Consider the following 288,358-nt stretch of genomic DNA (forward strand, 5'->3'; position numbering starts at 1 on the left):
ACACAACCAAGAGAGATTCACATCATAAGAGTTTATTATCAATGTGCTTGCGAATGTAGCAATGATTTCCATCTACATATTTCTACATATACAGACAGGTTAGAGAACAAAATGTTATCAGAAGCAGACAGATGGAGAAGATTAAGGTGTTTTTGTATGGTTGGACAGTGTGGCCAACACATGCATGCTTGTATGCAACAATGAACCTTTGAAACGTTCAACCAGCGACGATAAAAACAAAATGTCAAATTTTATGTCAAGGGAGAACACCCACACTGACCAGTGACCGCACATTGGCCCACAGGAAGCATGCTTTACGGTTGGAATATAACACGTCCACATTCAAATATATATTTAAATCAAATGAAAGAATGAAATAAAACAGAAGATAAAATGTCGAAAAAATGATGTACAAAAATGATTTATGGGTTTTTGGAATCTCAAGGAAGTCATTATTAAGGGTGGTTGGGGTTGAGGTCATGCAAACATCTCCTACATTCACTCCTCCCCTTTACAAAGGTCAAGATTTGTAACATTTCTTTTCTTTTTTACAGAAATTATGCCTTTAAGGGGATTTTCTCAGCCTTATCTGCTTCTTTGACTCGATCAGGCAAAAGGGGTAATGCGGCTGACTGTAGAAATAATGGAATAAACTTCAAGCCTCAAAGCGTACAGAATGTATCAGACGCAAGAGCAGTGATTCCCAACTGAAAGATTGTTTGCTGTGGGAAATGATCCAATTTCATTTAACTGGTGGAAAAAAAATGAGGTTTCTCCAATAACGCACTGCAATGGTCCTCCCCTCTACAGCTGAAGATCAATTTAACCAATGTATCCACCTCCTGCCGTTCACAAAACAGAATAAATTAAACAGGCCCACATTTCAAACCAAGTAAATTGTAATGATCCTATCATTACTTTAGTAAATATACAGTAATACCCCCCCCCCCCCCCCCCCCCATCATGGGGGTTACATCCAAGACCACCCCCACAATAAGTTAAATACACAATATACGTAGATAAACCCTATTTAAACACTCTTGAGGCATATTTTCTATTGCATTTATGGCACTTACAGTCATTTTAAGGTCTTTAAATACACGTTTAAAATAATATACTTAAACTGTGTTGAGAGCGACGGGCAATGGATAAAACAAAATATTATGCCAGCACTGTGAAGTGTACTGATCCCTCAGTGTTCATAGCAAGCAAATGTTGTTTTTACAAACCAACAAACTTTTCATGTCCGATATACATCGATAATCATGCCCAAAGATGTACATTATAAAATGAACCTGGAACTGTCAGTTTCTTTAAGCGTAAAAAGCAAGATTACAACAAATGACATTCAATAATTTTCAACAAAAACTACGTTGTGGTGAAATACCGCAATAATCCACATTCTCAAACTAAATAAATGTACAGCTATCTAGTGTTTGACTAATAAGAATTATACCAAAAGAATGATTGACTGTACAGAAACATCCGTGAAATAGTAGGACTGCTCAACCTGGATCCCGCAATGGAGGGGGAATTACTGTACAGTACTTTCGGTGGTGTGCTGTGAGATATTTCTAGTGGTGGTTCGAGAAAGGTTGGGAAACACTGAGCTAGAGCACGCTGGAGGGCAAAATGATCTTTGGGGTTCTGATGGAATTGTGATAGTGTGGCACTGAACGCGAGCCAAAATGAAACCTTCAAAGCTTCCAGCATACAGTACGTTGGGATCGACGTGGCCCGGTGCCACTATCCGTATGGCTTTCTAGTACTGTCATCGGCCGAACGTGCAGGCTCGTCACAGGTCCAGGCATGGTGAAGACAACGAGCCAAGCCCTGAATTAATTGCGACCCTGTGTGAGCACCCCAAAACCGGCAAAATAACCCCTCCAGTTACAGGAGGAGCAAGGCACCCGTAAAAAGCAAAATCCACTTGAGGACAAAATGGTCCAGCACCAAAGGGGGACAAGATCCAATTTGAAAGGGGACGAACGGAATTCAGATGGCACAAGGGACCTGCAGACGAAGATCACCTGTTGTCTGTTGAGAGGATACCTGTGCCTGAGGTGGGTCTGCGTTCTAATCCCTGAATTGATCTGAGGTGCTGAAACAGGTGGCGACCCATCACTTAGTATGTGTGCATGTGTGAGAGAGCGAATTCATGCAGTTTGAGAAGGTCAGGAGTAAATGTGTTTCCCCATCCGCTCTGGCTGGATACAACAAACACAGGTCTGCACACATAGCACACACAGGGGCTTGTAAAATAAGTGCGTGTCCTGACTGATGCGCATTAGGCTCGTAGCAGAGGTCCCGTTGCCCCAGCGAGAGGCGCAGTCGAGCCAGAGTTGAAGCCCAGATCTACTGCGGCGTGCGGCCCACCAAGCAGCTGTCCCGGGAAAGGCTGGGCCTGCACCTGTCGATCCCGAAAATTCTGGATGTAGCTCTGCATCACAAGACCGTGACAAGGGAATTAAAGCTCCGGTACGAAATGGAAAACAAGCTTTGGTTCTATCCAGTCTTTCATTTCAGGGGTGTACAAAGTGCATCTTCTGTGCCCTTTGTGGCTCACTAACCATTTGGTTTAGCGGTAAATGCCCTAGATACGGGTAACCTGCCTTTTGGCTCTTTGAAAGATGCTTCATGCTGTTTGATTCTACTCCAAGTTGCAGTTCGTTGCAAAATAATTACTGATAACCCTACAGCAAAAGCAAAACACACAACGTAGCTTAGCTTTTCACCTGACAAGCTTAACTATTAACTAACGCTAATAGCATATATGATACAGTGCTTTCAAGCCTTTAATCGATAACTTGAATAAAAACCGCAGCAACACATCTAGACAGAAAATGTAATAGTAGTCACAGTCACAGATTTGTTATCCTCTGCTTAGAATAACTATCATTCATGTTGTACTTGTACTGATAAGCGGACAGAGGTTCAGACATCTAAAAGAAGCCTTGTTATAAATGTATTGTTTTGCCTTTCTTCATCATATACAATATAAAGGTGTGTTATTTCAAATACACGTGACAAACCTGTTTGTTTTGTTCGTTCGAGGGGGAATCTAGAATAAGTTGTTGACATTTTCAGTCCACTATGAACAACGGACCTGTTTTTTTACTGCTCACGTTATTTCCTTCGATGCTAAAGCAGAAGAGATGAGATTTGTACTTAACTCTCACTTGTCACCTTATCTGTCACCTTGTTTTCCACTCATCACACATTAGCAAAAAATGACATTTTTTTTTATTATTGATAACGATACTTCAGTTGTCAGCTTCTGTGTCAAAGTCAGTTTAATAACTTTTGTTGACCTCAGTCACGTACTGTTCATCAGAATTCAACTTTCATTCTAGAAAAACTACCATAATTCCCAAAATATAAGGTGATTGTTTTTCTCAATAAATGAAGGCCAATAGAATGGGTGCGTCCTACAAACGAAAACTTAAATGTTTTTTGTTTTTTTAATTTGACACCATTGGAGGAAAATTGATCCGTCACCCACATAAGCCGGGTTTTGACGCACATCATCAGTCGTATTCTCACTTACAGTAATTACCGTAACAAGACGAGCTAGAGGGGGACGTCAGTTGGCGATTAGCATCAGGTGCCTGTTGCAGCTAACAGCAGCTCGTGTTAGCTGAGGTTGTTAAGGCATTACTTGCAATTAAAGAAGCGAGCAAAGTGAACCGGCGTCCAAGTCCGTCCTTGTTCACGCACGGGAATATTACTAAAACCGAGAGCATCACGTAAAGGTAGCAATGCCTCAATCCGATACAACGAAGACTGGCACGGTATGCAGCCGAGTGCTAGAGTTTTAGAGTGTTAGAGATTAAGGGTGCATTTTATACACAGGCGTGTCTTATAGTTGGGGAATTGTGGTACTTGCTTTAATTCCCAAAATCCTATCTATTCCAGTGGGAAAGAGGACCACTGACCGCCCCAAAATTTCACAAAGAAATCATTGACTTCTGATCCTAAGGACAATTGAGGACGATTAAAGCCCGCATCGGATGAGAGAGTTTTCATTCCACTTTCTGGCTTTTGTTTCTACTCACGGGTGAGAGAACATCTGTGTCATAGCGGCGAATTGGATTGGGCTTGCGGCGATAGGCGGGTTCCTGGTGGAGCTGCTTGGCTTGGTTTTGGTTGGAGGAGGACCCAAGATGCTTCTTCTTCTTCTTCTTGTGGCGGTAGCGGTCATCCCGTTGACGAATACGCATGACCTGCATCCTCCTCTGCTGACGACTGATGATGACTAGAGAAGAGGAGCGGGACTCAGTTAGGCAGTTGAAATGAAAAAGAAGCTAACATTGTAGCTGTGACCCAATTCAGGGAATGTCCACTTTGAAGGATTTTTGGTGCGCCTTAAAGTCTGTAGAGCTCTTCCTACAGAGGTATTTTGTTGTTACCTCTGAAATGAGCAACCTCTGAATTAGGGCACAGCTAATGCCATGTCTCCTCACCCTTGGTATGCGAGTAGCCTTCTGCGGTCACCTTCCACTGGACCACGACGCCCAACAGGGTGAGTGCAGGCCACACCCCCAGCACCACCCACGTAAGCCAGCAAACGGGCTTCCCGGGCACGGCTTTCATCCGCTCGTACATGTAGAGAACAAGCGCAAAGAGCTCCACAAAGTAGTCCAGCGCTACGGTGATGACGGCCGCGCCGAAAACGGCGGTGGACAGCGTAGTGAAGATGCGCTGCCATTGGAGGGTGAGCACGGCAAAGAGCATGCCCAGGCCAAGCAGCACGCCCAGAGGCACCCAGACAGAGCGTGGCGGGCTGTGGGAAAGCTCCTCCATTCCCACTAAGGTGGCAACAGCCACCAGCAGGCCGAGCAGCAGACCGACCATGAAGAGGCCCACGCTGCGGACCAACATGGTGACGAGGCCGCACAGCGTGCCGATGCCCAGGCCGATGCCCACAGAGGCTTCCACGCTCAGCTGGGTGTCCAGCACGCGCTCCTTGTAGCAGAGCATGAAGATGACGACGGAGCCGAACATCAGGCCTGTCAGGAACATCACCGCCTTGAAGCAGCGGTAGCCTGCAGTAGGGATCAACCATAAAAGGCTTACGCTACAGAAATACTTCCAGACTGTTCATTAATGATTATGTGTTCAAGTGCCACAAGAAAGCGCATGATTTCAATAGGCTTGGAAATAAAGAAATAAATAATCATATCTTCGGGTCGTAAACAAGCTTCTTCCAAAAGTTTAACTCACCAAAGAAGCAGTAAATGACACCAAAGAGGCAGCACATGGAGCAGACTACGGAGGGAACCACCTTGTAGCGGCCAGCAGAATCTTCGCATCCGTTCAGTTGTCGGGGGCTCAGCTCCAGTTGGGGGCGAGCCGGCAGGGTTTCCAGGGTAGTCGTCATAATGAACAAATAAGAATGGAGAACCCAGGAAATGGAGGAGGAAATGCGATCAGGTGAGAGGCCAGGTTAGGGGTAGATTATGGAGCATCGGCCGGCCGCTTGCCTTCACCTGTGGATGAAACACTCTGTGAGTTAAGTCAAACTTGAAGCTTTCCACCGGACTAATAGAAAGAAACAAGAAGAAATCAGGAATCGGGCAGTCTCCAAGTGCCCACGGGCTATATTATGACACAGATGTTTTGCACGCCCACGCTTTGCCTATGTGCCAATATCAGAAATATTTTGCTGCTTTTAAAGGGAATGAGTGTAGCAGACCTCAATCTCTTCAGAATACAACCGTTAACTGTTGGATTTACAGGCAAAACAACCAAACAGATGAAAGGTACAGGTTTTTGATTCACTATAATATCAATGTCCTCATGCTTCTGAGACAAGACATTTCAAAATGTTCCTCATCTTGTGAGTCATTACAATTTTAGCAAAAATAAGACTTTAACTCAATCTTGGCCAGATATGAGAGAATTTTTACATTTTCAAGAGCCACACAATATTTTGTTCAAAATTATACATACATACATTAAATCTACCAAATGAAAGCAAAGACTCTCTCCTTTCTGCTTATTCTTCCCATTATTTCATAATCAGCAGGAGAAAAATGGATAGGTTTACTAAATTCAGCCATTTGTCCCAGTGGATTCACAACTTGTGTTGATCTCATATCTAAAATGGGGCATTGTTGTCCTCCACTGATGGTTGTGCAACAGCAACATTGTTTTCACATTAGACATTTACGGTGGAGCAGAATCAAATACTCCCTCATCCATCCATGTTTAAAAAACTAATTGACAAGTACAGTATATGCACTTGTCAATGGTGACTGTGTAAATAAATATATATACTGTATATGATAAACCATTATCAGGCCACTGCTAAGCATTGCACCACAATTTCTGTCTGTCTGTCCAATGTGTGTGTGTGTGTGTGTGTGTGTGTGTGTGTGTGTGTGTGTGTGTGTGTGTGTGTGTGTGGGAGCATTAAGCCGTTTCATATGGCAGATGTCAATGTGCATCATCCTCTTACATACAGAAAAAAAATAAAACAAAATCTCAGACGAGTTTTGATCCCCGCCTACAACACAAACACTGCCCCCCACCGACCCCTTCCCGTCTGTCGCTAGGGCAACGGCAGAACGCTGACAGACAGTTGTGAGCCTTGATCTGTCGCCTCAAAATGAAAGACCACCGAGTGCCATAGCAACAACATGGGAACCAATCAGAGGCTTGGCTCGTGGTCACGCGCAGACATTATCTGTGCGCGCAAGTGTGCAAGCGAGTAATTTGGATTCGTTCGGACTCTATTGTGAATATGCTGATCAATAAACGAATTTCCAAAAATCTCTGCCTGTGTTCTGATCAATGACTACTCCCCACACATACACGAATGCACCCACATGCACAGACACACACACCTACCACTGTCAAGTGAGTGGCTCAGACTCAGGAAGAACAGAATAATAATCTAGCGGAGAAAAAATGTAGTGTTAAAGACGCTTAAGAAGGAGCCATATGAATTGGCTATTAAATCCCAGACGGCCCTTGAATCTACTCATAGATTCAACAGTTGTCGTCACTTCACGTGACCCTGAAGTGCAAATCACAAACAAAAAATTAAGCAAAGAAAAAACAGTATTCAAAAACAAAAGAACAAAAGCACCTTACAAAAAGAAGCACACAAGAAAAAAGACGCAAACAAGATAAGGACGCAACAAGAACAAGGACACGCGCACTATACTGAGTATGTAAGTATTGCTGCTGCCACAGTAGAATGTCAAGTGGATCACTAGGGGTTAAATGTTGATAGGACACAGTGTCCCTGGTTTGAGTCCTGCTGACGGCTATTTTTTTTCCTCTGATTTTTTTTTCCCTTCATTAACAATTTCTTGCAGACAAACAGTACTTAAGAGGCGGCCACTTGATTTCACGTATTTATTGATGACCTGAACAGTTGTTAGAGCTAGATTTGAGATGAGTGCGCTAAATGAGTGCTGCCTGTGATTTATTGCTGTAATCAAAATGGCAGCCCAGGCAGACTGTTTCTCAGAAAACAGTCAAAATGGCAAAAATAGCTATGTACTATGGTATGTAAGTATTGTTGATGGGGCATATCAGCATCCTCAGCTGGCTCACTTGGTTTGTTTGCCTGTTTGCATCTTATTTCTTGTTTGCATCCTTTTTTTTGTTTGCTTCTTTTTTCTTGTTTGCATCATTTTTCTTGTTTGTGTTTTCTTTCATGTTTGGACGATTCTTGTTTGATTCTTTTTTTCTTGTGCGCTTCTCTCTTGTAAAGTGTTTTAGTTTTTTGTTTGCAATTACCCTTTTTTGTTTGCTTGATTTTTCGTTTGCGTGATTTCAACTTCAGGGCCACCGTACACACTGACTTGACAATATCTCTTTCCCAGAGCTATCTTTAAATGACTTGACGCACACAGCGACCACTCTTTGTGCTGCTGAGTCGCTATCTGATGTCACGTGCGAACAAATGGTGAGTGGATCTTTGATTCCCGTTGCTCGCTGTTGCTGTCCAGAGACCAGCTGATGAGGATCGATGTGAGGCCGTTGTGGAATGTCTGACAGTGTGCTATCACGTGTTTGACAAGCGTGACACAGAGGACATGGTGGTCCAACTAGGGGGGTAAATTTAATGGTGGGAAATTTCAATGGGAATTAGTAGGGGGGAAACACGAATTTACCAACGTTGAGGGTCAGAGGAAACTGAAATACAGTACTGTGAACACCAGCCGATCCCAGATCCGCAGTCCCACTATTTTGCAGACTTGTTTTGTTTTAATACACATAGCTATTTAGTTCTGTCCCCCCTCATTCATTTTGTGTCTAATTGCACTGTCGACCACAAGTAGCAACCCTGCTGGTCAACAAGAGGCCTGAAGTAGAGGCTCCTAAATGGTAATTTTGTCCCACAGTCCTATTTGCCTCCCAGCAAAAGCCAGAGTGCCTTGAAACTCTCTAAACACTTGGCACATGTAGCAGAGTAGTCAAATTAGTTTAAATCCCACTTGAAAGTTGTCTTGAACTTTTAAAACTCATGCAGGGAAAAAAAGACAACTATTTTTTTGTTCCCAATCTCTCTTTTGAACACTTTTTACTGTCCTCTGATTTCAAAACTAGCTTAGCTCGAATTTTTTTTTTACTTTAGAGTTATTTCGGCCATCTGACAGGAACTATACCTCCTATGTGGCCCATGATAAAAAAGAGTTTCACACCCCTGCTTTAGATTCTACAACACAGGCGTCAAACATAAGGCCCAGGGGCCAGATCCATCCTAAACCATCAAATTATGAGGAGCGTGAAATGCTGATTTGACTTCAAGTTTCTGGCTAGAATACCAAACTTGCATGTTGCCTTCAACTTTCAAAAGTTATGTGTAGAAAGAAAAAAAAAGAGAGAAAAAATATTGTTTTGTTCCTATTCTCTCTTTTGAAGTTTTTACTGACCTCTTCAAAACTAGATTAGTGTGCAACAAACTCGAAAATTAATTTTGACTACAGTAATTTCGGCCATCCGACAGAAACCATAACTACAAGTACAACGTGCCCCACGATAAAATTGAGTTTGACACTCCTGTGGTATAGAAATGGTAGCAATGAGATGAAATAACTTGCTAGCAGTTCATTACACACCTATCTACAGATTTTAGTGGTTTTAGCAACTTTTCCATACACAACAGTGCCAACTGTCAACAAGGTAGCTTGCCTTGTCAATTGCGTTGTCAACCTTCTAGTACTACACACACAGACAGACATATATATATATATATATATATATATATATATATATATATATATATATATATATATATATATATATATATATATATATATATATATATATATATATATATATATATATATATATATATATATATTTTTTTTTTTTTTTTAAACATATGTAAAGGTTTTGCATTGATAATCATAATTGCATCAGTTTTACAATTTCAATGACCGAGAACTGCTAAGTCACAAATATATTTGTTTTCAAAAATGAATATTTTGCTGAATAAAAAAGGCACTTATGTTTGGCTTAAATTATTATGTTTATATTTTTTTGTTTCTGTAAAGAATTGCAATGGGGCTCCTTGGAAAATTTGTTAAATTGGGTTTCTGACTCCAAAAAAGCTTGAGAAACCCAGGTCTCCATGAGCTCCGCCTCCAGTCTGTGCACTCTATTTGGATTTTCACACTGTTGCAGGTGGTTCTCAGGCCACCCACCTTCGTACGCAGCCACTCATCACACGAGCGTCAACCTCCTCCAACAAAGCCTCCTCTTTTTCTGTCGCCTCTCAACCAAAGCAAAAAAAAAAAAAAAAAAAAAACAAGATGCCTGCGCACAGCATGAGTCGGGGAATATCAATGATGCCTGTTGCCACGGACAACGGCTACCGTTCATCAGAGGATCTAAACAACCAAACAAACGCTCCATGGAGGTGTTGCAAGGAAGGGGGTGATGATGACACATAACCGGAGCAAAACTGACATCTTATGTATTTCTCGGGGGGAAAACTTTTTGCCATGTGAAGTGTGATTGTGATAAAATAATGATTGACAACTTTTTTTCCCCAGGCATTTTGATTGCACTTGGTAATTTTTTTTCAGTTTTAGAATAAGGTGTAACCTGTATAAATATTGTAAAAAAAAAAAACAATTAACAGTTGTTGAAAATTGATTTTGAGTTATTTTCTCTTTTGCTAATGTTAACAAAAATACAGGCTTAGGTTATGCAATTTTTTGTAGATAATAATCTTATTTATAGCCAGCAAGTCGAGTGGGCCAGAACCGGCCCGCGTGCTGTGTGAGACACCACACGCCTTAGACAATCCCTTAACCTGAATAAATGCAGTCATAAAAGTAGTTAACATTTGTTGACATTTTTTATATTGCTTTTTCCTTTTGTCAATGTTAAAGAGGATACAATTTTAGGTAAACTTATACTTTTTTTAGCGATAATCTTATTTATGGTGGGAGGGAGGTGGTGGTGGTGGTGATGATGGTGGGGGGTGGGGGGGTTACAAAATATAATGAGAAGCACTGCTTTAGATATTGTCTGGCGACATACGGTCCGGCTGCATGGAACTCTTATGTTGCATTTTAGAAAATATTGAAATATTCACGCATAAAAAAAAATGCTGTACCTGAGCATTATGTCCATGCTTGGACCTCGAGGTTGACGCGAAGCTGATGGAAATACGCAATAAATGCTCCCACAGATTTCGGTACATGCGAAATGATTCGCGCTGCTTTCACGGACCGCTGGGAGACTTCCGCGCTTCAAAAGCCCCCACATATTCGTGCCTGACGTTGTAACGCCAACCAAACGTTGATCTAAGCGCCTTGTCTCGACGAACTCATCGACCGCGATGCGGCCATCCGGGTAACCCGAATCGACCCGCGTCCGAGACTGACCTCAATACAATTCCGGACATTCCGAGTCTTTCTCCCGAATTTCCTCGGAGCATCCTGTTGTTTGACAGCAGGTGGTGCGAAGGACGGACGGGACTCACCATCATCAGCTCCGACAGGGCGAGGCGCCACCTCCGCGGCATCCCCGTGACTGCAGAGGGGACCGCCGCAGCCCCAATCCCCGACCATGCCATGAACACCGAGCCAAGTGAAGGGTGTGTTCCGTTCGTCGGCGTGGGGCGCGTCGACACTCCTCTCCTCTCCGGTGGATCCGGATGGGACTAGTCCACCATGAAGGGAGCTCTTCGAACAGAACGTCGGAGAGGAACGCCGTAAGGAGGTTGGCGGCCGAATGTGGAGCTGGGCCCCAGCCTGGACGGGCGGCCGCAAAACGCCGTGCTTCCCATCAAGGTGGCTGGCGGCCGCTCGTGCCCGCGCGTCGCCTGTTACACTGCGCCGTGTGAAGGTCATAAGCGCCACCCTCAGGCTGAGAGTCGAAAAACATTCCTAGGACGCACGAAAACAACCCCTAAAACAGGACCTACAAAAAAAGTAAAAGACTCAAAGGCACAAAAAGAAAAACATCTCTCAAAAATAATTCACAAAAAAACCCCACTTCTACTCCACCAAAAAAACGCGTCACAAAACTGGCATTAAAAAAATTGCCTATCCTAACAAAAAAGAAAAAAAAAGCATGAAAAAAATGATCTACAATAACAGCCATCTGCCAAAAGCGATGCAGAGAAACACCTTCTCATGCAAAAAGGACATCCTTCTCCGCAAAAAGCATTCATAAAAACTAAGACCCCCAAACACCAGCAAAATACCCTTCTCCGAAGTCGAAAAATGCAGAGTTAACACTTTTTCTGATAAAGGGCCAAAGCAAAATACTCAGTTACCAAAACCCCAAATCCACAAACCTAAAATTCCACAAAAAACTCCAGCTACACCAGCAAGTCATATTATACTGTATATTGTTTTAAAAACGGAATAGTCAAACATAAAACATTGGAAGTGCATTCGTCAGTGAATTTTAAAGTGACCACCAAGATGTGTAAAATATCAGTCAGAACAAACAATAAGATAATCATTATCAACAAAGTGTATAGAACGACATATCATACATTAATCCCGTGTAAAATTGTTGATTTGCGAATTAGTTACCTGTGGCTTGGTTATTGCAGAGTAGTAAAACCCATTCAATTTTTTTTCATGTAACATTCTCAGTCACATTTCAGTACTTATTCATGTTGCACATCTATCGTATTTCTTTTTTTTTTTTTTGGCAAGCACTTTTTTGACCTTATATAACCTCATGCATACGAACATCACGCCAATCTCTTATCGACTGCCAGTTAGGAACAAATTGTTCGCTACAATACCTGAGGCGTCCAGAGGAGGGCGACCGACACGACTCATTTTGCATAATCCACTTCATCCATTTCCAGCAAATGAGCGGTTAAGTAAAAATACCTGGTGAGTGGTTACTGTATTTAATTAGATATTTATTATGTGGTTTTATTCCTGCTCGGTCCAAATTAAATCCTATTCAAACAATTAGATTTTAAGTGTCATAGTATATTATATATTTTACACAGAATAAAGCAGAGTACATATTTTCTACTGTAATACCTGTAAAATGACAATAAGTATGCGGCAGTTGAATTGCGCAATATTAATGAGAAAAACTACTTGAATCAAACAATTTTATCTTTGAAGTGCCATCGTATCCTTTTTGTAGATTGCTTGTGTTTCGTGGCCTCATGATCTGTGCAGGAAACGAAGGTCGATGGGCTTAGCAGGAATGAGCAGCGTTCGCGTTTTGGCCTGGACGGGGGCGCTGTCGTCTCTGCCCGGCCGAACCTCGTAGTGCTGCATCAGCTGCCAGCCACAAGTCAACATTCCTTACCAAGTTCTAGGCAGTTGAGATTATGCTCACATTATTTGAGGCAAACACGGCACCACTTACCCTGCACAGTGCAAAGTACATCTCCATCTCGGCCACTCTCTTCCCCACGCAGCCTCGCACACCCACGCCGAAGGGGATGAAGCTGTATGGGTGGTGCCGGAAGAAGCCTGGCGTCACCCTGCCGTCGCGAAGCCAGCGCTCTGGCATAAATGCATCAGGGTAGGCAAACTGCGTCTGGTCGTGGCTGACGACGTAGTGGCACAGGTGGAACTGAGTCTTGAAGAACATGACACCGTTGTTTCTTTCAATTCTCGCAGCAGCAAGCCTAAGCAATCCCGACTGTAATTTCGATTCATTCGTCCAAACATTTTCTATAGTACTTTAGCTCACTTTGGTCATGGGTAAACTGGAGATAAATGGACATGTGAATCTATTCAACTCACCAAACAGCATAGAAAAAGAGCACTCTATATTACATGTTGTAAAAACATGTAATAGTAATAATTATTATTATAATTACAGTGATCCCTCACTATTTCGTGCCTTCCCAGTGCTCCTTTTTTTTTTAAATCTCAAAGGACCCTCACCTCACAGCAGCACATAATGCACTGCAGCAATCCCACGCTCAATTCTAATGTGGCATCCGAACAATTTAACAGCCCTAATGCACAATCTTATTTGAATGAAAGCACTTTTGCTTAAAACTAAACCTCTGCTTTTTTACACCTGGCAATATATAAGGACGTTAGGCAAAAACCAGACTAGCACGGCTGCACCGATGCTTATGTCTGAAAAACGTGGAATTTACTGTACATGTGGGGAGGGGCTGGGGTGTGGCCAGAGAGATGACCTTTCATGCAAATATGGGCAAGGAGAGGGGTGTTGTCAGAAGGCAGAGGGACCTGGCATGCAGAAATGGGTGGGGGGAGGGGGTAACGCTGCGTGAGTTGGCCGTTAGGAGCCTCACTCAAAGTACTCTGCTTCTTGGTGGAGCACATCCGTTTCACAGTGAAAGGACCTGAGTTCAAATCCAGCTGACTCCTGCCTTCCTGTGTGGAGTTTGCTTTTTCTCTCTGAGCCCGCGTGGGTTCTCGCTCGCTTCTTCCCACACTCCAAAAACATGCATGGCAGGTGTATTGGACACACTAAATTTGTCCTTAGGTGTGATTGGGCGGGGTGGGGGTGGGGGGTGACTGTACTCCGCGGTTCATTTCATTTTTGATAGGAGGTTTCGGCCGCCTTTGACCACAAAAAATGAGGGATTACTGTATTATGAAATACTGTTGTGCATACATGGAACATTTTATGCGCCTTGACCATCTGGTGACAGTATAATATAGATGGGGGAAATGCAAAGAAAAACTTCACAACTCCTACACTTAGCTGCAGTAAAAATAATCATTCTTTTCGAAGGTGAGAAAATATATTGATGTATTTATTGTTATCAGGTTTGTGTAAGTGTGGGAGGATCCCCAGGTGTTCCCAGGCCAGTCGAGAGATATAGTCGCTCCAACGTGCCCTGGGTCTTCCCCCGGGTCTCCTCCCAGTGGCACATACCCGGACCACCTCACCAGGGAGGTGTCCGGGAAGCTTTCCAACAAGATGCCCTAACGACCTCAACTGGCTTCCCTCAATGTGGAGGAGCAGCGGCTTGACACTGAGCCCCTCGCGGTTAACCGAGTTCCTCACCCTATCTCTAAGGGAAAGCCCGGACACCCAGCGGAGAAAACTCATTTCGGCTGCTTGTATCCGGTACCTCACTCTTTCAGTCAGATACACCGCTAAATCGAGAGCTTCGCCTTTGGGGTCAGTTCCTTCTTTACCACAAAAGTCCGCATCACAGCAGACGCCGCGCCAGTCCGCCCATCGATCTTTTGTTCCATCCTACCCTCACTCGTGAACAAGACCACAAGATACTTGTACTCCTCCCTTGGTCTCAGATTTGGAGGTGCTGAGCTTCATCCCAGCCGCTTCACACTCTGCTGCAAACCGCTCCAAAAAGTTTGAGATCACGGCCTGAAGAAGCCAACAGCGCCACATAGCAGAGTTTTGTCATCAGGCTTTTGTCTATGGTCAAGTGATTTGGTTTGTGCTCCGCCACAGAGACGCAGACTCTTTTTGGTTTGTTTGTTTGAACAAAGCATTTACTGTATGTCAGGTGACCCCTCCACAACACACACACACACACACACTTCATAGTTACCTATTTAATGTAATTACCTATAAGTGGAAAATAAGTCTGTCTCCTGCTCCCGCAACAGTACGGCGTTCCACATCGCAACACAAGTTCTCTCAATGCACCTTAAAATTTAGAGCAGGTCTGGACGTGCACAACTCACACACTCTGTGAAACCTACTTAACTCTGCATGACTGAGCACTGGGCAGCAGTGGCAGTGAATCCCTCCTTCTAAGGAAGAATCCTTGAGCAGTCCTGGCTCTGTGTTTCTGTACCTTCTTTGGGAACCAGTAGTTGTCCACCATCACCTCATTTTCTGTCACAAATCGTCCATTGCCAGGAACAACAGGATACAAGCTGGAGGGAGGGCAAAAACAGACAAGAGATTCATCTAACACGAGACCAGGAAAATAAACCTTTGGTGTACACTAGAACCCAACCCTAATCCAAATATTTGAGCAAGTGGTGCTCACCGTAACGTCTCTTTGATGACAGCCTTCAAGTAGGGCATCCCCTGAAGGTCATCCATGCCGGGCTTGCGTCTGTCGGCGCACACGGCATTCACCTCGCGATACAGACGATCCTGAACACGCGGGTCCCTCGCCAAGTGGTACAGAGCCCACGACAGTGTGTTGGAGGTCTGACGTTATCACACCACAGCAACAGGTTCATTTTAGTTCACAGGAGGAGACAGTTCTGATACTGGACAGGGTCCGAGTTATGTTAGCTGTGAGAGCGGGTGTTCCAGAAAGACAAACAAGTCCAAGCCTGACGTGCTAATTCCTCAAGAGTCATGTAGCTGCTTGCGGGCGCAGCAAGTTTGAGTTGGCAGCAAATTGATTCTCTCGCCAGAAAAATATCCGTTTCCTTCAGCAAAACTGCTCACTATCGCTGAAAATGTGTCAATGAACAAATTAAATGTTGAATCAAATGTTACAGTTCCTAAAGGTTTATTTTGATTCCAAGGAGCCCAAGATGAAGATTAAAAAAAATGTTATAATCTGGACATAAAAAAAAAAGTGCATGACCAAGTTGAATCTGGCGGGATCAGATTCAGATTCCACAAGCGAAAACAACATTGTGTCCACATTCCACAAGCTAAGTCAACCATTCCAAGGAGGCCACTTTATGGTGGCCAACAAGTATAAACCATGTGGATAAAAACAAATTCCCCAAATTTTAAATATGTTTACAAATCCTTAACACATTTATAAGGTGCAAGGCGAACTACTCATACATGTTTATGCCATGCCCGTAATGAGTAGCTCTTCTTCTAACACAAGCGGCCTTTAAATCTGGCACTTTTACAATACCACACCTCCCAAATCCATTACTGGAGATGTGCGATACATGCCGCAATAAGAAAAACATTGAATGCCGTGCTAAAGTGCAGACAATTTAGGATTAGAAATCAAAATACTTGAATTTGATGGCATTGCAGCTTGGAGAAAGTATAGTGATTTGTTCCTGTCTTGATATGAACCATGTCCAAGCTTGTAAATAAACTTTCACATCCACAAATGAGTTTTCCCTGTTGAAAAAAACAGTTTGCATAAAACCAATAGTAAAGCAAAAGAAAAAGAAAGTGTAAGCTCTCCCACCAATAGTATAATCAACTGATGACTGAAAGAAGTTTGATTGCCGAAAGATGTTACCAGATGGGGGCAAAGCATTCATTTTGTCTAAAATAAACACATTAAGTTCTGCTAATATACAGGAGCTTCTTGGCTCCAAGAGGCCATAGGATGGCGATAAAGCACAAACTTCATCCAAATGAAGATCCTACATTTATGTCAAAATACATTACAGTGGTACCTCTACTTGCAAACGCCTCATTACAAATAATGCAGCTTACAAAATGCCTCGGCGGAAAAATATTGTCTCTTGTAATGAGAGAAAATCCAAGCTACGACAGGCACTGTTGGCATATGATACACGAGGCATCAGCGCTCGCGCCAGCATGACAGTAATGAAGTGGCGGGCCGTGACTTTCACACGTACGCCTTCTATGATGTCAGACTCTCCAATACAGTAAATAGCCCCATGCGCACACGTACGCGTTACTAGGCTACACAGGCTATTTTCCGGAGCTTCTGAACGTCAATAAACCCGCATCAGTCATTAAAACTGTCAAAAATTTAAATATCTAATAATAATTTAAAATAAATATCCACAAAATGTTATGAAGTACAAATGACAAATCGCAGTTTAATATAAGAACAACATCATTTTATTTCTTTACTATTATTTAAATATGAACGAAATAAGAAACATATTAAAAATCAAACAATAAATTTATGAAAGGCTAGCAGTCACCAAAACAAATGGCAGTCGCAATCGATCCGTCTTTTCAATATCTTCCAAATTTTTTTCACCTCTTCACGCTTAAGCTTTCTCTTGGCACTGACATGTACAGTGTATCCACTTAGGTGTTCCCAAAAGTGTTTTAAATGCACCGAAGAGCATTGACGAGTTCTCTTTACCTTTGAACTGAGAAGTATAACACTGTATATCCACTCGGGTGCCCCAAGAAGTTTTTAAAAGCACCTTAGTGCGTGCGTCCAGCCATGCTTTGGTGTCTCGTTGCTGCCTTGGTTAAACAATCGAAGTTTGCAAATCCGGTGTAGCTCAGAACACCAAATCGATCCTTTGCCAACAAAAGGCATTCCCAGCAGAACTATTTGCCAGGGTTAGCTCATGCCCCTTGGCCAAGTCGGGAGAGTTTAGCTAATAGCTACGCTATGCCTCTCAAGCAATCGGGCAAAGCCAACACCGCGTAGCTTGCTTGTTGAGCATCGCAACGTCTTCGTGAAGTGAGCATCCACTCACGACATGTTCAGAAGCCCGCACCGTGTTGATGTGAATGCCCTGGCTTTTATATATATATATATATATTTATATATATATATATATATATATATATATATATATATATATATATATATATATATATTTAGTAAAAATGAATTCAAAATGAAATTGACTTTCATTATAGTTATTATAATTACAGTCGGCCCCCGGTTTACGAACTCCCTCTTTTACGAACAATTCGACTTACGAGCGTGGACCGTGGAGTTTTTTTATCCCCCACTTACGCACAAACCTTTCGTCTTACGAACAATCCAACATGTCGGTCAATGTGTTCGTACATTTATTTTCACTTTGATGCATCAATAAAATCTAATGTTCACGCTTGTCACGGTATCGATGAACGCTATTGCTCTTACAACGTCACAGTCACTGTCTCAGTCACGGTGTCAGTCACGGAGTCATGGAGATGCCGATATGCTATTGGTCGATTAAGGTCACAGTCCCGGTCTCACTCACGGAGATGCTATTGGCCGGCGTCACGTCAATCATAGAACTGCCGATATGCTATTGGCCAAACACCTTTATCTAGCTTGATGGCATAGCTGGTCAGGATGGAAGGAAGGAGAGAAAATGAGTGAAAAACGGAAGGAAGGAATGTTGTGAAGACTTTGGAAACTTTATCTGTTAGACATGGCTTCTAAAAATGCAAGTGGCGGTAAAGGAAGAAGTAAGAGGATGATGACAATAGAAACCAGCAGAACTATTTGCCAGGGTTAGCTCATGCCCCTTGGCCAAGTCGGGAGAGTTTAGCTAATAGCTACGCTATGCCTCTCAAGCAATCGGGCAAAGCCAACACCGCGTAGCTTGCTTGTTGAGCATCGCAACGTCTTCGTGAAGTGAGCATCCACTCACGACATGTTCAGAAGCCCGCACCGTGTTGATGTGAATGCCCTGGCTTTTATATATATATATATATATTTATATATATATATATATATATATATATATATATATATATATATATATATATATATATTTAGTAAAAATGAATTCAAAATGAAATTGACTTTCATTATAGTTATTATAATTACAGTCGGCCCCCGGTTTACGAACTCCCTCTTTTACGAACAATTCGACTTACGAGCGTGGACCGTGGAGTTTTTTTATCCCCCACTTACGCACAAACCTTTCGTCTTACGAACAATCCAACATGTCGGTCAATGTGTTCGTACATTTATTTTCACTTTGATGCATCAATAAAATCTAATGTTCACGCTTGTCACGGTATCGATGAACGCTATTGCTCTTACAACGTCACAGTCACTGTCTCAGTCACGGTGTCAGTCACGGAGTCATGGAGATGCCGATATGCTATTGGTCGATTAAGGTCACAGTCCCGGTCTCACTCACGGAGATGCTATTGGCCGGCGTCACGTCAATCATAGAACTGCCGATATGCTATTGGCCAAACACCTTTATCTAGCTTGATGGCATAGCTGGTCAGGATGGAAGGAAGGAGAGAAAATGAGTGAAAAACGGAAGGAAGGAATGTTGTGAAGACTTTGGAAACTTTATCTGTTAGACATGGCTTCTAAAAATGCAAGTGGCGGTAAAGGAAGAAGTAAGAGGATGATGACAATAGAAACCAAGCAGGAGATAATAAAAAAATACGAAGGAGGCGCACGCATAGTTAACCTTGCTCGTGAGGATGGCCGTAACCACTCAGCAATCTTCTAAGGGCAAGAATTTCCTTGCCGGGGGACGGACCTCGGTGGACAACAAAATGGAGAGGCTTCTTCTATGATGGATTAAAGAGAAGGAAATCGCCGGTGATATGTTCTCGTTTGAGAAAAGTTCTGTTTAAGAAAATAAATCAATAAATTCTGCGGGTTGGTCTCTGCTCTCCTCCGCCTCCAACCAGCTCAAGTCACGTCGCCCCAAAGGTAAATGTCATTTTTCCTTTGTATATGTTATTTAATTTAACTGTACAGTAGATTATGTTACTCATTTTTAATATGTGTATAAAGTCGTGATGTTTTTACCTAAGGTTTTTGCACGCGTTGCACGCAATCACAAATTAACATAGGTTTGGATTGCCCATCATACGAGCAGTTCAAGTTACGAGCGTAGCCGCTGAACGGATTAAGTTCGTAACACGGGGGCCCACTGTATTATCATTTATTATAGTTATAATAATGATGTCAAATTATGGCAGGCCAGCAGAGAAGGTCTTGCTGGCCCTGACGGCTCACCACTGCTGTATGTAATACCCAAGATGTTTACCGTATTTGTTACAGTTTGTGATGCATTTTTATAATTTATAAATATGCTGATTTGCCCACAAACGAGACTATAGTTTTTTGCATTGATGTTTGTGGTCTTCCACTTTTTATCTTTACTCATCCGCACTTCCCACACCATAGAACTAACTATATCTGTTTGAGATCCATTTTGAATTTTAATTTAATAATATTAATTTAAAGGGTTTAGGAGCATTTTGTGGGGCTTGACATGGATTAGGCTATTTACATGTAAAAAGCGGCTCCATGTATGAAAGATTCACATTACTTCTGGAATTAATTTCGGAAGTAGAAGTACCACTGTAGTTCCTTGGCACCAGATACCAGGAAAATACTATATTTTGCCGAAAAGAAACGCCTCAAAACATAGTTTCTCTCACCAAGATTGCCTTGTAAAAATGAATGAAATGCTGTTCTTACCGTGTCGACTCCGCCCAGCAGCAGCTCGGTTACACTGATGTAGATCTCAGATCGAGTGATCTTGTTGCAGGACAGGAGGTGCGTCAGGTATAAGCCTTCCGTCACCTCACCTCGCTCTGTCTGGTTTTGAATATCAGCCAGTCTTCTGTCGATGAGCTTCTGCGCTGCAACGTAAAAAATGAGCTACCGTATTTTCTGCACTGTAAGGCGCACCTAAAAGCCTTATTTTTTTTTAAAAGCTTATGGTGCGCCTTATAATCAAGTGCGCCTTATATATGGATCAATATTGAGATTGGGATTCGTAGATAGGGAATGAACTGATAAAGTAAGCCTTACCTGTTTCTTTTGTGTGTTTACAGTTGAACAAGGTTGCTCATATTGACATTGAGTTATTATGCTATTGAGAGTTTAGAGTTATTATTGTTATTACTTTGAGTATTACTATATTGTGATTGAAAATTTTTTAAAATACGTCATTAATTGAGGGTGCGCCTTATAGTCAGGTGCGCCTTATATATGGAAAAAGTTTTAAAATGTCATTAATTGAGGGTGTGCCTTATAGTGCAGAAAATACGGTACTTAGCAAAAAAAAAAAGGAAAAGAATCTTTGAGCCTTGCAATTCGAAAAGGTGTGGTTTGCATAATTTTGCAAAATGTGAGTGGCTTTCGAAATATTTTTTTCTTATCCAGAGCAGTATATTTGTAAAGTTCAACATGGTGTTTAACTTGAAAACAACAAACTATAAAACAATAAAAACATTACCAATGTAATAATATAGCATTATAATTTTTTTAACTTTATAAAAACATTGAGTCATAAAAGTATGTAAAGAACTAAACTGTGTAGCCTGATTTAATGCTACAATTCTATTGATTGCCCTGCTCCTAGCCATCAGGGTCAGTATAAACTTGTCATGTATACCTGAATATTACAGTACATAATGTAGTTGTTAGTGTTTTCAGAGGACAGATAATATATCCATTTTCTAGAGCCGCTTCTTCTCACAAGGATCACAAGCTTGTTGGTGCCTATCCCAGCTGACTTCAGGCAGTAGGTGGGGAACACCCTGAACTGGTTGTCAGCCAATCGTATGGCAAACAGAGATGAACAACCATTCATGCGCCCAATCACACCAAAGACCCAAGGACAATTTAGTATGTCCAATACATCTACCATGCATGTTTTCGGAGTGTGGGAGGAAGCCGGAGTGCCCAGAGGGAACCCACGCAGGCTTAGGGAGAACATGCAAACTGTACACAGTAAGGCCGGAGCCAGGTAAATTTGAACTCAGGTTCCTGGACTGTGAGATGGACACTCACAAATAATAGAGAGTAATGTGATTTTGACTGGCAATATGTGTTGCTGTATTCGGTGTTATGTCACAAATGTTGCCTGTCAGCCTCTGTCTTAATCCGTCATGGGCAAAGTTATTTGGTTGTTTCAAATACACAACATGTCTTTAATGTTTAGCGGCACTAAACATCAACAGGGAGTGACTAAAAAACTATTTTTTGAAGAATCATTCTCTATCTTCCAAATTGCAGTTTATTGTGAAATGCATTTTAACGTTGATCATTATGGTGGGACTTTTCTTAGATGGTTCTTGATGTTTACATTTGAGCATCACTCTTCCAGCCTACCAGTGTCATAAAGGTCATCCCAGGCCTGAACAAAGCGTTTCCAGAAAGGCAGAATTCGGCGCGTCCAGCGTGGTAAGATGAGAACAATCTCAGACAGCGTCAGCATGTCATTCACGGCAGCAATGAAGCCCTCCGTGTCTTTAGGAATGCCCTCCTGGAGGCAGCCCAGCCTGGTCTCAAACAAAATGGACGAGATACCTACATAATGACGTTCAGGAGAACTTCAACAGCAACTCACAGATGCTGACGTCTCCAGCGTCGCCATCGGCATCTCACCTTCAAAGCCAAACTTGTAGAGCTCAGCGGTCATATCGGGAACAGACACTTGGTCTGGGCTGTTTGCCCGCAGGAACTCGATGCGTTGCAGGAGGTCTTCAACCACCTGGTGGATGACTGGAGCATAGGCAGACACTTCCTGAAGTTTCAGCATCTTTGGGTTTAGAGCACTGCGGATTCTGTACCACTCTTCCCCTTTGCTAGAAGGCAAAAGCCATCACAGACCAATTAACTAAAAGCACAACTTGAGTTTAAGTCTACTCTGACTGGTGGTTACACATGTTTTGGCTGTCCAATCAAAACACATTGTGTGTAACATGACGAAATTAAGGTACTGACCCATTTCTTCATTGTGTATCCAATAGCATCCTGTTGCGGTTATGGGGGGAGTGGGTGGGGCAGACACGACACAAGAGCGAGGCAATACACGCGCACAAATGCTGACTCTAATATTGCAACAATAAAACGATTTGAAGTTTCAATGCCTTATGAAGCCGTCTTTTCCTTTTCATAATTGGTCAAAGTTCACTGGAGATATGATTCACGCAGCCTCGTTGTTGACATAAAAGAAATAAGGCGGCGCTTGACGAAAGGGCATCTCAAATTGGAAACGTGCTAAAATGGATGCATACTATATTGAATTAGAGGTACTATTATCTTTTTAAGCCTTGTAAATGACATCTTACTTATTTCGCATTGAAATTAATGTTATCCCACCAAAGATATGAGGAGAAAACTGGTCTGGTTTTGAGTTATGTGTATAACAGTCAACCCCCCCAATATGAGAGTTGAAAATAAGGGGAAAGTAAAAAACTCAACTTCTCAACTCAAAACTCCTCAATCCCAGTAGTCTTCATGGAGACAAAATCTGTTCAGATTCAAGGAAATGACAGACCTAATCATGGACGAGCTCCACCATCACATTCAGCATTTCATGCATGGCACAGGAAATGTAATGTGTCTGTGTAATTTCACTGAAACATGAAAAGATGCTTCATCACTACAATTTTGCTTGGGGAATGCATCACCCTTAGAAACGTGTTCTGTATAACACACTCCTTCAGGTTGACTTGTCATTTGGCTAAAAGGCCTATTGTAGTTGCATTTCATAAGCATACAATCAAACACTCTTGGGGAGGATCGGTTGAACATGAGTTGCAACTGTCTGGCAGCAGTGCAGATGGACTTATGAAGAACGAATGAAGGCTTGTGAAAGAAACATGATCAATGTTGATCTCAGATATTTTTGGTTGCCCACTCCTCTCTTTATCCACACGCACGCACGCGTGCATTTTGATCAACCCATAAGGCTTGGTTGCTATTATCTATAAAAAATGTGCTTGTCAGGAGATGTTTGTTGCCTGGGGTTGCATGCACTCACTCACTCTACATGCATGCCATAGGCTTGTCCCCTCAGGTCCCTGTATTCCTTCCAGTGGGGCAGCTCCGCTCGCACCGGGTAGCGCCCTTCTTGATGGATCACTTGAGCAATGAGCTCGGGACTGGCGACATTGACAATGTCAAACGGGCCAAACTTGGAGCGCCAGATGGGTCCGTACACATTCCTCTGTATACCCTGGAGAAAGACGTCAGGTGAAGCACAAATACAGAGGGTCCAACATATGACACTTACAGATTGCAGAATATGCTACAGTATCATGCAGTACAAAGAAAGCACATTCAGTTAGATTTCCCTTGGACTGTTTTATGCCAGTGGCCGAGAAGTGGATTTCATACTTACAAATAACTATTAACTAAGTAGGGTTTTCACTGTTAACGTCATATAACAAATATTTACTGTAAGTATGTCTTTACGACTGCACACAAATATAAAAATCTTCATACTGCAAACATACAGGAGTTTGCAGATTTTAAACAACCAAATAAAATCTGTTAGCATGTCGATTGACTTATTTACAATGGAGCTTTACAATACCACTACATTTAGTTTAAAGTTTTGCTCTTTAGAATTTACAGTCGATTCAAAATCAAAAGAGGCAGGTAAACAGAAATGCTAAATATCGCTTCGAAATTCTCTCAGATGACATACTTCTGTTTGCTAGACACCGCCCCCCCCCCACACACACACACGCACACACACACACACACGCACACACGCACACACACAATCTGTGCATGCAGTATTGCTTAAGAGCTTGGCTTGACAAAACGTCTTCCAGGCTGTTCCCACTTTTGAGCTAAATTAGAAAAACAATTAAGGTTAGCTAATGCTTACAACTTGAAAATGGACTGTAGCTGTTTGTACTTTTCCAGATTATAAAACTTTCTGAAAACCAGAAAATTTAGATTTTTGTTTTAGGCTGCAACAAACACATACGTCACAAAATAGCGCCAGGGGCAAGATCCAACATTTCACGATGTCCATGAATAGGGAATATGAGGTTTGTTTGTTTGTTTGTTTGTTTGTTTGTTTTAATAGAGTTCAATCAATCAATCAAAACCTCAACAACAGTTTGCTCATTCGATTCACTTCATCATCAGTCTTTGGGTTGTTTTTTTTATTTACATTGTAATGCAACAAGCCAGAAAAACGTAATCCTATCTGTATTTTTTATGTGGGGAGTAACCATAAAAAGTTATCTGGAAAAAAATGCTGTGTTTATAAGCACACAATACAAATACTTCACGACAGCGCGGTACACTGACGAAATATGGTAGCCTGTCCTAAAACGTTGCCAGTAATAACTGGATAATAATGCATCACTTTTACATAGCGCTTTCAGGAGACTTCACAAAGGATACATGTATCCCATGGAGCGGTTCTACGCATGGATTGTTTCCAATCTGAGCAGTTGCTCATCCGTTTCGTGTACAGTACACAGATTACACGAAGCGTGAGCAACGACCTTCAATTATAATTTCCAGACAGAAAGCAAATGAGTCCGTCGAATCACATTTCCTCGAACAGAGGCCGATTTAAGGTTCGGGCGGTGGTTCTGGTTACCTGCAGCAAGTGGCTCTTGTCCGCATAGCCCTTGACAAACAACCAATTAAGTGTTTGGAGCAAAGAGGGTCCGGGCAAGTCATCGATGGTCTTCAGTTTGGCCGCTTCAGCCCTCGCTTGGACAAGTGTTCTGGCCCAGGGGCCGACCGAACCTCCGCGTCGCCAAAGTGCAAAGAGGCGAGGTGAAGACAAGGGCATTTCTTTGTCGAGTGGCGTGCTTCTAACTTCTTAATTCAGCACAGAGAACCGCCGCTGCGCTGTTTGTTAATTTGGGTTTGGGCGTCAATCTATCAAACTGTTGCGTTTTAATGTCACCCAGTGGACACTATGCACAACTGCACCTCGGGAACTACAACGATTTTCAATTTGAAATGTTATAAGGAAGGAGAGAGAAGACCCATGCATGATGGGCCGTCAGACGCGATGCTGTTCATCTCATTCGCCCGGTAACAGGTGCATTCGAAAACCGTATGACGCGCACATGATGAGCCAGTTCTTTTTGGGTCATACGTACCAGAAACCGTCACTGCTCCGAGTTGTCCAACGAGACGGAAAATTTTCTGAACCTGCCCCCCCCCCACCCTAATTTAAAACGACGAGGTCATTTGTGATCACGAAACAAGCAGATTGGTGTTTAATACTGTTCTGGTGAAAAATTAAGGGTGTCATCATCGGACATGCTGGCTGACGCAGAGCAGGGTAGTGGACCCAATAATAAGCATGGAAATCAGATTTTTATGAATGTAGTCCAACCTTGGTGTAAAAATATGTGCACTAACCACATTGGATGAACAACAGTTTATTTATGTCGTGTGGCTTTGACAAAGCCAGTCTCAGAGACTGGAATGTTGATACAGGAGTCCAATAATTCATTGGGTTACATCTTCATCCGTGAGGTAGAAAAAAGGTTGCAATCACTTTGGGTAAAACAATGACATACTGCTAAAAACATAAAAACTAAAATTGAGATGCTGCATGTCGTACAAAATGTCGAGAATATACACAAACCACAAAATGGAAAATACATTTCTTCCCAAGTGGAGATCATAGTACGTAATATGTTAAAGCCACAACATTTAAATAAACTTTCTTTTTCTTCAGACAGCATTTAATAAAATGCAATGAGCCACTTCTTCATGCACAACGATGCACTGTAAAATGACGGTTAATAGGACAGACGGCATAAACATTATAAAATTGCTTAAAAACAACATGCACTCATTTTAATGAAATTACATGTACAAAGGTCATTTTCCACAAACACCGTTACAAACAGTCTCCATGAGTTTTGAACCCAAATATTACCATTCATGACCATCCTATTTTTTTTTTTTTTAATTTCCCATTTTCATTCATGGGTACATTTTCTGACCCGTTATACAAGCAGGAAGTAGCTGCATAAAGTCCTCAAAGCAATGCCCTTGAGACTGGCTTCCAACGATATCTTTTGTCTTTTACCCCCCTAAAATTAGGGAATACCGCCCAAAAGTACTTAAGTACACTTAGTATGCAACAAGCAAAATTGTTTTCAGAAAGCCTACAAAACGCAACGGGTTTAGTCAGGACAGATGTGGACGAAGGCCACAAAAGCTAACTGGCGTGCACTGAGCAAACTTAAGCGCAGAAACAGTAGCATCGCTACTCATTAGCAACACAGTATGCAAAAATAAATGTTTTTGATAAATAAACATACAAAAATGGATACAAACCACCCAGCGACAACGACGGGCCAGGAAATAAACAAATACCGATTGTCATAAAGGGAAAAGTGATGAGGTGATTGCACAGGATACATTAGCCGTGAATTCGAGGCCAAGAAATAAGTGTGCGTGCAAACAGCACATGTCATTTAGAAATGTAAATATAAAAATAAATCAATCGTACAAGCTGATGGTTTGGACAGCTGTGTGAACGAAGGCGCTAAAACAAAAAAACAAAAATGGAATAAATATAAAAAGCATAATACCGGTGAACTGTGAAAGCATTTTTGCTTACAGATTGACGATTGAGGTCTGTTGTGCTGTTGTTACATGAGTACGCCTGTGCACCTGATGTTCTCCTTCCAGTTGTTGTTTATACGTATTTATAGTAAATATCAAAATAAAATGAGAAAGATTACAAAAGCCATTGCAATGCATATTGAACTCCTTCAGTGCCATTGAATTTGAGCATTTTGATTCATCTTTCAAAGTGGAGAAAATATTGTCTACTATGTCTATATACACATAAGTGGTACCATATGAGGGATTGGATTCCATTCTTTACCTAGAAAAAAGAAACTAAGATTCTTCTGTTCTTTAGTAATTACTTTTTGACTATTTTGGACTAAAGGAGAAAATGAGCTTTTTGTGACTTTGACACCAAGATGTTTTGGTTTAGTGGCATCTGAAGCATCTCAATAGTCCTTCCCTTCATTCATTCAAAACTCGAACAAAAGCAATGAAAATGTGTTTTTGATGGCAAAATAACAGTTATATTACTAGACCACTACAGTGCTTGAGTTGCTTAACATGAGGATGGCTGACCACAAGTGTCATCCATCCATTCATTCATTCATTCAAAAAAACAACAACAACATGTACAGTAGATGTAGTCTTATTACTGGCACACAATCTAAGTATTTGACATGAAGGAAATTCTCATCCATGGCACTGAAAGAGTTCAAGTCCGTTACATTTGGAATTGCTTCCAGTTACGCTAAAAGCACATGACCAGGTATTATATACCCATTTGTACCGCAAGCAACTCATATTAAAACTTTAAAAGTGTGGGCAAAGGGGATATTTCAACATCATATGTTCATTCATATATTAAGTTCAATTCTTTTAATTATTCTTGACGCCAAAGGGAATTTTGAATGTCATTTGTGTGAGGGCACACAAAGCCTTTGTAATTTTGTACACATTGAACGCAGAGAACGAGAGGCCACTGCAGGATGTTTCAACAAGAAACATTGAACAAACCTCACCGGCACAAAAAGTACCTGAAGTGGAGATTGGGATGCATTTTGATTTTTTTTTTTTAATCCCCGAGTGAAGAGGCGTCACTCGACGGGGTCCACGTCCTGGCTGTTATACTCAGCCGTCTCCATCTTAAGGATGTAGGGAATGATGCTGTCGATCGAGACGTTGCCGATCAAGCCGGTGAAGAAGAGCTCCTCTGTGATGCTGGAGTTCATGAGGCGTAGCGCCGGCAGACGAGTCAGGATGCGGGTCAGCCTGGAAACGCGCGCAGAAAAAAATAAACGTGGCGACTTTTCAATCCATTTAAACCTTCATTCCATCAAAAGTGAAACGTTTCAAGGGATAGTATCAATATACAGTAGACAAAGTGAATCACAAAGAGCAGTTTCTCAGCTCCTTGGTCAACCTTATTAGGGTAATTGAAGGGAAGACTGTAAAGTTTAGCTTTGACTTTAACTCTTTCAGTGCCATTAACGAGAATTTTCGCCATATTCCAATAACAACGGACAGAGGGTGATGGAAGGGGGTCTATTTATCTACAATGACCATTTCTGCTTATTATATAATGTAACACGAGGCTACGATTTTACGCACTGATCTTCCTGCTAGAGCAGGGCTGTCAAACACATTTTAATCGTGGGCCAAATTGAACTTCTAGTTTTGTCGGAGGGCTGTTATGGCTGTGAAGTCAAATGAATTTTTAGTGTGATCGTCACATATTCACCTAATTTTGAAATCGAAAAACTGTTCAAAAGGGGGATTGGTAATTAAAAATGCTTGTTGTTTCCTAAAAAAAAAAAAAGGCAACCCTCAAAGTTGATATTTTAGTCAAAAACTTGGATGTCAAAATTACCACTTCCCGGGCCACACGAAATGATGTGGCGGGCCGGATTTGGCCCCCGGGCCTTGTTTGACGTATGTGTGCTAGAGCTACCCAAATGAGAATTTCAATGTAGTGAGGTCGTAGTTAGCGTGCAAAAAATGGTCTCGAAACACGGGTCTGTACGTGCTTCAAAATCTGCACTGAACATTGCAAAAATGTGCTTTCATCAAGCGCCGCCCAATTGCCTCTTTGTTTTCAACGACGAGGCTGTGTGGCTGATTTTTTGACGGACTTTGACGCATTATGAAAAGGAAAAGACGGCTTGACTTGTGTTCTTCAGCTTTTCGACAAATTAATATTGAGCTGTGTTGAAAAAAAAATAAAGCATTGAAACTTCAAATCATTTCGCTGTTTCGACATTAGTTTTAGCATTTGTGTCCATACGCATTATTGCACATGTGTACATTGCCTCGCAGTCTTGTCTCGTTTCCGCCCAACCGCCTTCACTCCATAACCGCAACTGTATGTTACTCAACATACAATGTAGAAATGCTTCTAAAAGTAGTGTAATTTCATCATTTTATTAACAGACACTATGTGTTTTAATTGGACAGCCATGATCTTTGTAACCACTAAAGTCAACGGTGGAATTATCCTCGGAAGACGGAATTAACCCTTAAATGACTCTAAATACCCTCTAAATGTCTAAATAGTTATCCAAACACACGCCAGCTTTCTCCGGACATCTGAGCATATTGGGCTTCGTTTCCATCCTAATGACTTTCCTTTTGGCGGCATCACTACAAGATTCTGCTTTCTTTTTTGGGTCCATGATGTGAAAAAGGAAGGTAAAAATGGCAAGGAAACCGAGAAAATTAGGGAGCACAGACAGACACTCCACACCGATGGTGGGGTAATGGAGAGAAAATGCATGGTAGCGTTAAATACCGCGTAACCCGAGGACTGCCTATAAAATGTCGTGAATGTCATTTACTGTGTTGCTTTCACAACTAAGTATTTTGGGAGTTGTTACTACTGTTATACTACGTAAGGCAGAACTGATAGAAAGACGGTTTTGACCAGCCACACTTGTAATGCTGCAAGAAGGACAACAGTGCCTTTTCTACCTGTAGGTGTCATCTGGGTATGTTTTCTGCACATAGTCCTGCAGCTCCATCAAGGCTTTCTCTTGAAACCTCTCCACCTGTCTGCTGCAGTCCACACCAGGGTGATCTGATGACATGATACGGTGTGAAGGCAGTTGTTTTCCCTGCTTTTATATTTTTCTCATTAATCACATTTGAGGGTTCATTTCAGGGCTGGGATATTAGGTCTCACCGGGACTGAACAGAACAATGGCTTTCAGGTAGGCATACTCGTAGTTGTCTGTCTCCAACCTCGTCATGCTGTTGCAAAACTCCTGGAACTTCCAGATGTGCTCCATCACCTGCTTCACCCTCTCGCCTGACTGCTTGTCTACGGGACAACAAGGTCCGTCAATCACGCTGCGTCATCAAATGTCTGCAATCTCAAACTTCTGGGTTATGCGTGGTGCCTCGACACACAAATGATGTGTTACTAGACTTTTTAGGGATTGAAGCATTTCATTTTTTGTTTGTTTCGACATGGAAGCAAATATTTGAGGTATCATCGCCGTATGTTGGTGAACAATTCTTTAAAGAAAGAGGCCTCAAAGCTGTTTATTGCCATTTCCAGTTCAAGTTTACTTTAGAACTAAACAAAAAAAGATGATAAAGTGTATGCAAAATAATGCCATTGTTTTGTCGGAGTCTCCGAGCTAACTGCTAATATGACGGAAAATGCAATAAACTGGCTCACTATCAGTAGCAACTTGACCAGATTGCCGAGTCTGGTTGGAATGGCCTCTTCAACCTGAGTACTATGCAGCAAAACCTTTCAAAATCGGATGATGGCTTAGCCATGAATGTTTTGATGTGATAGAAAAGATAGAATATCTGGCCAAATAGGTCAAATACTTACTGTTTATCCAGAATTTCTATGTTCTGGGGAATTTTAAAAATCTTTGAAGCGCTCACTGAGTTTTTTTCTTTTTTGTTCATTTCACAAAGATTTGTCACGTTGCTACCAACATTGCACGGTTACGACATTTTATCAACTGACATTTGAGCATAAATGTTGAAGTAGCTGGTAAACTGAAATTTTTACAATACTCACGTTTATTATTTATCCTCTGCCAAGTGCATTCATTTCAATGCGCAAAGATGATTTGAGAAAAGAGTGTTTTGAGTTACACACGTGGACATGTAATGGATTACCCTCTCATCCCTCAAGGCACCATTATCAACCCATTCTGAACCGACAAGGAAATGAGGAACCTCAGCAATCAATGCCTGCAAGCAAGTAATGAGTTTTTTTTTTTTTTAATTAAACCTGTGTATGAGATTAACAAATCAGGTCCAACAAGAATCTCTGTGCACTTCGTTCGCTCCGTCGGAGACAGAGGAAAAGAAGAAGGTTCATGGAAGTGGTGTGGGAAAGATTGCAGGTAGCTGGAGTTACAGGACACCACAAAAGGAATAGAGAGAGATGGAAAAACAGACATCAATCTGTCAAATGATGTCTTGTACAATATTTGCTGAGGCGAGTCATCAATAAGGCCAAAGCAAAAGAAGACAAAAAAATTAGACTGCATCACCAGAACATTCTGCTATCCTTGCATGTGAGTTAGGCATATTTTAGTACCACAAATGTGGTGTTTGTCCTACTGTGCAATAAGGTCGGTGGTCCGTACCATCTTGGATGCTGCTCTGAAGGTGGTTGACTATAGCAGTCAGGATGGTGGAGAGGTTCATCACATGAGCACATTGAGCGAGACCCAGCGTGAACAGCTCATTCCAGCAGGCTCGCACCAAACCAGTGTTTTCGTCGTGCCTGAAAAAGAAACATGACAATGGAATTCTTGCTTCACGTCGATATGCAACCTTTTTTTTTCCCCAATCGCTATGAACAGGAGCACGATTGCCATTGAGAGCCAATTGCGATTGACCGATGGATGACCCGATTCCTTGACTGGACTCAGTATTTTGGCAACAGAGGCTCTTCCGGACATATTTGATTAGGATAAGTCAATTACTCCATTACTTTTTCCCAACTTCAAAAGCATATCATGAATTTATTTTGAACTAGAGATGATCGTTCATGGTAACTGCTTACAATAGCGATTGCATGCATACTTTGTGCGTCCTTACCCAAGGGCTAAGAAGGCAGGGATGGAACGTGCCCAGTGCATTGAGAGAAATAAAAGACGGGAGGCCGATTCACAGATGTAATGTACATTCAGATATTCAGGTATGGGGCTGGGCATGGTCAGCTAGAAAGATAATGTGAAAAAAGCAGTTGTCCAGATTATTTCAAGGAGGCATATTTATATCATTCACACAAGAGGCCAGCCTCCCTGCTCCTCTTTTCATGGCCTGATGTCACCCACCTTAAAGTTAACATGGCTGTCTGTGAGCAGCGGGCCTTCCACTTCAATGATTGGGGTCTCCTGGTCTTGGCCGATTAGCTGGAAGGACGTTTCATTAAGACACTTGTCAGCTACTACGCCCGCTTCCGCTGGATTAAGTACTTTGGCCAGGGTGTCAAAGGCACTGTGAGCAACACACAAGCATGTACATTACCTGTGGTTTATTCACAGGAAAAAAAAAATCAGAACAGCAATAATGTTTATTAGATAACATCAAAGAAGGCAAAGCGCATTGTTTAGCGCTTCTGTCTTTGTATAGCAAAATGCCAAGAGGAAACACATTTGTATCCTCCTAAATATGAAAATGAATACAAAATTAACATTTTTTGTTGATATTTTTCTTGTTGTGCCAAGTAAATCACACAACTGTCTATGTCAAAAAAATCTTCGGTTTGAATTTTCTTCAAAACATTTCACAGTCTGTGCTTTTTTTTTTCTTTTACCTCAAAGAAGGAGTTGAATAAGTAGTTTTACTTCCACCACACTTTTGTTTTTTGACACACTTAAGTTGGAAGAATACTCAAGTCAGTGGTACTTAACCTGGGTTCGAACGAACCCTAGGGGTTCGGTGAGTCGTCTCAGGAGTTCGGTGGAGCCTCCTCCGCGGCAGAGGTCCACCCCTCAGTCTAGTCTGCAGTTAGTGAGCACAGTCATTGAAAGCGTCCTGCCGGTCCACTTTGAGATCGCTGAATTAAGCAGCAGAGTGAGACCTCCTTCTCAGTCGGGACCACACACCGCGATCTAAAGGCTCGATCGGAGTCACGACGTGGCGGCGGGGAACTGGTACTTTTACCCACTGTGTTGATTTTGTTATTTGAACGAGGTGATATTAATGCACAATTCATTTCGTGCACCAGTAAAAAAAATCATATTTTATTTTTTTACTAAAGAAGGATTCGGTGAATGAGCATATGAAACTGGTGGGGTTCGGTGCCTCCAACGAGGTTAAGAACCACTGACTTAAGTCCAAGGAGCAGGCACTTTCGCCTGCTTGTGGGATCAAGTTATGTGAAAAATTATAACATGAATAACATGACATTTTTAGAGCTTTACTAACTGACCGTGTTATCTCTGTAGTGTTTTTTTCCACAAATTGGCAGACTGATGAATCTCCATTTTTTAAATTCTGTTTTAATGAGTCACTTAGACTGGCTATTGACGTCACCACATTTGCCAACGTCCCAAGGTCACCATGGCCAGACTCCACCTAAAGACAAATATGACAGGAAATGCTTCAAATTTCGTCAGTGTCATGGTGCATGCTTGTATGAAGCCCATGGAAATATTTATGTCCTTTTTTTTTTTTCTTTTTTTTGCAGCACACTGGCAAATAAAAAAGACTTGACCAAAACATTATACATTGAGGTATATTAATAGAAAATTGCTAATTGAAATAAATGTGCACTACTCTCAATAACAACGTCTTGGAAGGACAAATCATTACAAGTGACCAAAAAAAAAAAAACAAGCTCTACCTTTGAGTCAGTTGTCAGCACCAGCGTTCCATCACTCTGCATGACAGGCTGCTGGATGTTAACCAGCATTCCCTTGTCCAGCAAACTTGACCTGCACATGACATGCAGCATCCATAGAACCCGCGTTGCACATGATGCACATCAACATGCAAAGTTCGGCTATATTGCCACTAACCTGGAGCCATCGGTCTCTGTGTCTGAGATAAATGTTGGTGTGGCGATGAGCGGACTGTTAATGTCCTTGCGGATGTAGATTTTTTGGGTGGACGGTGCGCAGTTGACATGTTTCTCTCTGGGCACAACATCAGCAGGCTTCCTCTCGCTTTGAACGGCTGAGGACAACAAGCAAAATATGTTCTGCAACCTGCTCATAGTTTAATTGTCCATTCTCCGAATGACTTAATCATGGGTGAGAGTCCAAAAGATGACTTTTGGGTGCATGGCAGATGCCTTAGATTGGCTGCAAGTCAATCATGATTTAATGCTACTTAAAACACAGTGCTGCACTGAGGGATGACTCACATCTCAAATTAACTTTTTCCATAGAAGTGAATGGAAATGCAATTAATCTGGAACAGCCCCATCCAGGTTTGCATTTTTGATGAGCCAGAACAGCACTCTGTCATGCTGTACTTTATACAACATAAAGAAATACCACAATTAAATAGATGACAAAAAAAAAAAAATGAAACCGTTTTTCATGCTGCAGTCCAATTCATAGTGCTACTCCTGTTGTGCCTGTCTTGGCCACCCGAGCCATATAGTGCAGTCACACAAATACAAAAAACAGGGCTTCTTCTTCTACTACTATAAGTGAATCAGTCAAATGACTAAATATTCACTGGATTTTCATAGGGGACAAAGTATATAAATTTGGGATTATAGTTAGTATATAATCAGTCTATGAGTTGATATCCTTCTATCCATCCATTTTCGAGAGCAGCTTATTATTATAGGTGTCGCAGGCTTGCTGGTGCCTACCCCAGCTGACTTCAGGCAGTAGGTGGGGGACACCCTGAACTGGTGGTCAGCCAATTGCAGGGCACACAGAGATGAACAACCATTCATGCATCCAATCACGCCAAAGGCCGAAGGACAATTTAGTCTGTCCAATACACCTGTCATGCATGTTTTTGGAATGTGGGAAGAAGCCGGAGTGCCCGTAGAGAACATGCAAACTTCAGATAGGAAGGCCGGAGCCAGGTGGATTTGAACACGAGTCCCTGAACTGCGAGGCAGACGTTCTAACCACTGCGGCATCGAGCCGCAATGTGTTGATCTGTTTGCGTTCAAATATATACTTAAAGCAGGCATGTCCAAACCCGGTCCTGGAGGGCCACCTATCCTGCATGGTTTTGATGTTTCCGTCATCCAATGCAGCTGATTCAAATGATCGGGTTTGTTGTCAGGCTTCCGCCGAGCTTGCTGATGAGCTGATCATTTGAGTCAGGTGCGGTAGGAAGACAGAAACCTCCAAAACATGCCGGATAGGCGACCCTCGAGGACTGGGTTTGGCATTCCTGACTTACAGGGTTCTAATGCTGCACCTATCAATGCTAATCATCAAAATTTCAATGCTGTTTTACATCATATGTTACCATTAAGCAAGTGGGCCATCCTTATGAAGAAACCGACTTGTATTAAGAACAGTGTTTTGAGTGCTATATTATTGGACTGAGTAGTTGACTCACAGTCAGTCTTCATCCCCATGTTAAGGCATTTCTTCAACCGACAGAACTGGCAGCGATTGCGGTGGTGTTTGTTAATGACGCAGTCCTGTTTACTGCGACAGCTGTACGTCAGGTTTTTCCTCACACTGCGCTTGAAGAAGCCTTTACATCCCTCACAACTCATCGCTCCGTAGTGACGGCCTGAACAGACGAAATGACAGTGACACTCACTTTGTGTGCGTGTGTGTGTGCGCGAGCAGATAAGCGTGATCTTGGACTGGGGAATTGAAAGACAGGCAAAAACAATCCATTACATTACTGTCAACTCAAGCACCTGAAGCCTTGTCCCCACACACCACACAGTACTCCACCGTCTGCGGCCGACTCAGATCACCTGATTGGCTGAGTAAATGCTCCATCGACAGCGGATCTGTGACAATCTAAGAGCAAAGTCGAATACAGTAGTCATTAAGCTCAAATCAATAATGGGACAGCCCAGGATGTGAGCAGAAACTACAGACACGCATCTGAATATGTGCTGTTTGCCTATCGTTACTCTGCCGACTGGCTATCATTAGCTAAATGCGAAACGACCAATGACCAAACACCAAAAACACGTTTGTAGGCTTCATAGATATGCAGCAATAACTAGCACGGTGAGTTGACCACATGATAACTTGAAGCTAGGACTTGTGTCTTAGAACAAAAGTTAAAAGTGTATTTAAATTATACAAATATACAGTATAGTATGGTATTATACTGTACATATAAAACATGCAAACTAAGCTTAGACATGCGACAATGCAATCTTCAGTGTCTCTTATGAAAGCTGCTTAGCAAAGTTTAACCAGTCATGTCAACAGTGAGAAGAAGAGAATGACGATTGTATGTATTGTATTGTCACCTGTATCCTTCCTGGCATCAGGCTGTCTGCAGAAGTAAAAATGAGTTGCTTTGTTTTGTGGTCGTCCGGAGAGGTCAGAATAACCTTTCCCGCCCCAGAGCTGTCTGATGTGGTCAGAATGAATTGTTGCTTGGGAGCACTAGAAGGGTTCATGGCAGTCACGATCTGAATCTTCTGAGCCCTCTGCCGGTCAGTTACAATCTGAGGATGGACAATGACATTGTGGCAGTCATACACCTGAACAAACTCATGCAAGAAAGGAATAGACCATACTGGAGATGAAAGAAACTGTACCTGCATCTGCTGCGGTGTTGCTTTAGCGTCATTCGACGCAACTCGAACGGGCTGAGGTGACTGGCTCATTGTCGAGTCTGTTGAGGATAATGATACCTACAATTTGAAAGACATTTCAACATACTGGATCTTCATCAAGAATCCAAAACAAATGCATTGCTGTGCATCTTCTTGTGAACCGAGGAGCTTCAAAACTAACCTTATACTGTACGTACACCAACAAAATTTCAAACCATAAAAAAGCCATGTAGGAAGACTGCACAAAAAGTCCCACTTACCTCTGCTTCGTACTCAAAGTCTGCTTTCTGCTGAGAGAGCAAATTCAGCTTGGCTGTCATGATGATGATCTTAGATCATTGACTGTTTGGAACAATGCAAGGTGCATGATTAATCACCCAAAAATATGCACACTAACAACAAAACGGACGCAATATTTGCGTTGATGTATCATGTGGCAGATATCACTCACACGCATCACAAACCAACCATACATGCCAGTCTATGTTTGAATCTCGACCATGCATGTGTTTGTGGGTCAACTTACCCATTGAATTATAGGTAACGGAAGGCTTTTCAACCGTATAGCTCATGTAAAATCACTCTGACTGAAAATGACCCATTACAACTAGGGGAAGAGAGGAGAGGGCTAAAATCACCACTCAAGCACTTCTACCCTGTATCCTGTGCTCTCAGTTGACATCACAAGAAGAAAAGGGCAGGCTTTTCATATCTGTTCGATTGGAGACGCCACAGGACACAAAATCTTTCTGGCTCTGTGGTATCCTGGTTTTTATTTCCAGCCTGGTAGCTCATTCCATGAAAATTTACACAAACTCCATCAACGTAGAACATTCAATAAACAACAAAACAGAAGGAAGACAACTAGCTTTTACTCATGACGAGAGCAGACAGGGACCTGCACCTTTTCAGATCTCCTTCCAGCCTAACTGCACACCTCGTCCGCACCTCATTTGTTCATTTGGTTTGACCCTATTTAGAAAGCAAAACAATCAGCTTGTGATGTTGAGTGATTTAGGTATGCGTCCATGCCACGATCTTCTTTCCCAGGAACATCTGAACCGACTCCATGCTGTGCTGCAGGAGATGTGACACCTTACACACCTCACACACAACAGAAAAAATCCACGACTAATAACCTACCAACATACTTGCAAAAAACAAATATGGAATAAGCTATGTACAATTATTTTACCAGTAATCTCAAATAAAAACAGAACACCAACAATGGTTTCGAAAGCAGATTCTAATGACCATGTCTGAATACACTGCTATAAAAATTTGCAGTTCTGTTACCTACCTAAGTTAGAAGAAAGGATGAGAGTTTCCAATTATGGTCCCAAATTTAGAGGACATTTCCTGGATCACAAAAGTAGGCATGGCACTCAAACTTTGAAGGGCCATAACCCAAAACCTATCGGAGCAAAGAGCCCCAAACTTTAAATGCTCTCATTTGATATCAAAAGGCGCTTATAAAAGCGAGTCATATTGATGAGTGTCTGTGGGGCAGGTGTGTGATTTGTCATACAACATTTGAACATACACATTTGAAATGTCAAAATTCCATATTTTTCCCATACTGTAATTTCCAGCATTTCTCAGCATTGTTTTTTTTTCCTCTCTGGAAAATATGCTACATATTGGCAATTAGCATACATATTAGCAATTATTCATGAGTGAATCATAAATAAAATCAAATCCTGAACAGCACAAAGTTTGACATTGAGTGTGAACAACTCAGTCTATGAAATACAAGAAAATGATTGGGCAATTGCATAGCTTTGATGCAGCATCTTGAAAACCAAATTCAGTGTCTAGCTGCAGAAAACAAATCATACTCTTGGACATCAATTGATCCGGACCTTGGATATAAAACTAACCCTTAAAAAGAACAAGGCGTCAAGTCACTTGTGCATGACGGCCATCGTGGAAGGCAAAATGATAAAATAAATAAATAAATACATAAATAAATACATAAAATAATAACACTTGGCCAAGGCCAAGTGTTGAACATTCCTGTGGTTTCATTTAAATGCGATAAACTGTTTTAAGTATAAATGTAAATATTTGTAAAATAATAATAATAATAATAATAATAATAATAATAATAATAATACGGCACATTAAATAAAAAATACATTAAACATGACTAAAAGGAACTGCAAAAGGCTCCCACACGAAAATAAAATAAAGGAAAAGAATACGTCATATAAATGGAGTTTGTTTTGTCAAGCATTGACACCCAGAAGCGTGACGTCATCGGAAAGGGTCTTTGAAGGGAGGGGCGTGTTGCAACACATGGCTTCAGTGATTGGTCCAGCCCGATTCAATCAAAACCTGCTTTCCCTACCACATTGCGGATCACAACACAACAAAATGGAGAATTTGGCAAGCAACCAATAATACCGGGGGCGAATCTTCATGACGATTACATGTCAGCGAATTATTTATCGTGCTAAGACATCAGTGAGAATGCGCTGGTGGGAAATTCACTTGTGGCGATTGGGCAGGGGGTGGAGGGAGATTCTCACGACATTTCCGCCACATTTGTGTAGCCGGGGAGGCAAAGGTAAAAAGGTCGAGTTGTCTACGGTTAGCTGCCCATGCTAGCATAACACGACAACAGCCGCAGTGTGTTCGTCATCCCTACTGGATGAATACGTTGCTAAATCATGTTAGTGCACTATACGTCATACATACATGTGTGTCCATCCGATTCGGAGAAGCCAGTGTGAACCACACGTCGTCCACCATGTCCCACGTCGGGTAGCAGCTAAAGCTAGTATGCCAGCCGGCTGTTTTATCATGCGCAGTGTTTCGAGGCTTTTCTGTGCTTTTCAAGCCGAGGCCGAGCCTTACCTCAAAGAGTGCACGGACGAAGGTTGCAGAGCTATAGAAAATATTACAAATGTAATTGTTTTCTTTTTCTGCTGTTAAAGGTCATAGTTCGTGACCCGCTGACGGTTGGATGTTTTTCTTTTTTTTTTTTTTTTTTCCTTCTTCCTCTGTCGCGTCGCCGCGCACCTCCTCCTCCGGGCGCGAGCGAGCCAGACGCTGGTGACGTCATCCTGTCTACGAGCGAAGAGGCACGTTTGCCTACGCGTGAATTCGATCGTCATTCTGGCATTCGCATCGATTGAAAATGAAAATTGTCATTTCAAAAACGGACCCATTATTCGCGCTGTGATCAACGCTTCCCTTAACTTTGTGTTTCTGTTGGAGGCGCCAATGTGTTTTCTTTTTCAATTCGAAACATAAATGACCGAACCATTGATCAGTCGCACTCAAAACACTGTTCAGAAAACAAAATCAACAAATAGATTCGATTGAATGTATAGTCACTGCAACTCAGTTAAACGTTTGATATTGCAGGGCTCACCGACTGGTCCTTGTGGGCATCTATCAAGTTGAGGAGGTTTCCCTCTAACACACCTGATTCATAGGATAAGCGTACTAAAGATGCTGATTATTTGAATCCGGCGCATCAGAGGAGGACTACATCCAAAACATGGTGAATTGATGCCCTCGAGGACCAGAGTTACTGACCCCTGCCTGACATTGCTTCCTTGTATTACCCTTTTTTTTTTTCATTTTTATGTCTAATATCCAAGATACATTGTAGCTAATAGTGTGACTGTGATAAGGACTCTCACAAAGATTTGGTGATGTGTGTGTGTGTGTGTGTGTGTGTGTGTATATATATATATATATATATATATATATATATATATATATATATATATATATATATATATATATATATATATATATATATATATATATATATATATATATATATATATATATATATAAATATATATATATATATATATATATATATATATATAAAAGCAGCCATTTTAAGGAGCAGTAGAATCTCATGTTGCATTTAATTCAAATGGAATCTGGAGATGTTAAGTTTTATTTTGTTTTATTTGTTTTGTTTATATGCTGAGTCATTTTTGCAACATGAAGAAAAAAAAACTACAGAAGCAACCGTATGTCGAGGTTTCACTGTATTTGATCAATTATAACAATAGATTTCTCCTTGGTTTTGTTGGAGAAAAAAAGGCAGAATATAATACGTGTGTGTGTGTGTGCATTCTCACTAAATCATCAATTTCGAGTTATTGACAAAAACATTTATTTTTCACAGAGATATCCATTTTGGGATTTCTACAAAAAACAACATCCTAAAGGTCATGACTTTCATTTTCCAGCAGCCAAAATGTTCACATCAAAAAATAAATAAATATATATATATATATATATATATATATATATATATATATATATATATAAATCTAAATTGCTGTACATATTTGACTTTTGAAAGTCAAACTCATTTACGCAGAAAAATGTACTCAAATATCCAAATTATTACGGCTATTCTCTTGTGTGTCTGACAGTTTTTGTGTAGGCCAAGCCTCATAATTTCCCAGTGATGTTGTTTTGGTTACTGAATTGTGCTGATGCCCATTTTGCAGACACCCGGCAGTCTTTGATAAGGGGAAATGACAGTTCTTGCACAGCCAGGAGACCTCCTCATCCTGTGGTCATTGTCAGCAATTGTGAGGAAAAAGTGCCAGCATGCGTTCACGTTAAAAAATAAAGCTATGTGTTAAGGAATCTCCATTGTTTGTATTTCTTCACCAGTTTTATTACGTGTTCCATTAATTGAAATGTTGTACTTGCAGGCAGGTAAGGTAAATGTCTTAAAGGTACAAATGGTGAACGACACAAACAAACGTGGGGAAGTTCCAAGATGCGCACATTGACTGGCTCTAGCACATGTATGCCTATCTCTGCCAGTCATGTTGGTTGGTTCAGTTTGTCGTGAAGATCACTTTACCCAAATCGAAACACGCTATTTAACGGAGTGGCATCTTTCAAGCCAAGGTCACAAAAGCTTCACATTAAAAACAGAGATTGATAATAGGGCAAAGAAAGGCTTCCGTTTTTGAGTTCCATGACTATGGGGGCTGACACTTTGCAGAATAGTGCACAAAACTTGCCCAAACGCAAGGCACAAATATAACGCCATACGATCGGCCCACGTTATTGATCTTCCTTGATATATTTGTCGAAGACGCACATGCAGGCATTTCATATTTCGTTATTGTTGGAGAGCAAGGGTTGATCGAAATATTAAAGTAATCTATTAATCTGTTAATATTTTGGAGCATTCTGGCCACCTTTTGAAAAATTATGATGGTCCTAAACACATGTTCATTCTCGTGTCATTATTATTATTAAATACACACACCCATACCTACACATGAATGCACAAACAATACTTGCAAGTACCTGGCCTGTATGAGTCCACTATAAAGTATGTTTGGTCGTTTTTTAATTTCATTTTCAAGCTCTCGCTCGATCGCTGCAAGTACAACCGATTCTCATTGGTTAGGAAAATGACGTCGTAACACCGGCGTTTCTGAGTGGCTTGGGTGAGTATGCCAGCAACCTAAATACGATATTAAACAATTATGTGCTTATTTCCAGCAAATAAGAAACCACAGTAGTATAGTTATGCCTTTAAAAAAATACATATGAATGTTTAATCCCGCTGCTTTACTGGGCTATCAAACAACACGACGATCGGCCACGGACTATGACGCAATTAGCCATCTGAGCAATTAAAAAGAGTAGAATGCAAAGAAAAAAATTCTGCGAAAGTATAAGTTATGATGTCCAAAAAGACGTACGTGTGATTAGTGAGTTGCATTTGTAATAATTTGAGCGTTTTAAAGGCTTCTTTGTGAGTGGCGCACCCTTGCCTGCAGTACCACCAAACGACCTCTAAGCATATCTCTGTACAGCCCGTATAAAAAGCATGCTGTGTGTAAATGGCACATACGATGGACGTGTTTACCGCGTTAGGATATCACGGAGTACGTATTCCGAGCAAAGCCCGAAGGTTAGCTTTCGTATCAATATTTGAGCGTCTAATTCAGCTTTCCCCTGAACGATCTGGGATGTTGTTCTGTGCTTCTCCGCTGCCTAACTTAGATAAGGAGCGGTCGGTGGAACGCGTACTTCGGCACATTTTCATGAAATGTGTCGCAATTGACAGTTTATTGGATCGCGCGGTGTGCGCTGCTGCTTATCCAGCCTAAGCGCTAAGCGTGGACTCCCGCAGCATCCCCAGGACCGACGCAGCGCCAAAAGAAGAACTGCCGCCGCTTAGAGCCACGATGGTCGTCCGGAGGCTGTGGATATGCATGCCCCGGGTGGGAAAGCGTTTGGGCCGTTGTTCCGGTCTCTTGTCGTGCCTCTACGCGGTAAGCGTTAGCGCTGCTGTTTTGGCATTGCTCTCTGTGGACGTCATCGAGTACTGGATCACGTCCATGAGGATGAGCAGCGCACCGGAGCCGCGCTTGGTCAACCTCCCCCCGCAGAACGTCCCTCCCACCAGACCTGAAGAGTTCCTGCTCATGCCCAGTCCGCTGGTGTGCCAGCGGGTTAAGCCATACCTCATCACCATGGTTACCTCGGCCCCTGCTCATCACAGGGCACGCCAAGCCATCAGGGACACTTGGGGCGGGGAAACCAATGTGAGGGGCCTGAGAGTCATGACCCTTTTCGTGCTGGGTGTGTCACCTGACCCCGAGCTGGCCAAGCTGCACATCGAGGAGGCGAGGGAGCACGGGGACCTGGTTCAGGGGCGTTTCTTGGACTCCTACTCCAACCTGACCCTGAAGACAATAGCCCTGCAGAGCTGGGTACGTCGCTTTTGTCCCCAGGCATACTTTGTGGCAAAGGTGGACGACGATGTCCTGTTCAACCCCAGTGTACTACTGCACCTGCTGAACAAGAGCCACAGCCCGCACGAACAAGCTGACTTGTATCTCGGCAGGGTGCATCTACACGTGGCCCCGGACCGAGACCCTGACAGCAAGCACTACCTCTCCAAGGAGGCCTACCCATCTAATGTTTTTCCAGACTATTGCAGTGGGACAGCTTATGTTCTATCCCGCTCCGCATTTCTCAAAATATCCTTGGCCGCCTCTACATCACCTCTGTCCACAGCTCATCCCCCAGAAGATGTGTTTGTGGGCGTGTGCGCCCGGGCGGCGGGCGTATTGCCTACACACTCGCCCCTTTTCTCTGGTGGACCACCTATGCCTTATGGGCGCTGCTGCTATCAAGCCATGGTGTCGGTACACCATGTCCCACCTAGGGATATGCTTCATTACTGGGCCGATATCCACTCGTCGGGCCAGTGCCTATGGTTAAGCATGCGAGTGTCGCTGTGTATGTGCAAAGTCGGGGCCATGCTGGGTTCAGCTTTCGGCCTAGGCGAGGGAACATGAGTGGGACTCAAGTCTGTACTCTGTGGGGGGGGGTTAGTCACATACAAACCATTTAGTTCAAAACCATTTGTCTTCTACTAGAATAAGGGCAAACTTGTTTTTTTCTCACGGGCCACCTTGTAGTTCTGTGAAATTATGTACATGTTTAATCAACACCGCATTTTATTACATATGCAGTGCCGTACACAGTTTGTTCGAATATGGTTCAAGTTCCTGTAAAATGGACTTTTGCTTCGTATTTTTATGGAGTTTGACACACTTGATTTGCTTTTGCGGGCCATATAAAAAGGATGTGGCAGGCCACATGACGTAAGGACCTTGAGTTTGACACCAGTGTACCCTTACACACACACACATATATATACATATTTATATACATATTTATATATATATATATATATATATATATATATATATATATATATATATATATACATATTTATATATATATATACATATTTATATATACATATACATATATATATATACATATATATATACATATACATATATATACATATATATATATATATATATACATATATATATATATATATATATATATACATATATACATATATATATATATATATACATATATATATATATATACATATATATATATATATATACATATATATACATATATATATATATATACATATATATATATATATATATATATATATATATATATATATATATATACACACACATACAAACACACGCACACGGAAAATGATCTGGGGAACTTGTACTGCTACACAAAATCGTCAGACCTATTACATAACTTTTATTGGTCTGCAGCACTGTATGAGATTAGGGGAAAAAAAACTGTGAAGTTGAATGCAATTGTTTGTATGAATGTTAACTGCATATGTAGATTGCTGGACTATGTCACTAGTATATATAGTCCTGTAAACCACAGGTGTCAAACTTAGGGGCTATATTGGCAAGTTGTCCTTTTTTATTTTATAGCTTGTACGGTTCTGAATCTCCTTCTGAATGTGCTTCTTTATTTTTTAAATAGCATTTACTGTTCTGAATCTCGCTTTTCAAGAGTTTTTACAGGCCTCTGATTTCAAAACTAGTCAGAAATGTGACTAACACACCTTAAATGTATTTCCTTTCACAGTCATACTGGCCCTCTGACAGAAACTGTAACTACAACGTGGCCCATGACAAAAATGAGCTTAACACTTCTGCTTTCAACAACTGACAGTCATGAAAAGAAATTGTAGTTAAGTACAATTGGCAAATTTTCCACAGCACACTTGATCTGTCACAGCACACTAGTGTGTTTGGGAATTACTGCTGATGTTTGAGACGTGGCATCAGACGCCTGCAATATGTAAACCACTGACACCATTTTTGCTTAAGGTTATCACACAGAAGTGTAAATGAAATAATTCCTGTTATGAACCTAAGAATGACCCAGAAGGCAATATTATATATTTGCTATTTAAAATTACTACAGTATTTACAAACCTGTAGGCATGAGCCTTGACACTTATATGGCATGCACTGAATTGATTTGACTGTAAATATTTTTTACAGCACTGCAGAATGTTTTTTTTTTTGGGAAAAATGAAACAACCTTACGAGTACAAATATGTTGTTATTTAGGGTCGATTGTGCTGTTTTTCAGATGGAATGACCTGATTTGTAACCTGAAAGCTAACATGATCTTACCATAAAACACAAGTAGAATACTACAACACATAAATGCATATACTGTAACAAGTATTATCCGATAATGAACCAAGTCCCTACTGTACAAATCGAAGCAGTATGCGTTCTATGGCGTCAGTAAACATTGACCGATGGTTGTGCTGATAAGGCAGTATTAACAACTCTACAGTTGAACCTGTTTGTTCTGCTCCACTCCTCCCTACATTCAATTACAGTGAATAGAATGTGCTCATCCAATTAAAAAAAAAAAAAGTTAGAATCTGCACAATTTGTGATTTATTAGAACTTTTCAAACGTTTCAAACCAGTTTGTCGAGTCAAAGTACACTACTTATACATGTGTCGTGTGTGTAATCTTTAACCAGCACCAGGAAATAAACATCAAAACGTTTTGGAGATAATGTTGGTTGACCTGGCTGACCTGACCTGGCTGGCTTTGAGCCATATAAATTTGTATTTTTGGGGGGGGCTTTTTTCTTTTTGCTTTTTTTTATGACTGTTGAGATTTCAACTGCAGAAAAAAAGGTCCACAGCTATAAAAAAAAAAATAAATAAATAAAAACAAATGTGATCTGCGACGAGATGTGGGTACCTTTATTTCAAATTCTAAGCAAATTTATAGCCCTTTTACATTGTATTTCTATTGAATTGGTCACACGAGTCAATCCCGGGCATCAGTTGATAATATCCAGTGCAGAGGTTGGGCCAAAAACAAGCAGCCCCGCCACGGCATGTACCACGGATTACAAAATAAACACCATTCAGGCGTACTTTCTTTCGTCCAGGATTAGGGCGTGGGGTTGTTTTGTCCATACACGCAGGGTGCTTCTCAGTGTCACAGTGGGTTAGTAGATCTTTTATTTTTGGAACCTGTCCAGAGCTGATTTTTGGCTTGTGATGGCTGCTTTCTTCTTTTCCTTTGCTGTCCTTTCCTGCTTCAGCTTCATTTTGTCTTCCATACTTTTCACTATTAGATCCTGAATGGTGAAACGATAACTTGGTGAACCCGAGTAGATGTAACGACAAAAATACAAACGTTTGACTGCAGGCAGGTTTTGACAAAATCACTTACCCTCTTGTCAATGTTGGCCACTTGTCTCTTCCGCCTTTCCACATTGCCTGCTGAGCTGCGACCTTTTTTCTTATACTTGGGGACAAACCTTTCTTTGGCAAGAGGATCAAAGCCCTAACAAGACAAAAGGTTTGCACCAATATTTAGCAGAGTATCTTGAAACGTTGAGCCTTGACGACTAGCATTTAACACTGACCAGGGCTTGCACTCTGTCTTGGTGCCTTTGCTCGAAGGTGGCAAGATCAACCTTCCCCAGCTGAGTGGGGTCCAGACTGATAAGATCTGGCTGGATCTTCTCCAGCAGGGCTTTAACCTCCCATTCTTGCCTCTGCTTGGCACTGCGGTATGGATTTGAGTCCAGGGCGTCAAAATTTGGCTCACCCGCTCCTGGGAATGAAAATTAAAGGTCAAAGCACGGACCGTGCAAAGTTTTCTTTTCACCTACCGCCTTTTGAATATGCCAGTACAAAGGTGCCTTGAGAACCTACTGCTCCGACACAAGTTTGACGAATGACCCTTCATTTGTCCTAGTTTAAATGTTTAGGATGCATGCGTCTTATGGTAGCAACTAAATGAACTCAATTCATCACCAAGAGCAGTTAGTGAATTGTATTGGGATCGATTTAAAAAAAAAAAAAAAAAACACAACAACTACATCTGCAAGCACTTTATCCTCTCCTGGTCGCAGTTTCAGTCAAACTGAACAAAAATAAAGACAACCAGAACTTTACTTGAGGCAAGCCCACTTAGCTTAATGCTAACAAGCAGCACAGACGATCATTGACACGCGTAAAAAACAAGCATCTGTGTTGCTTTGTTATAAGCCTTTAAGCAGTCAATATTTTAGAATAACAAATGTCAGAGTAACATTCCATTGTACGTAGAGTAATACAATAGACGGGAGACATTTTCGACTTTCCGACGGAGATGATTCCAGATTTCTGGGCATTTGTTTGCATGTGACCTGATCTATTTCGATTTGCCATTTACAAGCTTGTTTCGTCAATTAAATCACTGTGTGACACGTCGACATCTATCGAGTGATTTGTCAAAATGTTCAACACTTTTAATTAGCAACATTTTCATCAAATGAAGTTCTCATTGCAGAGGAGCTACGACGGCATCATTTTAATGCGCATATATGCTGATGCCACGATGCATTTGCATCGTGACGAAGCAAGCACGCACCAAGCGCAGCTAGGCTAGGCCGACCGAACCGTTCACATGATTCGCATTTGGATTGGCAAAAGGAATACATAACTCCCGCAATCCCGAATGAAATCCCATTCGGATTAGACCTTTTCGTTTCGATTCAGGTGTTTATGGCTACATTCACACTGTGTTTGGTGCACAATCACGGCACAAACACGTATCAGAAGGCACCAGTGTTATCCAGCCAAATCCGGTCAGACCTGGTACGAGCATGCTGGTGAAGCCTTGTCCATGGCCAACCCCGAGCACATCTTCGAAGGGGCAAAAGCGTAGCTCGCATGCTGCGGCCCGGGCTCTGTGGGCCATGTAGGGCTTGCTCACCGGAGAGCTCCACACATCCCTGTATACCTGCCATGAATGTTTACATTGCCGGAAAAAGACAAACAAATCACAAATATGCTTTGCAGTACAGTTTGTACAGATTTAATGCTATAAAGTCTAAAAAAAAAAAAAAAACAACAACAAAAAACACAATATTTCTCAGTGTACAAGGCGACCCCCCGCCCCCTTTTTTTTTTTTTTTTACTTAAAATTGGATGGATTTTACAAAAACGTCTAAGTCCACCCCAGTTCAAGAAACCCACTTTGATTCTTTATGGTTTTGCCTCCCTTTGGGTTGTAAATTTCTTCAACTTCAAATACCGATAAGCACGTTGAACAAAGAACTGTTTCTTTTGTGTGTTTGGTTTTCATCTTGTAGGTGTTTACTCCCAATGACTGAATAAGAATCTTCACTTTTACATGTCCCTTCACACTCTCTAACAGAACACCCGAACGTTCTCTTGAGATTCATGTCTTTGAAGCTTCAAATACAGGAACCCTTAATACAAGACATTCTGATTTCCAGATTGTTTATCTATTTCTGACTAAATTCTAAAACTTCCACAAAATAAGCATTTTGCCAACGGTTTGTTTTTTAATTTGCAGATTTTTTACTTCTACCACTACTACTACTACTACTGTAATAAAAGGGTCCAGAGTGACAGGAAGGGCTATCGAGATTCTATTTTTTTGCCATATCGCCCAGCCCTCGATGATATGTAATTGTTACAAAAGCAGAAGTTCTGCCCACCGCCTCATTTTTACTCACAATAGGCTGGCCCCAACTTCGCGCTAGTTTGATGACATGCTACGTAGCAGAGGCAACCAGCCAAGGAAATTTGTCTCAGGTTTAATACATTCCATAAAGGGTGCTAAATTAGCACTCACTCAGTTGATGAGGTTTCCCGTTTTTGCATGGGCAAAACATTAGTAAATCAGACCGTTATTGTGTTGACTCCTGCATATGACTAAATAAAATCTAGTTCACCCAAGATGAGGGGACTGACCTGGACAACGTCCCCCGTGGCTGCAGACAGCAGGCCCCGCTGGCTTAGTGACAGACAAGAAGCTCCAGCAGGGAGGAAGTAAGATTTGAGGGGCTGGAAGTTTCTGACGTCAAACACCTTTAGCTTTTTGTCCATGCCTGATGTCACCATATATCTGCCAAAACAGATCAACATGAAAATAGTGGTCTCTAGTGGTCATCGCCTACAGTACTTTTTGTGTCTGTGTGTGTCTCAGGGCCTGTAACCTAATCTAAGTGGGAATTTTTAAACAAATGTTCCGAGTATCCTAGACTTATCCACAAGTAATATATGCCTTTTTTTTTTTTTACCCCCAGAAGAAAAATCAATAGTGAAATGGGTAACGCGTGCGGCTTACAAATTAAAAGTACAATGTTTCCTCGCCACTCCACGCCTCACTATTTGTGGCTTCAGGGCTTTTTTTTTTTCAAAAATATACGTTGACAGTCCTATACAGAGTTTAGAACACGTTACTTAACTGCCTTAAAGCAGCGTGTGCCCGATGTACTGCAATTACACAGTCACACTCAGCCTAACAGTTGGTGATAGTGCTGTTCAATTGCAAATTAAAAGCGCTTTTGCTTAAAACAAAACCACTGCTCGTCATTCAACATGGACAAATTCATGGCGTTTGGAAGGGCTTTTTGGCCCGGAAGAAGCTTACAGGGGCAACAACTCGATCCTCTTCATATTTGGTACAGCCGAACTGTGTGTGTGTGGACATTCATGGGAGGGAGGGTGTGAAAGGCGTGCGTGGCGGAGTACAAGTGGCGCGTTTGTGTTTTGCAGTTGCACGAACGATTACAGGCTCCAGCTTGGTTGATAAGCGACGGCCGCACTCCCTGGCAACCTCAGCTCTGGAAAGAATCCCCTGTGTATTTAACACACTCTATTTATGTATGTACAATGTTCTTCAGGAGACAAATCCTACTTCGCCGAAATAATTCATCGCGGGGGTTTTCAGGTCCCCATTATCCATCAAAAAAAAAAAAAAAAAAAAACAGGGAACACTGTATTACACTTATTTTTCATCACTGTCAGAAGAGAGGCACTTCTAATTTCCGATCAAGATCTCTGCCATTCGTCTTGGCATTCTTGGCAATCAACTTCTGGGTCACATCTTGACTGATGGCAGCCCATTAGTGCATCATCAAGGCTTGGAGTTTGTCAGAATGTGTTGGTCTTTGTTTGTCTTCCCACCGTTTGAGGATTGAGCACAAGTTTTTATTAGGATTATAAGTCTGATGTGTCTCCTGGCCATGGCCCCAAAATGTCAATGATTTTCTCTCTCTGTAGTTATTTATCACTTTTGCCTTATGGCAAGGTCCTCCATCATGCCGGAAAAGGGAATTTTCGTCACCAAATTGTTTGTGGGGGGTTGGGAGGAGTTTCTCACATGGGGATGTTGTGGTACCATTCTTGATTCATTGTTGTGTTTTTAGGCAAACTGTGAGTGAGCCTAGTCCCTTGGCTTAGACGCAATCTCACAAATGACTAGTCTTAGAGAACTTTTACCATTGGCATGACACAAGACAGATAGTGGCCCTCACCTTTCTTTCTCTGAACAATCTTTTGCTGACATGATGTCAGCTGGTCCTTTTATGTCAGGGCTGAATTGCAACGGGAAGGTGTGTGGCAAGTCGGGACTTTGCAATAAATTTCAATTCATCCGATAACATTTCATAACATTCTGCAGTAGATCTAAAATGAGGCAGTAGGTTTGGTGAAAATGAATTTTTATGTCAAAACTCAAAACTTTTAGGCCACGACTGTACTGCACCGGCACTTTGCTTTTGGTCCACATTGAACTTTTGGATGGCAAACTTCGATCATGCTCTTGTTTTCCTAACAAGAATTTAGCGGTGCGGGCTAGGGGCATATTTTCAAACTCGCCCAAGGTTACTGCTTACGACCGATCATTTCAACACCAAAATACATTTTTCCTCTTGTATATTTACAAATGAACTTATTTGTTGATGTTTTTAACCTATCTGACATTACTTGCTGCAGAACTAACGCAATGTATTTTTTTCTTAAACATAAGTATTGATTTGTCGCTGTCTGGTTGCATCAATTGGCCCGGAAACAACATTTTGGGGTGCTGCCAATTCGTGGTGGATCCATCCTTTTTATGGTCAGGGTTGGCCTCTACACTATACTAGTATGTACAGAATCATCAACCATTTATCATCTTCAGTTTTTACTTACGTTCCTGTTTTGTCCACGGCGATAGATCGCACTCCTCCCTTGTGACAGAGCATCTTGACGAGAGGCTCTTTTTGACTGGGCGACCAGAGGGTGACTGTGCCGTTGGAGTGGCCAAGATGGATGACAGCGTTGTAGGGGTTCTGGCACATTACATCGAGGCGGCCCTTTTTGGTACAGATGGCGGTAACCTCTTTTCCCACGGATACATCAAGGTATTGGAGGAACCCCGTCATGCTCTAAAACAAGAGAAATTAAGCACACAACTCAACAGCATTTCGAACCTGCATTTCAAAATACAGTTGACCCCCTTGTTGATCGTGGGGGATATGCTTCAGACCCAGCAGCCGTCCCGTAAAGTCATGGCGAGTGACACTTAAAAAAATAAAAAAATATATATATAGTGTATATAAATACACACACACACACACACACACACACACACACACACACACACATTTTTTATAAGGTTTTTTAATTGTATACATGTATATTATATATACGTAGCACTTACTATACTATTTTGATGCCACTTTTTAAGATGTATAAACAATTTTGATGTTTTTACCTGGGGTTTTACATGCATTAGCAAAATAATATAGGTTTGGATTGCCCGTCAAATGGCAAATTCACTTTACCAGCCCCACCGCGGAATGGATGAATCTCGTAAACCGGGGGCCCAATGTATTCCACATCGTAACGTGAAAATAACATAAGCCAGCCAACAATCATTTCAATGTCTGTTTAATCTGCCATTTTATTGTTTGTTCTTGACTTGTGAGTCAAGTAAACCACACATACTAAGGTCGTGGGAGAGGGCAACTTACAGCAGTGGCCAACAAAAAGTGGTAGGGCAGAAACTGCATGCGAAGGACATCGTTGAACTTGCGGATGCAGTGCAGCTCAATTCCATTGGAGTCGTAGATGTACAGCCACTTTTTCTGAGCCACAGCAAACATGGTTTCAGTGTGAAGCCATCTGAAATTTGCACATTTATGTTTGAATGGATCACAAAATGAAAAATAACAAATGGAAAGGATGCACTGATAAGAACATCATTATTCTCGCTGGTAATGGACGTCTGTTATCAAAAACAGACGAGAAGCTAACAAATAGCATCAAAGTCGCAGTAAACAACATTCTAAACAATGCAGCAATGTACACAGAAAGATGATGTAAAACAACGACTTTGTGAAATTTACATTTTGCACCCCCCCCCAAAAAAAAAACAAAAACAAAAACAAAAAAAACGAGGGAATACACTATTGCCATTGTCAAGAATGTTTACTCTGTAGTTGTAAAACCACAAAGTTCGGGACTCGTTGAAAAAGTGGTATCAACCCATCCCCTGTTTTGCTGTGTGTGTATCTGTGGAAGGCTTACCGGACATCATTGATGGACTCCATCACATTTATCTCACACATCAGCTGTTTTGATTGCCAGTCAACACAAGCGACATGTCCTCTCCGTCCACCGAGCAGCAAGTGACTGAATCAAAACATTGACGGGAAAAATAAGCACCAGAAAAAAATATTCACATATTAGTGACGAGAAACAAAATTATTCCACTCGAGAACACGATTTTTTTAGGTCTGACAGCTTGTTTATATATTTTTTTCACCAATTAAAACAAAATCGTATCAAAAAGACACTTTTGCAGCCATAAAGGAGCAATAGAGGATGCTTCAATTACCGGTATTTTAAAATCACCTGTGCCAAAATGTTGGTAGATAAGACAAAAACGGTAAAACAAAAGTGAAACAAAAACATTTTGAGAAATGGAAACATTTTATTAGGGATTATTTTATATTATATACTCTGAAAAAAATCTCACCACATTAACGCAATCACGAGACATCTCGTTTTGTGGGATTTGTGTCTCGCCTCGTTACGAGCTTTGAAAAATGGAGGAAAAAAAAAGCATAAAACAAAAAAGAACTTATGGCATGCCCATAGTTACAAGTTTGAGAGCAAAGCCAGCACAATTCCTCTTAATTCCTACTGTGCTAGCTTTCTGATAGCAGAAATTATTAGTACTACTGACTTTGGGAGCTGCACACACCTCTCAATGCACTGTCTCAATTGTGACAGGCCAAACCACTTGCCACGTATACCATGAATGCAATTGTAATCAGTTCTTCTGAGTGTGGAATTTCAGTGGAATTTTGCTTAATTGGAGGTAAGATGTGGACCAGCAACATTTATGTAAATACAGTCATTTTGGAAACAAAATACCAATTTTAGTTTCAATCAGCACAAACATTTTTTAGTTTGTTTTCCAGTGTTCCCCAGTGTCATTGATCCCCTGTCCTGTAAATGAAATTAGCCCTGTAAATGAAATTAAACAGAATTTTCTTTACTAATTAAATGAGTAGCTTCTGACAGGAAGTGACAAAAGTGACATGGTACAGATGTTGATGATGATAATGACATTGCGCTAGCCTGAAAAGGATTTTTGATCATGAACTGAGACTGTTGCCCTATCAAAACTGAGATTAGAAAGAGGGTCACTGACCGTCCAGTCTTGCTGTAATCCAGTTGGTACGGTCCAAATTGTGACAGATTCAGGTCAAAATACTGAGGACAATGTCAAGGAAAAACATAGCATGAAACAATAAAGCCAGTTTCCATTTATTTACAACCATTTCAATGTTAACAGGGATAATTGCCATGGCAAAACAGAATGGTATTTGCAAATTACAACATGGTAAACTAAATTTCCTTTTGAGCTGCAAACAATGATTATTTTAGTGCCTCAATTATTTTGATGACTGAACAAAGAATCAGAGTTTAAATGTTTTCATTCTATCTCTTTATTAAAAAAACAGAACTTTTTATTGAAAGTGCAGAAACGTAAATCAGTAAAACTTCAGTTACTGGTTTGATCATTGGTCTCTAAAGTAAAATGTATGTAAATAATATCTGATACACAGTGTTTAACACAATGTCAATTCACGTTCATAGAATAGAAAAAAAAATGAGAATATTTAATATAACAATCCTGAAATTCTGTTGGTTTGGTTAACTTTAGGCCTGTAAATGATTGTGGTTATCAAAAATAATTTTAAATTGATCTTTAAAAAAAATAGCTCTAGATTCATTGGTGTGGCTCCATTTTCCACATTTACAATTGTTAACTACTGGCCAACACAACTACACAAGATAATACTGCTCACCTTGGTCCCAGACGTTATATCAACAGCCTCTGCAATATCCTGCTGTGAAATTGTACATGTGTCTTCATCTTCGTCTCCTTCAAGAAACCTGAAGAAGTCATCAAATGAGGTTATAGCAATGTGGCATTTTTAACCAATCTCTTTGAGCCATGAAGAATTTACCCCGCTTCCTCAGGGAGGAGAAGGTCAAACCGCGCAGCTTGTTTTCGAGCCATTTCTGAGGCTTCCTCTGAACGACAAATAGCTTCCTTCAGCTTTGGATAACTCTTGACGGCCTAAAACAAAAGTACAATACATGCTATTTCCAACCGATGAATCGATATAATGAACAGAAATCTCAAATTGCTGACCCGCTTTTCAATTTTCCCCTTCCTTGTGAACTTCTGTAGCTTGGCTTCTGGAACAGACGCAGGTCCTGGGAAAACATCCTGTTTCTATTGGGGTGCCAAAAATTGGGTCAGATAAAAGTGAAGCAGGCGTTCGGGGTAGCTGTTCAAGTGGTTGTTGTTTCTTTTTTGTTTTTGCACACCACTGCTCTAATTGTAAATGTGAAGGAAGTATTGACATTTTTATTACCCTAGATGGAAGGTACTTTTCTTCTCCATCATTGTTTTGCTTCTTCCTCTTTTTTGCAGACATTGTTCCACGCTTTTGCTGCTGTGGATCAGCAACCTGTTTTCCACCGTCTTTTTCATCCTTTTTCTCGTGCCAGTAACGAGATGAAGGCTGCCAAAGAGAAGACATAGGTACGGGTAAGTTCGGTAGCAAAGATCTTTATGCTATACTGAGAAAGACTATGTTGGCACGCGTTCATAAAGTGGTTCAATGTCACAGATGCTTTTGTCTCTTCTTCACAAATATCGTTTTTTTTCCCCCTTTTTATGCTGTCGTCCTGACAATCTATTACCTTTATCCTTTTCCCCACGTGTGAGTCTTTAGCTGGGTGCTTCACGGGCGCCGCCATCTTTGTTGTGTAGAACCCGACCCCCAACCTTTCCTTTAATGACGTCATGTCCGCCACAGAGGCAAAAAAAAAAAAAAAAAATCAGGATGCGTCTTCCCATCACAGTACAGTACTGTACTGACAAAGGTATTGTAGCGCTAACGGGAGTTGACTACTCCGGAGATACAGTATAGCAAAACATGCCAATACATGTCAAACTCTGCTTGAGTTAAAGCATGCAGTATATATAAGAAACCATGAGTAATGAAGAGCAATGCACATAAAAATGCACTCAAACATAATTCATAGTGATAGACTTACTACCCCCGCAAAGGAAAGGGAGTAAAAATTATTTGAACCTTTTTTAAATTATATTAAAAAAGAAAAAAAGTTAAAATGCTTTGATTTTACCATCTAAACGAAGAATACATGCTGATTTGTCTAACCCTAGAAAACGATTGATAGAAAGATTATGAATGAACAGTCAGATCTTGTGTAAAAAAATGTTACATGTGAAAAATATGATATATGATATGTTTGTGTTAGTATTTATGTATATATGTTTATGCATCTTCCATATATTTATACACATACAATATTAGCATTTATAGTCATATGGAAATACAATTGCATGAATGAACTACATTAACTTATTTATTTATGTGAATGTTTTTGTGAACAATATATTAATATATCGGTAAATATAATCCAAGGAGTAGGACCAGATACATTCTAAACTTCTTCCTACTTCCTTTTGAACATATACAGCAGTCAGATCTTGTGTAAAAAATTGTTACCTGTGAAAAATATGATATATGATATGTTTGTGTTAGTATTTATGTATATATGTTTGTGCATCTTCCATATATATATATATATATATATATATATATATATATATATATATATATATATATATATATATATATATATATATATATATATATATATATATATATATATATATATATATATATATATATATATATACAATATTAGCATATATAGTCATATGGAAATATAACTGCATGAATGAACTACATTAACTTATTTATGTGAATGTTTTTGTGATGTGAAACAATATATTAATATATTGGTAAATATAATCCAAGGAGTAGGACCAGATAAATTCTAAATTTCTTCTTACTTCCTTTTGAACATATACAGCAAATTTCATTGAACTGTTCATATGCTGACAATTCTCTTATTTGCTTCCTTTTGTGTTTTTGTTTGTGTTCACATTTTATTTTATTGTGTTTGTTATATATATGTTCAATTAAAAAAATCAATCATTTAATCAATCAAAAACAGCAGCAACATCTATCTATCTATCTATCTATCTATCTATCTATCTATCTATCTATCTATCTATCTATCTATCTATCTATCTATCTATCTATCTATCTATCTATCTATCTATCTATCTATCTATCTATCTATCTATCTATCCATCCATCCATCCATCCATCCATCCATCAATCCATCCGTCCGTCCGTCCGTCCGTCCGTCCATCCGTGGCTGGCTAACCGCTCCTCCACCGTGTTACCCTCATTGGTTGATGGTCACGCTGGGAGCCAATCGCGTGTCTTATAGAAGACCTTATAGTGACCTGCAAGACACTTAAAAAGTGAGTTCGCCCGACTCAACTCCCGCTTGTTATTCACAGCTGGACGTGCCAGTCGGTCGGTCTCATTCATTAAACACACAGGGTGTTCTTGATCCTCCAAGTCAGAGGAGCAAAAACCTTCACCAGATCGTTGGAAATCTCTTACCTAGATTTTTTTTTTTTTATAATAAAATGGTATTTCAAGTGTAAAATCTCATTGTTTGATCATGTACAGATTTGACTTTAACTTGATTTCAAAGGATTGAAAGGGAGTAATTGTTCACTTACTGAATAAGGTGTAAGAATTTAAGATTTAAGTAAATATGTGTACACTACTGCAGTAACACATGTCTTAAATAATATGCCCAAAATGAAGACATTTCCCATTTTAAAAAGAGTTTTTTTTTTTTTAATTAAAAAAATCTGGCCCCAATTAAGCCACAAATAAGCCACTCTTTTGAACAGTTCATTTTAGTGAACGGTGTGTGAAGGAAGGGCTCCCTTTAAAGAGCCATAAGTCCTGTTACTTGAAGGTACCAGACAATATTTGGCCATTCAAAACTATTTTACATAAATGAATAATATTGTAAAAATACAGGGATCGATTGTCCCCAAAATTCTATGTGAACAATTTTGCTGTTGCCCAGTTCAACCCAATCAGTCAAGTCAACCTCCAAAGGAATGGCCAGGAACACTTGAGAGGTGCACTGAGTCGCCATACTCCTACTCATGAGTGGGCAAGTACAAGGAATGCTGGTGGCAATTGCCCACTGTATTAGATGGTATGTGAAGGTGATAAAACAAGTCATGAAACTTTACTTTGCTTGCCTTCTGTCTTCAGTAATGTTGTCTGGATTCACATTGACTCCTCCCAATTTTGGGGTGTTGCAGAATTTATTAGAAGCCGACAAAAACCCTATCTTGAATCACTTCTGAGTTTTATTTGGGTAGAAATTTAACGTAAACTTCATTTTTACCTGCAAATCTATCACACTCACAGAAGTGGAACCAAGAGCAGGTGAGAGACAGGTAAGAGTGCTGAACAATTGGTTCATTTGATGACAGAGAAGCTCGGTCAGGGGGCAACTGTGAATGGCTTCAGCTCGGAGGCTGGAGAGGCAGATTGTCCAATTGGGGCAGGCAGAGCAGATCTTCTTACCGAGGCAGCAGGCATTTGGGTTGTCAAAGACAGGCAACGTCAGAATCCAGGCTGTCAGATCAGGACAATAGGCGTTCGGATTGTCAAAGTCAGGTATGGTCAGAACTAGTGATTGGTTAATGAAAGTGCGTCATGTGTATCGACACGTGAGGAAACTGTATTGATACTCTGTTGGCACCCATTGTGTCACCTAAATGGGACACCTGATGGATCTCACTGTACTTACATTTCACCCGACCTATAAACAATATTATTAATGCTTGTATTGTATAGTATCTTGTTTTATTTCTGTTTTAATCCAGGTTTAAAATATCTTTGAAATTTATAGTTAATAAACTATATGAACGTGTCATTGTAAAAATCTGAGCGAAAGTGTCATGATTGTGAATGGATGTCTCTTATGTAGGATACTTGTCTTTACAGCATAAATTTCTTTTAAAAAATGATTTCCTATGCACATTTTTTACACAAAAAAAAATCCAGTAATTTGACTACAGAATCATTGTTTTTTAAGCCAAAGTAAAGATACATGTATTCAGTAATAAAGTAGTTATTCTATCAACTACTTACTACTTACTATCTGAAGTCACAGCCAACCAAACTAAAGCAAAAATAAATGCCAACTCAAACATTTCATGCCAATTTACATCAGAATGGTCCCCCAAGCTGGAATCCTTTCTTTTCTTTCGAGTTCCCTAGCTACTCTCTTTCAAGTTCCCTAGCTACTAACTTAAAGAGAAGAACTGCAAAATTTGTCATTCATTAAACAAGACGTACCCGCTGACCGGTGCGCTTCCCTTTGAAGTTTGGGTCCTCAGTCACAGGTACTGATTGAGCGAGACAGTGACTGCGTCAGTTACATAAAAGCAGCTTTATCTTTATTTATTTATTTTTTTTAAGCGTTACACGCTGCAACACAGGTTTTCGCTCAATGGGCTCGACACTTGCCACTCTGCCAATGCATTGGTGTTGCCAAACCTATCACTAATCAGAAAATAGGCAGGCAGAACAGAATGGCAGATATGTGTGTAGTCAGGGGCAGGCAGGATCAGAAGGTGGACAGGCAAAAAAAGAATACATGTAAAAAGGCTTGGCATGCAAAGCAAGACGGTCTGGCTGGGACTGGCAAGAAGAGACAAACTTTTATACTGGGCCGGTAATTCGTTGCACCTGGCAATTGGACTGACAGGTTGGTGAGGAAGATGGACAGGTAGACTGTGACATATACCTATTATATAAGTGTCAATTTTCAAGCTAATCAAGTGGCGATTTAAGGGAATGTTTCAAGATTCAAGATTTAATGTCATGTGTATAGTTGTGCCATACGATGAAATTCTTATTCTGTTCCCTTCCCTGAGCAGCAGACTACATTCCATAATTGAGCAATAAATAGCAATAAACATCAAAAAGAGACAATGGTGCTAATAATGTAGTGCAGAATATCATGATTTTTTTTTAAGTGCAAGATTTTGTTTATGCGTGCAGCAGGAGGAGTTAAAGGACCTCTATCATGGTATTTTAAATATTCCAAGAAATGAGGCTTTTTGTTAGTGAGATTTGTAACAAGGAAGTGACCCAACTCATTGACTGAAACAGCGCCTTGCAATGTAAGGTTGCCATGTCCCCTTCATGACGTCATTCTAAAGCCAACCGCCACAAAACAATAACAAAGAAAATAGCAGTCTAGACGTATGCACATAACTGTAGTTTTACAAAGTCATGAAACTCAAAAGTAGATGTACACATTTAGAAACTTAAGTTAGTAGAAGAATGTAAATACCCCAACAAAGCAGCCTTTACACAGCGTGTGATATGAATTTATCCAATGTATGTGGTTCATTTCTATACAAACTAGTATGTGAAGGTGAAAGCGAAGGCCTTGCCATGAAGTAATTGTGGGTAATTTATTTGTCATGTTCACTGAAAACCTACTCTTGTATTGGCAAGTTGCCACTTTGTCATGTATACCTAAAACTGCATTAGTATGCAATAGTTAACTGCAGTCAACTATTTTTTTACAGCATTTATACAGGTTACCGGTTAGTCTAAAACTGAAAAAAATAACTAAAGCCATCAAGTGTCTGAAAGAAAAGATGGCAATCTTTATTTTATCACAATTACACTTCACATGGCAAAAACAAATGATTTTCCCTGGTAAAACCTGAAGTAAGAACAGGTACGGCTGCTCGGATAATGTGGGTGTGTTTTTATGCTGCACGGGCAGAATGGTTGCTGGAGGAAAGTGCAAGGGCCTTCCAGAACTTTCCTGGGCGTGCTCATGTCATCAAAACCGTCACAAGCCCTTTTACCTGCTCGGTAAAGTTATTAGGCGTCGTCGATATAAATCCAAATGTTAAATTGTCAGATATGTGTAAACAAAGTACAATATTACAGGGGACAAATTTCACTTAATAACTCATAAAATCCCTATCTTCTATCCTTGTGTAGTTATTGGTTTCGGACGTTTTGTCAAATGTTTGGCTAAAGTAGTACTTCTCAATCATATTTTCCAAAGCCCGCCCTAGGAAAGAGAAAACATTTTGCCCCCCCCGTCACACCTACCATAAATGCCATTATCTATAAAAGTTGTATAAGTATACCTAAAACTGCATTAGTATGCAATAGTTAACTACAGTCAACTATTTTTTTACAGCATTTATACAGGTTACCGGTTAGTCTAAAACTGAAAAAAATAACTAATGACATCAAGTGTCTGAAAAAAAAGATGGCAATCTTTATTTTATCACAATTACACTTCACATGGCAAAAACAAATGATTTTCCCTGGTAAAACCTGAAGTAAGAACAGGTACGGCTGCTCGGATAATGTGGGTGTGTTTTTACGCTGCACGGGCAGAATGTGCAAGGGCCTTCCAGGACTTTCCTGGGCGCTCTCATGTCATCAAAACCGTCACAAGCCATTTTACCTGCTCAGTAAAGTTATTGGGCTTCGTCAATATAAATCCCAATGTTAAATTGTCTTTTATGTGTAAACAAAGTACAATATTACAGGGGACAAATTTCACTTAATAACTCATAAAATCCCTATTTTCTATCCTTATGTAGTTATTTGTTTCGGATGTTTTGTCAAATGTTTGGCTAAAGTAGTGCTTCTCAATTATAGTTTCCAAAGCCTGCCCTAGGAAAAAGAAAACATTTTGCCCCCCCCACCCCCCCCACCCTAAATGCCATTATATATAAAAGTTGTATAAGTATACCTAAAACTGCATTAGTATGCAATAGTTAACTACAATCAACTATTTTTTACAGCATTTATACAGGTTACCGGTTAGTCTAAAACTGAAAAAAATAACTAAGGACATCAAAGTGTCTGAAAAAAAGAAGGCAATCTTTATTTTATCACAATTACACTTTACATGGCAAAAACAAATGATTTTCCCTGGGGTCATTTTCTCGCGCCAGCCAGGGGGGCCTGCTCCACTATTTGAGAAGGACTGGGTTAAAAGAAGGTGTAAAGATAGCAGTTACTAAATGATCTAAGCACTAAAGTTACTGATTACTTTTGTACTAAAGTAACTGAATGTTTTAGATACAAAAGTAATTACCCCCCTCCTCACCCCACACCCCGAGGCATTAATAAATACTTAAAGGTTCAGTCACTTGTTGTTGTTGACAACATTTTTTTTTGCATGAAAATTGCATACCTGTATTTATGATTGTTCTGTTTCTTTACTTTGATCAAAATTCTGCCATTAATTTATCCAAGGTAACTTTAACCATTTTGCAGCAACTAGCTTGCATGACATCCTATCATGGAAAAGCATATGACGTCACAAAACTAATGAGTACAACATGCTCTTGCTTGCTTAAGAGCACTTCTACTTTGCATGTACACCCTGGAGGATCTATAGCTCAGTAAGTCATTCCATATGCTATTCTTTACATTGGCTTTTTACATTGCTGAAAAGGAAATGTTAAATATTTTTTCGTGTTTTACCTCAATATTCCAACTCAGTTTTGCTTTTCATGACTTTAGACTATAGTATATTGGGTATGTTCCATTGAAATTCTAAACATTGCTTATCAGTATCTGGTCAGTTTGGGATATAGGTACTGTAAATATAGGTTCCAGGGAAAATCTATCTAATAAACTGTACTTGCTATACATGATAGAATGTTACAAAATCCCAGGTTTCTGTGATCATTTGAGAGCCTATGTGAACAATTACATCCAAAAACAAGAGTACCAGGGATAAACTTAACCACAAAAGTGTGATGGTATAAATCAGACTATTAGGTTTAATCCAGTTACTGTATTTGTGTATTATTTCACAAGTGTATTGTTTGATCATATAAGCGAATCTCGTAGAACTGTACCACTTGGAATTCCTCCTTTATGATCTTGCTGTAGGCATTTTGGCAGCCTTACAGACTGTCAGCCTTTACTAAGTTAAACCACACATGTTACATGTGCAACCAATTCAGGGTGTCCCCCGCCTCCTGCCCATAGTCAGCGAGGATAGGCACCAGCAAGCCTGCCATCCTTGTGAGGACAAGGGGCTATAGAAAATGGATGGATGGATGGCTGGATGGACCCCTAAACAAAAATGTCATGAAATGTATAGGTATTTATGTTTTAACACATAATCTCATTGTAATTTATTCTCAAATGTATGTGCTCATTGCAATCCGGGCCTATTTATCAGAACACAAAGCTATTATTTTGTTGGATGAATAGCAACAGAGGGTTAAATACCTCACACAATTTCACTTAGGTATGTAAACCTTCAACTTTATTAAAGCTTTCACAACAGCTGCAGCAATAACAGGAATTTACAGAATGCGAGGACATGAGAAGATGGATGGATGGGTGACAAAACAGGTTAGTTTCAAAGTCAAAGTCAAGCTTATTTTCAATTTCTTCACATGTGCTTAACATACAAAGGAATCAAGATTGCGTTTCTCACTATCCTCTGCGTTTTGCATGTACAATAACAAAGTGCAGGTGCGCAAGACGAGACAATCCTAAAAACTAGATTCTTATCCATAGTGATGTAAAGTGCAGTATGTTAGATCTACTTTGCCTAGTGTTGCTAAACTAATAACTAAACTAAAAACTAAATACGAAAAACCCGGTATGGCAAAAGTAGTTATACCTTCTTCCATTAAATAAAATGGAATTTACTTGTTCAGCATGTCATTACCTATCACTGGTAATGAGCAAAGAGGAATAATTCATCCTTAATAAAATATTCGCAGGAAAATGAAACGGGAAACACTTAAATTAAAACTGTGGTGGATGGGTTTGTGTGCCCCAGTGATGCTAGGAGCTAAATTGTCTGGGGCTTATGCCTCTGGCAGGGTCAGCTATGACAGAAAGGTCTTAGGTGAGGGACCAGACTGAGCACGGCTCATAGACCCCTTATGATGAAATTATGAATCAAATTTTGGATCCAGTTTTTCCATGCCCAAACGTGGGCCTGTACCAATGGGGCCTGGCCAGGCACAGCTCGAAGTGACGATGTGGGTCAAAGATGGTGGTGGCCAAGGGTGAGGACCTTGGCAGAACCACTCCCGGCTGCAGAAGCTCGCTCTTGGGGAATAGAATGTCACCTCTTGGCGAGGCCATCTGGTCAGGATGCCTCCTTGGAGGCCTCCCTTGTGACGGTCTCTGGGTTTGTACCCGGGAAGACCCAGGACACTTTGGGGAGAAAATGTCCCTCAGCTGGCCTGGGAAGACTTGGGGATCCTCCCAGAGGAGCCGGACAAAGTGGCTGGGGAGAGTGAAGTGTGGTCTTGTCCGCTCAAGCTGCTGTCCTCGCGACCTGACCTCGGGTGAAGCGGTAGACAGTGGATGGATGGATTGATTGATAAATTTGATGAATTCACATAATCAGATGATCTTTACAGGGGTTGGCAAATACTGTTGTAAGCTGTTCCCGCAAGAATTGAGAAGTGAAATGTATTTATTTTGCATTTAGAAGAAGAGATGGACGCACCACCTCGACCAAAACTGTTTGACTTCCATGGGGTCTCCATGACAAAATTCTTTACTGACAACTGGGAAAATGTAAACAAGTTTGAGGCAAAACCAGATGACATTGTCATAGCCACCTATCCTAAATCAGGTACCGTTCCGGATATGAATATGAACATAAAATTATCTTAAATTCATTGCTCAATAAAGCAAGTTTTCTTTCCTTGCAAAAGATCTTATTGTCTGTTTTAATGATCTTAGGAACCACATGGGTCTGCTACCTCCTGGATCGCCTGTACTTTGGAAACACGCATCCAGAGAAAGAGACGTCTCTCCCTCTGTATATCAGAGTACCATTTCTGGAGCTCTGCATCCCTGGTCATCCCAAAGGTTGAAAAAAATTTCTCAAATGTGTCATAGATAGATGACACGCTGTAATTGCTTTTCATTGTTACATCACACGAAGTTCCGGGCGCTTTAAGCTGTCACTCGTTTGCTCTCCTCTTCATTAAGGAAAAGATCTGGCTGACCAGCTCAACGTCACTCCTCGTCTAATTAAAACTCATCTGCCAGTCCAGCTTGTACCGCAGACATTTTGGAATAATAACTGTAAGGTAATAAGTGGGTCATGTCTGTTCTGTACACGACTTTGGTATGTGAAGCATTTAATGCAGAGATGCGTTGGCACAGTTGTAGCTTCGTTTTGGTGCAGGTAATCTACGTGGCTCGTAACCCTAAGGATGTGGCAGTGTCCCATTTCCACTTCAGCCACATGAACAGCATTCATCCAGCACCAGGAGACTGGAATAGCTTCCTGCAAAGATTCATGGAGGGGAAAAGTGAGATTAAAGCGTAAACAGAGTGGAATTTTTGTCAAAAAGACTTTTCCATCCTTCTCTCCACAATGAATGCGCTCTTCTGTGGCTTCAGTGGCATATGGAGCTTGGCATGAGCATGTGGTTGGCTGGTGGGAGAAGAAGCAGACGTATCCAAATCTACACTTTATTTTCTATGAGGATCTGAGTGAGGTGAATAGTTAACAAGTTGTTTCTTGCACATTGTAACAGCAGTTTTTTTCCTGGAAATTTTGAGTTCACACAACTTTTATTTTTTGTTTTTCAAAGCACTGGGTTTAATTGTACACTGAAAGTCCCTGTAAAGTGAAAATATGCCTTGTAATTTTGCCAAATATGAATGATTAAAAAAAAAAAGAAGTATATAAAATAAGGCTTTAAAATCATGAAAAAAACAACAAAATCAGGTGATACCTCAGTTTTCCGGTGCTGTGGGTGTGTCCACTGAAATAGCTGTGACCAACCAAACCCCTCTCGAGTGTCAAATACGCTTTTTATAAGTTGGGCTGGAAGAGTTGACGTTGCTTCATCCAGCATCTTTATTATGCAAACACGTAACTACATTTTGAGTCACACAATATATCCACCTGAGGTTTCTGGTCTCTGGGTCATTGTGTGGATTTAATTTCAGGGCTATGAGAAATTGATGGACTCCATGTAGTCACCATCTGTGAACGGTTTACCATGTTTTATTATTTCCCGAGTTGCAACAAAACTTGCAGCAGTAGTGGAATTTGGAGATGCAATCCACTTCTTAAATCTATTTTTGCGCTCCTTTAATTTCTTCAGAAGTAATGCAATCGCACTTTTTCTCTCATTCCCAACTGAGCACTCGGCTGCGAAAGTAGCATGCCTTTGCGGAAAATGGCGTTCCACATTGCTCTTTTTCTTATTGACAACTTCTCGCTACAGAGCAAACATTCTGGTAGTACTTCTGCATTGACAATGAATACAAATGATTCGGTCCAAGAAATGTTGAATCCTCAGTTCTTTTTCTCCTTTTCCCTCGGGGATGCATGGCCCATTGCAGACACCGGTTTGTTGACAACAGCCACTTTCCTGGCCTATGACGTAAAATTTCGTTTACAGACATGTTGATCTGTAATATTCATTCTACACATTTTTATAGCATTGGAAAACGTTACGAATGTTTCTGTCATGCTTGTACTCCTACAGAAACCCTATTAAAACAAAAAATATATTTCTCTCCCCCAACTTATTCCATTTTCAAACATTTTTGAAAAAGCTACAAGGAGCCACTAGGACGGCGCCAAAGAGCCGCATGCGGCTCGAGAGCCGCGGGTTGCCGACCTCTGTCCTAAAGCGAAAAACGAAGGCCAAGCAAGATAACTAATGTCATAAGCATATACAGTAATCCTTGATTGTTTGTGGTTAATGGGGTCCGGAACCTCCCTGAGATAAGTGAAAACCCGCAAAGTAGCATTTAATGAGAGTTTCGTGAGGGAGACGGGCACTCCTACAAGACACTGGATAGGCTCCCAGTGTGACCATCAACCAATAATCGCAGGAGTAGATACAAATCGGGGGCAGGAGTAGAATACAACTCCCACACGCTGTTAGGTAGACACAAAGGGAGAGCAGGAGATATATATATCAACGCTTGACAATTTAGTTGTCGACAGGGACCGATGGTTGCGGACCGTCACGTATTATAGGTGCGCACAGCCTTTGCCTGTAGGCTGAACAGCAGGGCAATCGGGTACGCTTTAGTTGGACGCGAGCATAGATCAAACTATTTCAGTAGTCTCTTGAATTACCGTTGGATATGCCAATCCGTTTGTTTTCATCAAGATTCATATGATCCATTTTGGTGAGCAGCACTTTTTGACATCAATATACTGAGTACTGAGAAAACATAATTCCAGGAACAAACCAAACTGAAAGTCCACCAATATGACCACGGCACGGTCGAAAACTGTTCGGCGTCTTGCCCTGACGCACCCGAGTGCAATCACCAACCGGTACCTATTAAAGCAGGCATGTCCAAACCCGGTCCTCAAGGGCCACCTATCCTGCATGTTTTTGATGTTTCCATCATCCAATGCAGCTGATTCAAATGATGAGGTTTGCTTCCGCTGAGCTGATGAGCTGATCATTTGAATCGGGTGTGGTAGGAGGACAGAAACCTCCAAAACATGCCAGATAGGCGAGGACTGGGTTTGGACAAGCCTGTATTAATGTATCCATGGCAACCATGGTACCACCTACCATTACAGATTGATTGACATGTCTTCAGACAATTTGTTCAACTCTTTTTAAATAATCAAAATAAAATAAACAAAACACTTTTTTTGGCTCCAACAAGGTGGTTTACATCATCTCTGAGTGTGTGATGCACGATATGAATTAAACAGAAAATCTTTTGATACTTGCCTGACCCAGTCTCCCACATGTGCAGAACCTGGAACGTGAGCTCGACAAGCTATGCAGCTTCCTTGGCATGTCTCCCTCGGCCAAGGAGAAAGAAAGCATCATGACTGCTGTGAAATTTGACAACATGAAAAAAAATAAACTGACCAACTTTACCAATGCCCCTTTAATGAATCTGAAGGTGTCTCCATTCATGAGAAAAGGTAGAGAACGATTATGATGGCCGTGAGTGCTTTTCCTGCTGGATCTGAATTGATCTCTCTGCCTTTTTAAAAGGGAAAGTTGGTGACTGGAAGGATCATTTCACTGTGGCCCAGAACGAACAGTGTGATGAGCACTACAAGCAGAAGCTTCAGTCCAGCGGACTGAAGTTTCGCACTGAAGTTTAAGGCTTCAATTAATAAAAGAAACCAGTTCTTTTTTCTCAGCTGATGCTAACTCGTCAAACTACATTAGCAGGCTTTTTGGGATTCCTTGTGTTGATGTCATTGTTTTCTTTTTGGCAATAATTCATTTTGATTCTGAAAATGTATTCACTGTTAAGCCAAACTAACAGTGTGATATTATGTAAGAAAACCAGGCATCATACAACACTGTAAACAAACAGTTTTCATTCTTTATTTGAATGCAGACATGAAATTCAGCAAAAATGAAGTAACACATGTTAAATCACTCAAACAAAGAGCTTTAATACTGAATATTTGCACAGTGGGGTGGACACATGGATTCAATTTCTATGGCACGTATACTTTGAAGAGGGGGCAACACCGAACATACTTGGAACTTTCACTCTGATCTGGAAGCAAAACAAGTGGGAGCAGCAAAGCAGCAAATTCTTAGAAATCCTTTGGAATGTACAGCATACAACACAAGGCCCTTTGGCAAAAACCACTAAACAATTAAATAGCATCACTTGGAAAACTCCACGTCTCTTGTCATCTTCTTATACACAAATCATGTCATTTAATATTTGAATTTCAATAAAGTTTTGTTAACTAACGTACCACTCAAGCTACTTTCTGTGCACTTTTGAGTATTTTTCATAAAAATGACTTTCAAAAGTTCTAAATATGTTTGCTATACCTGCATCAATATTTCAATCCTTAGCAGAGCCAAGAAATTTCCTATATCAAAACAAGACAGCACAGTCAGCAAAAAACACTTTCGATTGTCTTTCACAGTGACAAATATGACAATGATTCAAATATATCTTTATTTAACATAAAAATAAAAGTATTTACATTGTTGCTTCCATATAATATATTTGAAAGATTCTTTCATATTTAGTAATAAAATACTTCGGTCGAATGCTTTGATGGAAAGTGCTGCGTTTGTGAGTTCATGCCAAGCCCAGCTTTGTTTCTTGGAGCAGTCCAGGAAATTTGTTGCCAGATGAAATTTCATTTAACACCTCTAAAGCGCAATCGCTGTATTGACAACACTCTATTCTAATATTCGCCTACAACTAAGCGCTAGTAAGCACACGTTACATGTTGGAGCACATGTAGGTGTGGTCGTGATATACGACTTCAATAGGTCATCGGTTTCAACGCAGCCGGTACAAGCAGTAGCCTATGATGACCTGAGAAATACTGGTAATTGATGAGTTACCTTGTATAGGCTGCTGGCTACAGAACCATTATAAGCGCAGAACAATGCAAAAAATTGTATGACATCTTTACATGACAGAGAAATAACTGAAATGAAAATCCACTTAACCATTTGAAAAAAAAGAAATCACTATTGTTGATATGCACACAGAAACTAAAGCTGTTGGGCTCACCAAAACATAGTCTTTATTCCACTTGTTGTCATTTCATGATGTAATTATATTCTATTGGGAAGTTGAATGAGCCCACTTTACAAATCAGCCGAAATTCACCGAGAAGCCATTCTTACTTACGACTGGAATATACATATATATATATATATATATATATATATATATATATATATATATATATATATATATATATATATATATATATATATATATATATATATACACTGTATATTACAATTTCTCTTCAACAAAATAAAGTAATAATAAAGTAAAAACTAAAATAGAGACGTATAGCGTTTTGTAAAGGAGTCACTGTAAAACAATTTAGCAATAAGTGGCTTCATGTTCCAGTTGATTTGTTCCATAATCTGAAAAGAAAGATGCACTGGGGCTACACTGACAGGTCACCACGTTCGCCTCACATGAAGAGGTCATGGGTTTGCTGGCCTATCTGTGCGGAGGTTGCATTACCTGCCAATGCCCGAGCGGGTCTTTGTCTGGTACTTCGGTTTCGCCAGTATTCGAAAATGAAGCATGGTAATTATTCAAGTCACTCTAAATTGTCCTTAGGTGTGATCGTGAGTGCGAATGGTTGTCATTGTGTGCTCTGCAATTGGCTAGCAACCAGTTCAGGGTGTATAATGCCCACTGCTTTAAGACAGATACAAAACCTCGTGAAGATACAGTTAAGCGATCAAGATAATGGATGGATTAAGATGTACTGTTCTGGTCATGGCATTGAAATCACAAAACTAGATTTGCTGATACCTGCATAAACTGAGTTAAAATTTCACATACCTTTGAAAGTGCCTTCAGGTGCCACTGGGGTACACGTATCCCCCAATCGAGAACCAGTGCCCTAGGGTACACATGTCCAACTCCGGCCAGTTTCCTGCCTTCAACACACCTGACTTAGATGATCAGGTTTGCTGTTTGTCTCTAGCAAAGCTTGCTGATGAGCTAGTCATGATAAGAGAAAGATAGGGGCACTTCAAGACTGAAGTTTGACACCTGTGCCTGCGAGTACATTGGTTTGATGCTCGGTTTGATGTTTCGTGGTTTCATGGTTGAATTTAAAACGTGCTGTTGTTTTTTTTCCTCTCTTTCAATTGAATCTTCAATGGTGTATTGAATGTAAGCAGGTGCTTGGTCCTCATGTCTAAGATTCGTTTCATAAGTCAATAATTTCACTGCTCACGCTGGCAGAGTCGTTATGCCGGCTGACTTCCAGGTAACTGCGTGAACCGACGAGCCTCGAAGCCCTTTCCCGACCCTCCTCAGAGTCTGGTGTGATGAAGGGCCGTGTGTCGTCCACTCCATCTTCCCGCAGGTGTCCCATTGATGTTCTCATGGGGTGAAGTGACACAGGGCAAGACATTGACGAGGGGACGTTTCCTATTTCGTTCCCTGCCCACTTGTGACCTTGGTGGGACGGTGTGGGTGGAGCAGTCACCTGCCTACTGGGCACACTGCTGATAACGCTGCCCCCGAGAGGCATGGAGGACTCTGTCGGCGCCTCGCTGCTCTCCGAAAACTGAGGGTCACTGTTCCTACGCAGCCAGAGCCCCGGACTGATTCCAGATCCAGGGGAGGGAGATTGGGAAGTTTGGTTAAAAGGATGAAACAAGCTACCCCCTTCGAGTAGGTGTTCTCTGTGGAGAGCCTCATCAATGCTGCGGGTGAGGTTAATAGGAGATGGGGGCCGGAGATCAAATTCACATATAGAGAGAGAGGTGTCCCTGTCAGGCTCCAGACTCCCACTGACTGAACGCTGTGGTGTCGGTCCGACCGCCTGCAGTCTCATCAGGGAGCCCGCGGAGCCATCAGAAATGGCACGTTCTGCAGAATGGCCCCTGTGATTGCGTACTCGGTTGCTATCTTTGACGCACAATGGTTGGGCAGCTGTTTGATCATGACTGTGGTTCCGAATGAGACTCTTTGTGATGTCGACCCCGGAACGTTCTTGGCCAGCCCAATTGTTGGGCATCTCTGTTTGACCTGCTCCAACGCCGTTACTATCAGATTTTTTGCAAGGTTTCCCTGTAAGACTCTGCACTATCTTTGACCAGCATGTGTGTCTTTGAGATGAACCTCCAGAATCGCCGGGCGATGGCATGTCCCCTGTTGTTCTTCCATCTCCTGACCCCCTCTCGTTTCTCCTTCTGCAACACTGAGGCCTCCAGAAGACCCACGAAGCCAGGAGAAGGAGACATAATCCCCAGGTCAGTTCCAGAAGTCTGGCCCAAAAATGGACCAGCCACCAGCCCAAGTTGAAGCTCAACCAGTCCCCAAGAAGTCCATAGACCCAAAGGGTGGCATGAACATGTAGCCCACAACACAGCGCTCCAAGAATCGCACAAACTCCCAGCACTTTACCAATAATCATCACTTCTCTCCTGCTTCCTGTCCAAGCCTTTCCACTGGCCTCTTCGGCGACTCCGGGGTTTGTAATGGGTGGGCAACGTATTTGTGGAAAGACCAGGAAGAGGAATCCCAGGCAGAGACCCAGACCCCAGCACAAGGACAGAACCTGCAGGGTGACAGGCACCACAGGTGACAGGGCTGGCGAAAGCAGATCTGCTGCCAGCAGCAGAGTGCACTGAAGCACAGCCAACACAGCCACCAGGGGAGGACGCTCCAACGTTGAAGGCAAAAGTGTCACCCTGGCCATCCTCAGGGCCAGCAGGGCCAAGGCAGCCTGCGTCCACACCAGCAAGTGTAACGGCAAGTTGTAAATGGCCACAACTGCAGAACGAGGGAGGATTTTCCGTGTCCCGTAGGGATCAATCAGAAAGAGGGATGCCCTTAGTCCTCCGACCAGAAACAACAGGGCGTTGGCCAGAGCAAGAGCCCCCCGATGGGGACAGTTTGAACCCGGGGACAAAATGAGTCCGAGAGCAGACCCAGCAAACAGAAGCAAAAAAAGGCTGGCTGACCCATAGACATGCAGCTCCCATGCAAACGTCAGATTCCTGCTCATGTCACCCCAGTAGATAAGGCTTCCATTTGGAGACGGCTCAGTGCTTGCAGAGGCTGATGACTTTGAATCTTGTCTAGGATCCACTAACAAAATAGAGCCATTCTTCTTATCAGTGACACTTTTTGGGGTGTATGGTGCCACAGTGGTAGTCCGGAATGATGGACGAGCTGGAAATAATCCGAAAAGGAAAACAACTTTAAATACATATCATTTAAATGTTCTAATATACTTGTATAGACACATTTACAACACTAATACTCAGTGAGGATAAGAAAGGAGAATTTGTCAACATGATGTCAGTGGTTGAAAGGGTGCTGCCAGTTGCATGAGGTAGGTGCTATCTGCCTGTTCACGAGTCCACATATAAATATAAATTACTCCCTGTGAATTATAATTTTTCAGCCAAGGACAGTAAACATTTGAGATGTGATGCCAAAACCACTAGAGGGGTGTAGTTCCCCTCTACTGTAACAGCCATCTGGCCCAACCCAGCAGCTGATGTTCCTAACTTGTTATGCAGCTCATCACCCCAGTTCTAAATATGATTTGACAAAGGAAGATAACTAAGTAATTGAATGAAACCTTTAAACGACGACTGTAAATGTCATGATGTAACCCGCAGCGCTGTAAATACTTCCTACATGAGGGTCAATAATACAGAATCGCAGGGCAAGAGAACAAATTTGAGCAACAGCAGGAACTGCTGGGTTATTATAGTCAAGTAATTCTTTCCGTAATTTAACTAGAATGGCAAAACATCAGATTATCTCAGATATAATGATAATGTTCGTTAACACAACAGACATAATAGAGGGCAGGCCATATTTAGAAAAGTAGTAATTACATGGCTTAATTAGATTATGTAATTAATGAGGTCTACGTGTTACATAATGGCAGAGACTAGCATTTCAGTGTACCTTAGAACAGTGATTCTCAACTTTTTTTCAGTGAAGTTCCCCCTGTGAAATATGTTTTCAGCCAAGTATCCCTTAACCACTGCAAAGCATTTTTGGTTTAAAAAAAAGAAAAGATTTAAAGCATGTCATCAGAGTCTGATTTATTAAACTTTAGAACTTTTGTATTGCTCAAAAAAACAATGATCAACATAAAGTGTCCTCTTTTGGATCATAGAAGATATCTGTTGAAACAAACAAATATCTGTTAAAAAGAAATAACTTAAATATAATTAAATATTTGTCCGCCAGAAAAAAATCAACGTAAAGTTTCAAAACTGTTCTAAAAAAAAATTGTGTACTGTATATATATGTATTTATTGTATATTATACATTTGTCAATAGAAAAATATTCAACTTAATGTGTCCTCTTTTGGGATCGTAGAAGAGATCTGTTCACAAAAAATAAACAAAAAAAGGAAATCATAACTTGACAGGTAACCAGAGGTGACACAGGACAAGTTGGGTCAAACCATTCTCCTATGGGGGAGAATTTGGCTTTTTTTTTTTTTTTTTAATGAAATTGAACAACTTACTGAAAATAAAAAACATTTCATGATCTTTTATTTTTCTGAAACATTTAATTAATTCAATTATTATTTTTAAAGGATTTTCGCATGTTTGTTGGTTTTATTTTATATCTCAAGTACCCCTACTCGTACTCCCATTTGAGAACCACTGCCTTATGCCGCGTTCAGATGGAGTGCGAAGAGCGACGGTTTTGTATTGTAGTCAATGGAGTTTGCACGACGGGCGCGATGATGCGTCGAGCGACGCGATGGACGCGATGGAGCGACGCGTAATTACGCGTGACGCGAGAAGTTCAAAAAATTGAACTTTTGTCGCGTGCATCGCGTCAAGCCACTCGACTTCGGCAACGTTCAACGTCTCAAGCAGGGGGCAGGAACGAATCACGGCGGCTGCTTTGCGGTCACCGGGAGCTATCCAACACGGCCAGCTGAGCTTTCAATACAAAACGGAGCCGAGCAAGAGCACCCACCTGGCTTGTAGAGAGGCGGAAGGGAGAACTTGGGACACAATGTGTGACAAAATGTGTGACTTTGTTGAGCCAACAACTTGTGAATGTGGATAACATGCTAGCTAATGTTCTTATCTTCAGTCGTATAGTGCTGGCTCGTAAGTGATTAGCTCGTTAGCATTTTCCTTTGTGCCAGGTATTTCCATTTGGTATATGTTAGCATATGCAAAGGTTTTGTTGATAAGAACGAATTTGCATGTACTGAACATTTTGTATTCAAATGAATAGCATTTTCAATTCTGTTCTATGATTGACTTGAGTACCCCCGTTTTCATGATTTTTTTAAGATTGGCGGAAGGCAGCCCAAACTGGTTGAGGTGATTTTTTTTTTTGATTTTTTCCTATTCGGTCACGTGGACCATGTAACCACCCATCCAGTGGCACACGGATGCCTCATGATTCATTCATCGGTCATTATTCACTTCCCACCTTGTCTTCTTATCTTGTGTTCTCCTGTTACTTGAGTCACTTGACCAAGTTATTAGGCACACTTTTTGGTTTATCTCAAACTGACTTCCTTCCTTCAAACTATACCTTACAGGGGTGTGATCTGGACATTCCACAATGCACAGCTGGGTATGCTTAACGCTCCACAAGCCTGCCCCGAACCACAAGCAACCTTGCTGTGTCTTGAATGCACACATGTGGCAACTGACTAACAGAAAATGTTAAAAGATGTCTCCCCAGACTAGAGTCAATGACATTACCAGTTGTTCCCTGACAATCAGCCCGTGTGTCACACTTTCCCTTTTCATGTGATTTTCCCCAAACGCCGGCTCGGATTTCTATACATCTGCTTTTCATTACCAGCTTCATTCTTTGACTTTCTATAGCTTATCCTTTGACCGCTCATTCACCCAACCCATTACTTCTGTATTCCCAACAGTACTGTTTCCCCCAGAACACATTACTTATACGATTGTTTGCCAGGGATTCCAGTTGTTTCCCTTCCTTGCCTCCCACCCTAGCTCCCCCTGCCCTTACTTTCTCTCTGTGCCTACCTCAGCATACCCTTTCCTATCCTTGAAAGGGCATTTTTCTTCATCGTCCAAAAATGAAATAGCGTTTCGCTAAGTATGACAACGGTGAAACGAGTTGGACAAGCTGTTTTGCTTCATGTACATTCTTCAAGTACCTTTTGGTGTTGGTCGCACAGTTGTCTTTGTTGTTGGTCGCACAGTTGTCTTTGTTGTGTTCCTCTCCAAAGGTGAAGTGTTGGGTTCATTTGTTGTTTTGATTGCTGTCTGATCCAATTCAGTAGTTCTAAGCATAGTGGCTGTGGTTGTTACAGCTACTTTCTCTGTCATGATCTTTGAAATCTTGCTTTGATTGGTAACAGGCGGTCTGGGAGTCTGTGGTTGTTTTTCAGTGGAGCCAACTGTAATGTTCGTGTAGGATCTGTTTAAAGTCCCTGCAGGCACGGATTCAAGTTTTTTGTCAATGGGAGGTGTCAAATTACCTGAGAATTAGACACAAAGACACACGCGTGAAGTGCAAGGAAACATTTGAATGAAAATGGCTCAATAGAATCGGGCTCCTCACCTGTTACTACAACAGCAGGAGGCGTGGCCTGTGTTCCTACTGGAGACGGCCTGGCTCGTGGTACACTTTGTGTCGTCAGTGGCGACAAGTGACGCGCTACAGTCTGAGTTTCCACTGATGAATTGTGCACTTTAGCTTTTTTAGTCTGCGCTTGTGGTTGGTACTGTGCCAATTTTTCAAGCGTAGTTGACCCAGGAGCAAGCAATTTGTCCTTTTCAAACATTAGTGTTGTAGTACCTGATCCGAATCCCTGCAAATCACTCGTCTCTGTAGGTAAACTTGGAGGTGTCTTCGGTTTGTCACCGCTGGGTAAACTGAACACAGATCTCGTCAAGACTGTTTTCTTCTCCAACATTCCATCAAGTGGCGCGCTCAATGAGTCCATCTCGAGCGTGGTAACGTTTGGCCGAAGTGTATTTGCACCATGGCTATGTGTCTGAGAAGAAAGGGCTGGGTTAATGGAGGTAGCCGAGGGTATTCTTGGCCCTTGCTGTTCTGCATTTGTTGTTGTTGTTAGCCGATCCCCCGCTGTAACCTTAGCTGGCACAGCACTGCGCACGCTGGAAGGCAAAGAGGACCAGGATCCATCTGTCTGTTTGATGCGTTGAGAGTCTTTAGGGAGATCCAGAGGAAAGAAGGAGGGCGACGCACCGATGATGGCTTGGGCATCAGATGGACTGAGGGAGGAAATGAGGAAGCTTACTAAAAGGAGGGGCATGGAAGCCATGGCCTGAGTAGTGAGCAGTGCCTCTTGTTGTTACACCATCCTCACATTGGGCTTCTGTTGATGCAAAAAAAAAAAAAAGCAATCATTTTCTACATTTTTAGGTGCAAAGATGTCATAAACTACTAGAAACCAATTTAAAATTGCCTATTGTTATACTAGTAACGATGCTCGGCAGGACAGTACTTATCAGGTTTTGCGCAACGTCAGGTCTACCTCAAAAGAATGTCAGACAGCTGCAGATCATTGAGAACTGTGCAACTCGGGTTCTGACCACAGATAAGAGCTCAGAACATACAGTATTACTTCATTCCTAGAGGCGGTTACACTGGCTCCCAATCAGCTGCGGAGGGAAATTTGAAACTGTGCTACCGGTTTATAAATGAATGTTTGGTTTGAGTCCTAAATTCCTTAAGAAAAAAAAAAATGCATATCACAACACAGTAGGGTTCTGAGCTCTGCACTCAGGTCAATTGGGGGAACTAAGTGTTTAAAGGCGAAACAGCATTTACATGCTTCGCTGCATACAAATGGTTTAAGCTGTCAACAGAAGTCACGTCAGCCCCTGGTGTTATTGCTTTTAAATTCAGGTTACATGTGTGGCTTTTTTCACCTTACCATTGACAAAGGTCATTTAAACATTTTTCAATCCATTACACTAGATGGTTGTTTACTACAGTAGGTTTAGATGCCTATGTTTATTTCATAACTTTAATTTGAAATGTTTTAAGGCTCTTCTGCAAATGTGTTTAATTGCACAGTATATTTTTGTTGTACAGTGGATTTTGGTCATCTACTATACTTTTGTTTTCAGTGCTTTTCTTCTGCCCCCATATACTGTTAGGTTTTAATGTTTTTAGGTGTTCAGTCTTTGCTTGTGTGAATGATATTGAGTTGGCTTGAAATGACTAACAAGACTCACAGATTTCCTTATGTATGATTTTGCATCACCGTGATAACACTGTTGCCACAACGCAAACTGAATTGAATTAAAAATTGCAGAACGCATTTGAATGAAAAAAAAGCAAACTGCGTTTTCAACCCTATTGTATGTTGCAAATTTTCTCTGCTAACTCAGAGGTTATGTCATAGAGTCACGTCTGTGAAACTGCATCAGGGGGTTTGCAGTATGGCACGTCACCAGTAATACGGGGATGTGTCAAGTCGATGCTTTCACAATACAGAAACAAAAACAAAAGTTTGCAGTTGGCTTCTTGAAACTAGCCCTTCCCAACCGACAAAGCAGAATGCTGCAAAATCATTTGTCAAAAAGGTAAATATTTTCACAGCTTTTTAATTGTTTTGGTAATAATATACGCATATTGAAGCTGTTTCTTGATGTTGACAGTATGTATTGTAGTACATGACATTAGTAGTTTAAATTGTCAGTTTGCCAGATCTCATCAAGTATTTTGATTGACATTTTTTGTCAAGGCTGTGTACTGTACATTAAGAACCGAGTAACACAAAGAAAAACCTCAAGTCTGAAGGTTTACACAATTCTCAAGTACAAAAGAGCTGCCCTTTTCCCTTTCCCGCACTGATGTATTATTTTAGCATATGGCTTACCTAAACCTTCCATGTTCAAACTGGCCTCCGTGACTCACAATCGGAGAAACCCCCAAAGCGACAACGTCAAGACCATGCTGAAACTTCAGTGTGAAACTATAGAGGCAGAAATCATTTTGCATTGTGTGTGTGTGAGTGTGTGAGCGCATGTACGCGTGTGTAGGCCTGCTGGAGGATTCATTCTCAAGCCAGTGACTCACCAAGGCTTCATTTAAAGTCGCTTTGAGTCGCTTGCACATTTCACGATTGTGAGCTCATTTAAGGTGTTCTTTTTTGGTGAGTATTCTACACTTAAAAAACGACAATTCCAACAGTCACCAAGTGAGAAATCACAGAGACTAGTCCGAAAAATCTCAGATGTACAATCATCCATGCAGAGAAATACAGCATCCAAGGAAAATGACCATGAGCGCAAGAAAATAAGCAAGTGGTCCGCACATAACACTAACCTCAGTCTTTATTTTGCTTCCTGTCTCATTTACTTTTTCTACTTGTGGCTCATTGGCTGGTGGTGTCCAGTTCAACTGCCTTCCTTTCCTCTTTTCCGTTTTGCTTTCAATCAACCCAGCGATAGAGCATTTGTCTGGATCGGTGTTTTTCAAACTTTTTTGAGTCAAGGCCCACTTTTTCTTCTAGAGGCACACCACCAGCCGAAAACTGCCGGTGATTAGCGAGACTGATGTGTTTCATTCCCACTAATCACCATCACTTCTTCAGAGCTTATCTCAAAGTACTGTGCTGCCTGTCGCCTTCTGGCAAAAAGGATTTATTACATGAGTATTCTGCAACACACTGCTCTCACAGCCAACAAGGCACGGGCTGATATCAGATTCTGACGATATGACCCCCTTGAGCAAAAATATCACGGTAGCACGGAATTAAAATAACTGCTCTAAAATACATCATTTTAAAAATATTTTTGCTAAGCAGCCATATTACCATATTAAAAAATATTTTTATTTTTAAATAAAATATATAATACAGCAAGTGTAACAAGCATTTACTATGAAAAAAAAAGTATATAAAATCAAAACAAACCTTCCGTGCGCAAACCTGGTTTTGCTCAGCAAGACACATACACTGCTACGTTATTTCTTTCGGATTGAACACATCCAATTTAATCTGAAATATATACATTTTGTAAAAAATTAGGGATAAATCTACGCCACCACAACATAAAAAATGTGACTGATTTGAAATATATCAATTTATAGTACAACGTGGACTCTGTCATTTTATATTGACAATTTCTACACACATACATGAACACAAACGCAAGCTCACTCTCCCTCATACACACACGTTCAGCCAAACATTACACACAGCTGCACTTTTTCGAAAGTCGAAAACTCCCCACGGCCGACTTTGTTTGTTTGGATGGGTGCAAAAGCTCTATTGGTTCACCTTGTTGAGCTAGCGAGACTAGACTGCTCACGCCCTACCTCGAACAGTATCGCATAAAATGCTCCATAAAAGTAGCATATGATAAGATGTCAGCCACAATTGAAAACGCGAAAATGCGAATTGAAAACGTGAGTGCAAAGTATTTTGAACTTCAACTCTCGTTTAAACAACTATGGCTTGGTGAAACACGACCTCTTCACGTCTTTGCATGAAACTTTTCTTTGGATTCGTGGATCTGACCCTTTGGATTTCAGTTGAATATGCAAATTGTGATGATGTCCCACAAGGTACTAGGCAAAGTAAGTCGATATGTGAGCCATCCAACGGAGCCATTAGTCAAGCAGAGAATGGTGCTATGCAACGTCAAATATGAGTTTTCAATAGCTTATAAGGGTTCAATCTTAAGGATAATAGACATGTGTTTTTGGTGATGCTCAAATCCAGATTTTTTGGGCCGTTTGTGGAAGTTTGGGACCGATTGCTTGGAAAATGGCTTCATTTTGGGAAGCTTCTGTAACAGCTAGGGCCCTCTCCTGGCAGAAACAAACACTGCAGTTTATTTGGAAAAACACTCTTTGACTTAGTCTTGTTTAGCTTTAGCTTGCAAGCTACGGTCCTAAGCCTGTCAGTCCAATTTCATAAGATAATTCACGAATAAATTGGATATTCACAATGCAAAACATCAACTGTTGATGATGCTAAACCTGAGAGATCCCAAGTTGTTACAAAAGGTTGTAACATCATTGGATAATTCACAAGCTTATGACCTGTGATTTCAAATCCATATACAGTATTGTTTGAAAGTCGTTCATTTAAAATGAACTATAAATTGGTCAGTCACTCTGTTATCAAGAGATTAACAGACACAATGAGAGGAGGCTCACTGCACACTGCAGTTGCCCATAAAGGCAGACGACAAGGAAGGGAAAAGAATTAACCGATTTTAGCAGATTTGGATGGTTTTTAAATTGTTATGTTCTGGATGGTACTTTGTTGTGTTTTGGTAAGTGTTGGGGTTTTCTCTTCTGTCCTGTTCTGGTTTTTGTTGGGATTTTGATTTGGCTTTTCACATTCTGGGGTGTTTGGTCTTTTGTTTATGTTAGTTATTTAGATCAGTGTTAAACTAGGTCAAAGTGAAGACAGAGACAGAAAATGGTCATTTTAACAGTGAAGGTATTTTTTTTCAGGACTCCGTGGCAGGCAGTTTAATGAGCAAAGTAATAGCAAAGATGGTGGAGAAGGCAGTGTGATGAGATGTAGTTGACAACAGAGGGGACCGCAGGCGGATGTAGGGATGGAATTTTAACAGGAAGAACAAGTGAAGACCTAAATTTAGAGCGGAAAGAACAGGCTGGGTCAATTAAAATGACAACTAAAGACATCAGAATGTGCCATTAGATAATTACATTATATGAACAAAAGTACGGCTGTAGCCTGTCAAACAAATTAATAGTTATTTTACTGATTGTCTCATCAAGTAATGAGTTAAAAATTCATTTTGCACAGTTGAACAATCTAGATTTCACAATACAATATTTGCGATTTTTGTGCCTGTGTCTTTGAAGACTGGATCCTGGCTTGATGAATGAAAAAAAAAAATCCTCAAACTGGCTACAGTGTGAGCCAGTCTGCATGCTAAGCAGCTCATACTGTATATAAAGGAATGAAGAAAATTTTCTAGCAGTTTGTGGGAGTTCTTTTGCAATTCGATCTCTGTCTAAACACCCCCAAAGTGTTAATTTCCTTCATTGATGCATTTCTAAGCATTCCTTGCTTATTCTGCGCTTTCACACCGACCCTGCCCGAGCAGGTAAATGCGACTTAAGAAAAGCATATGGCATAAGAAATTCGTACCTCTCCTACACTGCCCCCATAACACTCATCAAAGAGTAAATACATGCCAACCTTATCTATGTCTTTTTGTTTCATTTTGGTTCTAGAGTTGAAGAGGGGAGATTTTGCACCGAGTCGGACAAGTAAACACTGTTTTATTGATTAATTACAATGTTTTACTGTAGAAAATTCCAAAGTGGTGAAAATATGTGTTTGTGAGCACACAGGAAATTCAATGTCAGTTATGAATACTGGGTTCCCTCTGGGACCTATTTGATAAGAGGAACGTGTGTTTTTGAGCTTTTGGCTCCTTCAATCACCTCGTGTCTCTCGTGAGGCTAAGCGGTCAAGATTATGGCTGCATAGATGTTTTGTGGCCGGCGGTATTGAACGACATCAAAAAGGTTGCGCGGCAGCCTCACGACGAGAAGCACGGCCGGCTAATGAGAGTTTTTACTTCCATCCATCCAAGCTTCTTTAGCCGCTTATCCTCCCCTGGGTCGCTGGCTTATTGGTGCCTATCCCAGCCGTCTTCGGGCAGTAGGCTGGGGACACCCTGGAATGGTTGCCAGCCAATCGCAACGCACACCGCGATGAACAACCATTTACAGTCGCACTCACACCTGAGGACCAGGGAGTGTTCAATATACCTACCACACATGTTTTTGGAATGCAAGAGGAGAACGGAGAGCCCGGAGAAGAACCACGCGAGCGCGAGGAGAACATGCCAAATCCATGCTGGAATTGAACCCCGAACGTCTGAATTGTGAGGCAGATGTTCTAACCCAGGGGTGTCATGTTCATTTTTACCGTGGGCCACATTGTAGTTATAGCTTCTGTAAGAGGGCAGTAATACATTTTAAGTATGTGTACCAAACAGAACATTTGAAACAGTGTACCAAAAAACTCCATTGCATTAGGGTGCCGTTATGCTGAAAAACAACCAATAGTGTCTACCTCCCTTCCTGATGAATTCAGGCAGATGTGTGTGCCAGAAATTCTGTCTCTACAGCGTACGTTGTAAGATGTTCCATTTCCACGTTGGTGAGCTTTTCATTCATGTGCATACGGGCTGGCGGCCAAACAAAAACAACATCACCATTGAGAAACGGCTTTTAATAAAGACTTCACTGTCTTGTTCCAAAGCACTCCAGCATGCACAAGCTTGTGCGTTATCATAAGTGAGATGAATGAATCTTGAAAAAAAAGAAGCTTCAGAGAAGGACACACTAATGGACCTGAATATTTTTATCTGGATCAGGCCAACTGTGAGTTCTGTATGTCGGAAAAGACAGCTCCAATTTGAACAAATTTAATCCCAGAAGAGAGGGAAATGTTCACATTGGCTCCGTCTGTGGCAGTCCATGGGGGAGAGGGCACACAGACATATTTTTGTCATGTTTGCCCCCTAGGGGCAAAGGACACATCATTCTGCTCATTCATTTGCAGAAGATTGTGCATGTTGGGGAGTTGTCGTCACTCGTGCACAATATGCTCTTTCTCCAGAACAGGAAATGCTTATGGACAAAATGAAATACTGTGCATCAGAGAAAGAGGGAAAAGGACATGATTGCTTACTTGATCACGTGACAAAGTACCACATCGGGTGCTGATCATCAACATAACATTCATGTCATTTCTGCATTAATAAATCAACATGAGACATCAGTGTTGATTAGTTCATATGGAACTGTGCAGACAGGGAAGTGGGGTGTGCATGGAAGATTTGGGATTTTTTTTTTCCATTCAGTGGCAGCTTCCAGACAGCCTGGCAGCAAAATGTTTTCATTGCATAGAATGTTCAGGGAAAAACATAAAAATCTCCATCATGCTATATTTTGTATGTTATTTCTATATTTACTGAAAGTAGAGCAATATACTGTAGTAGTGTCTGAACAACTACATCATAGAATGTTTGTTCTATTTGAAATATAGAAATGAATGTGATTTTGTTGAACTGAAACGATAGCTACATACAATATAATTTAGTCTTAATGAAGGAATGTCAAACAGGGTTAAAGGAAATGCTAATACATATGTTCCATGAGCCACACAGATGCAGATCATTGGAACATTTTTTCATGCACTATTGAACAAGTTTTCAAGTCAGCACCCTCCTCCACTACTGTACTTAAAAATTGAGCACTGTGATGTGCCTTTCCATATAATGTACCAGTACTAAATCAGAGCATTTTAAAAGCAGATAGAAGCCAGAGTTAAAGATCAAAGGGGAACAATTTCCCCCAAAAGAACCTAACGGGCCAGCAGGTGTTCCATCAGGTTAACTTTCACCTCTCTATGCTTTTATTTGACTTACTTGACTGTCTAAATCTGTCAAGTCTTGACGCATCTATTAGTGCATGTGCGTGCATAGTTCTTCACATTGTGCACATCACCTTAACTGACTCCATGCATTCAGTTACAAAGGTAGAAGTGGGATCAAAAGTCACTGTCAGAGAGGTCAAGCTGCTTCACGGAGGATGACGAGAGACGAGGGACTTTAAGCCCTTGGGGGAAATGTGTACCCGACTATGTTTTTGGTGTGTGGTATTAAAGGAAAAGAATAAATAAAAAAAAAAAACCATGAGGATGCTAAATTATTTTTGTCAAAACATGTGGACTTGCAATATGCCGTCCCTTCTGAATGCTTACAAATGGGAGGTCGTGAGGTACACCCTATAGGAGTCCAATTTAGCCAATGTCTGGCTCATTTCCTGCCATTAATAACTGGAAATATTATCAATTTTGGACATATCGAAAACCTGATGTTTAATAACGCATTTCCCTGATTTTTACATTAATCCTGTCAACGGCAACTGGCGAACAGGGTGCAAGAGAAATTTCTGTGTTTGGACCCCAAAACCATCGGGATTGGGGGCGCTAGCCGACAACTTATGACATCTGCAAGCCTTTCGATGACTTCGTTGAGTGGCTTATCATGAATGCAAAGTTCTTGCTATGCATTGTGGGACTTGAGGTTGACAAAAGGCTGAGATCCAAGAGCTAAATGTTACAGGAAATCTTTTATTTTGCTGCAGAATATCTGCTTATTCTCATCGGCAAAATCTGAAGTAATTAATAGCTGTTCTTTTTTTTTGTTAGTTTTTTTCCACAAAATTAAAATTCTTAACAAAACAGCTTAAGAATATACATACATAAATATACATATGTATAGATAGGGCTGATGCCACTGAACATTTTGAAAGGTTGAAAGTAAAATATATTTCTATTTTATGATGTTATGACTCTTTCAAAGTCAGCCCAAGTTGGGTGATAATAAGGCCAGGATAGAGCAAAATCCCTGGACACCCAGGGGTTTAAAACGTGTTTCAACTTTTAACAAAATATAAAGATGGATGATGCAACAAAAGAATATTAAAAAAAAAAAGAAGTTCTCTGTGTTAACTGTTTAAATGTTCCTGCTGGCCCCACACCGTATATATGTACAGTATAACTTGTTTGCACTGTCTTACGCATGCAGGTGGACACATAAGGCTGTGAAGTGGCCTATGCATAGTGAGAAGTGGGGAAATGGGAGGGAGAGTATGTGCGGTTATCTTGGTATGTAGGGTAGTAGGGGGAGGTCGCGGGTATGAAAATTCCACACCTTGGAATAACATGTAGATTGCCTCCATAATATTCTCCTTTTCCTATTTAGTTTACATTTATTTTACTATTTATATTTGATTCCTTAAACACGTGTAATAATTGAGTTTATATTACGCTGTTAAAAAAATCTAGTAAAATAAACAGAATTGATTCTCCTCCAGTGCTGATAGCCAAGCGACGCCAAAGCTGCCTGCTGAGCTTTTAAGACAGTTCAAAGCTGTTTAAAGGTGCCTCTTACCAGGCCTGGGGGAGGTGTCAGATCTGCTACCTCCTACCCGGTACATTTGCGCCGTAAATGGAGAGGCGATTCCATACAGGACCAATTGCAGTTGCTTTTGATCCCCAGCCGAAACGGATGTGCAACTTTAAAGTGCTCAGCCCTGTGACGTCTTTAACTGATGTTGCCGCTCTCAGATCAAAGGTCGAAGGTCAGCGTGAATGGTGGGGTGATTCGAGAATCCTCTACCCCCCCCTAACATACACACGCACACATACACACACACTACACGGCATGCAAACATTGACTGATGATGAAGTCCATAGAACGTTTTCCAGAAAACTTCATTGTCTAGTAGTGGTGTAGGCATTATGGGAAGGGAGGGGTAGGAGTGGGGACATAGAGTGCACAAAAAATTTCATCCACTCACATTCAACTGCTCTTCTCTTTAGCGCCCAAAGAACTAAAATAAGCAAACTCTGGTTGAGTTAATCCACAATGACATTTAAGTACAAGTAGCAATGCTAATTCAATGGTACCTTGAGACATTAGTTAACCTCATTCTGTGACCACATGTGTGCTTTAAAATTCTTGTATAGTGGGACCTCAGGTGATAAACTTATTTCATTCCGTGACCTCGTTTGTAATTCACAACATTCATAAACCAAGATGATGTTTTGTAAGAAAATAGATGGAGAGCAATTTGTTCATTTCATTTGGAGAATAACATATTGATCTTAGTCCAAACATTGCATGGTCAAAAATGACATTTTCTGCAATGTTCAAACTGGAACATTGACACCTACACCTGAAGCACAGAGCCAATGATTTTCTTTCTGCAAGAGAAGAAAAAGCCCAAAGATTTTGAGCCTTGCGTGCCCTCAGATACGAGTAACTCATCGTACGGCTGGTGTTTTGCTTTGAGAACAAAAACTTGAGATAGGAACACAAAAAGTATACAAGTCGTGAGTAGTCAATTGGTTTTCCTGTTTTCTTTGAATTTACAATTGAAAATGATTCCTAACTGTTGTCACGATCATGCTTCTGGGAAGAACTTTCAAATAAAATCATACAAAGGCTATTCGTGTCATACATTACTTGTTATGTACTTGTTATGTTATACCGTTTTTTTAAGCATTGGGTTAGCCCTAGCCGAAGTAAGCTGAGCGAGTCAGACTGTCTCTCACTGCAATTGGACAACTCTACAGACATGGGTGACACAGCCCGGATGTGCATTTTCATTTTGTTTACTAAACAATGTTTAGTGCTATCACTGCAAAAGAAGAGCTGTCAATGTGTTATATTGTAAGGATACACCGATTACTGCCCCGCCCGATAACTGATAAGGGAACCTGAGCAGCCCTGAGAATTCCCTGCTCCTCGGAGCGAAGCAGGTTTGGCTTTGGTTAGTACTTTGATAGGAGACCGCATGGAAATACCAGGTGCTGAGCAGTGCACTTCACTGATAAGGAAGCCTCGCTCCATCACTGTGCCGCCCATAGCAGCATCGGTTAACTGTGGTACAGCCAATCAGGAGTGAGACCTATATGGCAGTTCAAAAACCCATATTTATGGGTTCTGTCTGGCATTTAATGTCATACCTGCCTCTTCTATGTTGATTGAGCAATTCCAAGCAATTTTACTTCAATAAATATTCTTTGTAATGAATATCGGCTTTAAATATTTGAATATCGACTAGCAATCATCGGTATTGGATTTGAGAAAAAAGCATTAGAGGTCAATCTCTATTGTATTGGTTTTAGGTTATCGAAGGTCATTAGATCCACAGCCCCCCAACACTACCCACTCATTCACCCAACCCCGGTAGATCGCGGGAGGCGGGCTGCTGGAAAAGTCGATCTTGGGCAAAAGGTTTTGGGCACCCCTGCCCAAAGCCACACACGTTACATATGCAGTAGGAAGGTGTATGTTCAGGTGTCAAAATAATGACCCCACATTCTCAGTGATGCACCACAAGTGACGGGCGAGACAGCTGCAAAATCATATGCAACCACCAAACACCGCCGGGAAAAGACACAACCTACATCACATGAAGTCCTCAAGTGTTGGCCAGCATAGACTGAGCCCACAGTTTAACTATGTTGCAGTTGGTAAAAAAAAAAAAAAAAAATATATATATATATATATATATATATATATATATATATATATATATATATATATATATATATATATATATAAGTATTTTATTGGTACGCAGGTTGTAAATCGATTTTATCTATGATTTCTGGCAAGACAGTCTGTTGCAGTCTGCGAAAAGCTATCAAAGTAGAATGCTTGTTTAAAAGCCTCCAAGGTAAGCCATTATTGTAATAAAAGCGCATGCAACTCAATACAAAGGCATAAGTGCATGGCTTAACTTCTGTCCTCTAACAGCCTTGACGCAAAAGCCAACTTGTCCATGAGCGGGACTGTAGAAACAAATCGTAAATCTTTGTTGAGCTGCATTGGAGGAGAGATGAAGCCTTTTTCTCCTGCCAGCAGATCAGGGTGTGTTGTTTTTCTTCTCAATTGAGTTCATCTGGCAGGTTCTGCTTGCCTTCCAGTAGCACATTGGCCCAGTTTCCTCTCCCAGCGTGATGAGTGCAAATGTTCCAGACTAGAGTGCTTGTGAATCCTACGCCAGGTTGATACCAGTCAAACCTGTGTGTCTAAGTGTTGCAACTGCACACAAACTACATGCTGAGCACTTGCTTGTGTGAAACAAACATCACTCCACTTGTTGCTAGTTTTAAATGTGACAGCCATTTCCATTCTTTATTCTGTTCTGCTTATTCATTTTCCTACGCAATTATTTTGGCTAATTTGGTTCCTCGTTCAGTCTCCAAAAAGCTGATGTTCAAAACGGAGAATGGGGAGAGATCTGACAAAGGAAATAAACCCATAGTCCCCACTATAGGCTCATTGAATAAATTCTTTGTAATCCCTAACTGCTTTAACAACATTCACCCGTAGTCTACTTTCCACTTTATTGGGATCTTGGAATAAACTCGTGCAAAATCTGTTCGCTTGACGTGGGCTGTGCTACGTTTCACTTCCCGTTATTCTGGCCATTTGACCTAGGATTTGTGGCCAAGTACAGTTCGACAAGCTCCAGCATGACAAAGCTGTAAACCAACACCCTTCTCAAACAGATCCTGTATGACACAGCAGTATGAGCCAAAAACATTTTGCAGGGGTCTACTGTAATTAGGGCACAGCACAAACACAAAAATTGCAAGTACAGCAAGTCCAAATTTGGATTATTTGTCCTTTCAGAAATATTACTTCAATTTCCCAAATACAGTATAAGATGCACCAGTGTACATCCTTAAATTTGAGGTCAAATTCCTGTATTTTCTATGTTACCATGTATAAGATGCACCGACACTTTGGCAACAATGTAAAAACTAAAGAAAAACAAAATAAATCTCATCGTCCAAAATTCTTTACATTTTCTTGTGTTCAAGCTACCTGTATATATTTTTTGCGCATAAAGTTAAGTGTGCTTCAGATGTCCCACACTGTGAGCAGTCAGTGAATGCCTTGCCAGCAAGTTTATGATTGTGTGTATGTGCCAAAAGAACGCAATTAATTACTAGTCAATTCGTCAGCTCTTTATGGTATTTTCCGTGTTTGGCAACGAAAACAACTGTCATGACCCTAAGGGCTTGGCTGCATTTGTGTTGTTTCGTCTCTATCTGCAGACATTTTTAGTTAATTGCACCTTTTTTCAATGCCTCCATGCTACGTGTCACTACAATGCTGGTCTGCGATTGGTCGGCATCTCCTCACGGAGATGCTGGTCTGCTATTGGTCGGCCTCACTCGTTTCAAAATGGCGGAACGTAAAGCTTTGTTCAATCGTGAGTGGTTACAAAACCATATTTATAGCCATTTTACGGCTTTATATTCAAACTTGAATGGGTTAGCCATGGGTCCCAAGAGTGCTGGTGATGTTAAAGAGAGAAGTAAGAAGATAATTTATATGGAAATGAAGCTGAAGATAATCAAGAAATACGAAACTAGCCTAGCCTAGGCTACCCTTACTAGGGAATATGGGCATAAGCGCCACTCAAAGGTGAATAAATCCTTTCTATGTTTTTTATTTATGATAGTTTCTGGTAAATGGACTTTCACTTATATAGCGCTTTTCTACCTTGGGTACTCAAAGTGCTTTACACTAACTAGTCATTTACCTCAGTGGTGTCAAACAAATTTTTATTTGACACCGCATTATAGTGATAGTTTCTGTCAGAGGGCCGGAATGACTGTGAATTCAAATACATTTTAAGTGTGCTGATCACACATTTACCAAGATTTGATTTCAGAAGTCAGCAAAAACTGTTCAAAAGAGATTTGGAGAATAAGAAAATGTTTGTTTTTCTTCCCCCAAATTTTTACAAATTAAAGACAACTTGCAATTTTGGTATTTTAGTCAGAAACCTGAAGTCAAATCAGCATTTCAAGGGCCACAAAAAGTGAGGCGGCGGGCCGGATCTGTGATTTACCTACTGATAACGCAGCATCAGGAGCAATTAGGGGTTCAGCGTCTTGCTCAAGAACACTTCGACATGGCCATGATGGTTCTGATTGTATACATGTATATTATACATACGTAGCACTTACTATACAATTTTGGTACCAATTTTGAATATGTATGTACAATTTTGATGTTTTACCTGGGGTTCTAAACACATTAGCTATTTAACATAGGTTTGGATTGCCCACCATAAGGCGAATTCGCCTTACGAGCCTAACCGCGGAACAAATTCATCTCGTTACAAAAAAGTGTGTCTTATATTTGGGGAATTACAGTATATTATTTAGTAAAGACTAGACTTTTCCCCCCCACAAATTAAAGTTTTGATTTTTTTCCAATTTTCCTTCTTCCTATTGTTTTTTAAAATAATGAGTAAAAATAACACCGAAAGTTCAAAACAAGTTTTGCTTTTATTTTAGCTATCATTTAACATGCATAACTACTCATATAAATAAAGTGCACAATGGCTGTCTTGCATGAAATACTTCTGTAAACATAGTAGAAGATTGTATAAGATTGATCAAATGCAGTTCTCTTACAGATAAACATCCAAATAGTTTTGTTTGTATCCTAAGTGAACTCTTGTATAAGGTGCTGCCAAATTTGTTGTATACCTGCTGTTGTTACGTAGTCGATTGTGTGCCTCTGTTGTAGTTAACGAAACAAGTTCATTGTGAACAAACGTTGCAGCAGTACTTGCTCATCTTCTGAAGCCGCACATCGAAACCACTCGCAAACCACTGACAATAGAAGTCCTGTCATTCAGAAATAAACGGTTGGCTTTTAGCCGCAGCCGTGTTGCGAAGGTCTTCTGCTTGGCTTGAGTGCGAAGTAAACCAGAGGAATATGGAAGCTACGGAAGCTAATGAGGGCCAAACGCATCGCAGCAAACACAAAAGGAAAATCAATTTTATTATTTTTTCCAATCATCCATATCAAAAATTCGAATTAATCAAGAAAATCTATATCTGGGCCAGGCCTGGTAGACAATACCATGGACTGTCCACTGTGTTGAATTACCATTTTTTCTATAATTAATTTGATGAAAAAATTATTATGGACAGTTAACACCTTGAAAACAACATTTGCCACATGCTGTTGACTGAAAATGTCATCACACGTGTTCAAGAACAACAATTTAGTCATCAAAATAAACAGACAAAATAAAAATATTGGTACTGCTTACAATGGCTAGTATACTATCCCTTAAAGGGACACTGTGTAAGATTTAGACCGTTTTACATGGAAAAGGAATAAATTAAATGATTATAAAATTCAAAAAGTTGTAAGTAAATGGGTCCTTAACGACCTTAACATATGCTTTTAATATAATCGTAGGTATAGTTATCATTAAATTACATTACGTAGGGAGGGGTGGCATTCCTCCGGAGGCTGCCATGTTTGTTATAGCTACGGACAATGGTAAATGCAGTACCTCCTGCTGTCCGTAGTGAAAACGGTCAAAATCTTATACAGTGTCCCTTTAAGTTATCATTCAATATTTTGGAGAAAACAAGAACAAACACTTTTTAGCAAACACATTTGTATTTTCTTATTTGGTCTTTCCCTCTTGCTTACGAGTTCTCAAATGTTTAGGGTTTTTTTGTGTACAATATCAAAAATACCAATACATGTTATAAAATTGTGTTTTCTTGTTTTCATTTAAAACAAGTAGACTGAATATACTTTACTGTATATATGTGTATACTGTAAATGCGGCAAGTACTGTATGATATGAGGATGACAATATAATGCTCTAAAATGTTTAAATACAGATATAAATAAATCCATCCATTTATTATCTTCGTGCGGCGTGCTGGAGTCTATCCCAGCTGCCTTTGGAGAGTAAGCGAGGGACATACTGAACTGGTTGCCAGTGAATTGCATGTTATGAATATAAATATAGTTAAATTGAGTAAAGGCTTCGATTGCAGAATAAATAACGCTCGCAATTCAAGGCCGAACATTTTTATTTTTTTTTTAAATCTTGGTTAACTTGCTTGGTTAAAACTATTGCCAAGGACATGTGGTGGTCCAATGTACATCCCTAATATTAGTCTGCATTTAATCAATTCCAAAATAAATACTGTAATGACATTTCATTTGCTTCAACTAAAATTACAATTCATGGAGGCCCCGACAACTAACACCGCCACTACTTGTTAATAAACAATGATATTCATTCGCCCTGTGCGATCTCTATTTAAAATAATAAATGGCTCACAAGAGCAAGCGGTAAAATGTTAGCGTGAGTACGATGAGAAACGGACACTAAGTATTGGAGCACGACACCGTGTTGTCTCTGCGCAAACGTGACGCCACACCGCGGAGACTCTACGAAGAATCGTATTGACCTTACCTCCTGCTTGGACGGCTACTCTGCGGCACGAGGTCGGTTAGGATGTGCTCGCTGCGGTAAAAGCGTATAGTCCACGGGTGATTACTGGAGGAAGACGGAGAGGAAGGTGAACACTGACGTTCGCCTCTGCGCTGCCGCTACAAACCGGCTCGACCATGAGCTCCTGAAGACTGGAGAGGGAGACGCCCCCCGCCCCCTCCCACTGATCGACCGCTGCATAGCTCTCCATATGTCCAAACTATCCATTGTCGACCCGCGTCTTGTGGAAACACGCCCCCAATTGCTCATCGTCGAACTCGCAGCCTACACATTACGCAACCTCACTAACCACTAACGTAAACTTGTCAAGTGCATCATGACGACACACATTTCGGTTGCGTTCCTACCAAAGGAAAAAAAAAAAACGACAACAAAAAACACTTTTTTTGAGTCATAGAAAAGAATCTTGGCTTCACAAATAAGATTATAAATATCATAAAAGCAAATACATCTATAAAAATGGTCCGCTGTTATGCACAACACGATCAGAAAAATTGTAATCAAAAGTTCTTAGTTCTTCAAGAGCCTTTGCGTCAAATTACAAGTATTCATGTACATACATTATTACATACATTATTTGGTCTTGTCAGATTTATTTTGAAGTTTCTCAAAAATTGCCAGTGTGTTTTACTGTATATGTACTGGATATCCATCCATTTTCTAGGGTCTAGAGCCGTGGGCCTGCTGGTGTGTATCCCAGATGACTATGGGCAGTAGGCAGGGGGACACCCTGAATTAGTTGCCAGCCAATTGCAGGGCACACATAGACAAACAACGATTCACACACAACATCACACCTTAGGACAATTGAGTGTGTCCAATACACATGCTGTGCATGTTTTTAGAGAGTGGGAGGAAGTATGTTTTTATGTTTTTGGAGAGTGGGAGGAAACCGAAGTGCCCAGAGAGAACGGGGCTTGGGGAGAGAACATGCAAACTCTGTTATAACATAACAGTGCATGTGGCAACTATGGCAATACCCAATGACAAGCTATGACTACCACAAATAGAGCTTGATGACTTAATTCAATGGTGTACTAAACCCCGCCATCTCTCTTCTAAACATTCGTCAGGAAGTGAACTTCTGATAAAACTTCAACCATTCTTTTTTTTTTTTTGTTAATTCATTCCCACGAGCAGCAATGAATCTGAAGTTTCTATGCAACACACCCATCAGGGCAAAAAAGGTAAAGCAACAAATGACAAAATGAAACTCTCTCTTGCGGCATTCATCAGTCAAGCTATCACATTGTACTTCATCCCCCCACAGTATAAGAATTATGTATGTTAATTTTTTTGAAGGTTTTGGCTAGCAGCTGTATGTGTTTGCAGAGGTAGAGGTAGCTGATACTGTATGTGTGCATTAGCAGAACACAAGGTGGAATATGAGCTGGCCTCCATCTTACTGCATCATCATGCTGCACCTTGGCCCAGTGCCTGCTTTTCTACCCCCAACCTGCTCGGCTTCTGGGATACAATAATACTCCTGTTGGGACATGCTGCTGTCGCTGGCGAACCAATGCAAATATAAATGACAAAGATCTGTCTATTAGAGTACACTCAGGTTATAATAGGCTAACAACAGTGGAGAAAAAGTTGTAGTTTTTTTATTCTGGTGTTATTTTTGTATATCATAAAAAAACTTATCATTTGTATGTAGCATCCAACATACGATCCGTTCCTCTCCCTTGTTAATAGTGAATGTAATGTATTATTGACCATGTTGTCTGTGTTAACAGAAATAAATACATATATTGTTGATATTTTGTTACTCTATGAATAATATAGACAATGATTACCATTTTTTGGGGGTCGAGCACCTGCTTCTAAAAAGATGCATGCACATGTCTGATTCACAGTACTTAAGAGTAGACAGGTTGTGTAAACTAAGACTCCTGTCAAAGTAGAAGTAAAGATCCAACTCTATAAGTCAAAGCAAAAAATGATAGATTGAAATGTATAAAAGTGTACAAAAGTAAAAAGGCAAATGATTATTTTTTTCAATCAATCATATACTTGACAAAGTAAGTGTTTTAAATGAAAGGAGTAAACGTCGTCAGATCAATAAATAACCAAGTGCAAATGCTCTCTGTAAAATGCAGTAATAAAAGATTTGTATTTCATTATGTATTATTGTGGTTATTTGCAGTGATGTAGAAATACATTGCGTTATAATTGAAACTTATGAGGAAATCTAAATATTACAAATAATAGTCACATTTGTCTCAATTACGACATACCAAACCACTAAAATTACAACTACAACAATAACCCCATTATTAAATGGTTGTGTCTGGTGTACTAAAGTCCTATTCCTTGGTGGCACAGGCATAAAGTAGGCAGCCACTGCCGTCGTTATTAGTGACCATGCAGCATGCGGTGTAATCCTAAAATAACCTGTGCACGACACAGGATTGCCATAATGCCATTACACTGTAACTGAGCCAGCAGGAAACACCAAGCAGGGTTTTAACATGGTGACAGCTCATCTGTTCTGGATGTACCACAACAAGACAGACTTTTTGCCGTGTGTGGTGAAGGTTAACAGTGTTTTGCAGTGTCTTGTCCAAAACAGCCTCACATAGCACTTTTATTGCGACGCACGACTTGCGCTTCACTAAGGGGTGGGGTTCACTCTGGTCTGGTCAAAGGGCGCATCAAGATGAAAATCCATTCAATCTCACATGTCTGTGACACACAAGGGCAATTTAGTATTCAATTAATGTCAAAAGCAGGATTTTAGAATTTTTCAGCCTCAGGGATACCCAGAGGCACACGGAGGTCGGGGTCCCGATTCAAATTGCCGACTCGGACAGTGGCCCAGCTATGTGTATGTAGAATATGCTTGCTTGACTCTCGAAAATACTTTTGAGGCTGCCCCCTCAAAATGTATAAAAATGTACACAAATTACATTGATTAAATCAATCGCATAAATGAACTACAAATGCCATTCATTTCAGAACAAAACGTTAACTATGCTCGTTATCCACAGTCACAGGTTATTGGATCAATCAACAAACTAATTTTCGGCATAGTATCATAAATGTTAACATTCTTACGTGGAAAGTACAATTTACAGATTCTCGATTTCACAGAAACAGAACAACGTGTGTGTCATCAACAGTGACCGCTTTCAACTCAAACCACACCGTCCTTCCTTATTACGAAATGTATTATCAACAGTGGCCAGAGGCGGCACCCAAAAAAAACACAAAAAAAAATCCTAAAAAAGCACAAATGAATGGACTGTTAAAGGACAACATAAATCAGTTCCAAAACATCATTATTCACGGACTAGTACCAGGCCGCATTTGGGGACCTCGGACTTACACTTTTGGTTTTCTGCCATGGAAAATGTTAACGCCCCCTTGGTGTTGAAGTAATTCAGCACAGTAAACAAAGCAGATGAGAAGAGATGCCTCAAAGGAAGGGCAAAAACAAGCAGAGACCCACCACTTATATAACGTGTTGTGTGTTTGGTTGTAGCACGTGGCTTTCCCTTCAAATTCATGTGTCCACCCTCAGCGTACATTCGCCAAACTCTCCCTTTTTGTTTCATTTTTGCTGCTCTCTTGACTCCATTCTCACTCGGCTGTTCCACTCTAGCCTGGCTCTGCCCTAAAGCAGGGCCCCAGCCTGTGTTCAGCTTAAATGGAGTGGGCATGAACGCTGACTCACATATTCATTAATACACATGGCTGCACACTTTGACATAGAAACAGCATCCATGGTTTTAAAACACACACAAACATAACATCTGCAACTATGTTCAGGATGCATATAATTCCCTGTGTCAAGGGAAACATGAAAGCTTAACTTGTTAGCCATGAATGTGCACATACTGCATGAATTTTGTTGTGGCAGAGGCCAATATTTTTGACAAGGTGTCAGAGATACCAACAACCCCGATTGCAAAGAGGGAAGCTGAAACAGGTAAACCAATGCTGATAACCACAAAGACACGATCGCACTTTATGTTAAAAAAGACAAAAAAAAAAGTGTACATAAATGTGATGCAATGCGCCACCCGTTGACCTGCTTTTGATTTCAAAACAAAAGCTATGATGTATTCATATCAGAGATATTCATAGATGTTTTCACTCAGGGAAATCAGGCATCTTTCTCTTCATGTTTAAAATAGAACGGCACCTGACCTGTTTGTGACATTGAGTGTAAGGTAATGCATGCAGTCAACAGTGAACAAATGGGGCAAACACGCTGCAATCGTCAGAATGCAGCAAAATCAGGAATTATGCAAATATGAAAACACAGAAAACATTACTGGAAACCAAAAGACCCACACAATAAATGCAAAACAAAAATGCTGCAAGTAACAAAACTGCAACCGGCATTACACTGTGAAAAACAAATGACGATGCAAAAAAGAAAAGAGAAAACACACACATGTATTTAAAAAAAATGCAAACACATAAAAAAAAACATGCAGTACGGTACATGCTGCAGTGGACAAACAATCACAGGACAAATACACATAAAAAACCTACACTGAATATAAAACAACTACAAGAAGTATAAATGCTGTAAATTGGAACACACACAATGGAGGTTTCCCAGAACCTTAGGTAACTTCTTAGGTTAGATTCACACTGCAGGGCTTAAAAAGCTCAATTCCAATTTTTTGTGATATGTGATTTTATTGTGAGGTCTTTCACATTTTGAAATAAATGCAACCTGTGTGTGAAGGTAAAATGGCCCAAAACTGGCTTGTGTGCGCATTGAGGAAAGCATGACCTTACAGACAGCAGGCGTGCTTAACGTGTTTACGGAAGTACCTGGCGATATTGGATGTCTGTCATAGCGGAGCCAGAATATTATTAATCTGTGAAATTTAAGGAGAAAATTAAGTAAGGGAACGGTGAGGGGTTTGTGTCATGGAATTTTGTGCTGTGGCAGCAACGTCTCCCTTGCTAGCGTCCATTCGCTCTGAGCTAGCGGACGAGCGAGCAAGAGAGAGACAGAGAGACAAAATTACCCTCACTCCCTCTTTAATGAGTTTTCTTCGCCTCGTACGCCATTGATGTTTTTTCCAACTTGCCTGTGCCCTTTTGAGTGCAAAATTGTGATGCTTGTCGCTTGTTTGTTACATTCGAATCGGATGAACGCAACCTGGCTGTGTGAAGTCGCATGTCAAAGGATGGAACAGCAAGCGACAAACGTCACATTTCTGCGCTCAAAAAGACGCAAGTACACACAACAATGGCGAACAAGGCGAAGAAGTGTGGTAATATTCTGAGGGAGGGACAACAAGGTGTCTTTTCCGTGTGTGAGTATGTCTCTCTCCTCTCGCTCGCTCGTCCCAAACCTGAAAGGGAGACTCTGCTGTCATGACACAAAATTTCTTCTTTCTTTCCACCTTTAATGTAACAGATTGAAAATATTGTGCCTCCAATATGACAGCCATTCGCCCATCCACCGTGGTACTTCCAGAAACACCAACGCATCCACTGTGTGTGATGGCACTGTGTCCTCTGCACAATTTTGGGTCGTTTGGCTTTCACACACAAGTAAAATACAGGTCACATTTATTTAGAAAAAAATGGAAAGAAGCACAATTTTTTTGGACTCGGGTGACGCATGTAGGCCCGTCACCATCCGACACACTTGGTCCCAGTTACTACTTACTGCCTCTTCCCTGAGCTTTGAGTAGGGGATGAAGCGCAATTTTTGGAATCATTGAGGCGCGCAGGCCTGTCGCTTCTGGTCTCACTTAGTCCCAGTACCCCACTGTTTCCTCTCTGACCTCCGAGGAGGAACCATGATGGCCTCAGTTCATGCACACTGGCCAGCCGCCTTTATGTGCATCTCTACTGCCTCCCCCCTGAGCTCCAGTGGAAAACCCCAGATTTTTTGACTTGTTTAATCGCTTCGGCCCATCGTCTCCAGGCACATGTAGTCCCAGTTACTGTCACCTTTCTAAATAGAAAAATATTGCAACTGATAATCTTAGTCTTTGTTAAGGCAATGCAATAACTGAATATTTTTGTTCTAATCATACTTGATAATCAAGTTATTTTTCAAATTGGGCTCCAAACATTTTTCAGCTGGGTGGGAGGCAGTCATGAGGTAAGGACCACTGGAGGCTGCCGCCAAGTCAAGACCAGGTGGCGGCGGCCTGTGAAGCAAGGCCAATGAACGGAAAAGTTCCAACGCAAGACCGGGAGCTGGCCGCCGCCCAGGGATTCCGCCGGAATTTTGGACACACGTGAGAGAGTCGAGTGGTATATATTTAGTCTAAACTATGGTAAGTTCTACGGATACCCGAAAGAAGAAAACTTAAAAAGGCCTTTTGAATGTCGGATTGTGTCCTATCGCGCAGCCGAGTTGGTTTGCCAATTGCAAATGATCCAGGAAGAGGAAGAAAAAGAAGGTTTTGCACGGCAATTGTAAAGAAATGAAGAAGGAAAGTCTTGGTTATTAAATGTGGCACAACAATCGGTTTGGGAGTTTGGAGAGAGCTGAGGAAAAAAACACGGTCTGGAAAAATGCTGAATTTTTGTGTTGGAGGGGTCCATACTGTGCACTGGCTATGGCGCCCGGGGTGACCGTTTGGCTGGAGTGTCATGACTCTGCTTGTGCCGTCACTGAATCTTTCCAGCACGTCGTCGTTGTTAACAGTGTGCCTGAATTGCAATGCTGCCCTCGCCTGCTTTCTACTTGGCTGATAAGAGTGTATTTACGTTTCTACCCTCACCTATGGTCACGAGCTGTGGGTCGGGAACGAAAGAAGAACCCGGATCCGAGCGGTCAAAATGGGTTTTCTCCGTAAGGGTGTCCGGGCTCTCCCTTATAGATAGTGTGAGAAGCTTGGTCATCCAGGTGAAGCTCGCAGCAGCAGCAGCTCCTCCGCGTTAAAAGGAGCCAGTTGAGCCCGCTTGGTCATCTGATTGGGATGCCTCCCGGACGCCTCCCTCGGGAAGTGTTCCATGCATGTTCCTCCAGGAGGAGAACCCCGAGGACGACACAGGACACACTGGAGGGACTATATCTCTCGGATGACCAGGAAAAGCACGGGGATACGCCCGGGGGAACTGGATGATGTGGCTGGGGAAAGGGAGGTCTGGGCATCCCTGCTGAAGCTGCTGCCCCCATGACCCGACTCCCAATAAAGCATTGGAAAATGGATGGAGTCCATTTATGTTTGGGTTTCTGCACAACAACCGGGCATGCCCCAAATATGTGACCCCTTCCAGTATCGAGCGCTTATTGGCATACGCACAAGTTTTGTAGATTCCATGCTATTGTCCATTGAAACCAATGGTGTCATGTATCTCTCTCTCTGAGATTGGTCGTATATTGCGAATCTCCTCTCTCGAAAACACCGTTTACAAGCCTTTGTTTTTGTATTCTGTGGTTTCGATTCGATTTTGTGAATGCAGCATGCACTTCTTGGAAAGTTTCCTTTTATTTGTATTTTTCATAAATTAATGTGTTTTTTAGCGTCATCGCTTTTTTATATACTGCGTTTCGTCAGTTGTAGTTTTTTTTCTACCTGCAGCGTTTTTGTTTTGTGTATCTTGTAGTTTGCATTAATGTCTTCTCAATTTTAATTATTTGCAACTTCCCCATTTCAGCTTCGCACTGCCGATTGCAGCGCGTTTGCCTCAAGTGCATATCGCCATCTTGAGGCCACATTTGAATGTACGTAACTGGAGCTTTCTAAGCAGTAGGTCATGACGTCTTTGTGGACTGAAAATGTGATCTTGTGTAAGAAAAGAAAAAAAGTCAACATAGTGATGTATTTGTAAATTCATGGGAAAGCAGACAAAACAGATTACACGTACCATATTGTGCGAACAAACAATACACACACACAAAAATATACACACACACACACTCATATATACATACATATATACATATATATATATATATATATATATATATATATATATATATATATATATATATATATATATATATATATATATATATACATATATATATATATATACATATATATATATATATATATATATATATATATACATATATATATATATATATATATATACATATATATATATATATATATACATATATATATATATATATATATATATATATATATATATATATATATATAAATATATATTATAGTACTATAATAGCTTCTCTTCTTTAGTAGATACCTTTGCCTTCTTTTGACATACTGACTTGGGTTTCCTGTTTTTCACAGTGCCATTTTTTACAGTCGTGATACTGGGTCTCTTGCATGTTAGCGTGCTTTTACTGCCGGACTCTTCTTTTGCCCTTTTCAGGTGTGGCGTTTCTTTCATCTTTTGGAATTTCTTGAGATCGGCACAGAACAACACCTAAACAATGGAAAGTAATAATATTACAGTGGACAAAATGCATGATGTTCCTCAATAAGATGCACTTACAGACTGTGCCCATCCAGCATAAGGACCCCACAGATTCCGAAAGAAATCACCTGTGCACAAGTGTAATAAAACATTAGAAAGGTAAAGCTGTGTTTATACGTACAAAATATGATCAGCATGAAAAGAAACAAACCGATGTTTTTGTGAAGCTTCTCTGTGATGCTTTTGGATTCATTTGCAGCAGTATATTTATAGTCACGCTTGGCAATTTGCCAAACGTGTGTGTCGATTGGCACAGCATCTGCCTTATCCAGGGACATCAGACATACACAATCTGCAACCTAAAGAAGCACGAATAGGACAAGTTGCATTTTAAGAAGCTTACTAAAGACCAGCTCATCATTTCATCTGCTGTACCTTAGTGCCCACCCCGGGGAGGGTACGCAGAGCATCGCGGGCTTGTGAATATGGGACATTGCGTAGACCTTCAAGCCACTTTTGACCATGTTTGTCCAAAATCTGTTTTGCACTCTGTTGCAAGAACCGAGCTCTGTATCCAAAACCGAGCTCCCTAAGGCATGCTTCGACACTGTTGTCTACAAAGTACAAAATGCATGTTTGTTTAAATATTGAATATACAGTGCAGTACAGGCACAATGTTAGACCTGATATCATTTACAGTGGACACGGAAAGTAAGCGCACCCCATTTCAAATGCCATTTTTTCACCATTTAAAATGCAAAGACTCACATCATTTTTTTTTCAAAACCTTTTTGCCCTATCCATGTTGCCTACAACTAGTAAAACTAAACTGAAAAGAAGAATCATTTCAAAATGAAAACACAATCTTCTCAACACATGGACAGTTCTATATAGCATAGTCGCATGAGAAGAAACCCATCAGGCTATGAAAACAAAGTCAGGGAAAACTTATTTAAACATGCAAATTGGAATGAGATTAATCCAAAATATTTTAAACTGTGAGCCACATTTAACACGAGTTCGAATGTGACTGATTACGTCTGAATAATAGCTTACGCACATTTGCGTTTCATGTTCATTTTTACTTTCGCTCCTAAAAAAATTTGACTTTTTTTTTTTCCATAATTGAGTTTTAAAGGTTATGGATCACATTAACGAATGAGAAGAACATGTACACATACACAAAACCTGATATTTAAACAGGCGTGTGTAAGACTTGAGGCTTTTTACATTCAATGTATCCAGATCATGAAACTTGGATAAAAGGGGCTTACATTTCTCATCTATCTATCAACTAGTTGATTTTAGTTGATAACTTTAAAAAGCTTATCAATGTCTTATAATTATCAATTGGCCCAGCATTTTATTGCTAGGTAAGTTTTTTAACTACAAACAAATGTCGAAATAAAGTCAAACTTTGTTTCAGGTATTTATCATTTAAAAAAAAACATTTGGTGAGGACAAAGTTTTACAATATCTGCAATATATATTGCACTTTTTGCATAGATGTTTGACAAAATAAAATTTTAAAAAATCTTTAAAAAAAAACGTAAAACATTTTTCAAACTATGTGCTTCAGTAGGTCACATACACACACACACACACACACACACAAACTCAAGTCCAACAAAACAAAATATTACAACTAGGTGCACTACACCTGACATTGCGGGCAGCGAAGGAAAGTCGTAGTACGAGGTTTGATCCAGCCGGCAGAGCAGGTTACCCCGAGCCTCACACAATCTCTCCACCATGCCTTGTATACGAGAGATATGGTTGTTGGAAGTGCAAATAAAGGAAAAAAGGCATTCAATGGGGTCTTGGCGCAGAATCCGCACACCTGTGGAAAGAAAATGTAAACGTGTTTGAATGTACCATAAGGTGGCAACACTGAGGGAGACTTGCTAGCACATCCGCCCTCACAGTTCAGAGGTCGCGGGTTTGCTTTCCACTCCGGCCTCCTGTGTGGAGTTTGAATGCTCTCCCCATGCCTGCTTGGGTTTACACCATTTTCTCCTGTTTCCTCCCACATTCCATAGAAATATGCGTGAAAGTTGTATTAGGTACTCTCAATTCTCTTTAGGTGTTAGGTTTGTCTTTGTGTGCCCTGCGACCCGCTGGCAACCAGTTTCGGATGTACACCACCCAATGCCCAAAGCTGGGACAGGCTCCAGCACGCTCGCGACCCCTGTGAGGATTAGTGGTCACTATTATGGATGGATGTGCTGCAAGTCATTCATTGTTGATTAATGAAAGCAAGCACGCATACACTGACCAGTGAAGATGTCTGCAATTGTTTTAAGGTGGGGGTCCGCTGCTCCCCATTTTCTGTAGAGGTCACTCAAATTCACATTCAACTGGAAGTAATCTCTCAAGATTGCCTCTTCCTGTTTGTCATGCTCAAGTTGTGCCACCACTACTTCCTCCTCTTCCTTCTTCACATCTGTGTTACATTGAATCTGTGACTTGTTTTCCTCTTTGAGAATAACACCATCCTTTCCAGTCTTGATTCTGGTCATGTTTTTGTCACTGTGTTTGTAAACGTGGTACCACAAAGTGTCCTCTGTCTGAGTAAGAGTCCACACTCGTCCTCCCATCACACCAGTCCAGTGGCCGTCCGCTGTCTCCCTCCAGCTGTGGAAAAAATATGCGTGGTATCTTTGGTTTTAATTTGTTAAGCGATGTGTCGTGAAACTTTTCGAATGTAAAATACACAGCGTGACTCGACTCATGCTAATAGCTTACTGACGTACCGGAATGATTGCCCACAAGCAAGCGTGAGATCCAGTCGCAGCTCTGACTTTTTACAAGCTAGAGCGCTCCACGAATTTACTCCCGATGAGAGAAGTGCATGGGTCGCCATAACTTGACGCATTTACAGTGTTATAATGCGCAGATGCTTACCACTGGGAACGGAACTTCGAGTTGCATTTTTGTTTCCCTTATTTACAGCCAGTCTGCAGGTTGAACTTCGATTACGTCAGACCGGAAGTTGTCATCCGCGGTGCCAAAGTTGGAAAAATTAGAATTATTTAAAGCTATCTTGAGAATCGGCAAATACAGAGAGCGTGACCCAAAAAAAAACACACGCGCAATATACCCTTACTTTGGACACAGTGAAACAAACAGTTCGATCAGCCCCCCCCCCCAAAAAAAAAGTATATTTCATGGAGTCTTTTAGTGGACAACATTACAAAATTAGCATAAATAATATTCACCTCTCTGTTATATTACCGATAACGGTTAGAAAATGACAACAATGTCAAACACTCAGAATTTCCGTGGTCTGACTGATCGCCTACAAATGTAAATACACGTGTTTTTCTCGACATTGGGGGGGGGGCTGCTTTTAAAAAAAGAGGACGTTGTATTCCTGGATACAAGCCTAATATAAAAATGTTGTTTTACAACCGTCTTGTTCTTTGGAAACGAACACGTAACACGGAGTAATTCGTGTCTATTAGAATAAAATGTCTGGAATGACTTTCTGACGCAATGTTACTCAGCTAGTAGTCCATTACGCTTGTATGATGCAAACGTTGTGATTGGCGATATTCGTTTTCGTAGGCGGTACTTTTGTTAAACTATTTTTTGATTGGCTGAATTGTCCTAACGTGCTACTTCCAATTGGATCATATTTTAATTTTCCTCACCCCTTTGAAGCGAACAGGAAGTAGTTGCTCTCCCTCGCTCTCTTTCTCGAAGTAGCCAGCTTGAAAGGTGGTGGTGTTTCGGTGTTCGCTGAATCTCTCAGAGAAAAGCGAAAACATGGACGATGCATCAACACTTTTCATTTCTATTGGGCTTAGTGAGCAGAAAGTGAAAGAAACGTTGAAAAATACAGCGTTGAGTACCACCCTGAAGAGCGCAGTCGTTCAGGTTTGACCCCCTCAACTGTTCGTGCAACTCATAGTAGGGACAGCTGTGACGGTCGCAAACGGATTGTTGTGTAACACCAACTTTTTAAAGTAACACATGTACTCAATCGGTAGGAACATTTCTGTTGACTTGATTGTGTTGCAACATCGTTGATTGCAGGGTGTCTCATTTTCACGTCACCAAGGGTCAACATATTTGTTGTCGATCCATGTTGCTAGTCCTTATTTCTTAGTCACAACCTATTTGTTAAAGGAGGTCACACGTTTTGTTGTTCATTTTTTCTGGTTTGTTTTCATTTTAATAGGCTCGCAGTGTTGGTGGCTCAGCAGAAGTGGACAAAGCAACTGGGACATTGTTGTACAGCCTGGCCTCTCGACTCAAAGACGCAAAACGCCTGCCATTCCTGGTAGAAAACATAGCTCTACGCAAAATAACTACAGAGCAACAACTTGCTGGTAATTTGTGACATGACGCAACACCTTTCCTATAGGCTGGGACATATATAGTCATTTGCCCAAGGCAAAGCGTTCCACGCTTGCTGCACAGACACGTTTGGTCTCACTTTAAAACACAATGTTCATTGTCAAAATCTTTCTTGTGGACTGTAATACAACAACTGATTAATGTCAATGGTATTACTGTAATTGATAAGGACGTCATCTATCCATCCATTTTCTTGAGCTGCTTATCCTCATAAGGGTCACAGGCTTGCTGCTGCCTATCCTAGCTAATGAAAACCTTATTCAGTATTTAATGGTTCAGTTGACTACTAGGCTACTGAAGCATGCCATTCTCCACTTCTACCACCTGTTTAGAGTCCCGCGAAACTCTTGCCTGTGTTAGTCAAATGGCCAATCTGCGACTGCTCATAGAAACGAGTCACACGCCCCTGTAAACAATGCAGTGTTATAAAGATTAACAGCAAGCTGACAGCAGCACTGATAATTTGCTTTCAATATTAGGCCAGATTGATAGTTGACTTAAAATGCAGACCATATTACTATTTAGCAATCCTTTGTATGTGTGTGTGTGTCTGTGTATATATATATATATATATATACTACTATGAGTTATATATGTGTGTGTGTGTGTGGATTCCTCATGACCTACTTCCAAATAATGTATCAACATCTTTTAAATATAACTGAAATTACACATTTTTTTTCCCTCTCACCTTTTGTTCATGTTTGAAATTCGTTCATTTTACAGTTTATATTCTGAAACATTTCTGAATCTGCAGCTGCTTTGGAATTTGTGAAGACACATCCTCAGGACTCGCTCAACCAGAGTGAGTTTAATGAAGCCTGTGGAGTGGGTGTAGTCATAACGCCAGAGCAGATCGAAGATGCTGTAAGTACATGCTCATGTGGACAACTTTCAAGCATTAATGTGCATTGCTTATTTACGGTACATTGCTGTGCAGGTGGAGTCTGTTATCAAGAAGTATAAAGAGCAGCTTGAACAGGAGCGATACCACTTTAACATGGGCCTGTTAATGGGTAGGGTCACTCACCGAGCCGGGCATATATTTCTGAAACTAGTGACCCGGTGCAGACAGATGGCCTGAATTGTGGTTATGGTGATTGGTGCAGGAGAGGTGCGTTCTGCTCTAAAATGGGCTGATGGGAAAGTTCTCAAGAATGAGGTGGACATGCAGGTACAGTAGGCCTTAAAAAGGGTGCACTTGGAGGACAGTATGTGCCGTTTTGTCTGTCAATTTGAATATTTGAATGACATGTATTTGGCTTAATCTGACATCGCTTTTAATTCTAAAGGTCCTGCACCTCTTAGGCCCCAAGACAGAGGCTGACCTTGAGAAGAAATCAAAGGTAACCTGAAAACGTTAACTTCCTGAAAAAAAATTCCGCAAGTGAGTAAAATATGAATGTGGAACAGTCATGTCAACATGTATATCCAAAGTGAGTTGTAAACTACGGTTTTGCTACCATTTGGGCTAAGTTGTAATAAAGTTAAACAAACAACCCAAATTTTTTGATCAATCTTTAAATAGTAATACCTGATAATTGTCTTGGTTAGCTAAGCAAATATAGGCCGCTGTCTGATTTCAAAAAATCTTTTTGCCCATGCAGCCCCAGAAAAATAAAGTTGAAAATGAGGTAAAGACGAAAAAAGAGGAGGTGGCACTTAATGGTGAGGTGCTGGATTAGGCAAGAGTAATTGCAGTTAAGTTTCTTTTTTTGGTGCATCTTTTTTAAAATTGTGATTGTTGTTTAGGTAAGGTTCCAGAAGTGGAAGGAAAGTCACTGATGGAGCAGCTCAGGGGAGAAGCCCTAAAGTTCCACAAACCAGGTGAGAAATTAAACGAGGAAATCAGATACAGTGAATTTCCTCCATATTGAGCATTGATATGCTACTTTTCTTAATCAATATGCAGGCGAGAACTATACAACAGAGGGCTATGTAGTTACACCAAACACTATGAATTTGCTCAAAAAGCACATGGAGCTATTTGGTGGGCAGGTGAGATTATGTATAGGCAAGAAATAAAACAAGTATAATAACCATGTTTGACTGATGTCTTAACTGTTGTAGATACGTACCCGTTTCCCCCCTGAGCCCAATGGTATCCTTCACATTGGACATGCTAAAGCCATCAACTTTAATTTTGGCTATGCAAAGGTATGTCCTGTCTTCCATTTCACTCTCTGCTCAAGACTGCTATTAAACAATGTGGCTTTTCTTTTTACACTTGCAATCTATCCCAGGCAAACAATGGAATCTGTTTTTTGAGATATGACGACACAAATCCAGAGAAGGAAGAAGAAAAATACTTCACTGCCATCAAGGAGATGGTAGAGTGGCTAGGTGAGTCGAGATGAGTTTTCTTCACGCAAAAAAAAAAAAAAAAAGTATTTTAACAATGGTACGTTTTTCCGCAGGCTACACACCTTACGCAGTCACGCATGCATCGGACAATTTTCAAAAACTCTACGATCTTGCACTGGAGTTAATTCGCAGGTGAGCGCCAGAAGAATGTGTGTTTGCTGTACCACAATTTGACTAAGAAATGCTTAATATTTGCCATCGTCTTCTCTCAGGGGTCATGCATATGTGTGCCACCAGAAGGGCGAGGAATTGAAGGGCCACAATACTCCTCCGTCACCATGGAGAGACCGCCCCATTGAAGAATCCCTGGTTTTGTTTGAGAGGATGAAAAAGGGCATGTTTGCTGAGGGCGAGGTTACACTCAGAATGAAGACTGTCATGGAGGATGGGAAAATGGACCCCGTGGCATACCGAATCAAATACACGCCACATCATCGGACAGGAGATGAATGGTTGGCTAGTTGTCTAAATAGCTGTTGTTTTCACCATTTTTTTTCATTTGAATACGACTATATCCCATTCCTGATTTGTTTGTTTTCCAGGTGCATCTATCCCACTTATGATTACACCCACTGTTTGTGTGACTCCATTGAAAATATCACACATTCACTCTGCACCAAAGAGTTCCAGGCCAGGTAAACAAGCATTGGTCAAGCTTTTACTGTAGTTGCCGTTACTGAAGGCGCACTAAATTTATCTGGCCTGAAACCTGTTGCTTTTGCTTTTGTTGGCAGGCGGTCATCATATTACTGGTTATGTAATGCCCTGGATGTGTACTGCCCTGTTCAGTGGGAGTATGGCCGTCTGAATCTCACTTACACCGTGGTGTCCAAGAGAAAGATCATCAAATTGGTGGAGAAGGGAGTGGTCAGGTAAAATTGCGAATAAGAAAATATATTTGATTGTTTCTCTGCTATGTTTTTTTAAACACCACAAAATACATGCGTGCCCACTGATTGATGTCCGGAGTGACGCCAAATTTGTAGTGGTTGACTGAAGCTAAAAACCTACTTTGTTATCATTACTCATTTTAATTACAACAGATATTGATAAATGAGAGATTGAAATACAAAGCAAAGAGTATGTGCGTCATTGACTATTTTAAGCTTGAGTATTCAAAATAAAGTGGTGGCAAATTTTCATCGAAGAAGACTTGATTTGTTATTTTAATTACAGAGACTGGGACGACCCTCGCCTATTTACTTTAACTGCACTCAGGAGGAGGGGCTTCCCACCGGAGGCGATCAACAACTTCTGCGCTCGGGTAAGCAGCATGAATAAAGGAACGGCCAAAGAGTCACTTGTAATACGATTCTTGTTTTCCCATAGGTGGGAGTCACAGTTTCTCAAACCACAACTGAGCCGCATCTTCTGGAAGCGTGTGTCCGGGATGTGCTCAATGAGACGGCCCCACGAGCCATGGCCGTCTTGGAACCTCTCAAAGTCACCATAGTAAACCGTCCCGAAGGCTCAAAGGTTTGTTTCATATCCTTACTATGTATGGCATACTGTATATTCTCAGACTCAATCAGAACAGTGGCTAGGTTTGAGCTGCAGTATCATACTCTTACACCAAGTCAAAGAACAGTCATTGCTTTCCGATTTCCCTGGAATAGTCTCAGTAATGACCTCTCTTTCGAACTGTGATTATTATGAATTTTTTTTTTTTTTTTTTACCTTACAAATGAAATTATCTTAAATTTCATGAAACTCACACAAAAAAACAAGTTCCTTTGACTTCCTGTGGCAGATTAACTGCTAATATCCTAATTTAAAGCAAGTTGTCAGCAAAAAGATAAAGATTTTTCTGGATATTTACTTTAAAAAGTATCTTGACGGCTCTGTGAAAATTTCAACTAATCGCACACTTAGTAAAGCCAATTTCCAATACCCTTATTACAGACCCTGTCAAAAGTCAAATCCATTTTGTAGAAACCACAGCCAATAATCTAACTTTTAACTCATCTATTGTTTTTAGAAACGGCACATATGAAAGCTAAAACCCTCCGAAATAACCATTCAACATGTCATATTTTGGCGAGACAAAAATTATGCTGCCTAGAGAGAATAATATGAAAACTGAACAAATAATTTGCGAGTCATATTTAATATCTGGTACGCCTTCCACAAGTTTAGAAAACTGCTTTCCTTAGGTACTGCAATGATTCATACAATTTATTGATAAAGTCATCAGGAATTGCAAAGAAAGTAGTCCTGATTGTGCCCCATAGGCTTCATCAAGACTCTTTGGTTTCATCTTCGTTGCAGCATCTTTCATTTCGATCCCAGACACACTTAATGGTTTTCACGTCTGATGCCTGCAGCTGGCCAGTCCTGGAGCACTTTGATCTTCTTTGATATAAAAAAAACTCAAAAAACTTTGATGTAGAGATGAATGTACAGTATGTGATGAAGTCCCTGCCCGCTTCAAAATATGATCCTTTTATGGCTGATAATATAAGAGGTGGTTGATTTTATGCTACCAAAATTACATTTTCTGGGCGACTCTCTGATCAATGCAGGCACCAGTTGGTATCTCATAGCTGTGATGTAATTCAACTGCAGATTCCTGTGAGAAATCCAGTTTTTGCCATGTTTTCAGCACCCAGTGTTTGAGCAGGCTGTGGGTGGGCCTTGGCAAATTCCGCATTTTTTTTTTTTTTTTAAATTTACCTTTTTGTTTAGTGCTAGTTTCTGCACACTGACTCATTTTGAGACACAACAGTTATAGTTTAAACACAAACTTGAAGTGAAAAGGCCCGTTGGAGCTCTGCTGCGGAAAATGGAAAATGTTCCTCTCGGGGAGTAAGTAGGCTTGCAGGGCCTGCTAGATCTACTATTGTCAAAAACATAATTCTCTTTATTTCGTTTTGTTTGTGACAGGAATATTATTTCAAAGCTGTTGTGATAGATTGTAATTAGCCATGTCTAGTTTAAAAACAATGATTACATATATATTTGAAGGGTACTTAGGTACCCACGTGACAAAGCATTTGCGAGGGACTATAGTAGTAGTTGTACATTTCTGTCTCGGAGCAACACACACCCTAACCCCGCTCAAGTTCGCCCCACAGGGCCTCACAAACACTTTTGGAGTGTGTGCTGATGGGCAGAGCTAAACCTATAAGTGAGAAGTTTTGACATATGCTATATGAGACTTAAGAAAAAGAAACACCTGATGTCATATTTGAGGGTTTTATTCAACACTTGTATTTCACAAGAAATATTCTGAAAATATTCCGTTTTTTATTTGGTAAAAAAATATTGTGAAATATTGTGTCCTACTTGTTGATTGCTGGCAAAAATGAAATTTTCTATCTTCTTATTTTCTGTTGAATTTTCTATGATGCCGTTTTGAACCTCTACCTGTTTTGACGGTCTATTGTAATTTTTAGCCTCCCAAGTGTTTTTTGATGCTTTTTGTTCAATGTTTCTTGATCATTGGCCCAAATCAAGTCGAAATTGACACGGTGGAGTTAAGTTATTTCTTAATCTCATTAGCTCGAATCTTCTCCTTTCTCAGTCAGAAGTGAGAGTGCCAAACTTCCCAGCGAATGAGGCCAAGGGCAGCCACACTGTGCCTTTTACAAGCACCATCTTCATTGAACAAAGTGACTTCAGAGAGGTTTGAGACACATAAAACATCCATGGTTGAGTAATTTATACTGTAGGTAGAAGATGACCGTACTTAAAAAATATATATATATCTCCAGGTGATGGAAAAAGGCTACAAGCGTCTGACACCAGAACAGCCCGTAGGCTTAAGGCACGCCGGCCTTGTCATCTCTGTAAAGAAGGTCATCAAGGTACGACTCAGCTGGGTTGAGTTTGAGATGAGCATTTTTTGTTGTTGTTTTTTGTAGCTTATGCTCTTATCCTACATGCATGTTGCAGGACGCTCAGGGTAAAGTGGTGGAACTTGAGGTGAGCTGCTGCAGCTCTGAATCAGCAGAGAAACCAAAGGCCTTCATCCACTGGGTCAGCCAGCCACTTGTGTGTGAAGTGCGCATTTACGAAAGACTGTAAGTTGTCATTCGTAACCCCATTTAGGGTGGACATGAAAATCTTGCACACCCCTGTTGAAATACCAGATTGTTTGTTATATTCAAACAAGAAAAAAAAGTAAAACATTTCCAAACTTTTTCTGCTCTTAATTTCCTTAAGGTGGCACTGGTGGCAAGTCAAAGTGTGGATTATTACGAACAGTTCCAAATACCAGTCAATATTTGCACAAATTCTTTAAACCTCTGCTAGAAAGCTGAAAAGAAAAGTTAGGAAACCGGTACCGGAAAGTTGCTCATGAATTTTGGATTGAGAATAAAATATCATTTCTATCTTGAAAACTATCTTAGATTTGGTAAAAGTATTGTGTTCATTGTAGCAAAAACATGTCATAAACATTTCTAAACATACCCATCTATAAACACATTGAAGAGCGCATATAAATGACCAAAGATACTATACATCTTTTGTTATCATCTATACAGCGGTTTAACAACTATTGCTGTAGCAAAGCACTTGTACTGCTCATTTAACAAAACATTAATAATGATACAACTGAACACACATCTAACATAAAACATTGACAATAATACAATCATTACTCTTTTTATATACACATTGTTCTTCGAAGCTGTTCTAGATGATAGGAAAAAATTCAAGGTCGCCACTGTATCTCTGGATACTGTGTACGAGCAAGGCTCAGCGACATTTTGTTCCTCGGCAGGTTTGACAGTCTTGTAAAGCAAAAATAAACAATGGGAGCCACAAAACATTTTTTGACATCCAACGTAAGGATCATATAAATAAAAAAGAAAAATTAAAAAATGTATGTTTTTAAGTAATACTCTTTTTTTCTTTTTCTTTTTTTTTTTGGTCAAATTAAAGCCAAACTTAAACGATGAGCCTGCAGCAACCCCAAAATGCAAACTTGAAACGCCATTTGTTTTGCCATCATTTTACAGTGTGCGGACCATGCATTCATCTGTGCTATTGAATGAGGGACTATTTCACTTAATGTAAGATATAAATTAGCAAAATAGATGCCATATCAAATTTTTGCAGTACCAGTCAAAACTTAGGAAGCAACCTTTAAATTTAGAGGTCAAACATTCAGCTGTGAACTGAAAGTCATTCTACCTAAACTTCATAAAGCCAAATCCACATCATAAAGCAGACTGAGAAATTACCAACGTGTGCAAAGCTGTAATTTTATTAAAATCGTTGCTTATTGGAATAATCTAAAATTTAAAACGTTTCGGTTTGACTAACATTTTTAACTTTAGTAAATTACTACTTGTTTGCACATTCAAGATGACTTCAGTATTAATTTACAATATAGGGGGAAAAATAAAAATACTCAATTTCAAGGTGTTTTCAAACTGGTATAGACACCTTACATCTAAAAATGTTTTAAATTAATCTTACAAGAACACTATAGCCTTCATATCTTGCCAAAATCCCAAAACACGCATGGTCGTTATGTTGACACTCCAAATTGCCACTGTTTGTCTTAGTGCGTGTGAAGGTTCGTTCGTCACTGGCAATCAGGTCAGGGTTTACCCTGCCTGCTTCCTGAAGACAGCTGGGATAGGCACCTGCAAGTCCGCGACTTAGTGAGGACAAGTAGTTAAGAAAATGGGGCTGCCCAATTAATCCAATTTTAATCGCGACCACGATATTGAGGGAATTAAGCTTAACATTTAAAAAGCCGGCTACCGTATGTATGTGGAATCAAGCACTGTGTCATCCAACCACCAGGGGGAATTGTTTTGCACATTTGCACGACATAAGCCTCTGCTTTTTCACCCTAATATATTATTTACCTGTGTGAATTGGCATTGAGTTTCCCACCTGATTCCTAATGTGTACTGTGCTAGCTGTCAAATATGGCCCATTTTGAAAACATTTTGAAATGATCAAAAATGACGTTTTGACTGCTAATTGATTACAATTTTTAAAAAGTAGGCTTATTATTTTCATTGGTTTGCACTCAGCAAGTAAGTTAGCTGTGTTGCACCGTGTGCCAAGTTTTTTTGGCATGTGTTGTGAATTTATTTATTTTCGTTTATTATTATCATTGTAAGTATCAAGCCTTGAAGCCTTGTTTATATACTGCTCAATATTGACCAAAATAATCGTGATTATTATTTTGGCCATAATCGTGCAGCTCGAGGATAGAAAATATTAAATGCAGACCCCTGGCATAGATGAATAGGAAAAAGTGCATACAAATGACCAACAACTGGAAACGGCAAATCACAGAAGTAAAACGACACATTGTCATAACCGACTGTCAACAGTAAAATAAAACAGGTGATATATTTGGTCGCTGTGACAAATTTTGGATTGAGCATTCCAAAGATTGTGTATTCAGTGCTCATTTTAACTCTGGAAACGGTTGGGTCCTGGGACTCGGCAATACTGTAAGAAGCTAGGGGTCCCAAGGAGAAATGTTTGACGTCCCAAAAATTGCGCATGTAAAAGGACAAAGCAAGTCTAAGGTTCAAATTGCATTTACGAGATATGAGCAAAAACCAACAACCGATAATTAAAAAATGACACAGTAAAATTGATTAAAATAATAGAATGAACTTACAGGTAGCATCCGTCCTCGTTTTCTTCATATTGTAACCACTGGTATAATTTAGTCCATTTTGGTCGTAAAGCTGGCTTTGAGTGTTCATTTGATTAGGTTCAACATGTCTATTTTGTTCCTCTTTTTGATCTTTCAAAGCATTTTGTTTGCGCTTTTTACTTTCTGGATCTGATTGTGTAATATTTGACTTGTCACTGATACTAAAAGTATTGCTGAATTGATGTTGTTTTGGGCCTAAAAACTGCACATTATTTTTAAAGGAATTGCATTTGTGCCACTATTGGTAGATTTTGGCCGAGCAATGAAAGATTTTGAGCGCAGAAAAAGATTTTGCTCGCTCAAATTCCCTCATTGCTCGCTCACAATAGCACTCTCTTTCTCTCGCTCAACTTATCGCTCCCTGCGTGTAGGATTTGTCCCGTCTTTGCACTCATCTTGGCACACACGTTATGAATGCAATGAGAGATTTTGAGCGAGCAAAGTCTTTTTCTGTACTCACTATTATCTATCCCTCAATATGTTTTTCTGTGCTCAAAATCCATCATACTTTGATGTTAAAAAAAGCAGCGGATGCAGGTCGATTTGAATGTATGCATCCCTGTCAAAGATTATGCGTCTAGGACGCAGGCAAACGAGAGCGCTGGTTGTTAATGTTCTCCTCTTACCATGTTTCTAGATTCCTTCACAAACATCCTGAGGATCCAGCTGAGGTACCCAACGGCTTCTTGAGTGATATCAACCCAGTGAGTGGCCCTTACATGCCAACATGGTGCATTCTTGAGTTCTCATAATTGGATGGTACAACCCCAATCCCAATAAAATTGGGACATTGTGTTAAAAATAAATTAAAACAAACAAAAATGATGTGCAAAAATTGTTAAAACTATATTCAATGGGATGCGACACTAAGACTAGATAGTTAATCATTACACTGAAAAACATTGTTTTTTGCAAATTTTCACGCTTTGAATATGATTCCCGCAACCCGTTCCAATGAATGTGGGACACGGGCATGTTCACCACTGTGTTGCGTCGCTTGTCCTGACAACACTCAATAACAATAAGTGTTTGGGAACTGAGGACATCAATTGTTGGAACTATTTCGGGTAGAATTCTTTCCCGTTCGTGCTTGACGCACATTTTCGGTTTTTCAAAAGTCCGATTTTGTGCTTCAAAATGTGCCACAAGCACATTCTAAACAGGAGACGGGTCTGGACTGCGGGCAAGCCACTCTTGTACTTTTACTTACTTGTACTTTTTTACTTTGAAGCCACGCTGTTGTAACACATGCACAATGTGGCTTGCCATTATCTTACTTAAATGAATGGCAGCATGTGTTGCTCTAAAACCTCCATGTACCTTTCAGCAGTGATGGTGCTATCACAGATGTGTAAGTGTCCCATGCTGTGGGCACAAACACACAGCCATAGCTTCACAGATGCTGGCTTTTAAACTTTGTGCGGTTTACAATCTGGATTTTCCACACTTTTCCACTTTGCATCTATCCATTTCATATGAATTCGGGCCCAGAGAAGACGCCGGCGTTTCTGGATGATGTTGATGAGCTGTGTTACCGCAGTAATATCCCTTAGGTGTCGGACTCCAGCCCTCGAAGGCCGGTATCCAGCATGTTTTCAATTTTTCTCTCCGCAAGTTGGAAAACATGCAGGATAGCGGCCCTTGAGGACTGGAGTTTGTTACACAGTGATCTATTTTTTTTATATGTATTATTTTTAAAAGCAGTGCCGCCTGAAAGATTGAAGGTCATGGGCATTCAAAATTGTTTTTTGGTCATGGTCTCCACATCTAAATCTTCTGATAATATTATGGACCGCAGATGATAGAATCACTGCATTCCTCAATTAAACGTTGAGAAACATTGCTGTGTAAAACTTTTCACGGAGTTGCTCAGAAAGTGGTGATCCTCCCCCCATCTTTGCCTGTGAAAAACAAACCCTTTTGGAGAAGCTCCTTTTACACAATATCACGACATTCACGGGTTTGCCAGTGGAATGTTCCAGAGGTGTTTTTTGATAATTCATCAACTTTCCTTGTTCGTTTTAACCCCTCTCGAAGCTTTTTTGAAACATGTTGCTGGGATCTATTTTCAAATTCGCAAATATTAAAAAAAAAAAATGAATGAATGATTTTAAACATTAATTTTCCCCTTGCCTTTGGACTATTTTAGTTGAATACAGACTGAAACTAATTTGCAAATCGCTGTATTCTGTTTTTAATCACCATTACCAACAAGAAAAAAATGTTTTTAGTTGTAAAAACTACACAAGTGTTTTTAGCAATTTATGCTTTGGAAGTAGCAGTATGGTTACAAAAGAAACACTTGTTTTCCCCAAATGCAGAACTCTATGCAAGTGATCGACAGTGCCTTGGTTGATACCTCTGTCAAGGGAGCTAAAGTTCTTGACAAATTCCAGTTTGAAAGAGTTGGCTACTTCTCCGTGGACCCTGACAGCACTGCAGACAAGGTACATCGAAACAGCTGCCTTATGCTTAATAGGAAAAAATTGAATGCATTAGTAACTATAATAGCAACCATATAGTAAGGTCATTTCTTTCTTCGGTAAAGATGTATTGCTTCATTTCTGCTTTTTGTATTGGCAGCTGGTCTTCAACCGGACAGTCACTCTCAAAGAGGATCCAGGGAAGATATAAAAGTCTGATTGCGATCAAGCTACCACGTCCCAAGAGCCCACAGATACATGCCAAAATCATTTACATCATGTCATGCATAAAGCCAGCACAAGCTTTTGTTAAGCCTGAAATAAATGGGAGCTGCATTCTTCCACATACAATTTCTACAATATTCGCCATATCAATGGCGACTGGAAGTACGTCAGTATCGTTAGTATCAAACTTTGCAGTCAGTGTGAAATGAAATATTTTTAATTGCTCACTATTACCTCTCATTGATTGTGCAATGCATACCATAATACCTGAATTTCATAAGAATACTGTCTCTTGTCTTGTATGGCGCAGAGGCGATGCTGTCAAATCTGTGAGGTCACTGCAAAGCATCTATTGTTTTTCTTACAGAGGGTGCTCTTGTGTATCAGGGAACATTAAAATTTGTTACAAAAACACTTTTGGGTCTGGGTTTCAAAAAGTAACAATAATACTCGCACAACCACTGACTAAATAACCATCAAATTCTTCTACGCTCTGAGTAATTTCTTCCACAAGTTCATCACAGCCATGGAGCTCATGGCCATATTGGTTATTGCTTAAGCGATTATTTTTTTTTCTTTGAAGTTAACATTGTTTTGTAGAATTTTAGACAACAGTGGAAGAAAAGATATTGGTCACTACTTTGTAAAAAGAAAAAAAAAATCTTTCACTTTTCTAGACTGGGATGGCTTTTGCAGTTTTCATTTTCCATGGGGAAATGCCAGTGTTGAACAAGTAAAAATTATGTGGATGTTGTACGACATATTCTATAGTATCTTTTATTATCATAATATATACTATGTGATAGAACAGCCTGTGGCATTTTCATTTTTTCAATGTTTCTACAATGTTGATGTTTCTGCACCTTTTACAGCACTCGGGAACATTATAGAGGTTAATATATGTATTATTTATTCCAAATTTATTGACCGACCTGTGTCTCAGATTGGTATTTTTTTAAATCTAGATTCAAGTATGCGGGTCTGTTTTTACTGCAAGAAACACAAACAGAGAGTTACGGTAAAACATGTTGAACTACATTCTGGAATAAAGATTTTTCAGAAAAAAATAGTACCTCTTATCAAAGTGAATGAGTTGGATAATCATATTTTTGGGGGACTCAAAAACAGGACAGGTAAAAAAACTCATCCCCATCATCGTGCTCACATGGCCATTGATCGGCTTAAAGTAAGGGGTCTAAAATGGTTTGTTTTTAGAGTGATCGAAACCCCCAAAATACAATCAGTTTCTATAGTATGATAAATCAGTTGGAACCCCTCAAACAGTTTAACATTTCCAACAGGCATGAGATGATATCAGATTCTGCAATATGATAATCTTGAGCAAAGATATTACGGTATTGTGGTATCATGGTATTGAATTTACTGCTACCAAAACATGTAATTTTTACATCTTTTTTGGTAAATTGCCATTTTTCACTGTGACTAAATATCCATTTTCCTACACAATTAAAAGCTTTTATTTTTGAACAAATTATACTTTACTGCATTTGGTACAATAACATTTACCATGCTAAATTACAATGAATATGTAAAAAAAAAAAAAAAAAATCAAAACAAACCATGTTGAAAAACACCAGACGGAGTTTGTAATGGTGCATTTCACGCTTGACACTGACTGTCGTTCCTAACGCTGTTGTTCAATATTAATGTTTCAAATGCTGTCTGGAGTTTTTCAAAATAAACATTGGCATCTAGAGTGGCGTTCTCAACGCTGTCTCTGATTCCGCTAAGCGTAACAAGCAGTGTAAACAACAGTGTTCTAATTGCATACAGTGTAACTCAAAACAAGTGTGGATTAGCGTTGTATGATCTCATCCTTAGCTCACTCTCAATGTGGCTTGCTCGTTTGCTAATTGATTTAAATTTGCTCAAAAGTAAATAATGTGCTTAGTTCGAAGTAGGCTTCATTTTTTTCATTGGTTCGCACTCGTCAAGTTAGCTATGTTGCTCTCTGTGCCAAGTTTTTGCCAGGTCTCGGGTGACTTTTTATTATTATTTTCTTTATTTATTTCAGTTTATAATTATTATTATTTGTAAGTATAAAGCCTTGAAGCCGTGTTTATATACTGCTTGTTTAAAAAAAGGGCAATAAATAGACATGTTTGATCAAACATGATGAATGATCGTGATTTCAATATTGATCAAAATACAGTAATTGTGATTATTATTTTGGCCATAATCATGCAGCCCTAATACTAACCAGGGGAAATTTTAAGAGTAGTGGTTTTATGATAGGTGCCGAGGCTTCTGAGTGGGCTCTTCCATGATGTGTGTGCTGAGGCTTGATTTATTTGGGCAAGAGGCTGGAAATGATGACATCCGAAGCCTCGTTGCCTAGCTGCATCACATGACTGATTCAGGAACTGGTTCAGTGATTTGGTGTGGCGTTTGACAGCAATATAAGCCCTTCTGACGCCACATTCAAAATATTGTTTTTTGTGGAGAGTCGCCATCAAGTTTGGAAACACAATCCACAATCACTTTCACATTTTTTTTTGCCTGCAATTCTGATGTGACATCAAAACATTGTACAGCCAGACACACAGAATGGTTTGGGAAAAAAAAAATACTTTGAGGGGTGGAGGTGGTGGGGGGGTCCATTGCATCAAAAGGCCAGGGAATAGCCATTATTTGAAGAGCTAGTTCAAATAAGAACGTGAAAGTGGGAACATTTTGACAATAAGGAGATCATTTATTTTTGGACCTTTTTGTCGTGTTGGTTTTTCTCTTTATATTGGTACGACGCTGGTCATAATGTACATTTAAAAAAATTGGTGACAATAACCTTGCCTTTGCTGGCTAGTGGAATTAACCCTCCATTGCACAGAGCTTGAGATGAACCCCTCGAATTGGTTATGCATCTTAACAAAACGACCTTAAAACACTGTGATGCCAGTTAACCACTTGGAACAAGTGTCTGGAATATCACGGATTTAAGGTAGACCGCTATCTACACGCTCCTTTGGTCTGCCCAATCGGCACGTGGCGTCTTTAAAAAAACACTTGCACTGGACCAAGTCCCCGCGAGAACAAGCGTTCGCAATCCCGCGAGAGCAGGACTGGTTCACAAGTCGCGTGCCCATTGGTCTGGGGGTTCTGTTGTAAAATGGCGCCCAGCGAACTATAACTAGCCAAGAAAAAGAAAAAAAAACTGACTCTATCTTAAGAAAAAATTGTAAAAAGACGCCTAACCCCCCAAAGAGAGACAACAGAAAACATTTGCTTCCTTGACGATAAAGACGCGCCGTTTGACGGCGAGAGAAGTGGGCGGCCCGAGACTCGGCACTGTCGAGTAAGAGCGGTAGCTAATGCTATCGAGTCTGCAAACCTTCGCCTGCTAGCGGGGAAGCTAACAGAAAATACAGTAGGTGTAGCATTACCAACATAACGACATTGCGCCACTATACACACTGCTCTCGGTTCTAAGAGTCAAATGTAAACGACATGCTGCTGTTCACGACTGAGCTCACGTCGTACCTCGCCACTTACGGCCGCCCTTTAGCGAATAACATGCGGCTAGTTAGCCGTACCGATGGCTAGGCAGTCGCGTTGTGTACTCCGCTGCAAGTATATCATGCAGAGCTATACCATGTATTTATAAGCTTTGAGAAATTACTGATCGGTGAAACGATTCTATTAAACACATTTCCTATGGCTGCTGTGCCGGATTTGGAATGTGAGCGCGCTTTTGTCACCAGCTCGACTACGCGCAGTCAACATTAACCCTTTCGTATTCTCGTCCTATCTTGGTTTGAGACGCCGTACGACAGCAAGCTGCGAATTTAACTGGAATTGATGATCGCACTTTGTTGCATTTCGTTTTGCTTGAAGTTTTGGATCACAAGTTAATTCGCTTCGTCTTGATGTTTTGGACTGGAGAAATGGGCATTGCTATACCATTTAGGGCTGCCGCTATCAAACATGTTTACGAATGTGCTGTCAATCACACCATTGATTAAACTAATAATCGTATTCTTCAAATTGCAAATTATTTTCTCCCGACTACAATTTATTTGTTGATTATTGATGTTTATTTGTCTTTCGACGAAACAAAAAAGACAATTAACAAATTATTATTCGGGGATGTGACATACAAACCGACCCTTTTGAGCCTACGGAATTTTATTGTGGTTTGTGTCTGAGACTGCTTCAGTTTCAAATACATACTTGTCATCGTTCATTCATGGCACATCTGCAAATAACGATTAGAAGTGAATTGCTAATGAATTACTTTGATTAAACAGACGATAATCTGTTTTTTTTCTTGACAGATATCAGAATAATGGCAATTGGCACTGTTGACAGACTGAAGTCTGAGGATTTGGACAATTTCAAGTTAAATAAATCCTCAAAATGCTTTACGGATTATCAGACTGTCCATCCTTTGATTATCTGATTATTTGACCGATTACTTGTCGTGGAGCAGTAATTACTGCACTATTGCACACTTTATATTGCATAATGATACCACAGTGTGTACTAGGTGTGTCAGAAAATTCCAGGGCCGGTGTCACAAAAATACCTGTGAAATTCACCTTTAGGCCTTTCTTTAAAATGGGTCCCCTCTATAGTTTTTTTTTCCTTCTTTTTTTTGGGGGGGGGGGGCTTCTTCTCAGCCAGGAACTGTAGGATGCTCCGGACAAAGCAAGCTGTCCTACCACAGCTCTCGCTTCATGTATGAAGCAGGGTGAAAGTTGCAGAACTTTGTGCAGATTTGATCATATGGCTCACTTTGAAGGGAAAAAAAAGTTTAAAGGAGTAGTTTGGGTTCAAGCAATGTTTTGTGACACCTGACCTGGACCTTTCTAACATACGATGTATGTGTCCTAAGTGGTGTATTTCTTCGAAAAGTATATTTGGCTATTTTTTTTCTATTTTGCTCAGGGACGTTTCTAATATAATTTTTCCCACCGAAGATGATTCTGATTCTCATCATGAAGCCACTAATGTTGTTATCATTAAGCCGTTTCCTCTTTGGTTTGTAAGCCACCTCATCTATTGTAAGTGTGTTATTGATACTCACATCAGAGGAGGGGTTGTAATTAGTTTAGCCTCTTGTTAAGTTTTAGTGACTAATAAGGATTTAAACTCAAGCTTATTTTGTGAAAAGCATTAGATACTTGGCCAATAATAATAATTTTTTTCTTTTCCTCAGACTCTTTTATAAAAAGGCCCTGGCAACAATGAACAATTCCCTGGATGGCACAAGCTCCTATGAGGAGCTTGTGCGGCAGAAAGCCCGGAGTATCCCCCAGCATCGTATGAAGGAGTTTCTAGAGTCCTTGGCCAGCAAGGGTCCAGATGCATTGCAGGAGTTCAGCCAGCAAAGTGAAGAGGCTACAACCACGACCGCTACGATGGTGTACCAGCAGGAGGCAAATTGCATTTACACAGACAGCACTGAAGTGGCTGGGTCGCTTCTGGAACTAGCTTGTCCGGTAAAACTGATGGCTACACATTGAGTTGAACTTCATGTGGGGGTGAAAGCCATCAAAACTGAACTCTCCTGTTTGGGTGCAGGTTCAAGTGCAAGTTCAGCCGCAGCAACAGATCCAAGAGTCAACTACTCAGCAGCAAAATGTCCAGGAGAGTGATGACCAACAGATTGTCCAGGTCTGTTCAAGTTGTCATTTCGACTTTCTTTTTTGTCAAATTACCGTTGTGATTACGCTATCCTAAATCAGGTGCAGATTGGCCAGGAGTCCGATCAGATGCTGGGTCAGGTCCTCCAAGTGCCCTCTGTCTCCCATCAGCAGCTTCACGGTGTGACGACAGCGCAACTGATTCAGCCAGGAGATCTCACTGAGGAGCAGCAGCAACAAGTACTAACTATTACCGGCACACACTTTTCACGGCATTGCCAATCACTCTTTGGCCATAACAGATGGGAAAAATGTTTCTTTGTGTTAGCTCCAAGCCCAGTTGGTGGCAGCTGTTGCAGGGGGACAACAGATCCAAATTCAAACAGTGGGGGCCCTCTCCCCCACGCAGCAACAGGACAGCGTTGAGAGGAGGCTTCTGGGAAGCACATCCCAAGGCGCAGGCGTCCTTCAGCCTGCCAAGAAACGAAAGGTGGACATGCCGATCACAGTGTCTTATGCCCTACCTGGTCAGCAGGTAGCCACAGTCCTAGCCATCCCACAAGGACAAGGTCAACAGCAGAGTTACGTCTCCTTGCGGCCAGACCTCCTAACAGTGGACAGCTCCCACCTTTACAGCGCTACGGGCACTATCACCAGTCCCACAGGGGAGACCTGGACCATTCCTGTCTATTCTGCTCCTGCGGGCACCGGTGGTCGGGAACAAGTCACACATATTGCCATCCCGCAGGAAGCCTACGGAACTGTGCAGGTCGCGGGGGCCAATGCCACGACTATGACGGCAATGCCGACACAAGTCACCGTGGAAAACGACAAGTTGAAAAACTCTTCCAGTCAAAGTCAGACAGCTCAAGCGGTTTCCAGCATTACAAGCGCTGGAGGAATGGGGGGGCAAGAAGAAGTAGTGCACACTTTGGCTGCAAACACTCTCTTCCCTGCCCAGCTGATGAATGGAAATATCCACATCCCGGTTGCGGTACAGGGCTATGCCAACACCACGCAATCCCTCATCTGGGATCCACAGCAGCAAGTGCTGCACACGCAGGGATTAACAGGACAGGATGGACAGCAGCTACAGGTACATCCTCTACTTTATAAGTAATAAGTACCGTAGGTAATTGTCCCTTCAGAAGCTATGTTGAAACAAAAAAAGTAGGATCTTAGGCTTAATCGCTTCAAAACGTTTTCCACCATTTGATCTATAATGTGTACTCCTTTTTGAAACTTAAAAGGTAGGTTAGACATAATATATTTATTGGATATTTTTGAGGGATAATTACTGAAATAATACGACTGCACAAGTGCATACACCCTCATATAGGTATGGCCGTGTTGAGAATACACCAATCACATTCCAACCTGTGTTTAAATGGGAGTCACCATTTAATGTACCTCTGATTCACCTCAAATACATTTTTTTTGTTCTGCCAGGCTTTTGTTTTTGCTTTTCAGCACAAGCCTTAAGGTTTAATGGTATCACCGGCTGCTTAACCTTGCGTTGGTGGCTTCTTGGACACCCCGTTTTTACTTCAATGCTTGTAATTTCCATATTACAACTGTTATTTCTCTTTCCTGACTCATGGAACCAGTTGTATGTTCAACCCTCTTTGTGCACCCCTTATTTGTATTTGCGTGTGCAAACACCTCACCTTACCCTACTTTGCACTAGTTATGGTGTAACATTGTTTTTGCGTCAAAAACATCTGGAATCATGACCAAAAACGTTCAGATTTTGTTATCAAACCATAACAATCTTACAAACAAGGGTGTTTTAACCCTTTCACTACTGAAAAAAAATAAACTTATGGCATATATTACTTATTTATAAGTCTAGGATACTTGGAATATTAGTTAAAAAAAAATCCCACTTCCATTTCCACCAAGAAATACCACTGGGATTGTTTATCCCATAGACCACGGTAAGAGTACAAAAAACGTGCCAGAGAAGTGAAATGATCCCTAAACGTCTAAAATACATTGTAATCAGTGTAGTCTATAGTAACACACATATATAGCGCAACATTATTAATATATTTCCGTCTCACTAGTTGGTTAATTGATGAGAAATTGTACGACGCAACCTACCATGTTGACAGTAGGCCCAGCGCTGGCTTGTTGTGTATGGAAAAGTTGCTAAATGCCAACGAGAATGTGTAGATCGATGTGTAGAGAATTGCTGGGGTAACATTTCAACTTATTGCCACCATTCTTATACCCACCGCGATTTTTGTTTGTTTTTGGGGTTTTGTTTTTTTTGGAAAAGCTGTGAGATGCATTGTCCCAACGGGCGTGAATGGCTTAAAAAGTTTGAACTAGCAGTCGCCATGAAAAAAAGAATGTCAGAAAAACCTGCTGGAACATCAGGGTCTTGGGACAGATCAAAAGATCTTTAAAAGGTGGTGTGTGCGTGCTGAGGACCAGAATCATTCTTTCAGTTGTATGGTTTTACTTACCAGATTGAAAAACTGTGGCAATAGCACATGTGGCTATGGCACAGGCTGTATAGCTCACATTTGGCGGTAAAAAATATTTTAATGTGTTGATTTATTTATGTTTTTATGTGCACTCTATAAATGCAAGTAGCATTTCTTGGCATTTACTCTTCTAATATGTGTAGGCTCAGACAGTGGTGGCAGAGGTAGCTGGACAAGGCCAGCAGCAAGTGCAAGTTCAGGAGCTTCTGCTCCCCACCACTCTCAAACCGGAGGAGGGGCTGGATGTGTGGTGTGCTTGGGCCCAACGAAAAAATTCTGAACTGGACAAGTCTGATCAACAGAAACTGGCTCCGATTGGCCGTAAGTTCACATCATGAATGCTCGAATTTAAAGTGTCAGCTGTGTGAGTTGCGTGTGCCTTTTAGGACGGCAGGCGCTTCGTTTCCAGGAAGACTTGGTGTCGTGTGCTGTAGCCGAGCTCTGCATGGGCCTGTCTCTCATGACCACAGAGGCACGCACCCTGGAAGGAGAGCCCTATGAAGCCGACGTCCTCTACTATATATTTCTGTGCATACAGAAGGTAGGCTAAATTATTTGTTTATCTTTGTTTGAACAGACTGTGGTTAAATCCATTTTTTTCTTCCAGTTTCTGTTTGATAATGGTCGCGTGGATGACATCTTTTCAGACCAGTACTACACTCGCTTTGCTCAAAGTTTGCACCAGATTCTCCAACCATGGACGCCGTCTATCCATCCCCTCGGTGAGAACAAAAAGGTGGACCGCATACAGATTCGTAGTGGATCTTTCTGGTACCAACCCAAAAAAGTGACTTTAGCCTTTTCTTGTGTGTAGTCCTTCACATCGAGGAATAGATTTCCATCAATGAAAATGCAGAGAAAATGACTTAAGAAATTGCTCATATGACTCTCCCTTCAACCACATTTAGCCATTGTGCTCTTTATATTTCCATCCAGGCTATATACTCCCCAGTCATGTGACAGAGGACATGTTGTGGGAATGTAAACAGCTTGGGGCACATTCTCCATCGACGTTGCTCACAACACTGATGTTCTTCAACACAAAGTTAGTTGTCATAGACGCATTTCTTGCCATACGCACGCGCACACACACACGTTTGTGCGGCTATACTCATCAGGACATACATTGGCAGAATATTACCTAGCCCCTAACCATAACCCTCAAAAGAGTGCCTAACCCTAACCATAACACAGTGATTCTTAATTGTATTTTTCAACATTTCTTTTCAACATTAACAAAAGAAAAAAGCAATATACGTCAAGTTTCTACAACTGTAATTATTTTTTTCAGCCTTTATACAGGTTACAGCTTAGTCTAAAATTGCAAAAATTAAGTCCATCAAAGTGCCTGACACTAAAAAAAACAAAACAAAAAAGATGAAAATTCTTACTTTATTGCAATTACACTTCAGATGACAAAAACAAAGCCTTAGTGGCCCGTCCCACTATTTTAGAAGCCTTGCCATAACCTAATTCATACCTATACTCCAAATGTAAGTTTTGACCCTCAAAAAGAGGTCTGAACAATTGAGGACCCCCCCCCCAACCCCAGATGTTCTCACTTCTCCATAATGTCCTCACGAGATTGGTTGAAAGAAATTAGTTTCTCAAACGTATAGCCGTACAGCAGCACGCATACCGTCTATGTGCTACATATGTTTCTCCAGTCCGTACCAAAATTTAAACTTGTTTTTTCAAACAGGTATTTTCATTTGAAGACAATTGATCAGCATCTAAAGGTTGCCTTTTCCAAAGTGCTGAGACACACGAGGAAGAGTCCAAGTAATCCCAAAGACAAGAGCACCAGCATCCGATACCTGAAAACTACAGAAAGGTTAATTGGACAGAAAGGTAAGCTGCACAGATGAGTTCTACACACTCATCAAGTCTTGTTTGTAAAGGCTAGTAATATTGTTGCTCTTCTGCTCAGTCACGGATGACATGTACTCAGAGCAGCTCGAGGATCCCGAAAATCCCCTGCAATGCCCCATCAAGCTGTATGATTTCTACCTCTTCAAATGGTAAATAACACTTGTGTTTTTATTCTAATACGACATGCATGGTAGGTATATTGGACACTCCAAATTGCCCTTAGATGTGATTGTGAGTGTGGATGATTGTTTGTCTTGGTGTGCCCTGCAATTGGCTTTTATCAAGAAGGCTGGGTTTGGCACCAGCGAGCCAGCGACCCTAGTGAGGATAAGCGGCAATAGAAAATGGATAGAAGGATAGACATTAATACGTGTCCTGATTTTTAATTATTAACTTCACTTTGGGTATCGCCGCGAACTGTATTTTCTTGTCTCGAAGCTAAATTGTCAGATAATAAAAATAATAAAGAAGGATTTACTAGTGAGTATGCAGACATTATGCTGGCCAGAATGGCACATAACCCTTTTTTTAGGGTTGCCGGGGAGGTGGAACTTTTTATAGCTTCAAGATGAAATACAGCTCCATAAAGAAGCCTAGGGGACATGCAGATATACATGGAGATGTCCACAGCTCCTACAGTTTTATTATTGTTCTTCAAATTATGTACGATATTTACCGCATTTCTCAGAGTCCACTTCGCTTATTTGTTGAGCCCCCCTTGCCCAGTTTTAAGTGATTGTAAGTTCGTATAAGTCTACCCTGACTTTAGTGGTTACATATATCATGGCTGTCAAATTATAACACATTGTGTGTGTTATGAAAATGACAAAATTATGGTACTTTCAGACGCATTTCTTCATCGTATATCGAATAACATTTTGGGGTTCCGGGAATATGGGACGCGAGCGGGACAAGACTGCGAGGCAATGTACACCTGCGCATAGATGCAAATGCGGAAAGTAGTGTTGCAACAACATTTTATGAAACAGCTGAAATTAATTTGTCTAACAGCCTTAAAAGTCATCATTACTATCTGACACGCCAAATAGCTCCTCCCATTTAACTCCCACACGTCCTCTCCTAGTCTCCTCATCAATTGTCCAAACTAATCCTCGGTACACTTCCGCGGATCGTGATCTTCAGACCCCGTCCAATTTGTTTGATGTGGAGGTCTTCGGAGATGATTTGCTGATCATCTTACTTGGGATGTTCTTTACCTAAGTAACGACTGTTGTGAGATCACAGCGTGGAAGGTTGCCCTCCACTGCTTCTCCCCCCACCTGCCGACATCCATGCCAGGTTCAAGCAAACGTCCACGGGCTGAAGAGACAAGTCAAGCCGTCTTTTCATTTTCGTAATGCATCAAAAAACGAGCCCTAGCCTCTTTGTAGTAGGTGGCTTGACGAAAGTGCGTTTTTAGGATGTTCTATGCAAACGCTCTAAAATGGATGCATACTATATCCATTTAGAGGTATATAAAAATATTTTAAGCCTTGTAAATGACATGGTAGTACTTATTTCACATTCAAATTAATGTTATTTTTTCTTTGTCTTCTTGTGGCATAATAATGTGTTAGTCTGAATAAGCCTGTGGAAAATGGAGAGTGGGGGAGAGATGTCAAAGGAGCATTTAGCGACCTTGTTCTTACAAATAGTCATCTTTCTCAGATGTCTTGTCTTTATCTTTGCTACATGTGTCTCTCCAGTCCGCAGAGCGCCAAAGGACGTAACGACACCTTCTACCTGACTCCGGAGCCCGTTGTGGCACCAAATAGCCCCATCTGGTACTCCACTCAGCCTATTCCGAAAGAGGAGTTAGAGCAGATGCTGGCCCGCATCCTCATTGTCCGGGAAATTCAAGAAACCTTCAACATGTCGGAGAGTGTACAGTAATCGGAGCGAAGCAGGAAACCACATGAACTACGTAGACTGCTTCGTTTTCGTCACTCAGCCTTTGATTGCTCATTCAGTAGTAGTAGTTTTCTATTCCCTCACACTTACTCACGGGCATGTATATGTTCATATTACGGCTGCCTACACACTATCTTGTACATGTGAAATGTACATACAATCAATACAGGCAATTATTTGTTTAAGTCAAAGGAATTCCTTAAACTACTCTCTTTTGTTCCTTTTTTTTTTTTTTTTTTTTGCCAAAGGATTTGGACCTGATCTCCCTGCTATAATTTGTACATTATTTTAACTGTGGGTCTTTTTACCATTACGCTCTGTGATTTGTTTATAAACTTTCTTGAAACAAAACTGTAATATATTTCTCTGCCGCCTCTTTTGGACTTCTTTTGATCTAACTTTGTTATTGTGTGTCATGATGAACACCTTGGCGGGTATCAAGGCTGAGTGCGTTGCGACGTCTTTGTTTGTTTTTCCGCTTTTGTATCCGTTCACACAAAGACTTTGGAACTTTGGGGACTTCATTGACTGTTGAAGACATTTAGTTTCTCCACCATCGGAGGATGAGAATTTCTGAGCACCCGTGATACGGTGGACATGGCAGCAGAGGAGTCCCCGAACATCCGTTCTTACTTCAGTACGTTGCCAAGCTCAAAATGAATGAAGAGAAGTTTATTAACTCATTTAATGCCAGGGACGTATTTTTACGTTTTTAAGGGCATCCTTCCCATCCCAGATACTTAAGTATTGGTTTAGTATTTAAGTATCTGCAAATGTATGTCCTTAATGTACTTAAGTATGTACATAAATATGTGGGATTTAATGTCCGCATTTAAAAAAAAAAAGTAAAAATAGGTCCGTGGCATTGAATGTTTTTACTGGCTCATGATTCTTTATTTGAGTTGACACTCAAACCAGTTACATACACTTAATGTTCTACGTGTAAAATGTATAATACTCGGCTCCTGTATGTATTGAGGCTGGCTGTGCCTGAGAGTTTTCTGAAACATGACTTTTTTTTTTTTTTGTACAGCTGCTACTATATACCATATTTTTTGCCTTTCTAGTAAGTCCAGTGTGAGTTCTGCACTTGAATCCTTAAGTACTGCTAGCCTGCAAAGTGTAATAAAACACTGCTCAATGATTTTTTTTTTAAACAAAACTTTAATCGAAAAAGTCACGTTATCAAGCTGACAACATAGAAAAACAATTGTCAATTTGCACTACATTATTAGATTCGGAACCATGAGATGTTACTGTATGTGCGATTGATTGTTTAGTAACAGGTTTGACCTGCCTTGCAGGTTTGTCTGATCTCTTGCCTGGTGGCAATTTGCGCTGAGTTTCACGTGATAGTGGACCGAGCTCAGTCAACGCATTCCACTTCCCAACTACATTGGGTGTCTTTTTTTTCCCTATGATGTCACACAAAATTTAATTTTCACCCATGAGCAGGGGTACAATCAAGGATTTGGGGCCCTCAAATGTTAAATGCTGAAAATAGATGCAATTTATTTTAGCGGCCTGTCAGTCATTGGCTCCTAAACTCCTGCGAAGTCAAACGGTATGTGGCCCTGGATTTAGTTGTGATGAAGAGGGAAGCATTCTCTGCAGTAGCTTCCCGGGTTGTAAGATCTGCTGCATTATGCCCTGTTCTTGGCCCGGTGGATGTTTCCGTCTATGATGGCGATTTCTCCTCCTCGCCTCTTGGTGGGTATGCTCTAAGGGGGTGAGGCTGTTGAAAAAATAGAATATAAAACAATAGTCATCCGATGACATGATATATCCAAGGAAAAAAGATTATCAGTTTGCTACAGCGTTGGAGTAATGCATTACAAAAGTATTCAATTACTGAATTATATACGTTTTGCTGTAACGTGGGAGTGTAAGGCATTACACACAACAACTAGTAGTAGGATTTTATTCAATACGAATGACAAGAATGCCCATTACAATGCATTAAAATATATAACCCTGCTCCCAACAAAAAATGCTCCTACACCCTCTAAATTTATACCATTAATTGAAGCAGTTGATTACATGAATGCAGTTCATTTGGTTGCCTTGATATGGCGCTGGTGTATTGTTACTATGCTATCTTTCTTTAGGTCGTATTATTTGCACGTTTTTATTTCACGTTTACAGAGATCGAGGCATCAATTACAAGTGCAAGGGAGCAATAATATTCATTTTGGGATCATTTGGAGCATGTAAGTTTAGTTTAAGGTCATTCCACTGGATGTGTAATGAGCACAATGAGCTACATTTAGAATGGCGAATCCATATTTCCAGGTATGATGGTGCTAGTATTATGAAAACTAATGCAATGGTAGTGTAATGCCTTACATTTTGAATACAGTCATATTGTAATGTAACTAAGTGCTTTCAAAGAAAAGTAATTAGTAATGCATTAACAGTTTTAAAGTAACTTGCCTAACATTGGTTTGCTACTCCTGACCAAATACTGCTTCAGCTTGCTTACCAAGATGACTTGCCGCCGCTCAGCCAGTACAGCAGACATTGGTGAACGAATACGTACTGCTCCTAAGAGGTAAAGAGGCAATGTATGTTTTAACAGCTCTCAACTCATCCAACTCACAATAATTTATAGTTGGTTTTAAAAAAGTACTGCATGTAGGACTTAAGACTAGTTAATGAGGAAATGGATGCATGGATAAATGTTTTGATTTCATTTGTATGTATATTTCTTTAGAGAAAACAATGTTTTTTTGTCACATTTTGAATTGGTGACATCCATCCATCCATTTTTCTAGAGCCGCTTAGAGCAGTATGTGGGTTGCCAGCTGATTGAAGTTGCACACAGAGACAACCAACCATTCACGCACCCAATCACAGCTAAGGAAGATTTAGTATGTCCAATACTGCATGTTTTTTGGAATGTGAGAGGACGCTGGAGTGCCCGGAAAGAAAACATGCAAACTACAAACAGGAAGGCCGGAGCGAGGTGAATTCGAACTCTGGTCCCTGAACTGTGAGGCGGACGTGCTAACCACTGTTCCATCTAGCCACCTGAACTGGTGACATCTTGATTTAAAAAAAAAAAAAAAAAAAAAAAATATATATATATATATATATATATATATATATATATATATATATATATATATATATATATGTAATTCCACTGCCAGTGATGGCTATATATAGATAAGAAAAATCCATTTTAACAGGGCTGTCAGTTAATGACTTTGAAGAAATTGACTGAGTTAATTTACCAGCAACTCAGCAACTGAAACAATGTTACATTTGATTATTATAATGAATGCCACTTGAAAAAGAAGCAGTGAAAATATTTGCAGTAAATATCTACTGTAATTGTAATCTGCTTTTCATGATCCTGATAGTTTTGAGTTAATCATGGATTTGCAAATAAAAAGAAATCAAATTTCAAAACACAGCTCTTATCAGAAGATAGATCAATAGATTGATTTAAACAACTTGTCCGTTCATTGTACAATCAAGCCCTGCTATTTAAGGTGAATTGGGAACAGCTGAGCCAACAAAGGCCAGCAAATCGATGCCCATTGAATGCAAAACAATGATTTTCATTTCAGTTATTTCTCTGTCATGTAAAGATGTGTCATACATCATTTTGCTTTGTTCTGGGCTTACAATGGTTCTGTAGCCAGCAGTCTATACAAGGTAACTCATCAATGAGCAGTATTTCTCTGGCTTCTGTGTATGTCACTGTAATTCCCCAAACATAAGACACCCTTTTCTCATAAATGAAGGGCAAAAGTATGGGTGCGTCTTATAAACGGTATTTTTTTTAAACAACGGTAACATACCCCTGGAAAAGGAAAAACAACTGCTTCGAGAGCATTCAACGTTACACTGGCGAGGCGTTCGGCGACCGCTCACAATGTGGGAAATCTGATACACACTTAACGCGTAACAAATATATAAATTACAGATATGAACCCAAAGAAATCTGAAGAGTTTACAAAAGATGAGATTTATTCTGTTTTGCTATCTTTTTTTACACTGTTGCCAAAGTGTGGGAGCGTCCTATACACTACAACATAGAAAATACTATCATTTGATCCCAAGGTAAGGGTGCGTCTTATACACAGGTGCATCTTCTATTTGGGGAATTACAGTACAGTATTTCATTTTCAGATGTTTTGGTTTCGCTGTTAAATAAATGTTGTATTAGAAATGCTCCAGTTAGCTGCTGCTATTGTGCACTTATGTAGTTTAGCCTCGGTCAGTCCCTATTATAAGCAGCGATGAAATGTGTCACTACATTTCAGACAATGCCCCCCGACCTCGTGAGTTTACCGGTATCTGAACCATCCCCTTCCGATGTAGTCGTAAGTCAGCCACTGCAGCTCGTACATTGGGCCGGACGCCCCTCACGCACAGCTGCATCAGCCACAGCAACGTCACGAAGGTTCCCGATCGACCCACACCCGCACTGTTATGCACAGCACAGAGGGATTGGAAAAGTGCAACGGCGAATGAGTACGTAGACCCCTCTGGACGGCACGGCACTTCATCGCGCTGCTTGCATGACGGCATCGCTCGGGGTCAGACCTGCAGTGCACAACAGCTGGCCCCAAACGTGGAATGGCTTCCAAATGCTGCCGCACGTGATCTGTAAAGGCGCAGAGGGAGGACGGATCTTTGGGGACGCCCCTGTCCGGCCAGGATGGATACTGGTAATGTGTTATGATCCGGTCCGTTGGACAGTCTCTCTGGAACACAAAGCAGCCGCCTTTAATGATCACAAATGGGTTGAGTCATAACCTGAACGCGAATAGGGAAGACAAGATGTTTCTAACCTGTCTGAGGTTAATGGTGGACGTAAAATAATCTGGGCCTTGCTTCCGAGACATTGTTGTCACTTGGAAAGGGTCGTGATAAACTGTTCCAGGAGTCAGAGACCAGTACTCGTCACAGAGCACCTGCACCCAAAGAAACATTTGACTTGTGTTTACGATGCAGAAATTGTGGTACATGTTAATCTCGCATGACTGATGGATGATGCACAATTGGCTTCAAATAAACAATAATAAAAGGCGTTCTGTTGGATGACAAGTGCAATGTTTCAGCTGAAATTAATGAAGCCGACTGTGGTCCCTCAATGGCTCAAGCAACCACTGCGATAGAACCGGTGTTGCAATTGTGGAAAAGATGCTGGGAGAAATTGCTGTTCAGGCTAAGGAGGCCGCCCTATTTGGGGTCTTAAATCGGAGATTCCCGACCACTACAAGTGTGGTGGAAAATTTCACTTAACGGCTCTGAATAATATGATTGTATTTCCGGCCATGTCCGACAAAACATGGCCGGATTATATTCCTTTTTTTTCGTTCATGTGGGAAACACTGGCTTCAGCTACCAAAGCTAAATACAACATAATATTTAATGAAATATAACAGAGTTCCCCAACCGCCGGTCCGTGGATCAACTGGTACCCGGCTGCATGGGCCATATCTAAAATAATGACGGTTTGGAACTGATTTACTTTATTCTTGTAACAGTTCATTAATCTGTGCTCTTTGGCTTGACCTTTGTCCTTTGACGCCGCCTCTGGCTGCTGTTGATAGTACAATTTGTAGTGAGGAAGGACATTGTGGCTTCATCTGGGAGCAGTCACTGTCTTTGACACACACGTTGCTCTGTCTCTCTGTGAAATCTGTCCCAGGAGTGTCTGTAAATTCTGCTTTCTGTCTTAGAATGTTGTCATTTATCTTGCCCAAAATTAGTTTGTTGATCCAAAAACTTGTGACTGGATAACCTGCCAACTAATGTTAGTTCTTATCTTCAGCAGGTTATATAATGCTGCCTTTAATTTTTATTCAGGTACATTTTTTAAAATCTAACTTTCATATGGGATACTTTGGAATCATTTTATTTTCCCCAGGCCATGTTACAGTGGCTTATAAAAACATATTATTTATTTTTAATTTTTAAATGCCATTTGGGCTGTCTAAATGCTAAAAAGCACTTTAAATAAAAATACAAGGCATTGTCATGTGCACCCTATTAAGCTTTATCACTCTAACAATTGTCACAAATGTTTAAAGCGATTGTCATCTTTAGGAGTAAAAGAATTCTAAATTTAGAAATAACTGTAGCTTTCAAAGGAGCTCATCAAAACAAGATCTTTATCTTGCACGGAGCATAAAAATATACCCCAGAGCAATTGAATCGGATTAGATATAGTTGTTTGATTATGTTTAATCTAAATATACATAATGTATGTAACATAGAAAAAACAAGCCAACTGTTTATGAATGTAATTTGTAAACTGAGATATCGATATGCTGCACACACACACACACGCACACAAGCGCACGCGCGCACACACACACACACACACACACACCGAAGGAATGAGTCTCACCACGTCCCTGTCTCTCAGAGCTGTCACCATGACAATTATCCTGACATTTTGCTCCCACACCATCCTCCAGAAATCGCCCATGGTGTTGCGCAAGGGAGCCTGGGTGCAGATAAAGTCTCTCTCAGATCCTCCACCCTGCACACAGATGTAAAGACCCACATGTGTCGATGTAAACCACTTTGAAATCCTTTCGGATGAATTCTTACGGGTACAAAGCTGGCATTGATGTAGTCTGAGTTGGGATAATTTTGAATGGACAGCCTCACGCGGCAGTGGTCATCTGTGGACAGACGTACTTGAAGAAAAAAAAGGTCCCAAACATTGCTGAGAGTTACATCAAAAAGATATTACTTACAAGGCAAAATGTATGGGTATCGGTTCTTTTCTCTGTTAGCCTCCATGTCCGCCACCTTGGTTGGAAGATCTTTACCGACATCCTTCAGCTCCTTTACAAAGACGTTGATGAAAAGTTTGTTTGACTTTCTAGTCCAAGCAATGCATGAATATTCAGAGTTTTCCTGATTTAACTTCATTTATCAAATAATGATAATAAACAGTGTCGCGAGTAAAGCTTTACAAAAGTCAATGTCATTACTGTAATGCATTACTATTGCTGTAATGCGGTAGTGTAATGCATTACACACACAAAAAAGTAATATTTTAATCGGTAAAAATGACAGCAACGCAATGCATGACAATGTAATTTTAACCTGAAAGTGTCCCCCTCTCCAAATTAGTCAGAAACTTGACGAGATCGTAGGGGAAACATCAGAGATGAGTGCGGCAGCAGCAGACGACAAGTTGGACAATACTTCTACGAGATGGCCATATGTCCATTACTTTCAGTTCGTCCGAGGTAAAGAAAAGAAGAATATAATAGTTCGGTATGCTGCCATTTCAAAACCTTTTCAGCGAGATCCCAGTCGCAACTAGCAATAATGACAAGTCAGCCAACTCAATTTTCACTGTACAATTGCTGTCAATAATAGTCTATAAATAGTTGTGGTCGTAGCGTGTCAAGTTAAGGCGTACAAAAACCCATGTTAAACAGTCGGTTAAACACAATAACGATGATGCAGGCTATCTGCTAACGTTAGCCTCACAGAAACCATCTATTTTTGATCTGAACTTGAATTTGAATATTAACAGTGAAATTGTGGAATGCGCTGTTCCTGCCTAAAGCATAAACAATGCATCACTATGCTGTGAAGCTAAGGAATAAAGGGATTAAAAAACCAAAACATATATATTTTGTATGTTGTTTTTAAAGGTTTACAATACAATACAGATAAAATGATTTGTACTGTTTTGAGGCTCAAGCCAACATTTCACTGGATGTGTATTGAGCGTAATGAGCTACATTTACAATGGCAAATCCATATTTCTAGTAATGTCGGAGAGAGTAATGTAAAAGTAATGCAATAGTCGGGTAATGCCTTCCATTTCAAATGCAGTAATATTGTAATGTAACTAATCGCTTGGCAGTAATGGGAGTAATAAGTAATAAAGAAGGCATTACAGTTTTGAAGTAAATTTCCCAACACTGGACATGAACCACTCATAGAAGAAACAAACAGATTAACTGTGGCTGGAAAGAGCAACAATATCTTTTTCAAACCACGAGACACGAAAAGAATCTTTGGAGGTTTGAACTTGAATGCTGCTGATACTCACCTCAAATTCCTGCTTAAATCCTCTGTTGTCAGAAGCACGGAGTGCCTGGCATGTAGCCTCAAACTCGCGCAGGATCTGTGCTCTTGAGGCGGTCTGGACTCTGCAAAATAAAGCCACCTCAAACATCACTTCACAGCTGCAGTGGCTCGCAAAGGTGTACGCACCCTTGCCCAAAAAATAAGTCATTTCAAAAAAAAAAATTCCACATTGCAACCTAAAACGTGCACAACTCTGTTCTGTTTGTGCTTTTCGGAGTGAAAGTAAATTTACGGTTGCACAGGTTTGAACATCAATGAATCAATCACATCCAAACTAATGTTTGTAATAGGAGACGGCGGGCAGCACACAACAGCCACCATTATATATATATATATATATATATATATATATATATATATATATATATATATATATATTTCCCAAATTCTACTAAACCCTTTAAATTTATGATATTAATTGAAGCAGTTGATAACATTAATGCAGTTCATTTGGTTGCCTTGAGATGGCGCATGTGTATTGTTGCTGTGCAGAGAACTGTGTTAAGGTGATTTTATTTGTACATTTGATTTTATTTGTACATTTTTATTTTACATTTCCAGCATCATTTACTAGTCCACGGGGGCAATAATATTTATTTTAGGGTCATTTTGAGCATTTAAGGTTGTTTACCATTGTGATATTATGTTACAAATTATGGAAATTCCTTTGATTATTATTATCTTTTTAATGATATCATAAAAGAATCAATGGAAAAAAACACGTGCTAAGGTGAAATTTTCAAAAGATGGTTAAAACATGTAACTTTCCAAATTGCAATGATTCTGACATTTCTATTCGATTGCACCTGCACGTGCGAGATTTTGTTAACAAAAATAGTAATTGTCCAAATTTTGGACCGTATAAAATTATTATAATTACAATTTTTGAGATGCATTTTAATAGGATTTATGACATTGAATTTTCTGCGATATTTGCGATATTCCATTGAGCGGTGGTCAAACTATGTCAGCAAACAGAAAAGTCTTTGTTGATTTGTCTTTCACCTCAAGACAATAGGTGGCGGTAGAGACCACTTAATGGCTATCTCTTACAGGCTACATAGACAGACCATACATACAATTTTTCCATTTTTTGTGGGTGTTAATAAAATAACCTACATATGTATTGATAGAACTGATGCCACTGAACAATTTGAGTGGTTGGAGGAAAAAAAATCATATGTAACTTTAATTACCACGTCTTTAAAAGCATTTACAAAAAAAAAAAAAAAAAAGGAAAAAGAGGCAATGTGTATAGTTTGACGCAAGGGTTAAGGTCATTCCATTGGATGTGTAATGAGCTACATTAAGTTTGCCAAATCCATATTTCCAGGTATGTTGGTGAGAGTAATGTAAAAGTAATGCAATAGTAGTTAAATGGCTAAGATTTCAAACAAAATCATATCATAATGTAACTAATTACTTTGGAATGACAGTCATAAATAATGCATCAGTTTGGAAGTCGCTTGTCCAACACTGAATAAAGCTGCCGCACTTCCAGCCGAAGAAAAACAGCCCCAAATAAAGATATTGCTTCCATCATGCTACAGCAGTTTGTATTGTACGTATTACGTTGATGACCAGGGTTGTGTTTGTACCAAAAATACATTTTAGAATTAAGGTAAAAAAAAAGAAAAAGAGAAAAAACTTCTCCTGTGGTTAAATCCGACCATAATGTTTTTCCACGTTTCGGGAGCGTTTGAGCATACTTATGTAAACCTTATGTGTGTGTGTGTGTTTACTGTATTTTCTCTTTTTCTGATTTTGCTAACAAGAGGGATAACGAGCATATGTGACTAATACTGAAGTGGATTTTTGCAGGCTTGACCTCATGTCTCTTCAAGTGGAGCACTAACTCAAGCAGGATATTGAAGCGTGATTACTTCAAGGTTCAGTCTTGATGCTGTAAAAAAAAAAAAAAAACGCAAACACATGTCAGAAAGTACTCCAATGTGTGGTGAAGAAAGAATTGGAAACAGTTACTACACATCGGAGTCTCCTTGTTCAACAGTTTTTCTCTATTTTCTTTCACCCCAGCGTACCTCCATACATTCACTTGTTCTGATTTAAATGAGAAACTGTGAAGTTTAGCTCCATACGTCTAGCATAGCATGAAGTTCCTTCAAACGACATTCTAGCAGCATTGTCAGCTCCAACAAGAAGAAAAACCTGTTCCAACAGGTTTCTAACCCCAAACACTCCTAGTTTCATGGCGAGCAGGTTTCAAGTGAATGAATAGAATATGCTATTACCTTTGTGAACAAAGTCTTCATGAAGTTTCTAGTGTGCCACAGATTGAAGAAAAAAACATCATACTGCTTCAAGTCTTTTTTCTTTTCATAATTTTCCTACTGGCTTGGATTCCAAGGCGGGAGTAAAACTGGTGAGAAGGGTGGAGCCACATGGTGGAGGCCGGATCTGGGAGGAAATGAAGTGGCGCTTTCACTGTTTTGCATATCATCTGATCCTCATCTGTTCATCATTGTTTTTGAAAAAAAAAAGGCACCTCCTCAGGGACATTTTATTGACGTTCTCAACACGCATTTCTCAGTGGTTATGGTACTTAGGCACATTTGTTCCAGAAATAGTTGCTTATTGTACAGTATAGTCGCGTTCATCACAATCACCATCTAAGGATTAACTCTTTCGGTGCCATGGACAAGAATTTTCGTCATGTAAAATAATTCGGTTGTGTGCCAGTGATAAGTGCTCTTACCAACTACATTTAATAATATTTTTTTAATGAATGGGTAGATCACCTTCATGGTAACACGTTAACAAACGGATGTCTTTGGAAAAGGGAAAACGCCCAGTGAAAAGATGGAAGAGCCAACAACTTTGAAGAAAAACAAAGTTGTTAATAGGCAAGGAGTTCTTCTTGAAATAATGAATTATTGCAGTAAGGACTTTGAGAGCTACTTACCAGCCTGGCTGTGATGCAGCCTGGTAGGAGAGGACTTGGGGATGTGGACACAAATTGTGCTAAAAATAATAACTTGAATATGAAGATGACAAAAAAAGGTCTAAAACTGTCTACAAAGTAACAAACAAAAAACGTTGAAAAAATTCTTACTACAAAAACACTTCAATGACAGACTGAGTAAACCAGGAATCAAACTCATGAAGACTAATGCTACTGCAACATCAACAGCACAACAGAAACATCGACACCAATGACCTGAGAAGAACTGAAAGGAAACAGGTAACTAAAGACACCCTAAACTGATGAGAGTGTGCTAGGACAGGCAGATGCAATCAAACTAACAAGACAACGACACAAGAGGAACACAAAGGTGAACGTAAAAACATGAACAAAACCCCATCAATAAAGCCAGAACTCAAAAAGACACATAAAAAAAAAACGCCCAGAACAGAAAAGAACAGTAAACCGAAACAGATCAAATACCAACCAGAAAAAAACATTAAAAAAAAAAAAAGACCCACCAGCAAGGTAGATCTGTGACCTATCTGTTAACAAACCATTGAATTGTCGAGCATTTTACTGCTCCACGGTGACAAAAAAGGTTGAGACCTCTGATCTTTAGAATAGTAGTGGTAAGTCTTTTTTTAAATGATGAAGCACTGCCGAAAGACTCTTTTGGAGAAATAGGGTCTCCGAGTTGGTCATTCTCCTTGGTGACGTCATAAGAAGTGCCTACCCGTCTTTATTGCTGCTTCAGGGCCCCCCCTACAGTGTGAATCAATTATAACAACTGTGGTCCAAAACAGATCAGACAAGCTCAGGCAACTAAATCGGGATCAGACAACGAAAACAGTGATTCTGAAAGTTTCTACCCCAAGTATCACCTACTTGTTGTGGTTTCATTAGTAAAAGGTACATAAAATGATATTGTAACCCGCTGGAAAATGATGCAGGTTGAACTTCAACACAAGGAAAAGAAAATATGTAATGTGCTTAAATAATGGTTCGATTATAATCAATGTATAAAAACAAATAGTTCTTGAAATACAAATGTGTGTAGGTAGGTAGGTACTCAATGCCCTACATGGACCGCAACAGTTTTAAACAATTGACTGTGAAAACGATGCCCAGAATATAAAGGGAAAAACATGTAGCAAAACTTCTTCTGAATATGTCACCGATGAATATAATCATTAAAAAAAAAGCTACATGAGCTTTAGGCAGTCTTATCAGATGATTCATATGGTAACTTTGAGTGAACAGAACAAATTCATCTCTTTTAAAATGTACTAGTTGCTTCAATGAGAACGGAGAGAAAGGTTGAGAGTGTTGCTTGAAAAAGAAACTAATAACAGCCCCAGAAATATAGGTATGTATCATGCGTCATAACCATAATGAAGCAGCAACATATTGTAATTATCGACAAAGAGATGCTATATACAGCGCTTAGCCAATCAAGACATTTAGTGGACCAATGTGTATTTATATGTTAATGTCACCATCAGCGTCAACAGACGTGTTTCACAGTGAATTTTCAGCACCAGACACAAGTTGCACTTTATGCATGCAATTTTTAACATGCCCGTTGGATGGCAGTGAAACTTTCCCTGATTACAAGCTGTAAAAAATTGCAGGGTACCAAGCCCCTGCAGATCCAAGTGCTTGGCGGGCAGCCTCATACCAACCAATACCGTGCCACACCATACTGACCTTTTACACCGTTTTTTCCCGTCAACACTAACACCATTTTCAAGCTCTTAGTAAGATTCCAAGTCCGTGCTAGAGGTAACTTAGTAATAGATGCGTTGGGGTTTATATGTTAAATGGACAAAGAATGTACTGAACAGTATTACACGTTACAGCTTTAATATGTCGCATTAAACCAGATTGTTTTCTTCCGTCTTTTTGTGCACACTGCTGCAACTGTGGAGGTGTGTTTGTGTATGTGTGTGGAACAGGTTTTGTGTGCGTGTGTGTGTGTGTGTACGTGTGTATGTGTGCCCTAGTGATGGTGTGATGATGGTGACTCATCACTGATTTGTGTGTGCTGTTGCTGTATGTAAGAGAGAGGGTGAGAGGCTGTATATAATGCAACTATTGCCTGCACAAGAATACTGCAGTCTCATATAGCAGCAAATTCTGCTTGACTTTTCTTTGCAAAACCATACTAATTTATTTATTTTTTTAAATTAGACGGATACCTTGGAAACAAGTCGCAGACAGGCGTGACAAAGGAAGAGCCATGTAAAAAAGCACACACAAACAATACTGTCATGTAAAAGAAAAACCCCAACTCTGCATAGTATTAGTATTGACCTTGGGTTTTGTTTACTTTCCAGCTCTGATTTTTTTTTTTCAAGTCCACCTCCAGCAGAGACCAGGGCAATCAATTCAGTGAACGTTTGTAACCTTTACCATCTGCTTCACTGCCCAAAAATAAGGACATACTCTCTCTTGGATTGCTATTCTGTAAGTGGATTTAGTTCATCACATAAGACATGAGAGCTGAGACCCACTTTGCTTCAGTGTGTCACAGAGATCTAAAATTAAAGCTTTGCACACAATTCTTGGCTGACCCAAACACGATGAGGAGCAAAGCAACACATGATGGATCCTTTCGACACTGAAGTCCAAATTGAAGCGACGAGGAGGAATTTTCACTTTTTGCTTTATTGCACTCAGAATTATGTTGAAATTGACATAAAGACCCGCAGAAAAGAACATGGGCATCATATACTGTATGTTTCCTTCACTTTGTGATCCTTTCCGAGCTGACTTGGGCCAGAAGTGAGGACCAGTTGCCAATCTGTCCCAGGTGTTTTGGATTGGTCACTTGCTTTGAATGCTCGACTTAAAGAGCAAGCCATAAAATTATATATTTGTTGTGCGTTAAATGAAGTGTAATTCAGATTTTCCACATTGTGAGCGGTCAGTGAATGCAGCGCCAGTGCAACTTGCTCCAACTTCAAGCTCCAAGTTTGGACCATTTGTGCTGCATTAAGTTCATGATTGTGTGTCAATGCCAAAGACCACCATGAATCAACGAGTTGAAAGGAATACCTTTTCGTGCTCTCTAATCGGAGCACTCGTTTCCAGCTGCTTCAATTAAGAGCGGCAAGGTATGGAGCTGTCATACCCTTTAAATGATCCTCTGCGTTTTAGTGATATTCTTGTGTGTGAACAAGGATGGACTCGGACGTTGCTTCAGTCCAATCACTTCTTTGATCCAAAATAATGCCTTAACAACCTCAGCTAACAGGAGCTGCTGTCAGCTGCGAAAGGCACTGGCTGCTAACAGTCACCTGACATCCACCCTCTAGCTTGTCTCATTACGGTAATTATTCTAAGTAAGAATACGGCTGATATGAAAATGTACATCGTGGGTCAAAACACAGCTTATGTGGCTGACAGATCAATCTTCTTTGAATGGTGTCGAAATAAATACAATTTTAACTTGACGTTTGTAGGACACGCCCATACTTTGGCCTTCATGTTTGGGGAAAAAAGTCCGTCTTATATTTGGCGAATTACGGTATTACTCGTCAAGCTCATATCTTTTCATTTTAACCAAAAGAAAAGCAAGTAGCTGAAAAAGTCAGTCAAGCATGCCGACAAGAGGCTAATTGCATACAGTACCTTACAAGGCACAATGCTAAAAATCTTACATGAAACTTGACTGGTTCAAGTTGGAATCACCCCTCACTTCATTAAATAAAAACATGCTAATGTCATTATATGAACAAAATAAAGTTCATATACAATCATCCTAAGCTTGTATCACCAGTCACCATCGATCACTCTCTTTTTCTTAAAAAATGAGCACCTGATGGTTTTAAATTTCCTCTGCATGTTTATGATAAATGCATTTCCTATCATTTTCTACGACTGGCAACACCACACCCACCATCTCTTCTCACATCATTTCTAGCGGGTCCACCTCTTATACATTGACGTACAGTAATGCCAATACAAAACTGGTTCACGTTCATTAATCGCTCATTACCCAGGGCGTGACATCACGAGTTATACATTACAGTTCATTCATAATAAAGATATAACGACGGGCCAACTGCAACAAGGGCAGTCTTTCTCAAATAGTGGAGTGGGCCCCCCTGCGGATGACCCTGAGGAAAAGGATTTGTTTTTGCCGTGTGAGGTGTAATTGCAATAAAATAAGGATTGGTATTCTTTTCTTTTTGTTGTAGGCACTTTGATGCACTTGGCTATTTTTTTTCCAGTTTTAGACCAACCTGTAACCTGCAGAAACACTGTAAAAAAGTAGTTGGCTGTTGAAAGTTCATTTCTATTGCTTTTTTCTTTTGTTCATGTTAAAAAGGATGCAGTTTTACGTCTACGGTGGGCCCCCGTGTTACGACATCAATCCGTTCTGCGGTTGGGGTAGTAAGGCAAATTCGTCGAATGACGGGCAATCTAAACTTATGTTAAATAGCTAATGCGTTTAGAACCTCAGGTAAAAACATAAAAAATGTACATGCATATTAAAAACTGGTCCCAAAATAGTATAGTAAGTGCTACCCATATATAATATACATGTATACAATCAGAAAACATGATAAATAAAACATATAGAAAGGATTTATTTACCTTTGACTGCCGCTTGTTATGCCCATATTCCCTAATAAGGGTTATCTCCAGCATCGTTTCCATATAAATCATCTTCTTACTTCTCTCTTTAACATCACTAGCAATCTTGGCACCCTTGGTTAACCCTTTTAACTTTGAATTAAGCAGTAAAATGCACTGTAAATACCGTTTTGTAACCACTCACAATCGAACAAAGATTTCACCATTTTAAACAAGTGAGCCCTACCAATAACAGACCAGCATCTCCGTGAGGAAGACGCCGACCAATAGCAGACCAACATTGTAGTCACGCGTTTCAGTTTTGGTCACATAACCGGGAAAATGTCATAAAGAGGGGATGAAAAAAACTCTGCATTCCACGTCGCAACATGAAAATAACGTAAATCAGGGACGTTGTAACACAGGCGTCCACTGTACTTAATACAATACGTATACAATTTTTTATAGATAGATAATAATCTTATTTATAGTCGGCACGGGGGGGGGGGGCGCAAAATGTTTTCTCTTTCCTTGGGGAGGCTTTGCGGAATTTAATTCATCTTTTTTTGCTCGATACCGGTGTTGTGCCAATGTATAGCATTTTGTATCCCCGTGTTCTCACAGTCTAGCAAGTGCTGTGCGGTGCATTGAATGAGCATTTCTATAGATGCTTGAGATGTCTTCCTGTGTGAGTGGTCATGAAACACAGCTATTTTCAACTGCATTAATGAATACAGTACTCACTTTCTTTTGCTTCCCCACAGAGTTATTGATCGTTGAATGCCGGTAGGCCGCCTTTGGTTTTTCTGAAACCCTTTTTTTTATAAAACCAACACTCAATCGGCACAGCATGTACTTCGCCAACCCAAATTGGTAACGCGCCGTCTGAAATGTTAGCTCGCTATGGTCTGACGCTACGGTGTTAAAAGCAGGACGTCGGGACGCGACCTATGCAAAATTGGGACCAAACAATGGGGGCCGGTCAAATCCCAGGACACAGGGCTCAAAATCGGGACTCTCAAAGTGGGACATTTGGTCACCCTAACTTTAGCATTTTTCTGGCCGCTTACCACTCACACACCACTTCTTGTTGGGAAAAGAAACATTGCTTGATCTTTTTCCACAAAAAATGAACACGTCTCTGCGACATGCTGTTTGACATGACTGAGTCTAAATGTCTGCGCCTCATGGAGACACATGTCCCAATGCACTTTGATATATTGTGAGCTCAAGTCAATAGTTTCTCTTTGGACATGTTTTGATAAAATGCGCCATCAGACAAGCTCAGAATTCACTGGGGCATTGTTGCGAATCGACATGTGGTGCCTTACTTTCATCATCTTTGAGTCATTACCAGCTCATCATTATCCCTCTCTAGCCAACTGTCTCATTGAAACAGTCCAACTGTTTGGTACCGTTTTCTTTTGCAGGTTCCTCAAAGCAGCCGTAAACCAAAGCCGCAAAGGAGAGATCACAGTGAGAGCGGCAAAACAAAGGCGGCAACTACAGCAGGGGAAACCAAAGATCCCTTCAAATGAGAGAATGAAAGGCGGTGAGAGATGGATGAGGTAGTGTGTCTGGAGACACACTTTGGGAGAAGTTAGAGTTATGAACAAATTGACGCAAACAGGAAAATTGACAGGAAAGGAAAGCACTGGGTAGGAGACATGGAACGTTTGTTTTCTGTAGCCTTCATACTGATGTGGCTGTTCTTACCCTGAGGCGGTTCACTTTCATTTGGACCTGTTTCCTTTGCTTGTTTACCATACTTTGCCAGAACACACACACACACCCACGCACACACGCACCCATCCATCCATCCGTCCATCCGTCTGTCTGTCCGTCCGTCCAGGTACCTGAACCTGTTGCCAGCAGGGCAATTCACAGGGCCCGCAAAGTTCAACAAAACTTGATCCTTTATAGTTGATCACACGATAAAATCCTTTTTAATGATGACTAAAGAGAGCATTTGATGAGGGGAAAACAAAAGGAAAAACTAACAAACATAATTTAAATTCAAGCTCTGACATGATTACATATTTAGAGATTTTGCTGTTACATCACAGGGATCTGTCATCTTTTAGCAGCACACAAAAGCAGGCGGCGGGAAAGATGGTGCTATTTCCAAGGTTGGGTAATGATTGCTTAAGTTTACTTATGAATGTATAAACCAGGAATGTAATAGGTTTAATGAGTTGTCAGCAGGGATGGGACAAGATACAAATTCCAAATTGTTTCTGGAGTTAGAGTCCACAAGAAGAGCGGTCCGCGACCTTTTGATCACCACGGACCGGTCAGCGCCTTAGATTTATATTGTGGACCGGGGTGGAGGGGTTGCTGGCTGCTCTAAAAACCACATCATCCTTCTCACTATGTATGTAATATCAACAGCGGCCAGAGGCGGCGCCAAAAAAACAAAGATCAAGCACAAACGTATGAAATGGAATTATGCTACATACACACCAAACGCAAAAATTCGCATCGCTACGCTCATTGGTGAGGCTTTCTGTCGCTGTTGTACTTTTTGTCCACTTTTTTGTTGTGTGAGGAGAGGGGAGGGGAGTGGAGCGAGCTTGTGTGCACTTTACGCTAGATCCAGAAAGAAGAGCATTGCTGAGAACTTTCACTTTTCCGGGATGTGACAGAGACAATTTTCACTGACAGCATCTTTATTCTTTTTTTTTTTACATTGCGTGTCCATCGCTTTGCGGCAATACTCGCTTGCCAAAAAAAAAAAAAATCAATGTCGCAATCAACGCGAAAAAGTTAAAAAATTTTGACTTCACGCGAGAGGCGAAATTTCGCTTCTCGTGACCGCGCGCGGCCATTCGCGTCGCTCCATTCCATTGCGTCGCCCGACGTGCATTCGCACGAACTCCATTGACTACAATACAAAACTCTCCGCTTTTTCGCTTCGTTCGAGTTCGGTGTGCACGTAGCATTTAAACAAAATCATCTCCAAAACATTATTTCGGGTGCTGCCCACGCGGCCCGGTACCAGTTGATCCACGGACCGGGGGTTGGGGACCACTGCACAAGAAGACACGAGAGGAGATTTTTGCAAAATATGTAAAAAAAAAAACTCACATTTTTCCAGTTTTCAAAATGTTTTCTTTTTACTCTGCGGATTACAACAAAATGAACATGAACAATTTTCTCTTGTCCTGGTTCTGAATGTGAAGATGATGGGTGCAGGGGTGGATCTACTGTAGGTCACCCAAGCATCTTGGAAATTCTTCATTTGCCTTATTGCCTTTCACAGAAAGCTGCCCAATGGCAGTTTGTCCAATTAACACAAAAATACAATCCATTTATAATTGCTTTACTGATTGATTTTAAAGTATTTAATACATTGGTCAACTTTTTTTAAAGTGGCTTCTAAATCCTTCCATTGTTTGTGCGAGGCCCCCAAATGATTAGGTTTGGATATCCCTGCCTTAAAAAGATAATTGGATTTGCATGTCATGTTAACTAAAAGTGCAGAACCTTATCACAATAGTGCACAATAGTTTTGGTTACCTGTTGTGTATAAATATTAATGGTTTACTGTACCTCAAATTCTTTCTTCTTCTTCGATAGAGCTCAATTTTAATTGACTGTCAGGGAGGTAGTCAGAATGTTTTTTTATCGGGATCTTAATTTCCAATGGTGTGCAGATGCGGATCATCATACTGGAACTTATTTTTGTTATTTCACCCCTTTCATGTAAACGATCAAGCAAACAAACTCAGAAGAAGTAAAGATACCACTAAATTAATAAAATCAGACAATAAACTAACACATGCCTAAAACTTGCTCGTTCATGGTTCAGTGTCACATCGAGTCATACCATCGGGTAAATATTTGATATTGCGATCGTTTAACTGATGACAAGAGAAAGTTCTCAATGTTCGTTGTCTCCAAACTTTCAATCTTTCGCAGATGTTTGAGTTGGAGCTGGAGAGACACTCTTGTGAATGGGTTGGTCCGAGATGAAGCCGTTCTCCTTTTGCAGGGAAAGATTTGACTCAGATTGTGGTTTCGTCTTGAGTCTCTCTTATCGAAAATGCTGACAAATCACACGCATAAAAGAGGAATAGGGAATATGCCTTTTTGGTTGTTCATAGAAGTACACTTTATTTTAAGTACGCAACAACAACAAGATGACATGCAAATACCTCTATCTCTACATGATATACAAATAATGATTCTTTAGTTACAAAATATAGAGATATATAACACCATATATACATGACATTTACATTACTGTATTCATTGCGTTAATATGTTTATTACTATATAAGCGCTTAATAGATATTATTTTTAATTTCCATAAGATTATTATTTGCATCATTTGTTTAAATATTTAAGTTATTACTTTTTTATTGTTAGAATTATCTTTATTTGTACTCGTCTATAAATTACTCTCAAAAAAAAACAAAGCATGTTGCAGAAGAGAAAACGGGACCATACCTGACGTTACTGTGCCTGAATGGTCAAGGAGCAGAGGCCACCCAGCGCCCTGTCCTCGGTAAAGCATGTAGAGCTGGCTATGCAGAGCACAAGTTTCAACAGACTATTTGTACATGGTGCTAACAGGGCTAGCGAGCTAACACTCCATCCCAGCAGCATTTGAATTCCACTGAGGTAAAACCATGACGCAGCTTGGAACCCGACACGTCGCCTTCACTTGCCCGACACGACAGCCACATTGTCCACATTGATACATTTAACGCCAAAGGCTGAATTAAACCTCGGAATTGTGACATCAGTCCAGTTTCCTATTTACCTGGGAAGCAATTTTTCAATCTCCCTAGAACATGGACACAGGCACGGACACTCACACAAGTCTTATTTACCTTGACCACAGTCATGTTTAGTAGTCAAATTAAGCACTGGTCCTTTTTTGTGCCATTGGGAGGATGGCATCCAACAATGTAAACATACCATTTGTTTTGTGTTGTGTAAGACAACTGAGCTTCCTCTTGTAGTTAGATCATTTTGTGTAGGAGTACACAAACACTATCCGAGTTGTGTAACCTCACAGCAAGAAAAATAGGCCTAATGTCTCTTTACATCCACCCCCCCGCACACACTATTATCTGTCACTCGCTCAAACTCGGCTACCCACTCTATGTTGCTTTTATTGTCTCCTCACCTCTTTCTCATATTGTTTTCCTTCCCCTCCCTACTATTGCTCTCACCAATATTTATGTCTACATTTAGGAAATGATGCAGTTTTTGCTCTTCCTCCTCTGACGGGCATGCAGCTGGCCATGAATGGGTCCGTGCAGAGGTCCGTGGTGGCCGCTCATTCCGGAAGGGCTATAGCGATGGCGTAGCTCCTCGTTGTTAATGTAGCACAGCTGCACAGGCCGAGGGATCGGTTCGCCCATGAAATATCCTTCGTTTTCCTCCGATTCGGAGGAAGAGGAGCAGCTGGAGCACCAGGGGTCAGCGACTTCCCTGTACCCATCTCCCCAGCATGGCCCGCCCAACCCAACAGGTTGCCAGCCAGCGTTTTGCAGGGTGAGATCAGAAGTGGTGCGGGGACACGGTCGGTGGGGCTGCTTTCGGCAACCGCCTGGCTCTGGTCCGAAAAGCTCCCGAGCGGCACGACCACGATCATAATCCTCCTGGACGCGATGATACGGCAGCTCCATCATAGGAGTAGGTCTGTCAGCCACAAGGTGAAGGGCGTTGTCAGAGCGAGAACGTCGGGAGCGTTTGTGTTGGCGGGCGCTGCGGTGCTGCCCTTGATGGTGTTTGCGGCGTCTTGCTTGAGGCTGTTGATTCTGGGATACATGTTCCTGTCCATTTATAAGTCGACGAGGCATTCTGTCACTCAAAGGAGCCATTCGCAAGTTCCCACTGCTGCCCATCGCCCCGACATGACGTTTGCTATCAAAACCAGAGGGCTGTGCTCCATCCCAGTACTGAAGTGGGTAGCCCACTCTGTGTGGTGGGTAGATGCCGTTAAAGGGACGAGAGGAGGACAAAGACTCCGTGCTATGGAACTGGACCGAAGAACTCAGCGTTCCCATGTTGCTCTTTTCAGACACATTCACCCCTGAATCCTTGCTCAAGTCAGGCATGGAGAACCTGGACAAATTCTCCTGACGCTTGCTGACCCCATCCAGAGAGTTGCCTGTAAACATATAAAGGAAATTTCACATCCGTGTACCCTCCATACATATCGGGAGCTATGGATAAAGTGCATGCTGTGCACGGAAACTCTTTACCTGTAGCATTGGACACGGTGAGCGAGTCCACAGATCCACGGGGCGTCTGTTCCAGTGGCGTCAGCGGCTCATTGAAGCTCATGGCATTGATGGGGTTTCTTCTGGTTAGAGGGGGCCTCCCGTCTCTCTGGAATCCATGAAGGCTAATGCTCCTCTTGTCAGAAAATCCTTGATTCTGGTTTGACATCTCATTGAAACTCATTTGGGTGCGTAACTTCTTGGGCCTGAACTCATCCTGACTATGGTGGATCCAGTTATCATTAAAGGAGTGACCCCTTAAGGCAGCCATGGGTGTCCTCTTTGCGTTGCCTTGCTCTTTTCCCCAGGAATCAGGCCTCTTTCCCGGGTTGACTGGACTCTGGGCTGGAGGATGAATATTTGAGTTGGGGTTGTAGCTCTGCCTGGCGTTACACTGACCCAAAAGATGAACAGATGTTGGAGTGGGAGAGGATTCTCGCTGGGGACCCTCAAAGGCCGCAGGGACATAAGGGTCATCTCGACTCATCCACACCTGATTAAGGCTTGGAGCGCGACTTGGAGTGCGACTTGGAGTGCGGCTGGGAGTGCGGTTAGGTGTTCTGCTCGGGGTCTGGCCGGCTGATACGCTTAAACGATCCATCTGAACGGTCAGCGGATCAATTTCAGCGGATAGACGGTCAGGCATCGGGGGAGGAGCTGAGTGGCGGGTTTCAATGTTCCTCCGCTCCTGCTCGGCATTCCTGCGTTGCTGTTTACCAATCTTGGTACTGTGGCGAGACTCACGGGATCGGGCGCTCTGAAAAGCGGAGTCCGACGAATCTGACTCATCTGGATCCTGATTCAAACAACAAAACAATCGGCAACTGCTAATAAAACTAACCCATAAGTGCAGTGTTCCCAACATTGGTGTGCCGAGAAAGATAATCAGTTGTGCTGACAGAAATGATGAAGTTTCATTATTCATTTACCATAAACGATAGACCTTTGTTCACCGATCTATGCCTGTGACATATCATGCCTGTCAGAGCAATTAAATGCTCTTCCACTAGATAGCTGTGGGTACAATGATACTGTGTATTTCTTGTTGCTATTTCTACAACTGAATAATGATAGCAACATCCGCTGCTCTCACACTGGATGTGTAAAAGAAGAGATCATTATTTCTGTTGACCGTATATAGATTTTGTGACATTTTAGTATGGTGGTGGATACGGTAAGATTTTTCGGGACTAAAAGGTATCCATTCCTCCCTAAAGGTTGGGAAACGCTGCACTATAGTTCCACAGTAACTATTATTACAGTGTCCGTTCATTTTTTCGCAGTCAATGGGGACCAAAAGCTGCCGCAAAAAGTGAAATCCACGAAGTGGGACTTCCCTTCGCCCCCCAGGAATTTCCATGCATGTGTATACCAGAATTTTTTAAAATGTTAATATATTTATACTTTAAGACAAAGATTGCTGCTGTACACATATTTACCTATATATTTAATAATAATAATAATATAATTAAACCTTATACTGTAACTGTACTGTTATTCCTTTCCTTGGCCGGACTACTTTTTTTAAATGTTAATATATTTATACTTTAAGACAAAGATTGCTGCTGTACACATATTTACCTATATATTTAATAATAATAATAATATAATTAAACCTTATACTGTAACTGCACTGTTATTCCTTTCCTTGGCCGGACTAACGGCCTTTGGACGTTGACCTAGAGTGGAGCCCGTAGCTGACCAAACATAATAACGGGAAGCAGAGTTTACACTCGATGTTCCAATTTATTACGAAAGCACTCTAAGAAACATCTTCCCTCTGCTTTCTTTCAACCTCCTCTTCCTCTTCTTCTGTTGGCGTTTGAGCTCTCTCTCTGTGAGCTTCATGAACGAGACTGTACACGCAATCTGTCAATCAGCTCATGGGCCTCCCTACAAGACACAGGATTGGCTCCCGGGGAGACAGTGAACAAAGAGGGTAGGAGTGTAATCCACTTCTGCCCTAGTCAGCTACAGGCTCCACTCTAGGTTGACGTTGGAGAAGTGCCCACCGGACGTGTTACATTACAGTCAACTCGTCGGTTTGGCATGCAGGAAATCTCCACAGCACGTCTCTCCACAATATAAGCAAAAAAAAAAAAAAAGCAATGCACCAAAGAAGTGCGAAGTAGCGAGGGAACACTGTACTTTGTAACAGACTATTATTACCTGCCCAGCGCTGCAGGACCGTGAGCAGAAGATCTGTCCCTGCTTTGGCAGGAAGGGACGGCCAAGCAGAGAACGTTTGCAGTGAGCACAGCAAAAACATTCTTCAGTTGCGTGCCAGTGCTGTCCATCATATGTCATCTGGCCTTGGTCAATGCCTACACGTAACAACACATGTTGGATACCAATAGAAGTCTGAGTTATGTAGTCTTAATAAAATGAATGGTAATGCTGATGGCAGCTATTGATATAGATGATAGTAAAGGTCAATCAATCAGATTTTTTTCCACCCTCTGCAAGAAAAAGATTGATCTCTCAATTTATAAGAAGCAGCAAATAGATGTCTCCAACCTTGCTGCTGATTTCAAGCTACAGTAGGTCGTTTCAATCTAATGGAATCACAAATAGCTTACCTATATGTTCTCCGCACGCATCACAGTACTCTGCGTAAAGAGACTCAAAGCAGTTGCAGCAGTGCGGCCGTCCATCTTTCATAATGTAGCGCTGGCCACCGAGTGTGGTCTCACACTCATAGCAGCAGAAATGCTTCATGTGCCAGTGCCTGCCCTCTGCCTCCGTGCACTCATCAGCAAAGATGATCTGTGTGGGGAAAAAAAAAAAAAGTTAAATTCAGAGGTCATTTGGAATCCCAGGGAAACATCATTGCTGGCTCCCCATTTTCTCATTTTTTCCACTTCAGGTGAGGGGGATACTGTTTTTTCCAGCTCTGAATACTGACTGTTGAATTTCATTATAACTTGACAAAATCCATCTATGCATTTGCTGTATATCTGGAGCCTATTACAGCAGACTACGTGAATGCAGAGGTACAACTTGGCTGGTCAACAGCCAATCGTCGAGCTTATGCGACAAGCAGATTTGAAAAGTTGACAAGCACCGTTTAGGTTCAGATCTGGCCACCCCTACATTTCCCAACACTGCCAAATCAAATAAATTTGGGACAAAACCCCACTGAAAATAAGGGTTAAATTTAGTTTTTATGATTCGCCGCTGCAAGACCTTTTGTTTAAATGATCAGGTTTGTCATGTAGCCCCTACAGACCTTGCAGATTGTCTTTTCATTTGAATCAAGTGTGTTGCAGCAGGGCAACACACAGTATACAACATCCAGGACAGCAACTCTCATGGACCAGGATTGAAAATCCCTGCCTTACATGCAGCATTTATTTCTGTTTGTGCTTGAAAATGAGCATTGGTTGAGACAGTCCGAGAAATGCCATGAAACAATTCACTGACAATGGTGGATAAAAGCTAAAACCGGGATATTTGGTCACACTAATTCTAGGACATATTGCAGGCTGGTGAGGCATTCTGTAGTCACTTATATCACATACCCAAAGAATAGGTTCATTTTTAGCGTGCTGCTATGTGTGAAAAGGCCTTAAGCAATCACTTCAGCAGAACGATAGCTGCAATCAAGTCGGTCGACAGGACCTTCAGGATTGCGGTAACATGAAGAGAACTGGAGATATGCAACCAATGTGCCCAGCCAATGTGCCCAAAGGTTAATTTAAGTTAAGGAAGGCTGCTTGGTTGCTGCAAACTTTGTTTACACACCATAATATTAACAATTTCAGAGTCATTTTATGCTTGCTTGAAAATTAGGGAGTTTGTGATTAGACCAACCATGACATCCTCTGATGAAACTATTAAATTGAACCTACAGTCAGGAAAACACTAAACTAATTCGACTTAATTCCCAAAAAAAGTAGATGAAGGCATTTGAGTTTGAACTTTTCATATGAAGACATTCACACGCGTTTATATCAATGGACAGTGAAGCAGGGGTCACCAACAGCCTTTTTGAAGCTCAGTGGTACAAACTTCTAAAATGAAAAAAAATGGCGCTCATATTACCTTTAAAAATTGTATTGTTATTAATTTACGTAGACACTGATCATATTATTAGTTTTTTATATCAGTGGGAGAGTGGTCATCTCTCAAGCCGGAAGTTGTGAGTTCAGTCCCAGCCCGTGACCAAGTGGAAGCATCCGAAAGCAGTACACCAAACTCCCAATTTCGCTCGACGCTTCATCAGTAGTTGAACGTGTGATCCGACGTAAAGTGTTTTGACGGCCTTGTAGATGGAGCGGCGCTATAGAAGTGAAGTACCATTACCATATTAACATTATGCAGCACTTTATTTCTACACATCACCAAAAAAATGATCAAGACTTTCAAGTGAACAGTTGTGCATTTCGGGGAAATCAGTCATCTCCCATCACTGGCGAGCTATTATTAGAGCAGGCCTGTGGGCTACTCATTTGGTCCTTGTGGACTATTATTTCTCACAGATACCACGTTGGTGACCCATGATGTACCGTACTTCTCAATAAAGCGTCAATGCATGGTTTTGGAAAGGAAGCCAGGGCTACCCCCTGTGCCTGTTGCTTGCCCTCCAGAGAAAAAAAAACAAAACAAAAAAAAACTATTGATTGATTGTTCAGTTAATTGATTGAAAACCAACATAAGCATAGGGACGGGATGAAAGGCTGGTGCCCAGATTCACAAACTCAACTTCAGAACTGAAGGTGTCCTCTACTGGGCTGCCCTCATTATAAAAGTAGTCTTGTCATGATTACAAGACTTTAATTAGTGAAAAGTGGAACGGACAATTTGTTGTCGTGACTTGCCTTGCTCGCCTCACATGCGGTACATAAAAACATAAGCAGATTTTCGGAGACATGGCGAAAACACTGAGCCATCTTTTCACAGCAGACTAGTTCCAGCCGGTTCCAAATATCGGAGATTGTGAACATTCAGCCCTTCCCAACACTGAAGGGCAGCGGGCCCGGAAAGGCGCACCTCATCACAGGCGCAGCAGCGGGGCTTCAGTCTCTCGGCGTGGTGCCGGCCGCAGTAGAGCTTGCCATCCTGATAGAAGTAGATGAGATCCACCAACATTTCCTCGCACATGCAGCAGGCGAAGCAATTTGGGTGCCACCATTTTCCGTGACCTGCCCTGGTGGCAAACACCACGATGTCGCCTCCATGTATCTGACCTCCGCACTGTTAGAGAAGAAGGAGGGAAGCAAAGGCTTACGCAATCTCCTTCAAAGAAACTGAGGAAATAACAAATGCATGAAGACTTTAATGCTTTCATTAGGGATAGACGTATAGATATTTATACGCATACGCCACTTCTCTGCCATCCTAAACAATTGTGTGTGTATGGCTCACTTTCAATTGTTACTTCATATATTTCTGTACCTGTATAATGCGTGCTAATATAGCCCCAAATATGCTTGTGTGTTTTGCTGCTCTAGGCCACATGCTAAGAAAATTAGAGACGAGGGAGCTGGTGAGGCAATATTTCATAAAGTTGTGGAAAGGAGCCAAGCGTGTGCCAAAGGAGTTTTATACAGCAGCAACACAAGCAATTTATTCAAAAAGGCTGAAGACCGCAAATGTTGACAGAAACTGAAAAGAATTAACTCCAGAGAGAGTCCACTGTTTGCAAATATATATATATATATATATATATATATATATATATATATATATATATATATATATATATATATATATATATACACACACACACACATTTAAGATAGCCGACTGAAAGGCAAAGTTATTGGATTATATGTGGATGTTTTAAGTACACAAAGGAACATTGCCTTGTTTGACTTATGTTTATTTTGACAGTAGCATCAACTAGAAGTAACAATAAAGAGCTTGAAGCTTCTTTTTGATGATTGTTTATTATCAAGTGTGTGAAGTTGAGCTCACTGTCACCGAATTTTGAGACTTCATTAACAGGCTCGATCCAAAAATGATGTCGTTTACCCTCATTGATTTCAATAAAATAAATAATGCAATATGTTGTATATGCCTGTTCCTTTGTCCATGAAAATAGCAGATTTTGGTGAGTCTTGAGACATTGTCAGACTTAAAATCTCATAGAGAATTGCTTCAAAGGAAATCGTTTTGATGAGCTCATGCAGTGTAAAGGCTGTGTAACTACCCGAATTCATGAATTCACCCATTAATATGGGTTTATATGACATCTATAAGAAAAGAAAGGTTTGATTTTTTGAAATCTAACATCTCCTGACACATTTATTAACCGTTAGTAAGTCTGAATAGTTCATGTGTAAGTTTGTGCATACATACAGTATATTTCAAGACAATTTTAACTACGTTTGTTAATTATACATGTCAGAAACATGTTTTAGAAATGATAAATCCCGCATTTACTAAAGCTTAACCAATGTGCTCATGGATGACGAATAAACATTTTGTCACTGTTCAATAAACACCAACGATTATTTATTTATTTAGTGTCAAAGTCAAGGCCCAGGGACCAGATCCAGCCCGCCAAATGTGGCTCGCGAAATTCTGATTTGACTTCAAGTTTCTTGCTAAAATACCAAACTTACAAGTTGCCTTCAACTTCTAAAAATTTGGGGGGAAAACAAGGATTTTTTTTTTTAATTCACAATCCCTCTTTTGAACTGTTTTTCCCGGCCTCTGATTTCAACACTAGGTAGGTGTGGGACTAACACACTTAAAATTGATTTTCCTTCACAGTCATAACTGAACTGACAGAAACTAGAACTACAATGCGACCCAATATAAAAATGAATTTGAGACCCCTGCTTGATACAGTAAATGATGACATCAGCATATACTAAAGCATAATAGTGTCTACTTATTACAAAGTGTTACAAAAAGTACACGATCTCGGAGCGCTGTTGTATGTGTGTCATTAAGTCTGCTGTTTATTTTACAAAAGCTTTATTGGAATCTTTTCCACTTCTTCATACCTTATCACAGCTGGCCCCATTAATGGTAACCGGGAAAGGACGGACGTTGCCTCTGCCCAGGTTGTCCTTCTTGCGTTGGTTACTGAAGAGCTTTAGTTCTCTTTTCTCCTCCTCGTCCAAGGAGTTGCAATAATGTACCTGAACAACACAGTTCATCATCAGTCCAAAATGTATGGCTACCATCTGCGATACTAATACAGACAGACTGCAGCATTTCATATGCAACCACAATGACCACCTTGCACACAGAACAAAGGATTTAGTTGTTGTGCTCGCAAATTCTTTACCTCATTGTCATGTGGAGGCAACTGATGCAGCAGTTGTTTGATGCGATATTTCTCTCCGGGGCTGTTAATGTAAGGGACCTTCTCTTCTGGTAATGAGCTGTAATACTGATGCACCTGGAACAGATGAGATGCAGTTGTGCATTTTTCAGAGAAATCAATTTTAGTTCGAAATTACAAAATCAAGAGAAGGATGGTCGGTCGTTCATTGGGTAGGAATACACTTTTGGGATTAGCATATCATATATGACATATATTTGCTGGGATGATTGAGAAACCGAAGTCAAACGATTGAAATAAAATGACCAAATCGAAGCTGGAAAGCTTCCACGGGGATTAAAAAAAAAAATTACCAAGAGTAAATGTTTGGCTCTAAAGCATAGGTCTCAAACTCCAGTCCTCGAGGGCCGCAGTCCTACATGTATTTGATGCTTCTGTCTTAAACACACCTGATTCATATTGTTGGCTCGTCAGCAAGCGCACAGGAGCTGTGCATTATTGATTTATTTACATTTATAGATAAGTCACTGCAAGGCTTGCAAATGTCAAAAGCTTTCCGGTAGCACACCCAGCCCCAGTGGTTTTGGGGTCTCAACACAAAAACCTCTATTGCACCCTGATCGCGTGTCGCTGTTGAAAGGATGAATACAAAAATAAAGGAAATACGTGACAAAGCATCGGGTTTTTAATATGTCCAAAATTGGCAATATTTCCAATTTTAGATGGCAGTAAATGAGCCCGACATGGGCTAAATTTGACAACTTCAGGGTGTACCTTTCAACCTCCCGTTTTTAAGCATTTCGTTGGGACGGCAAATTGAAAGTTGACGTGTTTTGACAATCTATGCAACATTTTAGCCCACTTTTAGCCTGGCCTTATTATGTCATTCATCCATCCATTCTAAAATCACTAGTCACATTCAAAGTAGCACGATGCTGAAAGGGACGACTGCTCCACTGTGGGGGTCGTCACAGCTGTCTTGCACGAGTCACACACCAGAGTGCCGACGTGGCGGAAGCACATCTGTGATACGTAAAGTGCGGACATGAAGAGCGACCCTGACCACTGTCTCTGAATTGTTAATTAACATGGATGTCAGAGTGGCCGATTGTGACCCAAAGATTCACATGAAAATCCAGAAATTTCCATTCATTTCCCCCCAAAATGAACATTTCCAATCTCTTTAGGTAAATCTCCACACACACGTACCCTTTTTGCAACACAAGAACTGTACAGAATAGATTTGCTTTCGAATTGATCAATAGAATAATTAACACATTGAGGAGGCAATTCATTAGGATTTCATTGCTGCACATGTAAGGCGGCCAATTTCTCTCGCTGAATGAGAGACGCTAACGACTTTTCCCATTTAAGACGAAGATGGCAAACAGGCGAAGTGACTGCGACTGGGATGCACAGTGCGTCATCATATTTTTATTATGCCCATCACACGTTCATCAAACGCCACAGCCGATGAAACTAACACATAGTGTATCTTCGTCCTTGGCAGTCGATGAAATGAGCTTGGCCAGGCATACAATTGAAAGGAACTTAAACTGCAAATGAGCTCGTCGTGGCACCTGAGCGCATCAACTGACTAACACGCAATTTCAATTAAATGTATCCACGCACTCATCGACTCAAACGACTTTCATTCATTTGGGTTTCATTTTAATAAGGCTACTTTCAAAGAAAGGATGCCACCGAGTGTCGGAATCATCAATTCATTTCTGAAGTGATGTGTTTGTGTCAGATTCAATACAAATTTTGCAGTCGCTTCTGGGGGAAACTGCTTCTCCGGTAGAGTGACCCGCGCAACATTTGTTCACTGCATCGCAGACTCTGTTGAAACACCGTAATCAGTCAGTCAGCACGGCGTTGCTTTTTAACATTTGGCCACGCTTGTCAGCCTGCCTGAACGTGAACGTGAACTGGCTTCCTACACAACGTCAGCTTTAACGTTTATTCTGCCTGGCATCTTATAGATGCAGTGATTTACTTGACCCCGCCCAATCCCTATCAGCCACAGAGACTCTAAAAGCACCGTGAAGGGAGTCAGTCAATTAACCATCTTAGTGTTATTGGGAAAATGCCGCTGATCGCCCAAATAATTAAATTCCTCTTCCCGATTTAGTTCCAATTCGTTACAGTCTGGCTGCAGCGCAGAAACACATTAGCTAATGGAGCATGCGGGAGTGGCGGCACAGCGCTGTCAAACGTGCGCTGAAAGTCCCCTCTGAATTGAAGATGAATAAGGAGAAAATTGGGCATATACCTGCTCCGGACTGAGGCCGGGTGGAACCCAGGCGTACTCCTCCAGAGCGCATCCGGAGTCATCGTCAGAGGTTGAGTTCCTCTGGAAGTCGTACATCAGCTTGGTGATGGTCTTCTCGATCTCCAGAGACATGATTGTCACAACATGCTCTGTTACACGCGTTGCTGCAGGGGATGCTGGTACACTTGGTACTGGGGGGTAAAACGCGGCATAGGGGAGTCAAAAATAGGAAAACAAGAGTGGACATCATATGGCAATGCTTCAGTGTTTGCTTCTCCATTTACAAGGCAACATGTGGACCACACAGATTTATTGGCACCCATTAAAGGCACCAAAATGTTTGCGGAGCTGCACTGCCAATTCTACGTTGCCCACAATACAGAGGAGCCTTTTGCATTTTTATACACTGCAAAAAGTGCCAGATGAAAAACAAGAATTAAAAGTAGAAGTAAAACATTATCATATATACATATAGATATATAGTTTTACTAACTTACTAACAAAAACACAGGTAATTTTGATATTTCTCCAAAACCTCCCTCCTTTATTGTCATTTACCAGGAACCCAAAAGTTAAAATTATAGCGTAAGTTGTAAGAGCATTGGTGATTAGTAGATGACGCAATCGTTGGCCAATGTGTTTTTAGCCCTGTAGCAAGCTAATTAATGTGTTCCAGGAAAGCTGCCTCTAAGTTTGAATTGTTCACAAAGTAAAGAAAAGGAAAACAGGAAACATGTTTTGTTATAGGAAATCTGGGAATTTAGGAAGAAAAGGACCTTGGGCTACATGATTTAAAAAAAAAAAAAATCTTGCTAGTATATAAATAAGGGCTCGCATTGTAGCTTGAAAATCTCAGTTGAGTCACTCGAATCTTAATGTAACTCTGCATGTTACAGACCATGAGATATTAAATATTTTAGAAAAATATTCCCACATAAATCTTGTCCATGAATGTGACAGCAGCAGATACTTCCATGTGATGAGCTGGTCTGTGCGCGCCCGCCCATGCAGAGAAGTGAGCGCCGTGTATCGTTCCAACATGGATGCTGCTTATTTCTTTGTCAGTGAAAATTGCAGGTTTGCAACCTTGAGCCTGAGGCTGTGCTTCTTTAGTAGCACACTCAGAGCGGGCCCACTGGCAAGCAAACAGCCTGCTTGGCAGCTCAACATTATTTCAAACGTGACTTAAGGTGCCAAAAGGAAAATCAGATTGCTAAATCGGCAAAAGCAGAGAATTGAAGCGGGTAGTAGAACATTAAAAACCCCAAACGTTCAACAGCGATACAACAGGACAGGTCACATTAAACTGTGAACCACATACAGGTGGTATTAACACGTTTATATTCCACTTCTGGAAGAGACTTTTCACCTCACTTTGTCTGAGCTTGTTTCAGAAGACACAAACAAGCGTATCAGCTTTCACATACAACAGCGTCACGATTGAATTTCTCGCAGAAAGCAGATAGTGTTGGCAACAGATGACGTTAATCAAAAAGAAGCTGCACATTTCACTGCTGCCGTTGCTTAAAAACATTTGCAAGCTAAGACAGCTTGTTAGACACCAACTTCATGTTGACAAAATGGAGATATGTCTGTTGTAAAGCGACTTTTCTTGGAGAATTGCTACCTGCAGCTTTCCATATGTGTCTCGTCTAGACATAATTATTTAATTAAGCAACACATCATTTTCTGGAGGCTGCTGGATTTCATTGACTCCAGGAGAGATATGTCTTACTTTATTTATTTTTGCAACATCGCTTGACGCTCCATGCATTCCTTTTTTTTTTTTTTATATTAACGTTTAACTCTTTCAGTGCCATGGACGAGAATTCTCATCTTTAAAATTAATTCAGTTGTGTGCTAATGATGAGAATTCTCTTATTTTTTTTTTTTAATGAAAGGGAAGCTGACATCCTAGTGCTTATTTTAATCTGAAAGGGATAGTGTGTAAGCTGTAGACCACAAGCAGCAGGATGTGCTGCGGGTACGCATTTATCATTGTCCATAGCTATAACAAAGATGGCTGCCTCCGGAGGTGCCACCCCCCCATGTAATATATTTTAATGATAACCTATGATTATATTTAAAACATACTGTTGGTCGTTAAGAACACATTTAGTTGCAAGGTTTTGAAATTTACAATCATTTAATTTATTCCCTTTTGCTGAAAAACGGTCTAGATCACACACACTGTCCGTTAAGCCAGTGTTTCGCAATTATATTTTCTCAAGTCCCCCCTCAGAAAGAGCAAACTTTTCGCGCCCCCCCCACTCGACACGCCGTTAGATTATTATAAATAGAAAAAATGTTTTAGAATCCCTAAACCTGTATCATTTTTAATTAACAAAAAAAGCAATAGACATCATCTTTCAGCATCTGTAAAGTATTTTTTACAGCGTTTAAACGAGTTACAGCTTAGTCTAAAGCAGATCATTATTGCAATATTTCCCTGAGGTGATTCCCCCCCCCCCCACTATTTGAGAAGCACTGCTTTAAGCCAATAGAGCACTGTAGTGATGAATTGTGACCGTTGGGGAAGGAAGCCTTACCCACTGCACATAAATTACGCACTTGTAATTCTATGTAAGAAATGTAAATCAATCTTTCATTGGATACCACCCTTGTTTACATAGTCATAGCACGAAATATTCCATAGGCCTTGAAATATCAGTGAAAATGCTAACCATCTAGTACTTTAGTGGGTGCATTTTCCAATAACGCCGGGCACCAAAAGAATGAATGATCTTTCTTTTTGCAGCTTTTTCAGGTGTGAATGACTTGGCTACCACTTACCGATATAACACGGTCTTGAAGACACCAATGAGCAAGCCTTTCATAAATCCTGTGTGTGACCATAAGATGCTGTGATTTTGGTTGTTTTTGGATTTAGTCACTGTGAAGCCCTTTCAGCCTTTGCAGACAAAAGGCTATCAAGAACATTGAAATAAAAAAAAGGAACTCAATGAATGAACGTTTTGTCATGCTATTGATTAGTTACAATCATAACATCGTTGTCTCATGTGCCCTTTCGTGCAAAATAACTTGATTCCAATACAGAGAAGATAATAACGCGTTTGGGGAAAAGCTGAGCATTCCGTAACAAATGAAAAGGATCATTTCATTTGAAGGCTCTGCTTTGACCACTGACTAGAGATCACCGCTCATCTCAACTGGACCAGCGAGAAAGTAGGCATGGCGGATTAGTTGGGAAGAGACAGAAAAAGCTGAGTTGCCCTAGCAACCAGTTGGTGTGCATCATCTCGGTATGTGACGATATGTACGTGTTACTGATTTGACAAGAAAGTACGTGCACGGTGAGACTTCCGGGCGTCTTCTGGGTTCTTTGTCACGCCTCAGACCATATATTTATAGTATAGTACAGTATATAATAAAGGATGCGCATGCTAAAGGCATATCATGTTTTACAAATCACACATTCTCATTTAATCTTCGGATCCGTCATGATTTGCCATGGCCCACGGTAAATCCAATCAGCGCTTCCTTCTTTTACACATAAATTAACGCCGATTAATCATCATCTCCGAGCTCGGGGGGAGAAGACAGAAATTACGGCAAATCAGTTATCTGTTTGAAAAGAGCCGCGGCGAGACGCTTTGTTCGTGAAGAGCGACTATAGCCGGAATTTCTTGGAGTGAAAACTCATTATGGACGTGCGAGGAAGTGGAGGGGAGAAAAATGAAGAGAAACAATGGAGAGAGGACTGTGGATGCAAGGCTAAGAGCAATGCTTTTCCCCTTTCACGTGTCATGCTTCATCCACCTCCCTCCTTCCTCCCATCCTCATGTGCCTCTGACAGCCTCCGTGTGGGTGTGCACGAGAGAAAGAAATAGCGAGAAAAAGCTCTTATTTATGTAAAAGCTGACACTAGAGAGGAGGTGCTCCGCTCAAGCGCCCGAGCTGACCGAGGCTCTATTTAACGTTGTCATGCTGATAGCGGCCCTTGACTAAATGTACATTACGTATATGTACGATGTCGTTCATATATTGAACATACATAATGCCCCAAATAGCGATCCATCAAATACGGTATATCTGGACACCTCGGCTTATGTTCCACTCCAACCTCCAAAGGAAAAAAAAAAAACAATTTCACCACTCTGTGGCTTTCTTTTTAGAGGACAAAAATCAACACCATGTGTTCCAAGGGGCTTTTGTAAGTTCAATTGTTTATCAGAGGTTCTCAAAGTGGGGTCCGCGGCCTGTCTGTAGGGGGGAAATATTTTGGGTTATTAATCAAAAATTCTATATCTATTTTTTTCTTTCATTTTATTTATATTAAATTGTGAAAGTATTCATCAGTAAAACAATCAATTCAATGTATATTTTTTAAATGTGGTCATTTGGAATCTGTCAAATAGGACCATGCAATCCACGTCATCATCAAAGAGCTTGATTATTTATTTATTTACTAAATATTTACCTGTTTGTGATGAGGAAGCATGCGATATATAATATTTTCTTTGGAAACTTCAGCAAGGCTGAAATGTAAAAAATGTACTTGTTGTCAAACTGAATATGCTGGTGAATAAAAAGACAATTTGTTTTTGCCTTGATTTTTTATTTGTTACATTTGCAATGGGGGTCCTTGAAAAATGTGCTTTCCAAAAAGGGGTCCCTAACTCCAAAAAGTTTGGGAACTCCGATTTATAGTTCAGTATATCGAATGTCCATCTATGTCCATCAGAAGGACATTGACTATTTTCTAAGTCCAATTGGTTCGCCCGCCACAACCATTTGAGTAAAGTCTGTCTGTCCATCCGTCCGTGAGTCATTGTCTATTAATATTGCATTTGGGCATCACGCATTTAAGTCTGGCACTTTGTTGGACATCTAGGGCCTTGGAAATATGTGTGTCTTTGGAAATTATTATTTTCATTTTATTTATTGTTTTAGTTTAAACAGTAATTATTGTTTTCTGCTGATGGTAAAAAAGAACACAGTATATTTAGTTAGCTTTTACAAACAGGACATAAAGGGCTGCACTTCGCCTAGTGGTGAACTTTCCATTTCATCCGGTGAAAAAGGTTGGAATGTCAACAATCAACAATAAATATAACAGGTGTAATGAGGCAAATACAGCACGATTGAAAGATTGAATTATTTTATAAACCAAAATGTTGCACTGCACTCATTTATGGGGGAGGTTCAATTAAATAATTTGACAAAAAAACTGTTATGTTCCAGATTCGAGGTGGCTCTGTTTGGATTTTAGGTTTGTGCGAAAATGTGTGAGTATGAGCAGTTGTTGTCCGAGGGGACGGATTTGATCGGAGCAATGGGTGGCACCGTGTGTGGTCTCTTGACACGCCTTGGCTCTCCGGCTCATTCTGATGACAGTAAAAGGCCTGTTTTTGGCTTCTTCATTCACTCCGCCTCCGACTCTCAATACCGATCGAAACGCGGCGGTTGGCGCTCGAACGATGTCGTGAAGGGGGAGCGGAAGCCGCTCGGTGGGAGGCGTGGCTTCAGTCAACTAGGCATTTCACTTTCTGGTTAGAAATGTCTGTCCCAAAAAAACACTCACATGTCATAAGAAATTAAATCACCGATGTGCCAAAAGCAGGATTCTATCAGTAGCCCTCTCCTACCCCATTGCGCACCTCTAATTTTACTATCAAGAAGCCACTATCCCTAATGAAGAACAACCAGAGCTAAAAGGAGTGACTAAGTCAAAGACTTCTCATGCACTTTCAAACACAAAAACGCCTAGCCTTCATTTACCAAAAACTGGATCGAAAAACAACAGCGGGTCAAATTCAACCCAAACCGACAGAAATCAGAGGCAAAATTGTAGTTTTACATTTCCAAAATACTACCTGAGTTTCAGGTTATGTGAGGCCGTGTTTTTGAGGGGTGGCAAGATGAGGGAAGTTGCGAACCGTTTTAGCCCTGCAAATGCCCCATTTAATTCACAACGAGAATGAATGACTTTATTAACAGCGTGTTGATCATGTCCCACATTATCCCACATAGTCATTGAGCTTTACTAACTTCCAATTGAATGTATGTGAACCCTCCTCTCATCTTATGCACCGCGGTGAATGCAAATCATCTCAACGGGTTATTTGTCGTCAGCTAATCTCAAAGCTGCAAGTAGGCAATTATTCCCATTGTAAACAACTACTGTGTGTAATTATCATTCCAACACACTGAAATTAATCATCCCTCTCCTGATGAGGATTGAGCAACATTCAATATTTATGAATGCAACCTCAAACCACTAGCTTTGATCATGAAACAGCTTGTCCCAATGCTATCCGACGCAACGCAAAATCATGACGTACAGCCGCCTCTGCTAGTAATTGCAGTTCTCTGACGCAGCACAGTCCCAGGATGCCGCACGTCCGCTTCCAAAAAAAAAAAGGGCACAAGCATGGTACAGAGAGAAGTTTATATATTTTCCGCTTGCTTCACGTTCCTTTGCGCGGAGACAGTGGTTCAGCTGCCTTCAGGCCGACACTTCACAAGTACGCTCTCCGGAGATTCCCGTGTCGCACAAGTCCCTGGCATGACAAAGTAGACAAAAGTGGATTTGTGAAAATGACATGATGTTGAAATAGGATGAGGGTCGGTGATGCTGTAATTCACAAAATGTTTTGGGAGCCCCTGTTTACTCACGATGACGGTCAGCTGTGAATCCAAATCCCAATGCAATATGAAATACTACCACTCAGTTGTGCAATATTGCACAACCTCAAACTCAAAGCAATAACGTCCTTAGTTGAGTTTTGTGTGAAAGAAAATTAAAAAAAACCAAAACACTTCTATGATCAAACTTAATTTGAACAAAACCACACAGAACTATGTAATGGACACCGTATTTTAAATTGGTTCAGACTGTATTTACTCCAAGTACCATGTCAAAGATAAGTAGCTTTCGAAATGCCACATTCATGACCAAAGTTAAAATGGAGAGGGCTTAACACTTTCATCAAAAGAGAGGTAGATGTTTTCGCCACAAAAAGAAAGCTGGGTTACTGAATGCCACTGCATTGAAAGAAATGAACCCAATGATCGTTGAATTAAAATGTTTTTAAAAAAGAGACAAATATAAACATATCTAAAAGGATGAAAGTCAAGTCAAAAATTATTTTACAATAATATGTTCTATGCAGTCTCATTATCCTGCACAAGGCATTTAATTAATTAATTAATCTAATTAATATTGCGTTTGTGAAATATGAAAAAAATCCCAAATCCAGTTTTTCTATCAGTCTCAAGGGCCTGCCGTTTTGACACTTGCTTTCGACCATCATTCATTCGGAGTTTGAATATATTGTTTTGGATATTTTGTTTTGTTGAATTTATTTTTTTGGACATGCTGAGGTTTTGTGTTGTGTTAATTACAGACCATTTGTTTCCTGTTCTGTATGAATATTGGATTTGCACCAGGTTAACGCATTTAATTCAAGTGCACGAGAGCGAGCAGAGTTGCGGTGTGAGCAGGGAAAAAGGATGAATAAAAACACATGGCACATCACCTTGTTGTTGATCTATTTAGCAGAAAGGCGCGGAAATATTTGTTCCGGCTTCAGCGCGAACGTATCGGGCTTACACAATCCGCAGCCGGTCAAACCCCATTTGTTAGCAACAGAGGGAAACGTTGCATTTGCATTCACTGCTGTGCGGCTTTCGTTTGTCACTCGAGTTTGCAAATTGCAAAATGACTGCGTTGTCACCATGTCCGTGCATCACATGTTAGTGCCACTCTGCTGGTTTTGGTCAAAGCACTGGTGTCAGCACTGATGGGACTGGCAAAACTTAGGCATCGGTGCGTGTGTTGAGCTCATCGGGCGAAACCCAGCGTTGGCGCATATGTTGTTTAGAGAAGACAAAAAAAAAAAAAATACAGCCGCTTGTATTGGTTCAAGTGATAAAATACTGTAGGTGCATGACATTTACAATAGGATGTGTTGCTTAACCGTCACTGCACTGAACTCTCTATCATACATCTTAACCTCGCATGGTTACCTTACCTTTAAGTTACCTTTCAAGTTTTTGAATACTATGCCCTATTTCTCCGCGTACAAGTCGGCCTTGAGTATAAGTCAAACCCCCCCCCCCCCCCCCTTTTTAACTTCAATTTGAGTGAATTTTACAAAAATTCGAGCATAAGTTTAGCCCTGACTTTGCTGTCCAACTAACATGAACCCACTAACGTTGTGTGCTGTTAAGATGACCAAATTATGGTATTTCGAGACACATTTCTTCATCGTATATCGAATAACAAACTGTTGCACTTATGGAGGTAGGGGGAGAAACGGGACATACCATGTTTTCCACTCTATAATTATATATATATATATATATATATATATATATATATATATATATATATATATATATATATATATATATATATTTGCGTATGTGTGTGTATATGTGTGTATACGATAGATAGATAGATAGATAGATAGATAGATAGATAGATAGATAGATAGATAGATAGATAGATAGATAGATAGATAGATAGATAGATAGATAGATAGATATTATTTTTATTATTACAGTAGAAATCATTTGAGTCTCCAGTATATATGTGTGTGTGTGTATGCAACAGCTAACTGCGTGTGTGAGATCCTCCCTTCTGGCCTGGTGGCTCACTCAAATGTCAAACTGTGGCCCTTCTGCACGCCTTCCTGACCTCACTTATGTTTGATTAATAGTAATAACTGTTTGTTTTCATTTAATACTTTGACCTTTGCAGGCTGTGCAGCAATCCTCTGGACACAATAATGGCCGCATGATCCAAGCTGGTCAGGTGTCAGCTTGATTGCGTAAAGATACTAGCAGACATTCTGATCATAAAAGGTTGTTGGAATGCAGGTAACGCTGTTTCTTGCTGCGCATAATGGTAAATTATCTCGTTTCTGTTTTATTTTTCAGTTTGAAATCATGTTTAAGTGTTTTGGGATCGTTGTTTGTGGCTAGAGAGAGAGCGAGAGAGAGATCGAGAGCGAGAGAGAGCGAGAGAGCGAGAGAGCGAGAGAGAGAGAGAGAGAGAGAGAGAGAGAGAGAGAGAGAGAAAGCCTTTCAGACTTGCTCGTTTGGTGAAATTGACAAAAAGTTTTATAAATCAAAGTCTGTTGAAATGTTTTATTTTCTTTTTTTTTTAAAAAAAGAATGTTAGCTGGTAAGGATTTTTCATTCCTCCATTTTGTTTCCTAATCCTCAGACTCACATAAGGAGGTGTGTAAGAAGGTGTGTGTGCAACCGATGTCTGTGTGAAAAATCATTATCAGGGTCGCTGTGAACAGCCTTGCAAGTCTCATCCCGTCTCTTCTTAGAAGTGACAAACCTTTCTTGAAACTCACATTTTCCAAATTCACCTGACTTGATCACTCCATGGAGTAAGAGCGCTGTCAAACAGATGTATGCATGTTTAACCATTTATACAAGTACCACTCTAAATCGCGTTGAGCTAGGAATGCAAAAAGTATTTTGAATACAACTCTCCTTTGCAACATCGCAAGACACGACCACGTCTTTGCAAGATTTGCGGATCTGATCCTTTGAATTTGAGATGGATATGCAAATCAGGTGACGTCATGCCAAGATCCCAGTCAAATGAATTCAACCTGCCAGTCATTGGCGCAGCGCATGCGTGAAGCAGAAAAACTGGCCGAATTGAACGGCAAACAGAACAGATACGTAATTGCAAAACTCGTATGAGCAGCCTTCTCTGCTTGATCCTCGCTACCTGGATGACTCGCAAATTGATTTATTTTGCCTGGTATCTTGGCGCGGCGTCATCTCAATTTGCATGTACGTACGTATGCTCTTACCAACCGTTAAACACGCATCCGTCTTTTTTGACAGCAATCTCGTTCCATACCAGCCCGGGATGAACATCATCAAAGCATAAAAATGGTCACCCTTTAATTAAACAAAAGGAAAAAAAAAATCATGTGGCCCCAATCAACTCGTAATCCCGTTATGAGGATTAAATTCTTACTGTGTTTTATTTGGATTAGGACTAACAAGAAATGAATAGAAGGGGGTTGACCGGGTAGGATCTACGTTCTGCGGTTCAGTCGGTAGAACAGACTGAGAAAAGCTCTGAGTGGGTGACGACAGCGGTGATATAATTGGGAACATAACACACTCAAGTTGGCTGCTTGCATTACTCACGCGCTGTCATCCGTAGTTGGAAGGACACATTTTTCTCAAATCCTGGATCGAGGAGCCTGTGCAGGTAAATCACACGCGTGCACGCACACATGCTCTGACGTACTAATGGCTGGAGGTGTCTTCCTAAAATCCAAAATGGGGTTCTCTTAATTCCAGCTGTACAAAATTTCACAAGGAGCTGAAATGCTGTAATTAACGTGTGACACATTCAGCCCCTCTCCCACTGCGTGTGTGGGATGGCCTGAAATAGAATTGCAGGCTTTCAACAGGCCAGCCGCTCTCGAACACCGCAAGCTTCTGAAGGGAAATAGATGGCTTCTGGCTTCGTAAAGCCTCCTCCGTTAGGGGGGATTTCATCAGATCACTGGACAGGTGTGACCGGTTGTAATGCCAGGCCAGGTGCGACGGCAGCCACGCGGGAGTGGCAAAAAGTCACATCGACTAACCTGCGTGGAGACAAATCTTGTGACCCGAGTGAGGCGGGTTAGCAGTGCTTGCACTCCCTTGACTACCGCTTCACACGCAGAAACAAATCCTCTCGTGTGAAGCCATTTACATGTTTTGCTTGAGGCTGTTATCTCTGTGTGTATGCGTGTGTGCGCGTCTGTGCGTTTCCGTGGGAGAGGGCATTTTGTGAGAACGGCAGTAGAAAAGAATGAGGCTGTTGCTATGCATTTTTACACGTCCTCCCACTGGTCGCACAAAACACATACTACTGAAGCATAATTGTGCTTCAAATAGTTTTTAACCTCCGCAGTCCCTCCGTCCAGCTAGCCAATGGAAATGGTTGAATAAACATGTTAAGAGAGGGGTACAGTCAAAAAATAAAATCAAAGAATCAAAAAAAAAATCATATTCAACCACATGTCATGTGACACATACACTACAAGTAAAACGCAAAATTTTGCAGAATTTTATTTGCTAGATAATGCCTTCTTTTAGGGAATTTCAAAACGTTAAACGCATTTCCTGGCCCAAGAGGCAATCAGAGTGACATTGTCACTGCAGTGTCCCCACTCGTTGTTTATCGTATTTTCCACATTATAAGGCACACTAGATTATAAGGCACACATTCAATTAATGGGCTATTTTAAAGCAGTTTTCATAGATAAGGCGCATAGAATAGAAGCTACGGTCGTGACTAGGGTTGCATTAAAAGAAAATAATTATGATTCAATTAAATATTAAACTTAGTTTTTTTGGCTCAAATTGCAACCAAAGACCTTAAAATGTTTTGTTCATATGGATTTAGGATAATAAATTGCACTTTCTTTGACAAAAACTTTTTTTTTTTTTTTTTTTGCGGCTTGTCTCCATATAAATTGCTTCAAAATTTCAAACTGGGTTTTATAAAAATTGTACTTGTCAAAAATACATTCATAACTGACACAGTGGTAAATTGAAGAATGTACATGTACAAGTTATTTTATTTTTTCCTCCCTGCAAAAATGAAAACTGCACTGTTTATGCATTGTATAAGGTGCTCTGGATTATATGGCGCACTGCCAGCTTTTGAAAAAATTGAAGGCTTTTAGATGTGCCCTATAGTGCAGAAAATACACTACATGGAAAGGCATTGCAGAATGCTCTGCTCAACTGTGCAACAATTTATCCATTCAAATCTTTAAGTACTTTATATTTTTCTTTAAAAGCAAAATCACACCAAGCTCTTTTAATACATAAATCTAAACAAGAGTCAGATAAGATTCGATGCTACGTAATAACAAGACTGAGAAAAAATCACAATTACTTAAATGGTCCATGGAATTGCAATAATAATAATATTAAAAAAAAACCTGTATACGAGGGCTTAGCGTAATTTAAAAATAGGAAAAAGAAAAAAAAAATTTTTTTTTTTACTCTTATGTCAATCAATTTACATTGTTTGAGATGGGGTGGCAGGGAAAAGGCTTTTTTTGCCATGTAATTGCAATAAAATAAGGATTGGCATCTTTCTTTTTCTTCTTAATTGACGACATTTTGATGCACTTGGTTATTTGTTTCTGTTTTAGACTAGCCTGTAACCTGTATAAACGCTGTAAAATGTAGTTAACAGCTGTTGAAGGTTTACTTATATTGCATTTTGGCTTTGTTATGGTCATAAATGATACAGTTCTATGTACACTTAGACAACTTGCAAAATACAGGTGAGAAGCACTGCACTAAAATATCAGTTGACATAAGCTTCAAGTATGTTCTTATTCTGGAACACTTTGAGGCCATTGATTATATCAAACATTGATCATGTGGTTGAGTATGAGTTTAGGATAACGCAAGTCCGAAAGTTCTCACTGGAAATGTTTGTACATGTATTTATTCAATCTTTCCAACGAAAACAAGAAAATGTGTCTGCCAGGAAAACTTGCCTGAAATACTCAGAATTTTCAAAAAATTCAACTTTTCTTTCGCACTGCTGATTTCCTGAGGTTTTTACTTGACATATGCCACGTCAACATCTATTTAGCTTGTCGTGCCGCAACACAGCCATGATCAACTGTGTTGATCACACCCACTTGCGTATAATCACTATGAATTTAAAGAGTAAGTATGATTGTTTGCCTTAAGTTGTTTATTTGTTGTTACACTATATGGCAACATGATGAACAACAGAGAGGAAGTAGGAGAGAGGGACAAGCGGCGTGTGAATGGCACATATCAAGAGCCTGCCATGTAAGAAGGTTCCCCCTTGACTAAGAGCCTGGCCTTCAGCTGTAGGCCAAAATTGAGAATTCCGCCAAGAAGGCAGCGAAAGATTCCACTCGTTCAGTCTCCTGGGAGTACACATCCTGGACCATCCAAATCAAGGCGGCGGTGAAGAAAACCCAGCAGCAACTCCATTTCCTGAGCGTGCTCAGGAAAGAGGAGCAGCCGCCGGTGACCGTCTACCGAACCGAAATGAGAGTGTCCAAGGGTATTGCATCATGGTGTGGCTATGCCAACAGGCAGCCAACAGGAATGCGATGCACACCGGTGATCAACGCCGCCCAGAAAAATCACTTGATGCTCTCTGTCCTCCCTGAACTACACTGCCGGTTCTCGCTACCTGAGAAGAGCGAGGAACTCATCCTGCTTTCAAACTGTTGCCCTTCCGTTCAACGGGGCTCATTAAAGCCCTCCAAACAGACGACGACAGACAGACTCCAAACAGCGCTACCAATTTCGTTGTATACCTGTTGTACGGTGACAATAAGGTCGGGCTGCACAATTAATCAATTCTTAATTGCGACCACGATATTGGCCGCCGCGATCAATTTAGCTGATCCTCGGCAATATTAACATTTAAAAAGCCTGATTTACATGTCAAATCAAGCACGTTGTCATCCAACCACCAGGGGGCAATGTTTCCCACGTGTTTCCAAGACAACAGCCTCTACTTTCTCACCCTAATATATTATTTACCAGAGTGAAATGGTGTTGAGCCCCCCCCGAAAAATCTGATTGACATAAAATTGGAATATATTCAGTTTGAATTCACCAAAAATTATACTTTGTCTGCTAGTTGATTTAAATTTACTCAAAAGTAAATAATGTGCTAGGTTCTAAGTAGGCTTCATTCTTTTCATTGGTTTGCACTCAACAAGTAAGTGATCTGTGTTGCCCTGTGTGCCAAGTTTTTGCCAGGTCTCGGGTGATTTATTTTTTTTAAATATTATTTTCTTTATTTATTATAGTTTATTACTATTATTTTTTGTAAGAATGAAGCCTCAAAGCTTTGTTTATTTCCTGCTTGTTTAAAAAATGGCAATAAATAGACATGTTTGACTAAAGATGATGACTAATCGTGATTTCTATATTGACCAAAATAATTGTGATTATTATTTTGGCCATAATTCTGCAGCCCAAAAGTGAGGGCATTCTGTTCTATTCTATTCTATTCCATTCTATTCTATTCTATTCTATTCTATCCTCACTGTCAAGATGGATAGCACCATCTTACAGCATCTTTGATTGGCTGGTTTGGGCAGGTAATTTATAATAAAAAATTCCAATGGTATAAAATAACGTGCTTGTTTCCCAATATGAAAAACCCAAAGTAGTAAGATTTTGATTCATTTTTTTATTTTAATAAGTTTTGACAACCACCCCTTTACTGGCTCATCTAACAAAATGCATAATTCCAATGGACCCATGGACTAGAAATTAAAATATACTTTGAAAGTTGCCACATGTAAATGGCACATATTCAATATTAAATGGCTTATACATACTTTTTGAAACCTTTTCATTTATTGATATGCCAAGGATTTTTCTAATGTTGAATATGTGTCTTTATAAATAACTTCAGTAAAGGTTGAGAATCCCCAGATTAGACCAACACAAAATACTGTAAATCAGTGGTTCTCAAAGTGGGGTCCGAGGCCGCCTGGGAGTTCGTGGCCTGACTACAAAGGGTCTCTGAAATAATTTGCGTTATTTATAAAAAAAAAAATAGATATTTGTGTTAACTTCATTTTATTTCATATTAAATTGCGAATGTATTCATGACTACAAAAAGCAATCAATTCAACCAATTTAATATATATTTTTAAAAATGTAGTAATTTTGTTGTTTGTCAAATAGACCCCTGTAATCTACATTGTCATCATACAGCTTGATTATTTAGTTACTAAATATTTGGCAGCAACCTGTTTGGGGGAAATTGACCCAGTTTGTTACGAGGAGGCGTGCAATTTGCAATTTCTATTCTGTAACTTCAGCGTGGCTCAAAAGTAACAATTATACGTGTTGTCGGATTGAATAGGTTGGTGAATAAAAAAAAAACACTTATGTTTGGTTTAAATTATTTTTCTTTGGTTTTGTTTCCGCAAACAAGTGCAATGGGGTCCCTCGGAATATTTGATTTCCGAATAGGGGTCCCTGACTCTAAAAAGTTTGAGAACCATTTCTCCAAGTAACAGAACAGCTCTTACTTGACAACTGACCTGTCATTGCGGATTTCTGTAACATCTATTTGACTTGTCCACTAAAAATATGCCATGATCGTTTCAGACTGCCGGAATTGTTCAAATACAAAGGTTCCCACCCAAAATGAAAATGAGTAAAAAGTCACTCTGGGTATGATTCATTCCACTCCTCTGCCACCGTTTAATCCCGTTTTTGATTGATTGATTGATTTATTTTTAAACCAACACTTTTGTGCTCCAATGTAATCAAGTAATGACTCACACTAGTTGTTCCAACATGAACAAAGCCAAAAAAAGTTGAATGTAACATGACGAAACCAGACAATGCCAGGACTAAGGGGGCACACACGTATCAAGCTAAAGCCAGACAAAGATTTGGACACAATCTGACCTTTAAGGAAAGAATTGACTCGCTTGCTGGGGTTATCTCTTTGAAATTTCTGAACATTTGCACCACAATAAGAGAGTACAATGATGAAATATTGAACCAGTGTGGTTATCATTTGAGGCGATGACCATTATCACTAAAGGCGCCAATACATTGACCTATGAGCAATGTCACATGAAAACACGATGCAGCAAAGTTCAACTAGGCCCAGTGAGGGTGAGTGAGAGTAGAGGCACAGAATGTGAGTACAGAGATGGCTGGTTGTCTCTGGCCTAGCGGCCATTAAAGTGAAAAGCTAGGGAAAATAGCACATTACATTATCTCCTCAGGAGAAAGAAAAAAAAAAAATCACTGATATTGCTGAAGGGCAACATAGGTGAAGCCAGGCGTATGCAAGTTCCAAATTTGCATTTGAAGGTTAAAATACTTTATGAAGAAAACATTGAAATGTGGAATGATTTGCAATGATGTGAAGTGATATTGAAATAATTGGAACAGTGTTGGGGTAGTGCATGACGTTTTGCCGTAATGCGGTAGGGTAATGCATTACACCCAAAAAAATAGTAACATTGTACTCGGTACAATGCATTTTTAACCTGAATGTAGTGGGTTTTTTTCGGCAAAAACCCAGCGAGATCGGAGGAGAAACGTCTGGGGCAAAAGGTTGACTTTCTGTTGTCAGCGCCTACTACAGCAGAGATGAGTTGCGGCAGCGGCAGACGACAGATGGACAATACGTACACAAAATGGACATACGGCCATTACTTTCAGTTTGTCAGAGATGAGTACAATAGAAGAGTTAGGTGCACTTAGAGCGTAACACGTAAAAAACTGTTCACTTCGCCAGGTAGCACCGATAATTTGACAAACCATTTACAGTAGAGCGGAGCCATAGTAACGTGACGTTAGCGAAAAGAAAATTTGTGGATAATCACTGCTTTCAGATCGGAAAAATAAACGTGTAACAGTAACTTAATAGACGTGAGATTTTTCCAAAAGAAAGGACAAAAAATTAGATGTGGGTTACGTGCCACGACATGAATTTTAAAATCTTTAAGTCTTTTACTGTCTGATAAAGAGGAAAGCAACGGTTGATTTTCGACTATAGACAAAATGACGCATGTTCAAGTAATAAACCATGTCTCTATAGTCCGAGACCATTTGTAAAAAAATGTGATGGATGCATCCTGAAATTTACGATATAAGGAAAGGAAAAAATGGGTACTTCGCTGCACCCCCAAATGTTCATTCATCTCCTATTTCATTTGGAGTTAACGGTGAAGGCCTCATCTGAAATACATTTGGATTGTAACTTGTCTTGAACATTTGCAGTTAAATCTTCACAGTACACAGTGGGCAGTACTTCTACAGTCAGTTGTACCTGACGAAGTCCGTGTCTTGGTCGTTTCCAAGAACAGGGTCACGAAAGAACACAAACAAACACGAATAATAACGGATTTAACAAGCTTTGAGCTTGGGCTGTGCCCCAGTTTGATCGCGACGAGGGTAAATATAGTAAACGTCTACGAATTGTAAAGTCAGATAAATGAGTTCATTTAGTCAACTGTGAATTATCGCCCAGAACGACTGAAATGGAACATTCGAATGCTTTAATGTGTTTTTTCAGAACATTATGAAGCCACACTAAACTGACTTTTTCAGTATAAAATATTCCACGCTTTACCCTATTGCATGCAAATTTATGGCCAGGAGCAGCTTTGGTGAGGACACAGTGACTTTGTAAATTCTACTTTTACAAGGGAAGGAGAGATAGACAGATAGGAAAGCTCAGAATATATTGGCGTCTGCCCTAGAACCCGCTGTACACCGAGTACTGTAGCACTAGAGGCTGCAGGCAAAGTTCGGGACTGCAGATGCACTGGAAGAGACCCTGCACCCAAGGGTGACTGAACAGCGATCGTATTGTGCTGCTGAGACGGCAGTCGTTTCACTTTGTATTTACATCGCTAATCAAAGTAATTTTGAGAAATCAAATCTCAAGTAGCGGAACCAAACAAACGTTGTTAATATTTGTGTTTCTACAAAGGCTACTAAAAAAAGACAATTTCATGGTTTATGCTGGTGTCGTTAATTAAATCATCTTCATTTGTTGTACGGTGGCTAATAGGTGATTAGTAGGGCAACTAGAAGTCCTTTAAAGAAAAAAAAAAGTCCAGATTTAAGATTAAGAAAAAAAAAATGTCCATGTCGACACTTGCGGGGCAACCAAGCACATTTTAACCACTTGAAGAACAAGGAACTAATCCTGAAGGATTACATCAAGTTCAAATTAGATCCAAAGTTAGTCCAAATGTATCCATCCATTTTTTGTCATGTTTACCCCCACTAGGCTAAGGAGCTTAGCTATCCGACTCTGGGTAAGAGGCGGGCCACACAGAGCACAAACGACCAGTGTTGGGCAAGTGTTGTCAAAGCTGTAATGCATTATTTATGACTTATTACTGTCATTTCAAAGTAATTACAGTGGTTACATTACAATATTACTGTATTTAAGATCTAGGACATTACACTATGATTGCATTACTTTTATATGACTCACACCTACATAACTAGAAAAATGGATTTGGCATTCTAAATATAGCTCAGTACGCTCATCATACATCAAGTTGCATGTTTGCATAAGCCTAAAAACAGTACAATTCATTTTATCTGTGTTACAAATCTTTAAAGGCATGACAAGATACAAAATCGTCTTTTGTATTTTAAATCCCTTTGTAACTTGGCTTCGCAGCATCGCAATGCAGTTGGTGCATTCCACAATTTCAGCCTACATCATCGTTATTGTGTTTAACGTACTGAGTTTTTGTCTGCTCCTTCTCAGGTGCTATTTGGCAAAGTGGACAGCTCTTTAGGTGTGGCGCACAAAGTGCACCTAACTATTATATTCTTCTTGTCCTTAGCTGTGATGAACTGAAAGAAGTGGGCATACGTCCATCTTGTAGATGTCTTGTCCATTTTCAACCTGTCGTCTGCTGCTGCTGCCGCACTCGTCTGTGCTGTAGTAGACACAGTTGAAGCCAGAAATTTTCCACAACAGGGGACTTTTCAACATAGCAAATTCATGTCTCGGACGTAAACATAAAAACGTGTTGTGCAATCTACAATCTGACTGAAGTTATTAACAGAACCATCCAACATAAAAAAAATAAATAAAATAAAAGAAAAATGAAAAAAATGGACAAATCTACATACAATAAGCATTCATTTTCATACTTACATCAATTTCCTGCATCGGTAAAAAGACCTTTATGATTTGTCTGAAAAGGAATACCATGATCTAAATACCGTAAAAAACTCCTTGCAGATGAGGAGTCTGTTCAAAAGAAGTCTGTTGTTTGTATGCTATTTACTGCCACCTAGAGTATCGGAGAATATCATCTGACTATGGGGAAAAGCAACAACTCTCAGTTTGAATAGAGTGAGAAATTAAAATAAGACATTTAAGAAAGTGCTGACTGACGCGGAAGAGAAAAGATTTCTCTATTGTGACATTTTTCTTCTGCAGTTGTGCATGCATGTGGGTGGCTCATTGGGTTCATTGTTTGATTACGTGTTCTTCAGCTGTAAGCTATTCCGACTGGCCTTTTGTATGAGTGCGCCCACACGTCTAAAAGAATCCCAATAATGATGTCACTAGCCTGAAGATAGCGTGAGTCGGCAACCTTGGGGCAGTGGAGCACCAAAGAAGATGACCTCAAATCTGTTAACAATTGTGACCAAAGGCAGTCATAATATTTACACCCCACGGGTAGGCTAGCCGAGCGTGAATCAATCAATATGCAACACAACCGTGTCTGTTTTCGTCGCTTTCCCGCCAGGATGCAAATTGTTACTTTATTATTTTTTTTTTTACGATGGGAGACGTCTTCCTCTCGCCATGCGAAAATCGCACATTGATCCAGTCAGCAATTTCTGGGCTCCAGAGATAGTGTGGAAAATGCTGATACACACAACAAAACTAACACTGTGGTCAATCAAATTTAAAGCTCAAGCTTGAGCACTTCTTTGCAATCGTTTCCTGATCTTCAATTCCACTGCCTTTTCTTCCGTTCACCCCAAAATGCAGTAAAAACACCGCTTTCAACAGCCAATCTGGTCATACAATAATTGAGAAGCGCAGCGAATGGCTCAAAGAGCTGATCCAGATGGGCAGAGTGGAAAGGGGCATTGAGGTCGGGACACAAATGTCATAGAAGCGAAGGACTTCTCAAAGTAACTGAGAGACAAAACCGTCACAAAAGTTGTGCTGTGCTTTACTAGCTATGATACATTATTTATTAATGTGCAAGACAATCTAATGTGCAAATGGTGATAACAAACAGTTTGGTGTTGCAGAGTGGCAGAAACAAGAAGAGGACCCGAATCCTGGAAAAAATGCTGAAGGGCAAACAAGGTACATAAAAATCCCCCAAATAATTCAACCACATCCTCCCCTCCTTCAAAACCCTAGGATTTAAAAAAAAAACATGTTACAAAGTAACACCGCATTTAATTTCACAACAAATGTAAATATTACATGATTAACAGCGGCAACAATGAACCAACAAAGCAGGGAATGAAACACATGCCGATGAGACAATGAGGCACCCATGGACAAGCAATGTGTGGCTAAAGGATGCTGATCGGAAGACGCACAGAACAGGTCTGAGGAGAACCAAACGAGCAGACATGAAAAGAAAAGACTACCATATTTTTCTATTTACAAGTTAACCAAGCGCATGTGCGAGCGCGAGTGTGTGGGGGAATTGTCAACACAAAAGGACAGACTCTCTATTGTACTATTAATGGACACACATAGTAGTCGAAAATGGTCGACGGAAAATGATAGAATCTACATTGATACACATAATAGTTGAATGATTGATCACTTAAAAAAAGTATATTGTTATTTTATACTAATTAATATTTCAGTTAAACTTGGATGTGTTCAAAGAATTCATGTACAGTATATGTTTATTGGCGAGCAAAACAAGCGTTGCTCACTAAAGGTTTGTTTCAATTTGATTTGCATATTTTTTAAATTTTGCATGGTAAAGATTTTAATAAATGTTGTGTTCTTTCATAATAATACCGTTTTTATAATGTAGAAAAAGAATTTACCCAAAAAGATTTTGAAATGATGTGTTTCGTGAGCTGTTATTTCAATACCGTGATGTTGCGATACCCTGATATTTTTGCTCAAGGTTATCGTACTCTCAGAATCTGATATCGTCCCATGCCTAGTTTTGAGTTATGTGGGTATAAAGTTGAGCCCCCCGATACGGGGATTGAAAATGAAGGAAAAAAAATCCAAAACAAAAAACGCTGGACTTGTGCAACTTGAAATACGGTAAATATGAAACAAAACAGAATCTAACGATAAATAAGTGAATAGACATAGACCTTTAAAATGGCTCCGTGGCGCCACCGGTGGGAGCTCACTTGACAACAATGACGGGTACAATGTATAAGACGAATGTGAATAGGAAGTAAATAGGTGTAAAATTACTGGATGATTCTTGCTTGTGTTTTCTGGAGACACAACCAAGTAAGCGAATGCTTAATGATGACCTAAGTTTGGGAAGACGCATGCCTCCTCATCAAACATGCTCCACATTGTATTCTGGTCAAACGACTTGCTTGATCCCCACATCGCCAAAACTACTTTTTTGTATCAGGCATGAACTCTTTCGGCTTGATTTATTTAAGATTTGCAAATGGCAAGTGCCAAGTCTTGCTTGGTCACGCAAACAGTTTCTGATGAACAACCCTGGAATGTGGATGCCAAACGTGCAAAACTGCCAGACAGTTCATTTTGTGCATTCTGGAAGGAGGATTCAGTGAATTCAGCATGCACAATAAGATTTATAGAACGTGAGATGAATTGCGATAGTGATAGATTGATAGCGCGTCTGAGAGGCAGACGCAAAGCAGCACGCAAGGCAATGCCAGCATATGGCAGGCAAAATGAGAGGCAGTGAGGAGAGCTGTTCAGTTTGTGACAAGGTTTTGGAAATTCTTCCATCCATTTTCTACGGCCGTCTTATATTCATTCAAGGCTCACTGGCTTTCTGGTGCCTATCTCAGCTGACTTTGAGCAGAAGGCGTGGGACACCCTCAACTAGTTGCCAGCCAATGGCAGGGCGCACAGAGACCAACAACCATTGGTGTGCATACCCAATCACACCTAAGGCCAATAACTCGACTTGTACTCTGAGAATTATGGCAAATGGATTACAGTATTTTTACTCCATGTAACGTAAATTTACTGTGGAACCTTTAACTTGAAATGTTCAAATTCAACCAAGCAATTTTCTTAGACTGAGAGTGAATTGTGCATTCTTTAAAAACGCCGCCATTGCGCTTGATGGTCAAATGGATAGCTGGGTGATAAAAGCTGGTCTTTAAATTTTTCTGAAGTTGCGGTATTGTTTAAAGCTACATACAGTATATGCCTTTACACTTGTAACTGTCCCGGCCTGAGCCTTATTTTCTGCCCTCAAACAAGACTTTTCCCGAAGAGGAGTCGGACGATACTGCAGTGAAGCCAAAAGGAGCTGCTCTTGTGTTTCTCTTAAACGTTAGCTTTTAAACGATGATGAAGGCAGTATAAGCCTCTGCCTTGTGTAAAGCTTGTACGGGTGTGAAAACATTTATATTTAGGAATATTGAAGCTCGCAGGCATGCGTAAACTAAACTTAGAGGAAGGTAAATGAGAGGTAAAGAAGTCACGGCTAACACTGTTGAACCCCAACGTCGTAGACTGAACCTTGTTGTCTCCGGTATTTACTTAGCCTCCTTCCTGGTCCATTTTGACCCCCATTTTTATGTTTTAACTGCTTCAACACTCCCAAATAATCTGTGGTTTTTTGTTTTGTTTTTTTAGCCATGAACACTATCGAGTAATATTGCACATTCATGTACAATTGCGCGTGGCACGTGACACGTTAGGTTCATGTATATATTTTTTTTCATTGATATATTTCAAAGTGGAATGGTTCAATTCGATTCGATGGCCTTGCAATTTTTAAAAGCAAAATTGATTTCCTGGTTCAAACAGGTTTCTGTCCCTGAAGTTGCACGTTCCTGGTTTATATGTATTCCTCTTTCATATTCATTTTGTGATTTAAGGCCAAACAGGAACTTACAGGTTAATCACTACTTGAGATGTTTTTCACCAAGTACCTGCTTACTCAAGTAATTATTCAGAAGACTACCTTTTGCATCCACTTCCGTCATATTGTTCTATAGCACCAGTGTCAAATTCAAGGCCCGGGGGACCGATCCGGCCCGCCACATCATTTTATGTGGCCCGTAAAATGCTAATTATGACTTCAAGTTTCTGGCTAAAATACCAAATTTGCAACTTGTACTCAACTTTTAAAAATTTGGGGGGGAAACAACAAGAATGTTTTTGTTCCAATACCTCTTTTGAACAGTTTTTAGTGGCCTTAGATTTCAAAATGGGCAAATGTGCGACGATCATACTTCAAATATATTTGACCACAGTCATAAGGACCCTCCAACAAAAACTCTTAACAAGAATGTGGCCCATGAAAAAAATGAGTTTGACACCCATGTTATCCGTGCTCTTGCATTAATACAATTTTTGGCCTCTGCATATTTATCAAACGCGTAAAAGCAGGTACACAAACAACGCGGCCTCGGGGACAGCCGCCGATGCCCCTCCAGTACCCGATCTCAAATCTGCAGGCGCAACTGGTTATCATGTCACATTCTCCCAGTTGGCAGGCATCGTTTTGATGCGCTGTGAAAATGCGACATCTTTGTCATCGTCCGTGTCGACTTTGTCTCCGACATGACAGCGTGGGCTCTTTGTTCTGGAACTCTTATGGCGGGTCTGCAGTCTCTGGCTGCGTCACCGTTGAACACTGCAGGGTGGAGAATCGCCGCAGCTCACTCACATTTTATACCGACATATTTAAATCCAAGAGAAAATACGTATATCATCCAATCAATTTTGCTGTAACTACTACTTTGTTTTATTAAATTACAAACTGCTAGCGGCTTGACATGGCATCCCATCGAACTGCAGCTCGTATAATTTCAACAGAAAGTTATATTAACAGTATGACTCTAATCAATAGGAGGTTTGAGAAATGAAAACGACTTGCTTTCCATCATAACTTCCTCGGCGAGAACAAATTCCCATTTTAATTTATTCTGGCACAGCAGGACAAGCTCTCGGGGTCCTGCTCGGATAGGATGCGGTCGAAACAACTTTCATTTCTTGTTCTGGCACCTTGAAGAGTAAGCTGTTTCAAGTGACTGTACTTGCCATCACCATGGTAACAAAAGCAATCCTTAAACATCCTGCAGCACGAACGAAAGGACGACAACGGAAAGAAATCAAACCCGATTACGATGGCTAATTATCGTTCACGGTGAAACCGCAACATATAATAAGTGAAACTCATAGTTTCTTTCTTGAGGCAGTCCTGCACGTTCTGATTTCTCTTGCTTATATAAGAGAAAGGTCAAGGTAAATCTATTATTAAATGTTCAGGTCACAGGAGCGTGCATTATTAATAACTGTAGCATCGTCTCTAAACACACCAACCCTGAAAAGAAAATCAACCTGAGCGCTCTCCATCAAGCTAAACCGAGCCGTGAGAACTGATGTCAGAATCTCTAATAAACATTTCAACGACGAAAACCTGAGCTCGCCTGAGATGTATCACGACTATGAAAAAGGTAATCGAGCAAAAGACCATAAGCGTCATTTGAAAAAGTCGAACCAATCGCCGTTGTTGCGTTGACACGATCGCGTCACGTTTGAGCGAGCTACCTGAGCCGTCAGCATATCAGGCACATAAAAGCGGCGCGCAAGCCCGGGCGCACTGTGAAAGCGCCGTATGGGGCACAGCGGCGAGAGCGCTGAGACACCCGCCCACCCTTCCTGAATCAGCCGTTTCTGTGGTGACCAGAGCGGTGATGCGGCGGAGGTGGGAGGGGGTGAAGCGCTTGCTGAAAGTCAAGAGACAAACATTCCAAATCTGGTTGGGAGCGGCATGAAGGCGGGGACGCGTGTGTGGATAGATGGATGGATGCTAGAAAAATAAAACAACAAAAAAACGTCACGGCGGGGAGCTGCGACATGGTTGACTCTTGGAGGCCGCAGCATCGGCATCCAGACTCACAAACACGAGGGCCGATCTTCACTCACAGGTGCAGTCAGGATGAGGTTTGCTGGCCATGTGGACACTTCTGACTAACACCTCCCACCTCTCTGCTTGAACACAAAATATGGCCTCCTTCAAGTGGAAAAAGAGTCCACCCCTACAAGTCGCACGCACCGAAAGCCGTCCTTTCAGAATCTCAACACTGACACGCTGCCATTACATACAGATCACATCCCATGATGCCACAGCACAGGAGACAGGCATTCCAACATGGCTGAACCGTCAAGTGATACAGATGCCGACGAGATGTCGCCCACTTGTGTCATTAACACGTCGACAAAGCACACACACACAAAAAACAACAACAAGATGTTGCACTGCATGTGGATCATTTTCTCTCTTGGGGAACCAAGACAACATTTTAGGCACTTCTGATGGAGATTAGACAGTCTTGTAGAACACAGATTGCCTACTGTCGATGCAGCAACAAACAAGGCTGGATGCAGTTATTCTCTTGCGCGTCTCTGACAAAGGGCTCCCACTAATCTGAAGAAAAACAGGCAGAATCCAATATGCAAACACCTCCAGACTGTTGTGGTGTTACAACTGTGTCTACACGCCGTGAGCTGCAACGTGTGTGCACATTGCTTCAAACATTTCTGTGTGCCTCAAGCGCAGCGTTAAAAACAGCGGCAGCCTTTATGTTTTCCCTCTTTGGTTTTCATACAAGGCTGAGATAACGGCGGCACCGCCACTGCTGAAACGGTTCCCACTCCACCCACTCGCGCTTTCAGGGACACATGGATTACACCGGGGGAAACGGGATATCGGACAGATTCACTCCAATCAGAGGCCATGCTTCTCCCAAAGTCCCCATAGTCTTTTTCACATGTCACTCATGAGGGAAGCAAGCCTTCGCACTCATGAGAAAAAAAACAAAACAAAACAAAACAAAACACCTCCTCTTTTCTCACCTTATGATGGATGCACCTGTTTCATTGGAAAACTCTTTAGCAATTGCATTTCCTAACAAGCTTGTAAATAACAGCCATATTTGTGAGAACGTCAGAATGCACTCTTTGTTATTGAAAAGGCAGGTGAGGCTGAGGTTGATGAGCGTGTCAAGCTGCTGCTGAGACTCACCTGTTAGTGTGGCGGCTCCTTCAGCTGAGGGGCGTTAGCGAATTGGAGCCAGTTGCTCACATTGGACTCATACCAGCGGATGGGCTCGCGTTGCACCGTAACGCATGCACAGCTAACAGCTCTCCCTCCTCACAGTCTGGGAGACGACGAGGCGCTCTGCTTTTGCTGGGGGCTGCGGGCTGTCATCAGTCTCTCTCCATCCCTTTCTCACACCCCTCCCTCTCTCTCTCTCTCTCTCTCTCTCTCTCTCTCTCTCTCTCTCTCATGCACAGCTTGGGAAAATGTGTTTACATTAAGATATCTGCATATATTTGCATATATTCCTGTGTGTGCGACGGTTCAAACAACAACAAGGTATAACTGTTACAGGCTATGGTTGAAATCTACACACACACCTTCTGTTCTGTCTTCACGCCTCCAACCACCAACTCATCCACCCTCATTTGCCAGCCCCTCAAAGCCTGTTCAAATGAATCATCAGCTTTCAGCCAATTGTAGCTGGGTATAAGAGGACTCCATACCTAGTATCCTTCAAATGCAATATGATGATTTATATGTCAAGAATATGGTCACCGGTGTTGGAAAAGTTACTTCAAAGCTGTCATGCATTACTGTCATTTTAATTTGGAATTACAGTAGGAACATTAAAATATTACTGTATTAGAAATCCAGGGCATGACACTACGATTGCATTGATTTTATATTACTCTCATCAACATAACTGCAAATATGGATTTGCCATTCTAAATGTAGCTCATAATGCTCATTACAAATCCAGTGGAAGGTTGCCTTAAGCCTAAAAACAGTACAAATCATTTCATCTGTTTTGTTCTGTAAACCTTTAAAGACGTGACAAGATAAGACTTCTTTTTATGTATTTGGATTTTATCATTTAGCTTAACAGAGCAGTGCTGCATTGTTTCTGCTTTAGACAGAAATAGTTAGTGCATTCCACAGTTTCAATGTTAATATTCAAATTCAAGTTCAGTTGGCTAGCTTAGGGACTGACGTTTTGAAAATAGATGATTTTGGTGGGCCTAACGTAAACAACTAGCCTACATCATATTGTGTTAAACATACTGTTTAGCGTTAGTTTTTGCGTGCTTCATCGTGATACATATTAATCCACAACTATGTATAGGCTACAGTTGTACACTGAAAATGAATCTGAGCTTACCTTTCATTATTACTAGTTTCAAATCCATTCCGAATCCATTGTGGAAAGTGGCAGCATAGCTTCTACACACGAAAAACTTCGTCACAAGCCTCCTAACCCCTCGAGGTGGAAGTGGCACCCCTGAACGAGAGAACGATTATTATACTTACTTTGTTTTATCCCCACCCTCAATCCCCAGCGTGTTTTAGTTTTCCCTAACTTCTATTATCATTTTTATGTGTGTAATGCATTAAACTACTGTGTTACAGCAACAAGTAATAATTTACAGAGGAACCCCGCCATACGAAATTAAGCTGTTTCAGAGTTGGGATCATAAGGCGAAATTGTTGTATGGCGGACAATAGAAACCTATGGTATTTAGCTAATGCGTATGAAACCCCAGGTAAAAACATCAAAATTGTATATACATATTAAAGATTTGTAAGAAAATAGAATAGAGTAAGTGCTACTTATATATAATATACATGCAGCCTTCTGCGTACTATATTTATTGATTATCTCCAGCTTCGTTTCCAAACTAACCGTCTCCTTACTTTTCCCTTTAACATCACTAGCAATCTTGGGACCCATGGCTCACCAGCTTAAGTTTGAATTAAGCACTAAAATGCACAACAAATATGATATTGTGAGCACTCACACGAGATCAAGTCAGTATCTTAGTGACGCCGTGATGCTGACCAATAGCAGCCGAGCATGCTAGTGATGCCGACCAACAACAGACCAGCGTTTTAGTGACGTATACAGTGTCGCGTGTAGTGACGTATGAGCGCGGTACGACTTGCAGTCATACGCACGCAGACTGACCGCCAAGTTTGAAGTTTGTAAGTGTTGTTATTCTGTCCTCAGTGTGCATGGGCCAGAACACGCTTCAGCAAGCAGTGAACAGTTCCTCACAGACACAAATAAGCTGGAGTAATTTTAAATGGTTTAACTGTTGTCTTCAGTCTTTTGAGGTTACATTTTTTTTTCTCTGTAAAACTTAAACAATACAGACAAACAAACACAACGTTTAGAAACATAAAACGTACCAGCAAACATGCACGAGACACAAAGAAAGCAGAACGTAACTCACAAGCGATGCCTTTTTAAACACAAAGAACGAATGGAAACCTCGAGAACGTTGTTTTTGTCAAGCGGTTGCAATTACGGCGAAACCCAGAATGTGCAGATTGATGACGCCACAAAATAAGCCCTGCCTGCAGTCGCAGGCAGTTTGACACGAACAGAAAATAAGAGCAATTACCTAAAAATGCATGAAGAAGGAGGCAAAACAACATAAACACAGCCTGCCCAACAGGTCATGACATTTGATGCCGTAAAGCGGGAACAATGCCGTAAAGAGGGGATGAAAAAACGTAGTATTCCACTTTGTAATGTGGCCAACACGTAAGCCAGGGACGCCGTGACCCAGGGGTCCACTGTACAGTAATTAAATGACTATTGGAATGCATTCCTCCCAATGCTGTATGTCAACAACAAAGCAAGCTGGATAAATAGTTGTGTTCAGACCACTTTTGTGGGTGCTTCAGCACCCACAAAATTATTCTCCCACAATTTGGAAGGCCCTCAGATTTCTTTTACTCTACATGTCATTTTTTTGCAGGCATGGGACATTTTGATTTATGTTGACAGGTTCAACAAATTAAAAAATGAGTACTGGAATGTCTGACTGCCACTACCGTTGATAAAGCGCATGGAATATTAATCTCAATTTGTAAAGTGCCTATCTCTTAGCTTCCCAAAATAATTGATAGTGTTCCCTTACTCACACGCTCTAATGCATGTGCAAATAACATGCTTGGGGATCCAAATCCAGTTTTCCATCCATTCCTTTTCTACCATTTACCCTGCTCAATCACTGTAATAACCCCCTAACCCTCACACATTCTCTGTTACTTCACAAAGAAAGAGGGCATGCTGGAAGACCGGCCGACCTCATGTACCACTGTCATGCAAAAGCAATTAGAAAGAGGTGATCATTTCTGACAGTTTCAGAAACGTTATTAAGCTCAAATGACGGCCCTTTGCTTGGGTAAAGCTGCAATTGTGTGGAATATGTGGCTGTAATTTGACTACAGAGTGCATCGGACAGGAGAGTATCTGTTAGACATAACCGAAAAACTGGTATAAAAATATCAGTGCTGACAATAACAAACCAAAAAAACACCAAAAGTTCAATCGATGAAAATGTACAGGGCGAGCAGAAAAACGATACTGATTTGTATTAAAGTCATGTCTTCCCTGCTTACTTTACCATCTAATAGAAGTGGCAGAATATTTTGTGAATTATGCTGCCATTTGGCTGTCATTAAATGGCAAATAATGTTAGAAAACAAAAGTTGTTGCAGTAAACATGACCACTGGCCAGGCAACTGCACAGTTGAAGAAAAGAGCTTCGCTTCATCTTGGCAATGACCCGGAAAGGAATCAGATAGATTGATCTTGGATTTCAATTGACATGAAAATCTGACCAAAAAAAAAAAAAAAAAAACTACATTAAAACAAAACAAAATGATTGTCTGATACAATTATATCTGACAAAAGGCGAAACAAGTTTCTTTTCAAATGTCTAAGTAATTTCTAAGCGCACTACTATAATCTGAAATTCCATAATTGAGTTCTCTGTCCTCCAGAGACCCCCCATTCGGAATCTCATTCGCAGCGGCGAGCTTTGTGAGGCTACAGCGGATCGATGACAGTAACCTGGGTAGCAAATCTTTTCACCGCTAGTGGACCATTCCGCTTGGCTGTTTGTGTTTGACTTCATCAGTTTTCATTATGAGGTTAGCTGTGAATAGAGAGGTGGGAAACATGATAAACAACAAGACCACTGACGTTAAACAGCGAGAGCAAATCGGATCCCAGTCCTCCAGAAGATGCATTTTGCCTTGCCGGCCACATTCGTCCCAATTTGATCTCGACTTGACCAAACAACTATAATTTGGATTTAGTAAGCTATCCATTACAAGTATTCAAAAATATCCCCATTGTTTTGCCACAAATAAATACAAGAACTGTACAATTTAGAAATGTTTTGATTATGTTGTTGCAAATCAAATCTGAGACAGTGTAACATCTCAACAGATGAAATGGGCAATAATGGTTCTTAGGCCTCAACCCCAAAACAAACACTACTCATTTCTGAGGCATCTTCTGTCAAAGTTTACCGGTTTTAAATGTGCTGCGTGTGTGCATTTGTTGATGTCAAATTATTGCAATGGTAAATTTGATTTGAGACTTTTGTGTCCATGATTTAGTGCGGTTTAATCAAGTCTAAAGCCACAACTGTTTTCTCAGGATTTGAGCCTTACAGTTTATAGTTGGGTGTGGCTGATCTGCGTTTTTTTCTTCACTTTTTCCAGCCACCGGGAGGCAGTCCACTACTAAAGGAAATGTGTGCATCTCTTCAAGGTGTTCATTTGTGGAACAACCATGAAATAGAACTGAAAAGATGTCAATCACCGGCAAAAATGGGTTTTAAATTAGGTTTTTAAAAATATACAAATTACCGTATGTATAATTTGAATAGGAGCTTGTATAAATGTTTGTGATGTAAATTTGATGGGTATATATATATATATATATATATATATATATATATATATATATATATATATATATATATATATATATATATATATATATATATATAATGTATGATTGTACATATGAATGAAGTGCAATGTATTGTATGTTCAGTAAAATAATAAACAAAAGGATACAGAAGAAGACATGATGGAAGTCTAGATTTTGTGTTTGAACTGCTATTTAACTCTGCAGCATTCTGTCTGTGTTATGTTGAAAATATTAACCTATCCATCAATTGGTTACAAATATGTTGGTGCTAAATCCCAGCGTCCAAAACATTTCAAATGAAATCAAAATGTAGGAAAATAAGAGTTTAACATATGACACGCATGGTTACTAAAGATTTTTTCCAATCACACAACCTAGCTAGCTGCTTCTAATGACCCGTAAAAAAGTAAAACGCCCATTTCTGTATACTGATTATCACGTGACTGCTGATTGATGTAAAATGATGTGACGGCACGGGAGTGACTTGTTTTGGTCGGGAAACTTTATTTTGAAGGATTCCCGACCTGATCGGCTATTTTAATCAAGTCACACAGGCTGGTGTGACAGCCAAAACTGTTGGCGCGTTTCATTTCTCATCACTGGGAAAAGAAAATCTACAAACAAAATCTAAAAAGGAGGACAAGATGAATGACATAATGTCGCTTGTGAAACATGGAACAGTTGGACATTCAAAAATGTTCAAAGTTATCGTGCATTTTAGGGTTGATCCTGAAATTTCCGCCGAAAAGGTCATATTCTTAACTTCTTGACTATTTGTCAGCGGCGTAATTCATTTAACGTCACCTAAGGCCATAATTCATCTTGGCGCTGGGAGTCTAAGAGACTAATGAGCCATCGGCGTGATGCAAGATGAGGTCAGTGGAGAAAGATGATAATGACGGAGATGTTGATGTGGAGCCTTGATTAGAGTCTGTGTCATGCTAGTTGACCTTTGATATCACCTGGCTACCACTTCTTCAATGCCGCAAGCCGTTATCTAAACGCTAACTTTAATGAAGGCCTCAGGTACTCCATGCATGGTAAAAATGCAAGAGAAGAAAAAAAAAATACACGTAGATTCTGTGCTTGTCTTTGGGTTAAAATTGGTAGAGATCGTGTCTTTTTTCCGACGGGATTTTGTTTTGGTTCGTTTTCATGTGTCCCCTGTCTGCTCATTATGCCGTTGTCTCCATCTGTTCCCGTCAGTGCTCCTTCCTTCATGTCAACCATTCAGCTCCCTCTGGTCTGGTCTAGGTGTGCCTCCTTGTATTGTCTCATCTTTTGGTATTTAGGTCCCGGTTTCCTTACACTCATTTGTGGAAATGGATCCGTTCCCCATGTTTCTTAGCTATCTTGAATCTTTGAACATTTACCACCCCCCCCCCTCCCTTTTTTTAAATTATTTTCAGTGACCGAGACAATAGCAAAAATTTGGGTGGATGGAAGTCAAGTGCCATATTTAATGTGGATTTAAGCATAAGCCACCTCTGGTTGGTTGAGCTAAAAGGTACAATTCACACTCTTGTCCATTACAGTAGGGAAGCTGCCATCTCGTCATCAGAAAACAAGTAGCACAACAACAAAGGTGTCCAATACTTATTTCCTCTGGGTGAAAACATGTTTTCCTGTTGAAGTGTGAGCTTTAGTGGGCCACACTTTTATTTATTTGTTTATTTATTTTAGCTCAACCTCTACGTAGAAGCAAAACGCATCCATTTTCAGGTAGTGCTATTTTGTGCCACGCAAGTGTGAATATTTACAACTCGATCCAATATGGTGATGGAGTGATAGTGTCCCAGTGTCCCTTTTCCAATTACCTGTCCATTTCCGTGTGCGCTTTATCTGGAGATGTCACCCTCCATGGACTCATGGGGAGCTAAAATCAAAATGGTGTACTTAGATCTGGGCAGAATTGATCATTATTCAAAGAATACTCTTGTCCGAGGGAGCAGGAGATGTAATTGCAAACTTCATGGGGTGCTCATATGTTTAAATGACAGATTGGCATACAAACAGGCCACTCAGCCAGCATGTAATTTTTCTTTTTGGACTGAAATGACATATTAATGTGGCACTGTGTAGTGGCTGGTCCACCGTTGTCCAAGTATACAAGTGCACAACTACTGTATTTATATACCATGCTGGTGAATCCACTGTGGAAGGTGGCAGCATACCTTCGACGACGACATACTCCACCACGAGTCTCCTAAACCCTTGAGCGAGAGAACGATCCTTTTGCCTACTCTGGTTTTATCCCAGCTCTCAATCCTCCACGTGTTTTCTTTTCGCTAGCTTCGTGTTACAATGGCTACGCTCTAGCTGCTTTGTCAAAAGACTGGTGCTATTTGACCAAGTGGACAGGTCTTTAGGTGTCGCGCACAAAGTCCACCTATTATTATATTCTTTTTGTCCCCGACAAACTGAAAGTAATGGCTGTATATCCATCTTGTGGGAGCATCGTCTATATCCAACCTGTCGTCTGCTGCTGCCACACTCATCTTTGCTGTAGTACGTACTAATAACGCGAGTAAACATTATATCCCCGACTTTTCTTCTCCGATCCCGCGGTGTTTTGGGCTAATTTGGGGGAAAAAAACACCACTTTAAGGTTAAAAATGCATTGTAATGCACTGCGTCACTCTCATTTGGACTTAAAATATTACAATTCTTTTGTGTGTGGTATATTGCACTACTGCTTTACAGCAAGGGGTTGTGTTTTACAGTAATGACATTACTTTTGTAATGCATTACTTCCAACATATATTTAACCAATGACTTGATGAAGTTGACTAATCTGATTTTACTCTCATTTATGAAGTAAGCTAAGCAGCTGAAGAAGGGCTTGCCCCAGCAGACAACAGCACAGTGGATGGATGCACTTGCTCACCTTTGGTCATGGATGGGGGCAGAACGGCTCATGCGTGTGGCTCATGAGAGAGGGGTGGCTGCATTTGCCTCACCCATGTAATTAAGACGTTGAAAATGACATGAATAGCATCACATAGGACAGATGCTAAACTGCAGAAAGCCGTGAAACTTTTCAGTCTTCCTGTAACAGAGCATAGCTCAAAATGTGGGCCGAAGTAGTCTGGCGTCTCGCACATTCGGTACCACATTTCGATAAAAACTTGATTATGTGATTTATAGCAAAGTTCCTCATGGTTCGGTATTTTTCTGCTGTAATATTTCACTTTTACATTAAAAGCGCATTCAGCTTTGCAGCCTACACTCTGTTGTGAAGGCGAATGCAATTTTTGTCATTAAAGTCTGATTTGAGTAAAACTTCACAAAAAAAAAAGATCATGCAATGCACTCTTACAATGTCTGTGAAGGACTTGATTGGATGCAGCTGAAGATATGGCTATTATTGACGTCAGGGTGATGTAATCGCTTATCCTGAGGCCATGGTTGAAATGTAAATGAATTCTGAAATCATCTGAGGATGTTTTGCCCTATCATTTCTTCAGGGAAAGAGAGGTCAAATATGGGGTTTTGTTATACATGCTTACAATTTGCTGTCAGGATGAAAATAAACATTGTAAGGTGCCAATCTGTTGATTGTCTGACTGTTGAAAGACCAAGTTATTGCGCTTATTGTACTGTGTCGACTTTTGTTTTAATCAAAAAGTGACAAGTAACTTTTGAACGACGACAATGAAAAAGTGATTATCCTAACAGGGCTACTTTCTATGCCATTTCTTTCCTTCTACTTTTTACTTTCAGTAATTGAAAAAAATATATTTTTCTCAGAGTGACAGATAAAAATTAAATCAAAAGAGTCATTTGGTAAAAACCTAATTTTACATTTTTTTTTATCTTCATCTCTAAACACAGAGCTCTGGGTTGGTTTGGTTGAATCTGAATAGAGCATCAGCAAAGAGAAAAATTAAATTTGTGAGCAGCATAATCATAATAATACAGTGGGCCATTGTGTTACGAGATTAATCCATTCCCCGGTTGGGGTCGTAAGGCGAATTCACCGTATGACGGGGAATCCAAACCAATGTTAAATAGCTCATGCCTTTAGAACCCCAAGTAAAAATATCAAAATCGTCCATACATATTAAAAATTGGTACCAAAATAGTATGGTAAGTGCCACGTATATATAATATACATGTATACAATCAGAACGCAATATAAATAAAAAATATAGAAAGGATTTATTTACCTTTGAGTGGCGCATGTGATGCCCATATTCCCTAATAAGGGTTATCTCAGCAATCCTTTCCATATAAATCATCTTCTTACTTCTCTCTTTATCAGCACTAGCAATTTTGGGACCCATGACTAACCTTTTTAACTTTGAATTAAGCTGTAAAGTGCCCTATAAATGCGGTTTGGTAACCACTCACAATCGAACAAAGCTTTAGCATTCCGCCATTTTGAAACAAGTGAGGCCAATCAATAGCAGACCACCATCTCCGTGAGGAGATGCTGACCAATAGCAGGATTGTAGTGACGCGTTGCAGGGACGGCAACTGAAAATAAGTGTAATTACCTAAAAAGTCCTGCAGATGGAGATGAAACAACACAAATACAGCCAAGCCCCTAGGGTCATGACGGTTGCAAAACCGGGAAAATGTCATAATGAGGGGATGAAAAAACTCAGTATTCCACATCACAACATGAAAATAATGTAAGTCTGGGATGTTGTAACACGGGAGTCCACTGTAATAATGAAGCAAGGAGAGGTGAAGGCCCTGTACCATTTTTCCAATGTGAAAAGCGATAGTTTTGCTTGTGCTGGATGATGTTCATTTTAGCATCTGGGCAATTCAAATGCATCCCCAGCTTTGCATAACTGGTGAGAGGCTCATCATATTTTTGGCCACATAATTAAAGAGGAATGATCTAATCTGGGCTGCTCATTAAGAAGGTGAGTAGGAAGGATGCGCCAAAAGTAGCACAAATATGTGCTTACTTTTAAAGGAATGCAATAATTAATGTTGATATAATATAATGTGTAAAATAGCAGACAGTTATCTATCCATCGATCGATCGGCCCGCCTGCCTGCCTGCCTGACTTGTCTCCATCAGCCCTTGGACGTGCGCTTGAACAAGCGGGCATAGATGTCAGAAGGTGGGGGGAGAAAAAGGGAAGGGCAACGATCCACACTCCCATCTCACAACAGTCGTCACTTGGGTAAAAAACGTCCCAAGAAAATGATCAGCCCATCATCTCCAAAGACCTCCGTTACAAACAAATCCGAACAAAGTTAAAACAAAGTCATTATGGATTCTGTGTGACAAAATGTTCTTATTTTGCTGTATCTTTCTCTGTTACATTCAATGCTTTCAAGACACATTTAGATGTTTATAAGCATGATGATTTATGATGTTACCGATTGAAACACATTTTCTGTCAAAGGACAGATGAAGACCATTTCCTGACATCTCAGCGTGTTTGTGTTTTGGGTGAAACAAGGACACTCCCATTTCCAATTATGCAACAGGAAATGGACACAACAGAGCTCAGCAGGTATCATGAGATGACTTCTACATAATGCACGAGGACAGAAATGCCAGTGAATTTGTACTCAATTCCAAAGCAAGTGCACAGTAAATACGTGTGTAGCCTCTGTGTAACTCGGACAATGTAATATTTGTTTTGGGTGATAGTTGAAAAAAAAAATACGTTTTTATGAGAATTTGTTTTTGTAGAATTTAAAAGGAGAGTCTTTGATTAGATTTGACTGGTTTTTACATTTTTTAAAAAGTATTTTATTGGTAAAAGCAAAAATCACAGAGACCCTGAAAACATGTTTTTCCATCTCCTTTCAGATGCACAAGTGTTCTAACATGTTAAAAGACAATACAAGTTGCATAAATTAAATGGTAGAGCATCCATTTGCCAACCTGGAGGTTGCAGGTTCTTCTGACAGATGAGTGACTTTTTTCGTCATGAACTAGTAAAATTTACTCTTGTTGCAAATTTTACTTAGCATTATAACTAGTGCTGGAGGATAATATCAATTCAGTGGACCCCCGGGTTACAGGGTCCCAGGCTTATATTTTTTTCTTGTTGCAATGTGGAATACTGACTTTTTCGTTCCCTCTTTAAGGTATTTTCGATGCTTTGCGACAAAAACAACTGTCATGACCCTAGGGGCTTGGCTGTATTTGTGTTGTTCTGTCTCCATCTGCAAGTGTTTTTAGGTAATTGCTCCTATTTTCTGTTGCCTTCAAACTTGCCTCCTTGCAACGGTGATGACAATGCTGGTCTGCTATTGATCGGCCTCACTCCTTTCAAAATGGTGGAACGGTATAGCTTTATTCGATTGCGAGTGGTTACAAATCTGTATTTTTAGTGCATTTTACTGCTTAATTCAAAGGTGAATAGGTTAGCCATGGGTCCCAAGATTGCTAGTGATGTTAAAGAGAGGGAGTAAGAAGATGATTTATATGGAAATCAAGCTGGAGATAATGAAGAAATATGAAGCTAGCCTTGCCTAGGCTACCCTTACTAGGTCATATGCGCATAACAAGGGCCTGTCAAAGGTAAATAAATTCTTTCTATATTTTCTATTTATGATGTTTTCTGATTGTATACATGTTTATTATACTGTATGTACGTAGCGCTTACAATCAATGTTCCCGCTCCTAAAGTGACCGATATCACATAATTTACATTTTTTCATTCATGAGCAAGGAAGGAGAGGGGCTCTGAGTAATGTGCTTTTAGGTACTTATCCCGTCGTTTATGAAGGGATAGCTGAGGTGAAAAGCGTTGTCCAGGACCAATAAGGGAGAACGATGCACCTGCAATTGACATGTTTGTAGGAGCCAATTCACAGCATTTCACGTAACAGAGTTACTTTAAATGTCATTTTTTGTAATGGCTAAGAGCTAGAAAGTTATTTATTTGTTTGTGGGTTGCTTTGGCTCACTGCCCAATGGATATTTATGTTACTGCCCCTTTAAGGCAGAGGGGAAAGGTGCATAAAACTGGCCCATTCAGAGCCTTCGGCCAGCATCACAGGGGCAGTTGATGGGGCAGATTAGAGGACACGGTTACTTTACCATAACGTTTGCCTTTTATTTAAAGTACGTATTTTTGTTTGAAGAGCTTTGGAACTACTATGGAATTACATTTATTATTTTATTGAATCAAAGATAGACCTGTGGATTCTTTCTAAAATTGTATTTATTGTATTTGAAACTGGGCAAGCATACACGTGAACCAGGCAGCCAGAAGTCTCAACCCGCACAATGTTGCTTAAAAAATCACAACTATTTTTGTTTGTTTTCAACACATTTGTCATTAATATTATTTTTATATCTTGAGCAATAAGTGATTTAGACACGACAGTGCGATGTATAGAGCACTTGTCCCCATGGCAATAAACGAGCCACGTTGTGAAAAAGAAAACAAATCTCTCTCACTTTCATCGCTTGTTCTTCTACTTGCATATACTCCGACAGTCATTCCATCTTAAAAGAACCTGATTGCTGGATGAGTGGATGTGTCGCTGCTCGTTCGTTTCGCAAAGAAAAGAGGTTAGCATTTGCATCTCTTAATTCCGCACTTTGCTCGCTAACCTGCACTGGGTGTATATGCAGGGAACGTTTCTGTCCATGCGTTTGATTGGATGAACAGTGTAAGTCAGTGGTCCCCAACCTTTTGATCGCCACGGACCGGTCAACGCCTTCCATTTATATTGTGGATGCTGGCTTCTCTAAGAACCACATCATCCTTCTCACTATGTATGTAATATCAAGTAGCCAGAGGCGGCGCCAAAATAACAAAGATCAAGCACAAACGTATGAACTGTTATGCTACGTCCACACCGAACGCCGAATCATTCGCCGAATCGCTACGCTCTTTGGCGGGGCTTTCTGTGGCTGTTGTACTTTTTGTAAACTTTTTTGTCGCGCGAGGAGAGGGGAGGGGAGGGGAGTGGAGCGAGCTTGCTGTGCACTTTACGGTAGATCCGGAAAGAAGAGCATTGCTGAGAACTTTCACTTTTCTGGGATGTGATCTGCAGAGCCAATATTTTCACCGACAGCACCTGTATTCTTTGCGGCAATACTCGCCTGCCAAAAAATAAAAGTTTCAATGTCGCAATCAAGTGGCCGAGACCGTGCTAAATATTGTGCTGACAATGCTGCGCTATCGTTAGCTTAGCACAGTAACTACGGTTCAACAGCTGTTAAGTGAAGCAAACGCTGCGCATACCAGTTGTCCCAAGTTCTCGCTTCCGCCTTTCGACAAGCCAGGCGAGGGCTCTTGCTTGGCTCCGTTTCGTATTGAAAGCTCAGCTGGCCGTGTTGGATCGCTCCCGGTGATCGCAAAGCGGCCGCCATGATTCATTCCTGCCCCCTGCGTGAGCCGTTGAATGTTCCCGAAGTTGATTGGCTGTTGCGACGTGAAACGCGGAAAAAGTAAAAAAAATTGAACTTTACCAGAAAGGCAAAATTTCACTTCTCCTGACCGCACGCGGCCATTCGCGCCGCTCCATTCGCGTTCATCGCGTCGCCCGTCGTGCATTCATGCCCAGTCACCCGAACTACATTGACTACAATACAAAACTCTCCACTTTTTCACCTCGTTCGCTTTCGGTGTGCACGTAGCATTAAACTAAATCATCTCCAAAACATTATTTCGGGTGCAGCCCACGTGACCTGGTACCAGTTGATCCACGGACCGGCACCGGTCCGCGGACCGGGGGTTAGGGACCACTGGTGTAAGTGAAACTTATCATATCATTGGTTGGACACTTGTCACTCGCTGTCACGATGTAAAATGATACAGAAAACAATATTATTGGTCTAATTAATCAGATAAGATGAGGTCTAATATTAGATATCACTTAATATGTTTATATCACATTTTGTTTTTGTGCGCAGCATAGCTTTTCTTGTGCGCTGAGAACATGCGAGCAGTGCGCAATTGCGCACGCGCACAGCTTAGAGGGAACACTGCTCACTATACTATTTTGGTACCAATTTCTAATATGTATGTACAATTTTGATGTTTTTACCTGGGTGTTCTAAACGCATTAGCTATTTAACATAGGTTTGGATTGCCCGCTATACGACGAATTCGCCTCACGACCCCAACAGCGGAACGGATTTATCTCGTAACCCGGGGCCCACTGTATATCGATATATTGCGATACAAAGTGTACGCATATTGTAATAGGCATATAGCAATTTGACGTTCAGTTTCCAATATATCGCGTATTGCTTTTGAAATGCCTTATGTTCGTAATATTTGGCATTTTTAAATTAATCCGCTTCGGAGTGGCTTTCGTATCATGAGCTTTGTCATATTACGAATCGTGTTTTTTCATATAAATCGTTCCGAGCACTTCAAAAACCACATTTTATAGCTACGGACAATGGTAAATGCAGCACCTTCTACTGTGCGTAATGAAAAACCCCGCCAAATGACACGCCAAATAGCTCCTCCCATTCAACTCACGGATGTTCGTATCTTCCTCATCATCATTCGTTCAAACATCCTCGTTACTCTTCCACGGTTAGTCATCTCAAGCATACATCCATGGGCTGAAGGGGTTCTGTTTTATGTCTTATGCCAGCATTCTTTACTCAAACACATTTGAGATTTTCAGCCTATTTCAAATAAGAAATAATATGTGTTTATGGTCTTACCTTCACTTGTACAGGAAAAACATTTGGTGATCCTTTGGGACCAAAATGTCTAACATTCTTGTAAAAGTCCTCCAATATCTTGTGTATCCTTTGTGTTGTGTAGTCGGCTAATGTGAAGTCTCCATTTTTCATTCAAAGTCGTCTATCTGCGAAAGGTTTTCAAAGTTATTTAATTTCAATGTGAGAAGCTGATTGTTCATGTTTGCTTAGGTTTCTAGTTAGGCAAATTCTTCAATTCACAATATCCATTTTGCATCCACACGTTGTCACTAACTGAAAAATAGAAGACAGGGAAAGCAGGAAAGGCCATTTTTTGTAGAGCACAGACAGTTTTTTTAGGGTGTGCCACTCCGTTTGATCAGGTACCGTTCTTTCCCGATGTCTGATGTACAGTATTTTCCGCACTATAAGGCGCACTGGATTATAAGGCGCACTCTCAATTAATGACATATTCCAAAAAAAAAAAATATATATATATATATATATGGTGCACCGGATTATAAGGCGCACCCTCAATTAATGACATATTTTAAAATGTTTTCAATACCAATATAGTAATACTCAAAGTAATAACAATAATAAAAAAAAAAAAATAAGGCTTTTAGGTGTGCCTTATAGTGCGGCAAATACGGTAACCCTCTCAGCTCTGGTGTTGTCCACCTTTATTTATTACTTCTTGATATGATTGAAAGTCCAGATTTGGGAATTTTCTCATCTTGTAAATGTAATCTTTCATTTTGATAAAGCGGATGCAAATCAACATAAAAAAAGAAAAAAGAAGATGATTGTTGTGGTTTCTGCGATCTGGGCTCACACGCGGCCTCTGCCGTGGATCAGGCGTACTGTTTGCTGCACCCAGGGACTTTTTTAGTTTTTTTTTTTTTTACTGAGGTTTTATGATTAAACTGCGAGTCTAAACACATTACAGAAATACATTTGATACATTATTTTGTTTCCAGAAAGACAGACCAGATCATTAGAGTGTTTGAAAGCGTTTTATTTGCAATATACAAAGCTACGGAAAGGCTGCTAGCATTGCATAGTTAGTGAGCGATAATACAACCTCCTGAGTGGCACAACAGGACTTATGGAAATCTTGCCATACTAAATTAAAGAAAATGAAAACAATTTTAATTTTGGATTCAAATGGAATATGGGTTAATAAGTACATACCCACTGAGAAATATGAATAATTATTTTATTTTATAATGAACCCTTTCTTCTTTTAAAGATTGCTAGGCGAGGCTCCGCCTCTCCTAACTCCACGTCATCGCTACACCCTGGACCCGGGGTTACCAGTCAGTCGCAGAGCACATACTGAGACATTCAACTTTCCTCTCACATGTCACAGAGTCACTGAGTGGGACCTGAACCCACTCGCCCCGTGCCAAAGTCTGGCAAACGTACCATGGCGTCATCAGTGACTGTACTTCATAAATGGCAAATATTTATATAATGTTGTATTAGGAATTAAAACAAGAAAGAATACTCTAGTAAAAGCATTTGAATTTCTACATTTCAGGAACATACTGTGGTTCCTTTGGAGGTTAGCATTTTTGAAAATCTGCATGGTGCCCCGAAGTGCGCACGTTTGATTACGTATTTGGATAAGAACAAGTTGACAAGCCTGTTCCACAAGGAGGGAATTCAGGTTGCTGAGCAGGTGGGGTAGTGAGCCATTCTAGCCTGTTCTCACTCTTCTGGAACCTAATCCATCATATGCGGATCTGTCTCTGCAAAGCTCCATCTCATTTAGGAAATGAAAGCTTAATTGAAAATTGTGTTAATTCTGTGGCATGTTAGGGAACTCAATCCTTTTTTTCATCTTCGCCCACTTGCCACCGCTCACGCCACATCACAAGGCCCAAGATTAATGTCCTCCAAACTCACTGGTTGCACCCAAGCAAATCAGAGCAAAGGAATGAACGGGAATGTTCAAAGTTTGCCTTTGTCACGGCATCGGCGAATCTGAATTGTGTCTGGTTTAGACAGTCGCATTGGAAATTACTGTTGTCATGCTGGATATGAACGGAATTTAAAAGAACCAAGTAGGACTTCAAACACACTGAAAGCCGAACTATTATTCATAATCCCCCACCCCAACCACACCAATAATAATTACTTTTAATCTGTGATATCTGCCATTTTTACAAAAATGCAGACTACTTACAGTAATTATTACCCGTACCTTTTCCAATTCTTCATACCCATGGGCTAACCACAGCTTTTCATGCTACTGCTGTTACATAACTGGCGAAAGTAGGCAATTATTGCAGTGACAGGGCTTGCAATTGGTACCTGGCCCCTCAGTGCTGACTTACTGGACTTAAAACAGCCAGGGTTTTAAGGTAGGGCTTCACAGAAGAATTTGAAGAAGTTGAAAAGATATAACAAAATGTGTGACCTCAGGTTTTAAAACAGGGTTTGATTAATTCATTGACGTCATCAAACATACACAAATGCAAGATTCAAGAACGAAAAGAAAGAAAGAAAAACAAGAAAGGATGGACAAAAAAAGGCATGGTCAAAGGAATTAAATTCAATTCCCTCGTTCAAAGGGGGTAGGAAGACGTACAAAACGCATACCCCTTGTTTTCTGTATTTACAGTGTAGCTTCAGATTCACAAATTGAGGTTTTGATGGGTAAAGGGTGCAATGATGTAAAGTATGAATTTTTATGTCCTGTATTTTTTTAAAACAATTCGCCCTAGGACGGACATTTTGGGAACGGATGCGGCGTCAGGTAGTTGACAAGGCTGTTCCTTGCCTCGCCGATTGAAATGCCAGCTTGTAACTGTCTTTGCTTTAATGGATCATTCTGATGAAAGTCAAGAGGAAATGGACCAAGATGGATTTTTTATTTGAGAGCGAAATGGCGTCAGATTTGGAATCCGGCAATGAAAATGGCAAGACCGATTTGTCAGATGAAGATAATGCTGCTTTGCATTGGAACGGCATTCTAAAAAGTACTGCAAAATGCATTACAGTTTTGAAATAACTTGCCCAACACTGTTGTTTACCTGTGTAAATGTCACGTCGTCCTCCTCTATCTTAAGTTCTGGCTTCTTTTTTTGGATGATGGAAATGGATGGGTGGGTTTAGCGAGTGGCAACCTGGGATGACAAAAGCAAGCTTGGTTTCCAAGCAATGTTCAAATTTTTATATGACTCCCAAAATTGAGTTAAAAGTTTCATGTCGCAGAATATCCCCGAAGAGGATTTCATTACCCCCTCCCCCACATCCAAATTCAGGGTTGCAACTCACTGAGAAATGCACGGATGACAGAGTTTTTTCTTCACACCTCTATTACACCATTAAGTACCCAAGAACCCCACAAACCTCACCCATGCCCCTCACCCACAACACGCACACACACACCCACGCACACACACACCCACGCACACACACACACACACACACACACACACACTTTTGTACAGCTATAGTCATATCAAGTCAAGTTTATTTGCATTGGCCTCAATCACCACAGGGCTTCACAGGTTAAGAAATCATAGGTAGCATCACAGAAACGAAGCATCACACAGAACATCACAAATACACAATGGCATCCCTTGAACAAAGCTCCCAGAAGAGGAAGGAAAAACTCCAAAACACCATCTGTGGAAAATAAGAAACATTTAGAAGGTTTTTTTATTTTCTTTTTAACTGGGAGGTGCCGCCAAAAATATGCCCTGTTCAGTGTGTCCAGTGTGAAGATGCCATGACCCCAGGAGATGCCTTCAGGTAAGATATTTCTCATAATCCAACCGAGTTGGTCCATCCAACAAAAGCCTCCTTTAACACCGCATGAAGTCTTCTGCTGTATCCTGGCAGCGTGAGTTCCCCTTTCCGCTCACACCAAAAAACGTTCCGGATAGGACGGTTCCGCTAAGCCTCTACTCGGAACCTTTTGAGCTCCTAGTTGCGACTCTGTACCCGGTAGCTTGAGGGGGGCGTGCTTGTACTAACTTACTAACTAACTAACCTACTAACTAACTAACTAACTAACTAACTAACTAACTAACTAACTAACTAACTAACTAACTAACGCTGATTGGTTGGTTGGTTGAACTCAGACGTGTGTTGTTTTGGTATCAGCGGCCGCCATTACGCTTCGTTTTCACTGTGGCTAGTTTAATATTCTGAAATAATGGAAGGAGAGAAAATTGATAGGTAGATGTGTGCTCTGGAGCAGACTCTACTGCGTATTGTCAGAGAAGAGGACGTCCAACTCCAATTTGCTTCAAGTACGAGAAAAAGGCGAGTCGCTGACCGGAATGCCCATCATGAGATGCGTTTGTGACGCGGAGCTTAAAAAATAAAAACACACGGACAGAACACTGCCTGAAGGAGATTCACATCACGACAATCTGGATCAGAAATCCGCTACATTTGCTGGTCACTCCGTGTATTCTTTTTACTGCTTTTTGTCAAAAACAACATGCTGAGAGACGCTAAAACGGGATTATTGTGTGCATGTAAGTTTACTCAAATTTAGTTTGGTGGTCATGCGAAGTGTTTCCTGTATGATGTCATTGCTAACAACGCGCACGTCAGACGCGACAGCCCTAAGTAGTATGTTACATGTGTGGTTTTATGTGAATATGTTCAATGTTAGCCGTAGCTAATGTCAGTTTTATGCACAAGCCGCCATATTAATTCATTATAAAAATGCATCACAATCTGTAACAAATACGGTAGACATCCCGGGTTTTGATAACGTATTACATTACGGTCATGTTGGCTCGAGCGCTGGTGTCTTATGTCTCGTGTCACATGCTGACAATGATGCCTATTGTATCTTGAATTTTTTCTCGTTACCAGAGATGCTATTTTTTCGCCGAGGGGTTTCATTGGGCGATTTTTTCGTAACGAGAGGCGTTCGTAAGTAGAGGTGCCACTGAATCACTAAAACATTGTTTGTGATATCACTGCGAAAGAAGAGATAATCCTTTCATATAATGTTGGTGTATTTGCATCACTGGTTATTGGGATATCAACAAATAGCTCCTTACAAAGACTCTGTGCAAATGTAAGCAGAATCAGAAAACACACACACACACCTCCCACACACTCATCTGCACATGATCACACAACAACCGCTTCAGATTCACACATATTCATCAGTCACTTTTCAGAAGTGCTTTTATCAAATCTCGCATTCATATGTTAAACAGCCACACAACTCGTGGGACTTCAAACAAGAGCATGACGACGAAAGCAGAGCCCAACAAACATCTAACATTTAGTTAGATGTGACACCATTGTGCTGCTTTTTGTTCTTCCAGTGCATTTCTCTTTTGGGGCATTGTACAGCATGTTGACAGCAGATTTGCGCTTACACCAGTGCTATTGTCACTATAATAACCCTGACAAACTCTTAAGTTTAAAGGCTCTCCATGATGCCCGTTCGCATGTCATTAACGTAAAGGTGTGGGGTCCCGCGAGTCTATTGAAGCCGGAGTCGAGAGAGATTCGTTCAGGTTCTAACTGCTTGCATTCTTGGATGTCAATCCAGGTTTAAGGTAGACTTAGTTTTTCTCAAATGGCCAACAGATACAAGACTGAAGTACAACGACATCCTTTTCAAAATGGCTCCTGCTCTCATAAATCTGTCGCACTCTGAATTAGGTCCTTAGGAGGACCGCGCAGATTTTGTATTATTTTATTCAGGCATGGTGCATCTGTTTCCTCTTTATCTAAGTGTGACATTACCTGACAACTACCTCAAATAAGATATGGAACCAAAAGTGTGACTGGTGTGTCTTCAGAGCTATAGCCTAAGTGACCTTAAAGGACAAACCAGACTCAGCTCGGTGGATCTGAAAATGCCCCTGCTTATCTGAGATTTTTCTTGGCCTGCCACTTCAGGCCTTAACTTGAACTGTGGCTGTGGTCTACCATATCCTCACTGGGTTCCTTAGCTTAGTCTGAAACATAAAAAAAAAAATAGCCAAGTGAATCAAAGTGCCTGAAACAAAAAAACAAAATAAATAATTCTTATTCTATTGCAATTATACTTCAAGTGACAAAAACAAAGTCTTTTCCCTGCGGGCATCCGCGCCCCATCTGGCATCGCCTTGGGTTCCCCCCCTTGAGAGTTTTTAGCGTTACGTCCTATACATGGCACAAGTGCAGATCATCATCAATATGGAGGTCTCAAGACCCCAACCCCGGGTCTACAGAGGAACCAAAGCACCAGATGGCGTATGGTCGGCGAAGGACAAATGTGATTCTGCCAGGTAGGTTATATGCGACAGTGTTTGAGTTCCCCTGTGAAAAAATTACCTCCTGAAGTTAAAGTCCACCTAGATATGAATAAATTACCAACATTTTCTTTCGATTATGTTTTAAAAGTATTTCTTTGAAGAAAAAATGTGAGTACTTTTGCAATTTCCCTGAGAAAATCCATTTGACTCGTTTATTAATTGCAATCTTTTGGCACACGATCATAAACTTGGTGAAACATGGACGCCGCTCAACTTTGGGTATTTATGGTCAAATGAACTCGAATCGCGAGAAAAAGGAAAAACAACTGCTTTTCAACATTTCACAGGTGAGGCATTCACTGACAACTCACAATGTGGGAAATCTGAGGACACACTTAACGCGCAATAAATATATAACGTGCAGATATGAAGAGAGAAAATATCAAGTTTAGAAAGATGAGATTTATTCTGTTTTGCTATAGTTTTTACATTGTTGCCAGAGTGTTGATGTGTCTTATACAGAAAATACCAGTATTTGACCCCAAAATTGCATCTGATACAATGGTGCGTCTTATATTTGGGGAATTACGCTATTGCTTTATTCATGTGATCCAATCATATAGTAATATGTTTGTTTGTTTTTCAGTAGGTTCAATTCGTTCACTTGACTAGGTATGGTCTTTTTCATTCTTTTTAATAAGTATCAATCAGTCCAGCCCACGGTCATTCAACCCCCCTGTCCTAACCTCAAAAATGTAAAAGTTTCAAAGCTGTGCTGTAATTGGTTGTTACCTGAGCCTTGAACCAAATCCCGGGTTTGACTGTTTTTGTGGGGACCTCTCGCACTTGTTGGGACCATTTGGTGGACCCCACAAGGTCAGACCTCTCTTTGAGGGTCAAGACTTGCTTTTAGAGCCTCGGTTTGATTTGGATTTTGGTTGAGGTTAGGGTAAAGGTTAGGGTTAGGCAATGTGTTGTGATGGTTAAGGTTAGGATTAAAGGGCTAGAAAATGCATTATGTGTATGAGAGTGCAAAACCACCCTTGTGTGTGCGTGTGAATTATGTCGAAGACTTCTAATTTCTTGACAGTTCTTGCGACCAATAGGCTTTAGGATCATGCGTTTGTGTGCGATGTCAGTTATACCTTGAGAGACAATAATGGCAAGATTAAACCACATCGATGAACTGAATGATGGACTCACAATAATTAAGGAACAACTGTAGCAAATATGTAAATCAAGTGCAATGTGTAATTTAGTGGACATATAATTGTTTGTAAAAGTATTAGAAAATCGTAGAGTTCTATCATTTGTAAGGTGTTTGGCTCCTAGGCTACCCCTAGGGTGACGTCAGGCACCATGTTGGTGACCTCTGTCATATTCAGTCATCATTGGTTACTGGTAATCACTAGTTTCGTTGTACAGTGGGCCCCCGGGTTACGAACTTAATCCGTTCAGCGGCTACGCTCGTATCTCGAATTGCTCGTATAGCGGGCAATCCAAACCCATGTTAATTCGTGAATACGTGCAACGCGCGCAGAAGCCTTAGGTACAATCATCACGCTGTATACATATATTAATATTAAGTGACATAATCTACTGTACAGTTGCATTAAATAATAAATACAAAGGAAAAATGACTTTTACCTTTGGAAAGACGTGACTTGTGCTGAGTTAAGCAGAGATGAGCAGAGATGAATGCTCGAAGTCAATACGAAAAATTAGAAATGCTATTGGTCTTACAGTGTCAAAGTAACTTTTTCAGACAGGGTTTTCTCTACTTCCTTCCATCCCAACCAGCTGTGCCATCAAGCTAGATAAAGGCGTTCGGCCAATAGCATATCGGCACTTCTGTGATTGACGTGTGACGCCGGCCAATAGCATCTCCGTGAGTGAGACCGGGTGACCTTAATCGACCAATAGCATATTGGCGTCTCCTTGACTGACTGATAATTATTCGCACCTTTTTTTTAAACGTTTGGAATGTATTGACATCTTATTGATTAAAACACATTTAAACCTGTGACGATTTTTTTGTCCTGCAATCGGCACACTTAATTTCATGTCAGCTGTTCTTCCCGACGTGAATTAAGCTGGTTGGAGGCGGAGGGGAGGTTGGTTTTGTTGCATTTACTAGGCACCACACTTAAAGCTTGTTCGAGCGTCAGTTCACCGTTGGTTACAACTCACAGAATTGCAAGAATGGCGCTGTCCCAAAGCATGTCGGGAGGTCGCCGACTAACATGACATACAGTTTTGTCAAGCAACCATTATATGGCACTGTGATACCACCTGTAAAAGAGTGCAGAGATTAAACTCTTGAGTTAACACGGCAACGCATATAGACTATTGGTCTTACAGTGTTACAGTAACTCTTTCAGTCATGGTGCAAATCACGGAGATACTAAAACATCATCCTCTTATTTCTTCCTTTACCGCTGCTAGTAATTTTAGAAGCTATGTCTAACAGATAAAGTTTGCAAAGTCTTCAAAACATTCCGTTTTTCACTCATTTTGTCTACTTCCTTCCATCCTGTCCCATCAAGCTAGATAAAGGCGTTCGGCCAATAGCATATCGGCATTTCTGTGATTGACGTGTGACGCCGGCCAATAGCATCTCCGTGAGTGAGACCGGGTGACCTTAATCGACCAATAGCATATTGGCGTCTCCTTGACTGACTGATAATTATTCACACTTTTTTTTTAAACGGTTGGAATGTATTGACAATTAATTAAAAAAAAACACACATTTAAACCAATGACAATTCTTTGTCTTGCAATCGGCACATTTAATTTCATGTCAGCTGTTTTTCCCTTTAGCTGTACAAACACTACACTTAAATGGTAATATATATTTAGACACCGTGAGTGAGACAGTCAGTGTGAGGTTGTAAGACCAATAGCGTTCACGTTGCCGCCATAAGTATCTGTCAATGATTGTAGATGACGCAACTGCTGAATATGTTGACGCAGTTAGGCGAGAACATTTCTACATACTCAATGGCTGGTTTGTCAGAATGCTCGTAAGACGAGAGGTTTGCTCGTAAGCGGAGGACAAAATTCTCCCTGATCCACGCTCGTAAGGCGAATTGTTCGCAAATCAGGGTGCTCGTAAGGCGAATTGTTCGCAAATCAGGGTGCTCGTAAGCCGGGGGCTGACTGTATTTGTAAAATGTACTCACAATTGTTTAGGATGTTAACCTCTCCAAAAACACAGCTGATTAAAATGATCACCAAGCTTCACAGAAGCCTAATCACATCCATCCATCCATCCATGGTGTATTGAATCAGGTGCATTGGAACACATTTACTGTACATCGAAACTGACTGGATGAGGGCCGGACTTGGGTGCCCCTGGATTAGATTCCTGGAAAAAGTGGAAGATGCTGTGTTTATTGATGTTGTCCATAGACGACGTGGAGGACATCTTCATGGTTGGAATCTTGATACCAGGAATCCGCCTGGACAGAGGTACCGGTTGAGGACCTTTGTTCTCCATACCAAAACTGGCCCTGACCTTTCCATTAGCATATGCAATTTTGGGGCAGTCAAAAAAGAAATAAAAATCATGAGAGTAACATGTTCTATGCAGGCCTACCAGACTAAAAAGTGTATTCTGAATTGGCCGACAAGACAAGACTCGCATCGGCTGTGACGTAAACAGAAAGTGACTCAGAGAACAAGTGGTGTTGCTTTTGCTGCAACAGGCACACATAAGGGGCAAGCTTGAAAGCCACCGGCCTGGAAAAGAGCTCCTGTAATCATCAGATGAACAGCAGGATCTTGTGGAATCAATAATGATGCAGCATGGGCTTTGCTTTATGTCAGTAAACAGCTCCCACTGCTGGCATAGATGCTATGGGCACATGATGCAGCACGGCCTTCCACCATCCACCATTTTAAATTCAACTATACAGGAGGAGGCGTATGTTAATGGGCTTTTGTTGATGTTAATTGACTGGACTGCCAATGCGGGAAGAAGGAATGAATGACCAAATAGAAGGCAACGATAACCTCAACACCAGCTGCTGTTATTTTTGTTCCGATGATGTATAACAGTGTGAAGTGTAATGTGGGGGCTGATAGTGTGGAATGTGCCATGTCCTGGTTGCAGCGTTCCCTCCTCCCTACCGGTCCTCAGTGAGAGAGCATCACACTCTTCCCACTCGTTTGTCCTCTACAAACTTCACTCATCTTCATATGCAAATGCAGTTTTAAAAACCCAACGGGGATCATGAAGTTTTATTGCGCGCGCTTATTGTAAAAAAAGCAACCTACGTTAGAATATGCAATATAGTGGTACCACTACTTACCGACGTCTCCTGTTACGAAAAATTCAGGTTACAAAACGCCTCTACGCTAAAAACATTGTCTTTGGTTACAAAAGAACATTCAGGACACGAAAGACGACATTGTTGGCGTTGCCTCAGCTTGTCCACTGACAAGACACCAATTCTTACAGTGGTCTTACAATTTGCATCGTTACACGCTTCATCCACACTTTGCCACCGACAGTTGCGAAATGCTGGTTTGACTTCAAGTTTGGGATTAAAATAACAAACTTGCAAGTTGTCTAACTTGGGGGGGAAAACTAACAAGCATTTTCCTATTCCCAAACTCTCCTTTGAAAATTTTTTGCCAGCCATAGATTTAAAAACTAGCTAAGTGTGGGACAAACACTCTTAAAATGTATTGGATTTCACAGTCATTCCGGCCCTCTGACAGAAACTATAACTACAATGTGGCCCATAGTAAAATGAATTTGACACCCCTGCTTCAGACAGTTGTTTAATATCTCTTATATATCTCTTTGTGTTGTTTTTAGTTTGACAGAAAACATCAGCTGCTCGTGCCATAAAACAGTTTGAAATCTCTATTTCATGCACTGTTGACATTTGCCAAATTACTGCTTCATATGTATAGTGTGCTGAGGATTTAAGTTCAGTGCCACCATACAGCACTCGTAGACTCTTTTCTCACAGGCAAATGGTGGCTGATAGCTTGATAACTAGGCCTAAAGGCAGTTTGCACGTTATTAATCTTATTATTCTTCCTATTTGTATCATTCACAGAGACTGGTTACCCTCTGGTCTTTAGCACTGTGGCTTGTGAAAGATAGCGGTGCTACTGCAGTTTTGCTTCTGAAGAACACAGTTGCCGTTATTATTTGGGGGGAATTGTGATTGGAAAAGCGTTACATGCAGTATGTCCAAAATGAACTGAATTTCGGTGCTATTTTACTCAGGTTTGGTTGTCATGGTAACGCTGTGGCAAAGACTCTTTGTTCACATGCCATTGACCAGCAACACTGCATGCATAGAGCCTATTTACCTTGGGTGTCCCCGAACATGCCCCAAAATGGATGGGTGGATGGATGGTGTGTGTACGTGCGCGTGTGTGTGCGTGTGTTCGGTGCGACAGTGCCCTAGCGTCCTCTATTGGCCAGCTGCAAACGTCTTTTTGGACGCTTCAAGGTTTGCACAAAAGCTGTGAAATATTTTCAGTTTTACTCTTAGTTCCACACATTGTCTGTCACAGAATAACAGATTTAGATTGTGTTACCCATATTTACTGTAGATGTGTGTTTTCCCCGCACCTTTACAAATGACAGCAGAGGCGGCATGTAGTGTGCATGCGTGTGTTCGCCCGTGTTTGTGTAAGTGTGTGTGTAAGTGTGTGTCCTGCCCATCGCCTTTTTTTTCGTGTGCATGCGTGTGTTCGCCCATGAGTGTGCGTGTGTGTTTGTAAGGGAAAGAATAACCTTTTTGCCCCCCCCCCCCACTCGATCCTTTTTAACCTTAACAAAAGAAAAAAAAAATATTGATTGAACTTTCAACAACTGTTCATTATTATTTACACCATTCATAAGGGTTACAGCTTAATCTAAAACGGAAAAAACATCCAAGTGTATCCAAGTGACTGAAACTTAAAAAATAAATCAATCTTATTTTATTGCAATTACAATTCGCTTGACAAAAACAAAGCCTTTTCTCCGGGGTGATCCGCACCCTAGGGGGACCCACCACACTATTTCTGAAGCACTGACTGAACTCAAGGGTTAGGTTTAGCCAAGTCAACTCAAAAACATTTCTTCACGATAATATAAAGTATTTTATTTTCCACGTATCTAAAACTGGCGTTCTGATGAATAAAGCCGGAAAATCCACCATTTTGAATACATCTTAGCTGGTGGCTCGTTTGACACTTGCTGTCGACTTAAAATGATCCTGATGAATAAAAAAGAAGAAATTAAGCACTGAGGTTGTCTTCTCCAAGACAGATGCAACCCGAGTTCTAAAAACATTTCTCCAGAAGGGCCTCAACCCTCGTGAGGATAAACGGTTCAGATAATGGATGGATGGCTGACTGGCTGCTGGCTGGCTGGCTGGCTGGATGGATGGATAGAACAAAGTGAGCTGCATAAGCTCACTCATTTGCTTAGATCTAAGGCTCATTTGCTTAGACTAAGGCTGAGCGCCCTTATTCTTCCTGTTTTTATTTTACCCTAAACAACACACCTAAATCAAATTATGAGCTGATCGCTAAACTTTGTAGACTCCTGATAATCTTGACCATTTGAATTTGATTTCTTGGACGACGGTTACATGAAAAACTGGCTTGATAGGGGCTTTCGAGAACCGAACTTGGACATCCCTCACCTAATAAGTCCTCCATTTTCTTTCTTTCAATTTTTTTTCAGCTGTACTAGAGAGTGTCACTCAATTAAATGCAAAACTGTTACTCATATTTCAAGAAAATAAAACAATATGAAAAATGTGCTTTTTAAAAATTATCTAGCCAAGTTTGTTCTTAAACAATTACCATAGCAGGTAAAACAGCAAGCATGCACTCCTGAACAAAAATAGTATTAGCATTGACCCCCCCTCCCCCCCCCCCCATCCCATGAATCTAACAGGACGTGCAATACTTAAATTTAATTATTGTTCAAATAAAATGTGACATTAACAAAACGGGGTGGGGGGGGGGGGGCAGTCCTGTTTTCAAAACTGTAATCGCCCATGAATAATGATTGGGAGTAAAACCACTAGAGGTCAGCAAAGGAAGGATGTTTTTTCAAATCCTTCAGGTAAATGATGTGAGTACTGTACTTTCCAAAATCCTCATTTGTGCCTTCCTGTACTGATGTGAGGTCTCGATGTGTACCCCAGCTTCTGACCACAGCACAAACCACACATGCTGGATTCACTGAAGACTAAACTGTCAAGAGGGGTTCGTACATGGGTCTGTGAATTGTAGTCTGTTTGGACATCAGTCCAGTGATTAACATTTGATCAATTCAGTTTTTATTAGTTCAATAACAAATTGTTTCAGTGTTCCACTCCCATGGTAAACAGTTCAGTTCAGTGAAAAGGGCAAGCAAAGATTGTTGTTTCTCAACTGACAGAATGCTTTCACAGGTCAACCTGCGTTAAACACAATCTACTGTACCCTTCCTCCTGATCCCGCTCGAAGCTTTACAAAAATCACGGCAGTGAAGTTATATAGATGAAGAAAGTAGGAGAAAGTAAAAATAACTGTAATGAGGCTGAAGATAGCAACATTCTGCTATGCGACAATGACCCCGTACTACATTAAATCCTTGACAGGCCTGTGAGAGTAACACATCCATAAGCCCCAAATCTCTTTAATACAACACCCATTAGGAAAGTGCTGAGCTCTTCAACAGCTAAGACGCTTCACCACTCAGCATTCATGGCCCGTGCTCTACATATGATCAACTCTTTAGCCTGTATGAGCATAAAAGGACCCATTTGAATTGCTGCTGCATTTTGTGCACGATAATTATATTCGGAACAGCAAAGGTAAGGATTCCGCAGAGAATTCAGGTCACCCAGGTTTCCAAAATGCACATGAGAATTATAGCAGTGTGAAAGTTCTATCTGAATCAATGGATGTGAGGCAGCCTTTCATGTATGTGGAATGTTTTAAAGGGCCAACATTTGATGTGTTTTATAGCACGTTTTATAGCTGGCTATCAAAGCACTTCAACTCCTCATTCACCTACTGATAATGCAGCATCGGTAGCAACAATGGTTCATTGTGTTTCGCAATGATACTTTGGCATGGTCAAGAGGGCCACGGATCAAACCCACAACCTCTGTATTGGGAGATGACTGCTGTACCACCTCAGCTATGCCATCTGCTGCCCCAACTTATCCAAGTTTTTTTTGTTGCGTGATTTTTTATTTTTTATTTTTTCCACAATACGACACAAATGTCAGTCAGTCATTTAATAAAGTAGGCAAGGAACATGATAGAATCCAAGAAAGAACTCAGAGCAAAGTGTGAAAACAGCAACTTCGTCTCTTCTCCTTAGTTTTCCATACCCCGTCAGGAGTCTTCAATCAAGGTGGAACTGCATATTAATAGCTCTATATCCACTTTACAAGTAAAGAACCACAAAAAACATATGAGAATAAAGTGGAGCAACGATGAGTTGACATACTTCCCATTTCCAGTCTGATTAGGAGTAACCCTCAATAGAATGCATATATTCCAATCGTATGTGTCTGGACTGAAAGGAAAACTTAGTAGTACAGAGAGAACCTCCTCCCTTAGGTTAACACCACCAGTTGGGAAGCTGAATCCCAAAGACTGAGGCAGACTAGTTCTAGCACGGCAATTCACTGCTGGATACTGTACTTCTGTTTGGCAAGACAATTCCATGCCTTTTTGCTCATATTTTTGAGCGGAGGGGGGGTGGTGTTCTGTATCCCAGTCCTCTTCTTCTTCTCCTTTTGGCATTTCCCTTCAGTATCTCCTGCAACCTCTTCCCTCATTCCATCTACCTCCATGTCCTCTTTCACCACATCATTCACCTCCAACCCTTAAAGTTCAGTATCCTTCAACCTATATATTCACTATCTCTCCTTTCTACCAAAATTCTAACAAGCGCTGTCCCTCTGATGTGTTAATTCCTGACCCTAACCTTGGTCACTCCAAAAGAGAACCCCAGCATCTTCATCTCTGCTACCTCCAGCTCTGCCTCCTGTCTTTTCCTCAATTGCGTTGTCACCGGGGCAAATAAAAGCATCGCTGGCCTCACCACAGTCTTGTACACCGTTCTTTTCCTGTATTCTGGTCTCTACTATGTATTAATAAGATTCACCTCATAGAAATCTATTTCCTTGGTCGCTATATGTTCAGTTTCAGTGAGACTTTCTGGAGCAAATCACAACAACCGAGGTTCAATTGTATTTCTCTGCACGCGGTTAAATAGAGTGAATTCGCTCTGTGGAGCTTTACCCAATAGAAGGCTGGGGCAAACCCTGATTAGGTCATCTGGAAGTGAAGGTGAATACTTCATTTCAAAGTCCGAGCATCCAAACAGCCTGTATTGCCTCGAGGAGGATAAAACGCTGCCATATGGGAAAGAAACGCACAACTTGTGTATGTTTAACAGTTGTGCGATATAAATAGTTCTCCCTGGGTAAAATGTGCATTGCGTTTGTTCAAAGCAGGTGCTAAATAGCTCTGTGGCAGAAATGAGCTAGTGTAATACCTTAATATATTGATGAGTGGTCAGTTCTGTTTGCAGTGAAGGCTGGATTAGAAATTAAACGTGGCCTAAATCACTTTGTGCTGACAGATTTGGAAAATGATAATCCCCAGTGTGCCTTTTAAAAGGCGGCCCGTTGCCAGGGGGGTCCAATCGTAGCAAGGTCCTTCTCTGTCACGTTCCTGACAAGCCAGGAGCAACACCACAGAAGGGCTGATCGCAACCACCAACCGCAACCATGAACGGCACAGAGGGACCTTATTTCTACATCCCTATGGTTAACACCACCGGTGTTGTCCGGAGTCCTTACGAATACCCTCAGTACTACCTTGTCAACCCAGCGGCCTACGCCGCTCTGGGCGCCTACATGTTCTTGCTCATCCTGCTTGGCTTCCCCATCAACTTCCTCACTCTCTATGTCACCATCGAACACAAGAAGCTGCGGACCCCACTAAACTACATTCTGCTGAATCTGGCGGTGGCTAACCTCTTCATGGTATTCGGAGGATTCACCACAACCATGTACACGTCCATGCATGGCTACTTCGTGCTGGGACGTTTGGGCTGCAATCTGGAAGGATTCTTTGCTACCCTGGGTGGTGAGATCGCCCTCTGGTCGCTGGTGGTTCTGGCTATCGAGAGGTGGGTGGTCGTCTGCAAGCCCATCAGCAACTTCCGCTTTGGAGAGAACCACGCGATCATGGGATTGGCCTTCACCTGGATAATGGCGTCCGCTTGCGCCGTGCCTCCCCTAGTCGGCTGGTCCCGTTACATCCCGGAGGGAATGCAGTGCTCATGCGGTGTCGATTATTACACACGGGCTGAGGGTTTCAACAATGAGTCCTTTGTGGTCTACATGTTCGTCTGCCACTTTGTCATTCCGCTGGCCGTTGTCTTCTTCTGCTATGGGCGTCTGCTCTGCGCCGTCAAAGAGGCCGCCGCCGCTCAGCAGGAGTCCGAGACCACCCAGAGGGCTGAGAGGGAAGTCACACGCATGGTTGTGCTCATGGTGATAGCTTTCCTGGTATGTTGGTTGCCCTACGCTGGTGTGGCCTGGTGGATCTTCACACATCAAGGCGCTGAGTTTGGACCGGTTTTCATGACCATCCCGGCTTTCTTTGCCAAGAGCTCCTCCATCTACAATCCGATGATCTACATCTGCATGAACAAGCAGTTCCGCCACTGCATGATCACCACCATGTGCTGCGGAAAGAATCCCTTCGAAGAGGAGGAGGGAGCCTCCACTTCTGCCTCCAAAACCGAGGCCTCGTCCGTTTCTTCCAGCTCCGTCTCTCCTGCGTAAAAGGGCCGGCGGGCGCCAACGACACGATCTGCTATCCGAGAAGAAGAGTTCTGCTCCCACCAGGACACGACCGAAGGCGAATGTCTGCTTCAACAACTTCCTTTTTGTATTTTTACAAACGAGATGGTTCAACCTAAAGACAGTTGCAGGAAAGATCAGCCCATCACAGAGTTAACTGTTCCTGTATGTACAGAATATCCAACACAACTATCGATGAGATTGGTTCCCTTAGATTGAGGGGAAATCGTGTTACTCTCTAACAGTTGGATCCTATATGATACCGGCTTATCTTTGAATGTAGTGGCATGTAATCAAGGCAACGTAAAATAAAACGCACTTTGCAAATGACTCATCATGTTTATGTTTTACTTACTATGGGATGGATGAGCACAAGTAATGATGTAGAATACTGTTCAAAGGAATAAATGTGATTGCCATACTCAAAATGCATTTATGTCTTGAGATTATTTCGACTTTATGAGGGCAGTGGCTACGCAATTAAAGACACGTACGTATATTGCATTTGGAGTTGCGTCTTAACACACTCATCGGCGACCTTGGATTTGGATCTTGCTCTGCGTGGGGGATTAATCATAATACAGGACATGACTCATCAGCCCTTATGACAATAAGTATCATTAAGTATCACCAGTATAAATAAGTATCAACAACTGTAATTAAGTGTATAGGAGACATCAAAATAGAGGAACAAGATGAAAGCGTGCACAGAACCAGTGGTGGAATCAGCAAAATGACAGACAGAAGTCAAGCAAACCAGGCAATCTTTAACAAATAAAATCATATAACCTCCAGTTATATACGTAGGAAAAAGGACCAAAAAAGACAGCTTTTTTCCAATAGATTGGCCCTAAATGGCCCCCAAAAAAGCATAATTTGAGCTTTAGTAAAAATGTACACACATTAATGTTAAGATTGAAGCCTGAAGAGCAATTGAAAGCTTCTTTTTGGCATTCAGTTCAAGCAGCACCAGTGCAAGGCATAGGAAAACACCATTTAAAGCGCTGAAAAATGTACGAACAGCAAAGTAAGAAGCTCAACATTTTTGAGCTGATGAATTTAGCTTCTACACAGAGGGTACGAAGGCAGCAGTCAAATTGTTGCATCCAGAATGAGTCCTGGAGAAATACAATATTTATTTCCTTGGGAATCCATTGAGGACCATAATTAACAACGGAATTCAATTTATAGAGCTCATTCATCTCACCTTAGGGATCCTTCCCATCATTCCAGTAATGAATAAATTACAATATTTTTCCCATAATTCCATATTTTTCACCCTTTAATATTTCACAATTCATTTTCAAAGGGAGTATTCCCCTTTCATTCCCAATGGGAGATTTAACATTTCACATTTTGAGCTTTCCCATTTCACGCTCATAATATTTAAATCTTTAATTTCACCTCATGGATCATTCCCATTATTCCGATAATTCAAACATTTTAATATTTCCCATAATTCCATATTTTCACTTCAATATTCCAATATTCATATCCAATGGAAGATTTAAAATTTCACATTTTGAGCTTAACATTTAACTTCATTTCGCCTTAGGGGCCATTTCCGTCGTTCCGACAATTCATAAATATTAATATTTTCCTATAATTCCATATTTTTCACCTATAATAAACCGTAATTCATTCCCAATGGCATATTTAACATATCACATTTGAAGCTTCCCCATTTCACAAATACGTCATTCAATTAATTCCTTTCACATTATCATCATTACTGATATTCACACATTCCAATAATTCATAACTATTTTAATGTTATTACCCATTATTCCTTATTCATTCCCACTGTTCTCGCCAAAACTTTTGTAAACTTCCTTCCTTGCCATTACTCACCCGATTTACACCGTTCCAACTCTGGACGCTTCCCCCGATTCGTGCCATTCCTTGGGTGTATCCTTTTTTCCTTTTCCCACAATTCAAATTTTTCCTACAATTCCTCTTTTTTCAGTTTTTCCCTTCTTCTTCATTATTTGGCCTTTTCAAACCATTCCAACTTTGTAATATTCAGAATACTTCACAGCTTCAAGCCATCCGAACATTCGAGCATCTAAAGCCTCTCCCTTCAGCGTTATCGCCTTCACACGCAATTTCTTGCACATTTTCTAGTATAAATTATAAATTGGTTCCTTCATGATGTTTTTAAGAGATTAACTGCCACACAACCACAGCAATAAATATAAAAATCTTTATTTGTAATTGATTAATCTTTACTTCGTAATAGGATTCCACTTCAGTGTTTGTGTGTGTAATTCAAAAGAAAGGTTTTTTTTTTTCCAAATCAACTGCAGTGCTTGTTTTTGCCAGCAGAGGTCTTTTATAGAAGCTTCCCAAAATGACCCAATAAATTGGCCCAAAATGGCTCACAAAAGCATCATTTGAGCATTAGTAAAAATGTGCACACATTATCGTTAAGATTGAAGCCTGATGAGCGATTGAAAGCGTCTGTTTTGGCGTTCAGTTTTTATTTTTTCAAATTCTATACGATCTCTCCGTGTAAACATCTGATTTTAGAGTATGTGCAGTTTATCCATGACAAAAATAGATTTTTTGCTCAATTTTTGCTACTGCAGCATTGATGCCGGTGCGCCTTATCGCCCAAATTTCATGGTGTATTTAAGTAACTATTGTATGGCATCAAATGATGGAGAAGCAGACAGAACAATGGATTACAAAGGGCTTTCCAGATAGAGCTGCATTACAAAAAATGAAACATGAATAAATATTTGATTGTAAGAATGTTCCAATAGCCATGTTTTCAACAGTCTTCCAAGAATCCTTTCTTTCCAAAAGGCTTCCGTGTATTTACTGTAAATTGTTCCAACAGGATGCCTTAGTCTGACGAAAAAACGGACATTTTTTTTTTTTCAAAAACGTTTTTCAGAAGCAAATCTTTCTCTTGTGCATTCTTGGAGAAGAGCCCTTTTGAACCCCTTATTTCTAAGGGAGCAGCGATTATTTTTTAAATAGGTAAAATGAGTGAACTGTTTGGCAGTCATTAAAAAAATGACACGGTTTATGTCTGAAGCAAGAAAAGACTATAGATGAGTTTGTTGTTCAATGAAGGTGGCTCATCGCCCATGTCTTATATTTGAACAGTTAAGCTTTTATGACTGCAGCAGATCAAAGATTTTAGAAGTTTGAGACATATTTAGCGAGTTTCAGTCTTCAAGAAAAAAAAATAGGTGCGTGTATGATGCACTGCGGTGGCAGAGTAGTAAGCATGTCCGCCTCACAGTTCAGAGGTCCAATGCACTGTATAATGACAATAGTATCCTGCCGACTACACCTATCTTCACAAATTACTGAGAAAAAAAGCAGAATTATGAAGATGTCTTTTTGAATTTGTATGTAAAACTTTATTTTGATAATAAAAATAGCATTCACAGACTTCTCTTGATAGCTACATATACAGTGTAATTCATCTTTAGGAAAGAATCTGGTTAAGTCAACATCTACTTGTACTGTCTTAGACTAATGTTATGTATAGCTTCATGGATCAAATAAAGCTATGAACAATGTAATATTTATATATGCATAGTTTTATAAAAAAAAAAAAAAAAAGTCCCATATACATGTACTGCTCTTATCAACACATACAGTCTGGAGCACATCGCAAGAAATAATGCTTGAAGAACACAGACTGCTCACGAGTGCTTTATAATACAAAGGCAGGCTAACCATCAAGAGATTCAAACGACAAACAGCTTGACCAATTAGTCTTTCATTCGAAAAGGTCTTTACATACCTGATCCAGAGTAATCAACACAGTTCCCATAAATCATCAGGTCCAGTCAGAGATTAAAAACACAATATCACATTCCTCATTGCTGAGGCTTATCATAAATTTCTCTTTTGTACATGAAAAAGGCAACATTTTATTCTTCCACAGGTTCCTAATAATCACGTAGGAAAATCTTTACAAGAGATGGCCAGTAGGTGAACATCAAAAACGAAGATCTTTTTTTTTTTCTTTTTGCAGTACCTTGGTGTACAACAGTGGTCATGTATTGACGAATATACTCATGCTTCAGTCATAAAATATAAGCACATGTGTTCGAGTTTTGCTAACATGTAACAAACGCCAACTCAAGACTGAAACATAGGAAACGGCTTCGCCTTGTGGAAGTTGAGTTTGTCAACCGCCCATGCACATTGCGTTCCAATCCTCTGCAATGTTGTTGGAGCAAAGGTGACAAACTGCATCTCGAGCTGCCGACACCGTGTGATCGACAGATGCGGCGCCAGCTCAACATGGTCCTAGAAGATCACGCACCAGCACGCTCCAAGAGAATGAGAAAACATAGTCTGATGTCGAATGCAAATTTTCCGTGATCGTTATGCCGAGAATGTGCTCGCGTTATGTTTTGCGTTCCTTTTCAGACAAGAGGGCGAACTTGAATTCAGTCCTGTCCTCGCCGCAAAGCTGCGACGCCTGTGTGGCCTTTTAGTAGCCTGTGCATTTGTAGTAAAACAAACACACACAAAACACATTATAAAGTGGTAGGCGGACTCCAGTGTGGCGACAGTTTGGCTCAGCAAGTCAGATTGGTCGTCCCCCGTCCTTGGATTTTCGTTTTATTTTCCCGCTAGTGAAGCACGCAAGCCGAATGTGTGAGGGGTTAGAGGACGGCCAAGGGCGGGACCAAAATGTACTGTGGGGTCAGAGTGCCTTTTGCGTATTGATTGATACCAATACGCTCAGTAGCATCTGTGGTAAAGCTCAACTTGGAATTCATGCATGCATCTTGCACATTTATAACACACTTAGCTCCCCTCTAAGCCATTTATTCATTTTTGCTTGTGGAATCTTTAAACTTTCATTGTTTATGGTATATCACCATTTTTCGCCTTCGCCTGGGAACACAAAACTCGGTACGCATGACTTACCGACATATATCTTGGGATATGTGCCGATATGATTAAATAAAACAGCCTTCAGACGCTAGAAAGAAATAAATTATTTATCAAACCAAGAATTTACTTTAGCCCCAGTTCTTTCATTTGAAACATTACTTTTTTTTCTATTTTATTCACAGTTCTTGTAAGCCATTGGTGATTTGTGCTATCATTTGCTCAATAAAGTAAAAAGTTGAAAAAAAAAGGAAACGCAAGTGGAAGCATGTCCCATACCGTAATATGGGAGGGAACAAAACATTTACGTAGATTCAGCAATGCAGACGAAAAGCAAAACCACCGATTTCATACGCAGGCACATACATTACTTCTATTATAATACACCAACCTGTTATGAGCAACGTAACAATGACAAAACGACCAGTGTAAACTGATGGGATTGTACTCTTGCTGTTTTAGGAATCTCTGGGATAGGATCACTAGAAGTCAAGTCAATCGATAAACCAGTTGACGAGGGAGTGGGGTCTTCGTTAGTCCAGTTCCAGTGTACGGTACACAAACAGTGTAGGGCAGAGACCGCTCCGCTCTAGATGCTGAGGTCTTTGGGGCTTTCTTTGTACAGCTTTCGCTTGGGCTCAGGGAGCTGATTTGGGCTTTGGCAAACTGTGTTATTGTTGTGGTGGCCTGTGTTCTTGTACGCAGCATTGTTGTGCGAAGCGTTGTTCTTCAACATGCTATAGTAGTCTTTTAGTCTGGGAGCCGCTGCATAGTTCCGCTCGTCCCGGCTGTAGTTGCTGTCAGGGGAAGAGTCACGCCCCGCTCTATATCGTCTCTCCGGCGCTCCGTTCATCCCATATTGCTCCGAGGAGGAGTCGCGCATCGCGATGCCGTTCTCAGCGCCTCGGCCGTAGGTGCTGCCCCTGGAAAGAGGCGAACAATTGCCACCGTTGTTGTCGGGGCGCTCGGGGGTGGCGGCCTCCCCGCCTCGCCCGCTCATCGGCGATTTCCTGAGGAGCCGTCGCCCGTTGAACTTGCGCTCAGGGGTGACGGCGAGGAACCCTCCGTCGTCATGCTCCCTCTCGGGCGTACGATCCCGTTGCGCCCGCTCCGCCCTGCGGTCCATAGACTTGGCCCGCCTTCGATCGGGGGAGGCGGTACGGTTTCGCGTCGGTGAGCGATCGAGGGAGCCGCGGCGCTGCATGCGAAACTTTCCGTCCAAAGTGGAGCTGCTGTCGGAGAGCCCTTGGCCCCTGAGTTTCTGTGCTGCTGCGACCTTCTTCCCCGAGTTGTCTTTCCTCAGAGTCTTTAGGAGTTTGGAGATACCGCTTTCAGACTGGGACTTTTTGACTTTGCGCCCTCTGACTTTCTTGTTACCGCTGCTGCCGTCGCTGTTGTCTGGAGACGGCTGTCCGGGGGCGCTGTGACTGTTATTCCAGGTGTGGTGAAGGTGAGGCTTAAACTGTCGGGCTTGGTGGTCCATTTGATCTGACCCAACCCTGTCCCTGTTCCTGTTCCTGTCCTTGTCACGCCCACGCCCAGCCTCCTCCCGGCGTGATGGTGTGTGAAGGTCTGGTGGGTAACTGGAATCCAATGAGGTGTGATATCGGCTGTTGGCCGGCAGCGTTCTCACTTCCGAAGTGTTTTGTGCCCCGAGTGTGGGAGGGTACCCGTCATTGCCGCCGTCTGAAGAAAAGTACAACAAAAAGATAGTTGAGTGAGAGACATTTATGTGCGTATACTGTAAGCTGTGGTGAGATGTGATAGAACCACTGGGCGGGGATTCAAGGCAACTCATGCATACGTGTGCTCACTTGTAGCACACGTATTTTTTTCCCGGTTATGGTTGACACTGATGCACAACAATTGCTGTTCACAAATATACATGGAGGTTGCACTGAAGAGACACACGGCTTCAGTACATTTTGCCTCCAGGGCTGCAGGTGAAACACGAGGTAATCCCGGGAAGAAAAGCAGGTGAACTGAACTGAACATCAGCGAGTGTGGGGACGGGGTTATCAATGACACCGCAGGCACCTGAGAAAGCATTCAAAACAAAATGGTGATGCGTATCGTTGGGACCAAGAAACTAAAAGGAGAAATAAACGGGTTAGTCCCGGTCCTTTCCACGTGTATATTAAATAGAGGTGGAAAGTTGGATTCAGGCATGACGAGACAGAAAGCTTGTTCACTTTGTCAAAACATCAATGCGCATACACACAAAGAAGGATGCAGGTCGGGATGAGCTGATGGAGGGGTCGGAATAAATCAAGTGAGAAAGATGATGGGGGCAGAGGGTAGGCAGTGGATCGTGACAGACTTCTGGCTACAAACCGTGGTCTGATTTTGGCCCATTAGGTAGAAACAGGGCTCTCCCATCTTGTCATTCCTCATTGTACCAACAGCGAGATGAGGAGCCATCATCGCTGGAGAGAGGAGGAAGAGCCCAGCAAGAAGCAATAGACAGATAGATAGAAAGAAAGAGAGAAACAAGAGGGAAGGAGAAAACAAGTAAAACAGACAAGAGGCAGTTTTACATTTCATCCAAAGAGACCGTGTGACACTTTATAGCCAGGGGTGTCAAACTCCTTTTGGCTCAGGGGACGCATGGAGGAAAATCTATCCTCAAGTGGGCCAGGCGGGTGAAATCATGCTATACTGCAATCATGCTATACTGCACATCTAAAAAAAACAATCAAGTGTTAATCGTCTATCGTTTATTGCTTCGCACACTGGCCTGGATCTAAATAGCCGCTTAACAGCAGGGGTAAACCGTAAATATATTGTTGGAATGTAAATAATAATTTTAAAAAAACAGTTAAAATACGTTAACTTCCTTTTGGGTCCCCTATGAAACAAATGGACATTTTCTATGATCTTTTTTCCATGTGTTCAAAAAATACACCATTTGCACATAACGCATGAGAAAACTAGAAAAAACAATGAAAGACAACTATTCAAAGGAAGGAAAACGCACCGATGAAAATCGACTTTGCCAAATGCCCAAAAAAATGGAACCGACTAAAATGGCGCTGCAGTGTCTCGTTCTGAACGCTGGGCGTCACCCACGGGATGATACGCGTTCAAAAAAAAAGAAGTTATGACGTACGTCATGTCAAATATATTGGAGCTATGTGCTAACAGCTGAGCTGTTAAGTATAAGACTGATTGTGGGACCAAAGGTGAAAGCCGAGGCCCATTGGGAATCTCTTCAGGATGATTTTACTTGCGCCGAGAGACAGAACGGAGCTAAACGCTAACGCTAACATGAGTGTTCCACTTTATATCGGTGAAGCAACGAGCAAGCTAAACCTCCTTGCGGACACCCCTTCTTTTTACTGTATCAAAGATGTGGGTAATACAATCCACATCCTACATCTTCAGGACAGGAAGATCCCTCAGCGCTAATCCGTGGCTTCATAGAGGCAAATTTGTTGACAGCACCCTCTTCCAAATTGGAACATTCTTGGTTTTCTAATACAAAGATAACTGCAAACAGGTAGCAGTAATTGTCCTAGAATATTGAGAGTGAGTCCAAATTGATAACCCCATAACCTACAAGTTTAATGCCCTACATACAATAGAGTGATCAGTTGAAAATGTGAGCTCAGAGAGCTGCTCTCTCTCTCTGCTATGGCACGTAGGATAGCGTAAGCTTCCAATTTGTGGTGATTACCACCACCTCGGTATTACAGCATAAAAACGTGACCAAAGATTTAGAGCAGTGCAAATGTAAACCTACCATATTCGGGTACAGAGCCATCGCCGCGTTTCAAAACAAGCCGTGCCCACCGCCCTCCATTCTTGATGAGTTCAATGGCACGTGAATGCTTCATGTTCTTTGTGCTCTCGCCATTAATCTCCAGTATTTCGTCTCCCACCTAGAAGAGAGCGATGATATCCTGGTGAGCTATCACATGTGAATAGAAAAGTAACGACGAGCTCACTGCTAAAGAATTCATACCCGCATTTTGCCATTCCTGACAGCGGCTCCGTCCTCTGCTAGTCTCAACACATAAAGGTCCATGTTGTATTCCCGCCCTCCTCTCAGGCTGAACCCGAAACCTTTGCTGTCACGTTCAAGGTCCACTGAGTAGAACTCATTGTCCTGTGAGTGAAAAAAAGAAGTTTAAAATACACAATGCACCTCACCGCCCAGGATTTATCGTCCCATTGAACTCGTCAAATGTCAGTGATTGCAGCGCCACTGAAATCATAATCATTACAGGGTGCGGATCATACATTTGTAAAACGTTCCCGCCGGTCAAACTCAGCCACCGACAGAATGGGCAGACGATTCAGGCTGGGATTACAACAAAAATGTGCAAGTAGTCGTAGCGCCAATGAAACACCTGGTTGGCTGTAGTTCAAAAAGGTGTGCGCAACAAAACCGGACAGTAAATATTTGCATAATAAATGGTATTTTTTAGGGGATGCATGCAGTTTCCATTTAGCAATGGTTTGACAAATTTTCTTTAGCAATCTTTCAACAATTTCCAAAACCACGAGTGGCCTGCTTGAATAATCAAAATTATTTGCAAACTGGTGAGTGTTACTTTGTATTTTGCCAATGACCATCCAATCATTCACAACGCGTTATATTTTTTAGAGTGCGTATGTGGGCCTTACATATTTTTGGGGTGAAACATTGGGAATGTCTGTCATTTTCTACAGTGGTCGTGGACTGGTACCAGGCCGCGGACCGCACCCGATATGATGATGTTTTGGAACCGATTCAGTTTAACAGTTAATTCGTTTGTGTTTTGTTTGGCTTGATCTTTGATTTTTGGTGATTCCTCTGGCTGCCGTTTATTACATTTTGTAGTGAAGAAGGATGTTGTGGCTTTAATTGAGAGCAGTCAATCGGTAATGTTGTATTGTCTCTCTGTAAAATCTGGCCCATTAGCATTTGTGCCAGCTATTTCCATTTGGTGCATATGAGCATATGCAAAAGTTTTGCATCGATAAGAACTTACAGTACTGTATTAACCAATGTAATCTGCGTACACAATTTTAATGTGGTCTGCAATAAAAATCTCAAACGTTGACCGGTCTGTGGTGATAAAAAAGTTGGGGACCACTGATTTAACATGTATTTTGCTGAAAAATACAATATTTGATAACTTAAGTACTTTTTCTCACCTGTGATGTTTGTGTAGGGGGAGGAGGAGGAAGTCCTTTTGACTTGGAATTATTCCTTCAAAAACACATTATAACACGGAGTTCATTATTTATAGGGAATGGTTTCTTGTGTAAATATTGCATGTTCACCTACCGAGACTCTTTGGACTGTTGAGGAGTGTGCGTGGTGGTGATAGTAGCGATCTTCTCAGCATTGGTCAGCAGAGACGCATTGGAAGACTCTGGGGAGGACCACAAATAGAGGACATGTCGCAAATAAATGCGAAAAAAGCTTAAATGAGGAAATTATTTCATAGCAGGCACATCCTGTAGCCTGCACATTGGTGACATTAATGGGGCTGTCTTCTAACACCACCCACACAACTATAAATATTGTAGATATTAGATTTTTCTCTTTTTGATCCTTACAAACTGGCTGACAAAGAGCAAAATACATTTCAAGTTCACAGCAGGAAGGAGAGAGGTTGAAAAGATGCTGTGGGAGAAAGTCATCGTTCACAATTAGCAGCTGAGTTAACTCATTCACTGCCAGCGCAGTAAAAATGGATCTTTGACGTCTATAGATGTCATTGGCACTGAATGGGCTGAAGCTTCTTCTGTGAAATGGCAGACTGTTATTTACAACAAATAATGCACTTTTGTTCTGCTATAATATGTGGGTGACGTATAACGAGAAGTAGAATAATTAACTCATTCACTTCCAGCGCAGTAAAAATGGATCTTTAACGTCTATAGCTGTCATTGGCAGTGAATGACTTAAGTTGTTGTCCAACACAGAGGTTCCCAACTGCCAGTCTGCAGCCCGGTATCGGTCTGTGGATCAACTGGTACCGGGCCGCATTGGTAGCACCCAAAATAAGAATGTTTTGGAATTGATTCAGTTTACCCTTAACAGTTCTTTCATTTGTGCTTTCTTTGGTTAGAACTTTGTTTTATGGCACCACCTCTGGCCACTGTTATTACATTTTGTAGTGAGGAAGCCCGGTGTGGCTTCAACTGATAGCAGTCACTGTCTGTGACGCAGTGTTGGGCAAGTTACTTCAAAACTGTAATGCATTAATTATTACTTATTACTGTGATTCCAAAGTCATGAATTACATTATAATATTACTGTATTTGAAATGCATTATTTTAGATTACACTCACCAACATACCTGGAAATATGCATTAGCCATTCTAAATGTAGCTCATTCTGATCGTTACACAACCAGTGGAATAACCTTAAACTAAACTCAAGTAAATTTCTATGCTTAAAATTACTCCAAAATAAATATAATTTCTCCCTTGGAAATGTAAATGATGCCTAGATCGCTGAAAATGTAAAATAAAAAAAATGTACAAATAAAATACCTGAACAAGGTTCTTTGCATGGCAAGATTACACCAGCAGCCAAATTAACTGCATTCATATTATCGACTGCTTCAATTAATTTTATAAATTTAAAGGATGTAGGAGCATTTTGTTTTTGGGCCATATGTTAAAATGCATTTTAACGCACATTACCGTCTTTTGTACCGAGTCAAATATTACTAGTTTTTTGTGTGTAATGCCCTACACTAGTGTGTTACAGCAAAATGCATTACAGTTTTATTATGCATTACTCCCAACACTGACACAGAAGTGACCCGGATACTAAGAAACACGTTTTCCAAAGGGTAAATGACTCCTCAACAAAAAAAACAAAAACAAAAAAAAAAACATGCTGCATACATAATTTTGATTGACTGTGGCAGAGGCATTCAAGGTATAGCGCCTGGTTAGTAAACCAGCTTCTGCATCTGTGCCTATTTTTGCACATGCAAACTTTCTTAGTACATCAGGCCCATAGTGAGATACAGAAGCAAGATCCACGAAAAGTGCTCTTGCTAGTATAGCGAAGAAGCAGGGCCCTTTCCAACCCACCCACAAAGCATAAATAAGTCATATGCTACTGAATGATGAAACACAGCCACGTGACGCTCCGAGCCAAAGTCTTACCATCACCGGGGATGATCCTGAGCGAGACCGTGTTTCCAGCTTCCTTGATCAGGTTGACGATGTCCGAGTGGGACTTGTTGGTGATGGAGCAGCTATTGACGGCCAATATTCGATCACCGACTTTCAGCTTACCGCAGCGGTCTGCCGGGCTGCCCTCGATGATGCGCCCTATTTTGTGGGGCATGGCCACACAAGCATTTCCAGCTTTTGTGTTGACAATATTTGTGTGTGAATTGGTTGATTGGTTATATTGATTAAGGAAAAGGAAGGGACAGAAGAAAACGGAAGGAAAATGATTAATCGTCCCATATCACCTTACTAACACTTACCCACAGTCATTTCAACATATCAAAATTACCCTTATACAGTACATGCAAATTAATACACAAGCAATTTTGGTGAGTGACGGAAGCATTTTGCCTGATGTGTAAATCAATGCAGTTGAGCAAATGGCACTGATTCAAGCCATTAGAGCGGGGGTATCAAACTGGTTTTAGCTTGCGGGCCGCGTAGAGGAAAATCTATACCCAAGTGGGCAGGACCAATAAAATTGTGGCATAAACAACAACTTCAGATTTATTACCCTTTGAATACTGGCCAAAATACCACAACATCACTATTAATCATAAAACACTACATTACTATTAGTCATAAAACATTTTTATTTATTGAAAAATAAATTCAGCTAATTTTTAAACTTTATATAATCCTCACTCTGTGGGCCAGAAATGGCCCGCGCGCTGTATGTTTGACACCACCGCATTAGAGGTTCCATATTGATACTCTTGCCATGGCATCATGAAGGACACAGCACCCTCGCTTTCCTAGATAATGTATCAAAAAGGTACAGCCCAAGTTGGGTGATAATAAGGCCAGGCTAGTAAAAAATCTCCGGACAACAAGGGGTTAAAAATAGGCTTGTTGATGAGCACGCACACAGCTGTCACAATAGGAAAGATGCGCATTGCCTTTTGCTAAGTAACATCATCACCCAGTGGGATTGCTCAATGCGGCTAACACTCATTCTAGTGTTTTGTAGATGACGCATCATAGTACATCATTTTTACGGCTAACTATGCAAGAGACCTTAGCATGACATTGTGGACACAGAAGCATTACTCTTGATGGGATCACATGTGGTCGGGGAGAACATCTACACTAGCTCATCACAGGCCGAGCAATTTTTTGATCGTCGCAATTTTGAAGTTTACAGCCGTGCATGAACGCAGCTGTGAGGTGGAAATCCGTGATGACGATGTTTGTGATAAAGCTGCAGCAGGCCTGACTGATCCTGTCTGAAGCAGAGCTGCTCATGAAGTGATTTCTAAATCCCTAAGCCCATGATAGCGAGTTTGTGACCTTGCTATTAAGCGCACCCCTGTCAAAAGCCACCACCTGCTATTCACCAGGGAACACAACCTGGTGGAGAGTACGACTCAGTGGTGCAAACGTACTCTGTGCCTCTGTGCTGCATTAAGCAGCCAAGTCCCTGGAAAAATAGCTCAGACGCAAATATCGCAGCTTTGAAATAACTGGTGCATAATGATGATGAGTCACAGAGAAGAACTAGTGATATTTCAGAGGGATGCCTAAACCGCTTAGGTAAATTCAAGTCAAATGACATGACACCTTGGAAAAGTTATTTCCATCAAAAACAGTTGAGCGGGACTCACCAAAGGTGGTGCCTGCATCAGGCCTGGAAACAGAGGACACAATGACAAAACCGAAGCCCTCGTTTTCCCCACGTTGGATCTCCACGTCATACGGCTGCAGAGAGGCGGGAACAACGGCACTGCCGCTTCCGCCTCCTCCGCCGCTCCCTATGCCACTGGTAGACCCGCTGCCTGAGCTGACTGTGTTCAGAGAGTTCTGGCTTCCTTGTGGGGTCCGCTTGCCTTCCGTCAGGCTGGGTGCCTGGGTGCTGCTGTGGTGGGAGGAGGCCGGCGATGGTGGAACATCACCTTCCCCTTTTGACGCTGGGAAAAAAAGTGCTTATCTGAGGATCATTACCAAAGGGGCATTGCGAGACGTACTGTGCATGTCACCACATTTACAGTTTGAATTTTCCTGCATTCCCTAACTGTGTGAGCTTGTGAGTAAACGCCAAAAGATGTGAGTTTAATGACTTACAGTAAATCATTTGCGGAGAGTGCTACTTGTTTGTGTAATATGGATTCATGGCTGTGTACATGCTTAATGGATGGTTGTGAGAGGTCGGCATTTTGTCCGCACTGATGGACTGTCCGTCGCCGATGGACCGACAAATTTATCTTTTGTTGTAATCGTCAGGATCGATATTAAATCAGATGTCCATCAGCCCGCCACGCCCCTTTTGGCTTAGTGAAATATAATTCAACTGATTTGGATATTTATCTTATTTAGATTGCTGCACGTGTATAGTACAAACTGATATCGCTCTACAGTTAATGTGACAATAGCTACATTACAGTACCTCTGGACAGTGGAGAAATATGTTCAGTTGAGTAAATCAACTGGGTTGGTTCTATTTATTACTTGTCATTCAAAGCTATGAAATAGATGACTTTACCGGAGATTTATTTGTAGATGCTCCGTGTCTTAGTCTCAACATTCTGGGGTGTGTTTCAAGTAACCAATGAATGCAGAGCAAATTTGCATTCTTTTTCTGATTGTCTCTTGGCCAGGAAATGCAAGCTAGATATATATATATATATATATATATATATATATTTTGTAAATTCAACCTAGTAAATGTGATACGGCAGGCAGCACGATAATGGCATCCAGTGGACTAATTGCACTCTCGTCCCCTGTCTTGAACATGATGGTATATTATAGGCTATGGTTAAACTCCTTAGTTGGCTTTGCCCACCTCTGAGTGTTGTTTAGCTGATTATTGTCTGTAGCACAGTCAATGTATACAGAAATCAAGTTTCTATTTTAAATGCTTTGCATCACCTTGTGACATAAACAAGTACAAACCACTAATAAAGGGAGTGAATTACTTGCACAATTTTGCTGTTTGTGAACAGGGCTCAAATAGCAGAGAGCTAGCTACACTTTTAAATGCCAACCTGGATATCCAGGGGTCTTCCGTCTGACCGTCAGGTTGACATGGCCCTGTTTGGCTGCCTGCTGCATCAGCTGTACCACCAACTGATGAGACTTGCCCACCACCGCCGTGCCATCCACACAGATTAGTTCGTCACCTGACCGCAGGCGTCCATCCTCATCTGCTGCGCCGTACTTCACTATGTGTCCGATATAGATCTGCAACCATCATAAGATGCATTGCTTTCTCATACAGTCTTCCGAATACACTGTAAATGATTAAGTCGATTCTGAGAACAACCTAAATAGATTGACTACATCAGTGGGACTTATTGCGCTTGAGGTAAGTGAAGTCGTAAGTAGTTATCTCTTATCATGAGACTTTTTCTAAGAAGTTGGGGCATAACGGTTTGTTCTGTGAGACTTTGTGTCCTTTCAAAGTCTTGCATTGTGCACTAGGGCTCAATCATGCCAGAAGAGATCATTGTTCCACTTTAAATTTGAACAATATTTGAATCATATCACATCCATGTATCGACATATGTATCAAACTGTTGTTCATTGGAGAGATGTACACTCCTCTCATCCTCAGATTTGAAATGAGTCTATTTCCAACTTTTTGATTTGCAGACTCCTGGACAAGTGTTAAATGACTCAGATGTCATTTTTCATTCAAGTTCCTTCCTATTTACTGTCAGCTTATAGTCCAAAAGATATGATACTCGACATCTAAAAACAAGTGATTACATGTTACCAAAAATCTTAACTGGGCTGAATCTAGAATTAAAGTTGAATAAAATTCGACTCGTTGGCTGTACTGGATTGTTTCCCCTCAATAGGGTTAGTGAGGGGTTAGGGTGATGTACCATATAACCAAGGGTGACCTGGAATTGGAAGTGTAACTAATAAAAATACATATTTTCTATTTGGCAGCTCAGACCTCCCAGTTAAAAGGGGCGTTGGAGTGCAAGTTTCCTAGTTGGAGGTCAGAAAAGTCTTGACTTCCCACCTTTCTCGAATGCAACATATGTCAAGAGTAAACATCGGAGAAGCATTTGATAAATGGAGAAGGCTACGATCAGCCCTTCATTTGAGAATAGAGCCACCATTGACATCAATGTAGCCAGAAAGGTCAGAGAATCAGCAGTAAACATGAAAAATAAAATACATGCACGTGATAAATACAGTAGCTATCAAGGTAGGAGCGTTCCATCAAGGTTGCAATTACAGATAAGGCCTGAGGGTGTCGTTGTTCTGCAAGAGACTTGTTACATCCCCTAATGCACGTTTAATGTATTGATTAGACTCAAAGGTAAGCGGATACTCACAGGCTCCCCTGGCTCATTTCCCCCAAGAATACGGAAACCAAAGCCAGTATCTTTTCTCCAAAGGAAAATGTCTTGCTCCTGGCAATCTGGCACTGAAATAGAAAGAAAGAGTAATTGTGAGAATGAACCTAAAAAATGCCTGCGACATACAGTACACTACTCCACTGATTGATTATTCTTTGCAGTAACCACTGAATGTATTTCGCTGCCACTGAAATTTTCTGTTACATACATTGGTCGCGTGGACAATTATTGAGCAACAAAAAAATGTCTGCTGTGAATTATGGGCAGGCAGGACCAACAGCTGCTCCTCGCCTCATTGAATCATAGTGGCTCCTTGCATGAAACGGGGCTGCAAACTCACTGGCTATAACCTTGTAACATTCAAAATGTGCTCTAACACAGTGGTCCCCAACCTTTTTATCACTATAGACCAGTCAACGCGTGAGGTTTTTAATTTTTGCAATACAAAACATTACTTAGAGGCAAAGGCGTTCTTATCAGCCTGTGCCAATCTGTTCACTCAATACAAGGAGGACAATTCCCTGTTGTCTGCATTGCTGCTGCATGATGTCGAAGATGAGATTGGCTTTAACTCGTTGGCTCGTGTGTTCTCTTGCTTTGCATTCATTTCAACACAGTAGCTTGCAATCACCCACTCTATGATCCTGGACTCCTGAGTAGCATCAAAGTTCACCAAGTCAAACAGCGCAGCCTTAGAACTCACCAGAAGCTGCTGTTGAAATAGTTACGAATAAACAACTATCCTCTGGTCTACATAACCTGACAAAAAGGAAAAAAAAAACAAACTTTAGTGCAGCCACAGATGCACTTTTTTTCTTTTTTGTAGTTAAATGAAAGACCCTCAAGTTTTTTCTGTAAGAGCAGTCGTAATTCTCACCGTTTTAGTCATCTATAATAATTCCCATTTCCTTTTCTTTTCTAGGGAAATTCTTGCAGATAAAGAGGTCATACTTCTGTGTGAACACAGACAGAATTGGGCCTCTTTGACAATCTTTTGTCTTGTTCTTGTGTCAGAGTGTCTCTCATCTTCCCCATATGAGTCTGGATCTTCTCCAGGGGTTATCAAACACATATACTAATCAGCCGCAGCTTAAAGCAGGTCTTTCTGCGCCCAGTTAATATTTAATCAGTAGCAGTCCTAGATTCCACAGGCAGCCATGATTATTAACCACCCCCGCACAACACAACAGAGAACTCATGTCTCCTGGCAACAATCACAAGCTACGAAATAACGCAGGACGTCGCTGATGGATGACGTGCCGAGTGACGAATGCAATCACGGCAAATGGATGTGGCTCGTGGCGTACTAATCGTCGAATGAATAAGGCCAAAATTGGTGAAGGCGACAATGATTGCCTATTGAACACTTTTAGCGTGTGCGGGGGTAATTGATGTTATGTCCAGTGTATTTCTGGTGTGTGTGAATCACTGTGATTCGGGGCTATACAAGTAAACTTGACTTGACTTGGTCCTTCTTCATCCCTGTCATCATATGGTACCCAGGTACATTTTGAGTTAAACCGTGTGTTTCTCACAGCTCAGGTTGTTATTGGTTATTTGAGATATAAAGAGTAGAGCAAATGGCACACCAGCAGGTACACAACCACGAAAGCAATGTCCACACAAGGGCCTGTGTGATTCAAAGATTCTTTTCCACACAAACGTAAGTCACTCACGATTCATCTGGCAATAATTTGTCAAGCCCACTCGAAACCTTATTACAGCACTAAGCAGCATACCCAATTTCCACTCGGCGCTACTCACGTCTGCTCTCGTACATGCTCCTTGACTGCGCCCAGATCTTAAAGGGATCCGGCTTCTTCTGGAGGGTGAGGGTGCCATCTGTAGGGTCATGAGGGGGCAAGCCCGGCAGTGGTTGGGTGGGGGCAGCGGGAGTGGGCACCACAGCCTCACTGGGCATTGCACCGGGTGGGTGGCTGGGGGAGTCCGTGTGGGCGCTGCGATGGCTGCACACACTGTGCTGGGAGCTGCTCTGGCTATCCTTCCTCTCTAACTGGTGCTGAATGCATTGGGAAAGAGAGAGTGAGAGAGAAAGAGATTGAGTGAGGCAGTTGGGTGCAAAAAGCAGAAGATGGGGGCAGAGGCTCAAGCGCTAAGTGTGTCAGTATTGGAGTGGAGAAGGAGCAGTAGGGAAATTGTGGCAATCATCCAAGGTTGTAGCTATTGTTGTATCAGCACTAAGCATCTCTCACTCAGAATCTTTGCAGATGTAAAAAGACTTGGTTGTCATGGCTGCAAGACAAATACAGATTAAATATTGATGTGGAAGAGCTATTTTCTAAAGAGCCCTTTTAAGTCAAAGTCAAGGTCGGTCTCTGTAAAATCTTAATTGTAAGAAATTGTATAGAGAAAAAAAATATTTCTCAAGTTTCTTGTCCGCCAAATCAGGGATCGGCTGTATTTGTGTTGTTTTGTCTCCATCTGCAGCCGTTTTTATGTAAGTGCGCTTATTTTCTGTTGCCATCAAACTGCCTCCATGCAACGCGTCACTACAATGCTCGTTTCAAAATGGCGGAATGGTAAAGCTTTGTTCTATCGTGATTGGTTACAAAACCGTATTTATAGTGGATTTTACTTCTTAATTAAAATTTGAATTGGTTAGCCATGGGTCCCAAGATTGCTAGTGACGTAAAAGAGAGAACTAAGAAGATGATTTATATGGAAACGGAGCTGGAGATAATCAAGAAATATGAAGCTAGCCTAGCCTATGATACCCTACTAGGGAATATGGGCATAACAAGTGCCACTCAAAGGTAAATAAATTCTTTCTATATTTTTTTATTTACGACATTTTCTGATTGTATGCATGTATATTATATATACGTAGCACTTACTATACTATTTTGGTACCATTTTTTAATATGTATGTACAATTGTGATGTTTTTACCTGGGGTTCTAAGCGCATGAGCTATTTAACATAGGCTTGGATTGCCCGCCATACGGCCAATTTGCCTTATGAGTCTTGGCTACAACACCTCCATTCAAGGCATTTTTTTTTTCCCAAATGTTTTAAGAACAGTCTTTGTGCAAAATCATGTCCATTTCTGCCAAACAGGTTACTACCAATTATTTAGTCCAAAACAGCATCATCAAATAAAATGTCGCTTTAGCAATTGTAGACACAAAACACATTTTGGCAAATTTCAAAATGATTGTTCTTTTTGTTTTTAATTATATTAAATTGATTGGATTCCTTGTGTTAAGACTAAGGATTACCATCACAATTTATTATAAAATAAAATGAAATTAACACAAATATATAGTCCAAATTATTTCACAGACCCCTGCAGTCAGGCCACAGATCCCCTGGGGTCCATGGACCCCACTTTGAGAACCACTCTTTTAAATCATGTACTGTATTTTCCGCACTATAAGGCACACCTAAATACCTTAACTTTTTTTAAAAAGCTGATGGTGCGCCTTATACTCACGTGCGCCTTATATACGGATCAATATTGAGCTTGGGATTCGTAGATGGGGAATGAACTGATAAAGTAAGCTCTACCTGTTTCTTTTGTGTGTTTGCAGTTGAACAAGGTTGCTCATATTGACATTGAGTTGTTATGCTATTGAGAGTTATTATTTGAGTTATTATTATTACTTTGAGTATTACTATATTGTGATGGAAAAAGTTTGAAAATATGTCATTAATTGAGGGTGCGCCTTATGATTCGGTGTGCCTTATATATGGAAAATATTTTAAAATATGCCATTGAGGGTGCGCCTTATAATCCGGTGCGCCTTATAGTGCGGAAAATACGGGAACCTAATCCTGTATTGAAATTGTTTGCATTTGCATTCAGTAAAAAGCCAATGTTTACCTCTGGATGAAATTATTAGAAATCACTAACTTGTTATCATTAATATTGGCATATTCTCCTGTGTGTGTCACACAAAGCTCGGCTGTTTTGCTTGTTAATGAAAACAAGGCCTGAGGCTCTCTTCAGTCCGAGGCCTGACTACTTGCACAATGGGTTTGGACAGCACAGCCGAACTCGCACGGTGGTTGTAGGCATCTATCTAGAATCCTGACTTCAACAGGTGTGTGCCGACACGATGGCGCACGCAGCGTGACATTACCCACGCAGAACACAGAGCGGAGGAATGAATTTGTATGCCTTACGCTACGGAAAATGAATACAAAGTGACAGCCAGGCAATGCTCGTAGCGTGCTCTCATCATCTGTGCCATGTGACCACAAGATTGTGAAAAAAGCATTTAAAAAAATAATCCTAACCCAAATGTCTGTGCGGGAGTGCTTTTAATTCCATTCAAGAGGAATGAGATGCTTTAAGTTTGACTCATTCAATGCCAGGGTTGTATTTTCACATTTTTTAAGAGTTTGGACATTCTACCCCAGATATTTAAGTTTTAATACTTGAGTATCTGGGATTTAATGTCCGGATCTATTTTTTTTTTTTTTTTTAACCCAAAAAATGCTTTGAACTGGTTAAGGGGTACTTGGTATTTCACAGGGGATACATCACTGAAAAAAATGTTGAGAACCACTGTTTTGAGGAGACGGAAACGTATTAGATAGAAGTTATTCGTGTTGTCATGTTTACGTGTTCTTTTGGATTATTTTAATTTTAATTAATGAAAAAAAAGTGTCAATATGAAAATCCAGTGTTTTGGCTGTAAAACCGTGGCGTTTTGTTGTGTGTCCCCCTGGTGGGGCTCGTCTCTATTGCAGAGCGGGCCTGTCCATGTGTGGGGGTCGGAACCACAGGTTGCACACCTGTTTGCAATGTTCATCACCCAATATTTAAGTGCACCGGGTACAGGTCGATGACGTTGGATTATTCTCCGGACTTCCGTCAGATCCTCCATACCATTTTTGCATTCCCAGTTTTGTTATCTAGTTATCATTCCCCTCGTTGCTCCTTCTGCTGCTACTTTGGATTTTATGAGTATGTTTGTTACTTGTTGAGTCTTCGAGTTTTCTTCGGAGCACTTCCTTTTGTCCATTGCATTTTAGACGTCGTTCAGTTGGTTCTGCCCCTTTAGTTTGCGTGACACGTGTTTATCTCGCATTCACACCTTTTGTCATTGTCTCTTTTTGTTTTCTATTTGGCCCCTGTCGTGTTATTTTACACTGCGTGTTACACGCTATTTGTGTTAAGTTCTTCCTTTTATGTACTTTGTGTTCAGTGTTTGTTGAGTCCAGTCACTTTTTTTTTTCACCTCCAACATGCGCACTGCCACAAAAACGAATCCTTTGATTTCTGCAAAACTCTTTCACAAGGTATTGATGTAGCTGGTGTGGCTTAGAATAATTGAAAGAGTCAAAATTAAGATATGTATTACATTCCAAAGTAATTAAGGATATCATAAGTTTACTTAAATCCGCAATGGATTCCCATTTCCGAGACTACTCACGCCCACCACGTTTTAAGTATTTCTATTCTTTTTAAATTGCAACCCTCATGGATCTTAGACCATTTGAAATATTTCTGGAAGATGAACCACTGCTGTTAGCGTGGTACTAAAGTCTTAGAGTGCAGACTTCCAATGGTCATGACTCACAACTGGCAGCAGCAACATATTCAGAATTGTAATAAATACCAATACCATAAATAAATGAATGGTAAATGAAAAGAACAGACAGATGTTCTGTTGTTGTGTTGCAGAATTTGATTACATTACAAGTTACTATGCTATACATTTACATGAGAATAATGCCTTCAAACTTGGCTTAGCACTGGGCACCGCCATGGTAGGTTAAGTATCTATTCATTCATGCTTTGAGAAACGGTTTTTAGACAGAAGGTGCACAATGCTCCAATAAAATAAAATCCCCAGCTGATTTAGTTGGTGCTTGGGAGGGACTTAACTTGGACACCTTCCCTGATTGAAAAGTACACACACTTACCAGCTACAACTTTTCTGAGGCAAAGGCAAACCGGTCAAAAGTTAGCTTTTGTTAAAATGTGTATGCATAAGTGTATACTTTTTGAGATTTTCTTTTATAATCCAAAAGATGGATAAGTGCATTAAGTAGTGACTGAAAACTAATATTTAAATCCCCCTCCATCTACATGTTCCGATGCCTCACGCCTCTCTCCAATCCACCCTGAGTGGGGGCTGACAGCTGGCCACTGCTGAACTATTCAACCATTGCTTAGCTTAAATAGTCAGAGGAGGACAGCATGGCCACAGTGGAAATTTGCGGAGAGAAAATGGAGGGAAAAGAGCAGAAATGAAAATAATGAAAGAAAGGAGCACTGCTAAACGAGAAAGAACAATGGAAAAGGAGTGGTCTTGACAGGACAAAGAAGAAATGGCAAGCTGTTGATACAAAATCGGTGGGAAGGAGTTTGATGTCGTTCTGTGATTTGCCCTTTAGGTAGAATATGTCATTCGGGCGCATGCACACAGACTCACAAAGGCTGAAAATTGCAATACTCACCACCAGCTTTGGACTCCTCTTGGCCGGCACCACTCCTGCAAAGCAGCGGCAGAGAGATAGAGAAATCATTAATGACCTCTCCGCTTGGCCACTGTTGATGAGAAACTCCAATCAGGGTCAAACGAATGGACCCGATAGTTCCTGCAGCCCAGCAGGGCTCTCAATTCTCTCTCTGCTCTCTGGACGGCTCTGCCCGAGCAACAGCGAGCTCCTCGGCTTCTAGCTGATCTAAGAGATCTCCTCCCCCCCCCGTGCCGATTCCCGCTCCACTCAGCGCTGACTCGCTATTCGCGAAGGAGCTTCCTGCATTTGACAGGCTGACTGATTGAAAAGCGGCAGCAGCTAAGGGCAGCCGTTCTGGGCCACAGGTAGGGCTCCACGTGAGCTCAAAGCAGAGAGCGTCCACACTAATCCCCCTCAACGCTTCTCGGTCAATGATGTGGCGAGGATCTTCAGCAGCTTGAGTTTCATATCAAAAGCCGCAACATCACTCACTCGCATTGCCAATTCCTCTTCATGCCTCAGTTTTGCTCGTTGAGGAGCTCGTCCACTTTGGTTTTCTCCCTCCTCTTCATCTGCTTGCTACACTCCCACTTTCTCATACAGCGGTTAACATAGGAGATCAATCTCATTTGTGCTAATGAAATATTAATGCGATAGGGAGTTATCAGGGGAGATAGTTCACGGCAGTGTTGGGAATAAGCCACACACACACACACAACTTCACCGCTTCCTGTTCGCACCCGAACCACCTCAACAAAGGCAGCGGTTTGAGACGTCCGTCAATGCTGACTGTCTATCCTCTCTGCACTAAGAATATTCTTTTTTTTTTCCTTCCCTCCTTACCAAGACTTCCTTCTCCCTGCTGGTGCTGCTACAGCAGTGTGTGTGTGTGTGCGTGTGTGCGCCCGTGTGCGCTTGCTTGTAACAAAAATAGACAAACGAATGCATGAACGACATCACAGGAATAAAAAGATCATACGACGGTGTTTTTTTCCGCCCCAACATGCTTCTTCAAAATATGACACCACAACAGCATTACTTCTCCTATATTTATTCTTTTGACCAATGCATGCAAATTATTACTTGCACAGCGAGAGTTCTATACTATACAAACTATACTAACTATACTAACTATACAATCTACCCAAAGTTATAGGAACATTCGAACATGCAACAATGTGCATACATTCATCCATCTTCAAGCTTCACAGCTTACTGCTGTACTGGCAAAAAAAAAAAAAAAAAATCATTAAATGTTAAAACTCTCTGTTGCTGCAAAACCCCTCTCTCTACATGATTCATAATTCATCCTTGCTATTTCCCTCCTCTGACTCTCCCTGCTTCTCTTTCTCTCTTCCGCTCATCGGATTATGGGATGGTCAGGATTGGTGCATGCTTGCATCTGTGCAAAATGTGCCTGTCCCTCAAGGGTCACATATTAAAACGTCAGATTTCAATAATGAGCGTTTCCTTATTGACCTGCAGGTTGAGTGACCCGAGGGCGCTTAATTATCCCTGCGAAGGTCAACAGAAACATTTCACTTTGAAACACGATCTGGAAATGTCCCGACTAATGACAGGATCACCAAACTTAGCAACAAGAACGGAATGTTAATGCCAGAACAACACAGAACAGGGAACAGAAAAGAAAAACAGACATGCTTCACACATGTGCGTTATGCTTTTGCCAGCATGCAACATCTGCGGCGTGCCAATACGAGATGCAAATCTTTGAATCCGCCTGCCGTAAATGTGTAATTCAGAGTCAATGAAAGATTTATGAGTAGCATGCTAGTGCATACACGCAGGTCTGATGAAGCATCCACACATACATGCGCACAGTCCACATTTGGTGTAACATCAGTAAGTCGACAAGGTGCAACAAAAGACACTGGAACGTGCCTAAGAGGATACTTTTCTGCATTTGCAAATCCTCAGAAACCTCAGAAAAAGTTTAGCATTATACCCTTTATGCCCCTTTATACCAGTTACGGTCACAGGGAGGGCCAAATCCATATTGTTGTTTCCTGTCAAATTTGCCTTGTGCATATTCTCCCATCGACTTAAGCGCTTTTTCTCTAACACGCTTCCTTGGCTGTAGTAAGTCAAGTGCCCCAGGGAAGGTGAAACATCATTGCACACTTTATCCCTTTCACTACTGCTTCTTCTTCTTCTTTTTTTTTTAACGAAAAACAAAAAAAACTTATGGCATATATTACTTGTTCATAAGTCAAAAAATTCCCACTTCCATAGATTAGGTTAGTGGTTCTCAAATGGTGGTACAGGTAACTCTGGGGGTACTTGAAGGAACTTCGGCGGGTAATTGAGATTTTAAATATAACAAACAAACAAGCAAAAATGCTTTAATGCTTATACTTGGCAACATGGAAAATACTAGGATCTTAACCCAGACGCGTGCACAGGTTACGTCTTATAGTTGACAAATTCAAAAAGTCATTTACAGCTGCAATGTGTCTACTACTCTACGCCTCGGTGAAAAAAAAGATTGCGAAATGCAGATCTAGCTGTGTAGCTGCTGCAATTTGCATGAACCTACAGGCCAACTATTATTGCATGTTCACATTTGGTAGGCTGTATCAGAAATGTGGATTGAAATGGCATTCAAAATGTACTTCTGAGTATGTTCATGCAGCTTACGATGTCTCAATGAAGCTGAACTATACGAAAATTGTGTAAGTCATGTTAAACTCAGATACAAACCTTTTTTCTGCCAGCAGTTTCTTCATGCCCTTGCACGATAATCAAAGAGTTTTTATTATTGCTTAAAGCAAAGGTGACCTTCCAGCACAGAAGTGTGCTTATCATTATTCAAATGACAAGGGAACTACAATGTATAAATTGAAGGTGAGCACAAGTAGCGTGAGGTGGTAAACAATGAAGAGGCAAAATTAAAAATTCATTGGCGGAATGGAGGCAGAAACAAATATAGACTTCTGCAATTCTAAGGCTGCAACCACTCAATTTCCTTCAGGTTAGGGTTTTCAGCTCCATAAAATGGAGACCCTAGCTAAAAACAAACAAACAAACAAACAAACAAAAAACGGCATGTTAAATAAGATGAACATTGCGCTATTTGTCTTTATGTCAGGTTGAAGTTGACATTTTTTTAGAGCTCACCCCTTTCAAACTGAAGCAGAATAAATGCTTATAGGAGATGTCCTTGGTGGCTCAATTGACAGCCTACACGCTGGTTGGCCTTCCAGGTTTTCTCTGCACGTTCAGCATGAGTAATGTTCTCTTTAGTTGAGACAAATCCACTAACATTTGTCCTTGTTCCATTAAATTTGTCCTAAAATATTGTTGCAATCATCATATTTCTCTCCGCTTTCTCATCATTTTACTGATTCTGCATGTCTAATTTTCCTTCCTCTTTTTCTGCGAGTCTCTCGGGGGACAGGTGCACCGTGAACCATTGTCATGGTAACTGTAGCAGCAAGACAAGATGGAGGACTCACTGCTTGGCCTGGCCTCCTTTTCAATGGGAGGAACTGGTGTGTGAAAACACCAGTTGTTATTGTTGTTTGTTACTATTATCAATTATATGAGGTTAAAATTCAGTGCATATGTTCGACATTTATTATTGTAATGTATTACCGTAATTCCCCGAATATAAGACCCCCACAACAAAAAAGTAGGCCAAAAGAAAGGGTACGTCCTATAAACGGTAACTTAAAAATGTTATTATTATTATTTTTGTTGTTGTTTTAATTTCAATTCGACACCATCCAAGGAAGATTTATCCGTCAGCCACATAAGTCGAGTTTTGATGCACAAATGTGAATTTTTTTATCGGCTGTATTCTTACTAACGATAGTTACCATAATGAGCTACCATGATGAGCGAGAGGAGGGGGATGTCAATTTGCTTTTAGCATCAAATGCCTGTTGCAGATAACAGCAGCTCACATTAGCTAAGGTTGTTAGGGCATTATTTTCGATAACAGAAGCGAGCAGACCAAACCAACGTTTGAGTCGCACTTATTCACAGACAGGAATATTACTAAAACCGAGAGGAAAATTTATGTCTCCAGCTGATTCAATGAAGAGTGCACCAGTTGGACAACACGGAAGCGTAATTCATTTGACTCGTTTAGTAATTTCCGTCTTTTGGCATATGCGCACGATCATAAACTTGGTGAAAGGCGGATGCTGCTCAACTTCTGGTATTTATGTTAAAATGAACTAGGGCCGGGTCGCGAGGAAATTAAAAAAAAAAAAAACCAGCTTTGAGTGCATTCAACATTACACTGGTGTGACGACGGGAGGAGAGAGGACCCAAGCGCACGCACAACTGGTAAGGGCAAATGCAGAAAGTTTATTAAACAGAATGTGCAGGTGGTTTGTGGAAGCCGACGAGAGCGTGGCGAAGAAGTCTAGGGGGTCTCGGAGTCAGGAGAGCGGGGCTTGGCTGGGAGCCGGGCTGAGGGAGCGGGACAGGAGGAGGGCTCGGGCAGACAGATTTAAGACGGCAGGCTAGCGGGTGGTCAGAGGCAGACAGGGTCGAAATACCAATACTTCGGTCAATTCGGCGGGCAGTCGGGTGGTCAGGAACAAACAGGGTCAGGCAACGGGCAGGCTGGCAGGAGGAGTCGCTGGAAAGCTCGGCGTGATGCATAGAGACAATCTGGCAGGTTGTGGATGGAAGTGAGCGGGCTTTATACTAGGCGGGTGAGTGGCAGCAGGTGTTAGTGTTTGGGCTGATTAGCAGGAGGGCTGAGCAGGTGAGGCTGGGAGTGAGGTGGCTGAACTGGTGAACTGTGACAGAACCCCCCCATCAAAGGACGGCTCCCGACGTCCCAAAACCACCGGGCGGGAGGGAAAGGCCAACGGCCGGGGAACCCCCACGGGCGGGAGGGCGGGCGACGCGCCGGGGCACATTACGACGCCCAGATGACCTAGACGGCTGATCCGGGTGAAGACGATGAAAATCTGTGATCAGGGACGGATCCACAACCTGGCGAGCAGGAATCCAGGAACGCTCCTCAGGACCATACCCCTCCCAGTCCACCAAATACTGGAGGCCCCTGCCCCGCCGACGTGAACGAAGAAGCCGGCGGACCGTGTAGACAGGGCCCCCATCAACGAGCCGAGGAGGAGGAGGAGGCGGAGCAGCCGGGACCAGGGGACTGTCAACCGCAGGCTTAATCCGGGAGACGTGGAAGGTCGGATGGACCCGCATTGATCGGGGAAGAGAGAGACGGACCGCGGCCGGACTCAAGACCTTCTGTATGGGAAAGGGGCCAATGAAACGAGGAGCCAACTTGTTGGACTCGACCCGGAGAGGAAGGTCGCGGGTTGACAGCCAGACCTTCTGGCCCACCTGGTATGCAGGCGCCGGGGTGCGCCGCCTGTCAGCGGTGCGAATGTATCGTTCCTTTGCACGCAGGAGTGCGGCGCGAGCTCGAGACCATGTGCGCCGACACCGGCGGGCGAATGCAAGAGCGGAAGGGCAGGAGGTGTTAGTGTCCAGGGCAGGGAAGAGCGGAGGTAAGTATCCAAACACACATTCAAAGGGAGCCAGACCTGTGGCAGAGGTGGTCTGTGAGTTGTGGGCATATTCGGCCCATAGGAGGTGGGTGGACCAGGACAGCGGGTCCCGTGAAGACAGACATCGGAGGGCCTTCTCAAGCTCCTGGTTGACCCTTTCGGTTTGCCCATTGGTCTGGGGATGGAAGCCGGATGAAAGACTGGCAGTTGCTCCAAGGAGCCGACAGAATTCTTTCCAAAAGGAGGAGGCAAACTGGGGACCTCTGTCTGAAACCACGTCAAGGGGTGGCCCATGGAGTCGGAAGACATGATTTAAGAGAAGGATGGCCGTTTCCTTGGCGGATGGGAGTTTTGGGAGTGCCACGAAGTGGGCCATTTTGCTGAACCGATCCACTATAGACAGAACGACTGTGTTGCCATTGGAAGGGGGTAGACCAGTGATGAAGTCTAACGAGATATGGGACCAGGGCCGATGGGGAATCGGAAGGGGGTGCAGTAAGCCAGCTGGGGGTCGATGACTGGGTTTATGTTGGTTGCAGACCGGACAGGCCTTGACAAATTCACCTACGTCCTTTTCTAAGGTGGACCACCAAAAGCGTTGTCTCAGGGCCTCTATTGTCCGGCGAACCCCAGGGTGACAGGTCAATTTGGAGGAGTGAGCCCATTGCAAGGCCTCAGAGCGCAGGTGGTCGGGAACAGGCAAGCAGTTGGGCGGGCAGGCGCTAGGTGCGGGTTGACCTCTGGCGGCTGACTTTATTCTCTCCTCAACGTCCCAGGTGAGGGTTCCGATGATGCATGAGGGTGGAAGGATCGGTTCTGGTTCTTTGCCTGGGGAATCCATGCGTTCAAACTGTCTGGAAAGGGCATCCGGTTTTACATTTCGGGAGCCAGGGCGGTAGGCGAGGACAAAGTTAAAGCGTGTGAAGAAGAGTGCCCAACGGGCCTGGCGCGAGTTAAGTCTTTTGGCCTGCCTTATATATTCAAGGTTCTTGTGGTCCGTCCACACCTGGAAGGGAACCTTGGTGCCCTCCAACCAATGCCGCCACTCCTCTAGTGCCGCTTTCACGGCAAGAAGTTCTCGGTTCCCGATGTCATAGTTAATCTCAGCCAGGGTAAGGCGGCGGGAGTAGAAAGCGCAGGGATGGAGCTTGTTGTCTTTTGCGGAGCGTTGGGATAGGACAGCCCCTAGTCCAACGTTGGAGGCATCCACCTCCACCACGAACTGACGCTCCGGGTCTGGCATCAGGAGGATTGGAGCTGAAGTGAAGCGGGCTTTAAGCGTCCGGAAGGCTTCGTCTGCTGCAGGATTCCATTGAAATTTGATCTTTGAACTGGTCAGAGTGGTAAGTGGACGAGCCAGGGTGCTGTAGTTCCTGATGAATCGTCTGTAGAAGTTAGCAAATCCGAGAAAACGCTGAAGCTGTTTGCGGGTTTCGGGAACAGGCCAGGTGGTGACAGACGAGACCTTGGCAGGATCCATAGCGATGCTGTTCTTTGAGATGATGTACCCCAGAAAGGAGACTGAAGTTTTATGGAAGTCACATTTCTCTGCTTTCACAAACAGGGAGTTTTCCAGCAGCCTTTGGAGTACTGTACGGACATGGGATGTGTGTTCTTCCCGGGTCCGGGAAAACACTAAGATGTCGTCAAGATATACGAAGACAAACTTTTCCAGCATATCACGCAGGACATCGTTGATCAAAGACTGAAACACTGCTGGGGCGTTTGTAAGGCCAAAGGGCATGACCAAATACTCATAATGTCCCAGGGGGGTGTTGAATGCCGTTTTCCACTCATCCCCTTCTCGGACCCGAACCAGATGATAAGCGCTGCGCAGATCCAACTTGGTGAAGAAGGAGGCGCCCTGGAGAAGCTCAAACCCAGAAGTCATAAGGGGGAGAGGATACCGGTTTTTAACGGTTATGTCATTTAGGCCTTGGTAATCTATGCAGGGACGGAGCGTCTGGTCCTTCTTTTTGACAAAAAAGAATCCAGCCCCCGCAGGAGAGGAAGACGGGCGGATAATGCCGGCTGACAGGGAGTCATTTATGTACTCTTCCATGGCTCGTCGCTCTGGAGCAGACAATGAGTAGAGGCGACCCCTGGGGGGCGTCGTCCCTGGAAGTAGGTCGATGACACAATCATATGGCCGATGAGGAGGAAGAGATGTCGCTCTCGTCTTGCTGAAAACTTGGCAGAGATCATGGTATTCAGGAGGAACACCAGCCATGTCCGCCTGGGCCGGTAGAGGAATGCATACGTCGGGAGTCGAAGCTCGTTTGAGGCAGGACCGGTGGCAGGACGGAGACCAGCTAAGAATGACTCCTGTCTCCCAGTTTATGTGAGGGTTGTGGAGACAGAGCCAGGGTAGGCCCAGGATCAAGGGGATGTTTGGTTTGTTCAGAATATGAAATTGGATCTTCTCCTCATGGTTCCCAGACAGATGCATGGGAACGAGGACTGTCTGGTGTGTAATTAGCCCAAGAGGGCGACCATCCAGAGCATAGGACGGCGTTGGCTTGGGCAAGGGAGTGTGTGCAAGGCCAATTTGGGTGACCAGCTCTCTGCTGATGATGTTTGCATCGGCCCCAGAATCCACCAGAGCCCCCAGGACATGCGTGCCGCCAGGGAGGACCAAGCGCACCTGGAGAAGACGTTTTGGACGGGGGGAGCAAGAGAGAGCTTGGCCCAACCGTATCCCCTTATTTACGGCTGGGCCCTGGCTTTTACCGGACAGGAAGCAACGTAATGCCCCTCTTGACCACAATAGAGGCAAAGGTTGCCCGCACGGCGTCGTTGCCGTTCGTCTGAAGTCAATGTGGCGCGCCCAAGCTGCATGGGCTCGGCCTCAACCCCAGAGGGCGCTGGCGTGGCAGGCGGCCGGAAGGCGTGTCTGGCTAGAGGGACCGTCCCTCTCTCCAGTCTCTCTCTCTCTCGTTCACGTCGGCGATGCTGAAGTCGGATATCTATACGGGTTGCCAAGGCGATGATCGCGTCCAGGGTGGTGGGAAGCTCGTGGGAAACCAACTCGTCCTTTAGGCGACTAGACAGGCCGTGCAGGAAGGCATCTACGAGAGCCGGTTCGTTCCAGCGGTTTTGGCTGGCTCTGGTGCGGAAGTCGATTGCGTAATCGGCTACTGACCTATTTCCTTGCCGGAGCTCAAGCAGGCCCCTTCCCAGCTCCGCGCTGGCATAGCTGAGTCCAAAAACTTTCTGGAGTTCCGCCGCGAACGCTTGGAAGGACGTGCAAGCCGGAGATTGCCTCCTCCACTCCGCCGTTCCCCACAAGCGTGCACGGCCTGTAAGGTGATTTACGACGAACGCTACCTTAACTTGTTCGGTGGTGAACGTCCTCGGTTGGAGAGCGAACAGCAAGGAGCAATTGGTTAAGAACGCCTCGCATGTTTCAGGATCGCCCTCATACCGTTCCGGAAGCCCAACCTGGGGATCGGGTGCTGGCTGGGGGACCGGGCTGAGAGAAGGTCGGCGTGCTGGGTCCATTGCGTCAGGCCAGATTGTACTGTGACGACGGGAGGAGAGAGGACCCAAGCGCACGCACAACTGGTAAGGGCAAATGCAGAAAGTTTATTAAACAGAATGTGCAGGTGGTTTGTGGAAGCCGACGAGAGCGTGGCGAAGAAGTCTAGGGGGTCTCGGAGTCAGGAGAGCGGGGCTTGGCTGGGAGCCGGGCTGAGGGAGCGGGACAGGAGGAGGGCTCGGGCAGACAGATTTAAGACGGCAGGCTAGCGGGTGGTCAGAGGCAGACAGGGTCGAAATACCAATACTTCGGTCAATTCGGCGGGCAGTCGGGTGGTCAGGAACAAACAGGGTCAGGCAACGGGCAGGCTGGCAGGAGGAGTCGCTGGAAAGCTCGGCGTGATGCATAGAGACAATCTGGCAGGTTGTGGATGGAAGTGAGCGGGCTTTATACTAGGCGGGTGAGTGGCAGCAGGTGTTAGTGTTTGGGCTGATTAGCAGGAGGGCTGAGCAGGTGAGGCTGGGAGTGAGGTGGCTGAACTGGTGAACTGTGACAACTGGTGTTCACTGACCGTTCACAATGTGGAAAATCTGAAACACGATTAATTTAACACGCAACAAATATATAACTTGAGGTCATAAACACAAGAAAATATGAAGAGATCACAAAAGACGAGTTTTTTTTTCTGTTTTACTATAGTTTTTACTTTGTTACGAAAGTGTTGGTGCGTCTTACACAGGGTAACATAGAAAACACCAGAATTTGACTCCAAAATTAAGGGTGTATATTTGCCAATTCGGTATTTTCCATGTCTTTAAAAGTTGTAAAATCCATACACTGCGTTGCTGGTGGGCGCCTGTTTAGTCAAGGCTGAGTTTACACATGGTCATCATCTAACCTGTCTTTTGACAACCTATCCTCACGAAAATCACTCCTAGCATCCTTGTCTGGACCTCACACTGATTTAAACCATCGTTTCTCATGCATGCACCTGAACAGTTTCATGAATAATTTAACGGTGAGTTTTTACTGACACTATTTAATAGTAGCTGATGTCCTATTTGCAAATGGACTGGTTTGGGATAAAATTGTTGTTGTGTGCTATATGTTAAAAGTCAGTCCTTCTCAGACTGTGGGGCAATTTTTATTGATGATAATCTTATTCATAGTTGGCATGGCGCGTGGGGGAGGGCGCAAAAGGTTTTCTCTTTCCTGGGATGGCATTGAAAAATATAATTGAGAAGCACTGTTGAGCAGTTTTTCAACATAAGTGTTGCACTTTTGTTTAATTATGCTGCATTTTGTTGCATTATAAGATACTCTGATACTATGCCCATTTATGCAATGAAAACAGTAAGACGAGCTTGTCTCTCTGACACGGTCAGGAAAAGTCAATGATCTATTGGTACAATAAAATGCCCAACCTAGACTTTACACAATCAGGATTTTTGGGGTCAATTGCAAATTGTCGCTTAGTACAGTATATTTAAAAATTTTAGTTTGGGAAAGAGCTTTGATAGGTTCACGACATTAGCTATTAGAATATGAACATAACTTGTTATGGAACTTGTTGCTATTATGAGATGCAGCTGCAGTCAAAGCCGAGTGCTGTAGGTTAAACATGAACTGTTTCTGTGCCAGGCAAGCTCCTTACAAAGGATATACGTATATCCCTGTACCTTCATCAAAGCTGCCGTAACTGCGTTTTTTTTTTTTTTTAATTGAATTTACCTTTAATCAGACTGAAAACTCTCACATGCTCTTCCACATCTTCCTTCTGCTCCTCTTGCCCTCCCACTCACCACAAGACACCAAACACGATGGTAGCAAATCAGTGTCCACTTCAGGGTGTGGTTGATCAGTGTTTTACAAATCACGACAACTCAAGCACAAAAAACCCTATGCATAAAAACGGATCCATCACAATTAATCTGTTAATCTGACAGTCATAGTTAAAATATCCGTCAGCATCCGCCATCTTGTTGATAAATATTACAATCTAAAAATACTATAATGACCTCTGCACATTGTCGTCAAATAACCATCAACAGTGGCCAAGCCACCGAAAAACACAACAAATGACTAAAATTCATTTTTGGGCACTCACAGTCATAGCAGCGACTGATTAATCAGTCGGGCCTTAATTACAACACTGCAATAGATGGTATTCATCAGCCTGTCCCATTATGACTTAGTATTAAAATGGCAGCTTTAGAATAAAGCAAAAATAATGTGCTGGGATTAAAATCCAAAGAATGTAGTCCAGTTTTAGATCAACTCTTTGGAAAGAAGAAAAATGTAATCTGCCAAACTGCTGCTTGTTGAGTTTACTGCCACCGTACAGTGAATAGATCTCAAATTCTTGCTGAAAAGTAAAAGCAAGAAAAAAAAAAAAAAGGCCAAATAACAACTTGTATCAAAAAATTTGTAAACTGGGTCACTTGTATCTGAAGGCCCCAGGTAATCATTTGACTGTGAGTGGATTCATTTCTCAACATGTGGAGCACACAACCTGTCCCACCACAACTCATCTGCAAATGCAGTAATGACACTGCAATATCAACCAGAAGAAAAATGATTTACAACCTGGACCAGTTCAGAGTGAAACGCACCTCACCCCAAAATTGCTCTTATTATCCTGTCTTTGCTTTATATGGACCCTCGGGAGTATTTTGGTAAGAATATCAGGCATGATTGTTTACAAACACTAGGCCATTTGGACCCGTAATGATGCTGACATTTAACACAATACCGCTCTTATTGGAACAGCGGCACACAAGGTCAACTCATTACACCAAACCTGCAAGCAATTGGGATCCAGGCCTTGACGTGTAACACAGATTGAACACAAGTGATGGACTGTGTGCGCAATGGTATGTTATCAAAAGGAAAACTATCAAACTATTAATTTGATTCATTCCAGAAGTAAATTCATCATGCGAATCTTTCATAAATAGAGCCGCTTTTTACATGTAAATAGCCTAATCCATTCCCAGCCCTCCCATAATGCTCCAAAATTTTATAAATTAATATTACTAAATTATAAAATACATCAAAAATGGTAACAAATACACATTAGAATTACATTAGTGCATAATAATCAAAATATATCATGCAAATTATTATAAAAGCCACTCAGTTGACAATATGCATGCAGTTCACTTGTTTGCCTTGAGATGGTGCTGGTGTGTTGGTGATGACTGCACAGAGATACACTTTTTCAGAATGTTTATTTCCAATGATCCTGGAATCATTTACAAGTCCACAGGAGCAATATCATTTATTTTTTTGGAATTATTTTGAGCATGTAAATTTACTTAAGTTTAGTTTGGGGTCATGCAAAGTCCTTTCTTTGTGATTCTATCGCTAAAGTGCTAACAAAATGCTAACAATGCTAACGTCAAACATGACAGCAGCCCAAAGTGTTATGTTACATATGCGTTTTTATGTGTATATGTACATTGTTAGCAGTAGCTAATGTCAATTTTATGTTTGTTTGTTCTATAGTGCAAATTGTGGTTGGAAAATGTGGACGAAACGGTGTAAGATGAAAAGCGACCACGGTAAACAACAATTGAAAAAAAACTATTGTCTCGTTTGTGGTAAGGCGGCATATGGAGAAATAAAACAATGCATCACAAACTGTAACAAACACGGTAGACATCACACTTTGGGATAACATATTATATTACAGTCGCGTTGGCGTCTTGTCTCACAAATTATATGCAAACAATGTCGCCTATCGTATCTTGAATTCTCTCTCATTACTAGAGACAATATTTTTTCGTCGAGGCATTTTGTAAGATTAATTTTTCATAATAGAGGCCTTCATAAGTAGAAGTACCACTTTACTTGGAAAAAAAAGAAAATGGCATTTTCCGTTGTGCTTGTCCTGACCCAAAAGTTTTGATTTTGTACAAAATATTAGCAAGGTTAGGCAAAATCTACTTACATACTGTATTCCGTTAGCATTTAATGCTGATTCTAATAAAGATTACTTTCACAAAGCTTGGTCTGTTTGTGTCAGAAAAATAAAACATTTTGATATGAATAATGGTGAAATACTATAAATTTCAACTAAACTTTGATGGAAATGTACTGTCTTAAATAATGTCTAGAACAAGCAAAGACTGAAGCATAGTAGTATAAGCAAGCAAGCAAGCACCCCAGTAAATACTCCTTCAGCACATTATAATGATGGTCATTTAGTAAGGCAAAATTCACAGACTTTGGGGTCAAACTCAAGAGTATCTGCATGCATACCATCAATTCTACTTTACATAAGTCCCCACCCTACTGTGCTCCCTTCATTCAGCCATTCTGTATCATGAGGCAGTTTCCCACTTCATCCCACATTCGTCGACTGGTTAAAGCCAATTGCCTCCTCACCGGTCCTCCTTCCAAGCCAAATACTCACAAATTTAAGACATGCTCCTACTGTTTTCTCACTACGCCATTTTGATCAAGCCTTCACTCCTCCACTCCAGATGAAACAACTTAGTCACATTTCATTTTAAAATACAGTGAAACCACACACGACATCAAGGTGAACATAATTGCAGGTGCATAGGTGATGGACTTTAATGGACTTTTACAATATACATGAATTTATAGTTGGGCACCCGCACTTAGTGGCACCTTGTCCTACAACATGCAAAGCAGCACCGAGGGCTAATCGAAAGCGTGCGTCGTTTTTAAAAACAAGAAGATGAAGCAGAAAAGGTCACCAACTAATCTTTTGTAACAGACAACACACAACTTTCTATAAGTTTAATGCTTGCGTGATGAATGGTGATTTAGTTGTGCAGCAATTAAACGTATACAGTATCCCCCCAGTCGGACTCTTCATGCGTGTGTATGTGGGGAACCGACTTTCTAAAATGGACAAATATTACTGCAGTACACATATTTAGTTAAATCTGTATTATTAAACCTTACCAAGAAATTGTACTGTTACATATACATAGATTTACATCCCTAGAATGGAGCCTATAGCTGACCAAACATGATAACAGGAAAGCAGAGTTTACACTCCAAATTCCACTGAATTACAACAGCCTCTTTGTAACATTTTCCCAAAGCCTCAGCTGCACATTGTCACCCATGTGTGAGATTCACTCGGAGATAGTTACTGGAGCTACTGTAGTCAACAGGCAACAGCTTGCATAAGAGTTTACACAAGTTGTAATCCGATCCTGCCCGAGAGTTTTAATCCACTCCTGCTCTTGTTTGTCTATGTCGCAGAAGGAGCCAATCATGTGCCTTGTAGGAGTGCCCGTGAGGTGACTGACTTGTTGCTTCGCCAGTCTTGTCCAAGTTGTTGACTGTTGACTAGAGTACCAGCAGTAGTTATCTCCGAGTGAATCAGAGGACGAGTGCTCGTTGGCGATTACAGTCAACCCGTCTGTTTGGCATGCAGGAAACCTTCACAGCACGCCTCTCTGTGATATAGCTTTCATAAATGGAAAAAAAATAAATGCGACGCACTGAGAACACCAAAAATGACGTACGAAGTATCGCGGAAACACTGAACAGACATATGCCATGCGGCCGTACATACCTCTCTGCACCAGCATTGTGACTTCACTCCCTCGCGGGCATTTGCTCAGTAGATCCACCACCTGGTTGTGGCTCATGTTCTGGACATTTCTTTTGTTGACCTCCATCAGAATGTCCCCCTCCTTGAGGCCTCGACAGCGCGGGTAGTCCACGATCTGCTTGACCCGCTGCCCGCCCCCTGTCAGGCTGTCTGCAATGGTGAACCCAAAGCCTTTGTCTCCCTTCTCCATGTGGATGGTGATGAGCTCGGGCTGGGTGGCTATAGACGAGGCCAGGGTGACCACGTCGCTGGTGTAGCCGTGCAGGCTGTTGGAAAGAGCTTCAGCAGACGGGCTGTGCGCTCGTGGCTCTCGCTGGCCGTTGAGCGGCCCACTCGGGTTGGAGGGCGAGTCAAAGGTCTCCTGTCCGTTGACTATTATAGGCTCCTTGTCCAGGATGGCCACTGAGGTGACAAGACTGGTGTTGGGGTCATCTGGGTCAAAGGGCAGCGGGTAGCCACGACATAAGGCCAAGTCCACCATGGACCCAATGGGGATAGATTGGAAGATCTTCACCACCTGAGCATGGGTGTAACCCAACACGATGGTGTCATTCACGCTGACGATGACATCACCTGCATCACAACAATTAGATGTTATATTTTTCAGCAAATTAGAATATAGGGAAGCAAGCCTCCAGCAAAATGGGAAAATCTGCCAGTAATTGATGCTCCTGCTCCACCCCGACTTCAAATGTACAAACAAGTGTATTCAAGGTTTATGAACGCACGATGACGGACCCAAGTTACATAAATGGCTGCATACTGTCATGACATTATTCATAACAAAGCACCCCCACTTGAGGCTAAGCAATAATACTAGTGCGTCTTTACAACACATGAGAATAGAGTTTTGTGACCCAGAAAAAAACACATAGGTGCACAAGCCCTTTCAACAAACATTCTTCAACTTTTGGCTGCTTCACACAGTGAGGAATGTTAGGCAAATAGTGATCACATAAGGGACTATGCGGCCTATTCATAAGTGCGTCAGGAGAGAAACGAATAAAACTTCCACTGATGACAGAGCGCCAACAAAACAGCACATCTCAAATAGAGATGAAAGAAAAGGGCACGACTATTGAATTGAGTTGACTCAAAACAGCGCTAAACAGCTACTTTTATTACTTTGGCCTGAAATCTCATCCCACTACGCAAAGAGAGAATTTCCCAGGACCCGGATACAGTACAGTGGCCTATGTGCTGCTTTAAGTATGTACGAATTGTCATACATCACTTGTCAAGTCCTTCTGTGAAGTAGTTCTTGTGATTTTTAACAGTTCTTTAGATCGTGACCTTTCTGCACCTTAAATGAATCAGACTCTTTAATCCAGATGCTTGCTGAGTGAAAGGCTCAAGTACTGTTCTTGAAAAAGCAGTTGGGGCTTGGGAAAGAAAACAGTGTCTTCTACTGATGGGAAACATGTACTGCACCTGTCTCCATCTTGCCATCCACAGCTGCAGGTCCGTCCAGCACGAGACTTTTAATCTGTAAAAACTCATCTGGCTCGTCGCCCCCGACCACAGTGAAACCGAAGCCGCGGCGGCTCTTCTTTAGCTTTGTGTTGATGAATGTTCCTTTCAGCTCTGCGGGGTTTCTCGTGAAGAATGGCTTCCCCCCTACACAGGGGTGCAAAAACGACCCATTCAAAACTGCATTTCAGATTCGATCGATCAAGGACTGACAAAAGTAAACACCACAAGCTTTAATTGTAGGTCAAAATTGATGTGGCTGTAGATAACACAAAGAAACCACAACGATAGGAACATAATTAAGATGATTACGTTTGGCTCCTGTAGGGACCGGAGGTAGAGTTGGCAGGACTTGAGGGTCCCTGTACGTCTCAAGGTGGTTTGGAACGTAGTTTACCAGTGATGCTGCAGGTGAAGAGTGCTCCTCTATCCACTCTGGAAACACAAACCTTTCAGATCAGTCCCCATGGATGAAGCACAGGTTGTATTTTCATGGCAGACATATATACAGGTATATTCAACTATAATGACAGACAGACAAATAGACGAAAAACTTGTGCCCACATAACCACGACACACAACGCATCAGCGATTGAGATCCAAATCAATTGAGCTAATGAAATAAACATGCTAATTACACTGGTCTCATGCTTTTTACACTGGTTTCAGATTGAAAAATATATGCTGTAAACTAACATTTATCAGAAAGTTTCACCAAGGATATTATATCGAAAAGGCCTTTGGCCACATGAAGAAAATAAAACTTTGATGACAATTTAATGGTTCATAGCCATTTTGTTTTTGTTTTTTCTCCACCTAATAGAGAACACCGATATTGAAGGACTTACACGCCTATATTGCACAGGGAAACAGGATTTGAGATGAGACACATGATCATCTTTGCATCTTCACGTTTCATTCCTCATATTTGATTTACATTTCATCCCAAATAAAACAAGTACAAACCTGGAATTTAGTGGCATTACTAGCATGTCATAGATTGACGTTCGTGATGTTACATCAGTAGTAGGTAAACTTCACATTGAGGAGCATTCACATCCTGGTGGTTTCCACTTTTTTGGACCAATTATTATTATTATTTGTCAGATCAGATCTCAGCTTATTTTGTGTTGCTATATCAGTTCAATAGGCCCTTCAGACTCAGGTTAGCAGGCCTGGTACTGTTGAAAAAACACAAAAGCTTGTTTTTGTTTTTGTTTTTTTTAACCAAATGATTTTAGTTTACAGTTACCGGGGTCCTCTTGAATGTATTAGGAGACACTTTTGCGTCCTCTGATTGGTTCAGAGCTGCTTCAGTGAGACTGATGCTGGTAGGGTTAGGGTGTTGACGGCCTTACACAACTGTAAATTACTGGCAATTTTCAAAGCATAATTTGCCCAAAAGAAAGTTTTTGCAGTGGCAACAACATTGCAACGACTATGCTACTACCAAACGCGGATGGAGTTTGTCTATAACTAAGCATCTGGTGAAAACGATGTATTTTATTAAACTTTTTATATTCGAATGCTGTACCGTAATTCCCCAAATATAAGACGCACGTGTTTTCACAAAAATGAATGCCAAAAATATGGGTGCATCCTATAAAAAGTTAACTAAAAATTTAGATTTTGGACGCACAAGTGTGCATTTTTATATCGGCCGTATACTTACTTACAATAATTACCGTAATGGAACAAGCTAGAGGAGGGAGACGTCAGGTGGCTGTTAGCATCAAGTGCCTTTTGCAGCTAACAGTAGCTCGTGTTAGCAGAGGTTGTAAATGCATTATTTCCAATAAACAGGCAGACCGAACCAACGTCCCAAATCCATCCTTGTTCAAACTCAGGAATATTCGGAAAACGGGGAGGATCATTTACAAAAGCTGTTCCATTTGACTCGTTTATTAATCGCGCTCTTTTGGCAGATACACACAATGATAAACCTGATAAAACACGGGCACTGCTCAACCCCGGGTATCTATGGTAAAAACAACTCAAACTCGATCCTGCGAAAAGGACAAACAACTGCTTCGAGCGCATTCAACATTAAGGTACACTGGGGAGGCATTCACAGATCGCTCATAATGTGGGACGTTTGAAACGCATATAACTTAAAGCATTCAAATAGATAACTTCCGATATGAACGCAAAATAATATGAAGAGTTTACAAAAGAGGTGACATTTATTCTGTTTTGCTGTAACTTTGACATTGTTGCAAAAGTGTTGGTGCGTCAGTATTGGGAAAATTACGGTAGATAAAAGATGGTGAAATGTTACACTGTTGTGAAAAGATTTGAAGTCGAACCTTGTAATTAAAATGTAATGGTAAATTTGTCTGTTTTTAGTGCATTTAGTGTAGCTTCAGTTCTCACTCAAGTCAGTGATGAGAAAGTGACTGCCAATCGTTACCCGTCTGAATAATGTGTCTGTCACTGCTGCCACTGATGAAGAGCACAGGGTCTACCCTAGTCTGCTGAGCTTAAGTTCAACTGAATCTCCTATATTCACAGTGGGCTGGGGATGACGATGGAGTTGGGTGGGGGCTCAGTGAAGGCCCAATAAACGGCCTTTTTTTACATGAGAAAGAGAACACACAAAAAAAAAAACGCAGCCAGTTTACATGGGGAAAAAAACTAACACTACGAGTAAATGTCAATGTGCAGTCTTTTATCAAGCGATAAAGCCATTAATTTGTGTTGTTGTATGCCAACTAAATACCAGTATCCTTCCCCAACCTTGCTTTGACATACCTGACAACTTTACAAAAATCTGATTTTTGTAGGGAAATGTTTTTTGTGCCTGCACTTAAAAAAAAAATCTACTTACAAAAACCAGCAGCATATAGAGAAACTGAAACAATATAATACAATAACATAGATTTTACAACCGGAACTGCCCTTGAAAATGTTGTTTGCGACTTTGTTTATGCAACATTTGATAGAGTATTACATAATTAATAAATATACAGTTTAGAACCCATAGCCCAGCTCATGTAGCTGAAGGAGGTCACCAAAATATAAAATCTCTCTTATTTGATGCTGAACATTTCTACACTTCAAATGAGGAAAAAAAAAAACATTGCTAATTGACTACAATTCATCTTTCACACTAATATTCAAAACTAAGTTATTTTCTTTTGGAAGGAATATACAGTATGTTTTTTTAACAGCTCTTAACTGGCATCTTAGTAGATTTATATTTGAACCCAAAGCTAAGCTTTGTGAGCGCAAATTATGAGAAAATCAGCCATCTTTTGCCATCTTGACATTCAAACTAAACAACTATTTTCAAGGAGCACAGCAAATAAAACGTCCAGTGATATAGTGACGATGGCGCAAATCAAGAAAATATTTCAATTGTCAAAATGAACGTAAACAATGTGACACAGATTGGATTTAGATGGCTGGAATAAGAACTACAGTGCAACATCTCTAATTGAATAATTCTAAAATGTTATTTATTTGGCTAGCGAATGCTTTTGTCTTCAAGATACAGTGAATCCAGATCCTAGAACCCAAACCACGGTGAGCAGTGGATGACCGCAATAATGAGACATTCAAAGACATAAGCAAAGAATAAAAGAAGGAAATGGGCAGGAAACCAACCTTGAATGTACCGCTCACCTTCTGGAGGTTGCGGCTGCTGCTGCTGCTCCTGCAGGATTTTGCGACGCCGCGCCTCCACCACTGGGTTCTCGTACTGGGTCTTCCTGTTGATATGACTGACACGGAGGGGGGAAAGGCTTCGTTAAATTTGACAGCTCTCTAGTTATAAATACATTTTTGAACGTATTTAAAGAGACGACAGCTTGATTTCTTTTGGAGCTGCAAGATGATGTGCCAACAAGGTGATTTACTTACTCCACATAGTAAATTCCGTACACTGGGTCGTCTATCCTCTCCCATCCTGGTGGCAGCTCTGAAATAAAGGAGACACAAATTGTAAAACATTGCAGAGCAATCGGCTAGCAGGGAACGACTGTCACATCAAATCAGCACACTCTGGGACAAATGGATTATTTTTCTGTGAACAATTCAGGCTGGAATCATATTTAAGTACTGTACATTAATTTGTGCATAGCTGTCACAAAGCATCATAATTGGAATGGTGACCTGTTTTTTTTTTTTTTTCTGACGCAACAATCAGACGACTGGTCGCCGTCATAATGAACACCAAGTAGTACAGTGGAACATTTGTGTCAGGAAATGTCTGTATGCTGTTGAAGTTTTCAAGATGGTAGACAAAACTGATTGCCTTCAACTGTGAGCAGAGAAGGCTTCTCCAAATATTACAAAACCGACATTAAGCTTGCAGGATTTCATGCAGAGAATTTTCCCACTTGTGTCTCATTGCTTCACTAAATTCTTTGGAGGCCTGATCTTCCCAATCAATTGCAGTTTACAACTACAACAAAGGCTTTTTAGGCACTCATTAAAATCTGGTTAAAGACAGGATTTGCTTCCTTTACCTTCAGTACAAACTTTCAAACGATCTTTAATAAAAAGAAAAGCCATAACACAGATATATAGATACCGCAGTATATACAGTATTACATGCTTTCAAGGGTTTTGTTCTTTTACATATACAGTATAGCTGCGACTACAACTGTAACCGGTTAACTGTTTGTTACTGTGCATAAACTAATTGTTGTTACCTATTTGGTCGTTTTGAGAGATTTAAAAAAAAAACAATTGACTACAAAAACGGGCAATATCACACAAGAGGGTTTGATGTTGTACTTCCCGACCTTTTTCAAACTGATTGATTTACTGGTCTGGTTCATTCTTTGTTTTCCAAAGTAAAAGTAGATGTGTGCAGATATTTTGTCCAGTCTAAAAGATGGCTCTTAACTGTGATTATGTGATTATTGGAATATCAGAGCTGCCGTTTTGAATGTTAATGTTTTAATTTTAGTTAATTTTTTTTAATTTTTCTTTTTGCATGCATTTTTGTTCCCCTTTAAATTAAAGGTTTGAAGAAACACGGATGGCAAAGGCATAGCAAAAGCATGCAAATAGAAAAAAATTTATACAAAATATCCTTAAAATAAGAACTAATGATACTAAAATGAGGTAAGTCTGAAAAATAGAAAAAAAAGTAAAAAAAAAATACACACACACACACACACACACACACACACAGTCGGCCCCCGGTTTACGAACACCCTCTTTTACGAACATTTCGACTTACGAGCGTGGACCGCAGAGTTTTTTGTACCCCACTTACACACAAACTTTTCGTATTACGAACAAACCGACAAGCCGGCCACTGTGTTCGTACTTTTTTTTTTCACTTTGCAATGTCATAAAAATCAGTAGTTGACGCTTGTTACGGAAACTTTGATCGCTATTGCTCTTACAATGTCACAGTCACTGTCTCAGTCACGGTGTCAGTCACGGAGTCATGGAGGTGCCGATATGCCATTGGTCGATTAAGGTCACAGTCCCGGTCTCACTCACGGAAATGCAGATATGCTATTGGCCGGCGTCACGTCAATCACAGAAATGCCGATATGCTATTGGCCGAACGCCTTTATCTAGCTTGATGGTACAGCTGGTCAGGACGGAAGGAAGGAGAGAAAATGAGTGAAAAACGGAAGGAAGGAATGTTGTGAAGACTTTGCAAACTTAACTGTTAGACATGGCTTCTAAAATTGCAAGTGGCGGTAAAGGAAGAAGTAAGAGGATGATGACAATAGAAACCAAGCAGGAGATAATAAAAAATACGAAGGAGGCGCATGCATAGTTAACCTTGCTCGTGTGTATGGACGGAACCGCTCGGCAATCTTTTAAGGGCAAGACTTTCCTAACCGGGGGACGGATCTTGCTCGACAACAAAATGGAGAGGCTTCTTCTATTATAGATTAAAGAGAAGGAAATCGCCGGTGATATGTTTTAGTTTGAGAAAAGTTCTTGTTTAAGAAAATAAATAAATTCTGCGGGTTGGTCTCATCTCCCCTCCGCCTCCACCCAGCTCAAGTCACGTCACCCCAGAGGAAAATGTCATTTATCCTTTGTTTATCCATGTTAATTAATTTATCTGTACAGTAGATTATGTTACTCATTTTTAATATGTGTGTAAATTCGTGATGGTTTAACCTAAAGTTTTTGCACACGTTGCACACATTCGCTAATTAACATAGGTTTGGATTGCCTGTCATATGAGCAGTTCGAGTTACGAGCGTAGCCACTGAACGGATTAAGTTCGTAACACTGGCGTCCACTGTATATATATGTGTGTGTATATATATATATACACACTCGCAATGTCGAGTCAGTTACGAGCTTGTGGGACAAGTGGATAAGATCATACAATGCTAATCCGCAGTAATGTTTTGAATTAACCCATATGCGTTTAGAACGTCGTTTTTTTAGACCTAGCGGGATCTGGGACAGCATCGAGAATGCCGCTTTTGATGCCTAGCAGTGAGAGAATTTTATTTTGAAATATGCCACACAACATTAACATTACCTAACAGAGTTAGGAACGATCTCGACTACGTACAGCCAAGACATGAAAACGAGAAGGGTTTAACAGTACGACAGTTACTATGTAAGGTTTAATGTGGAAAGATTCAGATAAATGTGTGTACTGCAGTAGTTTGACATCTGGAGTGCCCATCGGATGTGTGCTTACAGTTAACTTGTCTGTCTGGCATGCAGGGAACCTTCACAGGGACTCTCTCCGCGATATAGTTTTTTTAATTTTATTTATTTATTTTTGAATGAAAAAAAAAATCTGAAATGCATCGAGGGCATGATAGCGGAGGCGCGAAGTAGCGATGAATTGCTCTATCACTTAATTTAGAGAAAACACAATTTATGCTTTTTGGCACCATCCAAATTGAACATCAAGTCAAAATGATGGTAAACCCAACTGAAGTAGAACAAGTGTATGAAAATTGATGCAAAATTTTGCAGGAAGACGCACATTGGGACCGTGCCAGGATTTGTGTTTGTGTTCATGATGATACAAAAATAAAGATGTCCTACCTAGATCACTCTCCGGGTCCTCCGTAGGTATCCCCTCTTCTACGAGGTGAAAGCAGGATGAAACAAAGAAAAGCAACATGAAAAAATAGAAAAGGGAGGGGCAGGGCAATCAAATGGGAATAGGAAATATTCCAAGTGAAAAAAATAATGTGACTGTTATAACATTCTTTTGTGACGGGTGAGAGGAGGAAAAACAGGGTGAGAAACCACTTCGAAAGTTACTAGTAGGATGTGCATGCTACTTTCTTCTTTGCCACGTGATGGGGCAATTCCCCAACGCACGTTCCTCTGTAAACATGTTATTCATTGCCTCTAACACTATGTTACGTACTTGTCAACTTCTTAGTTTTATTCCCCAAATTGAAAATTATTTCACATCGCTAAATGGGGTACACCAAGTTCTCTCTCTGTTTACCATCATCATCACATTCATCCAGGGGCAGGGAGGCTTTGTCTCGACACCGGGGATCCAACCATGATGTGGTCTTTGTGTTGTGGCTGAAAGAACACAAACAAAAATTAGTTCAAAGGGTGCTGTCAGATAAAACACAAACCACATGTCAATAACAATTTAAATTTGAAACAGGAACCTCTGCTGCGCAGACAAATACAAACAGCAGAGCAACATCGGCAAATTAGACCATAAAAGAAAAAATGTTATTTGAAAAAGTAATATCAATGTTCTTTAAACCTTTCACGACCGATTCTTCTTCTTTTTTTTTAATCAAACGTATGGCATACTGTATTTAACTTGTTTATAAGTATAGGACACTTGGAAAATTAGTTTAAAAATTCCCACTGGGATGCTATTTCATTTTATTGCTACCGTTCCAAAAATCATTTTCAAATGCTGTTGGACGCATTGTCCCAGCGGGAGCCTTTGTTTTGCGTCATAAAGGACAATGGAGGTGGAGGTAATAAGGTGACCAGGGTTTGATCTCCTTTGGAGATTGACATACACGGAGATTACTAGGCAGGCCTTATAGCATGTGCAACATGGAGAAAAAAAAAAAAAAAAGATTCCACGCTGTTCATTTGAGAGCCTTTTCAGACTGCGACACATACTCTATGAAGTAAAGTTCTCCATTCTCAGTGTATGCCATCTCCCAGTTTTGGGGCAGCGGTCCCAACGCATCTTCCGGGGAGACCTGCGGCTCCGCCAGGGTCTGCTGCCCGCTGTCTGCTGTGGAGATGGCCGCATTTAGACCACAGGAAGGAGCGTTATCACGCGCGGCGGCGTACGGCCGGAGGATGCCGCCGCGGCTCTCATCCTGGTCGCTTGGGTTACCTGCGCACAACAAAGGAGAGGGGAAGAGGCTACGCACTAAGGATCCTGGGTAACAAAACAGGCACGACAAGGAACAACATAGAAGAACAAAAGACGGGTTTATGTCTCACACAAGCCAGAGAGGAACAGTGGAAACAAGCGCACGCCACACCCGAACCCCACCCACTTCACTGATAAAACACTGTAAAGATCCCAGGAATATGCAAATTAGAATAACAACCTGTTCCTGACCCCCACCCGCTCGTTTTCTCCCCGCTTAGGCCTCATTCTCCCAAACTATGTTTCTTAGCCCATGCCCCCACACCTTTCCCAGCTCTGGACGAGCAGAATCAAAACACTTGTGTGCTCTTTTCAGGCCTGATCAAATGCTAATTTGACATTCTGGCAGACTGACAAGCAGACACAAGGAGGGCACACATGCACCGAATCAAGTGGGGGGAAACTCAACGCAGCAAAAAGACTTAAAGGAACTTGAACCAACATGGATAACTTACTAAGAATATTCTTTCAAGTTTCTGTAAAACGAAAAATAATCATCTTCTAAATTTGGTACAGAGCAAAGAAAGATATTAACAGTTAAATTCCTGATAACACAAACCTGGAGTTCAACCCCGATTTTATTGTATCTCCATAAGACAATGACAATAAAGATTTGTTTTTGTATTTTTGATTGCAAAATTGCAAAAAAAAAAAAAAGAACTGACAGCATTTGGCTTTCAAAAAACAGGAAAGGATAAGCTCTACCGCCTCCTCGCAGGAAGATGGCAGTGTTTGGAGGCTTGTGAGCAAAGTACTCAGCCTGAGAAGTGCATGATGTAACCGCCAGACATGGAAAATCAAAACACACACGTTTCCTCAACTTTGTCCCTGATCTTGAACAAAAACATCTCACACTATCCTTGAGGTTGGAGATGAGCGACCAGCACCAGAGAGACGGTAAGAAAAAAGCGAGAACAAAGCAGAAAATACATTGTGACGCTCTCACCTGTAAAAGTGTTGTTCATTTCCGAGGTCTGGTCATCATCATCGTCGTCGTCGGCAGGCACTACTCGGACGCTTTGCATGTCATGGTAGGACTTTGTGCGCTTCGGGGTGGACTGCTGGGAGCCTGCATCTCCGAGAATCACTGTCCCAATGACGGGCTGCCTCGGAGGCTTGGGGGTCCCGTAATAGTTACCTAGGCAACAAGGAGCACATTAGCATGCTTGAGAGGGAGAAGGAGAAAGACTCAAGAACAGACAGTGGATGCAGAAAAAAGCTTGCACAATATCCACATCATCTCTTGCTGAAAAGACAAAGCGGAACCGCAATTACTGAATATTACCAATCGCATCTGGCTTGCGGGTCAGTTTTTTTGCCTTAGCATAGCCTGCCCAGCTTTGCTTAACAAACACTCGTCCAAAATTGAAACCGTTTGTGTCGAAATGAGATAGAATACACATTCAACAAAAGGTCTCTATTGCCTTCACTTAACCTTCACTTTAACCTGGGAAGACAACAATTGATGTATTGCCCTTATTGTGTCTTAAAATTACATTGCGATAAATTGTGATACTGCAAAAGTGATTTGCGATACGTACTGGGCAATGTTTTTAAAAAAGAAAGATCAATGGCATATATATTAACAATGACTGAAATAAAACAAGGAAAAAATAGAATAAACAAATTCTTCATCATGGACATATATGAGCACACAGACATTAAAAAAAACAACAACAACAGCAAATCTACATTTTCAAACATGCCTTTGACTTTTTTTTTATGTGTTTATATGTTCCCGGCAGGTACTGTTGTGGTATGAAATACAGAAGTAGCACTTTGCCACACGTGCCTTTTATTGCGCACCACTTCGTACTCTTCTTTTTCTGCCATTTTTGCTCTTTAACCGTAAACAATAAGATCTGTGCAATCAGCCCGCGTGAAAAAAAACAAAAACATGGTGACATGTATTGTTACAATTGATCAAATACAGTGAGACCTCGGGGTACGATCGCTTCTGTACAGGTTTTTTCCTTCATATTACCAAAACCACTAATAAACATTTAAAAGAATGTAAAAGCATATCAAAGAAACAAAACGAAATAAAGTTAAACTTGAAATCTCAAAATTCCCATTTGAACATGAGCAACATGAGATTATACTGCTGGTTAATATGGCGTCTCGTTGAGGAGGGGCAGGAGTTGGATATTTTTGCGATTTTTGGGAACACATACAGGAACTTGTTACGGATGTCCTAAACATTGTTCGGGTGAGGAGAAGAAAGCCCGAGATATGACTACAAGGGCATAAATGAAGGAAATGTTATCTTTGTATTATAAAGTTTTCTTTTTCTGCAGTTTAGGGTTAGGGTCCTCTGCCACCATTTTTATTTTGGATCATCGCCTCATTACTCAAAAGGTAATGTAACATTTACTGTGGTGTCAAGCACTTGGAATGATTTACATGTAGAACAGAATTTTACAAACAAAAACCATGAAACAAAAGCCACTACGGATTAAAAAAAAAAAACGAAAATAAGGCGTTTCAAAACCAATATATATGATATACTGGAAACTGAACATCATATTGCAGTTTGCGTATTTTGTATTGCAGTATATAGATATGTCGATATTATCGCCCAGCATTATTTATTGTTTGAGTAACAGAAGCCAATTCACAGGCAATTATTATGTTAAATTTGGAATCCCTTGAATAAAATGATAGTGTCTGCTTAACTGTCAATAAGACCTCTGCATCTGTCATCAGGTATTTGGCTCACTCCTTATGAGCAAACTACTTTGGTTGTCTCCGGGTTTGATGATTTCTGTCTCCAGGCGCATTTCAACTCCTTCTTCAGAAGTTCAATAGAATTTATGCATTATTTCACACATTATGCCTTTGCTTATTTATTTCATCCTGTTTTATTCATTATTATTGCCGATTTTGTTTTTGTTATCTTTATTTACTGTAGCGTTTCTATATCCTATACACTTTGCAGTTAGTCTTAGTCTTTATTTCTATATTGTATGCTTGTACTGTATGTGGCGGCTCAGTGGCAGAGTGATTAGCATGTCCACATCACAATTCAGAGTCCCGAGTTCAAATCCACCTCACTCTGGCATTCCTGTGTGGTTTTCATGTTCTTCCCGAGCCCGCCTGGTATGTAGGAACAAAAGTGCTTCAATAAATAAATGGAGCATTAAATAAAGGTGCCATTAATTGATTAATTGTTTCTTTCATTAAATGTTTCATGAATTAAATAAATCAATGTTCCATTAAATGTGTCGTTAACTAATTAAAGTCCAATACACATAAATATTTATCTACTTGATTATTTTACAGTTCTGTGTTGCGATGCTTCATTATTTAATTTTATCTGTCCTATCAACTCTCCTATCAAAATTTGATGGGCAGGCCCTAACACATGATTGGTTACCCTGCTCTTCAAGCCAAGACCGACCAACCAATGTGGAGTACTACTTCTGTCACTATTGGATCAGTGCCGTGATCAAAATGCGCGGAAATAACTTCAATACATTCCTCCACTTTAGGTTGTATAAAATGGTTTATTGCAGGCCCTACCGTCACATACTCAGCTCGGTCTAAAAAATCTCTAACTCGCATGAAAGCTCTCCAAGGTCCATGCCTCACCAAGGTCCTCCGTCATCGTAGCCATGTTTCCAACCACTTCAGATTGGACAAGATTTAAGCTATTTGATCTTGGCACCGCCTACTCACTTTGACGGGTGAGTTAGGCAGGTAATATTCATTCATGAAACACTGCGCCAACTGGCAGCATTTCATGAATAAATTTTATCTGTCAATGTCTCCCCTCAAAGTTTGATGGGCAGGTCCTAACACCTGATTTCATACCGTTGCTCTTCAAGCCAAGACAGGACAGGGTAACTAAATCAGAGAAGGTCCGTGTTATAATTTAGGGGCACAAGTGACTCAAAAAAAACAAACAAAGTTTGCCTTTGTTAAAGGTGTTAATTTATGGAATAAATAGTGAAACAGTACACAGTCTGCCTGTTACATCCACCATTGTACTTGTTCGGAGTGTTAATCAATCCTCAGATGACTGTCTGAAAAGACACTGTAGCTTGTTTGGGAATTTTTTTTGTGGTGCTACTGGTGTACCCTGATGGTCCAAATGGCTTACTACGGCACTTGACAACATAGCAGTGATATTCCTGCTCATTTCAGGTCTGTTTGCACAAAACAGCTTGGCTCTTACATCATATACCCATCAGGAGCTTTTGGACCTCAGACTGCAAAATTAGAGTCATTTTATCAGCAATCTTCGCCTCATTCATGAGTTACCGAGAACCTGACGCGTAATACGCAAGACTGCATTGTCATGTTACTCATGGAAATATAGCTACTCAGTGGAACATAAGACATTAGTACAGTAAGACAAAGGGCGGAGGACTGTGTTTTTATTTTATTTTTCTCAACATATTTTTCTATCACTTTTTGAAAAAGTTGTAGCTTGATCATGGTTAGAGATCAAAGCATACTGTGTTTGATGCAAATTTACTACACTGGAGCTTAAAGGGTTGAACTTAAAACGAGATGATTCCATTCTGCGGTTGGGATTGTAACGCAAATTCTCCGCATGGTGGGCAATCCAAACCTATGTTAATTAGCTAATGCGTGTAAAACCCCATGTAATAACATCAAAATTGGAGATATATATATATATATATATATATATATATATATATATATATATATATATATATATATATATATAATATATTAAAAAGGATTTATATAAAGGATTTAAATAAAGGATTTATCTACTTTTGAGTGATGTGAGCTTGTTATGGCCATGTTCCCTAGTGAGGGTAGCCTAGCCTAGCCTAGCCTAGCCTTCTTCGTATATCTTGATTATCTCCAGCTTCGTTTCCATGCTAATCATCTTCTTACTTCTCCCTTTAACATCACTGAGACAATCTTGGGAACCATGGCTAACCAATCAAAGTTTGAATTAAGCAATAAAATGTACGATAAATAATATATTGTACACACTCACAAGAGATAGACTTGAGCATGTCACCATCTTTGTGACCCCGTGACACCGACCAATAGCAGATCAGCATCTTAGTGACCCCATGACATCGATCAGTTGGGAATGTACTACAGTACAAATCCACTATTCATGGTTATCCTAAGCCTTCTAGCAAGCTGATAAGTAGCATTTGCACTTTTAAAAGATAAAATGCATTTTAATTGAAAACTTTTAATATATGTATCAGACAGCACGGTGGAAGGGATCTTAGCTCATAGTTCAGAGTTCAATTCCAGTTTGCTCCGGCCTCGGAATTTGCATATTCTCCCCTGCCTGTGCGGGTTCTCTCCGACACTCCAGCTTATTCTCACACTCTAGTAACATGCATGGTAGGTGTATCGGACATCCTAAATTGTCCTTAGGCTTGATTGGGAGTGTGAATGGTTGTTCGTCCATGTGTGTGCCATGAAATAGGCTGGCAACCAGCTCAGGGTGTCCCCTGCCTACTGCCAGTAGACAGCCACCAGCAAGCCATAGGGGGGGTCATAGGGGAGGTTTTCGACTGATTTAGCATGTTGTATCGGTGTCAGACCGTTGTGGCATTTGATGGTTTGTAGCTCGTGACTAAGTACGCAAGGCAAGAACAGTAAGTGATAAACATGGATAAAGAGTAAGCAAAAAAAAGCCTTGAAAAGCTTGCTCAGTTTGCACATCGAACGATGTTGGTCTGGACGGAATAACAAATAGATGATTTCGTCACTATTGTGATGAGAGACCAAAATCGCATGATCACACAATCACAAAGCCTTCCCCTGGAACACACACTTGCTTACTTGCATACACACATCTCCCCACACGCGGCGCATCTATACATGCAAACAGGTTTGTCTAAGTCAGAGATTTAGAGCATGGGAAAACAGGGTCCTAATCAGCTCGCGAAGGTGGAAGTGCTTGTCCTGCAATCATGTCTAACCTTGATCAACTGTCCAATCCTACAGCCCGCTTGCTCGTCGCCAATATTTATTTGGATTATTTTTAAGTTCTTTCTTACTCTGATGAATCAGAAAACCTGTCTAGGTCACACGCGTGGCAGACTTCATTATTATAACAGTCATCCTCACCTTCATACGTTCCAGTTTCGAGCAGTGTGCCACTCTCTTCAAGTTCTAGGAAGTCATCCACTGATAGGAAGTTGTAGTCCACCCCTGGTACCTCTCCGTCTCGGGGGGGACGTGTGGTACCTAAAGACAGATAAACAAAATTAAGCTTGGTAGATTTTAAGTCGAGGCTGAAGGAAAAGAGGCTTGATAGCAAAAGGGGATTTGACATCTAGTGGTCATTAAATCAAGTGCTACAAAGTCCTCTTGAATAGTCAAATTACTTTTTACTTGATGCACACATTCCAAGCGTTCATGGATTGTTTGGAATTTGATTTTCAATGGTCATTCCTGTTTGACCACACCAGATATTTGCATTGTTTGTAGTCGACAAAATAATCATACAAAACTTAAACTGTATAAATCTAAAACTAGCAATAATGACTATAATTACTGAAAACGCGATCCTCTTTTGTAATATCTGTATGTAAACCAAAGTAGATCTTCACTTGTTGTGGTATGGGACATTGAAATGCTGCTGCTACGTTCATGAGATGTGCTCCACAAATCGAGACTGAAGTCATTTCACATGGGATGTGTGTAAATACACCTACTATGAAATTTGGCAAATTACGTTTTAAGGTTTATTTGTAATACATACATATCTATCTATATACTTATCTATCTCTCTAAATATGCAGTTTATTGATTTATCTATAAATATCTATATATTTATCTTTCTGATGATCGATCTGTAAAAAGCTCAATCAATCAATCTGGAAACAAAATGAAGTGACAACCTCAAAACCAACACACCTCCCTTAATCTGGACGAAAAACATTTGAAATCAACGGCACTAAATAAGGACGCCAATCTCAGCGGACATTCGAGCCCGCCGAGTGAGTCAAATTTAACAGTCAAACACGTGACCTAACCACGCCTCGGTGCAGTGCTTTATGAGTTATGGCGCACGCGTGTCAGCAGCACATCACTAATGATGCCTCTGAGACCCGAGCCCACATGATGACCGGCAGATAGAGGATGGATGGATGGATCAGGTACACAATGCAGGTAATGACCGTTCAGGTGGAACAATTAGTTCACAACCACAGGAAAAGACAAGCCTGCTCAATCAGCTGGTGAAGATCACGTCTCGCAACGAGCACATATTAATCCTGTGTCAGAGTAGAAGTATTTGGTGAGCCCCGAATTTAGGATTACCATATTTCTACGAGTATAAGTCGCCCCCTGTTTTTTACTTCAATTTGGGTGAATTTTACAAAAAGGCGTCTACCCCTGTCAAGTCTACCCTTGACTTTAATGTTTACATACATCATGGCCGTCCAACTATAACGCGTGGAGTGTGTTATTAAAATTATGTAATTATGGTACTTTTAGACACATTTCTATATTGTAGATCAAATAACATACTGTTAGGGTTATGGGGGGAGGGGGGAGGGCTGAAAGGAGACAAGTGAGAGGCAATGTATGTGTGTGTCTGCGTGTGTTTATGTGTGGGTGTAAATTCAAGCATTTTATTGTCATATGCAACATAATACTACACAATGAAATTCGAATTCTGTTCACTTCCCCCCAGTAAACTAAACCACAATCGAGCAAATAATAAAGGAACAAAAGAAAAGTAAGCAATAAGCGCAATAATAATGAACCACTAATAAACGAATAGACATTCTGAGCATATTATGGAGTGAAAGAAACTGTATACATACGAGGATGATAGTGCAAAACATCAGGAAGTGTAAAATATGTACTATTAGACGCAAATCCTGAAACTAACATTGCAACTATAAAATGATTTGAAGTTTCAATGCTTTATTTTTTGACACAGCTGAAAATTAAATAGTCAAAAACTCCTAAAAATGATCATCACTATCCGACACGCAAAATAGCGCCTCACGGACGTCCTCTCCAATCTGCTCGTTATTTGAGGAAACATCCTCATTACTTCCCAGGTCGTCATGTTCTGACTCGTCCAATTTGTTTGGAATGGAGGTCTTTGAATATGATTTGCTGATCATCTTACTTGGGATGCTCTTTACCCAAGTGATGACTATTGTGCAGTCAGAACGTGGAAGGTTGCCCTTCCCTGTTTCTCCTACGCCACCTGCCAGCATCCATGCAGGCTTCAAGTACACGTCCTAGCGCTGAAGGAGACAAGTCAAGCCATCTTTTCCTCTTCATAATGCGTTAACGTCCGCTAGAAAAATTATCCACCCAGCTTCGTTGTTGGCAACAAGGCGGCATTTTTCGACAATCTGTGCAAACGCTCTAAAACAAATGCATATTATATCCAATCAGAGCTATATATAATAATTTTAAGCCCTGTCATAGTACTTATTTCACATTCGAATTAATGTTACAAACACAGATATGTGGGAAAAAAATGGTCCGTTTTGAGCTATGGGGTTATAAGTTCACCTCCTCTAATATGGGGGTTGAAAATGAGGGAAAAAAAACCTCGACTTGTAGTCAGAGAAATATGATAGTCTAGACAACCAGATTTAGGATTCTGGATTTGTGTTGTTTGAGATATGCACATATGTATACTGGATGACGTAAAGCCTGAAAGGGTCCCAGAGTGCCCTAATAAAGCCTAACACATGTTAATTACTTCAGTGCATTTTGTGTGGGATTAGCGAAAAAAGCTTATGTTTGACACAAGACCTCACCAAGGTACACAAACACCTGACAATCAGATGCTGATACACGGATTAGGTTCGTTCTCTTAATGGCTCTTCTATTTGAAGTCAACCTTAAATTGAAGTATTTTAGTTGATAAAACAGCACACCAGAGACAAATGCCTCATGAATGCCACGTGAAACTTAAAAAAAAAAATATATATATATATATATATATATATATATATATATATATATATATATATATATATATATATATATATACAGTATATATATATATATATATATATATATATATATATGCAAAGGATCATTTAACTGCTTTGCATTTACCTCAGTGGTGCAAGACGAAGTGAAGTTGTCTGGAAGTTTGACTAGAGGCACTAGGGCCTCTAGGCGGTCTAGTGACTAGGCGGTCCCATAGTGAGAGATGTTTCACTGAGAGCCCTAATCAAGTAGTCTGCAGAGGTGGGAGTCTAGCTGTTATTTTCAGGATATTACCCATAAGGCTTGAATGCGATGAATAATTCTGGTGTGCTTAGGTTGCAGAATTTTGACAACTACAAACCTTCCAGTTTTCTCATTGTGTTACATCAGCACATAAATAGCAAAAAAAACGATTGTATGTAACTTGTACCTGTGATGTGATGACGGTCTTCTTTTGTAATAAGGAGCCAAACACAACTGACCAATGCTCCACACATTATACATAGGTGGATTGAGGGAAAGAAAGGGTATAAATAGCCCCAAGACATTTGCCCCCCCCAAAAAAAAGTTGCTTTACCTTGTCCCAATTTCCTTCAAATGCACAAACGCTGAATCATGGTTTTACAATCCCATCAATCAATCATATCACAGCAGATTGTCATTCGAGGTAAACATTTCTCTACGTTTTAGCCAGCTATTGAGTATCATATAAAACAGTCATCAGTCAATGAGATCCCTAACTGCCGCTCCGCGGCCCGATAATGTTCCGTGGATCAACTGGTACCAGGCCGCATTCGAAATAATGAACTACTATCTGAAAGTCTGAAAGCTCTTTTATTTTTGAAAAACCTGTTGTTTTGAAAAGTGGAATGATTCTCTTGGATTCGTTTCGGTCACTTGAGCGGCACAATTTCGGTCAACAAAAAGTTAAATGAGTAAGAAACATGTTTTTGGGAAGGGGGAAATGCCCAGTTAAGAGACAGGTGGCACGCATACCTCTAAAGCTTTTAACAGGCAATACCAGGAATCCCACTTGAACTAGGGACTTTGAGCGCTACTTTGTCCAAAAAAGAACCACAAACTGACAAGGAATGGATTCTCTACCTTTTTGTTACCGAACCAGATGAGAACGCAAATGGCTCCAGCAAATAACAGAAACCACATATGGCATACTGGGAACAGCTAACGAACTCTGAAGCTCTCAGACCTCTTGTAGAGGACTTGAACTTAAAGGCGACACCGCCCAAGTGGGTGAAGAAATGATACATGGAATCGGTCGGTGCATTCGACTGCATTCAAGTGAGAAGACTGCATTAACAGAAGATTGAAGAATATTTCCTTATAAACAACCGTTCCAACGAGTCATTCATAATTAAGCTCGACAAACTAATTTTACAAGTAATGTTGCATGATGTAATAGTGGGCATGAACGTTTGCTTTGTGTAAGATTCATTGTGTTCCAGGGAATGAACATGATTACAGCTGACATAAATGACTGTAATCACATTGATGCACTGTATTTCCCGGCTTTATTTGCACACAGATGCCGTGCTCTCATTATGCTACGTAGCACTGAGACTTGCCTCCTTGAAACCACATCTTTGTTTTTTCCCAGCGGGAAAAGGCACGACTAGGACAAACGCCTGACCTCAATTCTTCTCAAGTAATAACAATCATCAATGGAAACATTCTTAAAGAACTTAGGCACTGTTCACATTGATGCAACATTTGCCAATTGCATCAAATGCAGATGAAAGTAGTATGCATTCAAATAAAGGTTCAGTTTGTTGCTACTTTCATATAAAACCATGACAATCAAATGTTAATATTCTTGGCTGGCTTGTTTCAAAGGATGAACATCACGAAAATAAGGCAAAGCTGAAAAGACATGATGACGCAGACTGTTACTACAGTGAAGCTGAAGAACTGGAGCAATGGCTCCTTAACGGTAATATCAAATAAAAAATTTAAGGCCAACATGCCGGAGACCACATGCAAGCTTTATGAAGCTACCAACATGCAGTATATTTCCACTGCTTCAAAAAAGAGCATCTCAAGGACTGAAGAAATGTCCACCACGGGCATCGTTATGGAAAATGCAATGCATCTTTCAAGTTGGAGTAACAACAAAAAATAAAGACAATAGATTTAATGTAGTATGATTTTAGAAAAATAAAGATAACAGATAAATAAATATAAAGTACATATAGGCTTCATCGATCGCACAAAATTATCAGAGCTGAACCTGATTGGCATTAGCCCCTTTCACGCCAGAAAGTCCAGGAACTCTGATTCTTGGTCACGGGGGTCCCTTGTTACCTTGTTCCTGGTCCGAGGCCCCAAAGTTTGCATTCACATCCAGCGAAAGCGGGCATACAGTTCTTTCAAATTGGACTGATGACCTATGGCGGGGTGAAAAAACTGCACTCCCTCTCCTGTCTAACAAGTGCCGCTAACTAAAAAGATTAATGTCAAATAAGCTGGATGATGAACTAAAGAAACTGTCGGTCGCTGTACAAGAATGGAGCCTAGTTTTTCTTTATTTCTTGCAGCTCTGTTAACGTCAGAAGAGCTGGGCAATCTATCAACAAAGGTAAAGTCAGTGGCGGAGCGAGCAATTTCATATTTGCAGCCTGCTAAAAGTACACCGCTCTGACAACAATCTATGAGCGTCGGCCCGCTGCGGTTGGTACTTTCGAGTGTTGTTTTCGGGGCTTGCATCGTGGAGAGCTTGCTGGGGGACACGGAAGCGCTCGCTGAAGGTGGGTGCCTGTGAGCGCTTCTGCGTCCCCTGGCATGTGATTTAAGATGCAGACTTTTTAGGTGAGCGCATGCCATGAAATGGGCGCCAGCTGTGGCGGATTTCTGCACCCGATTGACAAGACATAAACAGTGGGACGTGGGCCCGCTGCAGTTGGTGCTTGATCCGTGTGTTCTTTTTGTGGCTTTGCTTCGTGGAGGGCATGCCAGGAGCCACCGAAGCACTCGCTGAAAGCGGGCGTCGATAATCACTTCCATCGATGACTCTGCTCTGCGACTACGCTTGTGAGTATTCGAGGGGACTAGGACAACGGCAGTTTGCTTCAACAACGACAAGTAGACGAAGTCAAAGTCACAGATGGACGCGTTTGCCAACGCCCGCCTTCGTCTGGCGCTTCCGCGTCCCCCGGCATGTTGTTTGAGACAAAAAGCTTTGGAAGGAATACATGGTCTGAGCAGCAACTGTAGCAGGCTCCTGATCCAGATTGCCAGGACGTAAAAGCTGGTCCGCACATTGCCTGTTGCAGCTAATAGCAGCTTGTGTTTGCTGAGGTTGTAATGGCATTATTTTCAATAAAAGAAGCAAGCAGACTGAACCACCGCCCAAGTCCATCCTTGTTTACACACAGGAATATTGCTTAAACGGAGAGGATCATGTAAAAGTTATGATGTCTCCAGCTGATTCAATTCAAAGTGGCAAGTTATTGAGCTGTGTGCACTGGTTACAGCACATAGAAAGGTATTTAATTTGACTCAATCATTTTGCAGTCTTTAGGAACAATCATGAACTTGGTGAAACACGAATGCTGCGCAACTTCGGGTGCTTATAGTGGAATGAACTCGAGCTGCGTTGCGAGGAAAAGGAAAAACAACTGCTAGGAGCATGTTACACTGGTGCTGCGTTCACTGACTGCTCACAATGTGGGAAATCCGAAAGACACTTTTTACACGCAACAAACATACAAGTTACGGATATGAACACAAGGAAATATGAAGAGTTGAGGAAGATAAGATTTATTCCGTTTTGCTGTAGTTTTTGCATTGTTGCCAGAGTGTTGGTGCACAGTAACATAGAAAATAACAGCATTTCACCCCAAAATTAAATCTGCGTCCTACACACAGCGTCTTATATTTATGGAATTCCGGTACTTTAAATAACTTAATTAATTTGTTCGATTTAAGAATGAAAAAGCATCAAATAACTATACTTTTTGCTATACTATAAGTATGTAGTTCAGTGTTGCTGACCACAACCCAAGTTAATACAGCCGCAACATTCATTCCTTAAACAATGCTGAGCTCTCTGAAATACTAACTCTGATAACTGCTTCTTTTCCATCTTAAATTGGTTCGATTCATCAAATCATTTAACATTGTCTTATTTAACACCATTAGGACTTCAACCTTGTCCGAAGAGGTGACTCCATGGTTCATTGTTGAAACTCGCACACTTAAACAATCATGTCGATAATCATCATCTGTGTGCCATCATCAAGTAAGGGGGGGTTGGGGTGGGCCGCTATTTAGGGCTAGAGACGTGATTGTATTGTCTGGTATAATAGTATTTTAAAGTGTATTCTGAAGGAAATGTGTAGCACTGGAGTGATGTGCATGTGTCTTGGAACACGGAGGACTGGTCAAGGCCAACGTGCAGGGAATTATAGTAATCTAGTCTTTATGAAATGAGGCAGTGTATAACATGCTTCAAATCTGCCCTTGAAAGGTAAATCTTAGTTTTAGCTAGGAGCCTCAACTGAAAGGAACTGGTTTTGACAACAGAACTGATATGTTTGTTCATTTTAAAATCACTGTCCAGCAAGACACCGAGATTTCTAACAGTTGCACATGTTTTGACACGACGGGGACCCATAGGATGTTCGTTCTGGAAGCCGGGGTGACATGGCTGAAAGTCATGACTTCAGTCTTACTTTCATTGACCTGACGAATGATCTCCTCTTAGCTATGGATTCCCAAGAGTAGCTCAAGGCCAACCTATAAAACTTTCCCACTTTTCCACTTACTTTAGTAATATGGACATGGCATTAATAAAAAAAACTATGATAGAATGTGCAGTTAATCATTTACTTATATCTGTCCTTTAAAATTGGTATTTTTCCTTCGAAAATGAAAATGACAAAATTATTCCAATTTATAAAAGTGGAGAGAAGCATTTCTTTACAAATTATACACCTATATCGTTATAATCACAATTTTCAAGAAGTTCTAGAAAAAGTATATTCTCATAGACTTAATTATTTTTTTGATAAAATACAATCCTATACAGTAAGTGAAAACCAATATGGCTTGAGGAAAAATAGGTCCACCTTTTTGGCGTTAATGGAGATTGTGGAGGAAGTTGCAACTTTTAAAGTTTAAAAAAAATTAGGTACAGTTGGCATTTTTCTAGATTTAAAGTTTGATACGATATCAGTGGTTCTCAACCTTTTTTGAGTGATGTACCCCCTGTTAAATATATTTTCAGCCAAGTACCCCTTAACCAGTGCAAAGCATTTTTGGGTTAAAAAAAAAAAAAGATTTGAAAAATGCCATCAGTGTTTATTAAACTTTAGACCCTTTCCCACTACATTTTTGTTGGTCCACAAAAAATAATCAACCTAATATGTTGTCTTTTGGATCAAAGGAGAAATCTATTATCAAAAAGAAAATATTTTTCCACAAAAAAATAATCAATACAAAGTGTCAGACATGATCTCAAAAATAAAAAAAATATAAATAGATATGTGTCCACAGAAAAAAACTAAACATAAAGCATCCTCTTTTGGGATTACAGTAGAGATCTGTTCACAAAAATAAATCATTGACTTGACAGCTAACAAGAGGTGGCACATGACAAGTTAGGTCAAACCATTCTAGAATAGGGGAGAATCTGGCTTTTTAAAATAATGAAATTGAATAACCGAATGAACGTAAAAATAGTTTGTATTTTCCTGAAACGATCCATTGATACAATAATTATTTTTAAAGGATTTTTGATCAGAGCAGGGGTTTAATTTTAATTAAAAATTGCCTTCATTTCAACACGAAAAGCGTGAAAAATGAGGTAGCGAGGGAACACTGCATATCTTTATTTTTATTTAGTATGGTAAACAGGTTTTAATGTGGAAGATGCTTATTTAGCAAAACATTTTTAAACGATGTATTTCAGAGCTGTGATGTTTTTTTTCCTCAAGGTTATCATACAGTCAGAATATGATATCGTCCCATGCCTACCTCTGAATTTGGAATGACGTTGCCTGTGGTGTGGCACAGGGGTCAGTACTTGGCCCTCCAGCATCTACATGTTCTTGCTTGGTGACAATATACGTACATATAGCTTTCATTGCTATGCTGACGATATCCAATTATATACGGTCTCACCGGGACTCGTACATGTCTTGTACGTGTTGTGGAGCGTTAAAAATCTCTTACCTAGAGCTTACCTCTTTTGTAATAAATTGGAATATCAAGTGTAAACTCTGCTTGTTATCATGTTTGGCCAGCTACAGGCTACAGTCTAATTCGACTTCCGCAACTGTGTTTCTGAGTGAATATAGCCAACGGATGGAAACGGGAAGTGTTAGCAGTACAATCACAGTATAAGGTTTAATAATTTAAGAATTAAGTAAATACTGCAGAAGTTCGACGTGTGAGAGAACTAGGTGCATGTGCATTTCACTTTAACTTGTTTGTCTGGCATACAGCAAACCTTCACAGCATGTCTCTTCACAATATAGGTTAATTTTTTTTTTTTTATGGGGAAAAAAAAAAAAACGCGATGCACTCAGGGCGTGATAGGTGAGGCATGGGAGCATATTGACATCCCAATGTGGAAAAGTCATTTGATGGCCGGGATGAGAATGTGTTCCTACATCACCTGACAAACTGTGTGTGAGCTGGAGCATTTCCCAGCTTGCAATAGGTGAGTTCCAACCAGAACTTATCACAGATTTGCTTGGCAATATATACTTTTACACTCATATTCTCACATATAGATAGCATATAGTCCCTTTAACTGAAGAAGCATTTCTGGAATTTTGGAATGAGGGGGAAATTTGGAGCACCAAGAGAGAAACTGCTTGAGCTGGAAAGAGCAAATAGCACAAAGGAAATACTGATTGAGACGCAAGCCAGAACGCGGCAACTGTGAGGCAGGTGTTCAGTCCACTATTACGCTGTGTTGCTGTTAAATAGTGTTCTCTCACAAAAACTTTCAAAAATGTACATTTTATTTTGAGCATCACTAAAATGTGCTCAGAAGTCGGCTGCTGAAGAGATCACGTTTGCTGATAGTCGACAATAATACCAGGACAAAAAATTCACTGGTTTGTCTTTTTCGCTTATTCAAATCAATTGGGTGAATGTCAGCATTACGCCGTTGGATAGAACTGTCTTTATGGTTGCATGTGTAAGCTAACAGCAGAGTCCAGGTTGCATATAAAAAGGATTATTACTTTGTCCCCAATAGATGCTGAGCCATTTTTACTTAATTTTTTATCATTTTATCCCTGAACAACAACATCAATTGGCAGCTCCAGTCTGTTACTACACAGAAAACAAGTACAAGTACTGTGAAAAGAGGGCATCTGCCAAAAGGTAGAACAACATGAAGAGGAGAAAGGTAATGTTGACTGGTGGAGGGCCTAGACGCACAGCAACAAGAAGCCCAAAACGAAGCACACACAAATGGCAGCTTGTGCTTTAGTTCTGGGCGCTAATATCGATATTGTACCATACGAAGTGACACAATATGCGTATTGCAATACGGCGTTCGGTTTTCAATGTACCGCATATCAGTTTTGAAATTCCTTATTTTTGTAATATTTCACATTTGAAATTCGGGGTAGCTTTCGTATCGTAATTTTTGTCATATTATGAATCCTCTTTTCCATGTAAATCATTCCAAGCGCTTCCAAAACACCACATTAAATGTTACAATACGTGACCTTTCCATTGAGGCAATGTTCCAAAGCAAAAGTGGCGGCGGAGGAGGAGGGCAAACAGCAGAAAAAGAAAACTTTATGATACGAAGATAGCATTTCCTTCGTTTTTGACATTGTAGTCATATATCGGGGTTTCACATAGAATTCAAGTTGTCAGTAGGAAGCTCCTGTACGTGTTGAAGAGAGGCGCAGTAAGTTCAGACTCCTACTCCTCGTCAACGAGCAGCAATGTTAACGGGCGGTAAAATCTCATGTTACGTTTAATTCAAGTGGGAATTTCGAGATTTTTGTTTTGTTTCATTTGGTTTCTTTTATATGCCAAGTAATTTTCATAATATAAAGAAAATAACCGCGACCATATCTTGAGGTTTCAATGTAGAAATGGCAGAAAAAGTAGAGTACAAAGTGATGCACAGTAAGAGGCACGTGTGGCAAAGTGCTACCTGTGTATTCCTGCCACATGAGTGACATCTGAAAGAGAATTCTCAACTGCTGGGTACATCAACACAATCAAGGGCATGCTTGAAATCAAAAAATGTGAATATGCTGCTTTTTTTTTTTATTAAAGAATCTTTAATGTGGCTCATAGATGACAATGGCTTCTGAAAATAAATATATATATATATATATATATATATATATATATATATATATATATATATATATATATATATATATATATATATATATATTGTCCATTCCATATTGTTAATATACATGCCAATATATCACAATATGTATCTTATTACGCCTTTGCTGCATCACAATAGATCACAATATCCTTTTAAGACACAATACCTAGCACTATTGTGCTGTTTGCGCGGTACAATGGCTCTTCCAACATTCACTCTCTTATCTGGTCTGTACATGGTGTTACTGATTGTGCAGTATGTGCCGGACGCAGGCATGCGCAGGAGGGAGATGTGTACTGATGTGAAAGCTGCTAAAAGGATCAAGGAGCCCAGGCAAGCCTGCCCTTCCCCCGGTCACGTCATCAGCATCGTCACCGCATGGCCTTCAAGTGCTGCACAAGCTACAGTAGGAACTGTTTTGCTGATACTTAACTAAACAGCTAAGTAATCAAATAACATGGAAAAATGGCAGACGTGGGGATTGGACAATAAATGGTCTCATATGAACTGTGGTCTTGTATATACTTCAGATATCTGTACTTTTGTTTATTTTCACTTCATACATTGGAGAAAAACAGTCCTTACTTACTATGTGAAGAGGATTGTTACTATTTTCAACCTCTGTGGATGACAACACGACATAAAAGACGCAAATACAAAGAGGTAAAGGCGACTGCAGTTACGATCTTGACATGTATTTGTTGCGCTCTTGAAGTCTTACAGGTAGATATTACAAACCCATATTGGATGCAGACAAGGTAATATTTAAGATCTTGGTTTAATTTTTGTGCACTAGATTTCAAGGATGTTTTGTTGAACTGTGGGTCGACCACGGCATATGCATTGTGTCTCTTTCCAGACGTCAGATTCTGACGCAGTAAAATGTAATCCAAACCCAATTCGCTATCTTTTAATTTCGGGTTCTGAACGTTAGGATTTTTAAATTTTATTTTTTGTTTTTTGTGACTTGGTTCACAAGTTATGAAAGCCATGGCAACACATTTGTTTTTTCTCTTTTAACAAAGGTATGTATCAGAGTCTGCCACTTTCTTGCTACAAAAGGTACAATGTGTACAATTTTACGACTAGTGGTGAACAAAAAATAAAATATTTTCGAAAGTGAGTATAAATTTGTGTAATATGAAAAAACATTTGTTCCATCACATCATGTTTTGTATGCTCAGCGGTTTAGGAGTTTGTGCTGCGGATACCCGAAGGAGAAGAACTATGCGAGCGTAATGAAGTGGGAGAAGGTTTGTGAATTGAAGTCACTCTGAGACACTCTTCTGCACCTACCTATAAATTATTCCGTTACCGTAGTCTTCCCCACGATGTTGATGACTATTACAGATTATAGGTTTACGTATAGGGGTTGAATCAGTACACTCACCAGAATTTCACCAGTCATTTTTATACAAGCATCTGTCCTTTTATTTACATATGGGGTGTCAGTATTTTGCCACTATGGACTTCAAAGACATTATTTTTACACTTATTCTGATGACTTCAAGAAGTGCAGGCTAGTACTATTTGGTTTTACTGGTCTGCTTGTAGTCCTGATTGAAAAAATAGAACATTCCTGTTACAAGCCCATAGCTGTGTGGGATGAAGTATTAGGTTCAGTTGATGCAATTAAAAGCATTAAATAAAAAGCAAACGACAACTACATCTGTACAACTACCGGTATACTGCACGAACAAATAATACAAATTTCCCTCTAGTCATTTATCCATATTCTAGCACTGGTCCTGTTAAGGTTTGCTAAAAAGCATGCAGTATCCTATCCCAGCTGACTATAGCACAAACTGTATTCTTGTGTTGCATTCATGACACCACACAAAAACAGAAGAGATGTCAGACTGAAGCGTTGGTGTAACAGAGCATTGGCAAGATGAGTGTAACAAAGTGGGCTCCTCCTCAAGATAACATATTGTGCAAATCATTTAAGTAGTTTTGGCATGATAAAAATAAATTAATAACTGCAGATTTACAGGAATTCAAAACATAACTCCTGACATGAGGTTGCTTTATCCAGCAATTACTCAACTAATATTACAGCCCTTCCTTTTGAGCTGTCAAGCCAAATAGTGGCGTTAAGGAAAAACGTACGCAAACACATTCAGTTTCTTTAGTGCACAGAATACATTTACATTTAGTATCACGATAAACATAAACTAAAAATGGCATTCAACACCTTGAAGCAAACTGAACCCAATCAACATCAGTGGTATGTGGTAGCCAGGTTTGGTCAGGACTTGATTGATTATCCATCCATCCGTCCGTCCGTCCCTCCACATATCCATCAAGTTATCACTGGCATCCATTCATTTTCTTATCCTCACAAGGGTCGCAGACTTTGGCCAGTAGGCAGGGGCCATCCTCAACTGGTTGCCAGCCAATCACAGGGCACAAAAAGACAAACAACCATTCACACACTCAATTACACCTAAGGACAATTTAGTGTGTCCAATACACTTGCCATGCATGTTTTTTGGTATTACATACAGTATGTTTTTTGCTGGACAAACAGAATATTGGTGGGAAAAGTCAGTGGCATACCCATCCTCGGTGGATTGCCCATAGCAAGTCAAAAACACTTTAAAAAAAAAAGACTTTGCAAATGTGCTTGCTGTGAAAACTGGCACATCTTATTTACTTTTTGCCAGGCATGTCTTGCTTTAGATGTTTTGGAATTTGGCAGATCACGGTACGCCTTGCTGGGCATTTTGGCGGGTTGAAGGGTTTTTTTTTTTTCTTCTACTGGACAAACCGAATTCAACCAATGTTGCGGTGTGTTAAAACATAAATAAAAGCAGAATACTGTACGATGATTTGAAAAGAACCAATATTTCATTGATTTAATACAGTACAAACATACATAATGTTTAAATTGATAAACTATTGTGTTCAGCAAACGATCATGGACTTTTATTTTATGGGTGCGACACATTCCAAAAAAGCTGGGACAGGACCATGTTTACAATGGTGTTATATTGCCTTTCTTTCGAACAACACTGAAGATGTGTTTGGGAAGTAAAAACACTGTTTGTTGAGGCTTTAAATGTGAAATTATTTCCTGCTACTGCTTGATGTACATCTTCATCACTGCGACAGTTGGGGGGTCGCTGTTGTTGTGCTTTACGCTTCATAATGTGGCACACATTTTCAATAAGAGACAGGTCTTGACTGCAGGCGGGCTAGTCTACTAGCTGCAACTTTACTATGAAGCCATGCTGTCGTAACACAGCAGAATGTGTTTTGCCATTTTCTTGCAGAAACGTGCTTTTCAGCATGAATGGCGCCTTCACAGATGTGTAAGTCACCCATGACTGATACTGATACACTGATACACATTGATGTGTGTTTTCGATGCAGTTTTCCCTGAGGGATCGAAGGTCACGGGCATTCAATGTCGGTTTTTGCCCTTGCCGCTTATATGCAGTGATTTCTCCAGATTCTCTGAAACCTTTGATGATACTATGGACCAAAGATGGTGAAAACCCTACATTCTTTGCAATTGCGCCTTCAGGATCATTGCACTCAAACTGTTTGACTATTTCTTCAAGCAATGGTTCACAAAGAAATGAACCTTGCCCCATTTTTGCATGTGAATGACTGAACACCTCAGGGAAACTCTTTTGATACACAATCATGGCATCTACCAGTTCCTGATTATCCTTTTCACCTATGTGGGATGTTCCAATCAGGTGTTTGATGTTTCTGTTGGTGTTCCTCAACGTTCTCTGTCTTGTTGCCACCTGTCCCAGCTTTTGGAAAGTGTTGCAGACATAACATTTTAAATGATAGATTACTTGTTCAAAACAACGAGGATTATCAATTTGAACATGAAATACCTTTTCTTTGTAGTGTATTCAATTACATATACTGTAGGTTGAACATCATTTGCAAATTCATGTTCAACATAATATCCAAACACACCCCTGGCACAATGCACAATTTAATCTGCCCAGGGCCTTCAGAATAACAACATTTAGATGCCCATGTACCCCAAAGCAATAGGGTAGGCCATCAGTGATGTTCAGTGATCTTCTGTTGCAATCCGCACGCTAATCTATTATTAATCAGTTTCCATCGTGAGCATGATGTAATGATGTGATTATTTTTTATGTTTTTTTTTTACATCATTAAACATTGATTCTGAACTGCTCCAGAGGATGTTCATAGCACAGTGGCTGTTACAAATTATTATATTGTTTTACATAGTATTCATGGTTTCTAAGGTTGAAAGATGGGAGTGGTGGTATAAAAAGGGCAATCAAAAATGCGTAAGGCCTAGGTATCAAAAGATTACCACTGATTATTTTACACTTTACCATCATTTACTTTGTACCCCAAGCAAAGCTTACCAAGATGTAAAGTCTTCAAATGACACAAGTGACACAATTGGAGGCAAATGTATCTGGCATCGGAGAAAAGACCATCTGGCTATTGAATTATTTACAATGCACAACTCAATTTGAGTGTTTTGGCAACTATGAATATTCTTCCTGATGCATTTCCTGTCATATGACATCAAAACAGTCAAAACAAACAGCTGAAAAAAAAACGAACATTTGTGGCACAGGCAAAATTGAAAACATGAATGTATGTTGATAAAACGCAAACAATAATGTGTGTTGGATCTGAGCACGCTATTTGGAATTACACTTAATAGTGGCAGACTTAATATTTCGGTTCTTAACTGGCCCACCACTAACACCCAGATTGTATGCATTTGAGAGTGGGTGCCTGAACACTCCAAATGTAATCAACTACAATTCGATATTCTAACTGCAAATGACCACATTTTATGGTACAAATTTGCGTCTAGAATAAGGAGTGTATGAGTCCATGCAGAGCAACAGAAACATGTCGATCAAGAATTTGAAGTTATTTTCTCAGCCACTTTTACTCAGAACCACTTTTTTGCAGAACCGTACCCATCTTTTAGTAATGACCGTTGAGCAAGTGAGAACTACAGCTAGTGTATATGACTTACAGACAACAAGAATACTTGAACGGTCCAAACCCTTGAGACCTCCTGTATAGGTTCTTTGCTTCCGTGTGTGTGTGTCAGACAATCTATGAGTATTTGCAATACAACACACACAACCTCCCGCCACACTTCTCCCCATACACAAATTCAGGTGGAAAAATGGCCTCCCATGCTAACACAATGCGCGGTGGGGCAAACAGCACTCTGCTGACATATGACACAGTCAATCCCCTTCCCTCTGTTTATGGTGTGGGGAGCTTCCACTCATTGTCTAACAGGCATGCACACTTGCAGACACACTAACATGCGGCAAAACATCTGCTGTCTTTAACCCCTGCTGTCTGCCAAAAGTGAGCAGGGCAAGAGGGACAATGCACTAACACACTAACTTCTTAGCTGAGCTGAGAATGAGGTTACCCACATGGAGAGAATGTAAACTACAAGGACATACCATTAGATATGCAAGTATGAATTATGGGGTAAGGCATCAAAACACAATGTGTTCACTGAACAAAATGATCTCACAGTGGATTTTGAACGCAAACTGCGCCGCATTTGTTTGTTATTGCCAGGAAAAACACATGCACACTTGGTGCTGCGGTGTAGTGTGTGTTTTGAAAACACCGGCTCAGAGGTGACGTGAGGCGAAATGACATACACGGCTCACTGCAGCCTCAGCAGAGGAGGGGCCAAAAATGCAAACGGTCTCAACGTGACATGGCGAGGAACTCTCCTGGGCCTAGAAGCCTATGACTTGAGCGGTGTTGATTGAAGCAGTATTTTAAGGTTTGATTTTCACAAGAAACGTGTATACTTCCCGCTTCGTACAGAAACCAGATGACGGAAGTACAGTATGTCAGTCGCACAGCAGTGATTGTGTCCATTTCTTTCAAATCAGCTGTTTCTGAAGGCTACCAATGAAGACTATTGCTGTGCTTTTGTTTGTTTTTAAGAAATTTCTTTCAATGCTTTAGTTTCTGTGTACACTGTACAGGTAATTTATACATAGTACATGTTTGGTCCCAGTTATTTAAAAGCAAAGAACGCTAATTCAGATTATTCATCCAAACTCTGAGGGGAGGTCTTGCACAGTGTAGATCTGAATCATTGTGAAAACATGGCCACTGCTGTTTTGCTGACAGCTTTACTTGGACCAATAATATTAGCAGCAGCTAGATGCTAAGGACAAGACAAGCACCTTTCCAATATCTGGAATTACTGACAATATTATTCATTATTGACAATAATTCATTTCACAAACTAGCTGGAATTACAGGTGCAACAATTAATCGACAAACAAAAGTCATATTAATTAATAAACAATTTAGGGAGGTTTGGAGACCTAAAATTGTCTGGGACCTGAGAATTTCATGTTTCTTTCATGTGTTTAATCGACCTTAATAACTCTTAGTAAGCTCCAAAACTGTCATCGCCCGTAATATTGTATCGGCTAAAAATGTTCCAAAATGATTGTTTATTCCTTTTTATTTTCTTGAGCTACAGTTGATACCAATGAACACTTGTTATTTATCTTTTAAAATATCACTAAGATACCTATGGTACTAGTTTCCATGGTTTTCATTTTGCTTTTCAATCACATCCTTCCTCTAATTTGTATTTTTGACAGGCATATGAAAATTCACCCCCAACGGAAAAAAAAAAAAAAACCCAGAACAAAACAAAAAACAAAAGCACTGAAATGGAACAGTTGCTTTGCTT

General features: G+C 40.9%; 14 protein-coding genes and 2 long non-coding RNA genes across 36 annotated transcripts in view; 7 read left to right on the forward strand and 9 right to left on the reverse strand.

The window, feature by feature from the left end:
• Window positions 1-958: 958 nt before the first annotated feature.
• Window positions 959-11,545, reverse strand: tmem198ab (transmembrane protein 198ab). Of its 3 annotated transcripts, none has more exons than XM_088408422.1 (5): window positions 10,955-11,545; window positions 5,224-5,489; window positions 4,464-5,045; window positions 4,056-4,255; window positions 959-2,440 (listed from the first exon to the last, which is right to left on the reverse strand). In XM_088408422.1, exons 2-5 carry the CDS (start codon window positions 5,378-5,380, stop codon window positions 2,288-2,290), a joined length of 1,092 nt encoding a protein of 363 aa, XP_088264548.1. In that variant the 5' UTR covers window positions 5,381-5,489; window positions 10,955-11,545; the 3' UTR covers window positions 959-2,287. The 3 variants fall into 3 exon arrangements, with proteins under 3 accessions (XP_088264548.1, XP_088264549.1, XP_088264550.1); XM_088408423.1 differs by having other exon boundaries at window positions 10,857-10,998; XM_088408424.1 differs by lacking the exon at window positions 10,955-11,545 and adding an exon at window positions 10,586-10,781.
• A 265-nt stretch (window positions 11,546-11,810) lies between these two features.
• Window positions 11,811-25,631, reverse strand: cyp27a2 (cytochrome P450 family 27 subfamily A member 2). Its single transcript, XM_088408026.1, has 9 exons — window positions 25,353-25,631; window positions 23,773-23,963; window positions 22,388-22,587; window positions 22,112-22,309; window positions 20,471-20,634; window positions 15,413-15,579; window positions 15,215-15,296; window positions 12,823-13,038; window positions 11,811-12,734 (listed from the first exon to the last, which is right to left on the reverse strand). Exons 1-9 carry the CDS (start codon window positions 25,548-25,550, stop codon window positions 12,615-12,617), a joined length of 1,536 nt encoding a protein of 511 aa, XP_088264152.1. The 5' UTR covers window positions 25,551-25,631; the 3' UTR covers window positions 11,811-12,614.
• Window positions 25,632-26,135: 504 nt separating this feature from the next.
• Window positions 26,136-40,054, reverse strand: nr2c2 (nuclear receptor subfamily 2, group C, member 2). 5 transcript variants are annotated; one of them, XM_088407811.1, is made up of 16 exons: window positions 39,867-40,054; window positions 39,708-39,786; window positions 37,268-37,349; window positions 36,990-37,085; window positions 36,696-36,896; window positions 36,126-36,231; window positions 35,813-35,992; window positions 34,297-34,453; window positions 34,122-34,212; window positions 33,708-33,853; window positions 32,608-32,770; window positions 32,369-32,490; window positions 31,912-32,051; window positions 30,477-30,614; window positions 30,266-30,371; window positions 26,136-28,570 (listed from the first exon to the last, which is right to left on the reverse strand). In XM_088407811.1, exons 3-16 carry the CDS (start codon window positions 37,325-37,327, stop codon window positions 28,396-28,398), a joined length of 1,881 nt encoding a protein of 626 aa, XP_088263937.1. In that variant the 5' UTR covers window positions 37,328-37,349; window positions 39,708-39,786; window positions 39,867-40,054; the 3' UTR covers window positions 26,136-28,395. The 5 variants fall into 5 exon arrangements, with proteins under 5 accessions (XP_088263937.1, XP_088263938.1, XP_088263939.1 ...); XM_088407812.1 differs by lacking the exon at window positions 39,708-39,786; XM_088407813.1 differs by having other exon boundaries at window positions 36,186-36,231; window positions 39,708-40,054.
• On the forward strand, window positions 39,362-41,640 carry LOC148426994 (uncharacterized). The gene is made up of 2 exons (XR_015864761.1): window positions 39,362-40,518; window positions 41,495-41,640. It is a non-coding gene; the product is annotated as an uncharacterized LOC148426994 (long non-coding RNA).
• A 1,165-nt stretch (window positions 41,641-42,805) lies between these two features.
• On the forward strand, window positions 42,806-44,673 carry b3galt4 (beta-1,3-galactosyltransferase 4). The gene has a single exon (XM_088408076.1). It carries the CDS (start codon window positions 43,205-43,207, stop codon window positions 44,321-44,323), a length of 1,119 nt encoding a protein of 372 aa, XP_088264202.1. The 5' UTR covers window positions 42,806-43,204; the 3' UTR covers window positions 44,324-44,673.
• A 1,914-nt stretch (window positions 44,674-46,587) lies between these two features.
• Window positions 46,588-56,004, reverse strand: wdr46 (WD repeat domain 46). Its single transcript, XM_088408081.1, has 14 exons — window positions 55,933-56,004; window positions 55,602-55,751; window positions 55,376-55,459; window positions 55,188-55,300; window positions 55,026-55,113; window positions 54,365-54,426; window positions 53,233-53,337; window positions 52,677-52,827; window positions 51,853-52,088; window positions 49,627-49,780; window positions 48,499-48,646; window positions 47,283-47,473; window positions 47,087-47,200; window positions 46,588-46,991 (listed from the first exon to the last, which is right to left on the reverse strand). Exons 1-14 carry the CDS (start codon window positions 55,987-55,989, stop codon window positions 46,872-46,874), a joined length of 1,773 nt encoding a protein of 590 aa, XP_088264207.1. The 5' UTR covers window positions 55,990-56,004; the 3' UTR covers window positions 46,588-46,871.
• LOC148426997 (cytosolic sulfotransferase 3-like) lies at window positions 55,548-68,355 on the forward strand. Its single transcript, XM_088408082.1, has 8 exons — window positions 55,548-55,777; window positions 64,675-64,821; window positions 64,932-65,060; window positions 65,184-65,284; window positions 65,383-65,509; window positions 65,601-65,698; window positions 67,944-68,118; window positions 68,192-68,355. The coding sequence occupies exons 2-8, from the start codon at window positions 64,683-64,685 to the stop codon at window positions 68,302-68,304; spliced, it is 882 nt and encodes a 293-aa protein (XP_088264208.1). The 5' UTR covers window positions 55,548-55,777; window positions 64,675-64,682; the 3' UTR covers window positions 68,305-68,355.
• Window positions 68,356-68,511: 156 nt separating this feature from the next.
• On the reverse strand, window positions 68,512-95,858 carry LOC148426998 (uncharacterized). The gene is made up of 5 exons (XM_088408726.1): window positions 95,840-95,858; window positions 92,470-92,553; window positions 76,213-76,993; window positions 75,806-76,129; window positions 68,512-72,845 (listed from the first exon to the last, which is right to left on the reverse strand). The coding sequence occupies exons 3-5, from the start codon at window positions 76,937-76,939 to the stop codon at window positions 70,870-70,872; spliced, it is 3,027 nt and encodes a 1,008-aa protein (XP_088264852.1). The 5' UTR covers window positions 76,940-76,993; window positions 92,470-92,553; window positions 95,840-95,858; the 3' UTR covers window positions 68,512-70,869.
• A 4,790-nt stretch (window positions 95,859-100,648) lies between these two features.
• Window positions 100,649-103,885, reverse strand: ogg1 (8-oxoguanine DNA glycosylase). The gene is given in 8 exon segments (XM_088408021.1): window positions 100,649-100,701; window positions 100,704-100,842; window positions 100,912-100,961; window positions 101,045-101,192; window positions 101,269-101,447; window positions 102,494-102,673; window positions 103,109-103,467; window positions 103,587-103,885. Coding segments are annotated over 8 exon segments (1,230 nt in total). The 5' UTR covers window positions 103,709-103,885.
• Window positions 103,886-104,513: 628 nt separating this feature from the next.
• Window positions 104,514-117,657, forward strand: qars1 (glutaminyl-tRNA synthetase 1). Its single transcript, XM_088408829.1, has 23 exons — window positions 104,514-104,712; window positions 105,017-105,167; window positions 105,953-106,062; window positions 106,136-106,211; window positions 106,305-106,369; window positions 106,488-106,541; window positions 106,803-106,863; window positions 106,948-107,022; window positions 107,108-107,193; window positions 107,266-107,352; window positions 107,439-107,538; window positions 107,613-107,691; window positions 107,772-108,011; window positions 108,102-108,194; window positions 108,294-108,431; window positions 108,736-108,823; window positions 108,889-109,035; window positions 111,083-111,184; window positions 111,273-111,365; window positions 111,454-111,581; window positions 114,834-114,900; window positions 116,518-116,643; window positions 116,780-117,657. Exons 1-23 carry the CDS (start codon window positions 104,602-104,604, stop codon window positions 116,828-116,830), a joined length of 2,328 nt encoding a protein of 775 aa, XP_088264955.1. The 5' UTR covers window positions 104,514-104,601; the 3' UTR covers window positions 116,831-117,657.
• A 2,294-nt stretch (window positions 117,658-119,951) lies between these two features.
• Window positions 119,952-129,866, forward strand: LOC148427001 (transcriptional regulator QRICH1-like). Its single transcript, XM_088407983.1, has 12 exons — window positions 119,952-120,229; window positions 122,021-122,303; window positions 122,386-122,478; window positions 122,550-122,687; window positions 122,776-123,543; window positions 125,083-125,260; window positions 125,326-125,480; window positions 125,547-125,661; window positions 125,876-125,984; window positions 126,642-126,790; window positions 126,870-126,960; window positions 128,518-129,866. The coding sequence occupies exons 2-12, from the start codon at window positions 122,049-122,051 to the stop codon at window positions 128,702-128,704; spliced, it is 2,238 nt and encodes a 745-aa protein (XP_088264109.1). The 5' UTR covers window positions 119,952-120,229; window positions 122,021-122,048; the 3' UTR covers window positions 128,705-129,866.
• Window positions 129,857-139,222, reverse strand: LOC148427002 (receptor-type tyrosine-protein phosphatase V-like). Of its 9 annotated transcripts, none has more exons than XM_088407988.1 (11): window positions 139,057-139,222; window positions 138,633-138,707; window positions 136,767-136,866; window positions 135,448-135,538; window positions 135,299-135,387; window positions 135,075-135,227; window positions 133,528-133,650; window positions 133,280-133,440; window positions 133,012-133,160; window positions 131,205-131,266; window positions 129,857-130,457 (listed from the first exon to the last, which is right to left on the reverse strand). In XM_088407988.1, exons 2-11 carry the CDS (start codon window positions 138,635-138,637, stop codon window positions 130,401-130,403), a joined length of 990 nt encoding a protein of 329 aa, XP_088264114.1. In that variant the 5' UTR covers window positions 138,638-138,707; window positions 139,057-139,222; the 3' UTR covers window positions 129,857-130,400. The 9 variants fall into 9 exon arrangements, with proteins under 9 accessions (XP_088264114.1, XP_088264110.1, XP_088264111.1 ...); XM_088407984.1 differs by having other exon boundaries at window positions 129,859-130,457; window positions 133,025-133,160; window positions 139,057-139,217; XM_088407985.1 differs by having other exon boundaries at window positions 129,860-130,457; window positions 133,025-133,160; window positions 135,299-135,372; window positions 139,057-139,217.
• An 8,135-nt stretch (window positions 139,223-147,357) lies between these two features.
• LOC148427003 (prickle-like protein 2) lies at window positions 147,358-185,951 on the reverse strand. Its single transcript, XM_088408591.1, has 9 exons — window positions 185,796-185,951; window positions 160,066-160,256; window positions 157,794-157,907; window positions 157,507-157,644; window positions 155,543-155,746; window positions 153,130-153,316; window positions 152,720-152,874; window positions 150,533-151,346; window positions 147,358-150,438 (listed from the first exon to the last, which is right to left on the reverse strand). Exons 2-9 carry the CDS (start codon window positions 160,195-160,197, stop codon window positions 149,513-149,515), a joined length of 2,670 nt encoding a protein of 889 aa, XP_088264717.1. The 5' UTR covers window positions 160,198-160,256; window positions 185,796-185,951; the 3' UTR covers window positions 147,358-149,512.
• A 30,076-nt stretch (window positions 185,952-216,027) lies between these two features.
• On the forward strand, window positions 216,028-217,544 carry LOC148427004 (rhodopsin). Its single transcript, XM_088409271.1, has one exon. The coding sequence runs from the start codon at window positions 216,132-216,134 to the stop codon at window positions 217,194-217,196; it is 1,065 nt and encodes a 354-aa protein (XP_088265397.1). The 5' UTR covers window positions 216,028-216,131; the 3' UTR covers window positions 217,197-217,544.
• A 3,019-nt stretch (window positions 217,545-220,563) lies between these two features.
• The window catches only part of LOC148427005 (membrane-associated guanylate kinase, WW and PDZ domain-containing protein 1-like), a 109,088-nt gene continuing 41,293 nt past the window's right edge, over window positions 220,564-288,358 (reverse strand). For 3 of the 7 annotated variants that reach the window (XM_088408801.1, XM_088408807.1, XM_088408806.1), the window contains 21 exons: window positions 270,468-270,587; window positions 265,339-265,530; window positions 264,131-264,398; window positions 263,481-263,563; window positions 263,066-263,104; window positions 259,934-259,991; window positions 259,679-259,794; window positions 256,385-256,507; window positions 256,034-256,219; window positions 254,564-255,175; window positions 240,016-240,050; window positions 235,349-235,604; window positions 233,561-233,652; window positions 232,256-232,451; window positions 230,876-231,178; window positions 229,203-229,406; window positions 227,359-227,446; window positions 227,226-227,280; window positions 226,048-226,191; window positions 225,826-225,964; window positions 220,564-223,769 (listed from right to left, as the gene is read on the reverse strand). In XM_088408801.1, the coding sequence (XP_088264927.1) occupies window positions 222,673-223,769; window positions 225,826-225,964; window positions 226,048-226,191; window positions 227,226-227,280; window positions 227,359-227,446; window positions 229,203-229,406; window positions 230,876-231,178; window positions 232,256-232,451; window positions 233,561-233,652; window positions 235,349-235,604; window positions 240,016-240,050; window positions 254,564-255,175; window positions 256,034-256,219; window positions 256,385-256,507; window positions 259,679-259,794; window positions 259,934-259,991; window positions 263,066-263,104; window positions 263,481-263,563; window positions 264,131-264,398; window positions 265,339-265,530; window positions 270,468-270,587 (4,406 nt within the window). In that variant the 3' untranslated portion in view covers window positions 220,564-222,672. The remainder of the gene's footprint in view (window positions 223,770-225,825; window positions 225,965-226,047; window positions 226,192-227,225; window positions 227,281-227,358; window positions 227,447-229,202; window positions 229,407-230,875; window positions 231,179-232,255; window positions 232,452-233,560; window positions 233,653-235,348; window positions 235,605-240,015; window positions 240,051-254,563; window positions 255,176-256,033; window positions 256,220-256,384; window positions 256,508-259,678; window positions 259,795-259,933; window positions 259,992-263,065; window positions 263,105-263,480; window positions 263,564-264,130; window positions 264,399-265,338; window positions 265,531-270,467; window positions 270,588-288,358) is intronic. The other 4 variants (XM_088408803.1, XM_088408805.1, XM_088408808.1 and 1 more) reach the window with 4 other exon arrangements.
• Window positions 265,177-267,612, forward strand: LOC148427006 (uncharacterized). Its single transcript, XR_015864895.1, has 2 exons — window positions 265,177-265,289; window positions 265,365-267,612. It is a non-coding gene; the product is annotated as an uncharacterized LOC148427006 (long non-coding RNA).

This window comes from Hippichthys cyanospilos, chromosome 2, assembly GCF_059441005.1.
Source record: "Hippichthys cyanospilos isolate Australia breed blue-spotted pipefish chromosome 2, RoL_Hcya_1.0, whole genome shotgun sequence".
Lineage (NCBI taxonomy): Eukaryota > Metazoa > Chordata > Actinopteri > Syngnathiformes > Syngnathidae > Hippichthys > Hippichthys cyanospilos.

Excerpts from the sequence above, each read along its gene's own strand:
- LOC148426997 (XM_088408082.1), top strand. The coding sequence starts at position 64,683 with ATGGACGCACCACCTCGACCAAAACTGTTTGACTTCCATGGGGTCTCC. Across the intron at positions 64,822-64,931 it reads AGCCACCTATCCTAAATCAG|GAACCACATGGGTCTGCTAC; the intron begins GTACCGTTCCGG and ends TAATGATCTTAG. Across the intron at positions 65,061-65,183 it reads CATCCCTGGTCATCCCAAAG|GAAAAGATCTGGCTGACCAG; the intron begins GTTGAAAAAAAT and ends CTCTTCATTAAG.
- LOC148427004 (XM_088409271.1), top strand. The coding sequence starts at position 216,132 with ATGAACGGCACAGAGGGACCTTATTTCTACATCCCTATGGTTAACACC.
- tmem198ab (XM_088408422.1), bottom strand. The coding sequence starts at position 5,380 with ATGACGACTACCCTGGAAACCCTGCCGGCTCGCCCCCAACTGGAGCTG. Across the intron at positions 5,046-5,223 it reads TGTCATTTACTGCTTCTTTG|GCTACCGCTGCTTCAAGGCG; the intron begins GTGAGTTAAACT and ends TCCCTACTGCAG. Across the intron at positions 4,256-4,463 it reads AGGCTACTCGCATACCAAGG|TCATCATCAGTCGTCAGCAG; the intron begins GTGAGGAGACAT and ends CCTCTTCTCTAG.
- qars1 (XM_088408829.1), top strand. The coding sequence starts at position 104,602 with ATGGACGATGCATCAACACTTTTCATTTCTATTGGGCTTAGTGAGCAG. Across the intron at positions 105,168-105,952 it reads TACAGAGCAACAACTTGCTG|CTGCTTTGGAATTTGTGAAG; the intron begins GTAATTTGTGAC and ends CTGAATCTGCAG. Across the intron at positions 116,644-116,779 it reads CTGACAGCACTGCAGACAAG|CTGGTCTTCAACCGGACAGT; the intron begins GTACATCGAAAC and ends TTGTATTGGCAG.
- wdr46 (XM_088408081.1), bottom strand. The coding sequence starts at position 55,989 with ATGGCGGCGCCCGTGAAGCACCCAGCTAAAGACTCACACGTGGGGAAA. Across the intron at positions 53,338-54,364 it reads GATTACAGCAAGACTGGACG|TCACTTGCTGCTCGGTGGAC; the intron begins GTCAGTGACCCT and ends GTTTTGATTCAG. Across the intron at positions 48,647-49,626 it reads CCACGGGGGACGTTGTCCAG|GTATACAGGGATGTGTGGAG; the intron begins GTCAGTCCCCTC and ends CATTCATGGCAG.
- cyp27a2 (XM_088408026.1), bottom strand. The coding sequence starts at position 25,550 with ATGCCCTTGTCTTCACCTCGCCTCTTTGCACTTTGGCGACGCGGAGGT. Across the intron at positions 23,964-25,352 it reads ACAAGAGCCACTTGCTGCAG|GGTATACAGAGGAATGTGTA; the intron begins GTAACCAGAACC and ends GTCTTTCTCCAG. Across the intron at positions 13,039-15,214 it reads ACTACTGGTTCCCAAAGAAG|ACTCAGTTCCACCTGTGCCA; the intron begins GTACAGAAACAC and ends ATGTTCTTCAAG.
- b3galt4 (XM_088408076.1), top strand. The coding sequence starts at position 43,205 with ATGGTCGTCCGGAGGCTGTGGATATGCATGCCCCGGGTGGGAAAGCGT.
- LOC148427002 (XM_088407984.1), bottom strand. Across the intron at positions 135,388-135,447 it reads ATACCCATACATTTTGCCTT|TACGTCTGTCCACAGATGAC; the intron begins GTAAGTAATATC and ends TTTTTCTTCAAG. Across the intron at positions 131,267-133,024 it reads AGGGGATGGTTCAGATACCG|GAGCAGTACGTATTCGTTCA; the intron begins GTAAACTCACGA and ends TTTACCTCTTAG.
- nr2c2 (XM_088407812.1), bottom strand. The coding sequence starts at position 37,327 with ATGACAGCCAAGCTGAATTTGCTCTCTCAGCAGAAAGCAGACTTTGAG. Across the intron at positions 36,232-36,695 it reads TGATGCCAGGAAGGATACAG|ATTGTCACAGATCCGCTGTC; the intron begins GTGACAATACAA and ends CTTTGCTCTTAG. Across the intron at positions 35,993-36,125 it reads GTGTGGGGACAAGGCTTCAG|GCCGTCACTACGGAGCGATG; the intron begins GTGCTTGAGTTG and ends TCGTCTGTTCAG.
- LOC148426998 (XM_088408726.1), bottom strand. The coding sequence starts at position 76,939 with ATGGCTTCCATGCCCCTCCTTTTAGTAAGCTTCCTCATTTCCTCCCTC. Across the intron at positions 76,130-76,212 it reads TCCTGCTGTTGTAGTAACAG|GTAATTTGACACCTCCCATT; the intron begins GTGAGGAGCCCG and ends TCTAATTCTCAG. Across the intron at positions 72,846-75,805 it reads TGTGCGACCAACACCAAAAG|CTCGTCCATCATTCCGGACT; the intron begins GTACTTGAAGAA and ends GATTATTTCCAG.
- LOC148427003 (XM_088408591.1), bottom strand. The coding sequence starts at position 160,197 with ATGTCTCTGGAGATCGAGAAGACCATCACCAAGCTGATGTACGACTTC. Across the intron at positions 152,875-153,129 it reads TGCGTGCGGAGAACATATAG|GCATTGACCAAGGCCAGATG; the intron begins GTAAGCTATTTG and ends TGTTACGTGTAG. Across the intron at positions 150,439-150,532 it reads CACCGTGTCCAATGCTACAG|GCAACTCTCTGGATGGGGTC; the intron begins GTAAAGAGTTTC and ends ATATGTTTACAG.
- LOC148427001 (XM_088407983.1), top strand. The coding sequence starts at position 122,049 with ATGAACAATTCCCTGGATGGCACAAGCTCCTATGAGGAGCTTGTGCGG. Across the intron at positions 123,544-125,082 it reads AGGATGGACAGCAGCTACAG|GCTCAGACAGTGGTGGCAGA; the intron begins GTACATCCTCTA and ends TAATATGTGTAG. Across the intron at positions 126,791-126,869 it reads AAGGTTAATTGGACAGAAAG|TCACGGATGACATGTACTCA; the intron begins GTAAGCTGCACA and ends TCTTCTGCTCAG.